The following is a 240703-nucleotide window of genomic DNA, read 5'->3' as shown; positions in this document are numbered from 1 at the left end:
ATCATCTATGGACATAGATCTTGGGACCCCAGTGATGACTCCCCTCAACCTAGCATAAGCACCAGGGACATGGCTTTTAATCTTCTTCCCATTAAGCTTTTCCATTTGAAGAATCTTCCCTTGCTGGGCCTGGCTACCACAAAATAATAGCAATCTACCACTTCCAATGAACGGGGCTAGTTTGACTTCACCAATCTCTCTCTACGGCATTGGTTAAATCGGATAGGGTGCAAATGAGGCCCTGTGGTCTCATCAAACACCATCACAACTTTCCACTCTGACACATTATTACTCTTGCTTCTGACCTTGGCCCTCTCTATGCTTTCTATACTAGACTAGACTCATTTCAGTATCATGATCTTTCTTCTTCCTATGTCTTTCCACTACAGACCATTCAGATCGTTGACCCTCATCCTCCCGCTCCATATCATCAGAGCTGTCACCCATATTGATCACATTCCAGCACATCTGCTTCTCCCAACCTTTTCTCCATTTCCTCCACTTCGTTTGCACTACTCGCCGCCATTTCCAACCATCCACCATATGTTCCCCATGCACTTTATCTCTTCATCAAACACTTTACATTCCGGTCTGCGGAGATGGAAATACCAGATGATGTTGGTGTCCAGGATGTCCGCCACTGGGACCCAAGAGCACTAAAGACCGTATCCCTCCCAGTCCACTATGTACTGGAGCCGATCCCCTCATTGTTGAGAGTCCAGGAGGGACCTAACAGCATAGGCAGGGGTCCTGGAACCACCGGCCTGAGGAGGGAAACATGAAAGGAAGGTGAGATCCGGTAGTTGGTGGGGAGTTTGAGACTGACATGGTGGGTGACGTCCTGCGCCAAGGTGGGCCACCAGTACTTTTCGGCGAGGGATTGGATGGTGCGGGTGATACCTGGGTGTCCAGCGGCGAGGGATGTGTGTGCCCAGGTTAACAGCTGATCTTTCACCCCTGTGGTAACGTAGATGCGCTCTGGAGGACAAGTGGCAGGAGCAGGTTCCCGCTCCAGAGCATGGCGGATGTTCTCATCTACGTCCCAACAACGATATGCCAGGAACGATTGATAGGCTGGTGGGAATTCACAGGGCCCTCACCCGGCGTGGAACCACGGGATACGGGAAAGCAGGTCCTCCGGCATCCTGGTCCCCAGGCGGTAATTTTCATACTTGACCATGTGAAGGTGGGATTGTGACGTTGGAGCCACATGAGGCCGAGGATTACCTTGTGTACAGGTGCGGAAACGATAAAGAAGGAAAGGCTTTCCTGGTGCATGTGTCCCACGATGAGGGTGAGTGGTGCGGTGATGTGTGTAACTGTGCTGGATCCTAATGGTTGTGTGTCCAGAGCTTGAATAGGAAAAGGAGAGGAGAGTCGGTATGAGATTAAGTTCAGGGAGGAGGCGAGGGCCCGGTCGATGAAGTTCCCAACGGCACCAGAATCCACTAGAGCTGTAGAGACAACACTTGAGGGACAACCAGCCAGTGAAATAGGTACCTTAAAGGGTTTGGCAGAAAACTATGAAAATGGGATACTCATGCCTACCCTGGGAGATGGAAGGTCATGAGGGCACACTGGACACCACTGACACTGGTGCCCCTCCTGGCCGCAATAGGGACAGAGCACCAGCTGACTCCGGCGATGCTGCTCTGCTGCAGAGAGGTGTGTGGCCCCTACCTCCATGGGTTCAGGCTCTGAAGGGAGGCGAGTGGCGAAGTGGACACCGGCACTCCCGCAGAAGGTTCTCCAACGGATGGCCATCGAGATGAGTGAGAGCGTCCAAGGAAATATTGTCATCCCGACATGCCAACTCCGTCTGGACCTCTTCGCCGCGTAGTCCACTACGGTATAGAGTGCGAAGCACCGGCTCATTCCATCTGCTGGAAGCTGCCACAGTCCGAAAGGTGAGGGTGTACTCCGGAGCGGTCTGGGCACCATGCCGGAGCTGAAAAATTCGCTCACCTCCCCCTCTGGAGGATGGTCAAAGATGCTGGCGCACAGCATGTTTTGGGGCATATTTTGCACATACACAAGGTTTATAAATGAGGGCCCAGTGGAGTAAAAAAGTCAATTATCAGCCCTTGTTCAGTCAGCGCATAAAACCACTTTGCCAGGCCAGACATCCACACACATCCTTTCATGACACATTTATGTATTATACCCTATTCTATCTCTCTCTTTCTCCCTCCTTCTCTCTCTCTCTCTCCCTCTATTCTTTAATACCTCCTCTCCAAATCACTCTTCTCTCTCTTTGCCTCTCTACCTCCTTTATCCCCTCCTTCTCTTCTCTCTCCCTCCCCCTTCTTTCACCCCCTTCTTTCTCCCTCCCCTCTCTCTCTTCTATTTTCTCTCGCTCTCCCTTCTATTATTTTCCTCAATCTCTCTCCTCTGTTTCCTTATCCCCATGTCTCTCATCTCTCTCTCCCCCTCCCTCCGTCACCCTCTCTCCCCCTCCCTCACACTCCCCCTTCTCTCCCTCTACCCTCTCCATTCTCTCTCTTCTTTACCTCCCTCTCCCTTCCTCCCATCTCTCTCTTTCTCTCTCCCTCCCCTTTCTCCCACCTCGACCTCTCTCTCTGTTGCCCATCCAATCAAGGTATCAGAGAATTAATCTAGTACTGAAAGCATAAGCTACAGCTAGCTAGCACCGCAGTGCATAAAGTGTGGTGAGTAGTTGATTCAGAGATGAAAAATATAGTCGAATGGGTTGTGAACAAATTATTTTCATACAAAATTGAGCAGCAGAGAGAGGGAGAGCTACTCACAAAACTGTCTTTCCTGTATTTTCTTTTGTCTTGCCAACTTAGTGGTGCACACATTAAATGATCTGGCATAGACGGGGGGGTCACACACTACAAGATTCTTCACTTGGTCGTGAGGATTGTTGATACCACGCTGTCTCGAGAAAACAATGTGATTAGATTGTTAACGTAGCTAGAATGAGCTGTGGCTCAAAGCAGCCTTATAAACGCTTTCAATCAGAAATTCATGCTTGCTATATAGACATGAAATATCTAGCCAACATTTTAAATTGAATAATATGCATGTGAACTTCAGACCTGTAAAAATGTCACACTTTGGCTTTGGTTAAAGGCAAGTACCAATGCATACTAGTAGTAGTCATCGCTCCTGCTCGTGTCTACAAATTCTGGGTGATGCGAAACATCATCTCACTGGCTTCTTCTCACCACTCTCAAAACTTGCACATCTCACACTACAAGAACATTGCAGATTTTGTGTCGATAAAATCAAACATGTTTGAAAATATCAGGACGTTTGGGACTGCTAAAAACGGGATCGGTAGCCCTTAGATTGCGTCTCTGACCCACTCACATTAAACGAGTGGGGGTGGTGGTCGTGCTTCCCGAGTAGGCAACAACATTGGGATTTTGTCTCTGATCTCAAAAACTTGTCAGTTGTGTTGTGACAAGGTAGGGGTGGTGTACAGGGCTCCGGGCAGCCGAGCGGAAATGGAGGAAAACTCGCCTCCCTGCGGACCTGGCATCCTTTCACTCCCTCCTCTCTACATTTTCCTCTTCTGTCTCTGCTGCTAAAGCCACTTTCTACCACTCTAAATTCCAAGCATCTGCCTCTAACCCTAGGAAGCTCTTTGCCACCTTCTCCTCCCTCCTGAATCCTCCTCCCCCTCCCCCCCCTCTGCAGACGACTTCGTCAACCATTTCGAAAAGAAGGTCGACGACATCCGATCCTCGTTTGCTAAGTCAAACGACACCGCTGGTTCTGCTCACACTGCCCTACCCTGTGCTCTGACCTCTTTCTCCCCTTTCTCCCCTCTCTCCAGATGAAATCTCGCGTCTCGTGACGGCCGGCCGCCCAACAACCTGCCCGCTTGACCCTATTCCCTCCTCTCTTCTCCAGACCATTTCCGGAGACCTTCTCCCTTACCTCACCTCGCTCATCAACTCATCCTTGACCGCTGGCTACGTCCCTTCCGTCTTCAAGAGAGCGAGAGTTGCACCCCTTCTGAAAAAACCTACACTCGATCCCTCCGATGTCAACAACTACAGACCAGTATCCCTTCTTTCTTTTCTCTCCAAAACTCTTGAACGTGCCGTCCTTGGCCAGCTCTCCTGCTATCTCTCTCAGAATGACCTTCTTGATCCAAATCAGTCAGGTTTCAAGACTAGTCATTCAACTGAGACTGCTCTTCTCTGTATCACGGAGGCGCTCCGCACTGCTAAAGCTAACTGTCTCTCCTCTGCTCTCATCCTTCTAGACCTATCGGCTGCCTTCGATACTGTGAACCATCAGATCCTCCTCTCCACCCTCTCCGAGTTGGGCATCTCCGGCGCGGCCCACGCTTGGATTGCGTCCTACCTGACAGGTCGCTCCTACCAGGTGGCGTGGCGAGAATCTGTCTCCTCACCACACGCTCTCACCACTGGTGTCCCCCAGGGCTCTGTTCTAGGCCCTCTCCTATTCTCGCTATACACCAAGTCACTTGGCTCTGTCATAACCTCACATGGTCTCTTCTATCATTGCTATGCAGACGACACACAATTAATCTTCTCCTTTCCCCCTTCTGATGACCAGGTGGCGAATCGCATCTCTGCATGTCTGGCAGACATATCAGTGTGGATGACGGATCACCACCTCAAGCTGAACCTCGGCAAGACGGAGCTGCTCTTCCTCCCGGGGAAGGACTGCCCGTTCCATGATCTCGCCATCACGGTTGACAACTCCATTGTGTCCTCCTCCCAGAGCGCTAAGAACCTTGGCGTGATCCTGGACAACACCCTGTCGTTCTCAACTAACATCAAGGCGGTGGCCCGTTCCTGTAGGTTCATGCTCTACAACATCCGCAGAGTACGACCCTGCCTCACACAGGAAGCGGCGCAGGTCCTAATCCAGGCACTTGTCATCTCCCGTCTGGATTACTGCAACTCGCTGTTGGCTGGGCTCCCTGCCTGTGCCATTAAACCCCTACAACTCATCCAGAACGCCGCAGCCCGTCTGGTGTTCAACCTTCCCAAGTTCTCTCACGTCACCCCGCTCCTCCGCTCTCTCCACTGGCTTCCAGTTGAAGCTCGCATCCGCTACAAGACCATGGTGCTTGCCTACGGAGCTGTGAGGGGAACGGCACCTCAGTACCTTCAGGCTCTGATCAGGCCCTACACCCAAACAAGGGCACTGCGTTCATCCACCTCTGGCCTGCTCGCCTCCCTACCACTGAGGAAGTACAGTTCCCGCTCAGCCCAGTCAAAACTGTTCGCTGCTCTGGCACCCCAATGGTGGAACAAACTCCCTCACGACGCCAGGACAGCGGAGTCAATCACCACCTTCCGGAGACACCTGAAACCCCACCTCTTTAAGGAATACCTAGGATAGGATAAAGCAATCCTTCTGACTCCCCCCCCCCCTTAAAAAGATTTAGATGCACTATTGTAAAGTGGCTGTTCCACTGGATGTCATAAGGTGAATGCACCAATTTGTAAGTCGCTCTGGATAAGAGCGTCTGCTAAATGACTTAAATGTAAATGTATACAGAAGATAGCCCTATTTGGTAAAAGACCAAGTCCATATTATGACAAGAACAGCTCAAATAAGCAAAGAGAAATGACAGTCCATCATTACTTTAAGACATGAAGGTCAGTCAATCTGGAGAATTTCAAGAACTTTGAAAGTTTCTTCAAGTGCAGGGTCACGCTTCTACTAAAGTTGAACCCAGAAGCAGACCAGGACAAGGAGAGTAAGACGAAGGTGAGTATTTATTTACAAGTTTGAATGTAGTGATGGAAAAATCCAAGTGACGGAGCGGGCAGCGGAGGTGAGTTGATGGGATTGAATAGGCAGATCCAATGAAGTAACTGAAGTCACCGACGACCAGGTAGGGATGAGATGAGTGTTCCGGGTGAATGACTGTAGACAGAAAAAAATGGAGGTGAGTTCAAGGCAAGCAAAACGTACAAAACAACAAAACAAACTCTATCAAACTGGAGGCTGATACACTGGCATAACATGAATAACTGTTCATGGCTAATAACATGGCTAATAACTGTTCATGGCTAACGATCCGGCAGGGAATGGATGTCAGGTCAGAGCTTATGAAGTGGAGGGGTGATGATCAGGACCAGGTGTGCAGATAGCTGATGGGATACAGGTGCAGGTACTCAGAGATACAGGGTGCGTTCCAGGACACCGGAAAAAACACTCCAGGACAGAACACAGGCAAAAACAAACTCAGGAAGCGGGATTTGTGACATGCAGTCGCAAAAACCATCAAGCGCGATGATGAAACTGGCTCTCATGAGGACTGCCACAGGAAATGAAGACCCAGAGTTACCTCTGCTGCAGAGGATAAGTTCATTAGAGTTACCAGCCTCAGAAATTGCAGCCCAAATAAATGCTTAACAGAGTTCAAGTAATAGACACATCTCAACATCAATTGTTCAGAGGAGACTGTGTGAATCAGGCCTTCATGGTTGAATTACTGCAAAGAAACCACTACTAAAGGACAACAATAAAAATAAGAGACTTGCTTGGGCCAAGAAACACGAGCAATGGACATTAGACTGGTGGAAATCTGTCCTTTGGTCTGATGAGTCCAAATTTGAGAATTTTGGTTCCAACTGCCGTATCTTTGTGAGACGCAGAGTAGGTGAACGGTTCTCTGTATGTGTGGTTCCCACTGTGAAGCATGGAGGAGGTGTGATGGTGTGGGTGTGCTTTGCAGGTGACACTGTCAGTGATTTATTTAGAATTCAAGGAACACTTAACCAGCATGGCTACCACAGCATTTTGCAGCGTTACGCCATCCTATCTGGTTTGCGCTTAGTGGGACTGTCATTTGTTTTTCAACAGGACAATGACCCAACACACCTCCAGGCTGTGTAAGGGCTATTTGACCAAGAAGGAGAGTGATGGAGTGTTGTAAATCATACAAAAAAAAACGCCCTTCCATCTAACCCTGCACACATTCAAATCCCATTACCCCATTCCACTACTTTGACCCTATCTGCTCCTGCACCATGCCAGCAGCTTGGGATGACGGGACACCAGCACTCAACACACCCTGTATCTCTTCTGAAGTCAAATTTCGTATACCCAAAAACTTCTCTGCAGCTGCCACCACAATATCAATTTTTTTGTGATTTACGTTCCATTTCTGCGGTACAGTTGATAACCATTGCTATGAACGCTAAGAAGTCAACCTTACTGAAGCATTTATCACTCGTTGGCCGATCCCTCCGTGCTGGCATGAATCTACTACTCACAGGGATCCTCTCAGGATCCCTCACCCTTGACCCATCCTCCTCTACTTTCTTCACTGCCTCAGCATACAACACCTTCTGCACTATGACTTTAACCACTTCAACCTGCCTCTCTTGCACCAGACACTTCCGATACCCAGCAACATGAGCACCCCTACAGTTGACGCACACCTTTATCCACCGAAACTACACAATCCTCTATCCCATGCCCTCCTGCACACTTCCCACATATTGGAATCTCATTCCTACAAACTGCTGCAACATTTATATCCAACAAGACTCCAGCTATAACTCCTTTGGTAGGCGCCCTGCTCCGAAGATGAATACATGCTACTTCTGAAGTGGACAATTTTGCCAGATCCAGTGCATGCTTCTTCTGTTCTTCATCAACACAATTAACCAAAACAAGGCCGCTTCTAGTCACCTTGATTGAATCCACCTTCCTCACTGCTTTCATCACAGTCCTCGATATTGCACATGGATTTCCCAAATTAATCTCCTTGTCCAAAACCGCAGTCCAATGAGAAATGCATTATTAGACAGGTCCTTGTCTTCCACTACAATTTTGCTTGTTTTGTTCCATTCTTTGATTTTACTATTTTCCATTCATTGTCACACACTTCACTTGCCGCACTTTCGGATTCAAGCACAGCCGCCATTTCCTCCGCCCACTCTGGTCTCGTCTTCTTCAAATGTATATTGGCGGATTGCAACCAACTGAAAGGTGCATACACCGCCACCTACTGTACCGGACTGTGAAGCCGGTCACAGCCTCCCTATTAATCTATTTCTCTTATCTAGCCCTGTGTTTCTGCCTACTGTTCTGGTGTGTGAATTCATTACACTTTGTGACACAAAGGGTAATGGAAAAATAATGGGGGAATAGGGAAGAAAAACCTAACACCCATTCAAACCTCACCACTATTCCACTACTTGGCCCTATCTGATCCTACACCAGGCCGGCAGCCTGAGAGGACAGGACTATATCGTTCAACACACCTTGTAAATCCTCTGCAGTAAACTCTTGTACACCCAAGTACTTCTCTGTAGCTGCCACCAAAACATTTATTTTCTGTGATTTACATTCCATTTCTGTGGTACAGTTGATAACCATGGCTTTGAACGCTATGAAGCCAACCTTTACTGAAACACATGTTATTCCTATCACTCTCTATTGGCCTCTGCCTAATCACAGGATCCCTTGCCCTGGACCCATCATCCTCTACTATTCTCTTCACTGCCTCAGCATACAACACCTTCTGTACTACTCTGATCCTGGCAATCTCAACCTGCCTTACTCTCACCGGACACTTCTGATCTTCAGCACCATGGGTATGCCTTCAGGTAACACACAGATGTTTTTCCATAGATACTACACATTCCTTTGTCTCATGCTGTCCTGCACACTTCTCACAGCTAGGAATCTCCCTTCTACACACTGCTGCAACATGACCATAAGCTTGGCAGCTGAAACACCGTAATGCATTTGGGACAAAAGCTCTCGTGGGATAACTGACACATCCTATCTTGATTTTGTCATATCAAAACAGACAGTGTCTTCTGTTTCACCACACTCTCTAACAGGTCTGTGTCGCACCAAACAGCGGGTGTCACAGACACCGGGAATCATCAATTTTAGTTGGTCCTTAACACTTATCGCCACTCCAGTTATCAGTCCTTTCAACAGCGTCCTGCTCCGTAGAGCAAAGCAAGTCACAAGTCTTGTCCCGAGGCACGTTGTGTGGAGAGCCCGCTCCATCTGGACAGAAGACACACAAAAAATCATCAGGAGTCCACTTCAAGTTACTTTCACTGATTCAACTGTCCCCAACCTTTTATCCACCCATCCTGACACCACATATGGATCAGCCAAAAGGCAAGGATCCACTCTCCAAAAATCTCATGCCTACTTGTCATCATTGGGACGAGGCCCAAACACTGCAGTCTTCACCGCACCTGCCACAGCAAGAAATTCATCCTCACTCTCATCAGGTTTCATTTTTGAGCTACCGGAGTACGTTTTGTTTTCATTTTGTACTTCACGCCAATCTTCCTCACCACACCCCTTCCATCTACACTCATCTTTCCTTCTTCCTCACTGTCCATTTCCACATCTCCACGCTCTTTCCGCTCCTTCATCCGCTGTAATAGCAATAGCACTGAAGTCCACAAGCGAAGGGAAAAGGTGAGAAAAGGAGTCACCTCGATGCGGGAAGGAATTATACAACGAGCAAAGTGATTGTATTGCGCTGTATGTGGCTGCTATGAAAGTGAACTGTGTGTGCGGGTGATCAGGGGTGTATTCATTCCACTGATTATGTTGCAAAACATTTCTTAAACTGTAGCAAACAGAATGAAATGAGGAGGGACCTACCTGAATCTGTCCAGTAAACCGTCGTTGTAGTTACAAAATTGAAAATTTTGTAACTTTTTGGACTAATGATTACACCACAGATCAGCTAGACGCAGACAAAAGTGTGCAAGGCAGTATTGTATGTGTCACTGTCTGTCACCTTGATTACTCCAATTTGTCTCTCGCCCTGTGCACCTACGTTGTGAACTTTCATTTGTAGACTAGGTTGTAGCAACCTTATGATGAGTATACGGCAAATTCGAGTATCATGTAGTAGCCTAAATCTATTGATGTTTCTTTGAGCTGGGTGGATGGAATATGAATGACAGTCAACCAATATGCTGTAATAGAATTAGGGCCATGCACATTAAAAAAATGTGTCCTCCCTAATCTTGAATGGCACCTAGGGTTGAGTCGGGATGTGGGACATGAAGCTAGGGTTAAGTTTAGGGTTGAGGTTAGAGGAAGGCTTGAGCCAGGATGTGGACATGAAGCTAGGCTTAGGGTTAGAGTCTAAATGTCTGCCTGCCTGTCTGTTTGTCTGTCAGGTTAGGGTTAGGGTTGAGCTGGGAGTGGAGTTGAAGATAGGGTTAAGGCCTCAACCATAGACATAACCATAATCCAATTAACATTGAATGAATTTGCCCCTCCCCCACTACATGGCAGAAAGGTAGGCCTTAATGTGCTTTTGAGTGACATTGGTAAAATGGTTGAGGCTAGAAACACAATTCACATATGGGATCATTCAGCAGAGGCTCCCGATGAATGCACGCCTACACCTGAAATTATCTCTTCACAGTGAAAACCTGGTCCCACAGAGAACAAGGCCTTTCTTCCATAGAAAAGCATTACCTACGAACCTTACATAACCATGACGCCCCTGTGGACTGCGATTGAGCTAGCTAACCGTCCTTGCACACAACCCACCGTGACCTTATAGGGATGCCCTGTGTTGAGGTTCACCTTCTTTTGGAAACAGGAAGTGGCTTAATTCATCCTCAACAGGGTCCTTAATTTTCTCCTTGCAGTTACACAAAAACACTGTGTTCCATCCTCTGTAATATAAAGAGGGAGTGAGTGGGAGAAAGAGAGGAAGGAGAGAGTGATTGAGAGAGGGGAATAGAGAATAGTGATAGAGAGAGTAAGAAAGAGAGAGAGGAGAGAGAAAGAGTGATGAAAGAGGGGATTAGAGAATAAAGAAAGAGAGAGGAGAGAGAAAGAGAGGGGGAGAGGGTCCACCCATTTTTTTACTTTTAAATTATTATCCATTGATACTTTAAGAATGTAACTGAGAAATGCCTCATGAGCAACAATCTTATCCAGTAGTGTAGTGCACATTTTTATTTAGGTGCAGGAACACAATTTATTTATTACTTAATTTCTCAATCAAAGTTTTGTACTGACAGTTTAGCCTAATCAATATCATTATAAAATATGCATAAAATGTATCCCCCAACCGCAATGTCTGCCTATGCCCACACATATTGTCTAAGAAATGTTTCTATTTTTTATACCCTCAAACACCAAATGAGGCATACCTAATTTCAAAATAGGCCATCGTCACTGCCAATCGTGAATGACCACAGTATGAGTCATAATACCCATAAACCTAGCGGTCAAACAGGGAAATGGTTCCAATTGTTTTTCCACCATGAATTTTTCCCATAAGGGATTTTTGAAACATTTAAAAAAGGGCTGTGTTTCGTGTAGGCTTACCCTGGCGTGACGTTTTGATAAAAGTGTAAATCTCTCTAGGCCAAGGTGACCTATATTTGCCTGCCCCAGACCATTATTCCTTCTCCACCAAACTTTACAATTGGCACTCTGCATTCGGGCAGGTAGCGTTCTCTGTGGCATCTGCCAAACACAGATTTGTCCGTCGGACTGCCAGATGGTGAAGCGTAATTCATCACTCCAGAGAACGCGTTTCCACTGCTCCAGAGTCCAATGGCGGCGAGCTTTACACACCTCTAGTCGATGCTTGGCATTGCGAATGGTGATCATAGGCTTCTGTACTCATAGGCTTGCTCAGCCATGGAAACCCATTTCATGAAGCTCCAGACGAACAGTTATTGTGCTGACGTTGGTTCCAGAGGCAGTTTGGACCTTGATAGTGAGTGTTGCAATCGAGGACAGATTTTTACATGCTACGCGTTCCCGTTCTGCGAGCTTGTGTGGCCTACCAGTCTGAGGCTGAGCCGTTGTTACTCATAGACATTTCCACTTCACAATAACAGCACTTATAGTTTCACATTTTGTTACATTAAAGATGTTCCTCATCAATCTACACACAATACCCCATAATGACAAAGCGAAAACAGGCTTTTAGACATTTTTGCAAATCTATTAAAAATAAAAAACAGAAATACCTTATTTACATCAGTATTCAGTGTTCATTGATTGGAGTCCACCTGTGGTAAATTCAATTGATTGGACATGATTTGGAAACGCACACACCTGTCTATCTAAGGTCCCACAGTTGACAGTGCATGTCAGAGCAAAAACCAAGCCATGAGGTCGAAGGAATTATCAAGAGCTCCGAAACAGAATTGTGTCGAGGCACAGATCTGGCGAAGGGTACCGAAAAATGTCTGCAGCATTGAAGGTCCCCAAGAACACAGTGGCCTCCATCATTCTTAAATGTAATATGTTTGGAGCCACCATGACTCTCACTACAGCTGGCCGCCCGGCCAAACTGAGCAATCGGAGGAGAAGGGCCTTGGTCAGGGTGGTGACCAAGAACCCGATGGTCACTCTGACAGAGTTTCTCTGTGGAGATGGGATAACCTTCCAGAAGGACAACCATCTCTGCAGTGCTCAGGACCTTGGACTTAGGCGAAGGTTCTCCTTCCAACAGGGCAACGACCCTAAGCACATTGCCAAGACAACGCAGGAGTGACTTTGGGACAAGTCTCTGAATGACCTTGAGTGGCCCAGCCAGATCCCGGACTTGAACCTGATCTTGACCTGAAAATAGCTGTTCAGCGAAGCTCCCCATCCAACCTGCCAGAGCTTTAGAGGATCTGCAGAGAAGAATGGGAGAAACTCCCCAAATACAGGTGTGCCAAGCTTGTAGCGTCATACCCAAGATGAATCGAGGCTGTAATCGCTGGCAAAGGGGCTTAAACAAAGTACTGAGTAAAGGGTCTGAATAGTTATATAAATGTGATTTCTATTTTTCTTTTTTGTTATTATTTACCAAAAAATCTAAAAACCTGTTGGGGAATTGTGTATAGATTGATGAGGGGAATAAAAAAATAAAAAAAACCTTTTAGAATAAGGCTGTAACGTAAAAAATGTGAGAAAAAAGACAAGGGGTCTGAGTACCTTCCGAATGCTCCTGTTTTCTTTGCGAATTGTGGTAATTTTCCAAGGTTCTAAATCAATAATTGTAGTAGTCCGAAAATGACAGAAGCATTACCTTGCTTGAGCATACTGTAGGTCATATACAGTTGAAGTCGGAAGTTTACATACACTTAGGTTGGAGTCATTAAAACTCGTTTTTCAACCACTCCACAAATTTCTTGTGAACAAACTATAGTTTTGGCAAGTCGGTTAGGATATCTATTTTGTGAATGACACAAGTAATTTTTCCAACAATTGTTTACAGACAGATTATTTCACTTATAATTCACAGTGCATCAGAAGTTTACATTCACTAAGTTGATTGTGCCTTTAAATAGCTTGGAAAATTCCAGAAAATTATGTAATGGCTTTAGAAGCTTCTGATAAATTATGTCAATTAGCCTGAGTAAATTGGAGGTGTACCTGTGGATGTATTTCAAGGCCTACCTTCGAACTTAGTGCCTCTTTGCCTGACATCATAGGAAAATCTAAAGAAATCAGCCAAGACCTCAGAAAAAATTGTAGACCTCCACAAGTCTGATTCGTCCTTGGGAGCAATTTCCAAACACCTGAAGGTGCCACGTTCATCTGTACAAACAATAGTACGCAAGTATAAACACCATGGGACCATGCAGCCGTCATACCACTGAGGAAGGAGACACGCTCTGTCTCCTAGAAATGAACGTACTTTGGTGCGAGAAGTGCAAATCAATCCCAGAACAACAGTAAAGGACATTGTGAAGATGCTGGAGGAAACGGGTACAAAAGTATCTATATCCACAGTAAAACGAGTCTTATATCGACAACCTGAAAGGCCGCTCAGCAAGGAAGAAGCCACTGTTTAAAAACCGCCATAAAAAAAGCCAGACAACGGTTTGCAACTGCATATGGGGACAAAGATCGTACTTTTTGGAGAAATGCCCTCTGGTCTGATGAAACAAAAATATAACTGTTTGGCCATAATGACCATCGTTATGTTTGGTGGAAAAAGGGGGTGGCTTGCAAGCCGAGGAACACCATCCCAACCGTGAAGCACGGGGGTGGCAGCATCATGTTGTGGGGGTGCTTTGCTGCAGGAGGGACTGGTGCACTTCACAAAATAGATGGCATCATGAGGAAAGAAAATGATGTGGATATATTGAAGCAACATCTGCATTAGTCAGGAAGTTAAAGCTTGGTCGCAAATGGGTCTTCCAAATGGACAATGACCCCAAGCATACTTCCAAAGTTGTGGCAAAATGGCTTAAGGACAACAAAGTCAAGGTATTGGACTGGCCATCACAAAGCCCTGACCTCAGTCCTATAGAAAATTTGTGGGGAGACCTGAAAAAGCATGTGCGAGAATGGAGGCCTACAAACCTGACTCAGTTACACCAGCTCTGTCAGGAGGAATGGGCCAGAATTCACCCAACTTATTTAGGGAAGCTTGTGGAAGGCTACCCGAAACGTTTGACCCAAGTTAAACAATTTAAAGGCAATGCTACCAAATACTAATTGAGTGTATGTACACTTCTGACCCACTGGGAATGTGATGAAAGAAATACAAGCTGAAAGAAATCATTCTCTGTACTATTATTCTGACATTTCACATTCTTAAAATAAAGTGGTGATCCTAACTGACCTAAGACAGGGAATTTCTACTAGGATTGAATGTCAGGAATTGTGAAAAACTGAGTTTAAATGTACTTGGCTAAGGTGTATGTAAACGTACGACTTCAACTGTAACTGTTTGTTACATGCAATATGCTTTGTGGATTTCACAGGACAGATGTTGATCTCCGGTTTTGTAATGAAACAAATGTGTGGTTAAATTTATTCTTTATTCTTCTTATTGTCCCGGCTTTAGGCCTATATATCACGGTGTCAAGGCGCATGAACTAACAGGATTATAGAGCAAACAATGCAATTATCACAACACAGGTTGTAATATGATTTTTTTTTTTTTCTTGGCTTGGCTTTCCCTGTGATTTTGCCCACGCCACCGTTACTGAAGACACATACATTTACTGTATGATACTTTATAGTGTTTGGATTTACGTACAGAATAATACAAAATGCTATGAGACCAGGCTGCAGCGGTTCCCCTGTTGACTGACTCCCCATAGTGTTAGACCATAGACCGTAAAAAGAAGGGTCAGACATCCAATCTAGTTTTTGTACACTCAGCATTGTTGGTAAGGTAATGAATGATGTCCCAGGTGTTGTTTCACCCGTTCGGTGGTGGCCCAACCGAACACTTTCTCGCGTCAAGGAGTTTAGCCAGAGAGAATAGCGAAAGGAGTATCTCTGGTTTAGCTCCCACAATCACTCCTATGACCCGCCCCCTTTCAAACGTTTTGATTGGCAGTTTCTATGACAACTGCAAGGTCTTTTCTGCGTCATTGGTCCATACGGGAACTTCTTCGTTTGATAGACAGTCGTCATGGTAACGTTCTTATTCAGCCTCCATTTTGTTAGCCACTTTCGTTTTTCCCCAAAAAATGTACCTTCCTCCCAGAATAGTATATGCACTGATCATAACAATTACATGTACATTGAAACTTATGCCCAGACAGAAATGGGTTATTATAATGAAAGGGGTTGGTAGATGTGCTACAACGGCGCTTACTGAGTACATTGGTTTACTGTAGTTTCTATGGTCTTCCGCCGGACCGGTACGCTGCGCAGGTTTGGAACGCGCGCCATTTTGTGACATTTACAAAAAAAGCTTTCTTCAAGAAAACAGGGTCTTCAAGTTTTTCCGTATTAAAAAAAATGCTTTGGAAGCAACGCTACTCTCGCTGAAATGGAAGTATCGACCAGCTAATGGTGTACATGCCTACATCGAAATGTTGGTTTCTCTATGGTCAGATCGAATACAGTAAGTTTCTGCTGTTGACGGTGGTGGCGAGTTGACGGAGAGGCGCTGTTGATTTGGAAACAGAATTGACATCTACTCAGAGGAGTGAGGGTTGTACGTTGGGCAATCTGGGGGGGCTCCATGGAGAAGAGACTGTATTCAATAATTCGCCGTAAGGCATTGGGGATTGTAAATGAGGATATTTTTCTGGAATAGGAAGACTGACAGGCAGCGACAAAGGTAAGTTTGTACTGTCGTTCTAACTGTAGCTAGCTATACTAGCCAGTCACAGTGCTAACGTTACCATTGTAATGGTCTAATGGGCTCACACACACAAACTAGCTAGCTAGCTAACGTTAGCTGGTAATGACCTGACCATTCAACGTTCTATAATGTTTCTTCTTTTTGGTGGGAAAAACGTGCACCCACATATTGACAATACGATGACGAGTAGTAACGCGTAACATCAGGCCTAGTTAACAATATGAATCGTTAATAACATTAAGTTTAACGGTAACTTGCTACTGTAACTGCTTAGGCCATGTTGGTGTAGTTGTTAGCTAACTTTCTCTTGCCACAGTTAACTTCACGTTAGTTAGAACCCTAGCCTTACTCCATTCCAGTAACGTTAGGTTAGCAATCTAGCTAACGTTTATTCAATGCAACTGGCTAACATGGATAGATATGAAAACTTAGTTAACTACCTACAGTAGCATCTTGCCTTTAATGTAATTCAGTGGAAGGCAGTGTTGCTTGCTAGCTGGCCCTTTGCTGTTTTAGCAAGCTAGATTAGATTAACTAGTTAGGTCATACCGTTATTTGGGTAAGTAACGTTAGTTTGCTAGTTACCTAGCTGACGTTAGCTACATAGATAGTAAAGTGTAAAAACATAGTAACGTTACTAGTAGTAGCAATGAAAACACAACGTTAGCTGGCTAACGTAGCAGGGGTAAAATACACGCCTGAAACTAGATCCCCTAAATACTGGTCTTGACAAGAAGAAAAAAAACTGTCGGGGGAGGTTCTCTTCTGTACTGTTCAACCAATCCAGTAAATGTGGAGGAGTTAGGATGGAGTGTTGCCTTCAAAACTTAAAAAAGCGGAACTCGCGTCACAGGCTCTCTTTTAATTTCCCCTGAAAACCGGAACATCCGGTTGTTGGGGACTTGGCAGAGGCTACTAGCTACCTACTGCTTCTCTACTGTTTGTTAGTGCATCATTCTAACTTGGTTAACGTTAGCTAGCTAACATTAGCAGGTCCACGTTGTGTTAATGATCTTGTAACTTTAGTAACATGATTGATAGGGTAAGCTGGCTAAAAAGAGCAACTCCACCTCAGGCAGCTGGGTTCAATAGAGGCAATACCAATCATATGTTGCCTTCCAGCTAGCAAACACCTGCTAACTTGACAAGTCATCAGTTTCCAAAGAGATGCGAGCATTGATTGATAGTCAGCTAACAGCTAGTCATAAGGATGGGGAGCTTATCCACTTCAACACATTAATTCTAGCTAACTAATGCTAATATGCTCACGGTGACCTAGTTTGTCTGGTGATGGAGTTCGCTAGCTAACATGTTGCCCCTAGTGTAATCATGGTCATGGTTCAGTTGGGCTGATCTTAGCCACTGACTTGGTTATTTACAAATTGAAATTGAATAAGGAATTTTGTAGCTGACACGAACAGTTGAATTTAAGTTCCAGATCACAGTACATGATACACTTGTTCACAAAAGTATTCACTGACTGAAGCATCAAGTTCAGTGGGGGAAACAAAACTTATTAATTTGAGAACCCACATGAGGTAGACCGCCTCTGCTGTCATGCAAGTACCCATGACTTTGTGAATGAAAATCATACACAGCAGGCACTAGTATGTTTTTGATGGGTTAAATAACTGAGTTTTTGTAGAGAGCTTGATGGCTTTTTGTTGTTGATCAATTCAGAAATGAAACAGTTTTAGGACAATGTAACTTGTTGAATAAGTTCCTCCTCTTCAAAAGTATTGGATAAGGTCCATATTTTACATTTACAGTCAACTGATCATTGTTATGTAGTAGCACCTGCTCACCAGGAGAAGTTTTCAGTTCATAGTCACTCTCTTGGTGTCTTTTAGTACATAATATATCAACCACATGGTTGAATCAGGGAGTTGCTAACTTTGGCCTACTATAACAGCTATAAGAGTCATGCACAGCAATAGCAAAGCACCTTTTCTATAGTAAAGTTTGCGAATGGTATGGATAGATCTCAAGTTGGCCTTAGTTTGAAGTCTGTCTGGTGGGTCAATCAGTGTTATCTTGTGGCGCTATAGGCTAAGCCTAATTGTATTGAAAGTAGGGATGCACCGATATTACATTTTTGGGCGATACCGATATCCAATATTTTCCTTGCCCAAAAAACGATACCGATAACCAATATTTTAGCGCCCTTTTAAGCATTCTAGTACAGTTAAATAGTTAACCAATACACACACGGACACAGCGGTCTAAGGCACTGCATCTCAGTGCAAGAGATGTCACTACAGTCCCTGGTTCGAATCCAGTCTGTATCACATCCGGCCGGGATTGGGAGTCCCATAGGGCAGCGCGAAATTGGCCCAGCGTCGTCCGGGTTTGGCTGGGTTAGGCCGTCATTGTAAATAAGAATTTGTTCTTAACTGACTTGCCTAGTTAAATAAAGGTTCCACACCACACTGACCAAAAAGTTATTTTGTTGGCATTTACGTATGTCCCCATTACCAGTAAAACATAATCACAACCTATTTATTTCACTTGCTGTGCTGTTTCGTTGTTCATTTGTTCAGTCGTTTTATTCTCAACCACGATTTCATTATACATGTCAAGCAGTGGAGTTTCAGTTCTGTCTGTCCGTGGCCTCTCTTCCTCGGTGCGCAATGTCACTGTGTCCGTTTTAATCTGTGTATGTCCAGCTGTATGTCCAGCTGTGTATGTAACATTTCACGTAAACCCTGTTTCTTCTCTACATCGAAGTAGTGGTATTGGTACCTAGCATTGAGCATGGTGGGGACACAGTAAAGAGGCTCAAAGAGAATGCCACCGAATCGCTTGTTCACATCCTTGAGTACTTTTGTAAGGTTTAACCCCACGGTCTGTGTCAGCAGTTTTGTTGAGCAGGCGTTTCAATGCCATGACAGAGAGTATCACGTCTGCTGCAGACACAGTTGATTAGCTTATTTCTCGAGTCAGTTGTTTGAATGGCGCTAGGAGTGTGTCCATGTTTCAAACATGTTCTCAAAAGCCATTGAAATGGCAGCAACAGTATGAGAACCAGCACATTCCTGAGCATGTAATACGGCTTTCATCAGTACGAAATCCTCGTCGACCCACTGTGTTGTCAGACTTCGCATGCTAATGGGGCTGACATCGCTGGTCCAAATGTCAGCAGTGACGCCCATAGCAAGTAGCTCATAGATGTACGTTTGAACAATACTGTGTAACAGGTAGGGCAAATCTGAAAAATAGTGTGTATGGCATTAATGGATTAATGGATTTTGCCTTTCAGTTGTCTCGCTGAAATTTTCTTACTCTTTGAAATGACTGCTCAACTTGAACTTGTTTAGTTGTTGCAAATGTGCGCTTAGTATTTTTCTGAGTTTGTTCTGTGTAGCTCTGTATTTTTTGTGGCGTCATTACGTAATCTACTTAAGTTATATAGGTATGCACGTCAGCTTTGACATCGGTTTTGCACATCGGCGTTAAACTAGACATCGGGCCGAAGTTGGCATTTTTAGCTAATATCGTCTGATTCTGATATGCTCACCGATATATCGTGCATCCATAATTGAAAGTGGCTTCTGCTTCAGTCATGACATGGTTGATTCCTTGGAAACAGAATTACCTCAGGGACACATTCTTTATTTAGGCTACTTATAGAAAACGTCCATGCTGAGTTTACTTTACAATAAGCATTTGTGTTCTCTATGCCTTTGACTTTAATCACAGCAGCAAACTCCTCAACAAGTGATTACACTGTCATCTGTATTTTAAGATTCCTGCCAGTAATTTCTATGACGGTTCATATTTGACTGTTTTTAGAAAATAAAAAAACTGAATGTAAAAACAGCTATTTTCAACACAAATGTATCTAATGAACATGAATATATTCAACATTAATGAGAACTGTGTGTCTATCATAATCGGTTGAGATTCATTGTCTATCTCTGTGATGGAATGTCTATATTTACAGTAGAATACGCTTTGAAAGTAGCCTTGTAGTTTTTGAACTTTTGTAGGCTTCTTGAATGGTCTTCAATGGGCAAAACGTAGCACAATGGTTGTCAGGGCAAAAACTTAAAAGGTCCAATGCAGCCGTTTTATCTCTATAAAAATCATTTCTGCATCAACAATGAAGTACCTTACAATTAAAGGGATACTTTGGGATTTTGCCAAAGCCCTTTATCTACTTCCCCAATGTCAAAGGAACTTGTGGACACCATTTTTTATGTCTCTGTGTACAGTATGAAGGAAGTTAGAGGAAGTTTAGTGAGCCAATCCTAACTAGCGTTAGGGCAATGACTGGAAGTCTGTGGGTATCTACTAGCATGCTAGACTTCTAGCCGTGCTTACCCTAGTTAGCAATTGCGCTAGTTAGCATTTTCCTTCAAACTGCACACAGGGACATAAAAAATGATATTTACGAGTTCATCTGACTCTGGGGAAGTGGATTAAGGGCTTACAGATGGGCCGCGGTAAACGGCAATTGAACAGCAAGAACATCCGCCTATCGTGTGTAGTGATCAAATGTTATTTGTCATATGCTAACAGGTGTAGCCCTTACCGTGAAATGCTTACTTACAACCCCAACTCCTTAACCAACAATGCAGTTCAATAAATAGAGTTAAGAAAACATTTACTAAATAAACTAAAGTATAAAATAAAAAGTAACACAATAAAATAATGAGGCAATATACAGGGGTAAACGGTACTGAGTCAATGTGCTGGGGTACACATTAGTTGAGATAAATGACTATGCATAGATAATAAACGGTGAGCAGCAGCAGTGTAATTTTTTTGGGGGGTCTTCCTCTGATACCGCCTAGTATATAGTTCCTGGATAGCAGGACGCTTGGCCCCAGTGATGTACTGGGGCGTACGCACTACCCTCTGTAGCGCCTTACGGTCGGATGGCGAGCAGTTGACATAGCAGGCGGTGATGCAACCGGTCAGGATGCTCTTGATGGTGTAGCTGTAGAACTTTTTGAGGATCTGGGGACCCATGCCAATTTCTTTTCAGTCTCCTGAGGAGGAAAAGACGTTGTCGTGCCCTCTTCACGGCTGTCTTGGTGTGTTTGGACCGTGATAGTTTGTTAGTGATGTGGACACCAAGGAACCTGAAGCTCTCGACCCGCTACACTACAGCCCCGTCTGAATGGGGGCGTGTTCGGCCCTCATTTTCCTGTAGTCCACGATCAGCTCCTTTGTCTTGCTCACGTTGAGGGAGAGGTTGTTGTCCTGGCATTGGACTGACAGGTCTCTGACCTCCTCTCTATAGGCTGTGTCATTGTTGTCGGTGAGCAGGCCTACCATTGTTGGGTCATCAGTAAACTTAATGATGGTGTTGGAGTCCTGCTTGGCCCCTCCGTCGTTGGTGAACAGGGAGTACAGGAGGGGACTAAGCACGCACCCCTGAGGGGCCCCCGTGTTGAGGATCAGTGTGGCAGATGTGTTGTTGCCTACCCTTACCACCGGGGGGCGGCCCGTCAGGAAGTCCAGTATCCATTTGCAGAGGGCGGTGTTTCATCCCAGGGTCCTTAGCTTAGTGATGAGCTTTGTGGGCACTATGGTGTTGAACGCTGAGCTGTAGTTAATGAACAACATTCTCACAGGTGTTCCTTTTGTCCATGTGGGAAAGGGCAGTGTGGAGTGCGATTGTGATTGCGTCATCTTTAGATCTGGTCTAGAGTTTCTGGGATGATGGTGTTGAAGTGAGCCATGACCAGCCTTTCAAAGCACTTCAGGGCTACCGACGTGAGTGCTACGTTACGGTAGTCATTTCGATAGGGTAACTTCACTTTCTTGGGCACAGGGTCCCGATCGATTGATGTCAGCTTGAATGTTGCTCTATAACAAAAAAAATATGGTTTGGATATAGAAGAGTGTGGATCATAACAATTCAACTGTTTAACCTTGTTAGCTCGCAAATAGATCAAAAATTAGCTGCCTAATCACTAGCACATGGGCTTGAGAGAATGTTGGTGAGACCTGTGTTAATTTTCTATAGCCTAATGCCTGCTACAAGAGTTAGTCATTATATGTGAATGTGCATTATGCATGGTTCTAGTTAAATTTGTAACAAAAAGGGCATTTTCATGGACAAACTTAAAAGCCAGATAAGTGATTATAAAAAAAAAAAAACAGGTTAAACTATTTTGATTAAATAATTGAATTATTAGTGGGTCTTATTTAGTGGTTGTGGAAGGCTTATTTAGCCTAGGTATAACTTCCCAAGATTATAGCTGACTCTTTGAAATGCAGTGTATTTTACCTTAAAAAATAGACGTAAAAAAAATAGACGTAAAAAAAATCGGGGTATGTGTATATATATGTATAAAATTGTCAATCGCCCATCAGTTTGAAAAAAAATAAGATATGATATTTAGGTCATTTTGCCCAGCCTTCCACAGTCTACATCAGCTGGTGCGCAGCGGCGAAGCAAACGATGAGTTCGGACAGGCAGGCTCCGCTCCAGTTCCAAACATAGGTTATACATGGAGCAAGCGACACTCTTGCTTCCCCGTAACCACCAGTCACCAGCCTACTATTTAGGTTTGCCTGGTTAAAGGGGCAGTGCAGTTAACTTGTTTTTCCATTTTTTTTATGATGTTTCCTAGGGCTGACCCCATTTTGTCGACTGATCGATTGTTTGGTTGATCGGCTGTTGGTCGAGTGATTTTATTTTTCTTTTGTCGAGCAGTAGCAAATATATATTGTTTATGCCACACGAGACACCTGTCTGATTTGCACCTGTGTCAGTGAACTAATCCATTGCGGAGGCCGCAGGGATGGCACAGTCCAAGAAGAAGAAGGGGAGTGTGGCTAAGATGCACAACGCACGTCTCTCTCCAGAATGCGCTCTCTCCCGCCAATTTGTGTGCATTCATTGTTTCATAATTTCATTGTGTGAATTGTTTGCCCTTTGATTGTTAGTGTCTATCAATTGCCTGGTACTTTTGGTCACGTAGTGTATATGTATGTGAACACCTGCTAGTCGAACATCTCATTCCAAAATCATGGGCATTAATATGGAGTTGGTGCCCCCTTTTGCTGCTAAAACAGCCTCTACTCTTCTGGGACAAGTTTCCACTAGATGTTGAACATTGCTGCGGGGACTTGCTTTCATTCAGTCACAAGAACATTAGTGAGGTTGGGCACGGATGTTTGGCGATTAGGCCTGCCTCGCAGCTGGTGTTCCAATTCATCCCAAAGGTGTTCGATGGTGTTGAGGTCAGGGCTCTGTGTATGCCAGTCATGTTCTTCCACACCGATCTCAACAAACCATTTCTGTATTGTCCTAGCTTTGTGCAGCTGCTCGGGCCTTGGAAACCCATTTAATGAAGCCCCCGACAAACAGTTATTGTGCTGACGTTGGTTCCAGAGGCAGTTTGGAACTCGGTAGTGAGTATTGCAACCAAGGACAGATTATTTTTACGTGCTTCAGCACTCGGCGGTCTCGTTCTGCTAGCTTGTGTGGCCTAGCACTTCGCGGCTGATCCGGTGTTGCTCCTAGACATGTCCACTTCACAATAACAGCACTTACAGTTGACCGGGGCAGCCCTTGCAGGGCAGATATTTGACGAACCAACTTGTTGGAAAGGTGGCATCCTATGACTGAGCTCTTCAGTATGGCAATCCTACTGCCAATGTTTGTCTATGGAGATTGCATGCCTGTGTGCTCAATTTCATACACCTGCTATATTTTGTATACCTTAGCCAAAACAGGTTTGGCTGAAGTAGCCGAATTGACTAATTTGAAGGGGTGTCCACAATTTTGTATATGTAATGTATCAAAAGTAATACATTTAATGAATTCCCATAACTTCTGGAGCCCACTGGTGCAGGAAACTCTTGAGGGCCAAGAATATTTTATGCAATGTTGCAAGTTTGCCAGCGCAAATTTAGGGCCGGACCCAGTTGATAGTTTATACAATGTTTCAAGTTCGTTGCTGACCAACCATGTGTAGCCAATGTGATTCATAGGATATTTTTATCAGGATATTTTCTACCCGAAGGCTGCAATGTTCATATTTGTTGGCTTAGTGTAGGCTATTTTTACATAGTTGGCAATGGCAATAGAAGTTTTGTATAAAAATTTGTATAATTTCCATTTAGATCGAATTTTGATTAACCACATGATAATGATTTTGAGGTACGAATACATTATTTTAATTAAACTGTTCCACAAAAATGTGCATTTGGGAACCATAACTGACACGCAGATTGGTAAACATTGTAAGATAAATTGGCATTCCACTTAAAGGTTGTAGCCCATTACCGGCAACTTTGGGAGCGTAACGGCAGAATCTGCAAAGGCCAGCAGGATGGTCGGGTTGGGTACAGGTTTTTTTATTCTGGTTATCTTGATCTATGGCTCCCCCTTCAGTCATTTTTGTTTTGTTTGATCAAACAGTGCGCTTAAAGCATCAGACAAGCTCAGTGCATTTAGTTGATTTTATTTAAACACATATGGGGTGTCTCCATATGGAAAAATACACTGAACATTTTTGTCGGAGGCAGCCCTAATATTTCCACACTGAGGTCGAAATAATAACATTGAAATTATGATACTGCCCTTTTTGTGTAAGAGCTGTTTGGAGAGAAAAAAACGTCTGGAATTTTTGCCTGTTCGGGTGGGATGTAATTCTGGCCCGCCGCATAATGTCACCCGGCGATCTGATTATAATAGACCAATTAATATTAATCCTTTATTTACATATTACTTCCTAGTTTTGATCCTGGTCATGCCTAGGGCTGTTGCGGTGACCGTATTACCACCACACCGGCGGTCACGAGTCATGAAGGCAGTCAAATTCCACATGACCGTTTAGTCACGGTAATTAGGCTTCTCCAAGCTCTGATGCTGCTGGTCATTAGTAGCCTAACAAACTTGCTAACTGCCTGGTACTCATAACTCTGTTGTCCCTCTAATCACTCTGACATCAATGCAAATGTATTCGATAATCTAATCAAACACTTTATGAGAGCCCATGAGCTCATGTTGTGCAACATTTCTATAGGCTATGCAATTGCGTGAGAAAACGGTGCGATGGCCACTAGGGTTGCAACGGGTCGGAAACTTTCCGGTAAATTTCTGACATTTTTTCTGAAATTTTTAATGGGAAGTTAAACCTGGGAATTTTAGGAATTTTGCTTAAATTCATCAAAAAAGTTAGCTTATAACAGTGAACCTTTTTTTGTGGGATACACATAAGGAAATTATAGGTTTTGTGGCATATTTTGGTTAAACTATCCCCAATTCAATGGAATTGCAACCCTCTGCATGCACAGTGCATTCTTCCAACACATGTGCGGTGCACTCTTCCATCACATGTACAACTGATTCTCAAGATCTTGCACACGAATGAGATGCTATTGAGCCCACACTACTACTCTGTCTGAGCCAAGGACTACATGCATTCTGGTAAGTTTTTATTATAATACTGGGTGGGGTGGATATATTTTATTAGACATACATAATTTTTTGTTAACTAGTAAATAGTAGCCTACAGCAAAGTGTGTTTAAATAATTTCTAACTTGTTAACAATTTTTGCTAGTTAGTTTTTGCTACCATGTGGGTTTTAGCTTGCTTGAGCCTGCTAACTGAGAAGTTAATTCACCTGTTTCCATACATTTTTCATTTTAAAACATTTATCTTACAAAGGAGTTGTTTAATCTAACTGCTTAACTATTTATTTGTACATGGAATTGTATTTGTTTGTTTTACTCATTTTTTTCTAATCTTTACAGGAAAATGCCACGGTACTATCTGATGTGTGGAGACATTTCACTGCAGCTAATCTAGACGGAAAAGCTGTGTACGTTTGCAAATACTGTGCCAAATTATATGTGAAGAATGCAACAAAGATGCAGAATCATCTGGCCAAGTGCATAAAGTTCCCTCAGCATTCACAACATGCAACCTCTGACAAAAGTTCCTCTACTTCTATTCAAGGTGAAAATTATGAATCAGACACCGAATCGATAGCAACAGCTCATGGTCCTCCTGGAATCTGATACATTTTTTTTTGACTCAATGGAGAAATATAGTCAGATGCGGATTAATGTCTCGCTCAAGCTGTGTATGCAACTGGTTCACCTCTGATGCTCACAGGACATGTCTATTGGAAGAGATTTCTGAATGTTCTTCACCCGGCATACATCCCTCCAACCACACATGCTTTATCTACTCATTTGCTGGATGCAGAGTTCAACAGAGTTCAAGTGAAGGTCAAGCAAATCATAGAGAAAGCAGACTGTATTGTAATCATCTCTGATGGGTGGTCGAATGTTTGTGGGCCAGGAATAATTAACTACATCATCTCCACCCCTCAACCAGTATTGCACAGACACAAGGGACAACAGACACACCGGTCTCTACATTGCAGATGAGCTGTAGGCAGTCATCGATGACCTTGGACCACAGAAGGTATTTGCACTGGTGACAGGTAATGCTGTGAACATGAAGGCTGCTTGGTCTAAAGTGGAGGAGTCCTACCCTCACATCACACCCATTTGCTGTGCTGCTCATGCATTGAATCTGCTCCTCAAGGACATCATGGCACTGAAAACAATGGATACACACTACAAGAGAGCCAAGGAAATGGTTAGGTATGTGAAGGGTCATCAAGTTATAGCAGCAATCTACCTCACCAAGCAAAGTGAGAAGAATAAGAGCACCACATTGAAGCTGCCCAGCAACACCTGTTGGGGTGGTGTTGTCATCATGTTTGACAGTCTCCTGGAGAGGAAGGAGTCTCTCCAAGAAATTTTCATATCACAGTCTGCTGATAATGACATCCCCATCAAGAGGATCCTCCTGGATTATGTATTTTGGGAGAGTGTGGTAAGCAGCCTGAAACTCCTGAAACCTATAGCAGTAGCCATTGCACGGATTGAGGGAGACCATGCCATCCTGTTTGATGTTCAGACTCTGCTTGCAGATGTAAGAGAAGAAATCTGTACTGCCCTGCCCACTTCACTGTTGCTCCAAGAAAAGGAAACTGCAGTTCTGAAATACATCAAAAAGCATGAAGACTTCTGCCTGAAACCCATACATGCTGCAGCATACATGTTTGACCCCAAGTATGCTGTTAAGAGCATCCTGTCTGGTGCAGAGATCAACAAGGCCTATGGTGTCATCACTACCGTGTCTCACCACCTTGGCCTGGATGAGGGCAAGGTTTTTGGCAGTCTGGCAAAGTACACTTCCAAGCAAGGGATTTGGGATGGAGATGCAATATGGCAGTCGTGCCAACATCAGCCGGCACAGAGTGCAACTGGTCCTTGTTTGCGAACACACATGCCAAAGCACGCAACAGGCTGACCATTACAAGTGTTGAAGAATTGGTGGCCATCTGGGCAAATTTGAGGCTTTTTGAGCCTGACAATTAGCCATCCTCAACAAGGTTGGAAAGTGACAGTGAAGATGAAGCCTCAGTCTGATATTCAAGAGGTGGACATTGATGAGGTCCAGGGAGAAGACATGGAAGCCTGAGAGGAAGACAACCAAAGCTTTAGTTTCTAGACTATCATTTTACAGATGTATGTTGAAAATATTTTTGGTAGATGCGATGGATCATTCAGTATTCCCTTTCTTTTGTTGTTCAGTGAAATCATCCAATGTGTCAACTCATTTAATTAAAGTTCAATTAATTACTAAATTGTTTTTTTCAATTGGGAAGATTTAATAATTTACCTTATCATAAGTAGACATAATTGCAATAGGTTTATGTTTCTCTCTCCTTATGATATGATAAATATATCCAATGCAAAAAACATTTAAATTGTATTAATATTAATTTGCATACATTTCCATTAATTCCCATGGAAATTTTCCACCTCTGAATATTCCCCAAAATGTGCAACCCCAGTGGCCACTAATTAATAAAAAGATGAGGACCCCATCAGCCTTCTATAGGCTAGGCCTACTATATTTATTTCTCAACTTTCGTAATATTTAGCACATTGCTTATAATTACAACAGGAGTATAGCCTATCTGGCTGGCGAGAACAAAACCATGGTGAAAGCATCCTCCATTTGCCATATAAGTGCATAGATAACGTGTAGTTTTCCCGCTGCCCCTGTTTCGATACAGGTGCATGATAATGGTCCATTATAAAGCCGAACAAATGTCACACATATATTATTATGTATATGTAAAGACATGATTAAATCAAGAAAAGTCTGATGGGTGACAATATTTGCCTATCACTTGTGAATTATATATTTCACTCGGGAATCATGCCCAGCATAAGAAACAATACCTTTTTTTGTGCAACTTTTTTGAATCATAGTCACACACCTCATGTACCCTAGCCCATAGTTCTATGTGTTTTAATAAGGTTTGCATCACAACTAGTGGCCAAATAACTTCTTAAAATTAAGCACATTAATCTGCTTTACAAGGGGTGTAGTGCCTATGGCATATATAAGCAGCGACTGGGTTTCAAGTTTGGGGAAGATCATTTCCACCATAAAAATCCTAATTTATAATAAAAGCATTACATGCATAATTGCTTTTGCGTTCACTTTTGATAATGGTGTTTTCCGCTAATGGACCATTGGCGCTTAGAGCCTACTACCATGTTCCCATTGCTGCGCTTATAATAATGAAATAGCCTAATAGTTTATAAACATTTTAAGATAAACGTTCTGATCTGTTGTTTCAGCTACATTGCATAAATACGTTTTTTTTGTTGCTTGTGGTTGTATTAATTTGGGTTGTATTAATTTGGGATCTATTGCATCCCACAACTGTCCCAGACTATGTTTGGAATATTAATTTATTTTACAGAATAGAATAGGTCGACTTTTGTACTATGGGGATAGTAGATTGTTTGCTGTTCGTTAGGCCTACTCATCTTGTTGGCTGACGTAAAGTAAATGTGCCCAGTTCTTCCAATATGCACCTCGGAATTGGATAAGGACGCTCGCAGTTGCGTCCCAGATGTGTCTGTCTTCATTTGTAGCATGTGAGTAAGATCCGATCGCGTGACGGAAATCCATGTGAGTGAGAGGACTTCTGATTGCGCAGCACAATCCGGGAGAAGGCAGCAATCAGGGACACAAAAAGTTTACATACACTTATGTTGGAGTCATTGAAACTCGTTTTTCAACCACTCCAGAAATTTCTTATCACAAAGCCCTGACCTCAAGCCTATAGAAAATTTGTGGGCAGAACTGAAAAGGTGTGTGCGAGCAAGGAAGCCTAAAAACCTGACTAAGTTACATCAGCTCTGTCAGGCGGAATGGGCCAAAATTCACCCAACTTATTGTGGGAGGCTTGTGGAAGGTTACCCAAAACGTTTTACCCAAGTTAAACAATTTAAATGCAATGCTACCAAATACTAATTGAGTGTATGTAATCTTCTGACCCACTGGGAATGTGATGAAAGAAATAAAAGCTGAAATAAATCATTCTCTCTACTATTATTCTGACATTTCACATCCTTTAAATAAAGTGGTGATCCTAACTGACCTAAAACAGTTTTTTTTACCAGGATTAAATGTCAGAAATTGTGAAAAACAGAGTTTAAATGTGTTTGGCTAAGGTTTATGTAAACTTCCGATTTCAGCTGTATTTCTTTAGGGTGCATTACGGCCACAAAGGGGTTGCCGCCTTGAAATTTGAGGCATGCGAAAAAACCTAAGCGGAGCTCATGCCTTTCAAGCGACTTTTTAATAATCATCATTAGAATCTCATGCAGCCTTACAATGTATTAAGAATCAAAACGTATAGCCCAATGTTTGTAGAACTAAAGTTACTTTGAAACCTGTCTGGGAACGCTCGCCAACAGCCAGTGAATTTGCAGTTCGCGAAATTCAAACAACAGAAATCTCATAATTCAAATTTCTCAGACATACACGTATTAGACACCATTTTAAAGATAAACTTCTCGTTAATCCAACCACAGTGTCCGATGTCAAAAATGCTTTTTGGCGAAAGCACAACATATCATTATGTTAGGTCAGCACCTAGTCACAGATAGCATACAGCCATTTTCCAATCAAAGAGAGGAGTCACAAAAAGCAGAAATAGAGATAAAATTAATCACTAACCTTTGATATTCTTCATCAGATGACACTCCCGGGACAACATGATACACAATACATGTATGTTTTGTTCGATCAAGTTCATAATTATATCCAAAAACCTCAGTTTACATTTGGCTTTGCCTCCAAAACATCCTGTAAATTTGCACAGAGCCACATCAATTTACAGAAATACTCATAATAAACTTTGATAAAAGATACAAGTATTATGCACAGAATTATAGATATAATTCTCCTTAATGCAACCGCTTTGTCAGATTTCAAAAAAGCTTTACGGAAAAAGCAAGCCATGCAATAATCTGAGTACGGCGCTCAGAGACCTAAACAAGCCAAACAGATACCCGCCATGTTGTGGAGTCAACAGAAGTCAGAAATAGCATTATAAATATTCACTTACCTTTGATGATCTTCATCAGAATACACTCCCGGGAATCCCAGTTCCACAATAAATGTATGTTTAGTTCGATTAAGTCCATTTATGTCCAAATACCTCCTTGTTGTTCGCGCCTTGAGTTCACAAATCCAAATTCATGACGCGCGATCACTAGGTCCAGACGAAAAGTCAAAAAGTTTCGTTACAGTCCGGAGAAACATGTCAAACGATGTATAGAATCAATCTTTAGGATGTTTTTAACATAAATCTGCAATAATGTTCCAACCGGAGAATTCCTTTGTCTTTAGAATTGCAATGGAACTCCGGTCGCTCTCACGTGTGCACGCATGATCAGCTCATGGCACTCTGGCAGACCTGTTACTCAATCAGCGCTCATTCGCACCCACTTCACAGTAGAAGCCTCAAACAAGGTTCTAAAGACTGTTGACGTCTAGTGGAAGCCTTAGGAAGTGCAATATGACCCCATAGACACTGTATATTTGATAGGCAATGAGTTGAAAAACTACGAACCTCAGATTTCCCCCTTCCTGGTTGGATTTTTCTCAGGTTTTCGCCTGCCATATGAGTTCTGTTATACTCACAGACATCATTCAAACAGTTTTAGAACCTTCAGAGTGTTTTCTATCAAATAATACTAATACTATACATATATTAGCATCTGGGCCTGAGTAGCAGGACGTTTACTCTGGGCACGCTTTTCATCTGAACGTGAAAATGCTGCACCCTAGCCCAAACAGGTTTTAATAACTCTAAATTAAGCATATAGGAGTACCTATTTCTTTATTAACCACTCAACACAGAATAACCACTCAACACAGAATAGCCGCGTGCGCACTCCCTCAAATCGTTTGCAGACAATATTTCTATTTTATTCAGCTTTGTTCAATTGTATTCTTCATACTATAAAATAATATAAAATAATGCCACGGAATTATAAGCAAATATTGTCTGCTGAATGAACTTGTGTAGCCCTCAGCCATTTGGCATAGCCACATCAGGACCTAACATAAGGACAACTCAAAAGTATTCTATTATTTTCTTCAGAGATAGACTACATTTTCTCATATCATGCTTCTTTAGACCTGTCTAAAATAATGTATTTATTGTGATTTACATGGATTTATTATATATTTTTTAAATGGCTTGTAGGCTATGTGTGGAAGCCAGGAAATGCTAAATGTGTATGTTAATTAACGGTCAATTACCGTGAGACCGACAGTTATTTGCTTGACAATCACCATCCGACAATTTCGTGACCGCCACAGCCCAAGTCCTGCCCAAAAGCAAGATAGATTGTGCAGCATGGCTGCCTTTGCACTGTATTCCAACAGAACAATAACTTTGTCTGCGAATTATTTTTAATAATCGACTGTCAGAAGTTCAGTCAACTCCTGCACAGCACACTTTGCATCGGACTACATTGCATTTCAGGCTAGGTACACATGGATTTCCTAGCAGCTCCATCAAGCATTGCATTGATCTTGAAATCTACAGCAGCAGCATCAACCATTCATGAAGTAAGTTTCTAGATATTTATTTTTCTTGCTATTCATGGGTTGCGTGCTTCGTCACTATTGTTTTGAGCGTTCTCTTGAGGACCGATACCTGATACTACTCAGTGGCATTCTCTGAGCTGCCATGTGATGATGACGATTTAGTCTAAAGAGGATTATAGTGACTTGGAAAAACAATTACATTTCTAAAGGAGGTAAATCATTAATATGAAAACCTTTTGGAGATGGAGTATAACTTTAGCTAGCTAAGATTGAGGGGCCTGGTTTTAACGTTAGCATGGATAGCTAGGTATTTTTTTTTAAACTTTTTTTTCTAGCTATGGCAATTGCCATCTCTCTAAAGTAAATTTGTCAAAATGACAAAGTTGTTTCCTACCAATTACTTTTCTACTTCAGCAATGTCATCATATATCCAGGCCACTATAGTGTCTTCTCAGATAATTTTTGCTAGATTGCTAGCTATCGAAGTCTGTGAGTGAACTACACTGCCTTCATAAAGTTTTCACACCCCTTGACTTTTCCTACATTTTTATTGTCTTACAAGGTGGGATTAAAATAGATTTAATTGTAATTTTTTCGTCAACGATCTACACAAACTACTTTAATGTCCATACATGTTGAAAAAAGTCAATACATGTTAGAAATCACCTTTGGCACCGATTACAGCTGTGAGTCTTTCTGGGTAAATCCCTAAGAACTTGGCACACCTGTATTGTACAATATTTGCACATTATTATAAAAGAAATTCTTCAAGCTTTGTCTAGTTGGTTGTTAATCATTGCGTGACAGCCATTTTCAAGTCTTGCCGTAGATTTTCAAGCAGATTTAAGTCAAAACTGTAACTATGCCAGTCAGGAACATATGGGTGGAGAAGTGCAACTCAAGCACGAAATTACTACATTTACATTCATGATTTGGAGCGAACCCTGACTGAAGCTGAGCAGAATTTCCAATAATAAGTATTTTAGATCTGCGTTTACAAAACACAGCAAGATATTTTTCTGCGTTATCTTTACTTTTCTGCGTGAAAAATGCAGAATCCTGCCTTAACGTGACCCCTGCTTGCTGTTCGGTCCTCAATCAAAGCACAGTAAATAGCTTATGCGCCCCGACTCCATGATTCCAACAGTTCACCCAAGTGTTTAGATCTAAATTGCGAATCAAATCACAATTGCAACATTTGGTTAAAAATAAGGCCTCCATTTCTTTTTTCATGCAGCCCTATGTGGAAATGATCTCAAATGCGTGCAGAAATGGTTGAAAATGCTTATTAAATATGTTTAGTTGAAGTTTAATTGAACAGTGTGAAGGGAAAGGGGGATACCTAGTCAGTTGTACACCTGAATGCATTCAACTGAAATTTGTCATCTGCATTTAAAAACAATCAGAATGGAGAAAGCCCCATTTTCAAATCACTTAGAATGTATGTGTTGGCACCCTAGGCTCACTCAATTCTCATAAAGCAAATTCAGAAACATGAAATACTGTCTCATACATTTATACTGTCAAAAATGTGAAAAGTACTGTGATTTATTTTGGCCATATCGCCCAACCTTAACTCCTTGTAAGAAAAATGTCAGCGTAGAGTCATAAACTATCATAATAAATATGCTGTATCTCTCAGCATTTTGTGACAGGGCAGGCACTTTGTTGATTCTTGATGTTCAGTTGTAGAACTTCATCTGTGTTTAGAAGTTTTCTTCCACTTTGACATTAGAGTATTTTGGGTAGATCGTTGACCAAAAAGGACAATTAAATCCATTTGAATCCTACTTTGTAACAAAACAGAATGTGGAAAGACGAGGGGTGTGAATACTTTATGGCTCTTGGTTAAAAGGCTTGAGCAATAACACATTACTTCTTACAAGTAATACATTTCTAGTTTTATAAACATCACAAAGCATGCTCATCCGTTTTTGGTGTAGTTATGGCAAACATTTTCTTCTCTCATTCACGTTGCGTTTTAAACAAAGGCATTTTATTTTCATAGTACATGTAGCCCTTCAGTCAGTCCTGACAATGGTAGCCTATGGTATTTTGTCCACTTCAAATAGCCTAGTGATAACACTGATAACACAGATCAATGCAAAACACTCACCAGAAAACGTTTTTGAAACAAAATAATTTCTATCATGGTGAATATCAGACTTCTCTTTAACTGTTGCTGACTGTTAGCCAAAAACTACTGGAGAATATCAGTCACAAAACAACCACGTCAGCTGTTGTGGTACCGGTATTTGCGTCATTCTTAGTGATCAAGAGATCCAAGAGCAATTTTTTTTATTTAGACTATCCGAATATCTGAAAACATGTCATATTATTTGAATAGTGAAATAGATTTCAAATGCCCATCTCTACTAGATATTAGGGATGTGACAAATGGACAATTTAGCTTAACATTTAAGCTTTTAAAAATCCGTTTCATACAATTCCACGTCAATTTACAATGCAGAATAATGGTCCTATAATATATGAATGACCTTTTAGGTTCGGGCAATGAAGTTATATCCACCGCGACCGTTTACAGACATAAAATGCAGCTACAGTAAAATGTTGATAGCAACAATTTACAATTTTTTTGACAATAATAATTAATACAAATTTGACGCGTCTGTACCTTTTCAGACACTAGAATTCTGCTCCGGCGTAGAATGTTCTGTATTGTTTCCCCAACAACAACAAACATTCCTGATTTGATGTGCTGCTGTTTTTTTTTAAATGGTTGGGTAGCTAAATGTTTTCTTTCCAGTAAATGTCTTGGTAAATCATGGTATTTAACCAACTTTTTTAGGAAAGGGTGGTCTGCAGGCTGGCTGCGCACAGCAGTTTGAGATTATTTGATTAACAGTTCTGGTCGCCTAGTGATGGACGTTAGTCCTGCTTCAGAAGCTGCATTCCTTTACAGACAAGTAAAATGCCCGTTCATATCTCCAGAGAAGGTTTTGTGTTGGCATTTAAAAAGCTGTAGTATAGCCTACCCTAACAGACAAACATGACGTAGCCGAGGCGCTTTCAAGGGGCCACATTCCATTATGTCTGAAAAGGGTAATCAATACAGGCTACCGCAAGGCTTTCCCAAAGATACCTCTATATCCTGGCGATACCGGCCATGAATAGTCTATGACAGTGGTCACCAACCTTCCCTGAGTCAAAATCACTTTAGCAGTCAAAAAGCAAGCTGAGATCTACCTCTCAGATTTTTTTTATATAAAAAGAAAACCAATCAAACCTGTCGCACAATTTCTGAGCGAATATTGCATTTCCAAATGGCCTCCTTTCCAGATTAGCGCTGAGAGTCCGTGGGCTGCATCAGCCAGGCGAACTTTTAGGCATGATAAAAAATAATGGTTTGGGATACAAATGTGAAAAGCATGTCATACATATCCTTCCTACCAGTCAGAATATGTGAGCGGTTGAGCAGTTGTAAATCCCACTCATCCCACATGGAGTGGTCTTTGCAGAACACTCCGTGTCTCAATGAACTTTCCCCACTCTGGCGATCACAGGAAAAAAACTGCTGCTCCGTTCATTTTTTGTTTAAAAGGATAATTTAACAAACACCCCATCTACTTTTGTTACTATATACCATTTGTTTTTTAAGTAGGCTATCCTAAGAAGCTTCAATATTTCAACCTGTTGTAGGCTATTAAACAAGGACCTACCTGATGATATGCTGCTGCTGTTTAAAAAAACAAGTAGCCTTTTCTCTTTTCTATTGATGATCAGATACTTCAGTTGTAACTAGCTCTGTTGCGCTCACGCTTTACAGCTAATAGATAACTTTAGCACTGTTACAAACTTAGACTCCTCTTTTGTTAACCTCTCTGGGGTAGGTGGGACGCAATCGTCCCACGCAATCGTCCCAATTATATAAAAATCAAACTTTCATTAACCTTTCACGAGTATCTACCCCGGATCCGGGAGCACCCCCCCCCCCCCCACACTGATTAGCATCGCTAGCATAGCGTCACAATTAAATAGTAGCATCTAAATATCATTAAATCACAAGTCCAAGACACCTAATGAAAGAGACAGATCTTGTGAATAAAGTCACCATTTCAGATTTTTAAAATGTTTTACAGGGAAGACAAAATATGTAAATCTATTAGCTAACCATGTTAGCAAAAGACACCCTTTTTCTTTGTCCACCATTTTTTCTCAACACCAGTAGCTATCACCAATTCGGCTAAACTAAGATATTGATAGCCACTAACCAAGAAAAAACCTCATCAGATGACAGTCTGATAACATGTTTATGGTATAGGATAGGTTTTGTTAGAAAAATGTGCATATTTCAGGTAGATATCATAGTTTACAATTGCACCCACCGTCACAAATGGACTAGAATAAATACATAGAGCAACGTGTTTACCTAATTACTAATCATCAAACATTTCGTAAAAATACACAGCATACACTAATCGAAAGACACAGATCCTGTGAATACAGACAATATTTCAGATTTTCTAAGTGTCTTACAGCGAAAACACAATAAATCGTTATATTAGCATACCACATGTGCAAACATTACCCCAGCATTGATTCTAGCCAAAGAGAGCGATAACGTAAACATCGCCAAAATATATTAATTTTTTCACTAACCTTCTCAGAATTCTTCAGATGACACTCCTGTAACATCATATTACAACATACATATACAGTTTGTTCAAAAATGTGCATATTTAGCCATAAAAAAACGTGGGTATACAATGAAAATAGTAGCAAAACAAGCCTGGAAATGTCGGTCGCCATCTTTGAGTGATCTAGTTTAATCAATAGCTAATCATATACTTGACTAAAAAATACAGGGTTGACAGGAATCGAAAGACAAATTAGTTCTTAATGCAATCGCTGATTTACATTTTTTAAATTATCCTTACTTTTCAATACAGGTTGCGCCAAGCGAAGCTATACAAAACAAGATGGCGGCGTAAGCTTTAACATTTTTCGACAGAAACACGATTTATCATCATAAATTGTTCTTACTGTGAGCTGTTCTTCCATCAGAATCTTGGGCAAAGAATCCTTTCTTGGGTCTAATCTTCTTTTGGTCGAAAGATGTCCACTTGTCTGTCGAAATGCCCACTAACGTACGACCGGGAGCCCGAAATGTGCCCAGCGCGTCAAAGTGCACAACAAAGCAATGCCTCAAAATCGCACTAAAAGGATATAAATTGCTATACAACGGTTCAAATTAACTACCTTATGATGCTGTTAACACCTATAACGGGTGAAAACATGACCGGAGAAATATTACTGGCTACACTAATGCTTGGAAAAAGAGCAGGGCGGTGTCCACCGCGCGTCCGGCGCAGCTGGAAAAGAGTTCCTACCTACAGGTTTTTTTCCTTTATAGTGGCTGTGATTGCGCAATCGATACCATTCAAAGCATCATCACGTAAAGGCATCCAGGGGAAGACGTAAGCAGTATCCGTAATCTCATAGCGTTCACAGTGGCCTTTAAACTGACTCCAGATCAGGGGCCAAAATGTGTGAAATCTGACTCCATGTCAGGGAAATTGCTGTAGAATGAGTTCTGTTCCACTCAGAGACAAAATTCCAACGGCTATAGAAACTAGAGAGTGTTTTCTATCCAATAATAGTAATAATATGCATATTGTACGATCAAGAATTGAGTAGGAAGCCGTTTCATCTGTAGAGACAATTATGCTAATTTGAAACAGCACCCCCTATAGTCGCAAGAAGTTAAATCACCCATGTAAGATACCAAACCAGATTTCAAAACGGCTTCTCGGCGAAAGCATAAGATGCTATTATCTGATGATAGCACAACAGTAAATAAAGAGAGTAGCATATTTCAACACGGCAGGCACGACACAAAACGCAGAAATACAAATATAATTCATGCCTTACCTTTGACGAAATTCTTTTGTTGGCACTCCAATATGTCCCATAAACATCACAAATGGTTCTTTTGTTCGATTAATTCCGTCGATATATATCCAAAATGTCAATTTATTTGGCGCGTTTCATCCAGAAAAACACAGCTTCCAACTTGCGCAACGTCACTACAAAATATATCAAAAGTTACATGTAAACTTTACCAAAACATTTCAAACTACTTTTGTAATACAACGTTAGGTATTTTTAAACGTTAATAATCGATCAATTTGAAGACGGGATGATCTGTGTTCAATACAAAAAGAAAAAAAAATGACGCAACTTTTTGGTAATGTCCCTCTCTCAAACAATTTACTTCAAGTGACCCTCATTTACGATGGCCGTACTTCTTCATTACACAAAGGACTAACCTCAACCAATTTCCAAAGACTGGTGACATCCAGTGGAAGCGGTAGGAACTGCAAACAAGTCCCTTAGAAATCTGGTGTACCAATGAAAACTCATTGAAAAGACAGTGACCCCAAAAAAATAAAATTTCTGAATGGTTTGTCCTCGGGGTTTTGCCTGCTACATAAGTTCTGTTATTCTCACAGACATGATTCAAACAGTTTTAAAAACTTCAGAGTGTTTTCTATCCAAATCTACTAATAATATGCATATCTTATATTCTGGGGATGAGTAGCAGGCAGTTTAATTTTGACATGTTATTTATCCAAAAGTGAAAATGCTGCCCCCTACCCCGAAGAAGTTAACAATAGCCTTTATATATATATATTTTTTAAGTATCCGGTGCTGCTGCATGGGCGCATTCGTTGCCTTGCTATCAATTTAACAGCCTGTGTGACCTATTTCTCTGCGCATTAGTGTTGGGGTAGGCTAAATAAATACAACAGAATAGGCTTAATTAACAGAACAGTGATGAAGGAAATGAAAAATGCTGGGCAGAGCATGACAAGAGCTAGTAACAGAGCGGTACCAGAGTGAAAGTGAAACGCTCCACACTCCAGCCAAATTACGCAAGCTCGGCTCCTCGCGCCACTACAGCTCCTCTCCGCTCCGCTCACATCCTCTGCTCTCAATAAAGTTTCCATGAGAATTGCCAGAACTAAAAATATTTTCTTCCTTGTTTGCTACATGGGGTTTGTAGGTGTTTTTGTTTGTAACAGAAGAGTTTGATTAAACTGAACCAAGGTGTACCGGGCTGTGGCAATTCATGTGACCGGGCAAGGGTGTGGCGTCCTGCTCAAATCGAACAGTAATATGCTCTACTGGGTCATCATTGTCAACAAGGCAGCAGCATGGATTGCTCAGAAACTTGACTTATTCCACCTTTTTTTTTTGTTAGTCTGAATTAAAAATAGATAAAATAAATAAAAATCTTAGCCATTTACACAAAATACCCCATATTGAAAGTGAAAACATGTTTTTAGAAATCTTTGCTAATTTATTGAAAATTAAATACAGAAATATGTCATTTACATAGGTATTCACACCCCTGAGTCAATACTTTGTAAAAGCACTCACAGCTGTTAGAGCTGTGAGTGACTTTCTGGGTAAGTCCCTAAGAGCTTTCCACACCAGGATTGTGCCACATTTGCCCATTATTATTCTCAAAATTCTTCAATCTCTGTCAAATTGGTTGTTGATCATTGCAAGACAAACATTTTCATATCTTGCCATAGATAATTAAGTCAAAACTGTAACTTGGCCACTCAGGAAAAAATCACTGTCTTGGTAAGCAACCCCAGTGTAGATTTGGCCTTGTTTTTTAGGTTATTGTCTTGCTGAAAGGGGAATTCATCTCCCAGTGTCTGTCTGTTGGAATGCAGACAACCAGGTTTTCCGCTAGGATTTGCCAGTGCTTACATCTATTTTCGAAGTAAAAGAACATTGATCCTTTTTTAACATTTAACCAGTCTTCTCCTGAGATTAAAGTCTTACTTATATATGAATTGGAACTGATGTTTTCTTCAAATGACGTGTTTTATTACCACAGAAAAAGTAAGTAAATAGCCCACATCTTGAAAAAAAAGTGTTAAGTAATATATTTGTGAATTTGCATGGTCTTATGTATTTAAAATTATTAGGTAGGGTCCTATAAAATCTGTTAGATTTTTTTTGCCAAATTCCGTTTTCTCTGTTTTTGTTTTCCATTTTCCCATTTGATGTTCTTTGTCCACAACAATAATTAAACCACAGCAGGAGACTACTTTTGAGGTCTGGGAAAAATCTGAGAAAGTTAGATTTTTGGGTGTAGTTAACCTTTAATTCAAGTGTGCACCTAGCAAGAGGCTATTGTTTTAGCTGTGTTTTTGTAGCACATGTTATGGTAGAGTTTGCAAGACAAATACCCTCTGGATTGGTGAAAATAATCATGATATCATTCTGCCAGGTAAGCATAGGCTGCTTTGTAATTAACATTTAATTGAGAAGGTTTTTGGACAACCTATCAGAAGACTGTTTTCATTAACATCATCGCGAACGGCTACACAGTGGTAGATGCGCGCTCCGCACACACACACACAGACATGGGCATTCTCGTTGCCTCTTCAGAAAGTTGAAGGAAATAAGAATCACTGATTCATTATGTTCATGTCTTATGATAAACTTTGGCAAATTAATAAATGTTCAATACATTTAGTTGATTCCCTACTAAGGTCAATACATTTTTGAATATTGTTGAATTCTGTTTTAATGCTCATGAGGATGTGGCATGTTAGCAACTCTGCTATTTCGTACCTTGGCAATTTCCATTCCATCCCTTCGTTTAAGCCACTGCAACAGTTGTTTAAAAATGTTGACTGGCAAAAGAGATGTTATAGCATGCCTGTCAACTGGCTATAGCAATAGTTTGATATATCAAGCGTGGCCAGGTTTGTGCACTTTGCTGTTTGAGGTATACCCAGAGCAATGACCGACGGATGCTATATGTGGTATGCCCATTATTACCGATAATGGAGGCGCAAATGGGGATTTTGAACATATTCCATTTCTGTTCACAAAAGATGACATGTTTGGTAGCGAGACCGAGCCCAAAACAGACGGTCAGAGTAGAAAGATAATACGATTGAGAAACAACCGGAACCAACCTCCATGCACAGCTAATGTGATATATGAAGAGGATATTGATTTTCATCAGAATATTATTTGCTGGCCAATTAGCATGATATTTTTTATCTCATGAAAAGGGCATTAGTGGTTTAAAGACCAATGCCTAGGGCCCTATACAATCTGGAATCACGGAATCCAGACATTAAAATGGAATTCAACAATATTCAAAAATGTATTGAATAGTAGGAAATCTACTAAATGTATTGAATTTATTAGAACATTTATTAATTTGCCCAAGATTACGATAAGACGTTTAGAAATGCATAAGCGATTTGTATTTTCCTACCAACTTTCTGAAGAGGCAGCGGCCCAGGAAGGCCCCTGTCTGTATGTGTGCGTTTGTCTAGTACTATGTGTAGCCGTTAGTGATGGTGTTAACCTGTTGGGGATGGGGGCGCTGTTTAGACTATTTATGCTAATGTGGCTAATTTTTTAAACGGCTTCCCACAAAATCCTTGATCGTACAATATGCATATTATTATTATTATTGGATAGAAAACAGTCTATAGTTTCTATAGGAGTTGAAATTTTGTCTCTAAGTGGAACAGAGCCCATTCTACAGCAATTTCCCTGACATGGAGTCAGATTTGAGAAACGTTGGCCACTTTTCTGAAGTCATTTAAAAGGGCTCTGTCGTTGCTATGACTATACGGACACTTCTTACGTCTTCCCCTGGATGCCTTTACGTGATGACGATTCCAACGGGCTCGATTGCTCGTTCACAGGCCCTACAAATGAAAAAAACCTTTAGCTAGCAAGTCTTTTCTTGCTGCGTAACGCGCGTGGAAGACACCGACCCTCTCCTGTTCCAAGCGTTAGTTTAGCCTGTTATATTTCTCCGGTCATCTTTTCACTCGTTATAGGAGTTACAAACATCACAAAGTAGTTAATTTAAAGCGTTTTATAGCAATTTATATCCGTTTAGTGCGATTTTGGGACATTTATTTTTGCAACGATGTGAAAAGTTGGGCACGCTTTTCAGTTCATCCCGAACGTAGTTGACATTTCCACATGGCAAGAGGACAGCTTTCCACCAAAAGACGATTTCTCCCAAGAAAGGATCCTTTGCCCAAGATACTGATGGAAGAACAGCTCAAGGTAGGACATTTTTATTATGATAAATCGTGTTTCTGTCGAAACATTTTAGTGGCTTAGGACGCCATGTTTTTTGACGTAGCTTCGCTTGGCGCAAACTGTATTGAAAAGTAAGGATAAATTAAAAAATGTAATAACGCAATTGTATTAAGAATTAAATTGTCTATCAATCCCTGTCCACCCTATATTTTTTAGTCACGTTTATGAGTATTTATGTATAAGAGTAGATCACTGTCTAAGTGGCGCAAGGACGTTTTCTTTACCAGCTTGTCTACATTTCACATTGTCTAACCATGATTTTGGTGGCTAAATATAAACATTTTCGATCAAACTGTATATGCATGTTGTAATGTGATGTTACAGGAGTGTCATCGGAAGAATTCTGAGAAGGTTAGTGAAAAAATTAATATCTTTTGGCGATGTTGACTTTTATCGCTCACTTTGGCTAGAATCAATGCTGGGCTGCTAATTGCTATGTGCTAAGCTAATATAACGATTTATTGTGTTTTCGCTGTAAGACACTTAGAAAATCTGAAATATTGTCTGTATTCACAGGATCTGTGTCTTTCGATTCGTGTATGCTGTGTATTTTTACGAAATGTTTGATGATTAGTAGTTAGGTAAACACGTTGCTCATTGTAATTATTCTAGTCCATTTGTGATGGTGGGTGCAATTGTAAACTATGCCATATACCTGAAATATGCACTTTTTTCTAACAAAACCTATCCCATACCATAAATATGTTATCAGACTGTCATCTAATGAGTTTTTTTGTTGGTTAGGGGCTATAAATATCTTAGTTTAGCCGAATTGGTGATGGCTACTGGTGTTGGTGGACAAATAAAAGATGGTGGATTATGCTAATGTGTTTTTAGGTAATAGATGTACATCTTTACATATTGTGTCTTCCCTGTAAAACATTTTAAAAATCGGAAATGTTGACTGGATTCATAAGATCTGTGTCTTTCATTAGCTGTATTGGACTTTAATGTGTGAAAGTTAAATATTTTAAAAAAATATTTTTTTTGAATTTCGCGGCACTGGTTTTTCAGTGGGGGGGGGGGGGGGGTGCCGCTAGCGCCACGCTGATCCTAGACAGGTTAATGACAACAGTCTTCTGGTAGGTGGAAAGGCGTTTCCCAAAAAACTCAAAAGTCTATGCCTACCTGGAAGAATGATATCATGATTATTTGCATCAATCCAGTGGTGATTTGTTTAGCAAACTCGGGCCCTCGAGTGGCGCAGCGGTCTAAGGCACTGCATCTCAGTGCTAGAGGCGTCACTACAGACCTTGGTTAAATTCCAAGCTGTATCACAACCGGCTGTGATTGAAAATCCCATAGGGCGGCGCACAATAGGCCCAGCGTCTTCTGGGTTAGGTTTTGGCCAGGGTAGGCAGTCATTGCAAATAAGAATTTGTTATTAAAACTTCTTAGGGATAGCCCCCTTTAAAAAAAATGTTTTGCCTAAAATGACATACACAAATCTAACTGCCTGTAGCTCAGGCCCTGAAGCAAGGATATGCATATTCTTTGTACCATTTGAAAAGGAAACACTTTGAAGTTTGTGGAAATGTGAATTGAATGTAGGAGAATATAACAGAATAGGTCTGGTAGAAGAAAATACAAAGAAAAAAAAACATATTTTATTTCTACCACCATCTTTGAAATGTAACAGAAAGGCCCCACTTCCAGCCATCACTCTGGTTGTAATTCTGATGGTGTCCTCAAGATGGCAGCAGTGTATGTGCAAAGTTTCACTTGAAGTATGAGTGAACTACATGACATTTAGTGTGATGTCACCCAGGTACATTTGGGCATATCGTGAAGGAGACATTTACATTCATATTACATTTTTCTGCAAGAATATAATCAAATCTGTCTACTGTCTAATTGATTTAGCTTTTCCAGTATCAGTAGCCATATTATAAGATCAACATTTTCAAAACAACCAGTTTTCATAACGTCATAACTCTGCATATTCTGATAATTTTTGTCCAAAAGGAAAACGCAGCAAAATTGTGCGACAGATACAGGGTTTACTTTAACCTGTTTGGGATGCAAGCCCGAAATCGGACCGAAAATGACACCCCTGCAGGGCGCGAAATTCAAAATCTATTTTTTAAAAATATTTAACTTTTACACATTAACAAGTCCAATACAGCATTTGAAAGATAAACATCTTGTCAATCCAGCCAACATGTCCGATTTTTTAAATGTTTTACAGAGAAAACACCACATATATTTATGTTAGCTCACCACCAAATACAAAAGTGGACAGGCACGTATGAATTATGATTATGAAGTATGAATTATGATTGAAGTAGCATGCACAACCAACCGAAATAAACTAAAACCAACCTAAAGAGCCCAGAAAAAACTACCTCAGATGACAGTCATATAACATGTTACACAATAAATCTATGTTTTGTTCATAAAAAGTGCATATTTTAGCTATAAATCAGTTTTACATTGATGCTACCCAAAAATGCTAATACATAGCTTGAGTCTGAATCCAGCCGGGAGTAGCCAGAGAAAATACATACACCAACGTCGGCTACTAATTACACCTCATAAAACATTTCAGAAAAACATATGGTGGATAACTAATGAAAGACAGATATCGTGTGAATAAAGCCAACATTTCCGATTTTTGAAGTGTTTTACAGCGAAAACACAATATATCGTTATATTAGCTAACAACAGAAGCTAGCATAAGGCAGCATTGATTCTAGTCAAGCGCTAGCCTAGCACAGTTAGCAGAGTTAGCATTCAACAGTTCGACATATATATGAAAAAGCATCCCAAATTGGGTCTTATCTTTCTTGATGTTCCATCAGAATGTTGTAACGGGGTCCAATGTCCAGTAGAGTCTTTAGTTGGGTTCCAGAACGAATTATTTCCCTCTTTGGTTAGCAGGCACGATAGCATTGCTGCTCTAGAAAGCGTTTCTTCAAAAAATTCTTCCGTCGTTTCACATCTAAAGTCCAGAATAAATTGCAATAATATAATTAAAGTATATTGAAAAAACATACTTTAGGATGATTTTGTGACATGTATCAAATAATATCGTAGTCAGGCATCATATTCAACGTTATCTACCTTGTTCCAGAAGCCGAGACCAAATTATCCTTCGCGCCCGGATTTTTTTTTTAACTGCGCAGGTCTCACAAGAAGGTGTGTTATTCAGTCCATGGAAGAGATATTCGACTCCTTTCAATTCTCACTTCCGCATTACAGTCTGACGAACGCCTGTGACGTGTCCCTATGGTCATAAGTCAAAGGGCCTTTTATAGAGAAGGTCTTAAAGAGACACATCGCATTTTGGAAAACTCAATTCGGCTGGGAAAATGGCTGTAAAAATATTTCTGTTCGACTTAGAGAAACAATTCAAACCTTTTTAGAAACTACAGACTGTTATCTATCCAACAGTAGTAAATATATGCATATTGGAAAATAAAAAGTTTCTTAGGAGGCCGTTTGAAAATGTGCACACATTTTCCAGTTTTTTCAATATTCAGCGTGCAGCCATAACAGGTTTTAAACCTGTTGGGGATGGGGGCGCTGTTTAGACTATTTATGCTAATGTGGCTAATTTTTTAAACGGCTTCCCACAAAATCCTTGATCGTACAATATGCATATTATTATTATTATTGGATAGAAAACAGTCTATAGTTTCTATAGGAGTTGAAATTTTGTCTCTAAGTGGAACAGAGCCCATTCTACAGCAATTTCCCTGACATGGAGTCAGATTTGAGAAATGTTGGGCACTTTTCTGAAGTCAGTTAAAAGGGCACTGTCGTTGCTATGACTATACGGACACTTCTTACGTCTTCCCCTGGATGCCTTTACGTGATGACGATTCCAACGGGCTCGATTGCTCGTTCACAGGCCCTACAAATGAAAAAAACCTTTAGCTAGCAAGTCTTTTCTTGCTGCGTAACGCGCGTGGAAGACACCCCCCAAGCGTTAGTTTAGCCTGTTATATTTCTCCGGTCATCTTTTCACTCGTTATAGGAGTTACAAACATCACAAAGTAGTTAATTTAAAGCGTTTTATAGCAATTTATATCCGTTTAGTGCGATTTTGGGACATTTATTTTTGCAACGATGTGAAAAGTTGGGCACGCTTTTCAGTTCATCCCGAACGTAGTTGACATTTCCACATGGCAAGAGGACAGCTTTCCACCAAAAGACGATTTCTCCCAAGAAAGGATCCTTTGCCCAAGATACTGATGGAAGAACAGCTCAAGGTAGGACATTTTTATTATGATAAATCGTGTTTCTGTCGAAACATTTTAGTGGCTTAGGACGCCATGTTTTTTGACGTAGCTTCGCTTGGCGCAAACTGTATTGAAAAGTAAGGATAAATTAAAAAATGTAATAACGCAATTGTATTAAGAATTAAATTGTCTATCAATCCCTGTCCACCCTATATTTTTTAGTCACGTTTATGAGTATTTATGTATAAGAGTAGATCACTGTCTAAGTGGCGCAAGGACAAATTCTGACCAGCCGAGTTACATTTCACATTGTCTAACCATGATTTTGGTGGCTAAATATAAACATTTTCGATCAAACTGTATATGCATGTTGTAATGTGATGTTACAGGAGTGTCATCGGAAGAATTCTGAGAAGGTTAGTGAAAAAATTAATATCTTTTGGCGATGTTGACTTTTATCGCTCACTTTGGCTAGAATCAATGCTGGGCTGCTAATTGCTATGTGCTAAGCTAATATAACGATTTATTGTGTTTTCGCTGTAAGACACTTAGAAAATCTGAAATATTGTCTGTATTCACAGGATCTGTGTCTTTCGATTCGTGTATGCTGTGTATTTTTACGAAATGTTTGATGATTAGTAGTTAGGTAAACACGTTGCTCATTGTAATTATTCTAGTCCATTTGTGATGGTGGGTGCAATTGTAAACTATGCCATATACCTGAAATATGCACTTTTTTCTAACAAAACCTATCCCATACCATAAATATGTTATCAGACTGTCATCTAATGAGTTTTTTTGTTGGTTAGGGGCTATAAATATCTTAGTTTAGCCGAATTGGTGATGGCTACTGGTGTTGGTGGACAAATAAAAGATGGTGGATTATGCTAATGTGTTTTTAGGTAATAGATGTACATCTTTACATATTGTGTCTTCCCTGTAAAACATTTTAAAAATCGGAAATGTTGACTGGATTCATAAGATCTGTGTCTTTCATTAGCTGTATTGGACTTTAATGTGTGAAAGTTAAATATTTTAAAAAAATATTTTTTTTGAATTTCGCGGCACTGGTTTTTCAGTGGGGGGGGGGGGGTGTGCCGCTAGCGCCACGCTGATCCTAGACAGGTTAAGGGAGACTCCTGTGAAGCCCAGCTCATTGGCTATCTAGCTAGCTTTGTTTGACCCCGATTGGTGCTTATTTTACAAAGTTGGAGTCGATCAAGTGAAGACCGCCCGCGTCATCGGTGTGTCATGAAGGCGTCACTCTCTGACTAAATTTGGTGTCCTCTAGGATATACTACACCACTAATGATATAGGGAAGTCTGGTTACGTTCTAGGATCTCTGAGGAATACATACGGACGTCATTTGACTGGTTGAAATGACGTTTAGGGTTAGATTTTCACAGATTCCTTTCTTTGCAAATTCAAAGAGTGGAAATACAAGATCGATCGTGCATGCTATATGGACCTCTTTAGGATATGAACAAGGATTTTATCTAACAAAATTACGCTTCATGTTATCTCTGGGACCCATTGGATGATAAATCAGAGCAAGATTTCAGAATGTAGGCACACATTTCACCTTCAGAGGTGAATTTATCAAACCTATCGCTGTGAGAAAAGTGTTTTTTTGTTAGGACCTCTACTCAAACAATAGCATGGCATTTTTTCACAGTAATAGCTACGTTAAATTGGACAGTGCAGTTATATTAACAAGAATTTAAGCTTTCAGCTGATATCAAACACTTATATGTAACGACATTTGTTGTTTCTCTAAAATCTGCGATCGTGACACAAGGTGTTGCATGATTTACAACTGTCCCGTTGATGGGACGCTGATCCCTAAGTTAACTGACTTGCCTCGTTAAATAAATACAATTAAAATAAAGGGTGCTACAGAAATGTTCTAACCAAGTAAGTCTTTTGCTGGTGAGCAGACTGCACACTTGACTTAAAGGGTATCTACACCCAAAAATGAACATGTATTAGCTTTTTCCCTGAACTCAAGTGGTCTACTGATGTGGTTTAAACATTATCGACTTAGAACATCCACAGTTGTTGATTTTTCTATTTTTTAAAAAAAAGTGTGATTTTTCAGAACAAAAACATGAACAACAGGAAAAAATCTGAAACCTGGAAAAACAAACAGAACTTAATTTGGGAAAAACTACTGAATTAGGCAGAACAATTATCAGGCCTATATGATCAGGACAAATGTCATGCACAAAAAGCTACTTTCCCCCCCCTCAAATGTGTGCACAAATTTGTTTACATCCCTGTTAGTTAGCGTTTATCCTTTGCTGAGATAATTATCCACCTGACAAGTGTGGCATATCAAGAAGTTTGAACAGCACGATCATTACACAGGTGCACCTTGTGCATGGGACAATACAAGGCCACTCTAAAATGTGCAATTTTGTCACACAACACAATGCGACAGATGTCAAGTTTTGAGGTATCGTACAATGCATTGCATGCTGACTGCAGCAATGTCTACCAGAGCTGTTGCCAGAGAATTTAATGTTAATTTCTCTACCATAAGCCACCTCCAACGTTGTTTCAGAGAATTTGGCAGTACGTTCAACCGGCCTCACAACCGCAGACCATGTGCAATCACACCAGCCCAGGACTTCCACATCCGGCATCTTCACCTGCAGAATCGTTTGAGACAAGCCACCCAGACAGCAGCTGAAATTTAGGAGTGTTTCTGTCTGCAATAAAGCCCCTTTTGTGGGGAAAAAATAATTCTGATTGGCTGGGCCTCGCTCCCCAGTGGTGGGGGCCTGGCTCCCAAGTGGGTGGGCTTTTATGGTTGGAAGGTGCAGCACCAGAAAATAATTAGATATAGGTAATAATCAAGGTTACGACATAGCCTAACAGGAAATAGCCTTGCAAGCACAAATACACTAAGGCTAATATAGTTAATTGTTTGTCTTTCTCCAGTGAGCTGTGGTGTGCTGCTGGACTCTCCTGCCAGGATGATATGAGAGTTACCAGGAGACAATGCATACAGGTTAGCTGCTGATCTCTCGCTTTCTCTTCCTTTCTCTCACTTTTTTTGTTAAATGTAGGGAAATACTGTCCGTGACTTATGGACATATGTTTCATGCCTTTACATCACTGGTGTGCAGTACCTTAAAAAGGTCATAGTAGCCTAATACTGATTACATGACTAGGTTTACATGCCTCAGATAAATCCTTACCTAGGCTGCATATGGGGGTGGCGGTAGCCACGGGGTTAGAGAGGCAGGCCAGTAATTAGAGGGTTGCCGGTTTGAATCCCAGGACTGACGGGAGCAATCTGGCGGGAGTGACAATCTTGTCATAGGTTTTCAAGCCAATTTAAGTCAACTGTAACTAGGCCACTCAGGAACATTCAACGTCGTCTTGGTAAGCAACTCCATCGTACAGTGCATTAGAAAGTATTCAGACCCCTTCCCCTTTTCCAAATTTTTTTACTTTACAGCCTTATTCTAAAATTGATTAAATAAATAAAAAAAATCCTCACCATATACACAATACCCTATAATGACAAAGCGAAAACAGAGTTAGTAAGTTTTTTGCAAATTTATAATAAAAAATAAAACCGAAATACTGTATTTACATAAGTATTCAGACCCTTTGCTATGAGTTGAATTTGAGCTCCGGTACGTCCTGTTTCCATTGATCATCCTTGTTTCTACAACTTGAGATGTTTCTACAACTTGATTCCACATGTGGTAAATTCAATTGATTGGACATTATTTGGAAAGGCAGACCCCTGTCTATATAAAGTTTCACAGTTGACAGTGCATGTCAGCGCAAAAAACAAGCCATGAGGTCGAAGGAATTGTCTGTAGAGCTCCGAGACAGGATTGTGTCAAGGCACAGATCTGGGGAAGTGTACCAAAAAATGTCTGGACCATTGAAAGTCCCCAAGAACACAGCGGCCTCCATTATTAAATGGAAGAAGTTTGGAAACACCAAGACCCTTCCTAGAGCTGGCCACCAGGCCAAACTGAGCAATCAGGGGAGAAGGGCCTTGGTCAAGGAGGTGACCAAGAACACAATGATCACTGACATGGCTCCAGAGTTCCTCTGGGAGAATCTTCCAGAAGGACAACCATCTCTGCAGCACTCCACCAATCAGGCCTTTATGGTAGAGTTGCCAGACGGAAGCCACTCCTCTGTAAAAGGCGCATGACAGCCCGCTTGGATTTTGCCAAAAGGCACCTAAAGGACTCTGACCATGAGAAACAAGGAAACCTGGCACCATCCCTACGGTGAAGGATGGTGGTGTCAGCATCATGCTGTGGGTTTGTTTTTCAGCGGCAGGGACTGGGAGACTAGTCAGGATCGAGGGAAAGATGAATGGAGCAAAGTACAGAGAGATCCTTGATGAAAACCTGCTCCTGACCGCTCTGGACCTCAGACTAGGGCGAATGTTTACCTTCCAACAGGACAATGACCCTAAGCACACAGCCAGGACAAAGCAGGAGTGGCTTCGGGGCAAGTCTCTGAATGTCCTTGAGTGGCCCAGCCAGATCCCTAACTTGAACCCGATCGAACATCTCTGGAGAGACCTGAAAATTGATGTGCAGCAATGCTTCTCATTCAACCTAACAACGCTTGAGCGGATCTGCAGAGAAGAATGTGAGAAACTCCCCAAATACAGGTGTTCCAAACTTGTAGCATCATACCCAAGAAGGCTCGAGGCTGTAATCGCTGCCAAAGGTGATAAAAAAAAAAGAAGAAAAGTACTGAGTAAAGGGTCTGAATTAGAGGTCGACCGGTTAATCGGAATGGCCGATTTCAAGTTTTTAATAACAATCGGTAATCTGCATTTTTGGACACCGATTATGGCCGATTACATTGCACTCCACGAGGAGACTGCGTGGCAGGCTGACTACCTTTTACGCTAGTGCAGCAAGGAGCCAAGGTAAGTTGCTAGCTAGCATTAAACTTATCGTATAAAAACCTATCAATCTTAACATAATCACTAGTTAACTATCATGGTTGATGATATTACTAGTTTATCTAGCTTGTCCTGCGTTGCATATAATCGATGCGGTACCTGTTCATTTATCATCGAATCACAGCCTACTTCGCCAAATGGGTGATGATTTAACAAGCGCATTTGCGAAAAAAGCACTGTCGTTGCACCAATGTGTACCTAACCATAAACATCAATGCCTTTCTTAAAATCAATACACATGTATATATTTTTACACCTGCATATTTAGTTAATATTGCCTGCTAAGATGAATTTCTTTAAACTAGGAAAATTGTGTCACTTCTCTTGTGTTCTGTACATAATTATGACATAACGTTGACGGTTGTGCAATGTAACAGCAATATATAGACTTAGGGATGCCACCCGTTAGATAAAATACAGAACGGTTCCGTATTTCACTGAAAGAATAAACGTTTTGTTTTTGAAATGATCGTTTCCGTATTTGACCATATTAAAATGACCTAAGGCTCGTATTTCTGTGTGTTATATTATAAATCTATGATTTGATATTTGATAGAGCAGTCTGACTGAGCGGTGGTAGGCAGCAGCAGGCTCGTAAGCATTCATTCAAACAGCACTTTCCTGCATTTGCCAGCAGCTCTTCTCTGTGCTTCAAGCATTGCGCTGTTTAGGACTTCAAGCCTATCAACTCCCGAGATTAGGCTGGCAATACTATAGTGCTTTTAAGAACATCCAATAGTCAAAGGTATATGAAATACAAATGGTATAGAGATAAATAGTCCTATAATTCCTATAATAACTACAACCTAAAACTTCTTACCTGGGAATATTGAAGACTCATGTTAAAGGAACCACCAGCTTTCATATGTTCTCATGTTCTGAGCAAGGAACTTAAACGTTAGCTTTTTTACATGGCAAATATTGCACTTTTACTTTCTTCTCCAACACTTTGTTTTTGCATTATTTAAACCAAATTGAACATGTTTCATTATTTATTTGAGACTAAATAGATTTTATTGATGTATTAACTTAAAATAAAAGTGTTCATTCAGTATTATTGTCATTATTACAAAAAAAATAATATATATATATATATATATATATATATATATATATATATATATATATATATATATATATATATATATATATATATATATATATATAAATCGTCTCATTAATCGGTATCGGCTTTTTCTGGTCCTCCAATCGGTGTCGGTGTTGAAAAATCATAATCGGTCGACCTCTAGTCTGAATACTTATGTAAATGTAATATTTCAATCTTAAAAAAAACAAAAAACATTTGCAAACATTTCTTAACCTGTTTTTACTTAGTCATTATGGGCTAGTGTGTGTAGATCGATGAGGGGGAACAAGATATTTAATTCATTTTAGAATAAGGCTGTAAATTAACAAAATGTATATTTAGCCTTGTGTTTTATGTTATTGTTCTGCTGAAAGATGAATTTGTATCCCTGTGTCTGTTGGATAGGAGACTGAACCAGATTTTTACCTGTGCTTCACTCTACTCGGTTTCTTTTTATAAAAAAAAACAAAAAAAAACTCCTTAGTCCTTGCCTATGACACGTGATGGAGCCACCACCATGCTTGAAAATATGAATTGTGGTACTCGGTGATGTTGTTAGATTTGCCTCAAACATACCGCTTTGTTTTCAGGATAATGTTAATTTACTTTAGTGCCATATTGCAAACAGGATGCATGTTTTAGAGTATTTTTATTCTGTACAGGCTTCCTCCTTTTCATGCTTTGCATTGTGGAGTAACTACAATGTTGTTGATTCATCCTCAGTTTTGTCTTATAACAGCCATTAAACTCTAACTGTTTTAAAGTCACCATTTGCCTCATATTGAAATCCCTGAGCGGTTTCCTTCCTAGGAAGGACACCTGTATCTTTGTAGTGACTGGGTGTATTGATACACAATCTAAAGTGTTATTAATAACTTCACTATGCTCAAAGGGATATTCAGTGTCTGCCTTTTTTACCCATCTACCAATACGTGCCCTACTTTGCGAGGCATTGGCTGGTTTTTGTAGTTGAATATATATTTGAAATTCACTGCTCAACCGAGGGACCTTACAAATATCTATCTTTATGTGTGGGGTACAGAGATGAGGTAGTCATTCAAAAGTCAGTCAAGTCATATAGAAACAAATGTGGCAAAGCAATTAACTTTTTGTCCTGAATACAAAGTGTTATGTTTGTGGCACATCCAATACAACACATTATTGAGTATCACTCTCCATATTTTCAAGCATAGTGGTGGCTGCATCATGTTATGGGTATGCAGAGAGGACCAATGTTCCCTCTAAGCTGCGCGCGGGTGTGCAGTAGCCCAGAGACGGGACTGCCGTGCAGAGCGCAGAAGAAATATCAGCCCACAGAGAGAAGGATTAGATTGTATGTCACTCAACTTTCTACAGTTTTCTCTGTTAGTTAACACTATCAACGTTTCCCTTTACTGTGGAAATTGTGATCGAATCAATGCAATATTAGCCACTTTCAATGCAACATACAGAAACAAAATGAACTGTGCAAGAGATTGTTGTAGGCAAAATGTATCAGAGAAAGATTCTATTGTGCATGACTCAGCCCGTACTCTACACAGACCCATGCGGTATAACCAATCAGAGCTACAGTAGGCCTATATTCTAATAGACCATTGCCATATATGGATGAACTGGACTGTTTACAGCTGTGGTTGTGAGTAGATACGCTTGTCTTGAGATCAACAGAAAGAGCTGCATGTAGCCACGTGTGCACATTTTGTTCATATCCTTTGCTAGTTAATGAGTTATTAGCCCAGTTATAGATAATTTGTAGTCAGCCATATGGGAGTGATTGCTTCCTACAAGACCACAAAACGTTTACTTTTATAGACATCTTTGAAAGCCAGTCCGGTAAAGAGTTTTTTTCCTTAAAGGGGCAATGTTGTATTTTAAGACAGGCTTGAATAGACTAAGTAGCCAATAGGCAGAGGGTAGCATAATTCGTCTGATTCGCTGTAATAATGGTATGGGAATAATAAAGCATTTATTTTGTAAAGTGGTTTCTTGCATCAAACATTTTCAGTCACCTCCTCGTCTGAAGGACTGGGCCACTCAAGGACATCCTTGTTTTTAAGGACACACCTCAGATATTGCCACTCCCACCTCACCGCAACTGAGCTGATGTTACAGGTAAATGCCAACCATGCTGCAATGGTTGGAAAATGCCAAAGCGCCAGGTATTACAATCCGAAATTGCCAACTAATGTGTTTCACAATAGCGCTGCCTTAACGCTAGCCAAAAATCGAGCCCTCAGTCTAATTGTTTTAGTTAGTTGTAGTGACATAAGGAGCTCTGCAAAGCCGTCTTGCCAGAGTAAGTGAAACATATTTGAGTAGGCTTTCTACTCCTTGACATTGATTAGCTAATGGTGTGACAGAACAGCACTGCTCATCATTATTTTGGGGGCTGCAGGTAGCCTAGAGGTTAGAGGTGGACCAGTAGTGGAAAAGTTGCTGTTTCAATCCCCGGGTAGAGATGGCACAATTATTGGATAATCGTGCAACTAAGAATTACGGACAATAATCGTGAACCCAAAAATATTTGTCATCGCTTTAATACCTTAATTTTAGGAGATGGGAGAATTCAACTTTTTATTCAAGCAGCTTACCCAATAGCAGTTCGTTTTTACATGAAGTAGGTAAAATTGGTAATCATTTTACGAGAAGAACGGCACAGTTGGGAGGAAAAGCTTAATTTCCATAAGTTCCAAGCGGTCAAACCCATTATTTTTTGCGATGTGGGTGTCACCAAAGAGGTGCTGTATTCATTCTGTATGTCGTAGCAAATTTTCAAAGATGCATTACACTTTATTTTGTTTGTAAAAATTACAATTATGACAACTGTGCAATTTGCATAACAATTAATCGTTATCCAAAATTCCAGAATCGTCCCAGCCCTGACATCAGGCCTGGTGTAAAAAGTGGGAATTGATCTGGTACTTAACCTTTCTGCGCACAGATCCCGATTACGGGATCATTTCCCTAAACAACCGCTAAATTGCAGGGCGTCAAATTCAAAAATATTACTAAAAATATTTATAATCATGCAATCACAAGTGAAATATACCAAAACACAGTGTAGCTTGTTGTTAATCCACCTATCGTGTCAGATTTCGAAAATATGCTTTACAGAGAAAGAAATCCAAGCTTTTGTGAGTGTATCAATCAATGCTAGAACAGTTAGCCTTATATTAGCTTGGTTAGCTTGGTCACGAAAGTCAGAAAAGTAATAAAATTAATCGCTTACATTTGATAATCTTCGGATGTTTGCACTCACGAGACTCCCAGTTACACAGCAAATGATATTTTTGTTCGATAAATATTACTTTTTTAACCTTTCAGGAGCCTCTACCCCGGGTCCGGGAGCACCCCAACCCCCCCCCCCCCCCCCACACTGATTAGCATCGCTAGCATAGCGTCACAATTAAATAGTAGCATCTAAATATCATTAAATCACAAGTCCAAGACACCTAATGAAGGATACAGATCCTGTGAATAAAGCCACCATTTCAGATTTTTAAAATGTTTTACAGGGAAGACACAATATGTAAATCTATTAGCTAAACACGTTAGCAAAAATCACCATTTTTCTTTGTCTACCATTTTCTCTCAACACCAGTAGCTATCACCAATTCGGCTAAACTAAGATATTGATAGCCACTAACCAAGAAAAAACCTCATCAGATGACAGTCTGATAACATATTTATGGTATAGGATAGGTTTTGTTAGAAAAATGTGCATATTTCAGGTATAAATCATAGTTTGCCATTGCAGCCAGCATCACAAATCTCACCAAAGCTCCTAGAATTACTACACAGAGCAACGTGTATTACCAATTTACTCATCATAAAACATTTCTTAAAAATACACAGCACATAGCAATGGAAAGACACAGATCTTGTGAATTCAGACAACATTTCAGATTTTCTAAGTGTTTTACGGCGAAAACACAATAAATCGTTATATTAGCATACCACATATGCAAACGTTACCAGAGCATTGATTCTAGCCAAAGAGAGCGATAACGTAATCATCGCCAAAATATGTTAATATTTTCACTAACCTTCTCAGAATTCTTCAGATGACACTCCTGTAACATCATATTACAACATACATATAGAGTTTGTTCGAAAATGTGCATATTTAGCCACCAAAATCATGGTTAGACAATGACAAAAGTAGCTCAGCTGGTCAGAAAATGTCCTGCACCATATTAGACAGTGATCTAGTCTTATACATAAATACTCATAAACTTGACTAAAAAATACAGGGTGGACAGCGATTGATAGACAATTTAATTCTTAATACAATCGCGGAATTACATTTTTTAAATTATCCTTACTTTTCAATACAGGTTGCGCCAAGTGAAGCTATAGCAAACAAGATGGCGGCATAAGCGTTTAACATTTATCGACAGAAACACGATTTATCATCATAAATTGTTCTTACTATGAGCTGTTCTCCCATCAGAATCTTGGACAATGAATCCTTTCTTGGGTCTAATCTTCTTTTGGTCAAAAGATGTCCACTTGTCCGTCGAAATGCCCACTAACGTACGACCGGGACCCCGAAACGTGCCCGGAGCTTCAAAGTCTATTACAAAGCAATGCCTCAAAATCGCACTAAACGGATATAAATTGCTATAAAACGGTTTAAATTAACTACATTATGATGTCTCTAACACCTATAACAAGTAAAAAGATGACCGACGCTATATTACTGGCTAAACCAAGGCTTGGAAAAAGGCCAGTCAGATATCCTTCTTGCGTTGAGCGCAGTGTCCAAAGGAACGCTACTTCCGGTATTTGGTGATTTATAGAGCCAATGATTGCGCAATCGACTCCATTCAAATTGTCACCACTTACTGACATCTAGAGGAAGGCGTGGGCAGTGTTTGTATCTCATAGGATTAACAGAGACTTTTAAAACTGATCTGGAACCAGAGGCCAAGATGTCTAAATCTCACACACTGGGAGGAAAAGTGCTGTAGAATGAGTTCTGTTTCACTCAGAGACATAATTCAAACGGCTATAGAAACTAGAGAGTGTTTTTTATCCAATAATAACAATTAAATGCATATTGTACGAGCAAGAATTGAGTACTAGGCAGTTTAATCTGTAGAGAAAATTATGCTAATGCGAAACAGCACCCCCTATAGTTGCAAGAAGTTAACAAAAAAACTCCATTTGGGTTGCGTGGTATGTTGAGAACTACAGCCTCGTTCCGTTCGACGAAAATTCCAAAAAGTATCCGTAATGGTCGTAGAAACATGTCAAATGTTTTTTATAATCAATCCTCAGGTTGTTTTTAACAAACATAATCGATAATATTTCAACCGGACCGTAACCTATTCAATAAGAGAGAAAAGGAAAACGGAGAGCTCCCCTCTCGTGCGCAGGAACTATTCAGAGGACACCTGGCTACTTTTGGAAAATCTCGTTAAATTTTTCAAAATAAAAGCCTGAAAATATGTCTAAAGTCTGGTCACAGCCTGAGGAAGCCATTGGAAAAGGAATCTGGTTGATACCCCTTTAAATGGAAGAAAGACTGGCCTGGAAACACAGATTAAAAAATATATATATATATCACGTCCAGGTTATATTTTCTCAGGTTTTCGTCTGCAGAATCAGTTTTGTTATACTCACAGACAATATTTTGACAGTTTTGGAAACTTTGGTGTGTTTTCTATCCTAATCTGTAAATTATATGCATATTCTACGATCTGGATCTAAGAAATAGTCTGTTTACCTTGGGAACGTTATTTTTAAAAGAAATCTGACCCCTAGCGTCAAGAAGTTAAAGGACAAAAAAAGGACTAAAGTATCTACAAAAACAGATAAAAATGTATTATCGTATTGAAGGCAGAAATGCGTAAATAATGTACAAATAAATAAATGCATACATTCGTTGATGAACAGACACCAGGTTTGACTCTTAGGCTAAGTTTGTTTGTGTAATTATGAAACTCCTCTCGCGATTGATGAATCAATTAAAACTGCTTTAGCTGTAGTTTCAATTGACCTCTGGTGGACTATAGCTCAACTCCACTTTAGTTGCCACTGAACTTCGGCCCAGTTTTGAGGGAGAAGAAGACATGGCCTCACCTTTTCCGCTTTTCAGAGTGTTTTTTGCTAGATTACACCTGCCTGTCAAGAAAAAATTGGAATGCCAGTTTACTGTAAAAGCAATCGTAAATGTGCTGCCTCAGCCCGGTTGGATTTCCCAACAGCATACTCATGCTGTCTAGTAGAATCAACCAAGCAAGCTTTAAATTGTGCATTAATGTATTTTGCAGAGATTGTATTGAAGCTGTCCAAAATGCTCCCCCAGAAATACAGTAGTGTATATTGATTCTCTATTAAAAGGAACAATAGCCTAGACTAAAAGTTAATAGGAAAGTATTTCAACTGTGTATTCACCATGACTGTCTCTTTTTATTATTACATGTTTTAATGCTGTTATTCATGTGTTGTCAGAAGGAAATACATTGTGTTCTTGGATTATAAACTTAACTCAAGATTTTGTTTTCTAAATATAATTTCAATCTGATTACTAAATTCCTAATATCAGGCAAAAAAGATTCAGAATATGTCTCTCTCTTTCCCATCACGGTTGTGGTACTCGGCTCCACTCCCTTATCTTAGGTTGGACGTTTGCTAGAGCTCTGTTCTTGGAGACACTGGCTCCAGGTTCTAAACTGCTACATTCATTTCATCCAGCAAATAATGTGTTAAGAAAAAGCTTGGAAATTTGACAGTGATTTTTCCATTTCTTGTTTATTACTTGTTTTCCTATTGGACAATAGATCGGAGCTCTGCCCTAGCAACAAAAGTAGGGTATTTGCATACTGTCTTCTGATTGGGCAAGCCGGAGAAAGCACAAGCCAATCACACAGTTTCTTCTTGGTGGTAGGCTATGCTAATTAGGTACTGTTGCTGGGGTTCAGAAGGCTGGTTACTCTCTGTGATTCTGCTGCATTGTGTTGCCTGGTGAGAGACGTTGATAAATGAGTACTTAATGATCTGCAGAATTCCCACTCACTGCAGACAGACTGAGATTTTAAAATAGAACTGAGAAGATTCGATTACAGGGCTATAGGCTTGCTTTCACTGCTGAGTTGAATCAGTCAAGTAACTGATGCAACTGGAATGTCTTTGCTAATATCTGTCTTAACTACTTATTTTTCACCTTATTCCTATTACATTTTTGATTGTCAGATACATGTGTACATGCCATATAATTATTTATTTTTTTACATGTGATCAGACATCAGATTTTACTGTGTGTGAATGCTTTCAGTAGAGATCATTTGGAAAAGTGTTCAGTCAAAGCACCAATATTTTTGGGGAGAACTTGCCGAACCTCAGAAGTCCTTAAAAGTAGTCTGTGAATTAATGACAAAATAGGCTACATCTTTTTAGCTGGCTTTGATCATATTAAAAATGTAATCTTTTGTTATACACAGTGTACAAAACATTATGAACGCCTGCTGTTTCCATGAGACTGACCAGGTGAAAGCTATGATCCCTTATTGATGTAATTTCTTAAACCCACTTTAATTAGTGTTGATGAAGGGGAGGAGACAGGTTAAAGAAGGATTTTTAAGCCTGGAGACAACTGAGACATGGATGGTGAATGGGCAAGACAAAAGATTAAAGTGCCTTTGAATGGGGTACGGTAGTAGGTGCCAGGCGCACTGGTTTGTGTCAAGAACCGCAACGCTAAGGGGTTTTTCACGCTCAACAGTTTCCCATGTGTATCAAGAATGGTCCACCACCCAAAGGACATCCAGCCAACTTGAGAACTGTGAGAAGCATTGGAGTCAACATGGGAAGCATTGGCATCAACATGGGCCACCATTCCTGTGGAACGCTTTTAACACCTTGTGTTCTTAATGTTTTGTATACTCAGTGTATATGTGTAATGTAATTCTACTCGTAACTCAAGCCTGTATTTAAAGCTATATTTCTTAGTCAACCCAGCAGTAGAGCCCCGCCACTGTCCCAGAGATCGACACAATTGTTTTAAGCATATTTGAAAGCTATAGGTGTATGCCAACAAATGCATAAACAGTAATGCAATTTTATATTTTGGGTTATCATAGGGTAAGACAGTTGTACTAAGGTTGTGGCGTGGGGGCATATGTAGTTCATTTAAATGACCATTACACAAAAGAAAGTATCCCAGATTGTGCCTTCAATGACTGCTAAATAACACTGACGGGTTTACCAAGAAAAACTTCCAAAAGGACAAATTTGAGGCAGGAAGTGGAGCCATCAACAAAAAAAGCAGAGATCGATTTATTTTAGCTCACTTCAAATCAAACGTTATTTGTCACATGCGCCGAATACAACACCTTAACGTGAAATGCTTACTTACAAGCCCTTAACCAACAATGCAGTTCAAGAAATGGAGTTAAGAAAATATTTACTAAATAAACTACTGTAAAAATAAAAATGAACACAAAATGACTTAACAATAAAGAGGCATAATAACAGGGGGTACCGGTACCGAGTCAATGTGCGGGGTTACAGGTTAGTCAAGGTAAATTGTACATGTAGGTAAGGGTGAAGTGACTATGCATAAATAATAAACAAAGAGTAGCAGCAGTGTAAATAGTCCGGGTGGCCATCTGATTAATTGTTCAGCAGTCTTATACCGCTTGCCGTGCGGTAGCAGAGAGAACAGTCTATTGCTTGGGTGACTGGAATCTTTTTTGGGCCGTTTTTTGGGGCCTTCCTCTGAAACCCCCTAGAAAATAGGTACTGGATGGAAGGAAGCTTGGCCCGGTGATGTATTGGGCCGTACGCACTACCATAGGCCACATAATATCTGCATAACTTGCCACCTTCTCATCGTAGATTTGCAGACAGCGGTTTAGTATTACAGGTGTTTAGTGCCCGTTCATGTCAATCAAAGTTAAATATTTACGGGATATTACAGTGATGGATCTACGGTTTGATAATGATTTTAACCTTATCATGAATATTTGTGCAATATGCTTTCTGAGTAATGACTACATCTCACTCAATCAAGTAGCTTTCCAACAGAATAGTGCTTGGTGTGAACATTTCTTCATATTACCCCAACCACATTGTTAACTTTTTTGTGTAAGCAAATAAAAAAATGCTAACTAGCGATAATGCTAAAAATTAGCATAGACGCTAGCTGCCCGTTTTTAGGCCACCCCTAACACAGTCATTGATTGTACTCTTCAGTTACATAATTTTTAAGGCCCCTTTACACACCAAAAAGTTAACAATATGGTTGGGGTAATATGAAGCAATGTTCACACCAAGCACTATTCTGTTCGAAAGCTACTTAGTTGCATGAGATGTGATTTGATTTTGATTTTGTAGTCATTAGTCAAAGGATATTGCCTACTTGATAAAAGCTTGACCTTTTTTACATCTGCTTTCACTTTTTGAAACGCTGCCTCGATCTTTCATTTTGAATATTTTGGCAGTTTTTTAAGTTCCTTGACTACAGCAACAGGGAAACTGAACAGTAATTGCAGCAGCAGGGATTAGAAAAATATAATCCAGAGTGATGCGTTGAAAGATGACGTTACCCAGGGATTTAAGAGGAAAGGTGATGTCCGATTGCTATTTATGACAGCAGCTCGTTGTGCTCGCTTTTTGCCTCTCTCTCTCTCTCTCTCTCTCTCTCTCTCTCTCTCTCTCTCTCTCTCTCTCTCTCTCTCTCTCTCTCTCTGCCTCTCTCTCTCTGCCTCTCTCTCTCTGCCTCTCTCTCTCTCTCTCTCTCTCTGCCTCTCTCTCTCTCTCTCTCTCTCTCTCTCTCTCTCTCTCTCTCTCTCTCTGCTTTTCTCTCTCTCGGCCTCTCTCTCTCTCGGCTACGCTGCCAGAGCAGCTTTTGGGAATGAGTTGTGTGTGTGGTGACGCAGCGGTTTCCCAGCCCTCAGTTTGATGAGGTGGTGGAGGGGAAGAGTAGGTAAAAGGCAGGCAGGTCTGAGTTCGGCTGATGCTCCCATCTTGATGCTGAGTCACTAGCCAGCAGACGACTCGGGCTGAGAGGGTCCACTCACTGAGAGCCTCCACAGCCCCCCTCCCCTCATCCCTCTTCTTTGATTTAACCAAGCATGATCAAAGGTTACCTCCTCCTCCTCTGGTAACCCTGACTAAAAAAGCTTAATGCACAAACCTTTCCACATGAGCCCTAGCTATGTTTAATTTCGCCGTGTAACTGACTGCTAATCATTCCATCATTCGACTTTTTGTTGGCAAATCTCTCCAGCTATTTGAGAGACCATCTGGAGTGTTAGTGAGAGCAACCTTGTGACAAAAGCATGGCTGTGTGGGCTGTGTCCTCTGGGTCCCTCCTGTTTGGGATGGAACCTGATCTGAGAGCGATAGAGCAAAGACTCCAGAGAGTCGCGCAGTGCTGTAGGACACATTAGACTCTGTCGTCATCATCATGTGCTGCTGCTTTTTTGTGATCTGATTTCATCCTGCATGTCACTGGCCAAGGAGCAACTCTCCGTGCAACAGGACAGAGAATGCCTCAGTTTATCTTTATAATTCAATTCGTGCCCATTTACTGTGATTTTAAGTTTGTGTGGTGTCTGGGTATGTTAGGATTTAATTTCAAAAGCTATCTTTAGAATATTTAGAATATTACCTGGAATATATAGTTTCCTTCAAAGGTCTCATATGCCATGAGTCCAGATGAGACTCAAGATGCTGTAGAAAACTAAAACTGTGCCATTATTAATTCACAGTTCAATGACATTTTAAATGCAATGGCAATGGTCAGCTAGCTATTTGGGACTTTGTACTTTTTTGCCCTGGAGCACTTTGCTTCAGAATTTCTTTAATCAGCTTTGGGGCTTTTGTAATAGTTTCCCCAATCATTTATTCACTTAATATCGGGTGAACAAGGGATGCTTTTTCCCCTTTTTTTTCTGGCCATCATGCAGGGATGTGATGAAGTATTGTGCAGGTATTACATCATCTCCTTGCCATGGTCCTTTTTGTAGTTTTTTTTCTTGTCGGTAGATTTATGGTGATGCTTGCTTTCGTGTATACATTTTGGGTCGTGTAGGATGCTGTTTTCCGAAATGGCTACAACTTTCTGAGAAATGGGAAGTCTGTTGATGGTAGCCTATGGAATAATCACTGGTAAAAGAATGATGGAAAAATACTTGCTCTAGTATACAAACACTGATTATTCCAAACACAATTACATAATTTCTTAAGTTGTATTATTTATTTAAAGGAACACCGTTGCAAGCGTTCACAATGAGATTACTGAGAATGGGGCCTTGTGAGGACCTATTGAATGTGTATCGATCAGAAGGTGTCCCTCTCTTTCAGGAGGAGAGACTTCAGCATGCAAACCTTCATCTGTCCGGCTTGCCCCCTCGTTTTCGTTCCACGCTGCTGGGCTTCAGATGGCTGCTCCCATGCCCCATTCGCACCAGCAGTACAGTGAGCGGCACCAGCAGACAACTGACCCGTCTGTGCCGGCTCTGCCCTACAGCGAGCAGGCGCAGCAGTCTATCGCCAGCCAGGTAGACACAAAACACACGGTCATTCACATGTACAATTACACGCACACTGATGCACACAATCATACTGACACACACACACACACACACACACACACACACACACACACACACACACACACACACACACACACACACACACACACACACACACACACACAAGCATGCACTCTTACTCACACACATTTACATAAATACACACACACAAACCAAAAACATCCCCTCGCACACAAAGTGGTGCTAACTCCAAGCCCTGTGGCCTGTGCCTGCCTTACACAACACCGCTTGCGGTTGGCCTTTCTGTTCCTAGGAAAGGGCACTTCTCAAAATGTATTCCAACCCTGCGTGAGGGGTTATTCTTACTGTACAGGGAACATCACGGCCTGCGTGTCCAGGACAGTGGACTAATAATAAACAGTGTGATTTTCCACTTGATTTTATTACTGGCGACAGTTACCAAAATATGCTGTGGGGGGGCTGTCAAACACGCCCATGACCTCAGTGTACAGTGGCTGCTGCCCACGTGTATGGGTCTCTGATATCAGGCCCTCATCAAAGCTCAAATGTAGGTCCACTCCACTGAGTTCCCTACGTGATAGTTTAATCCTACTGTATATTGCCCCCATGTGTGTGTCAATCCTCCCACTTCAGTATGGTGAACAAATTACATCATGAATAGCAACATTTGCCACATAAAAACAGATGCACTTGATGGTAGCTGAAGACGGGTGATCTAATGAATCGTTTTGATGAGATAGACAAGGTGAGTGTGTCTGTGTGTTTCTGAAAAGGTGATGTTCTCTGTGTTTGGTGCGTCTGTGTTTTAAGGTGACCCCTGATGTTGTCATGTTACAGAGGCGCATGCCCCAGTGCTTTCGCGACCCGTCCTCGGCTCCCCTGAGGAAGCTCTCTATTGACCTGATCAAAACCTACAAATGCATCAATGAGGTAAGTTCCACCACAATCCCTCCGCCACACACTACACCTGTACCTGGAACTCTCGTCGCTCAAGGCCGGGGGGGGACGGGCAGGGGGGGGGGGGCAGGGGCACACACACACACACACACACACACACACACACACACACACACACACACACACACACACACACACACACACACACACACACACACACACACACATACACAAAAGGTTGGATCACTACTCAGAATTGTTGTGATTTCATAACATTTTCGTGGACAACACAACTGGCAGGCCTGATGAAGGTAGAATCAGGCCTGCACTGAGCCACTTAAATATTTGAATGAAATAGTTACAAGATCCAATGCAATCTCCAACTTATACTGCACAGTGTTGGTTAGGGCCTACCTTTTTAGCAACCACCTCCAAGGCTCAGTGTGCAACCTACCTGATGGGTAATCTAGTAGGAACACTTTTTTGTCGGCAGGTATACTATGCAAAAAAGAAGCGGAGACACCAACAGGGCCAGGGTGACGACTCCAGTCACAAAAAGGAGAGGAAGGTCTTCAACGACGGCTACGATGACGACAACTACGACTACATCGTCAAGAATGGGGAGAAATGGATGGACCGCTACGAGATCGACTCCTTGATAGGCAAAGGCTCGTTTGGACAGGTGAGTCTCATGATGAAATGTATGTCAACCACCAGTGGAGCAGTTTCCATTTTGCAGAAGCTCACCTGGTATTGTTTCACCCACCACCACACCAGGTCTTTAATGGGCTAGACATGGTCATTAAGATTGACATTACATTTTATTTGTCACATGCTTCGTAAACAACCGGTGTAGACTAACAGTGAAATGCTTAATCGTATGTTTGATTTAAAAAACGATACATAAGTGTTTAACCATACCTCCACACTGTGTGAGCCTATCTGCTGAGTCAGCAGAAGTGTGTGTGTGTGTGTGTGTGTGTGTGTGTGTGTGTGTGTGTGTGTGTGTGTGTGTGTGTGTGTGTGTGTGTGTGTGTGTGTGTGTGTGTGTGTGTGTGTGTGTGTGTGTGTGTGTGTGTGAGAGACTGAAGAGGCTTTGATAAACCAGAACCCCACCCCCCTTGTTCAGTGCACGCATTTCCGCCCGCCTCATTGTGTTTACGATGATTTGTGTTTGGCTTCCCTCTCTCTCCAGGTTGTAAAAGCATATGACCGTGTTGAGCAGGAGTGGGTGGCAATTAAGATCATCAAGAACAAGAAGGCTTTTCTAAATCAAGCCCAGATTGAAGTGCGGCTCCTCGAGCTCATGAACAAACATGACACGGAGATGAAGTACTACATAGGTGAGGCCGGATTCCCCTTCTTTCTATACACCTTTCTCTCTCCCTCTTCTCTCGTTCATGCATTATTTACCTCCAGCCAAGAGATCATATTCATTAGGTGGTCAGGGCTCTAAAAAAAAAAAATCATTGCTAGCACTGATGATACCAAAGTATTCAGACCCCTTGACTTTTTCCGCATTTTGTTACGTTACAGCCTTATTCTAAAATGGATAAAAGTGTTTTCCCCCTCATCAATCTACACACAATATCAATAAAGGCAAAGCAAAAACAGGTTTTTATACATTTTTTCAAATTGATTAAAAAAAAACTGAAATATCACATTTACTTAAGTATTCAGACCCTTTACTCAGTACTTTGTTGAAACACCTTTGGCAGCGATTACAACCTCGAGTCTTCTTGGGTATGACGCTACAAGCTTGGCACACCTGTATTTGGGGAGTTTCTCACATTCTTCTCTGCAGATCCTTTCAAGCTCTGTCAGGTTGGATGGTGAGCGTTGCTGCACAGCTATTTTCAGGTCTCTCTAGAGATGTTAGATCGGGTTCAAGTCCGGGTTCTGGCTGGGACACTCAAGGACATTCAGAGACTTGTCCCAAAGCCACTCCTGCGATGTTTTTGCTGTGTGCTTAGGGTTGTTGTCCTGTTGGAAGGTGAATCGTTGCCCCAGTCTTAGGTCCTGAGCGCTCTGGAGCAGGTTTTCGTCAAGGATCTCTCTGTACTTTGCTCTATTCATCTTTCCCTCGAGCATGACTAGTCTCCCAGTCCTTGGCGCTGAAAAACATTCCGACAGCATGATGCTGCCACCACCATGCTTCACCGCAGGGATGGTGCCAGGTTTCCTCCAGACGTGACGCTTGGCATTCAGGCCAAAGAGTTTTCAATTTTGGTTTCTTCAGACCAGAGAATCTTGTTTCTCATGGTCTGTTAGTCTTTTAGGTGCCTTTTGGCAAACTCCAAGCGAGCTGCCATGTGCGTATTACGGAGGTGTGGCTTCCGTCTGGCCCCTCTACCATAAAGGCCTGATTTGGTGGAGTGCTGCAGAGATGGTTGTCCTTCTGGAATTTTTCCCCATCTCCACAGAGGAACTCTGGAGCTCTGTCAGCATGACCATCCGGTTCTTGGTCACCTCCCTGCCGAGGCCCTTCTCCCCCGATTGCTCAGTTTGGCCGGATGGCCAGCTCTAGGAAGAGTCTTGGTGGTTCCACACTTCTTCCATTTGTGAATTATAGAGTCCACTGTGTTCTTGGGGACCTTCAATGCTGCAGAAATGTTTTGGTATCCTTCCCCAGATCTGTGCCTCAACACAATCCTGTCTCGGAGCTCTGCGGACAATTCCCTAGATCTCGTGGCTTGGCTTTTGCTCTGACATGCACTGTCAACTGTGGAACCTTATATAGACAGGTGTGTACTTTTCCAAATCATGTCCAATCAATTGAATTTACCACAGGTGGACTCCAATGAAGTTGTAGAAACATCATGAAGATTATCAATTTGAAACAGGATGCACCTGAGATAAATTTTGAGTCTCATAGCCAAGGGTCTGAATAGTTAGGTAAATTAGGTATTTGTTTTTTATTTGTAATAAATTTGCAAAAATTAAACATGTTTTTGCTTTTTCATTATGGAGTTTGTGTGTAGATTGATGTGGGGAAGAAATCCTTAAATCTATTTTAGAATAAGAACAACATAACAAAACGTGGAAAAACTCGAGGGGTCTGAATAATTTACGAATGCACTGTACTTACACTTGACCTCTGTTCAACTTTGTGATGGACTATTTACCATAGAAATACCAGAAAGACCCCAAGGCATCTTGATGTCAGTGCGCCATCTACTTGATAGACACATTGCGGCATTTTTCGGGGGTGAAACCCCATTTGAAAGTGTGTTTTACTCCAGGATGAGGCATAATCTGTGTCCGGTAGGCCCATTCACATTAGCTAAGCCCATTCACATTAGCTAGTCAATGACAAGAGTATCCAATTGCCTTGTGTATGTTTAACATCACTAGTATTTCGTGCAAATCCACCACACCAACACATGCGCATTAGTATTTTTTTCTTCTCTCTTACTTTCTCTCTTTTTCTCTCCTTTCTCATATCTCCTCTCTCTCTCTCCCACTCTCCCTCCAGTTCACCTTAAGCGCCACTTCATGTTTCGGAGCCACCTGTGCTTGGTGTTTGAGATGCTCTCCTACAACCTGTACGACCTGCTGCGGAACACCAACTTCCGCGGCGTCTCGCTCAACCTCACACGCAAGTTTGCCCAGCAGATGTGCACGGCTCTATTGTTCCTGGCCACCCCCGAGCTCAGCATCATCCACTGTGACCTGAAGCCCGAGAACATCCTATTGTGTAACCCCAAGAGGAGCGCCATCAAGATCGTGGACTTTGGCAGCTCCTGTCAGCTGGGACAGAGGGTGGGTAAATGAGGATGTTGTTTTTTCTTGGTTCATGTGGTGAATTTTAGATCTGATAGGCCATAGAAAAAGTATTGGATTGAACTGTTGTGACTAGGGATGTACGATATATCTGTGAACATATCGGAATCGTCCGATATTAGCTAAAAATGCCAACATCGGGTATCGGCCCAATGTCTAGTTTCACCCTGATGTGCAAAAACGATGTCAAAGCTGACGTGCATACCTGTATAACGTAGGTACATGACGTAATGACGCCACGTAAATTTTTGCGCTACACGTGCAACACAGCATTCCTAACCTAGCCCACAATGTATGCTGTATGGATCGAGCAGTCAACAAGTCATTTGAAAGAGTAAGAACATTTCAGCGAGACAACTCAAAGGAGAAATCCATTAACGGCAAGATAATGGAGTTCATTGCCCATGACAATCAACCGTTCTCTGTCATGGGTGATGTTGGCTTTCGCCGACTGGTCGAGCACCGGTACACATGTTGCCCTACCGGAGTAGGCATACTATGAAACGCTGTTTGGGTCTTTGTGTGTGAAAAAATATACACTTGACGAGTCAAATAACACTATTTGACGAGTCAAATAAGCTTTTAATTTGACGTGTCAAATAACAGTTCTATTATAGAATGTCGTGTGTTTTGAATTTGCAGGTGCAAGCCAAGTGCCACCACTACTATCGGTAGCCCTGTCAAAGCTGTACAAAAAAGTCTGTAAACGAGCAAACACCGGCCACGAACGAGGTGTTTACAATACCGCGTTGGTAATAAAGCATTATTTGTTCGACCGCAACTTCTGGGGCTTCTGCCCAAAGCTAACGTTATAAGCAGCCAGCTACCTTCATCTGGCTAGTGAGTCTCGACCGGACCGTGTTATGTGTTGTGAAGCTAGCCACAATAAGGATTAGGCACAATAGTGGAATTTGTGGTTTGCCTTCAAAATAAAAATAACTCTTTGAAACTAATGCAGAAGTTTACAATTGGTGGAATCATGCCATATTTAGACTAGATAATGTTAAACAAGGTTGGAATGTGAAGCAATGAAATGGGGTATCAGTCTACTCTGTGACACCCACAGAACACAACTCTGAAGAGTTTACGCAAATGTTAGCAAATCTTATCGCGGGACTGTGACTGAAATCATCTCCCCAGTCAGCCTATTGTGTGTATTAACATTCATATAGCACTGTACAGCTTTACTTAAGGATTGGGGACCAATGAAATGGGGTATCAGTCTACTCAATACCCAAGATGTTTTTTCCCAACGTCCTCCTCAGAGTTATCAGACTCCAAAACATCCACTCAGTATTGTTTTTCCTCGGGAATAGTGTTTAATTCACATAGGTTGACAATAAAAGTGACTCAATTCACAGTTGTTTCAGAGTCCCGCAATAAGAGCTATGATGCTAATGTTCGCTCGGTGTCACTGAGTAGACTGATACCCCATGTCATTGATCCACAATCCATAGGTAAGGCTGTACAGTGAAATAAGTAGGCGCCCAATGCAATTCTAAAGTATAATACATCCAGTGTGATTTCAACAGATCTTTGTCAAATTAACAAATGATTGTCTTTTGTTTATTTTTTTATTTTTTATAACAACATTCCAACCTCGTTTAGCATGATCTATTCAATTATGGAATAATTATATTATTTGTATTAATTTGCATTACTGTCAATGACATACTTTTATTTTAATAAAAGGCTAACCGCAAAGTCCACTATTGTGGCTCACCACCATTAATCAAATAAGAACTGTCTTACAAATTAGGGTTATTTTAGATGATTACAGCTAGCTAACTATATAGCTAGGTAACTATAGCTTCTGAAAGAGGTTGTCGTTTTGCTATGTTTTTGGGGAAGAACATTGTTTGCATTCATGAGCTAGCTGGCTTTTTTTAATGACCAGCACTGTAGGTGCGCGAGACAACTTTACCAGCATCATAGCATACATATCGATGAATCGTTGTGACATATGAAATACGAGTGATTAGTGTAATCAACGTCTAATAACGACGTAAAAAATTAATGGACGCGTTAAATTATTATGTGATGTGCAGTCATATTCATGTCCTGATTGGTCATCAAGCTTATTTGACACGTGTGTGTGTGTAACCTTTATTTAACTAGGCAAGTCAGCTAAGAACAAATTCTTATTTACAATGACGGCCTACCCCGGCCAAACCCGGACGACGCTGGGCAAATTGTGCACCGCCTAATGGGACTGCCAATCACGGCCGGATGCGATACAGCCTGGATTCGAACCAGGGCCTGTAGTGACGTCTCTTGCACTAAGATGCAGTGCCTTAGACCGCAGCGTCCATGTGTGTGTGATAACTATTTAACTGTACTAGAATGCTTATAAGGCCGCAAAAAAAATGTATATCGGTAATCTGTTTTTTTTGGCAAGGAAAATAGCGGATATCGGTATCTGCCAAAAATGTAATATCGGTGCATCACTAGTTGTGACCCACTATGGATTCTGTATTTAATGGATTCATTTATTATTGGATAGATGGATTGGTAGAGTATGATGTGGAAAGAAAATTAACAAATGTTTTTCATTCATATTTGTGTGGAAAAGGTTGCACATTACATGGCCTACCCTACACATATGATGACATAAGTACCAAATTGTAGCTACCCGTGATCCTCTTCTAACCTTGAGGGAACAACCACTGTAGCTAACAAACTTTATTTCTGCTGAAAACCTGCCGTCTGTCTGTCTTTATAGTTGACCTCCTACAAAAGGAGAACATAAATGCAATGCCCTAACAGCCGTGACCCCTTTCTTTCCACTCAGATCTACCAGTACATCCAGAGTCGGTTCTACCGATCCCCAGAGGTGTTGCTGGGCATGCCTTACGACCTGGCCATTGACATGTGGTCCCTGGGCTGCATCCTGGTGGAGATGCACACCGGAGAGCCCCTCTTTAGTGGGGCCAACGAGGTAGGACTTATGGAATGAAATGATGCAGTCATTATTTGGGATGATATAACTCGTCAGATTATGCTGTCCTGCGACATTATTGTGCTCATGAGAGATTTTCAGTTTTTGCCTTCATGAAGATGGCAGGCATAGGCAGTGAGAACCTTATAATGACCAACAGAGGGAGCTGTGGTGCTTTTGAATTTTTTAGTAGTAGACATGACTCAACTTTTCACCTATTTGAGTTGTTTTATTTTTGATAAATGTTATGTTATTTCTACGTTTTATCAATATTTGAATATTTAAAAAAAGATCAAGGTTTTTAAACTCTGAGGAACAGGCAATTTAAAACTCAGTTACAGTGCCCGAGAGGTTAAGATGTCGTTCTCAATTATGTCTTCCTGATTTTTCAGATTGATCAAATGAACAAAATAGTGGAAGTGCTGGGCGTCCCTCCCAATTACATATTGGACCAGGCCCCCAAGGCCAGGAAGTTCTTCGAGAAAATGTCTGACAGTACGTGGGGTGCAAAGAAGACCAAAGATGGCAAAAGGGTGAGTTCAACAAATCACTCTGTCAATTATGTTGTGTTGTGATGTCATAACTCTCCTTTGCAATAGTATGCATCCTCCTAAAGTTTCTGCTCTGTGTGTGTGTGTGCGCAGTATAAGCCGCCGGGTACGCGGAAGCTGCACAGCATTCTGGGTGTGGAGGCGGGGGGTCCTGGGGGGCGGCGGGCAGGCGAGTCTGGCCACGCAGTAGCCGATTACTTGAAGTTCAAGGACCTAATCCTGCGGATGCTGGACTACGACCCCAAGAGCCGCATCCAGCCCTACTACGCTTTGCAGCACAGCTTCTTCAAGAAGACGGCAGATGAGGGGACCAATACGAGCAGCAGTGTGTCCACCAGCCCAGCACTGGAGCAGTCCCAGTCCTCGGGAACCACCTCCAGCACCTCCTCCAGCTCAGGTAGGGAGAACACTGCAGCCGCGCCGCTGCTAGGAGAAGTGGGTGTTCACTTTGAAGCTTTAGCATGATGTTAGACCCGTGTCTCTGTCCAATCCTGGGGGAACCCCAGGGTGTTCACTTTGTTTGTTCTAGCCCAGCACACTGGGAATCCCTCAGGAATGGATTTCAAACCCTGGATCAGACATGATGAAATGATAGCAATGAACTAACAGCTCAGGTACAGTAGTGCAGCGCCATCAGGCAGAATGGAACTGTCTCAAAAGTTCAACATTAAAATTGAATGTCAACATGCTTCTGTTTGTCTCTTTCCTGCAGGAGGGTCATCTGGCACAAGCACCAGTGGGCGGGCGCGCTCGGACCCCACGCATCAGCTCCGGCACAGCGGAGGTCACTTCAGCGCCTCCGTGCAGGTCATGGACTGCGAAAATCTCTGCCCACAGGCAAGTCACACAAACACACACACACTATTGCTCCTGGACAACTTAGTCTATAACCCAGGTTGACAACCTTTACATCAACTCCCATTTGAGCTAGATGAGCCCCATAGCCACAGGGGAAGTCTTGGGTTCTCTCAACATATGTGTGTTTATTCAGACAGAGTTAAATGACCTCTTATCAGTTGTTAGTTACTCAACCTGACTGTGTTGCTGTTGTGCGTTAGGCGAGGCAGCCGTTCCCTCCCCCTGTGGGCTGGGCTGGTGGCGAAGGGGTGCAGACTGTGACGGTGGAGACCCATCCCGTCCAGGAGACCACCTTCCACGTGCCTCCCCAGGCGCCCAAAGCCATCCACCCTTTGGCCCCCGGCAACATCTCCTCCACCCACCATCACCATCACCACGGACACCATCACCATGGACACCATCACCCTCATGGACAGCAGGGCCTGCCAGCACGGCCCCGGCCCCGCCTCTACCGCTCCCCCACCAACAGCGCCTCCACGGAGAACTCCATGGAGGTGGTGCACGGCCACCTGTCCATGACCTCCCTGTCTTCCTCCGCCTCCTCCTCCTCCACATCTTCCTCCTCCACCGGGGCCCAGGGCAACCAGGCCTACCAGTTGCGCCCGCTCCCCACCAACGCAGCCTTGGACTTTGGTAGGAATGGGAGCATGACCATGGGACTGGGTGCCTTCTCCAACCCCAGACAAGAGACTGGAATGGCGGGCCACCCCACCTACCCCATGGGCATGAGACAGGGCATAGACAGGGAGGAGTCGCCCATGGCGGGAGTCTGTGTACAGCAGAGTTCTGTCGCCAGTTCATGACTAAACTGAGAATGTTTTTTTTTTTTCTATTTGTATTTTTTTAGGTGGTGTTTTTTTCAACAAAAAAGTGCATAGAGATCAAAAAGCTGCTTAAAATTAGAGGGGCGATTATCACTGACCCGCTACCACAGTGCAGAGCCCACCATCTCTCCAACTACTCTTCCCCATGCCACCCTTGGGTTTCTCTATTCACTTTGGTTTTCAAATGGGATTTTTGGATCTACCATTTTCAGTGTTCACAGGGAATTACAGATTTTTACTACAAACTGTCTCGCATAGCATACTTCACAACAGTACTGAAACACCCATACATTTCACATTCACCTCTCACTTGACTGCATGGTTTGCATTATTCCTTGTTATTGTCAGCTGAGAGCTTAGAAGTATGTGGTTAGAAAATTACGTGACCCTCTTTTGCCAACGGCTATTTAGTAAAGAAATTGCTACAGTACCATAACACTTCCAGCAACTCCTATCCACACATTTGCCTTTTTTCCCCTGTCTTCGGCAAGAATTATTTTCTCTTTTGTACTTTTTGTTCTCATTTGAATTTCTCTGTTCTGTTGTGCAATTCCACCTGTGAGTTGTGAGACCTGTAGAGTTGCAGAGGAATGAAGCATTATGCAGGGAGGTTCCTTCTCGCTGGGTTTGTCCGTGTCACCCTTTCTCTGTTTGAGATGGGTGCCGATGCGAACTGTGGGCCGGCGCTCTCTAGCCGAGGTCAGCACGTGTGCAGCTGGGCAGCAGAGAGCTGGGAGGCCCCAGAGCAGTGAAGCTGGGCCCTGACCAGGTCCCTGGAACAGGACCATACTGACGAGATCTACTGAGGAGCAGCAGCCAGGGCCGGGTCCTGCTCAAAACTAAAGTACAGATGTCCGGGCAGTAGCAGTTTTTTGAGATAACCCTTTGGCCTTATGATTTTTTTGACTCTGAAATGAGGGTGGAGGAAAGAAGCTGGACATTATCGTTTAAATAAGAAACTAGCTTTCCTGTATTTTTGAAGTATGGATAAAAACAAAAAAAATCTTTACAAATTTAAAATAGGAAGAAAAGGTGTTTTTGAGAATGCTAATTTAAGAGGCCTTTAACTAAAATGTATGACTTGCGAGGCCCAGTGATTGCAGGGCCTTGCAAGTTCACAGTAGTGTTTTTGCAAGATGGATGGAATTAGCTACGACTGTGTCCCTTCCTGCTTTTTACTTGCTTTTCTTTGCTTTGTTTCTTCAGCATGTGGTTCCTCCAACAGAGCTTCTGCACAAATGTCTTCGGTTCTTGAAAATGAAAACATGCAGAATTTTATGTGACTGATTTTTTTTTGTCTCACAATTATGCTGTGAATTTTACAAAGATTTATTTTCCCTTTTGATAATTTATTGTACCAAAGCTGTTTTTTATAGCACATAGATGTCTGTAACAAATAATGTAGCAGTTCTGCACTTTGACACAAGGTGTATCAATACCTTTTTTAAATGTCAGTAAAAATGGCTGTATCTATTGCTTTAGCAAAACTGGAACTGTTGTTGAACTCAATACATTTACTGTTAGCTGTATCCTCGACAGAATTGGTTGTAAGGTTCTCAAAAAAAGACAAAAACACAAAAACAAATCTCTCATTGGTATAACTTTTTTTCCCGTTATCAATGACTTGAGGGACAATAGATGCCAACGCTGGTTGCTACTCTGCGGGTTCCGGAGTATCAGTATGGTGGCTATGAGTCGAGGCAAGTCCTTGTATTCATGAGTCGAGAGGAAAAAAATGTAAATAACAGTGCATTAATCCTTCAATTTGTGACCTGGGATTTAGAGGCTGTTTCAAACATGCCTATCTATCTGGGTAAAGCTGCCTTAAAATGACTTTTGGCAGTCTTCACGGCAGTGGCTAAAATGGTACCGCTTTTCCCCCCTCAATTTTGAAGCAACCCTATTTGACCTAGCTAGCAGAGGCACTGTACACATCCACATGTTTAGATGGTTTTGGAGATGGGGTACTGCTCTAATTAGCTCAAATTCATGTGTTTGACTGAAGCTCTCACCATGGGTGTTAAATCCAAAAGGAAACTAGTAGGGATGGATGGAGTGAGAAGTGAGCCCTGTCTGCTGGAGCGTCATACTCCAGTCTCCTCGTGTGATGCCAGAGGATACGAGAGAACTGGCCAATGTTTTGTACCAGTTGCAAATGGAAAGGGGCGGCAACAGCTAGAGGAAAGGTGTCCATGACAACACAGGCTTCAGGTGTTTACTTTTCAACCCCATTTTAATAGTTGAAATAGAATTTATGTATATATTTATATTTTTTTAATAAAGGAAGTTTAGAACTCACTACTTTTTTCCTAATGGTATTTTGAGTACATTTAAGTCAATGTGGAGACCATGCAGTGGAAGTTATTCTGTGATATTAGTCAATGGGTAACAGTGCTTCCAGGCCAAAGTAGTTGACAATGCCAGTACAAATGCAAAACTTGTAGGGTTTAAATTTAAACAGGACAATAGATATGCATACCTTAAATATTATAGACAGGGTATAGTGTGTGGGTGTATGTCTACGAACCTGAATGACAGCTGTGTTTTAATATATAACAAATACATAAGAAATGATGTACGTATTACAGGAACTAATTTAAGTTACATTAAAATTGGCATAAGCTGCAACCGTGGGTCCATTTGAAGTCAGGCTACTGATACATGTGTGTGAAAGCCATGATCGTCACCATATAACCAGTCAACAAACATCCAACGTTTACTCCCAAGTGTTCAGTATAATTTCTGCTCTGCTCCCTGTGTCATTCAAATAAAAGCTTTGTCCTACTTGCCACCCTTTATTTTCTGTCCCCCAGTCTGGTTTTGAGTGATTGACAACATAGTTTGGTTACAGGACATCTGACGTGCACTGTTAAGATTAAACGGCATGGGGAAAGTACCTGTGTCCACAGATTGTAAGATCTAGTCAATACTTGCTGTGTATATGATGTTACAAAAAGATACAAAATGGACAAGCCCTTTGTATTATATTCAAGCGGTCTTATGTATGATATAAAAAAAGTTCATTAACTTGTACTGAGTCTGTTCTTTTTGTTTCCTTTTCACTGGGTAACAGGACTAACGCCCACCCAAGCATTTTAACTAGTCTAGTTCCCATCATGACAATTTTATGCTTCAGTAATGAATGCAATATTAAAAATACCCAAATCCAAGTATGTTATGTCCAAATCTGAAAGTATCAAAAATCTATTGTGAAGCTCAACAAAGTCACTTTTAGATTATTTTGAACATGCTAAAGATGCTAGTATCAGGCCCATGACTTGCATGGGATATGTGCCACAAATGCGAAAACGTTAGCATATGGAAACTGCGCCAGGGAAACTATTAGTTGGTTACAGCGAGCAAATACGACCATCACTATCAATCATAGTTAACAAGTTTTTAATGTAATTCCGCCATTGCCACACATACCACATCAATACAGAAACTAAACCAAAGCAAGTATTGCTATCCCTTTTAACACATAATGACATTGAACGTGTGTTAACCGTGTTAACAAATTATGTGTATATAAAGCATTGGTGTTAACCCTTCATCTCACTTGGTCCTTTGATTGTTATGAAGGGATTTCCATCCTTATAAATTTAGAAAAGACACTATGGCACTGAAAAACCAAGTAAAACAGAATGTTTAGACACTAGAAAGTGGGACAAAATGACGGAACGACCCAAGCCCCTTACCTTTGCAATCATTTTAATACTTACTTGGTGTGACTTTCATGCCAGGTAACTAATGTATGATATCTGTTGAAGTTAACATTTGATACATTTTGCAGCTGCTGTTTTCTTCCTGCTTGATATACTGTAGAGCGGCATCCTCTTTTGTATGACACCTGTGAATTAATGTATTTGGTGTAATGATTAAGGTGTGGCAGACAGCAGGATTGTACTGGTGTTAGAAGTGGGATAGCGCTACTGTAAGGCCATTGGAGGTGTGCCCAGGTGTTATCGACTTGAGATAGTTACGTGTGGGAAGGAAAGGGGTAGTGTAACATCAGAAATCTCATCAACCGGTTCAGACCTTGGTGTTGGCCTAATGGTCAAGGTGTTGGACTGAGAGGGACTTGTTTGGTCGACCCCCTGAACTCTGCTCCGGACAAGATAAACCCCTTCTTAGCCCGCTTTTAGGATAACACAGTACCACTGACGTGGCCCGCTACCAAGGACTGTGGGCTTTCTTTCTCCGTGGCTGACGTAAGACGTTAACCTTTGCAAGGCTGCCGGCCCAGACGGCATCCCTAGCCGCGTCCTCAGAGCATGTGCAGACCAGCTGGCTGGACAGTTTACGGACATATTCAATCTCTCCCTATCCCAGTCCGCTGTCCCCACTTGCTTCAAGATGTCCACCATTGATCCTGTACCCAACAAAGCAAAGGTAACTGAACTAAATGACTATCGCCCCATAGCACTCACTTCTGTCATCATGAAGTGCTTTGAGAGTCTAGTAAGGATCATATCACCTCTACCTTACCTGACACCCTAGACCCTCTTCAATTTGCTTACCGCCCCAATAGATCCACAGACAATAAAATCGCCATCACACTGCACACTGCCCTATACCATCTGGATAAGAGGAATAGCTATGTAAGAATGCTGTTAATTGTCTATAGCTCAGAATTCAACATCATAGTACCCTCCAAGCTCATCATTAAGCTCGGGGCCCTGGGTCTGAACCCCGCCCTGTGCAACTGGGTCCTGGACTTCCTGACAGGCCGCCCTCAGGTGGTGAAGGTAGGAAACAACACCTCTTCGCTGATCCTCAACACAGGGGCCCCCGAGTGGCGCAGCGGTCTAAGGCACTGCATCTCAGTGTTAGATGCGTCACTACAGACCCTGGTTCAATCCCGGGCTGTATCACAACCCCAGTCCCATAGGGCGGTACACAGCATTGTCTGGGTTAGGGGAGGGTTTGGCCGGGGTAGGCCATCATTGTAAATAAGAATTTGTTCTTAACTGACTTGCCTAGTTAAATAAAGGTTAATACATACATGTGCTAGCACCCTCCTGTTCACTCATGATGGCGTGGACATGCATGCCTCCAACTCAATCATAAAGTTTGCAAACGACACAACAGTAGTACGCCCGATTACCAATAATGACGAGGTGGGGGACCTGGGAGAGTGATGCCAGGAAATTAACCTCTCACTCAATGTCAACAAAACAAAGGAGCTGATCGTTGACTTCAGGAAACAGCAGAGGGAGCACGCCTGTATCCACATCGACAGGACCGCAGTGGAGAAGGTGGAAAGCTTCAAGTTCCTCGGCATCACTGACAATCTGAAATAGTCACCCACACAGAGTGGTGAAGAAGGCGCAACAGTGCCTCATCAACGTCAGGAGGCTGAAGAAATTTGGATTGGCCACTAAGACCCTCACAAACTTTTACAGATGCCCAATTGAGAGCATCCTGTCGGGCTGTGTCACCGCCTGGTAATGGCAACTCCACTACCCGCAACCGCAGGGCTCTCCATTGGGGAGTGTGGTCTGCCCAACGCATCACTGTGGGCAAACTACCTGCCCTCCAGGACATCTACAGCACCCGATGTCACAGGAAGGCCAAAAAGATCATCAAGGACATCAACCACCCGAGCCACGGCCTGTTCACCCCGCTATCATCCAGAAGGTGAGGTCAGTACAGGTACATCAAAGCTGGGACCGAGAGACTGAAAAACAGCTTCTTTCTCAAGGCCATCGGACTGTTACATAGCCATCACTAGCCGGCTTCCACTCGGTTACGCAAGCATGCACCTTAGAGCACAGGTGTCAAACTCATTCCACGGAGGGCCGAGTGTCTGCGGGTTTTCGCTCCACCCTTGTACTTGATTGATGAATTAACATCACTAATTAGTTAGGAACTCCCCACACCTGGTTGTCTAGGGCTTTATTGAAAGGAAAGACCAAAAACCTGCAGACACAAGGCCCTCCGTGGAATGAGTTTGACACCCCTGCCTTAGAGGCTGCTGCCCTATATACATAGACTTGGAATTACTGGCCACTTTAATAATGGAACATTAGTCACTTTAATTATGTTTAAATAATGTTTACATACTGCTTTACTCATATCATATGTATATACTGTATTCTATTCAACTGTACTTTAGTGAATGCCACTCCGACATTGCTCAATTTAATATTTATATATTTCTTAATTCCATTCTTTTAGTTTTAGATTTGTGTGTACTGTTGTGAATTGTTTTAGATAATACTGCACTGTTAGATACTACTGCACTGTCAGAGCTAGGAAAACAAGCATTTCGCTACACCCGCAATAACATCTGCTAAATATGTGCATGTGATCAATAAAATTTGATTTGATTTGATTTACAGTAGCTAAACTATGTACTTTGTCACCAATTGCATAGCTTTAACTGTTACTGTCAACGTTCTCTTGTGCCTATGTATTTAAAAGTCTTCCCTCTCAACTTAATGACATTGATCACTACTACATCATGCTCCTGAAAGTATTTGCAATCGACTGTAGTATTGTAACCATTCCTTAAAGTGCAGTACATATTTAAGTCACAAGAGGGTATTCTAACACAAATGTGGAGAACATACCACCAGTAAAATAGATATGCATTTGAGGAATTATATTTCCTTGCTTGTTTTTTGTTTAATGGATATTACCTATGTTTATGTTCCTTGTGTATGTCTCATTGCTTCTCAATCCCTAACAACATCTAACCCACAGCCCCATGACAAGTATGCTGATCCATATCACTTACAGTGCTTTCGGAAAGTATTCAGATCCCTTAACTTTTCACATTTTGTTACGTTACAGCCTTATTCTGAGGCTCGAAATTGATACATTGATCATCCATGAGATGTTTCTACAACTTGTTTGGAGTCCAGCTGTGGTATATTCAATTGATTGTACATGATTTGGAAACACACACACCTGTCTATAAAAGGTCCAACAGTTGACACTGCACGTCAGAGCAAAAACCAAGCCATGAGGTCAAAGGAATTGTCCTTAGAGCTCCGAGACAGAATTGTGTCGAGGCACAGATCTGTGGAAGGGTACAAAAAATGTCCGCAGCATTGAAGGTCCCCAAGAACACAGTGGCTTCTATCATTCTTAAATGGAAGAAGTTTGGAACCACCAAGTCTGCCTAGAGCTGGCCGACCGGCCAAACTAAGCAATCGAGGGAGAAGGGCCTTGGTCAGGGAGGTGACCAACAACACGATGGTCACTCTGACATAGCTCCAGAGTTCCTCTGTGGAGATGGAGAACCTTTCAGAAGGACAACAATCTCTACAGCCGTCCACCAATCAGGCCTTTATGGTAGAGTGGCCAGACGGAAGCCACTCCTCAGTAAAAGACACATGACAGCTCACTTGGAGTTTGTCAAAAGGCACATTCTCTGGTCTGATGAAACTGATTGAACTTTTTGGCCTGAATGCTAAGCATCACGTCTGTAGGAATGCTGTTGAGATGTTTTTCAGCGGCAGGGACTGGGAGACTAGTCAGGATCAAGGGAAAGATGAACAGAGCAAAGTACAGAGAGATCCTTGATGAAAACCCGCTCCATAGAGCTATGGACCTCAGACTGGGGGCGAAGGTTGACCTTCCAATAGGACAACGACATAGAGCAGACAGCCAAGACAACGCAGGAGTGGCTTCGGGACAAGTCTCTGAATGTCCTTGTGTGGGCCAGCCAGAGCCCGGACTTGAACCCAATCGAACATCTCTGGAGAGACACCTCCAGTGCAGTGACGCTCCCCATCCAACCTGACAGAGCTTGAGAGGATCTGCAAAGAAGAATCGGAGAAACTCCTCAAATACAGGTGTGCCAAGCTTGTAGCATCATACCCAAGAAGACGCAAGGCTGCAATCGCGGCCAAAAATCGCTTCTGCTTCAACAAAGTACTGAGTAAAGGGTATGGACACTTACGTAAATGTGATATTTCAGTTTTTTATTTTTAATACATGGGGTATTGTGTGTATATTTATTTTTGTTTAAAAACAATTTAATTCATTTTAGAATACGGCTGTAACATAACAGAAAAGGTGAAGGGTCTGAATAATTTCCGAATCACTTTATCTTTACTCTTGTTTTGGGGGTAAATCAAACACATATTTATTTCAAACATACTTTATCAATTCATTAAAAAAATTGCAATGTAGTCATTTAAGTTTTTGTACAACTATTGTGCTTTCATATAAACCATGCGCATCATCCATCAATTGTCTGTGCACTATCACACTAAAAGAACAACTGCATAGGCCTGGGGTAGGGTAAAACCAAAGAAAAGACCAACATAAAAATGTCATCACAGGCCTGATGGTAACAGAAAAAATGTCAGTAAACCTTCCAAATATCGACGAAACAAAATACGGTCGACAAGGGGGGATCTTTTTATGTCGGTAAAATATATTATGTGATAAATGTTGGTGGAAATGCAAATACTGATATAATAACCATCATCTCCAAGTAAACTTAGAGTCATGTGATGACATTGTATGGTCCTCCCACTACGTCTCTGGAAAGCATTCAGTTTAGGCTACAGTTGAAATAAGTTAAAATGAACAAAAATATAAATACGAGCATCCCAAACATGCTCAATGGGTGACATGTCTAATGTGTGTATGCAGGCCATGGAAGAACTGGGACAGCTTCCAGGAATTGTGTACAGATCCTTGCGACATGGGGCCGTGCATTATCATGCTGAAACATGAGGTGATGGCGGCAGATAATTCGCACAACAATGGGCCTTAGGATCTTGTCACGGGAGCTCTGTGCATTCAATTTGCCATCGATAAAAATGCAATTGTGTTTGTTGTCCGTAGCTTATGACTGCCCATACCATAACCCCACCGCCTCCATAGAGCACTCTGTTCACAACGTTGACATCAGCAAACCGCTCACTCACGCAATGCCAACCACGTGGTCTGTAGTTGTGAGGCCGGTTGGACGTACTGACAAATTCTCTAAAACGACGTTGGTAGAGAAATTAACATAGAATATTCTGGCCACAGCTCTGGTGGACATTCCTGCAGTCAGCATGCCAATTGCACACTCCCTCAAAACTTGAGACATATGTGGTATTGTGTTGTGTGACAAAACTGCACATTTTTGAGTGGCCTTTTATTGTCCCCAGCACAAGGTGCACCTGTGTAAAGATCAAAATGCAGATTCTTCATAAGCCACACTTGTCCCGGTGGATGGATTGTCCTGGTCAAAGGAGAAATGCTCACTGACAGGGAAGTAAACAAATTTGTGCACAGAATTTGAGATAAATAAGCTTTTTGCGCATATGGAACATTTCTGGGATCTTTTATGTCATCTTATGAAACATGGTACCAACACTTTACATGTTGCGTTTATATTTTTGTTCAGTGTATGATGAACTTTAGAGGGTGGTGAAAGTGCAAAGTGATGAGCTTGATATTCATTTCCAATAAACATTGAGGGTCTTATTCTGTTGACATGATCATCGATGCTTGGCTGCCGTTTGACAAATTAACATAACCTTGCTCTTTTTGTCCATAATAATCTCATCATGTAAATTATTTGATGCACTCTAGCCAACAGCACGGTATATGCATGCTGTAGGCTAGAGCGCATGTGCCAATACCACAGTGGGCACACGTGTTATATAAAAACATTTTTGTGCGAAAACCATTAGTGGACCTTAAAATGCTTGTATCTTTATTCGGTATATGGGAATTTAATTTAAGGTATTTGTATGTGCACTACGTCATCATGCACAGCCTTTTATCTGCAACAAGTCAATTGGATGGGAAAATGCACACATTGTTTTAATGCAGATTGAAAATCTGTTGTCAGTTGGATGGAAAACCTAACTATTGAAGTCATATTGTGAGGCAACATGAATCTTTACATGGAGGTGTTGGGAAAGACTATCTGCGGAGTCCCCATCAACCGGATGTTCCACTTTTCAGGGGAAATGGAAAGAGAGCCTGTGACACGTGGAAAGAGAGCCTGTGACACAACTTCCACTTTTGTTTGTTAATTAATAAGGTGACACCAGAGAGGAAGAGGCGAAGCGAGAGGTTTCACTTCCTCCAAAATATGTGCAAAATAAACCCAATACGTTTCTATAGGATTATTTTGGACCTAAGCTTCCTGCCTTTGGGACAACCCATTGTTATGGCAGAGACATGAGCATATCCTCATTATATACAGATCTCCATTTACTGGATTTGTTGAACAGTGCAGAAGAGAAACCTCCCCCGATAGTTTTTTCTTATTCTTGACAGGACCAGTATCACAGTGTTTCTAAACCCAAAGGCTCAACATCACGAGACTCCTGGGAACAGTTTGAGAAGTCAATGAGAGAAATACAAAATTATTCTTTAAAGCTGCAATATGTAACATTTTGGGTGACTGACCAAATACACATAGTATTATATGTTATAGATCTGTCATTCTCATTGAAAGCAAGTCTAAGAAGGACAATCTGTTCTACAGTATGTGCGCTATTTCTATGCTTCTCGTTCTTAAGTTTATTTAAGTTGATTTCATTTTAGTTTTGTACACCAGCTTCAAATAGATGAAAATACAATATTTTTGGTTATGGAAAATATATTTCACAGCAAGTTAGATGGTACCATGATTCTCTACACTATACTTGCTTGTTTTGTCACATAAACTGAAATTATTAGAATTTTAGAAACCAGGTAACGGCGGAGTGATATCTGCATAGTGCATCTTTAAATATGCAACAAGTCTTTGTTTCATTCTGTTGAGCCATTATCTCCGGCCAAATGAAGTTACAACTGTAATGTTGTGTTTGCTGCAATATAATAGAATTACCGGTAGGCCTACTATAGGGCTACTCGCACTCAAACCATGGAAAGGAAAAACCAAAGAGATGCTAATCTTAATTTAATGCCGCAATATATAATAATAATAATAACCTGTTTGTATTTTCCCCATAATCAATGACTGGACTTAATGTTTATATTACCCTAATAAGGTTAAGAAACCTTTGTGAAGGTTAAGAAACCTTTGTGAAGGTTTGGTGTGGTATAGCTATTATTTGGCTTAGCTACTGCATGCCTATAAAGGCAGTTCACACCGGAGGTCCAATTGACTCCGACAGTTGAACTTCTTACTCTTTTAATCGAACAATATAATGGTTATCTTTATAAAAAATATTCAGATAAAAAATGTGCTAATTATCCTCTTTCTGTACATCTACATTTGCATAGCAGTACAGTCGTGGCCAAAAGTTTTGAGAATGACACAAATATTAATTTCCACAAAGTTTGCTGCTTCAGTGTCTTGAGATATTTTTGTCAGATGTTACTATGGAATACTGAAGTATAATTACAAGCATTTCATAAGTGTCAAAGACTTTCATTGACAATTACATGAAGTTGATGCAAAGAGTCAATATTTGCAGTGTTGACCCTTCTTTTTCAAGACCTCTGCAATCTGCCCTGGCATGCTGTCAATTAACTTCTGGGCCACACCCTGACTGCTGGCAGCCCATTCTTGCAAAATCAATGCTTGGAGTTTGTCAGAATTTGTGGGGTTTTGTTTGTCCACCCGCCTCTTGAGGATTGACCACAAGTTCTCAATGGTATTAAGGTCTGGGGAGTATACTGGCCATGGACACAAAATATAGATGTTTTGTTCCCGAGCCACTTAGTTATCACTTTTGCCTTCTGGCAAGGTGCTCCATCATGCTGGAAAAGGCATTGTTCGTCACCAAACTGTTCCTGGATGGTTGCGAGAAGTTGCTCTCGGAGAATGTGTTGGTACCATTCTTCATTCATGGCTGTGTTCTTAGGCAAAATTGTGAGTGAGCCCACTTCATGTGAGTGAGCCCAACTTTATTCCACATCAGGTAACTGATGCAAGCAGTAGAATCAGATTTTAAAAAACAGATACAAATACACCTTATGGAACAGCGAGGACTGTGAAGCAACACAAACATAGGTGCAGACAAATGCATACACACACATGATAACAAATGCACTATACACACACAAACACATGGATTTTGTGTTGGAGATATGTAGTAGTGGAGTAGGGGCCTGAGGGCACACACTCAGTGTGTTGTGAAATCTGTTATGGATGAATTGTAATGTTTTTAACATTGTATAACTGTATTAATTTTGCTGGACCCCAGGAAGATTAGCTTCTGCCTTGGCAGCAGCTAATGGGGATCCATAATAAATACAAATAGACAGGCATGTGCCTTTCCAAATGATGTCCAATCAATTGAAGTGGACTCCAATCAAGTTGTAGAAACATCTCAAGGATGATCAATGGAATGTCGGAACTATAAGCACAAGCATTTCGCTACACTCGCACTAACATCTGCTAACCATGTGTATGTGACAAATAAGATTTGATTTGAAACAGGATGCACCTCGAGTCTCATACTAAAGGGTCTGAATACTTATGTAAATAAGGTAATACAGTTTTTTATTTTTAATAAATTTGCAACAAATTCTAAAAACTTGTTTTCACTTTGTCATTATCGGGTATTGTATGTAGATTGATGAGGATGGGGGTCTAAATACTTTCCAAATGCACTGTATATTAATAGAAAAGGTGTGTACAGCAGTAGTTATATAGGATGAGCCTTGACTAGATTATAGTATATACAGCTGAAGTCGTAAGTTTACATACACCTCAGCCAAATACATTTAAACTCCGTTTGTAACAGTCCTGACCTATTTATGTTAGTTTTTATGTGTTTTTGGTCAGGGCATGTGTTTTGGGTGGGCAGTCTATGTTACCTGTTTCTATGTTGGTTTCGGTTTGCCTGGTATGGCTCTTGATTAGAGGCAGGTGGTTTGCATTTTCCTCTAATCAAGAGTCATATTTAGGTAGGGCATTATCACTGTGTGTTGGTGGGTGATTGTCTCCTGTGATGTCTTCGTTATGTTAGATGTATTCACTTTTGGAGCTGTTTGACTGTTCGTTCGTTTCGATGTCCGTTCCTGTTCGTGAGTTTACGTTTGTTCCATGTAAGTTTATGTTCAGGTTGCGTGTACGTCGTTTTGTTATTTTGTAGTTTGTTAAAGTGTTTTGTTTCGTGACCATCGTGTTAATAAATAAAGATGGCATATTTCCCTAACTCCGCATTTTGGTCCGAAGATCCTTCTCTCCTCACCTCATCCGAGGATGAGGAAAGCGACAGCTATGACAGAATCACCCACCAAAATACAGAGACCAAGCGGTATGGGAAAAATGCTCGACGGAGCAACAAGGACTTTTGGACTTGGGAGGAGATCCTGTCTGGTAGAGGACCCTGGGCGCAAACTGGAGGAAATCGCTGCTCTCGTGAGAAGAGTGAGGCAGCCACAGCCCAGGAGCGCTGGTATGAGGAGGCAGCTAGGAGACGTGGATGGAAGCCGGAGATTCAAGCTCGTAACCGGAATTATGAGGGGACACGTCTTGCACGGAAGCCCGAAAAGCCCGTGAGTAACTCCCAAAAATTTCTTGGGGGGGGGCTAAGGGGTTGTGGGCCAAGGGCAGGTAGGAGACCTGCGCCCACTTCCCAGGCTAACCGTGGAGAGCGGGAGTACGGGCAGACACCGTGTTACGCAGTAGAGCGCACGGTGTCTCCTGTACGTGTGCATAGCCCAGTGCGGGTTATTCCACCTCCCCGCACTGGTAGGGCTAGATTGGGCATTGAGCCAGGTGTCATGAGGCCGGCTCAACGCGTCTGGTCTCCAGTGCGTCTCCTCGGGCCGGCATACATGGCACCTGCCTTACGCATGGTTTCCCCGGTTCGCCTGCATAGCCCAGTGCGGGCTATTCCACCTCGCCGCACTGGCAGGGCGACCGGGAGCATTCAACCAGGTAAGGTTGGGCAGGCTCAATGCTCAAGAGAGCCAGTACACCTGCACGGTCCGGTATTTCCGGCGCCACCTCCCCGCCCCAGCCTAGTACCTACAGTGCCTATATTACGCACTAGGCTACCAGTGCATTTCCAGAGCCCTGTTCCTCCTCCACGCACTCTCCTTATAGTGCGTGTATCCAGTTCGGTGCCTCCAGTTCCGGCCCCACGCACTAAGCCACCTGTGCGTCTCCCAAGTCCTGTACACACTGTCACTTCTCCCCGTACTAGTCCTGAGGTGCGTGCCCTCAGCCAGGTGCCACCAGTGCCGGTACCACGCACCAGGTATAGAGTACGCTTTGAGAGTTCAGTGTGCCCTGTCTCTGCTCCCCGCACTAGTAGGAAGGTGCTTATCATTAGCACGGTGCCTCCAGTTCCGGCACCACGCACCAGGTCTACAGTGCGCCATATCCGGCCAGAGCCATCCGTCTCCCCAGCGCCATCTGAGCCATCCGTCTCCCCAGCGCCATCTGAGCCATCCGTCTCCCCAGCGCCATCTGAGCCATCTGTCTTCCCAGCGCCATCTGAGCCATCCGTCTTCCCAGCGCCATCTGAGCCATCCGTCTGCCAGGAGCCTGCAAAGCCGCCCGTCTGCCATGAGCCTGCAAAGCCGCCCGTCTGCCATGAGCCTACAGAGCCGTCAGCCAGACAGGAGCCGCTAGAGCCATCAGCCAGACAGGAGCCGCTAGAGCCGTCAGCCAGACAGGATCTGCCAGAGCCGCCAACCAGACAGGATCTGCCAGAGCCGCCAACCAGACAGGATCTGCCAGAGCCGCCAACCAGACAGGATCTGCCAGAGCCGCCAACCAGACAGGATCTGCCAGAGCCGCTAACCAGACAGGATCTGCCAGAGCCGTCAGTGAGCCATGAGCAGCCAGAGCCGTCAGTGAGCCATGAGCAGCCAGAGCCGTCAGTGAGCCATGAGCAGCCAGAGCCGTCAAAGAGCCATGAGCAGCCAGAGCCGTCAGTGAGCCATGAGCAGCCAGAGCCGTCAGAGAGCCATGAGCAGCCAGAGCCGTCAGAGCGCCATGAGCGTCGTGAGCCGTCAGCCTGCCATGAGCGTCGAGAGCCGTCAGCCTGCCATGAGTGTCGAGAGCCGTCAGCCTGCCATGAGCGTCGAGAGCCGTCAGCCTGCCATGAGCGTCGAGAGCCGTCAGCCTGCCATGAGCGTCGAGAGCCGTCAGCCTGCCATGAGCGTCGAGAGCCGTCAGCCTGCCATGAGCGTAGAGAGCCGTCAGTCTGCCATGAGCGTCGAGAGCCGTCAGCCAGCATGGACCTGCCAGAGCCGTCCAAACAGGACCTGCCAGAGTCCTTCAGCCGGGATCTGCCCCTTGTCCCGGTGTTGCCCCTTGTCCCGGTGCTGCCCCTTGTCCCGGTGCTGCCCCTTGTCCCGGTGCTGCCCCTTGTCCCGGTGCTGCCCCTTGTCCCGGTGCTGCCCCTTGTCCCGGTGCTGCCCCTTGTCCCGGTGCTGCCCCTTGTCCCGGTGCTGCCCCTTGTCCCGGTGCTGCCCCTTGTCCCGGTGCTGCCCCTTGTCCCGGTGCTGCCCCTTGTCCCGGTGCTGCCCCTTGTCCCGGTGCTGCCCCTTGTCCCGGTGCTGCCCCTTGTCCCGGTGCTGCCCCTTGTCCCGGTGCTGCCCCTTGTCCCGGTGCTGCCCCTTATTCCAGTGATGGTCCTTATCCTGGTGCTGCCCCTTGTTTTTGTGCTGCCCCTTGTCCCGGTGCTACCCCTTGTCCCGGTGCTGCCCCTTGTTCCGGTGCTAGCTGATTATTTAGGGGAAGGTAATGTTTGGGTGGTCAGTGGTAGGGGTAGACAGAAGAGGGGAGTGACTATGGTGGTATGGGGACAGCGTCCGGAACCGGAACCACCACCGTGGTCAACTGCCCACCCGGACCCTCCCCTGGACTTTGTGCTGGTGCGCCCGGCGTTCGCACCTTGGGGGGGGGGTACTGTAACAGTCCTGACCTATTTATGTTAGTTTTTATGTGTTTTTGGTCAGGGCATGTGTTTTGGGTGGGCAGTCTATGTTACCTGTTTCTATGTTGGTTTCGGTTTGCCTGGTATGGCTCTTGATTAGAGGCAGGTGGTTTGCATTTTCCTCTAATCAAGAGTCATATTTAGGTAGGGCATTATCACTGTGTGTTGGTGGGTGATTGTCTCCTGTGATGTCTTCGTTATGTTAGATGTATTCACTTTTGGAGCTGTTTGACTGTTCGTTCGTTTCGATGTCCGTTCCTGTTCGTGAGTTTACGTTTGTTCCATGTAAGTTTATGTTCAGGTTGCGTGTACGTCGTTTTGTTATTTTGTAGTTTGTTAAAGTGTTTTGTTTCGTGACCATCGTGTTAATAAATAAAGATGGCATATTTCCCTAACTCCGCATTTTGGTCCGAAGATCCTTCTCTCCTCACCTCATCCGAGGATGAGGAAAGCGACAGCTATGACACCGTTTTTCACAATTCCTGACATTTAATTTGAGTAAAAATTCCCTGTCTTAGGTCAGTTAGGATCACCACTTTATTTCAAGAATGTGAAATGTCAGAATAATAGTAGAGAGAATGATTTATTTCAGCTTTTATTTCTTTCATCACATTCCCAGTGGGTCAGAAGTGTACATACACTCCATTAGTATTTGGAAGCGTTGCCTTTACATTGTTTAACTTGGGTCAAACATTTCGGGTAGCCTTCCACACACTTCCCACAATAAGTTGGGTGAATTTTATCCCATTCCTCCTGACATAGCTGGTGTAACTGAGTCAGGTTTGTAGGCCTACATGCTCGCACACACTTTTTCAGTTCTCCCCACAAAATGTATATAGGATTGAGGTCAGGGCTTTGTGTTGGCGACTCAAATACCTTGACTTTGTTGTCCTTAAGCCATTTTGCCACAACTTTGGAAGTATGTTTGGGGTCATTGTCCATTTGGAAGACCCATTTGCGACCAAGCTTTTACTTCCTGACTGATGTCTTGAGATGTTGCTTTAATATATATACATAATTGTCCTCCCTCATGATGCTATCTATTTTGTGAAGTCCCTCCTGCAGCAAAGCACTCCCACAACATGATGCTGCCACCCCCGTGCTTCACGGTTGGGATGGTGTTCTTTGGCTTGCAAGCCTCCCCCTTTTCCTCCAAACATAACGATGGTCATTATGGCCATTATGGCCATTTTTTGTTTCATCAGACCAGAGGACATTTCTCCAAAAAGTACAATCTTTGTCCCCATGTGCATTTGCAAACCGTAGTCTGGCAGTTTTGGAGCAGCGGCTTCTTCCTTGCTGAGCGGCCTTTCAGGTTATGTCGATATAGGACTTGATTTACTGTGGATAGAGATACCTTTGTACCTGTTTCCTCCAGAATCTTCACAAGGTCTTTTGCTGTTGTTCTGGGATTGATTTGCACTTTTCGCACCAAAGTTCGTTCATCTAGAGGAGACAGAACACGTCTCCTTCCTAAGCGGTATGACGGCTGCATGGTCCCATGGTGTTTATACTTGCGTACTATTATTTGTACAGATGAACGTGGTACCTTCAGGCATTTGGAAATTGCTCCCAAGGATGAACCAGACTTGTGGTCTACAATTTATTTTCTGAGTTATTGGCTGATTTCTTTAGATTTTACCATTTACTCAAGCAAAGAGGCACTGAGTTTGAAGATAGGCCTTGAAATATATCCTCAGGTATACCTCCAATTGACTCAAATTATGTAAATTTGCCTATCAGAACCTTCTAAAGCCATGACATCGTTTTCTGGATTTTCCGAGCTGTTTAAAGGCACAGTCAACTTAGTGTATGTAAACTTCTGACCCACTGGAATTGTGATACAGTGAATTATAAGTTAAATAATCTGTCTGTAAACAATTGTTGGAATAATTACTTGTGTCGTGCACAAAGTAGATGTCCTAACCAACTTGCAAAAACTACAGTTTGTTAACAAGAAATTTGTGGAGTGGTTGAAAAACGAGTTTTAATGACTCCAACCTAAGTGTATGTAAACTTCTGACTTCAACTGTACATATGATGTGGGTAAAACGGTATTTAAATATTATTAAAGTGACCAGTTTTCAATGACTATGTACATAGGGCATCAGTCTCTAAGGTGCAGGGTTGAGTTCCAGGTGATAGCTGGCTAGGAACAGTGACTAAAGTTCAGGGCAGGATACTGGGTGGAGGCCGGCCAGTGGTGACTATTTAAAACTTCTTAGGGATAGGGGGCGACATTTTCACTTTTGGATGAATTGGTGCCCAAATTAAACGTCCTCGTACTCTGTCCTAGATCATATGATATGCATATTATTATTACTATTGGATAGAAAACACTCTGAAGTTTCTGAAACTGTTTGAATTATATCTGTGAGTAAAACAGAACTCATATGGCAGGCAAACTTCCAAACAGGAAGGGAAAATTCTGAAATGGGTCGCTGTGAAAGGCATCGCCTATTCAATTCTCCTATATTTATGGATCTGTATGCACTTCATACGCCTTCCACTAGATGTCAACAGGCAGTAGAATGTGGAATGAAGCGTATAGCTTGATGTGGGACCGAATGAGAGCCAATGGAGTGACTGGTCAGGCATATTGCCAGTTCTTGGCCACGCACACTACGCATGGGATGTCCTTGTCTGCAATGCGTTAGATAGACATGAAGAAATGCTCCGTCTGGGACGTTATTGGATATATATGAGAAAAACTTTCTGAAGATTGATTCTCAATTGAGTTTGACCAGTTTATTCGATTTGTAATATAACTTTTTTAAGTTTTCATTAATTAGCGTAAAGTTCGATGGACACTGAACTACACATGCTAGCCAAAGTTGCTAATTCGACAGAAGTAATGGACATTATAAAACAACATTAAAAACGATTTATTGTGGAACTAGGATTCCTGGCACTGCATTCTGATGAAAGATCATCAAAGGTAAGGGAATATTTATGATGTAATTTCGTATTTCTGTTGACTCCAAAATGGCGGAGAATGGCTGAGCACTGTCTCAGATTATTGCATGCTGTGCTTTTTACTAAAGTTATTTTTTTTAAATCTAACACAGCGGTTGCATTAAGAACCAGTGTATCTTTAATTATATGTTAAACATGTATCTTTCATCAAAGTTTATGATGAGTATTTCTGTATTTCACATGGCTATCTGTAATTACTTTCGATACTTTGGAGCCATTTCTGAACATGGTGCCAATGTAAAACCACGATTTGTGGCTATAAATATGCACATTTTCGAACAAAACATAAATGTATTGTATAACATGATGTCATATGACTGTCATCTGATGAAGTTGTTCAAAGGTTAGTGATTAATTTTATCTCTATTTGTGGGTTTTGTGAAAGCTATCTTTTCTGTGAAAAAATGGCGGTGTGTTTTTGGATATTGTGGTGAGCTTTTTGCTGTAAAACATTTTAAAAATCGGACATGTTGGCTGGATTCACAAGATGTTTATCTTTCATTTGCTGTATTGGACTTGTGATTTCATGAAATTATATTATATTATATCCTTGTGGCGCTAGGCCAGGCTATGCTAGTCAGCGTTTCTGATGACAATGATCCCGGATCCGGGATGGGTAGTCCAGAAAGGTTATTAAAAAGGATTGCACCCTTTTTTTAAATTTTCGCCTAAAATGACATACCCAAATCTAACTGCCTGTAGCTCAAGCCCTGAAGCAAGGATATGCATTTTCTTGGTTCCATTTCTTCCTAGGTACCTGCCTTTCCAGGGAGTTTTTCCTAGCCACCTTCTACGTCTGCATTGCTTGCTGTTTGGGGTTTTAGGCTGGGTTTCTGTATAGCACTTTGTGACATCGGCTGATGTAAAAAATACTTTATAAATAAATTTGTTTGATTGGTAGAGAGACATTCAATATGTCCGTAAACACTCCAGCCAGCCTGTTTGCACATGCTCTGAGGACGCGGCTAGGGATGCTGTCTGAGTCAGAAGCCTTTGCGAGGGTTAACACGCTTAAATGTCTTATTCACTTTGGCCACAGAGACGATAGCTTACAGTCCTCGCGCCGGCGGCACTGTGTTTTCCTCAAAGTGGGTGATGAAAGTATTTAGCTTGTCCAGGAGCAAGGCGTCGGTGTCTGCAATGTGGCTGGTTTCCCCTTTATAATCCGTGATTGTCTGGAGTCCCTACCACATACCTCTCGTGTCTAAGCCGTTGAATTGCTACTCCACTGTGTCTCAGTACTGACATTTTGCCTGTTTGATTGCCTTACGGAGGGCATAGCTGTACTGTTTGTACTCATCCATGTTCCCAGTCACCTTGTTGTGGTAATGTGGTGGTTTGCACTTTCTTTTTTCCCGAAAATGCTGCCATCTATCCACGTTTTTTTTATATCCTTGTAGCTGTCCCGGAAGGGGTAGCAGCTATGGTCAAGAATTCTTGATGAGCGAGTATTGCAGGCGATGTGTTGATAAAGCTTTGGTAGTCCCCAGCTACAATAAATGCATCCTCAGGATATGCGGTTTCCATTTTGCACATAGTCCAGTGTAAGTTGCGGTGTCGGCTTAAGAGGGAATATACACACAACCGCAGAGAATTCTCTCAGGTGGTAATGAGGTTGGCATTTGATAGTGAGGTATTCCAGATTGGGAGAACAAAAGGACTTGAGTTCCCATAAATAATGGGTTGGTGTACTGTGCATTGGGCAACCCTCAGGGTTTGAGTATGACACCCCAACCCAAAACATTGGGTCCTCCCAAACTCTAGCTCTACCACCATTTCTTGGTCCTGTACCACATGGTTTCATAAAGTGCCCTTTAGATCAAAAATGATTGTCCATTTCAATCAATTATTGACCACAGAGTGTGAATATATTTCTCAATTTCATTAAATCAACACAAAAGGTAAAATACGATTTGTATCAATAAAAGAGAGTGAGATAAGTATTAGTTAAAGTATTGTCGAAGATGATTTATGAACCAGTATTTTGGAATTCAGTGTAATGTTGAAAATACAACCTAATACAATTAATAATTACAAATGAATAAAAACAGTAAAATAAAGGAGTCGATATAATAAACATGTCTGTTTCGTTCAATCTTTGTTCAGCGATTGGACACAAGTCAGATTAAACAATGATGCCTGCATGTTTATAACGCTTTACATTAAGCTGTTAACCATTAACCACATAGCTGAAATATCTACCCTTTTGATAACATCTGATTAATTACCAATAACTTCACAGTTACTGCACCTGTAACAAATATGGATCACAAATAAAAACATTTAATTAGCTATAGACTAACTGCGTTGTATACGGGTAACTTAAGTGTTACCCAAATGTTTTTCATTGACACATAAAAGCCAAAGTTATACAGGTGTGCTATCAGTGACATGCAGAGCTAGAACGTTCTGCAGCAACAAAATTACACACTGTAGATGTCTGAGCCCTGTATATGGCTCTTCAGCACAAGCAATAGAACCATTTTGTAAAGTGATAACATTGTAAGGTTATATTACACAGTTTTATTTCAAATCAAACATTTTGCCAGAAACACAAAGAAATTGCTTTTAGAAACTTAGTTCTGCAGCAGAAATAAAGAGGTCTAAATATGTGAAAAGAAGAAAATGAATACCCTCGGGCTGCACTTAGTTCAATTTAGGTGCTAGAGTAGGCCTTGATGCTCTTCCCCAAGCTCCCCTCACATGGCTTCTTTCGTAGTACCAGTGTGCTTTCATCCGCTATGGGCCGGACAGTACAGTGGGGTTCACTTCAGAGACACATTGAAAGATGGAAGCCTGTCCTTCATATTAGAAAAGTGAGCATGTTTCTCACCGGTTCCAATCCAAGTGCCAATGCCGTTTAGCAAACTCCAGGCAGTGCTATAGTCAGATGACATGAAAATAGAGCTCCTTGGCCATGCACACCAGCGGTGGATTTGGCATCGAAAAACGGAAGCATATGGAGAAAAGTACTTCATACCTGCAGTGGTGCATCTTATGGGGCTATTTTGCTTCCACTGGTCCTGTGGCCCTTGTTAAGGTTAACGGCATCATGAACTTTACCAAGTACCAGGACATTTTAGCCTAAAACCTGGTTACCTCTGCCAGGACCTGTGGTTTGAATTGAAGATGCCAGTCCATAGGAGCAGATGAAGGATATCAAGGATCTGGTAAGATTCTTTAAGGAAGAATGGTCTAAGATCCCTCCCATCATGTTCTCCAATCTCATAAAACATTTTAGAAAAAGGCTCAGTGTCGTGCCAATTTTTACTCCTTTCTTTTTTATATTTTTTGTATTACTTCTAAATAAAATCTTTCTATGAGCAATTGTATTAGTATAAAATAAACGTTCTGCTGCTTGGATAACTGCTTGGATAATAAACGTTCTGCTGTAGGAGAATTATAGAGAGAATTTATGTTGGCAGTTAAAGGGAACTAACAACAAAGGTTAGGACATTTACGTTAAAGGTTAGGAGAACTAAAACAACAAAGGTTAGGTAACTTTACGTAGCAGTTCAGGTGAATTGGCATAAGTTTAGAATAATGGTTAGGAGATGTTTTAGCTAAAATGCTACAGTTGTCCCAGACGCAACCTGAACACGCAACCTGTGGATTGCTAGAAGGTTGCGGATTATACCTACCCATCCTTCCCGACCAACCTCCCTTCTTTCGTTGCTGTCTAAAGTAACTAGTCCATTAGGCCAGGCTGAATATTCTATAGGGCTTTCATCCAGAATTGTTAATAAGAGTTATATTGTCATGCCTATTACAATCGCCATTATTCTCCTATGTACACAATATAGAATAAATTAACTACAGTGAGTTTTTGTACATGCTTATATATTTCTTAAAACTCTAATGTAAGGAAAGCTTTGTACATAAGGCATAGAATATGTACAGACCTGGTCTAAATTAATCAGTATCAAACATCTTCTTGTCAAATATTCACACTTTGGCAACATAACAGATAGTATATAACAGATAGTATATACAAAAAAATACAAATACAAATATCCTAGAATATATATGTATAGGTTTTAATCTTTGAATAAAAAAGAAGAAATAATATTAATTGATATCTTCAAGAAAAAAACTATGTTATCAAAACATGCAATTACAGAGCTTTTCAGTCCAGCCATTGGCATGTACCATCTATCTTTGGGGGGCAAATGACCTGTTTAGGGCCAAAGCTGTCCTTGTTGCAGGGTTCCTAAGCAGATCGTCCTTGAACTCAGGTTCCCCATTTTTCTGCCTTGGCCCTGACCTTTGACCTGGGACCAGGTCACCTGGTCAGACAGCCATGAGGAGCAGAGACACCACAGTAAGCCCCACACAGCCCCTCTGGCCTAAGTTTTCTCTCTCCCCTCTACACTTTGGACTCGCTCTCTATATTAGCAATGTCACCGTTCCTCTCTGTCTGCTCCTCTAGCCCCTCTTCCTGGGTTACCAGGGTAGTATGCTTCTTCTCGCGGCCCTCGGGCTCCAGCACCCCCTGCTGGCTGAGCTTGCTGGCCACGGACCAGGTGAAGGGCAGGCGGATGCGGCAATTAATCTCAGCCAGCTCTCTGGCGCTGCAGCTGGGGGTGTTGGTCTCGTGGATGTCGTGAAAGCTGTTGTAGTCCACCTCGTAAAAGCCATCCTCCAGGGTGAGCACCGGCATGAAACGGTAGCCCCACTTTATCTCGCTGGTCACATACGAACTCCTGGCCTGGCAAGTCATCCCTGTGGGGACAGAGAGCAGACGGAACTTAGCCTCCTCTAGAGTTGACAAAAAAACACTGTCTAGTTGTGGATATGACTCATTCAATGTCAGAGTCATTACAACATAATGACACAGGTCTACCAGCACTTTATGAGCAATAATGTTATATCATGTTATCATGTCATTGTTAGGTGTTAGCATCGGCGATCTCTGGCTAGGGCCGTATGTGTTGGGAGTGAGTAAGTTACTTAATGTCAATACAGTTAGACACTATAGCTGTGGAAAACTGAGCACTCATTACTATATACACCCCTATCCAGTCCACCCAACACTCAGGAAGGGTTGGTGTATTGAACATACTGTACAGAGACTATTAATAACTCTTAATTATGAACATAGCCACTAACCATTTTACCTTTCATGCAGCAGTACACTGTAATTGTACCTCAAGCACTTTGCCCAGATTTTATTGTCACATTAGAATGAATGGTGCTGCTAGGCTCTGTGTGTAGGGTAAGTGAAGCCGCACTCTAATATATTTCTCAAGGAAAACAGCTTTCTCACTACTTAATAATTTGTTGGGTCAAATATAATGACATGCTAATAATTACTCTAGAAAGTGTCTGAATTCCTTGCCTCATTTCAACAGAAAGCTACATTCTTAGAGAACAGAATTAGAGAAATTTCAAGTTGGATGTTACAAATATTTTTTCACGTGTTTTAGAAGGAGAACTGTTTTAGAAGGGGAACTTCTAAAACATTAGATGAAAGACTTTAAACAGTAATTCTTACACAAGAAGAAGAGCCTATAATCATTAACCTCTTTTTGCCTACAGCTGTGAGCTAAGTTTTTTTTCTGATCCGTCAGATTTCATAAGACATCCTAACAAGAAACCGTTAAACTAACACTAAATGACAAGCAATGTCCCTTTGACACGTGCAATGCTGCAGGGCATCAAAATGGCACAATTATTGAGATTGAAAAATATTTATAAAGTGGACGGAGGTCAACAAGGCAATGAACATGCGATTAAAAAATAATTGGTGTTTTGGAGCAAATCCATCAACAGGATATTGAGTAAAGCGAACAAACTGTATAAAGGACTATATCAAGAGTGGGTGTGTGTCTGTATCATGGTAGGGGAGGAAGGACTGGTACATCTCGTACTGCAGTTTCATTTGGCTGATGATGCTGAAAATGTGCAGCTCCAATGAGCAGCTGGTGCGCTGCAGAAACGATATGATGTACCTTCAGGGTTCTAGCAGCATGGATGCTGAAGAAAATCTGCTGCTATGAGGACTAACACATAGGTTTCTAAAACTACAACCCAGCCACAAAAAGTATGAATTTACAGAAAATGTAAAAGAAGTGATATAATTATCCTGCTTGGAAAGAAACCATTACAAAATGTTGTTTTCTTTCATGTCATACCCTAAAATCCAGTCCTCACAGTACAACACACGCATTTCATGGGCTAAAACACATCAATAATGTTTTAATTGAAGACATCCAAGGGCTGGAATTGGAAATACATACAGTTGAAGTCGGAAGTTTACATACACTTAGGTTGGAGTCATTAGAACTAGTTTTTCAACCACTCCACAAATTTCTTGTTAACAAACTATAGTTTTGGCAAGTCGGTTAGGACATCTACTTTGTGCATGACACAATACATTTTTCCAACAATTGTTTACAGACAGATTATTTCACTTATAACTCACTGTATCACAATTCCAGTGGGTCAGAAGTTTACATACACTAAGTTGACTGTGCCTTTAAACAACTTGGATAATTCCAGAAAATGATGTCATGGCTGTAGAAGCTTCCGATAGGCTAATTGACGTTGATCGTTTGAGTCAATTGGAGGTGTTCCTGTGGATGTATTTCAAGGCCTACCTTCAAGCTCAGTGCCTCTTTTCTTGACATCATGGGAAAATCTAAAGAAAGCAGCCAAGACCTCAGAAAAAAAAATGTAGACCTCCCCAAGTTTGGTTCATCCTTGGGATTTCCAAATGCCTGAAGGTACCACGTTCATCTGTACAAACAACAGTACCAAGCATAAACACCATGGGTGTTACGACATCCGCCGAACTCCGTCCCTCTCTTTGTTCGGGCGGTGTTCGGCGGTCGACGTCACCGGGCTTCTAGCCATCACTGATCCATTTTTCATTTTCCATTGGTTTTGTCTTGTCTTCCTTCAGACCTGGTTCCAATCCCATCAATTACATGTTGTGTATTTAACCCTCTTTTTCCCCTCATGTCCTTGTCGGACATTGTTTTGATTGTATGTGATGTGCTAGTTAGTGTTGGTGTGCGACGGGTTTTGTACCCACTTTGTTATTTTGTACATTTTGGTTGTTTTGGAGTTTTGCCAGCATTTATTAAACATCTCCGTTTATACCAAGTTCGTTCTCCTGTGCCTGACTTCCCTGCCACCAACACGCACCCCTTACAATGGGACCACACAGCCATCCTACCGCTCAGGAAGGAGACGTGTTCTGTCTCCAGAGATGAACGAACTTTGGTGCGAAAAGTTCAAATCAACCTTGTGAAGATGCTGGAGGAAACGGGTACAAAATTATCTATATCCACAGTAAAACGCGTCATATATCAACATAACCTGAAAGGCCGCTCGCCAAGGAAGAAGCCACTGCTCCAAAACCACCATAAAAAAGCCAGACTATGGTTTGCAACTGCACATGGGGACAAAGATTGTACTTTTTGGAGAAATGTCCTCTGCTCTGAATCAAAAATATAACTGTTTGGTCATAATGACCATCGTTATGTTTGGAGGAAAAAGGGGGATGCTTGCAAGCAGAAGAACACCATCCCAACCATGAAGCACGGGGGTGGCTGCATCATGTTGTGGGGGTGCTTTTCTGCAGGAGGGACTGGTGCACTTCACAAAAAAGATGGCATCATGAGGGAGGACAATTATGTTGATATATTGAAGAAACATCTCACGACATCAGTCAAGAAGTTAAAGCTTGGTTGCAAATGGGTCTTCCAAATGGACAATGACCCCAAACATACTTCCAAAGTTGGGGCAAAATGGCTTAAGGACAACAAATTGAAGGTATTGGAGTGGCCATCACAAAGCCCTGACCCTAGTCCTATAGATCATTTGTGGGCAGAACTGAAAAAGAGTGTGCAAGCAAGGAGACCTACAAACCTGACTCAGTTACACCAGCTCTGTCAGGAGGAATGGGCCAAAATTCACCCAACTTATTGTGTGAAGCTTGTGGAAGGCTACCTGAAACATTTGACCCAGGTTAAACAATTTAAAGGCAATGCTTCCAAATACTAATTGAGTGTATGTAAACTTCTGACCCACTGGGAATGTGATGAAAGAAATAAAAGCTGAAATAAATCATTCTCTACTATTATTCTGACATTTCACATTCTTAAAATAAAGTGGTGATCCTGACTGACCTAAGACAGGGAATTTTTACTATTAAATGTCAAGAATTGTGAAAAACAGAGTTTAAATGTATTTGGCTGAGGTGTATGTAAACTTACGACTTCAGCTGTATTGTCACGTTCCTGACCTTATTTCCTTTGTTTAGTCTTTATTTAGTTGGTCAGGATGTGAGCTGGGTGGGTATTATCTATGTTGTCTGTTTCTATGTGAGGTTTCTTGTTTGGCCTGATATGGTTCTCAATCAGAGGCAGGTGTTAGTCATTGTCTCTGATTGGGAACCATATTTAGGTAGCCTGTTTTTTGTTGGGTTTGGTGGGTGATTGTTCCTGTTCGTGTGTTCATCTGTTCTGTGTTCCCTAGTTCAGGACTGTAGCGTCTTCGGTTCTTTCTTTCAGTTTGTTGTTTTTGTTCGTCGTTTAAATATCCTATATCCTAATATCCATATGTATGTAAACTTCTGACTTCAACTGTATAAACTGGTTGGGAATGCCCAAATGGAGGACAGCAATATGTTTTCTATTCAGACCCAGCAATTACTCAGCTTCAGAAAGACCCCTCCTGATCGTGAAACTGTACCAATCACTGTGTTTTTAGTTCAGGCAGGGGAGTGGGCTACAGAGGATGTGAAGCCTTGAGATGGGAGCCTAAAACTGAGACATTAAAAGAGGGCTCACAGTGCAGGCCATAAGTACCAGTGCAGGCCATTGGTTTTCGTCCAGGCATAATGGGACCCATGTCGTCCAAAATGTTGACTCAAGTTCGCCAAAAAGCACCTGGATGATCATCAAGACTCTTGGAAAAATTTTCTATGGACAGAATATTCAAAAGTATAACTCATCGCATAAACAACTAGTTGGCCTGCTTCCGTATGGAAAGTGTTATTCCCAGAAACACGATGTACTGTGTGTGTGTGGGGGGGGAGACAAACCTGGAACATGAATGTCTGGCGGACACATAACCACACAGTTTGCTCATCCTGCTGTGGATATATGTGTTTGTGTTGCGTACTGTACACTAACAGCCCTCATATGACGGAACAGGTCAGCCGTGAAAATGGCCACAAGCTGTTCCGGATTCGCATCATGCCTTCCACAACCTTGCGATCCCTCCCCTTTCACCCAGAACATTCTCGTTTACGTTACTGCTGCTTCGGCCTATACAGGCCCTTGGGCTGAATGACAGGGCACCGCTCTGACTGTCCGTCTACAATTACTTCAGCCGAGCATGCTATACAGGCCACTGCCACAATAACACACAGTGCATGGTACACTAGAACAATTATTAAACTTTGAGTCTGGCCTCACAAAGTTCACATCTCACCTCTTTTTCCAAAGTATAGTACCTTTTAAATTATGGGGGGAGGGAGTGAAATGATGGTTTCAAATGTCACCTGTGGTACCACCTGTCCATGTTGGTAAATCTGGTCTTGTGTGTAGTCTACACAATATCAACTACTCACCTTCAACTTTCCCAAAACAATGACTTCCCTTGAATCTCCCATTTCTCTCAAACATTTTAGAAAAAGCTGTTGTGTAGCAACTCACTGCCTTCCTGAAGACATAAATTACGTATACGAAACGCTCCAGTCTGGTTTTAGACTCTGTCATAGTACTGAGACTACACTTGTGAATGTGGTGAATAACCTTATAATGGTGTCAGACCAAGGCTGTGTATCTGTCCTCGTGCTCCTAGACCTTAGTGCCGCTTTTGACACCATCGATCACCACATTCTTTTGGAGAGATTGGAAACCCTAATTGGCCTACACGGACAAGTTCTTGCCTGGTTTAGATCTTATCTTTCGGAAAGATATCAGTTTGTCTCTGTGGATGGTTTGTCCTCAAGGGTCCGTTTTAGGACCGCTATTGTTTTCACTATATATTTTACCTCTTGGTGATGTCATTAGGGAACTCAATGTCAACTTTCACTGCTATGCAGACGATACACAGCTGTACATTTTGGTTAAACATGGTAAAGCCCCAAAATTCGCTACCCTGGGAGCTTGTGTTTCAGACATAAGGAAGTGGATGGGGCATTTAAAAAAAAACTTTTAACCTGAGACAAAACAGAGATGCTAGTTCTAGGTTTCGAGAAACAAAGCGATCTGCTGTTTGATCTGACAATTCATCTTGATGGTTGTAATGTCTTCTTGAATAAAATTGTGAAGGACCTTTACGTTCCTCTGGACCCTGACCTCTCTTCTGACGAACATATCAAAAATATTTCAAGGGCAGCTTTTTTTCGTAACTGTCACACTGATCTGTTTCACCTGTCTTTGTGATTGTCTCCACCCCCTCCAGGTGTCTCCCATCTTCCCCATTATTCCCAGTGTATTTATACCTGTGTTCTCTGTCTGTTGCCAGTTCGTTTTGTTTTTCTTCAAACCCACCAGCGTATTCTCCTGTTTTCTCTAGTTCCTGCTATCTAGGTTTTGACCATTTTGCCTGCCCTGACCATGAGCCTGCCTGCCGTTCTGTACATTTCGGACTCTGCTCTGGATTACTGACCTCTGCCTGTCTCCCCTGTTTTTGTAATAAACTTTTGTTACTTCGAAACTGTCTGCTTCTGGGTCTTCTCCTGAGCCTTGACAGTAATATTGCAAAAATCATAACATTTTGTCCAAAAATGATGCAGAAAAGCTAATACTTCTAGATTAGACTACTGCAGTACTCTACACTCTGGCTACCCGGATAAAGCACTAAATAAACTTCAGTTAGTGCTAAGTACGGCTGCTAGAATCTTGACTAGAACCCCAAAATGTTATCATATTACTCCAGTGCTAGCCTCTACACTGGCTTCATGTTAAGGCTAGGGCTGATTTCAAGGTTTTACTGCTAACCGACAAAGCATTACATGGACTTGCTCCTACCTATCTCTATAATTTTGTCCTGCCTTACACACCTACACGTACCCTACGTTCACAAGATGTAAGCCTCCTTATTGTCCCTAGAATTCCTAAGCAAACAGCTGGAGGCAGAGTTTTCTCCTCTGGAGCTACATTTTTATGAAATGGTCTGCCTAATCATGTGAGAAACGCAGACTCGGTCTCAACTGAAGACTAATTTCTTCAGTAGATCCTATGATTGAGTACAATCTGGCCCAGGGGTGCGAAGGTGAATGGCAAGGCACTGGAGTGATGAACTGCCCTTGCTGTCTCTGCCTGGCCGGCTCCCCTCTCTCCACTGGGATTTTCTGCCTATGATCCTATTACGGGGGTTGAGTCACTGGCTTACAAATCAAATCAAACTAGTACAAGTTCTCTTCCATGCCGTCTCTAGGAGGGATGCGTCACATCGTGCCAGTCTTTTTTTCGCTATACTCAACTTGAGTGGGTTGAGTCACAGACATAACCTTCTTGTCCGATGTTGTGTCCCTCTCGCGCTCGTGCGGTGGAGGAGATCTTTGTGGGCTATAGTCAGCCTTGTCTCAGGGTAGTAAGTTGGTGGTCTGTTGATATCCCTCTAGTGTTGTCCGGGGGTATTGTCTGACAGTGCCACAGTGTCCCGACCCCCCCCCCCCCCCCGCCCCTGTCTCAGCCTATAGAATTTATGCTGCAATTGTCTATGTGCCAATTGTCTATGTGCTCAGTCTGTCCTATCTGGTAAAATTCCCCTGTCTTATCTGGTGTCCTGTGTGAACTTAAGTGTATTCTCTCTCTCTGTCTCTCTCTCTCTCTCTCTGTCTCTGTCTCTCTCTCTGTCTGTGTGTGTCTCTGTCTCTCTCTCTCTCTCTCTCTTTGTCTCTCTCTGTGTGTGTGTGTGCCTGATCCTAAGGACCATGCGTCAGGACTACCTGGCCTGATGACTCCTGGATGTCCCTGTTCCCAGTCCACCGGTTCGTGCTGCTGATCCAGTTTTCCTGTGGCTATGAAATCCAGACCTGTTCACCAGACGTGCTACCTTGTCGTGCTGCTGCTCCAGTTTCAACTGTTCTGCCTGCGGCTATGGAACTCTGGCCTGTTCACAGGATATGCTACATTGTCCCGGACCTGCTGTTTTCGACTCTCTCTATCTCTCTCTCTCTCTCTCTCTTTCTCTACCGCAACTGCTGTCTCGACCTCTGAATGCTCAGCTGAATGCTCAGCTAAAACCTAACTGACATTTACTCCTGAGGTGCTGACCTGTTGCACCCTCTACAACCACAGTGATTATTATTTTACCCTGCTGGTCATCTATGAACGTTTGAACATCTTGAAGAATGATCTGGTTTTAATGGCCATTTACTCTTATAATCTTTACCCGGCACAGTCAAAATAGGAATGTCCACCCCTCAGAGCCTGGATCCTCTCTAAGTTTCTTCTTAGCTTCCTGCTTTCCAGGGATTTTCTCCTAGCCATCGTGCTTCTACAGTACATCTGCATTTGTGCTGTTTGGGGTTTTAAGCTGGGTTTCTGTATGAGCACTTTGTGACATCTGCTGATGTAAAAAGAGCTTTAAATAAATGTGATTAATTGATTGCCTGACCCCTGTAGTTACCTCAACATGTAGAGCTTAGAAAAACTGATGCCCTGTGCGCTCATGTCTGGTGCGTGTCCCCATCTGTCGGGGCATTGGGGGACACATAGTAAATTGGTTGCACAAATATGGGGAGCACACTATTGAAAGTCAAGAATTACCAGGAGCAGAACAGAGCGAGGAAGATTAAGACGTTTGAGCAGCACTCCAATGACTATGAACAAAATGAGGTGTATCTGTGGAGAGGGAATCCACATCGGTCCCGTGTGGCTCAGTTGGTAGAGCATGGCGCTTGCAACGCCAGGGTTGTGGGTTCAATTCCCACGGGGGGACCAGGGTTCAATTCCCACGGGGGGACCAGGATGAATATGTATGAACTTTCCAATTTGTAAGTCGCTCTGGATAAGAGTGTCTGCTAAATGACTTAAAATGTAAATGTAATCGAGGACATGCAGTGATGTCAGAGACTACCCAAAACAGGTTACCCTACCTCCACACTTAAGTGCATCTTCTCTTCTCTTGATGCAGATTCGGATTACAGCTATGATTCCCATGGGAGTGGATCTTTTTTAGGACACAAGCGAGGGGGAAGAGAATACCCTCAATGGCCCGACAGGGGTCAGTAGCACCTCGGACATGGAAGAAGTGTCAGAGGAGCAAGGCTGCTATTGGACACGCAGTCAGAATGCCTGAGTGTGATTAACCTTTCTTCACGTCCCATCATCACTTCATGTGAGTTGGCCTTGAGTAAGGGTTTATCTTTCATCCCCACTGAATCATGACTTTGACACCACAATAAAGTTTCAGAAATGATTTCCAAATGTGGATGTGTCAAGTACGCGTGAGACGAGTGTGCAGACTATGGGTGACACAATAGAGAATGATATTTCCCCCAGAACGAATACCCCCTTTTGAGCCAAATCCGCCTTTTTTTCCATCCAGATACAGAAATCCCTCCCTAGAAACATGCAGATTGGTGGAAAAAGATGTCTCAGATTTTGAATATTAAAATGAGAATACAGAGTCTGCAATAATCTCCCTAAACAGAGACAAGCTTTGGATGTTTAAAAAATGATTCCACTATGATGGTACGTAATTGCTGACAAGGGCGAAGCGGTGGTGTTGTTAAACCGTGATGACTATGTGAATGAGATCCGGGGACATTTGAACAACACCACTTTCTATCAGAAATTGTCACGTGACCCCACACCACTGTTCAAAAATGAGATTCACTGCAAGCTGAAGTCTCTTGTGGAAAGTGGAGACATTATGCAAAAAGAATATGAGTTCATGAAAGTAGACTATCCAATCAGGAGCTTTATTCATGCCTTACCAAAATCCACAACCTACTGGATAAGCCACCAGGGAGACCTATTGTGACCTCCATTGGCTCATTGACTGAAAATATTTCTGCTTTTGTAGATTTCTTTCTAAAACATAGTGTGGTGTGACTCTCACCCTATTACGGGCAAGGCCATTAAGATTAAGGGCATAATGTTCCACAAAAAATGTGATGTACCTGATCAGGTGTATTTGTGATCTATGCTATGTAGGAAAAACAAAGCGAGCTCTGAAAACAAGGATAGCAGAACACAGGAGTAATATCAGGACTCTTGACCAGAGAAACCCTGTGGCTGCGCATTTCATGGAGGATCGTCACAACACTATCTCTTTGAGATACATTGGCATTGAACATGTTAAGACTCCTAGGAGGGGTAGAGATACTGTTAATTTATTATTGAGAAGAGAATTGTATTGGATTCACCATTTGTGTACCATGTCTCCTAGTGGTCTGAACCAAGAGTTTGATATCAGACCATTTCTTACATGAATATGTCACTTTGATTTGTCTTGCCTTCCAGGTAACCCACTTGATAATTTTGTAAATATATATTATTTTCTGGAACTACAACATGTACTATCTCATTGTTATTAAATTATTAGAGGTACACAAATTGTTTTTGCACCTACCATGCGTCATGTCCGCAATGGTGAGGTGAAATGTGTATACGTATTTTGGGATGTGAGCACTCAATTTGTTTGACCTGATGAAGATCCGTTTCGGCTCAGCATTGTCAATAAATCAGTGAATTGGGAGCTTAAACAGTGTGCGGGCCTTCTTGTTCTTTAATAGTATTCTTTATTAACCCAGCACCTATGTTTTTAAGGATGTGCGTATGACCACAAACTTTTCTATGCATGTTGAGTCTGCCAGAAAGTAGGTACGGCAGTCAGTCAACCCGCAAAAACCCTTCCGTCCCCCTCCATTTACAAATGCAGCCTGCCCCTTCGCAAACAGTCATTATCGAATTAGACAAAATGGCAGAATACTGTGTGCCCCCTTCTGCCCAAAGCCCTTCACACCTGAGGGTTTGGGTCAGGGTGAAAAGTGCATCACCTTTTTCTAAATGTTGAGCTAATTACAAGGGTCAGACAAAAGGCAGTAATTGCTTTGGGAAAGTAGTATTGGAGGGGAGTAGCTGTAGTTATTGTTTAGACTACATGCAAGATTAGTTTACCAACATGTACAGGTGGTACCACAGATGACCTTTTAAGCCATCAAACCACAGAATGCCAAGATGAGGACAAAGGGGCCAGCCCCCTACCCCAATTCAAATACATTATTTTACCTTTTGTTATTCTTTGACACCAATCATGACAACATTTCAAGAGAGAGATGACAACCAATATTCTCTACCTTAAGACACAGCCCGGAAAGCAGTACAGGCACTCACAAGGCACACACAGCCTGTATCTCCACCTGTATTGTCATTAGAGGGTTTATATATTCAGTGACAGATTTTGAGACAACCATGTACCACATAGCAACACCATATCAAAGTATTGGCCATATCAAAAACAATTAAAGTAGAACTTGTGCAGTACAATAAATCTTTGTCTGTAAGAACAAAGTCCTTGCCTAAAATAAAGCAACCACCCATGTGCTGAGTTGGTGGAACATAAAAATTTAAAAATGTAATAAAATGTATGCACTCTACTGCAAGTCGTTCTGGATAAGAGAGTCTGCTAAATGACTAAAATGTAAAATGTAAAATGTATATAATATCTAATAGCTATTGGCTGGTGTGGCCTGCTGTTTAGATAATACTGCTTAAAGGGAAACCCCACTCAAAAGCTGTCACGCCCTGATCTGTTTCACCTGCTCCTGTGATTTTTTTTCCTCTTCGTGTATTTACATTTTGACAGGGACAGCGCACAATAATCAATGTTTCAGTAAAAGTGCTGGTTTTAGCCAGCCGGCTAATTTTCAACCGCAGTCCCTGGGCAAGTTATTAACCTGTTGAGGCTGGAGGCGCTGTTGTCACAATTTATGCTAATCGTGTAATTTTTGAAACGGCTTCCCACAAAATTCTTGATCGTACAATATGCATATTATTATTATTATTGGATAGAAAACAGTCTATAGTTTCTATAGGAGTTGAAATTTTGTCTCTAAGTGGAACAGAACCCATTCTACAGCAATTTCCCTGACATGGAGTCAGATTTCAGAAATGTTGGCCCCTGATCTGGAGTCAGTTAAAAGGCCACTGTTATTGCTATGAGTATACGGACACTGCTTACGTCTTCCCCTGGATGCCTTTACGTGATGACGATTTGAATGGGGTCGATTGCGCGTTCACAGGCACTATAAATTAAAAAACCCTGTAGCTAGCAACTCTTTTCTTGGTGCGTCATGCGCGTGGAGGACACCGACCCGCACCTGTTCCAAGCATTAGTGTTGGGAGTAATCTTTCTCCGGTCATGTTAAGACTCGTTATAGGAGTTAAAAACATCATAAGGTAGTTAATTTAAAGCGTTTTATAGCAATTTATATCCGTTTAGTGCGATTTTGGGACATTTATTTCTGAAACGCTGTGAATCGCTGGGCACGCTTCCAGTTCATCCCGAACGCAGTTGGCATTTCCACATGGCAAGAGGACAGCTTTCCACCAAAAGACGATTAGACCCAAGAAAGGATCCTTTGCCCAAGATACTGATGGAAGAACAGCTCAAAGTAGGAAATTTTTATTATGATAAATCGTGTTTCTGTCGAAAAATGTTAGTGGCTTAGGACGCCATGTTTTTTGACGTAGCTTCGCTTGGCGCAAACTGTATTGAAAAGTAAGGATAATTTAAAAAATGTAAATCCGCGATTGTATTAAGAATTAAATTGTCTATCAATCGCTGTCCACCCTATATTTTTTAGTCACGTTTATGAGTATTTATGTATAAGAGTAGATCACTGTCTAATATGGCGCACCAACATTTTCTCACCAGCTGGGCTACTTTTGTCATTGTGTAACCATGATTTTGGTGGCTAAATATGCACATTTTCGAACAAACTGTATATGCATGTTGTAATGTGATGTTACAGGGGTGTCATCTGAAGAATTCTGAGAAGGTTAGTGAAAAAATCATATATTTTGGCGATGTTTACGTTATCGCTCACTTTGGCTAGAATTAATGCTGGGGTAATGTTTGCACATGTGCTATGCTAATATAACGATTTATTGTGTTTTCGCTGTAAGACACTTAGAAAATCTGAAATATCGTCTGTATTCACAGGATCTGTGTCTTTCGATTAGTGTATGCTGTGTATTTTTACGAAATGTTTGATGATTAGTAAGTAGGTAAACACGTTGCTCTATGTAGTTATTCTAGTCCATTTGTGACGCTGGGTGCAATTGTAACCTATGCCATCTACCTGAAATATGCACATTTTTCTAACAAAACCTATCCCATACCATAAATATGTTATCAGACTGTCATCTGATGAGTTTTTTTCTTGGTTAGGGGCTATAAATATCTTAGTTTAGCCGAATTAGTGATAGCTACTGTTGTTGGTGGACAAATAAAAGATGGTGGATTATGCTAATGTGTTTTTAGCTAATAGATTTACATCTTTACATATTGTGTCTTCCCTGTAAAACATTTTAAAAATCGGACATGTTGGCTGGATTCACAAGATCTGTGTCTTTCATTAGCTGTATTGGACTTTAATGTGTGAAAGTTAAATATTTAAAAAAAAAAATTTTTTTGAATTTCGCGGCTCTGCCTTTTCAGTGGGGGTGGGGGGGAGTGCCGCTAGCGGCACCCTCATCCTAGACAGGTTAAAAACATTGTTGATTGTCTCCACCCCCTCCAGGTGTCGCTTATTTTCCCCAGTGTATTTATCCCTGTGTTTCCTGTCTCTCTGTGCCAGTTTGTCTTGTATGTTAGTCAAGTCAACCAGTGCGTTTTTCCTGTTTCGCCTTTTGCTTTTCTCTTTTTGATACTCTTCCCGGTTTTGACCCCTGCCCGACTCTGGACTATTTTCCCGCCTGCCTGATCATCCTGCCTGCCCTGACCTTGATTCTGCCTGCCCTTCGGTACCTTTTGGACTCCGAACTGGTTTTGACCGTTTTACCTGTCCACGACCATTCTCTTGCTTTACCCTATTGGATTAATAAATATTGTAAGACTCCAACCATCTACCTCCTGTGTCTGCATCTGGGTCTCGCCTTGTATCATTAGTATTTTTTATTAGTACCGGCAGTCAAGTTTTTAAAATATTGTCAAGTATGCCTGCAGTCAAGATTTTAAGATATTGGACTCAAAAAGCTAAGTGTCTCCGGCCACGTCATCATGATTATGCAAAATGCAGAGAGATCATTCAAGTTTCATCCTCTCTCTCTCTCTGTCCGTCTTACGTGGGCACACTTCAGTTGCCATGGCAACCTCACAAACCACTGAAAATGATTGTATGGTTGCTTAGAGAGAGCAATAGAAGCAGGAGGAGCGAGGACTGACTTCTCCTTATGTTCCAACAACAAGATGGGGAATGAGCCATGTCTGCAGCTCTGTGTTCATGTCTAACTGGAATATTCACTGTACTGTAGACACATATACTGTAGAATAGGATAAAGAGAGCACTGCTCTAAAGTATTACCTGTATAATCATTTGGTGTGTGCTTATATTTGTCCTATTTCAAACAAGTGTGTATTATACACATTTCAGAATTGGAAATGTTATTTTTGCATATTCAAACTCTCCCTGGGCCACCCTCAGCAATTAGTGTTAAGTGCTTTGCTGAAAGGCACATGAACAGATTTTTAACTCGGGGATTCAAACTAGCAACCTTTCAGTTACTAGCCCAATGCTCTAACCGCTAGGCTACATGCTGCCAGTAATGTGCAGTCAAGGTATGCAGGGTAAGTGAAAATAAATGAAAAAGGAACTGTAATGAAAAAAATATATACACTTTATCAACAATTTTGCCTTGTTTTTTCTGCATGATAAAATTGATTTCGGAACTAGTACAAATTAGCGGTGATCTGGTACAAAATGCACATGGAGGCCAGGGGAAAGGCAGCCTCGCCATGTGCCTTTCTTCCGCCCTTCAAACTCCAAACTTGCGCATGCATGTTTCTACCTTATACTGCCTGCTAGTGGACACATAAAAAAGTAGCCTGAGAGCTTCACTGCCTTTCATGTGAACATTTAGCAACCCATTTAGAGACTGGGTTGGTCTATGATGGAATTTTCAATGAATCTGACGCGCTCTTCCGTGTTCTGCAGAACTAAGTGATGGATATGGGTTTCTGCCTTACCCATATCAGCGACACAATGAAATCACTAGAATGGCAGCGGCAAGATTTTGAGAGTTTCTATGAGCGATTTGAGCAGAAATGCAATGAACTGGGCCTGGCAGAAAGCAAAACTCGTAGTAAGCAGCCGATCAGAGTAAATAGAGGGCGACTCTACTTCAACATACTGGACAATATCAATGTTCAGCTGAGAACCAGGTTTGAGGACTTTGGTGAACTTAATTTCCTTGGCTTAGTGGACTGAATTTTTTAAAAACAATGTCACAAAAGTTTGCCACAGCAAACGAGAGCCTGTAAAAATATGCCAAGTACTTAGATTTCGTTTGAGTTAAGGCTGATCTTGTCAGATTGTACAGTCATTTTTTTTGGACAAATTGCACAGCTCCTCAGCTTTTTGTTCCAGTATGACCTGACACAGACTGTCTCCAAGGCAACAAAGTTACTGCAGCTGGTCCTCACTATACCAGCCACAACAGCATCCGTTGAGAGGTCATTTTCTGAGACACTTTTAAAACTGAGGGCCAACAGGGAGCATTTTTACAGTTCCGCCACTGATGTCTTTACCCAGAAAGATAGCCGGTTGGACTTCGTTTACAAGTAAGTGCAAGTGTATATTTACAGTAGCGCTGTCTACTATTATTACATGTCTAATGCATAAGTGTATTGTACACTCACTGGCCAGTTTATTAGGTATAACACCCATTCGAGAAAATTGATCACTCTTACAGAAAGTGACTCAAGTGGCGGTGGCTTGCTATATAAAGCAGGCAGACAGGCATCGAGGCATTCAGTTACTGTTCAAATGAATGTTAGAATGGTAAAACGAGTAACATAAGCGACTTTGAGCGTGGTATGATCGTCGGTGGCAGGCCTGCCAGTATCTCAGAAAAGGCCGCCCTCCTGGGCTTTTTACACTTGACAGTGTCTAGGGTTTACCGAGAATGGAGCAAGAAACAAACAAGATCCGGTCAGTGGCAGTCCTGTACTCCTATCAACTAAAAACAAGAAGAAGCGGCTCCAGTGGGCATGCGATAACCAACACTGGACAATTGAGGAGTGAAAAAACATCACCTGGAACATGACAGCGAGTTTAGTTTGTTTGAGTTGCCCGCACAGCCCCAAGACCTCAACCCAAAAGAGCATATTTGGAATGAGATGGAACGGGCTGTTTGCAACATGAATGTACCACCATCCAATCTTCAGCAACTGCGTGATGCCATCACGTCAGCATGAACCCACAGCCCTGTAGAACATCTTAGACAACTTGTAGAATGCCCTGAGGAATTCAGGCTGTTCTGGAAGCAAAGGGGGGTCAGACTTGGTACTAAATGGGTGTACCATTTAAACTGGCCGGTGAGTGTATATCTCAATCAATAGAAAGTGCCTACCGGTCTGTTGTGTTGGTACCTGAGGTATAGTAAACCTGAGATATTAACCACTGGTATTGATTTGAGTGTTGAGAAAAGGGCATAATGCAGCAAACCAGAAGCCTGCTTCTATATTGTATCTCTACACTCTTTATTTCCACATCATCAGTCCATCCACTTACCGAAGAATAATGTGAATGTTTGACTGAAACAGTTGACTGTTTGACCGAATGACCGCTGAGACATTGAAGCCACACAATCCCATTCTAACTTTCTGTAACGTATTTACTATGGGTACAACAAAATCTAACCAGAAACATCAACCAACCTATCAGAATAACCAGTCTGCTATTCCCATAACTCAGTGCTTGTGGCCATACATGTGCTTCCCATGTTTTCTGAGAAGGAGAGTAATGACAGAATAATGTTCACGGCTACATCAACATGACGTAAAAGCTATCAGGCCTCCGCTCTTCTGAGGAGCAATAGCCAATTGATTTTGTAGCTTCCATTGTATTGTTCACTGCTATAATCCATCATTATGTTATGAATGAACATATATTATGCAGCCAATGTTGCTTGCTGTGGTAATCTCTCAGAGAAACATAGACTGTAACAGATGTATGTTCATTGAACTGACTCGAAAATAGTTTAACCACCACTTCATCATGTATACAGCGTGACCACTGGCTTCTGTCAGATTAAGCACTTGATGTCTGCCAGGCGTACCATCTGACTACACTGGCTGTGCTGCAGCTACAAATCTTGTCACTGAAAACCACAAACCTTAAAATATTTATATCTGACTGGTTTATTCTGATACCAAATCTGACTTCATTTGAACTATACATCTTTCTCTTTACTTTATTGGTATGCTAGATATACGGTATGCTAGGTACAGTATCAAAAATAAGAGTGAAAAATCAGCTGGGATGTCTTATGGCCTGCCGACTGCCACTCCAAAGTCAGCCAGCCAGTATAGCCATCCTCTCTTAGACATTTTAAACAGTTCAGAAACAATGAACTGCAGTATATTGGGAGCTAGATGATACACCAGACCCAATCGGTCAACTCCTTAACACCGTGGGTCCTCAAATAAGAGGGTAAACTTATTTATTAACAGCTGATAAAGACCATTGGAAGATTAGAATGTTCAAGCAATTCCTGCTGCTTCCATTTCTAAATGATCCCTCTCATCATTTTCTGCGAAACCTTTTGTTGTAAACGCCAGCAGACTTGAAAGAAGGAAAAGGTTTATTGTGAAAAGGTTTTATTTTTTAAGAAAGAAGATAATGCACATTTTACAACCCTCATAATTACATTGGTATTTTATTGCCGTTTTATCATCAAAGTGCTAATTTGATTTAAACCAACCGTGGCTATATCATATTAAAAATTACAATTGTAAAAGAACAAAGCAAAAGGCACAGAGGTTTCCCCTTTCAAAATGCAGGTTGACATTTATTGGCATTCTTATACAAGAGGTAAAAGCTGAGCGATTTCCTCTAGACACTAGATGGGACAGCTGCAAAGTCAACATTGGCTATATAGTATACAGTGCCCTGCAAAAGTATTCATCCCCCTTGGCGTTTATCCTATTTTGTTGCATTACAACCTGTAATTTAATTGTATTTTTACTTGGATTTCATGTAATGGACATACACAAAATAGCCAAAATTGGTTAAGTGAAATAAAAAAAATAAAAAAAATTCTACAAAATTAAAAAATGAAAAGTGGTGTATTCACCACTTTTTTTTATTCATGTATTCACCGGCTTTGCTCTAAAGTCCCTAAATAAGATCTAGTTCAACAAATTACAGAAGTCACATAATTAGTTAAATAAAGTCCACCTGTGCGCAATCTAAGTGTCACATGATCTGTCACATGATCTCAGTATATATACACCTATTCTGAAAGGCCCCAGAGTCTGCAACACCACTAAGCAAGGGGCACCACCAAGCAAGCGGCACCATGAAGACCAAGGAGCTCTCCAAACAGGTCAGGGACAAAGTTGTGGAGAAGTACAGATCAGGATTGGTTTATAAAAAAAATATCCAAAACTTTGAACATCCCACGGAGCGCCATAAAATCCATTATACATTCTTTTTAAGAATATGGCAACACAACAAACCTGCCAAGAGAGGGCCACCCACCAAAACTCAAGGACAAGGAAAGGAGGGCATTACTCAGAGAGTCAACGAAGAGACCAAAGATAACCTTGAAGGAGCTGCAAAGCTCCACAGCGGAGATTGGAGTATCTGTCCATAGGACCACTTTAAGCCATACACTCCACAGAGCTGGGCTTTACGGAAGAGTGGCCAGAGAAAAGCCATTGCTTAAAGAAAAACATAAGCAAACACGTTTGGTGTTCGCCAAAAGACATGTGGGAGACACCCCAAACATATGGAAGAAGGTCATCTGGTCAGATGAGACTAAAATGTTGCTTTTTGGCCATCAAGGAAAACGCTATGCCAGGTGCAAACACAACACCTCTCATCACACCGAGAACACATTGGCAGGGACTGGGAAACTGGTCAGAATTGAAGGAATGATGGTGCTAAATACAGGGAAATTCTTGAGGGAAACCTGTTTCAGTCTTCCAGAGATTTGAGACTGGAATGGAGGTTCACCTTCCAGCAGGACAATGACCCTAAGCATACTGCTAAAGCAACACTCGAGTGGTTTAACGGGAAACATTTAAATGTCTTGGAATGGCCTAGTCAAAGCCCAGACCTCAATCCAATTGAGAATCTGTGGTATGACTTAAAGATTGCTGTACACCAGCAGAACCCATCCAACTTCAACTTGAAGGAGCTGGAGCAGTTTTGCCTTGAATAATGGTCTAAATGTGCCAAGCTTATAGAGACATACCCCAAGAGACTTGCAGCCGTAATTGCTGCAAGAGGTGGCTATACAAAGTATTGACTTTGGGGGGAGGGGTTGAATAGTTATGCACGTTCAAGTTCTGTTTTTTGTCTTATTTCTTGTTTGTTTCACAATAAATACTATTTTGCATCTTCAAAGTGGTAGGCATGTTGTATAAATCAAATGATACAATCTGCTCATATCGGCCACAAAGACAAGAAAGGAGGAAATTGGAAGACGGAGGTAAGGAATTGATTTGTTTGGCCTGCGCTCCAGAAACAAGCCAGAGAGCTACAGGATGAGTCAAGAAACTGGGGACAGATAACGCTCAGAGCAGTTTCATAGCAGGATCATTTCTAGTTGACTCTTTGACCCAACCTTTAAATGGGTCTGTTTTGAGTGGATGCATTCAAGCTCCCATTATCAAATGCCCTTTTTCTTAGGATTTTCCTTCTGTTCTACAATAAAACAACAGTATCAGCCCAGAAACTGCAGTGCAATGATTTCCCGCATTACAGCAAGCCCAGACAAACTCTCACTGCACCCTGTGCAATTTAAAATAGAAAGTTGCAGTCAGACCTTCCCTGGAACACAATGCAAAAATCGAATGTGATTTACAGACAAACAAGCACACTTCCTGCTTTGCATAATAATGTGCAACAAACAGACCTTACTCTTAGCTCAATTGTCTTACTCTTCAGCTCAAATTACACAAGCGCAGTCACACGCCATACAATACGACACCCTACACCCTGCAATGCTTAGGTACCTTTAGAACTGCTTTTCAGGGATGCCATCTACAGAAATATTGTTGCAGAAAAAATCTTGAATGCAAATGTCCTTAGTGTGTTAGCATTTTGTTGGCAAAAATGTTAAACAAGGCCCTGTGTTTTGAATTTGTGTGCACAGCCTCTGACAAGCTGCCAAATTAAATCGTGTCTATCCCTCTTCAGGGCTTCCCTGTTACAGTAGCAGTGGAAGGCCCTCTGTGCCTGATAGAGAGTGACTCACTCACATTAATGTTACCTCACTAACTCAACATGAGAATTCACAGGCCGAAGCACACGTGGAGACCTGCTTCTCACCCCATCAAGTTACTTAGCTGCTTTTCTGTTGCCTCTGAAAAGATAAAGTCACTCAGCCTTAGCAAATCCCCGCTGCAGCTCCTTTGAAACAGTGTTTAAATTTAAGCGTGTTTGTGTTTACTCTGTTTATTCTGACAACCATGTCTTGCTTCCAAGGTTTTGTTTTGTGAGAGTCAAGGAGACTCAAGGTAAACATTACCTTCAAAGAAAATAATTAGAATTTCCACCAACAACAGGATAAAATTGTCTTCTAGCAAGATGCACAATACATCTGGTATCTGGACTGGAAATAATTAGCCTGGAATTCTGGAAAGGCATTGTACTTTATTTCAGTAACACACGGACATGCACTGAGATCAAGCCAAATCAAATGCTGCAAAGCTAGACCAACCAACAAATAGCAATTTGAGGCAAGAAAAACATATTCACCTCACAATGGATACAAGTCTTGTGTGTATGTTTGTGTTAAATAGTTTGTGTGTGTAATAAGTGTATGTTTTTTCATATAAATGCCAAAGGAAAGACATCTGTGCTATCTGTAACCTGTAACACCTGGCTGGCTGCACTGTGCCTCTTAGTTTTATTCCACACTGAACACTCTTTACTGCTTGTGGAATCAGGCAAAAGTGTCTGCAGACAGTGCTTACAATGGTCCATGTGGTTACACAACCAGGGATGCACCAGCCTTTTCCTATTGGTAATAACGTCTGATCTTTTTTGCATCTCCCGCACAATAAGCTTATTGTGCAGTTGATAACCTAACAAAAGGCTGTGGGGCAACCCCATGGTGCACATACAGGGCCGGATTAATGCAGGGCTTTACTGGGGCTGAAGACCCTGGGGTCAGGCCCGTGGGGGGCCCAAGAGGCAGCAAAAAAATTAAGAAATAAAACATATAGACAGTATATATTATACAGTATATACAGTATATTTTGGATATGTAGTATATATATATATATATATATATATATTATTTTTTTATGCAACCACAAACCACAGGAGGATTCAGGAGCCCACTCTCAATGAGTATATACAGCTTGCTGCTGCCTGCTGCCGTTCTGGTAGATGGGTGGAGAGGAGGTAGGGGGCCCACGTGGGTAACCGGGGGGCACTGCCTTGATTGTGTAACTGATTAATAAATATGAAATAAATAAACTGCATAATAAATGTGACTGGTCAATTGTGTGAGCCAGGGGCTGGGCCCAGGGGGCCCCTAAAAAAAGTATATATTTTTAATCATTTTTTATCCAACTATAGGAGCTCGCTCTCAATGTTCAAAATACACCAGATAGCATAATTTAGCCACAGAGGATCAATAGTTTCTCAAAAATAACTGTGGATAAAACTTTATCACAAGCGGCGCATACCTGCCAGAATAAAGGAAACACCAACATAAAGTGTCTTAAAAGGGTGTTGTGCCACAATGAGCTGCCAGAACAGCAAGTGTACCTAAACCATGCCAGGAAAATGCACCTCACACACCATAACATAAACTTTGTAGCCCTCATTTACTCAAGTGTTTCCTTTATTTTGCCTACAGTCGGGAAGGCGTGCAATTTGGGCAGCATTCGTGACAAATATACAGCTTGTTGCATTGTGGGCATAGACATAGAAGGGTTTTGGGGCCACCTACCCTGGTGTTAAAGTCATGGGTACACTAGCAATGGCTGCCAGTCCTGACATGAATGGGAACTGCCATCTATGGATTATATTTCTATGGTTGGTTGCAACTGTCTGTTTATCCTTTTCAAATTTCAAAATACCATCGCTGGAAAAACATAGTTTGGAAAGCAAAGGCCTACCGTTGAAAAGAGAAGAGTAATCTGTCTGTAGAACTAATATAATTTATTTTTCTCAACAACTCCCAATTTTTTGCAAACAGCAGCACTGTTTTTCAAAGTAGCTCATCTTGAGATAGGCTATTGCCAAGAGGAGCGCATCGGCCATTACCATGAGCAGTAGCCTATGGTTTCTGCTGTGTGTTGCTTCAATGGCCTGGGCTATTGTTTGTTAGAACTCAAGACCAGATTGATCTCAGTTTGTCAGAGTAGTCACTAATTTTGGTCATTTGTGTGGTATTAAAAAAGATTCAGCTAATGTCTTCTGTCATATAAATGACATGGAATTGCATGAAATGCGTTTTTTAAAAGGCACATTTTTGGGGGGGAGACCCTGCTAACAAATGTTCCACATGTGTAGAAATCCTAAAAATGCTTCTGCTCAACTGTAGCCTATGCCACATCACAAATGTTATTATGGCTTTATTATAAAAGTTGTTCTTCTTCAACAGTGAATTTACTATATAAAAAAGGCCCCAGGCCTATGATTTCATAATCTGGCCCTATGCACATGGAAAGAATCTAGACTTGTTTGTCTGTTTTCCCTCATGCCTTTCAATGACTCCCTCTCAAACCTCAGTGGAAAACAAGGTAAGAAGAAAAGGAGAGGAGACAAGCACACATGAATTCATTATTATGATAAGAGATGAAACATCCTTGTTCACTTCTGCATAATCCATTAACTACTAATGCAAATCAGTGGTAACATATGACTGGACGATGTGCATGGTCTTTGCTACTGTATAAAATTACTATAATTATTGTCATAGCTAATACAACACCCACACACATAAATTAAATATGTATTATCAAACTGCAGAAAAGTTTCAGTTTAACTAGGTGAAATCTGCTCATAAGGAAACAAAGTGAAGGAAAAATTGATTAATTAAACCTGTAATTTATATGTTTGACGCTGCTTACCTGTAGCCTCCACCATGCCCTCCAGAATGACCACGATCTCCAGGTCCTCTCTGTCAAGGTGGGCTTGGGAGATCTCCCAGAAGGGGCTGTTCTGATTGATCTCATGACAGATGATGAGTGGGGACACCAGGAAGAGCCTGTCGTCCCCTGTGTCATAACCCACATTCATGTCTGTCTGGTTGAGGGGTATGAACTCCCCTTCCTTGGTCTGCTTGGACTTGATCAGCTTGGCCCTGATGGAGGCCTCCACGATGTGTGAGTTCCGAAGGTCCCCCACCCTGAACATCAGGCACAGCCGGCCATCCCTCACGGAGATGACAGCGTTGGTAGAGAACACCAACGTCTCTGCCCGCTTCTTGGGCTGCGAGATCTTAACAAACATGCAGCCCACCATGAAGGCATTAACTATGGACCCCAGCACCGACTGAATCAACAGCAGAAGGATCCCCTCTGGGCATTGGTCTGTTATAACCCTATAGCCATACCCTATGGTGGTCTCCGTCTCTATGGAGAAGAGAAAGGCTGAGACAAACCCATTGAGGTTATTGACACAGGGAGTCCACTGGTTGTCCCCTATGTGTTCCAGGTCGCCACGAACATAGGCGATGAGCCACCACGCGAAGCCGAATAAGAGCCACGTCACTGTGTACACCAAGACGAAGATGAAGAGGTTGAACCTCCACTTGAGGTCCACCAGTGTGGTGAAGATATCCGTTAGGTACCGATAGGTCTCTTGGACGTTGCCATGGTGGACATTACACTTGCCGTCCTTACGGACGTACCGCTGAATCTTCCTCTTTGTCCGCACCTGGTCCACCAGCTGCTTGGGAAGGTCCTCACAGGCTTGCTTGGGGAGCTTGGGCTTTCGGATGGTGATTGGCGGACTCTCCACATCCTGCTCCATTGGGGCTTTAGAAGGAGGTAAGCCTACAGGGAGAGAGAGAAGACAACAAAACAAAAAGGGCAGGTAAGATTGCTGTTCAACTAATGAACTGCACAACCCCACTGGGCACAAACTGGTTGAATCAATGTTGTTTCAATGTATTTTGTCAACCTATTGTGACATGGAATCTATGTGAAAAAGAATCCTGTGGTTGAAATTTTAACCACAGGATATATATTTTTAATTTTTTTATTTCACCTTTATTTAACCAGGTAGGCTAGTTGAGAACAAGTTCTCATTTGCAACTGCGACCTGGCCAAGATAAAACAAAGCAATTCGACACATACAACAACACAGAGTTACACATGGAATAAACAAAACATACAGTTAATAAGTCTATATACAGCATGTGCTAATGAGGTAAAATAAGGGAGTTAAGGCAATAAATAGGCCATGGTGACAAAGTAATTACAATATAGCAATTAAACACTGGAATGGTAGGATGTACAGAAGATGAATGTGCAAGTAGAGATACTGGGGAGCAAAGGAGCAAGATAAATAAATACAGTATGGGGATGAGGTAGATAGATGGGCTGTTTACAGATGGGCTATGTACATGTGCAGTGATCTGTGAGCTGCTCTGACAGCTGGTGCTTAAAGCTAGTGAGGGAGATATGAGTCTCCAGCTTCAGTAATTTTTGCAGTTCGTTCCAGTCATTGGCAGCAGAGAACTGGAAGGAAACGTGACCAAAGGAGGAATTGGCTTTGGGGGTGACCAGTGAGATATATCTGCTGGAGCGCGTGCTACGAGTGGGTGCTGCTATGGTGACCAGTGAGCTGAGATAAGGCGGGGCTTTACCTAGTAGAGACTTGTAGATGACCTGGAGCCAGTGGGTTTGGCGACGAGGGCCAACCAACTAGAGCGTACAGGTCGCAGTGGTGGGTAGTGTATGGGGCTTTGGTGACAAAACAGATGGCACTGTGATAGACTGCATCCAATTTGTTGAGTAGAGTGTTGGAGGCCATTTAATAGATGACATCGCCGAAGTCGAGGATCGGTAGGATGGTCAGTTTTACAAGGGTATGTTTGGCAGCATGAGTGAAGAATGCTTGGTTGCGATATAGGAAGCCGATTTTGATTTAATTTTGTATTGGAGATGCTTAATGTGAGTCTGGAAGGAGAGTTTACAGTCTAACCAGACACCTAGGTATTTGTAGTTGTCCACGTATTCTAAGGCAGAGCTGTCCAGAGTAGTGATGCTGGACGGGCGGGCAGGTGCGGGCAGTGATCGATTGAAAAGCATGCATTTAGTATTACTTGCATTTAAGAGCAGTTGGAGGCCACGGAAGGAGAGTTGTATGGCATTGAAGCTCGTCTGGAGGTTAGTTAACACAGTGTCCAAAGAGGGGCCAGAAGTATACAGAATGGTGTTGTCTGCGTAGAGGTGGATCAGAGAATCACCAGCAGCAAGAGCGACATCAGTGATTTATACAGAGACGAGAGTCAGCCAGAGAATTGAACCCTGTGGCACCCCCATAGAGACTGCCAGAGGTCTGGACAACAGGCCCTCCGATTTGACCCACTGAACTCTATCAGAGAAGTAGTTGGTAAACCAGGCGAGGCAATCATTTGTGAAACAAAGGCTGTCGAGTCTGCCAATAAGAATGTGGTGATTGACAGAGTCGAAAGCCTTGGCTAAGTCGATGAATACGGCTGCACAGTAATGTCTCTTATCGATGGGGGTTATGATATCGTTTAGAGCGTGGCTGAGGTGCACCCATGACCAGCTCTGAAACCAGATTGCATAGTGGAGAAGGTACGGTGGGATTCGAAATGGTCGGTAATCTGTTTGTTAACTTGGCTTTCGAAGACCTTAGAGAGACAGGGTAGGATAGATATAGGTCTGTAGCAGTTTGGGTCTAGAGTGTCACCCCCTTTGAAGAGGGGGATGACCACGGCAGCTTTCCAATCTTTGGGAATCCCAGACGATACGAAAGAGAGGTTGAACAGGCTAGTAATAGGGGTTGCAACAATTTCGGCAGATAATTTTAGAAAGAGAGGGTCCAGATTGTCTAGCCCGGCTAATTTGTAGGGGTCCAGATTTTGCAGCTCTTTCAGAACCACAGCTATCTGGATTTGGGTGAAGGAGAAATGGTGGGGGCTTGGGCGGGTTGCTGTGGAGGGTGCCGGGCAGTTGACTGGGGTAGGGGTAGCCAGGTGGAAAGCATGGCCAGCCGTAGAGAAATTCTCAATTATTGTGGATTTATCAGTGGTAACAGTGTTTCCTAGCCTCAGAGCAGTGGGCAGCTGGGAGGAGGTGCTCTTATTCTCCATGTACTTTACAGTGTCCCAGAACTTTTTTGAGTTTGTACTACAGGATGAAAATTTCTGTTTGAAAAAGCTAGCCTTAGCTTTCCTAACTGCCTGTGAATATTTGTTCCTAACTTCCCTGAAAAGTTGCATATCACGGGGGCTATTCGATGCTAATGCAGAACGCCACAAGATGTTTTTGTGCTGGTCAAGGGCAGACATGTCTGGAGTGAACCAAGGACTATATCTATTCCTGGTTCTAAATTCTTTGAATGGAGCATGCTTGTTTAAGATGGTGAGGAAGGCACTTTCAAAAAATAACCAGGCATCCTCTACTGACGGGATGAGGTCAACGTCATTCCAGGATACCCCGGCCAGGTCGATTAGAAAGGCCTGCTCGCAGAAGTGTTTTAGGGAGCGTTTGACAGTGATGAGGGGTGGTCGTTTGACCGCAGATCCATTACGGATGCAGGCAATGAGGCAGTGATCGCTGAGATCTTGATTGAAAACAGCAGAGGTGTATTTGGAGGGCAAGTTAGTTAGGATGATATCTATGAGGGTGCCCGTGTTTATGGATTTGGGGTTGTACCTGGTAGGTTCATTGATAATTTGTGTGAGATTGAGGGCATCAAGCTTAGATTGTAGGATGGCCGGGGTGTTAAGCATGTCCCAGTTTAGGTCACCTAGTAGCACGAGCTCAGAAGATAGGTGGGGGGCAATCAAATCACATATAGTGTCGAGGGCACAGCTGGGGGCAGAGGGTGGTCTTTATCAAGCGGCAACGGTGAGAGACTTGTTTCTGGAAAGATGAATTTTTAGAAGTAGAAGCTCGAATTGTTTGGGTACAGACCTGGATAGTAAGACAGAACTCTGCAGGCTATCTTTGCAGTAGATTGCAACACAGCCCCCTTTGGCAGTTCTTCTTGGCGGAAAATGTTATAGTTAGTGATGGAGATATCAGGGTTTTTGGTGGTTTTCCTAAGCCAGGATTCAGACACGGCTAAGACATCCGGGTTGGCAGTGTGTGCTAAAGCAGTGAGTAAAACAAACTTAGGGATTAGGCTTCTAATGTTAACATGCATGAAACCAAGCCTTTTACGGTTACAGAAGTCAACAAATGAGAGCACCTGGGGAGTGGGAGTGGAGCTCGGCACTGCAGGACCTGGATTAACCTCTACATCACCAGAGGAACAGAGGAGAAGTATGATAAGGGAGTGGCTAAAGGCTATACGAACTGGCCGTCTAGCACGTTCGGAACAGAGAGTAAAAGGAGCAGGTTTTCTGGGCACAATAGTATAGATTCAAGGCATAGTGTACAGACAAAGGTAAGGTAGGATGTGAGTACATTGGAGGTAAACCTAGTCATTGAGTCATGATGAGAGAGATATAGTCTCTAGAGACGTTTAAACCATGTGATGTCATCGCATATGTAGGAGGTGGAACAACATGGTTGGTTAAGGCATATTGAGCAGGGCTAGAGGCTCTACAGTGAAATAAGACAGTAATCACTAACCAGGACAGTAATGGACAAGGCATATTGATATTAGAGAGAAGCATGCGTGGCCAAGTGATCATATGGGTCCAGTGAGTGGTTGGGCTGGCTGGGGATACGGCGATTCAGACAGTTAGCAGGCCGGGGCTAACAAGCTAGCAGTTAGTGGGCCGGGGCTAACAAGCTAGCAGTTAGCAGACTATATTATGTCATCATGGTAAACAAATTTCAACATAGATAACCCTTAAAATATGACAAAGTATAAAATACGTTGAAATTGTACCTTTAAAACAACATCAGATGTTATAACCACTGTAAGAAAAAAAAGAATAGGCTAGGCAGCACCTCCTACTGGAGAATTGATCTGTCTACCTAAACTCCCATCTAGGGAGTATAGTCCATCCCTGTTTAACTATGATATTTGTCACCGACTATTACCAATGTGCTATCGGGACAATGGTGGTGAGAGAACTCCACTTAAAAAACTAAATAGATTCACTGTTGCTATCAAAATCATACCAAAGGGTATGTTTAATAGAGCAAATGAAATGTGACCATACTTTATCACTCATTGTAACATCTGCGTCCCACTCACACTCCGAAACACTTAGATCCCCGGAACGCAGCCCACTTTCCAGCTCACTCTCCAGATCCCAATCACCGGAATTCTAACCACCTGATCACACACCTGCATGTCATCATCCAACACTGTTTAGTTCCGTTCCTTTCACCACATCCCTGTGAGGTATTGTTTGTTTTGAGACACACTTTTTCTGAGCTCTTTTTCCCCCCCATCCTTCTCTCCTCCTGTGTCTGACAGTTTTTTCCTGCCTCACTCACGACACCTTTTGCCTATTCCCTGCCTGTACTGTTGCCATTTTTGGACCTACCGTGTATGACCTTCTGCCTGCCCCTGGACCCAGCTACCTGCCACCTCCTATGGTCCCTTTCATTAAACACCTGCTGCGCTCTGCTCTTGAAACCAGCTCGCTGTCTCCCTCGTGTTCATTACACTCATACAGTTGAAGTCAGAGGTTTACAGACACTGAGGTTGGAGTCATTAAAACCATTTTATAAACCACTACACAAATTTCTTGTTAACAAACTATATTTTTGGCAAGTCGGTTAGGACATCTACTTTGTGCATGACACAAGTCATTTTTCCAACAATTGTTTACAGACAGATTATTTCACTTATAATTCACTGTATCACAATTCCAGTGGGTCAGAAGTTTACATACACTAAGTTGACTGTGTCTTTAAACTGCTCGGAAAAATCCCGAAAATTATGTCATGGCTTTAGAAGCTTCTGATAGGCTAATTGACATAATTTGAGTCAATTGGAGGTGTACCTGTGGATGTATTTCAAGGCCTACCTTCAAACTCAGTGCCTCTTTGCTTGACATCATGGGAAAATCAAAAGAAATCAGCCAATACCTCAGAAAATAAATTTCCAAACGCCTGAAGGTACCACGTTCATCTGTACAAACAATAGTACGCAAGTATAAACACCATGGGACCACGCAGGTGTCATACCGCTCAGGAAGGAGACGCGTTCTGTCTCCTAGAGATGAACGTACTTTGGTGCAAAAAGTGCAAATCAATCCCAGAACAACAGCAAATGACTTTGTGAAGATGCTGGAGGATACAAGTACAGAAGTATCTATATCCACAGTAAAACGAGTCCTATATCAATATAACCTGAAAGGCCGCTCAGCAAGGAAGAAGCCACTGCTCCAAAACCGCCATGAAAAAGCCAAATGCACATGGGGACAAAGATCGTACTATTTGGAGAAATGTCCTCTGGTCTGATGAAACAAAAATAAAACTGTTTGGCCATAATGACCATCGTTATGTTTGGAGGAAAAAGGGGGAGGCTTGCAAGCTGAAGAACACCATCCCAACCATGAAGCACAGGGGTGGCAGCATCATGTTGTGTGGGTGCTTTGCTGCAGGAGGGACTGGTGCACTTCACAAAATAGATGGCATCATGAGGGAGGAAAATTATGTGGATATATTGAAGCAACTATTCAAGACATCAGTCAGGAAGTTAAAGCTTGGTCGCAAATGGGTCTTTCAAATGGACAATGACCACAAGCATACTTCCAAAGTTGTGGCAAAATGACTTAAGGACAACAGAGTCAAAGTATTAGAGTGGCCATCACAAAGCCCTGACCTCAATCCTATAAAAATGTTGTGGGCAGAACTGAAAAAGGGTGTGTGAGCCTGACTCAGTTACACCAGCTCTGTCAGGAGGAATGGGACAAAATTCACCCAACTTATTGTGGGAAGCTTGTGGAAGGCTACCCAAAACGTTTGACCCAAGTTAATAAAGGCAACGCTACCAAATACTAATTGAGTAAATGTAAACTTCTGACCCACTGGGAATGTGATGAAAGAAATAAAAGCTGAAATAAATTATTCTCTCTACGATTATTCTGACATTTCACATTCTTAAAATAAGCGGTGATCCTAACTGACCTAAGACAGGGAATTTGCACTAGGATTAAATGTCAGGAATTGTGAAAAACTGAGTTTAAATGTATTTGGCTAAGGTGTATGTAAACCTCTGCCTTCAACTATATTTGATCAATAATGATATTTAGGGCTATATAGCATTCAGAGATATAAAAAAAAAATTATACTCGGAATTCAACAAAAAATAAACAATATAACAGGGTTTCAAGCTCTGGTGTATTTCCAATGTAATAATATTGAGTGATACTGAATTGTGTTTGATTCCAACGCAACCAAATATCTACATATACAAGGCGATGTATCTTCTGCTTCGATAGTTCCATCTGTGCCACTGACTTAGTCTGGCTTTAATTTCAGTGTGTCAATAAATTAATTGATACGTTGGATTAACATCTCAATCTCAAACAAAAATCGAATGTAAAGAATAGGACCAAATCTAATAAACCTTTATTTAAAGTGCATTTTTTCTATGCTTGTTTATTTTTTATTGTGTCTGTGCTTTTGCTTGCTTATATATTTTGTAGTTAAACTTTTACTGCAGTGGTCTAAATCAGGGTCACTGTAACGAGTGCGCTGGGAGTCGGGAAGCAAGTTTAGGGAGTGAATCATTTAATAAATAAATGAAACATAATACAAAACAAGAAACACGAACAACGTACAGACAGAAAACTGACACAGAAACAATAACGCCTGGGGAAGGAACCAAAGAGAGTGAGATATATAGGGAAGGTAATCAGGGAGGTGATGGAGTCCATGTGAGTCTGATGACGTGCTGGTGCACGTAACGATGGTGACAGGTGTGCGCCATAATAAGCAGCCTGGTTACCTAGAGGCCAGAGAGGGAGTATACGTGACAGTCACAAAAAGTGTTTATTGGTAGTCTTAAACAAATCGACTTTGAAACGAAAGTATACACCTCACACACATGGCTATGGGCTTACAAAAATAATACACCTATACCATGGCATATATAGCGTGAAAATGTATTACATTTTGAGTTTGCATCCCAATATTACACTTTATATATATCACTGAAATATAACAAAACCGTTTGACATAGAAACACTGGAATTTTGGCGGGTTATGAAATTAAGAAAAATATTAATAACATTTCACCCATGAGGCCACTACAGGGCGATTTGGTCATTTCACTGCCGGAAACGTCTACCTACAGTGCCTTCAGAAAGTATTCATACCCCTTGACTTATTCCACATTTTGTTGTGTTACAGCCTGAGTTCAAAATGTATTCAATATATTTTTTCCCACCGATATACACACAATACCCTATAACGACAAAGGAAAAACATGTTTTTAGAAGTTCAACAGGACAATGACCCAACACACCTCCAGGCTGTGTAAGGGCTATTTGACCAAGAAGAAGAGTGATGGAGTGCTGCATCAGATGACCTGGCCTCCACAATCACCCAACCTTAACTCAATTGAGATTGTTTGGGATGAGTTGGACCGCAGATTGAAGGAAAAGCATATGTGGGAACTCCTTCAAGACTGTTGGAAAAGCATTCTAGGTGAAGCTGGTTGAGATAATTCCAAGTGTGCAAAGCTGTCATCAAGTCAAAGGGTGGATACTTTGAAGAATCTCAAATATAAAATATATTTTGATTTGTTTAACCCTTTTTTGGATATTACATGATTCCACATGTGTTAATTCATAGTTTTGATGTCTTCAGTATTATTCTACAATGTAGAAAATAGTAAAAATAAAGAAAAACCCTTGAATGAGTAGGTGTGTCCAAACGTTTGACTGGTACTGTAAGTTTTCACACCCCTTTGACACTCCAAATTGAGCTCAGGTGCATCCAATTTCCTTTGATCATCCTTGAGATGTCACTACAACTGTGGAAAATGTAATTATCTTGGGAAGGGTATAACACAATTACTAGAGTGTTGAAAGTTTCCAAGAGCACATTGGTCTCCATCATTGGGAAATTACAAAAATATGGAACTACCCAGACACTGACTAGAGCTGGCTGTCCGACCAAACTGAGCAACAGGGCAAGAAGGACCTTGGTCAGGGAGGCCATGGGAGAATCTGCCAGAAGCTCTATACAGCACTTCACCAATCTGGGCTTCATGTGAGAGTGGCCAGATGGAAGCCACTCCTGAGAAAAAGTCACATGACAGCACACCTGGAGTTTGCAAAAGGGTATGTGAATGACTCTGAGAGCATAAGGCAAAAGAGTCTATGGTCTGATGAGACAAAAATGTATCTATTTGGTCTGAATGCAAAGCGCTATGTCTGGAGAAAACCAGGTACAGCTCATCCATCATCCGTCTAAAACATGGTGACGGCAGCATCATGCTATGGGGATGCTTATCAGCGGCAGGGACTGGGAGACTGGTAAAGAATAGAGGGACGAATGAATGAAGCCAAATACAGAAAATCCTTAATGAGAACCTGCTTCAGAGTGCAAACGACCTTAGATAGGGGCGAGGATTTACGTTCCAACAGGACAATGACCCCCTAGCATACAGCCAAAGCAATGCTGGAATGTGAGAGTCTGAGTGGACCAGCCAAAGCCCAGAATTGAATCCCATTGAAAATCTGTGGAAAGACTTTCACTGTTCACGGCCTCTCCCCATCTACACTGAACAAAAATCTAAATGCAACATGTAAAGTGTTGGTCCCATATTTCTTGAGCTGAAGTAAAAGATCTCAGAAATGTTCCATATGCACAAAAAGTTTATTTCTCTAAAAAAATACAAATTTCTCTTTGTATCACGCCCTGATCTGTTTCATCTGTCCTTGTGCTTGTCTCCACCCCCCTCCAGGTGTCGCCCATCTTCCCCATTATCCCCTGGGTACTTAAACCTGTGTTCTCTGTCTGTTGCCAGTTCGTCTTGTTTGTCAAGTCAACCAGTGTTTTGTCTCAGCTCCTGCTTTTCTCTCTTTTTCTTGCCATGCTGGTTTTGACCCTTGCCCGTTCTAACTCTGAGCTCGCCTGCCTGACCTCTCTGCCTGCCACTGACCCTGTGCCTGCCTGCCGTCCTGTACCGTTTCCCACTACTCTGGATTCTCGACCCCTGCCTGCCTTGACCTGTCATTTGCCTGCCCCTGTTGCTGTAAAAAACATTGTTACTTCAACACAGTCTGTATTTGGGTCTTACCTGAAACATGATAATTTGTTTACATCCTTGTTTGTGAGCATTTCTCAATTGTCAAGATAATCCATCCACCTGACAGGTATGGCATATCGAGAAGCTCATTAAACGGCATGATCATTACACAGGTGCACCTTGTGCTGGGGACAATAAAATACCACTCTAAAATATGTTGTCGCCTCCCGGGTGGCGCAGTGGTCTAAGGCACTGGATCGCAGTGCTAGCTGTGTCACTAGAGATTCTGGGTTCGAGCCCAGGCTCTGTCGCAGCCGGCCGCAACCGGGAGGCCCATGGGCGACACACAATTGGCCCAGCATTGTCTGGGTTTGGCCGACAGGGATATCCTTGTCTCATTGCGCACTAGCGACTCCTGTGGCGGGCCTGGTGCAGTGCACGCTGACCAGGTGTACGGTGTTTCCTCCGACACATTGGTGCGGCTGGCTGCTGGGTTGGATGTGCATTGTGTCAAGAAGCAGTGCGGCTATGTTGGGTTGTGTTTCGGAGGACGCATTGTTCTCAACCTGCACCTCTCCCGAGTCTGTACGGGAGTTGCAGCGATGAGACAAGACTGTAACCACTACCAATTGGATACCATGAAATTGGAGAGATTTTTTAAAATAATAATAAAATAAAAAATAAAATGTTTTGTCACAACACAATGCAACAGATATCTCAAGTTTTAAGGGAGCTTGCAATTGGTTGGCTGACTGCAAGAATGTCCACCAGAGCTGTTGCCAGAGAATTGAATGTTAATTTCTCTACCATAAGCTGCCTCCGACGTAGTTTTAGAGTATTTGGCAGTATGTCCAACCGGCCTCACAACCACAGACCACGTGTAAACACGCCAGCCCAGGACCTCCACCTCCGGCCTCTTCACCTGCGGGATCGTCTGAGACCAGCCACCCGAACAGCTGATGAAACTGTGGGTTTGCACAACAGAATTTCTGCACAAACTGTCAGAAACCATCTCAGGGAAGCTCATCTGCATGTTCGTTCATCTGCATGCTCACTGTCCTCACCAGGGTCTTGACCTGACTGCAGTTCGACATTGTAACCAACTTCAGTGGGCAAATGCTCACCTTCGATGGCCACTGGCATGCTGTAGAAGTGTGCTCCTCACAGATGAATCCCAGTTTCAACTGCACCAGGCAGATTACGTTTATGTCGTTGTGTGGGCTAGCAGTTTTCTGATGTCAACATTGTGAACAGTGCCCCATGGTGGCGGTGGGGTTATAGTATGGGCAGGCATAAGCTACAGATAACGAACAAAATTGCATTTTATCGATGGCAATTTGAATGCACAGACATATCGTGATGAGATCATGAGGCCCATTGTCGTGCCAGTTGTATTTTGTATTTATTATGGATTCACAACACACTGTGTGCCCTCAGGCCCCTACTCCACCACATATCTACAGTACTAAATCCATGTGTATGTATTGTGTGTGTGTGTGTGTGTGTGTGTGTGTGTGTGTGTGTGTGTGTGTGTGTGTGTGTGTGTGTGTGTGTGCGTATGTCTGTGCCAATGTTTGTGTTGCTTCACAGTCCCTGCTGTTCCATAAAGTGTTTTTTAATCTGATTTTTAAATCAAATTTTACTTCTTGTGTCAGTTACTTGATGTGGAATAAAGTTCCATGTAGCCTTGTTGAAAGTGTTGTTAAGAAAGCAGAGCATCGCTTTATTAAAGACAGACTTCTCCCCATCTTAGCTACAACTGCATCAATATGTTTTGACCATGACAGTTTACAATCTAGTGTTACTCCAACAGTTTAGTCATCTCAACTTGAGTGTTTTGTTCCAGATACAATGCTTTAGGTTTCAGAAATATCTAGGGCTAACTTATTCCTTGCCACCCACTCTGAAACTAACTGCAGCTCTTTGTTGAGTTTTGCAGTCATTTCAGTCACTGTAGTAGCTGAGGTGTATAGTGTTGAGTCATCCACATACATAGAAACTGGCTTTACTCAAAGTCAATTGCATGTCGTTAGAAAAAATGGAAAAAAGCAAGGGGCCTAAACAGCTACCTTGGGGAATTCCTGATTCTAACTGGGTTATATTTGATAGGCTTCCATTAAAGAACACCCTCTGTGTTCTGTTAGACAAGTAACTCTTTATCCACATTATAGCAGGGGGTGTAAAGCCATAACACATACGCTTTCCAGCAGCAAACTATGATCAATAATGTCAAAAGCTGCACTGGAGTCAAACAAGACAGCCCCCACAATCATTTTTATTATCAATTTCAATGCAATTATCAGTCATTTGTGTAAGTGCTGTGCTTGTTGAGTGTCCTTCCCTATAAGCATGCTGAAATTCTGTTGTCAATTTGTTTACTGTAAAATAGCATTGTATCTGGTCGAACACATTTTTTCCCAGAAGTTTACTGAGGGTTGGTAACAGGCTGATTGGTCAGCTATTTGAGCCAGTAAAGGGGGCTTTACTATTCTTGGGTAGCGGAATGACTTTAGCTTCCCTCCAGGCCTGAGGGCACACGCTCTCTAGTAGGCTTAAATTGAAGATGTGGCAAATAGGAGTGGTAATATCGTCTGCTATTATCCTCAGTAATTTTTCATCTAGATTGTCAGACCGTAGTGGCTTGTCATTGTTGATAGACAACAGTAATTTTTTTCACCTCTTCCACACTGACTACAGAATTCAAAAGTACAATTCTTGTCTTTCATAATTTGGTCCGATATACTTGGATGTGTAGTGTCAACGTTTGTTGCTGGCATGTCATCCCTAAGTTTGCTTATTTTGCCAATGAAAAAGTCATTAAAGAAGTTTGCAATATCAGTGGGCTTTGTGATGAATGAGCTATCTGATTCAATAAATGAAAGAGCCGAGTTGGCTTTTTTCCCCAAAATTTCATGCAAGGTGCCCCCAAGCTTTTTACTATCATTCTTTATATAACTTATCTTTGTTTCATAGTGTAGTTTATTAATTTTTTTATTTAGTTTAGTCTCATGATTTATTAATTTGCACTATGTTTGCCAATCGGTTTGGCTGCCAGACCTAATTGCTATACCTTTTGCCTCATCGCTCTCAACCATACAATTTTTCAATTCCTCATCAATCCAAGTGGATTTAACAGTTTTACAGTCATTTTCTTAATGGGTGCGTGCTTATTACTAACTGGAATAAGACGTTTCATAAATGCGTCAAGTACAGCGTCTGGTTGCTCCTCATTACACACCACAGACCAGCAAATATTCTTTACGTTATGAACATATGAATCACTACAAAACTTGTGTAGTGTATAAACTCTGATACACTATATTAGGCCCAGCCTTTGGAACTTTGGTTTTCCTAGATATGGCTATTATATTGTGATCACTACATCCTATGGATTTGGATACTGCTTTAAAGCAAATATCTGCAGTGTTAGTAAAGATGTGATCAATACATTTTAATTCCTGTGCTGTTTGTAACTACCCTGGTAGGTTGACTGACAACCTGATACAGGTTGTAGGCACTGGTTACAGTTTGACGTTTTTTCCTGAGTGGGCAGCTTGATGATAGCCAGTCAATATTTAAATCACCCAGAAAATATACTTCTCTGTTGACATCCTATACATTATCAAGCATTTCACACATATTATCCAGATACTGACTGTTAGCACTTGGTGGTCTATAGCAGCTTCCCACAAGAATGGGCTTTAGGTGAGACAGATGAACCTGTAGCCATATTACTTCAACAGTATTTAACAGCTTTACAGGAATGTGGTTCTGAATATAGACCGCAACACCGCCTCCGTTGGCATTTCTGACTTTTCGGTAGATGTTATAACCATGAATTGCTACCACTGTATCATCATAGGTATTATCTAAGTGAGTTTCAGAGATAGTCAGAATATGAATGTCTGTCACGACTTCCGCCGTAGTCGGTCCCTCTCCTTGTTCGGTCGGGGTTCGGCGGTCGACATCACCGATCTTCTAGCCATCACTGATCCATTTTTCATTTTCCATTGGTTTTGTCTTGTCTTCCTTCACACCTGGTTCCAATCCCATCAATTACATGCTGTGTATTTAACCCTCTGTTTCCCATCATGTCCTTGTCGGAGATTGTTTGTTTGTATGTTCGTGTATTATGTATTGGTGCGCGACGGGTTCTTGTACCCACTTTTATTTCATGTTGTATTTTTGATTTTGGAGTTTTGTTAAGTTTATTAAACGACTCCATTTATACCAAGTTCGATTCTCCTGCGCCTGACTTCCCTGCCACCTACACACACGTTGTTACAGAATCTCCGACCACCTATGGAGTCAGCGGGAGAAGGTACCCGGCCATGGAGGTGGAGGAGCGCGTTCAGGATCATGCGGTAAAGCTTTACCATCTGACCATCGCCATGGATCGCGTTATCCAGACTATGGACCGCTGGGAGAGACAGGGAGTTCTTCCAGCGCCTCTACCAGCACAACTGGGGTCTCTTTTGAGCGCCCCTTTCCCGCCTGAACTCAGTGGGATCCGTCTCTCCATGCCACAAGAGTACGACGGGAGTGCTGCCTACTGCCAGGGTTTCCTCCTCCAACTAAACCTCTATCTGGCCACGGTTCAACCAGCTCCATCGGACCGTGAGAAGGTGTCGCCCTCGCCGCGTGTACTCACCGGGAAAGCCCTGGAGTGGGCCAACGCCGTGTGGAGAGAGGGAGATGCGGCGTTGGACCATTTTGAGGAGTTTACCCGCCGTTTCCGGGCAGTCTTCGACCACCCACCCGAGGGCAGAGCGGCGGGTGAGCGCCTCTACCATCAGAAACAGGAGACGAGGAGCGCACAGGAGTTTGCCCTGGAGTTTAGGACCCTGGCTGCCGGCGCGGGATGGAACAACATGGCCCTGATCGACCACTACCGCTGCAGTCTGCGCGAGGACGTCCGTCGGGAGCTGGCCTGCAGAAACATCACCCTCACTTTCGACCAGCTGGTGGACCTGTCCATCTGGCTGGACAACCTGCTGGCTACTCGCCGACGTCCAGATCGGGGTCTGGTGGTTCCATCCTCCTGCACCTCCTCTCCGATACCTATGGAGCTGGGAGGGGCGGTGCGCAGGGAGACCGGAGGGGGTACCCACTCGTGCACCATCTGTGGCCGCAGAGGTCACACTGCTGGTTGGTGCCGGGTTGGTTCCTCTGGGAATCGAGGCAGCAGGCAGGGCGCTCTGGCGTCACCCCAGGTGAGCTGGCACCATTCTCACCCAGAGTCCTCTGTTGCACATATGTTTGTGTCTGTCACTTTTCCTGAGTTTTCCCCACATTCCCAGCATAAGGCGCTCGTAGATGCAGGTGCGGCTGGGAATTTCATTGATAGAGCCTTTAGCTCATAGTTTAGGTACCCCCATTGTTCCCGTGGATGTGCCCATCCCCGTTAACGCCTTAGATAGTCGACCATTAGGGTCAGGGTTAATTAGGGAGGTCACTGCTCCTTTGGGTATGGTGACGCAGGGGGGTCACACGGAGAAAATTTGTATTTTCCTTATGGACTCTCCTGCGTTTCCCGTGGTGCTGGGCCTACCCTGGTTAGATTGTCATAACCCCACTGTTTCTTGGCCACAGAGGACTCCCACGGGGTGGTCGTGAGAGTGCTCAGGTTGGTGTTTAGGGGTTTCCGTTGGTGCTACTACGGTGGAGAGTCCAGACCAGGTCTCCACCGTGCGCATTCCCCCTGAATATGCCGATTTGGCTCTCGCCTTCTCTAAAAAGAAGGTGACTCAATTACCACCTCATCAACGGGGCGACTGTGCGATAGATCTCCTGGTAGACGCCACACTTCCCAGGAGTCACGTGTATCCCCTCTCACAGGCGGAGACGGAGGCTATGGAAACATATGTCTCCAAATCCCTGCGTCAGGGGTACATTCGGTCCTCCACTTCACCCGTCTCCGCAAGTTTATTTTTTTGTGAAGAAGGAGGGAGGTCTGCGTCCGTGTATTGACTACCTGGGTCTAAATCAGATCACGGTGAGGTATAGTTACCCGCTACCGCTCATAGCTACAGCAATAGAGTCAATGCACGGGGCGAGCTTCTTCACCAAACTAGATCTCAGGAGCGCTTACAATCTGGTGCGTATCTGAGAGGGAGACAAGTGGAAGACGGCTTTCAGTACCACCTCTGGGCACTATGAGTACCTCATCATGCCGTACGGGTTGATGAATGCACCATCCGTCTTCCAAGCTTTTGTAGACGAGATTTTCAGGGACCTGCATGGGCAGGGTGTAGTGGTGTATATTGATGACATTTTGATATACTCCGCTACACGCGGCGAGCATGTGTGCCTGGTGCGCAAAGTGCTTGGTCGCCTGTTGGAGCATGACCTGTACGTCAAGGCTGAGAAATGCCTGTTTTTCCAACAGTCCGTCTCCTTCCTGGGTATCGCATTTCCACGTCAGGGGTGGAGATGGAGAGTGACCGCATTGCAGCCTTGTGTAATTGGCCAACTCCCACCACGGTAAAGGAGGTGCAGCGATTCTTAGGGTTTGCCAACTACTACTGGAGGTTTATTCTGGGTTTTGGTCGGGTAGCGGCTCCCATTACTTCACTGCTGAAGGGGGGCCTGGTGCGCTTGCAGTGGACATCTGTGGCGGACAGGGCTTTCAGTCACCTGAGGGCTTTGTTTACCTCGGCTCCCGTGCTGGCCCATCCGGTTCCCTCTTTGGCGTTCATAGTGGAGGTGGACGCGTCCGAGGCTGGGATAGGAGCTGTGCTCTCTCAGCGCTCGGGTACGCCACCGAAACTCCGCCTTGTGCTTTCTTCTCGAAGAAGCTCAGCCCGGCGGAGTGAAAATATGACGTGGGGGACCGGGAGTTGTTGGCTGTTGTCAAGGCCCTAAAGACGTGGAGACATTGGCTTGAGGGGGCTAGACACCCTTTTCTCATCTGGACTGACCACCGCAATCTGGAGTACATCCGGGCGACGAGGAGACTGAACCCTCGCCAGGCAAGGTGGGCCATGTTTTGTGTTTACCCTTTCTTACAGACCAGGCTCCTAGAACGCATTGTCCCCCATTGTGGTTTGATTTATTTTATACAATTCTGACTTTTTATTTCTCTTTGAAAATCTGTGCACTAAATTCCTAGTTTTCATACAGTGCAGGACACGATACAGTAAATGTAATGTTTATTTGACAAATGTTTTATTGCTTAATGTGCTGACAATCTCAGACAGATTTTGATCACAAGTTTAAAAAAAATGCAATCTGTCAAGGTAAAAAGGTTAGTATGCTGGCTCTCCAATGCTACTCTCGAAATTCCATGATATTTACCAAAACAATTTCCCATGCTTTGAACAAGGTCGTAATGTGGGGATACTGACGATGTACTTTTGAAGATCCTCTTCAATTTACAACATTTTCTGTCATGCTTCAACTTTGAAGAGGCTGGCGGAGAGTGTTATAGGGATTTTTTCACCAGCTAAAAATAGAACCATGGAACTGGTAGTGGTTAGGTCATCATGGGCTGAGAGGAGTGATGAGTAAGGTTATAGTGAGGCTTCTGCTCAATCCCCCACCATCCCTCTAACTCTCTCCACATGGGGTCCTTTGAGGTCTTGGGCAGATAGACGGTCGTTCAGTTAAACCATGACCACATCTCCCTCAGTGTGCTTCTGCATACCACCAGATTAGAGACCTGTCACAGTCCATTCTGTCTCAGAGAACTGCCAAGAAGAAAATAAATGCTCACTATGTTGAAATTAAGTCGGATGGGTCAAGAATTCAACGGGGGTCTCGGCCCTTTGTTGCTTTTCCACAATACTTTTGAAGAGATATCTATTAAATTCCACCAACTTTAAGCTGTCATCGCAGGATTATTTTCTCTCAAGTTTTTATTAAAGTTCTTTAAGCAAGTGTTTTGTTGAAAATATAGACATACACTGAGTGTACAAAACATTAAGGACACCTGCTCTTTCCATGACATAGACTGACCAGGTGAATCCAGGTGAAAGCTATGATCCCTTATTGATGTCACTTGTTAAATCCACTTCAATCAGTGTAGATGAAGGGGAGGAGAGGTTAAAGAAGGATTTTTAAACCTTGAGACAGTTGAGACATGGATTGTGTATGTGTGCCATTCCGAGGGTGAATGGGCAAGACAAAAGTTTGAAGTTTCTTTGAATGGGGTATGGCAGTAGGTGCCAGGCACACTGGTTTGTGTAAAGAACTGCAACATTGCTGGGTTTTTCATGCCCAACAGTTTCCCCTGTGTATCAAGAATGGTCCACCACCCAAAGGACATCCAGCCAACTTGACACAACTGTGGGAAGCATTGGTGTCAACATGGGCCAGCATCCCTGTGGAATGCCTTTGACATCTTGTAGAGTCCATGTCCCAACGAATTGAGTCTGTTCAGAGGGCAATTCACCTTTACTGCCCCTGGGTCTCCATGAGTGTCAAACTGCTCAGGTTAGCAAAGGCTTGGCATGCGTCATGGATCTGATGAAAGACTAGAAAGCATAATGCAGATATGCCTTGGCAAACAAAGCTGTGGCCCTGGCTCATAGAGAGTGAGGGGCAGGGAGGCTTCTGTGCCCATGAATAATCCCTATGTCACTGGCTGCCGGCAGCCATAAAGACTAGAGGCAGGTAATTCAATTACTCCAGCTTCAGTAGGCCCTCCTCACATTGCCCAGATTTGTCATCTGCATCAGAGCTCCAGCTAGGGCAAAATGGAGATGGATGTTGAGCAACAGTTCTTTGTGGAGATGAGTACAATACACAACATGGAGTGTGTCCTTACATTTTTGTCTTCAAAAGACACAAATAAACACATTCAACGTAATGGTATTGTCTTGATGGACTGATTTACTTTTGTTGCTGTAACTTCGTTCTTATTTTTGTCCTAGAAATGTATGCTATATTTAGCTTTAATTGGTTGGACCCAATTTAATTACAACCTCCTAACAGTGCTTCTTCTCCCCTCCATTTTTTTCAGCATTGTCAGTAAGCTGCATAGAGAGAATGTATGTTTGCTCTTTCCTGCCCTTATCTTGATTGACCAGCGTCTGTTGCCGCTCGTAGCCATGTCTTCTATTTCAAACGACCGTCTCTGGGTCGCCATCACTCTAAATCCATAGAACTGAGTAATCTCCTTTTCACAGCGACAGTTGAAATGATTCAAACTACCAAAGATAAGGGGATCCAGTGGATGTGGCCTTGTGGAACAACACTCATCATGTTTTGGGACCGAGTATCGTTTATGATGGTCTTTTTCAGCCGTCCACCGAAAGAGTATATGGGTCAATGAAATGACCTACACTGACTGTTATTTAATGTGACACACATTTCTTTTACACCCAGCAATGCACTGACTGACCCACCTTAACATGATTACAATTGTGTTTTATTTTATTGTAGCATCTACATTCATATATATGTAGTCAATAGAGAACACCAGACGACAATGTTGAACACACCGAATCTAGGCTATTTTATCACACAAATGGGCTTGAATACAGTGATAACATCATTCATAAAGCCTTGATCTTCATTATTCCCCACGCATATGTACCCCACAAGGTTCCATGGTTCCTTGAGATGTGTATAGACTGTGGGCTTAGCCTCAGTCACTCCCTAGCCACACCCATAGTCACTTCCTGGTTTGAATGAATTAGAAAGTGGGTGCATAATCTGTGTGTTGACAAATCCAGGTTCTTGGCCTTCATTGCGATGGTCGTGAATTGTGCATATTATTAAAATTGCCATTATTATAGGATCTACAGAAGATGTTGGAAGAAGAAGTGCTACCCTCCCCGGCCCATGGGCAGAGGAGGGATTCATTTACCTGATCTCTGTACTATGACTAATGGGCTAGGAGTGGGTAGTGTAGTGTATGTAGTTTGGGGTGGGTTGTATGGGTTTGGATGATTTCTAGCTAACAGAAGAGTAGAAGAAGTGGAGGTACTGTTGGTTCCGGTAATGCAACATTAATATTAGATGCCAACTGCAGTTAAACCCCAATGAAGGAGAAGAAAAAGGAAGTGGGTGTGTCAGTTAGGGAAGAAGCCATGTTGTGGTCAGTAATGTTTGGTTTGATAGTTTATAAGACTAGTTTTCTCACTCCATACAAGTGAGAACTTTCTCAAAGACTTTTAAGCCTCAGACGTAGGAATTTATGACTTTCCTACGCACACCTCGGTATTTAATATTCAGACTCACCTTATTCAGTCGCGTAAAGCACTCTGCAGGTGTGGCTACCTTGCACACTCTGAATAAATGTAAGTAAACCACTGAAAATCCTACCACTTGCTGGTCAACAGATATTCTCGTGGAGTTTTTATTCAGTAGGGTTTTCAGTACATTTGTCTTAAGCCATTCGTGGTGCAAGTTTGACATTTGTTGACAGAATCACGAGAATATATTGAGAGAACGGGTTCAGAATATTAGGGATCAATGAAAAAGCCATCTAAATATATACATATTCGTCTCAGTTTCAGCACCAATACTCTGTTCTTGTAAATGATTTAGGTTTATGGAAGTATTTACTCTATGAATCTCAAAAAACAGGTTTAGAGAGCTTTTACCCACAAATGAAAGAAAACGGTGGTTTGATTCATTCTGCAAATTGCCACATTCAGTTCTTTAAACCATGGTAGTATTGGAAGATTAGTGTACATATAATTATAACAGAGAGAATAGTGTAGAGTCGTCTGTTGCTTGCACTAACCATGGAACTGTGTGATGACACGGCCAAGTATTACACCATGCGTAGCTTTCAAAATGTTACGTTTTGGTCTGTACTCTGCTCCATAATGATTTAATTAACCTACATGTCTTTTTAAAAATATTGTCAACTGTTACTTATGGTCCTCATCAACAACCACACGCCCGGGACGGCATTTAGAGGAAGCAAATTAAGTTAAACCAAACAACGTAAATGGAATGATAATGTAGGCTATACCAACGGAATGGAACTATCAGTAAATTGGCAGTTGAATACAGTGCCTTCGGGCCTCCCGGGTGGCGCAGTGGTCTAGGGCACTGCATCGCAGTGCTAACTGCGCCACCAGAGTCTCTGGGTTCGCCCCCAGGCTCTGTCGCAGCCGGCCGCGACCGGGAGGTCCGTGGGGCGACGCACAATTGGGCTAGCGTTGTCCGGGATAGGGAGGGTTTGGCCGGTAGGAACTCATCGCGCTCCAGCGACTCCTGTGGCGGGCTGGGCGCAGTGCGCGCTAACCAAGGGGGCCAGGTGCACGGTGTTTCCTCCGACACATTGGTGTGGCTGGCTTCCTGGTTGGAGGCGCGCTGTGTTAAAGAAGCAGTGCGGCTTGGTTGGGTTGTGCCTCGGAGGACGCATGGCTTTCGACCTTCGTCTCTCCCGAGCCCGTACGGGAGTTGTAGCGATGAGACAAGATAGTAATTACTAGCGATTGGATACCACGAAAATTATGGAGAAAAGGGGATAAAATTTAAAAATATATATAAAAAAAAAGAATACAGTGCCTTCAGAAAGTATTCAAACTCCTTGACTTGATCAAATTTTGTTGCGTTAAATAAAGAAAAAATCTCACCCATCTACACACAATACCCAATAATGACAAAGTGAAAACATGTTTTTAGATATTTTTGGTAATTTATTGAAAATGAAATACAGAAATAAGGAATTTACATAAGTATTCACACCCCTGAGTCAGTACTTTGTAAAAGCACCTTTGGCAGCGAATACAGTTGTGAGTTTTTCTGGGTAAATCTCTAAGAGCTTTCTACATCTGGATTGTGCAACATTTGCCCATTATTCTTTTCAAAAGTATTAGTTGTTGATCATTGCTCGACAACCATTTTCAGGTCTTGCATTGATTTAAATAGATTTAAGTATAAACTGTAAATTGGCCACTCAAGAACATTCACTGTCTTCTTGGTAGGCAACTTCAGTGTAGATTTGGCCTTGTGTATTAGGTTATTATCCTACTGAAAGGTGAATTCATCTCCCAGTGTCTGTTGGAAAGCAGACTGAACCAGGTTTTCCTCTCGGAATTTGCCAGGTGCTTAGCTCCATTTTGTTTATTTTTTATCCTGAAAAACTCTCCAGTTCTTAACGATTACAAGCATACCCATAACATGATGCAGCCACCAGTATGCTTGAAAATATGGAGAGTGGTACTCAGTAATGTGTTGTATTGGATTTACCCCAAACATAACACTTTGTATTCAGGACAAAAACTCAATTTCTTTGCAACATTTCTTTGCAGTGTTACTTTAGTGCCTTTTTGCAAACATGATGCCTGTTTTGGAATATTTTTTATTCTCTACAGGCTTCCTTCTTTTCACTCTATCAATTAGGTTAGTATTGTGTAGTAACTACAATGTTGTTGATCCATCTTCAGTTTTCTCCTATCACAGCCAATAAACTCTATAACTGTTTTAAAGTCACCATTGGCCTCATGGTTAAATCCCTGAGCGGTTTCCTTCCTTTCCGGCAACTGAGTTAGGAAGGACTGTATCTTTGTAGTGACTGGGTGTATTGATACCATCCAAAGTATAATTAATAACTTCACCATGCTAAAAAAGGGACATGCAATGACTGCTTTTTACATTTTTCCCCATCTACCAATAGGGGCCCTTACTTACAAGGCATTGGAAAACCTCCCTGGTCTTTGTGGTTGAATCTGTGTTTGAAATTCACTGCTTGACTGAGGGACATTACAGATAATTGTATGTGTTGGGACAGAAATGAGGTAGTCATTCAAAAATCATGTTAAACACTATTATTGCACACAGAGTGATTCCATGCAACTTATGTGACTTGTTAAGCAAAGTTTTACTCCTGAACGTATTTTTACTTGCCATAACAAAGGGGTTGAATACTTATTGACTCAAGACATTTCAGCTTTTCATTTTTAATTAATTTGTAAAAAAAGAAAAAAGAAAAAAAAAGAAAGTAATTCCACTTTGACATTATGGGGTATTGTGTGTAGGCCAGTGACCCAAAAAATGTATATTTTATAAATTTTAATTTCAGGCTAACATTTTTTTGGGGAAAAAGTAGTTGTGTGGATAGCTTAAGGCACTGTATGTATGCTCATTACCGATGGTCGACACTGATTGTAGCTAATATTTAACATGATAGAAATAGAAAACAGAGAAAGTCAGGGTAGCCTATAATTAAGACCTTCAAGAGTGCCCATCCCTGCAAGTTAAAATGATGTACAATTTCAACTCTGCATAATGGCATGAACTTTAATGTGGGAAAGTTGATATGGGTTATGGATCCCCCGGTACTGCTGCTCATTCTGTTCCAAACGCAGAATGGTTGCCAGCACGCTGTCCATGGCACTGCCGAGTCTGGAGAAACAGTCCAGCGTCACGAGGACTGTCTCTACAATGGTCGACAGCTCGGTCTTTCCCGCCATCTCCATTTGCACTGGGTCAATTATTCTGTCACGCTGTATAATGATAGGAGACAGCCGCAGGAATACATAATAGGGTGTTTTATTTCTCCACACAAAATAAAGTACGTCATGAAAACGACGGGGATGAAGCCCAAAAACATACACACACACATATATATATAAAAAACACAGGGATGTAACCCAAACAAAAGAGCGAGGTGTAAACCACTAAATAATACACGGGAGGAGACCCGTAATAACAAGTGCACAATAACACATAGCACGAAAGCCGCTACAACAGAGCACAGGTACTCACAAGACCAACGGACATGGGACAATAACCGACAAGGAGAATGGGGAACAGAGAGCACATATATACACATACTAATCAGGGGGAATGGGAACCAGGTGTGCGTAATGAGACAAGACAATCCGGGGTTGTTGGTAATGAATCCAGTTCAGTGACACCTAGAAGGCCGGTGATGTAGACATCCGGAGCTGGTGAACGGAATGAGCAACAGTACCGGGGGATCCGTGACAATATGCTTCAGTTTGCTGCCAACTGACTGATTTCACATTTGTCTCCAGCGACTATAAGGTAAAATAGATCTAAAACAAGTGTCATTTATATTTACAAGTCCCATGACCAAACGAATTACTCATTTATATAGCTGTTATCAATAGTTCTTATCAAGTTGTAAATTACAGTGCATGGAGAATGGAGTTATTTCTTTCTGGATTTTTGTTGATGTTGATGCTTGCTTTTTCTACTTGGAACCGGCAGGTTTGTTAGACCTTATTAAATGGTTGTCTCGTGTGTATAGGTGGTGGAATTATTAGGGAATTAGGTCAAAGTCAGCATACGGTGTATCTGTAGGCACACCTCCGCCACACCTTAATTTAAGATACGGATGTTTTAAGACACGGATGTTTCATGGTAGAATGGGGTGTGCAAAATGGGTCAATTTTGCACACCCCACTCTACGCGGACGGTGTAGTAGCCCCTGATCGGCTACTACACCGTCAGCGGCACCCCAGCCACCAGCTCATAGCGTTGCTGCAGATCCCGCCCCCACCCCATTCCCGCTTCTCCCGAAGTTCACTCCCACTATCCTTGGTAGCTATGGTGATGTGTGTGTTTTATATGGGATTATCCAATTGTGAAACATTGATAAAAATGAATCTGCCAATTTAATGAGTGTATTTTTGTTCATGCTTGTGTGTGACGAAGACGATTGGTGATTAAGGCAGTAACCTAGCCTGTTAAGGTTAGCTAACTACTACTAGTGGATATAATTTCAGCTAAAAGTAATCTAGAGATTTGAAACAATTTGCTTCCATCTCTAAGAGACAAAAACTATCAGGAAGTGAATATATTTTTAAAAAACAATGATAAAAGAAGCACAATCTCTAATCCAAAGAAATTTGCTGGTGAAATGTGTCAGCGTGCAGCAATGTCCATCAGCCGGTGTGGTGAATGACAAGCCTACGAGGACAGGCCATTCATTCGTCTAGAACTCGCTGATTCTAGCAGCGAAGACGGCAAACCGGAGGAGTCCGAGCCATGCGCTTCCACCGATGATGACAGCTCTCTGGCTGGACAAGAACAGGTGGTTGCACCACGCCTCACCTCCAAACAATGCCGGCGAAGACCCTACTATCTTGGACCCAGACTCAGATTCGTCGCTCCCCGTCCCCAATGACAGTGGTGGTGGTGCTGCTAAATCCAACTCCCAGACAAAAAACATAAAAGATCCCGGTGAGTGGCCAAAATATATGTATGGATCTTTACGGGATATGTTAGTGCAGGCTGGGCCACATCATGATAAGGAGGGGAATTTCCGAAGAAACGAGGAGCAAGGGAAGTTTTCGGTGGCCCACTACAATAGGAGGATGGCGAACGGGGAGAGAGTGGCGAGACCAAGGCTGGTCTATTCCAAGCAAAACAATGCAGCCTTCTGTTTTCACACGAGTGCAAATCTGCGATGGTCAGGGATGGAACCAGGGACTGGAAGAATCCGTGCCACCTCCTCAGCTGGCATGAGAAGTCGCATGACCACCTAAATAGTTTCCAGAGGTGGAAGGAGCTGGAGATCAGGCTGGAGTCCAAGCAAACTGAGATTTTATTTGATTTCAGGACCATGGACATCTACCGACAGAAAACAGCGCTGACTGCAATGCAGCACCACAGGAAAGGAAAGAGGCCACTAGGTGGAGACAAAATAAATCAATGCTGAAACTGATGTTGGACAATCACATTCGATATGTAAATAAACGAACCTCGTTAAGGCTGGGTCATTGACATAAAGCTTATTTGACACTGCTCCAGCGAAACGAGGCACGCCATGGATTTTATGAAAGCACTTGTTTCCAAAGCTCAAATGATCTTACTCTATTTTTCAGTTCTACAGGAATATTAAAATATATGTTAAATATGTTATATAAAAGTGTTATTTTTATTGTAATTGTAACAATGATGGGGTCAAGCATGTGTGATATTAATAAGAAACTCGTTTTCCTACTATAGGTAGTAGGATGCATAGTGATAGCAACATTGTAACTCTCTGATGCAGTACAATCCCTTCTGCCTGGTAAGGGACCTCCTATATGTGCACGCGTGCACAAAACATTTTTATGGGCATAAACATAGAGTTACATATATACTTGGAGCTTATTTCTTCATCTTCCAAAAAATAAGTGGTCAAGCCTACCTGTTTGACAGACACAATTATCCTATCCATAGATATCGGTACAGTATAGCCAAATATTCCAATACTGTCGCATGCACTGATTAAATACCTCGGTGTCTGGGAAGGGCTTGGTGTGTTTGATTAAAGCCAGGGCTCGAATTAAGTGAGGGTATCACATACCCTTTGTTAAAGAAAAGGGAAAAAATGATGTCTATTGTTTGCTTTATATTTTGAAATAAATACATAAAACATATCCAGATTATATCAAGCGTTCTACAACAATGCTTAACTCGGTGCCTTTATGGTAGAAACAAACTCTTACATGCCCGCGAAAGACGTGACTCCGATGCATATGGGGATATATTGATTCCTCTTTATGACAATCTGAAGCTAAACTGCAGCCTATAATATTTGAGGAGATAAAAACATTGAGTTTGCAATTCTGTCCCTATTACTTGAGCTTTTCTCTTTCTGAAAAGATAATATGTTTGTTTAAACCCAGGCAGCTTTTAGGGAATGTAAGCGGTAACCAGTGGCAGGGAAGTCAGACGCAGGAGAGCAGAACTAGGTAATAGCCGGAGCAGTTTAAAAGCAAAACCAACGGCATAAAGAATAACAAGACATGGGTACAAACCCGTCGCGCACCAGTCAACATGTGCACAAGCACTTACAATAAACAATTCCACACAAAGACATGGGGGGAACAGAGGGTTAAATACACAACACTTAATGAGGGAAAAGAGAACCAGGTGTGTAGGAAAACAAGGCAAAACAAATGGAAAATGAAAAGTGGATCGATGATGGCTAGAAGACTGGTGACGCCGACCGCCAAACGCCGCCCGAACAAGGAGAGGAACTGACTTCGGTGGAAGTTGTGACAGGGAAGCATTTCTGTAGCCAGCAATTGAAGCTTACAGTTTTCTACGTCAGTAGAGTATGTCTGGGTGAAAAGGGAATTTTGAAAGTGCCATGCTTAGATTCATAAGGATGTCTAACTTTTGTCTTGCCTATGGCAGCAGCAGTCCAGGGCATTGGTGATTTTATCAATGTAATCAGATTGAAAATATTAGGCTAAGTTATTGACATTGAACTGTTTATATAGCCTACTAACCAGATGTGTTAAAAATTGTGTTTAATTTGTAGCATAGGCCTATTAATTGGGATGCTATTATGTTCTGTTCCTCTGACTTTTAGCTGAGAATATATTTTTGTCTCACCTAGGTTGGCAGAACGTCCAGGACCGGCCCTGGGCAAACATTTATGGAAGGTTTTGTTCAAATCAAAACGGGTGCAGCAAGTGATTGAAATCATATGGAACAACCCTACAGGCAGAGCATGTAGGAGAGTTAATGGCCCATAAATCCTGTGTCCATAGGAGAAGACATCATGTTCTCTGCATTCTAAATCAAGAGGGTCCCTGTGTCTAGGCCACATTTATGTTTCCCAATCAACATGAATAAGAAATCCACAACAAGTATGGCCATAAAGAGGCCATTGTTCATATTTAGTTGGTGATGAAGAACAGCAGAATCACACACATAACGGGCCACCATCAGAGAGCCAGAGAGCCACAGCATGATGTCTCATTTACACTGGAGAGGAGAGAGATTCTTTAGAATGAATGGTTGAACTGTAGCTAAGGCTAATGCTTGCGTGGGCACCTCATGGCCAAAATCTCATTTAAAAAGAGCAATTAAATCTCAATGAGATCCATAGTAGAATAAACAATGGACAGATGAAGATGAATGATGCTGAATGATACAATAGCACTAGATGCATGTTCTATCCATCGATCCTATAGGGTTTGTCGTTGATTATTCAGCTGAAGAAGAGACCACCAGTATCAATCAATGTCATCCAATAACCCACCACTGACCTTCTACCTCTTGTGTGCTGCTCCATTTCTACAGAAACCCACAATACAGGATTTTGGGATGAGAGGTACTTGAGACCATGCAGTTGACAACTCTGAAATGGGATATACCCTCCCGGGTGGCGCAGTGGTCTAGGGCACTGCATTGCAGTGCTAGCTGCGCCACCAGAGTCTCTGGGTTCGCACCCAGGCTCTGTCGCAGCCGGCTGCAACCGGGAGGTCCGTGGGGCGACGCACAATTGGCATAGCGTCGTCCGGGTTAGGGAGGGTTTGGCCGGTAGGGATATCCTTGTCTCAGTATGTAAAATGTAATAAAATGTATGCACTCTACTGTAAGTCGCTCTGGATAAGAGCGTCTGCTAAATGACTAAAATGTAATGTAAATGTAATATAGATGACAGTGGAAAAAGGTAGTAGGATGACACAGAAACCTGAAATGGTCCAATTGGGTACTTATATTCATTGCTATTGGATGCCGTTCTTATATTTCTGGTTTATTAATATTTCAGGGATATTCTCTCCAACCCTGGGTCCCTAGATGCATGGCCACGGGCTAGGTTGAAATCTAATAAAAATAGGCAGGACCATGATCAGAAATTAAAAACTAAAACATTAATCAGCCTATTTTCTGTCACTGTAATCCCAGCAAATACCTTTGCGTCAGTGTTGTTCTAACCATTCATGCATTATTCAATGAAGTTACTAATACAGCTATGTACGTATAACTCTGCTATGTAACTAATCCTCGCAGCAACATACTCAAGGCTTCCTTCATATATGTAACAGAATGAAGTGACAATCAGAATGTGTGTGTGTATATGTGTGTGTGTGTATGTGTGTTTGTCTGTCTGTGTGTGTGTGCTGCAGTGAAGGTGTGAGAGGCGAAGCCTGCAGTATATCTGAGATGCCGACTGTATGTAAGGCAGCTTGAGTATAATAAGACAGGACATAGTGTGTCAACTCACAGCAAAGCCTAACCACTGATGGCCTACACATTCCGTGAACTATCGTCTCCCTCACTTTTATACTTCACTCCCAAACTGCTTCTCAACTCTAGACACACCACCCTCACCCTCCCTTAACGCCCTCCCGCTGGCCCTGCCCCCGAGCGAGACCCCGCTGTCTTCGATAAATATCAAATACCCTCTCCACAGCACAAACACAACAGGAAAATCCATACAGCGCTGCTTAGACTACATCACATCTACAAGAACACACACACTGGAAGTGCCAACTGCAACACAGCCAAATGCAGCCTTTTTCAGGTGTGGTGCAAATAGTTTCACCCAGAGGTAGCTTAAAGATAGAAATATATAGAGAGATATAGATACACTGAGTGTACAACATTAACATTAAGGACATCTGCTCTTTACATGACAGACTGACCTGGGGAATACAGGTGAAAGCTATAATCCCTTATTGATGTCACTTGTTAAATCCATTTCAATCAGTGTAGATGAAGGGGAAGAGACAGGTTAAAGTGGATTTTTGAGCCTTGAGATAATTAAGACATGGATTGTGTATATGTGTCATTCAGAGGGTGAATGGGCAAGACAAAAGATTGAAGTGCCTTTAAACAGGGTATGGTAGTAGGTGCCGTGTGCATTGGTTTGTGTCAGGAACTGCAACACTGCTGGGTTTTTTACGCTCAACAGTTTTCCGTGTGTATCAAGAATGGTCCACCACCCAAACGACATCCAGCCAACTTGACACAACTGTGGGAAGCATTGGAGTCAACATGGACTAGCATCCATGTGGAATGCTTTCAACACCTTGTAGAGCCCATGCCCTGATGAATTGAGGATGTTCTGAGGGCAAAAGGGGGGTGCAACTCAATATTAGGAAGGTGTCCTTAATGCTTTGTACACTCAGTGTATACATCTCCTTCTCTGTGGCTGACACGAGTAAGACTTTTAAAAGGGTTAATACTAGCAAGGCCGCGGGACCAGAAGGAATGCCCGGGCGCGTGTCCTCAGAGCATGCTCAGACCAGCTGGCAAGCGTCTTCACTGACATTTTTTAACTCCCAGTCTGTAATCACAACATGTTTCAAGCTGACCACCACTGTTCCTGTTCCCAAAAACTCTAAGGTAACCTGCCTCAATGACTAACACCCCGTAGCACTCACATCTGAAATCAAAAAGTGATTTGAAAGGCTGGTAATGGCACACATAAACTCCCTAATCCCAGATACCCTGGACCCACTCCAATTTACATACCGCCTCAATAGATCCACAGATGACGCAATCAACATTGCACTTCACACTGCAGTCTCCCACCTGGACAAGAGGAATACCTATGAGAGAATGCTGTTCATCGAGTACAGGTCAGTGTTCAACACCATAGTCCCCTCCAAGCTCGGAACCCCGGGACTGAACACCTCCCTCTGCAACTGGATCTTGGATTTCGTGATGGGTCGACTCTAGGTGGTGAGGGTAGGAAACAACACCTCCGCCACGCTAGCCCTCAACTGGGGCCCCCCCCAGGGGTGTGTGCTTAACCTCTCTAGGCTAGGGGGCGGTATTTTCACGTCCGGATGAAAAGTGTGCCCAAAGTAAACTGCCTGCTACTCAGGCCCAGAAGCTAGGATATGCATACTATTAGTAGATCTGGATAGAAAACACTCTGAAGTTTCTAAAACTGTTTGAATGATGTCTGTGAGTATAACAGAACTTATTTGGCAGGTAAAACCCCGAGGACAAACCATCCAGGATTCTTTCTTTCTTTTGGAGGTCACTCGCTTTTCAATGAGTTTTCTATGTGGATCTAGATTTCTAAGGCACTTGCTTGCAGTTCCTATCGCTTCCACTGGATGTCAAGTCTTTAGAAATTGGTTGATGTTTTTCCTTTGTGTAATGAAGAAGTAGGGCTGTTCAGAACGAGGGTCGAGTCTAGTGTACTGTTGTGGTTGGGGCGCACGACCTGAAAGCTCGTTCCACTTTGTTTTTATCCGCTATTGAACTTAGTTTATCCCGTCTTAAATGTTATCGATTATTTACGTTAAAAATACCTAAAGTTGTATTAGGAAAGTTGTTTGAAATGTTTGGACAAAGATTACAGGTAACTTATTTGATATTTTGTAGTCATGTTGCGCGAGTTGGAACCAGTGTTTTCTGGATCATACGCGCCAAATAAATTGACATTTTGGACATGGAATTAGTCAAACAAAAGTACCATTTGTGATGTTTATGGTACATATTGGAGTGCCAACAGAAGAAGCTCTTCAAAGGTAAGGCATTAATTATATCGTTATTTCTTAATTTTGTGTCATGCCTGGCAGGATGAATTATGATTGTCTGTGTTTGTTTGATGGGGTGCTGTCCTCAGATAATTGCATGGTTTGCTTTCGCCGCAAAGCCTTTTTGAAATCTGACACCGTGGCTGGATTAACAAGAAGTTAAGCTTTATTTTTGACATATTGCATGTGTATTTTCAAGAATGTTAAATATTTACAATTCTGTAGTTTGAATTTGGCGCCCTGCACTTTCACTGGATGTTGGTCAGGTTTTTAATATAAAATGACTCATGTAAAAGTAAAAGTCACCCAGTAAAATACTAATTGAGTAAAGTATCTGGTTTTAAATGCAGTTAAGTACAGTTGTGGAAAAAGCAAACATTTGTGCAAAATCAACAATTCTTGCATATTATGCGAGGGCTTGCAAAATTGACAAATCACTGCACTATTTCTGCATAAAACAGTCAAATTATTGTATAAAATTGACCCATCACTGCAGTACATAAAGAGGGCTCACAATTTTCTGCACATAATATGGTTCAATCAAGCCACACATCAACAACTTTTCCCTCGTCAGCGCATTTTCGCGACATACTGGACAAAATCATAATTTCTTACCTTTGATACTGAACACTGCATTGTTGAGAAAGAAAGCATTTACTTTCTTTCGCTGTACTTTACACCTGTTGTATCCTGTGCACACAACAAATACACTTTGATATATACTATACTGTATATGTAGTTACAAATTAAATAGTAAAATGAAGTATTTCTAAACTCATACACTACATGGTATGTGGACACCTGTTCGTCGATCATCTCATTCCAAAATCATGGGCATTAATATGGAGTTGGTCCCACCGTTGCTGCTATAATAGCTTCAACTCTTCTGGGAAGGCTTTCCACTAGATGATGGAACATTGCTGCGGGGACTTTCTTCCATTCAGCCACAAGAGCATTAGTGAGGTCGGGTATTGATGTTGGGCGATTAGGCCTGGCTCACAGTCGGGGTTCCAATTCATCCCAAAGGTGTTCGATGGGGTTGAGGTCAGGGCTCTGTGCAGGCCAGTCAAGTTCTTCCACACCGATCTTGACAAACCATTTCTGTATGGACCTCGCTTTGTGCACGGGGGAATTGTCATTCTGAAACAGAAAAGGGCCTTCCTCAAACTGTTGCCATAAAGTTGGAAGCACAGAATCGTCTAGTATGTCATTGTATGCTGTAGCATTAAGATTTCCCTTCACTGGAACTAAGGTGCCTAGCCTGAACCATGAACAACAGCCCCAGACCATTATTCCTCTTCCACTAAACTTTACAGTTGGCTCTATGCATTGGGACAGGTAGCATTCTTCTGGCAGCCGCCAAACCCAGATTCGTCCGTCGGACTGCCAGATGGTGAAGCGTGATTCATCCCTCCAGAGAACGTGTTTCCACTGCTCCAGAGTCAAATGGTGGTGAGCTTTATACCACTCCAGCCTACACTTGGCATTGCGCATGGTCATCATAGGCTTGTGTGCGGCTGCTCTGCCATGGAAACCCATTTCATGAAGCTCCCGACAAACATTTCTTGTGCTGACATTGCTTCCAGAGGCAGTTTGGAACCCTGTAGTGAGTGTTGCAACCCGAGGACAGACGATTTTTACATGCTACGCGCTTCAGAACTTGGTGGTCCCGTTCTGTGAACTTGTGTGGCATACCACTTCTCGGCTGAGCCATTATTGCTCCAAGACTGCTCCAAGACAATACCAGCACTTACAGTTGACCGGGGAAATTTGATGAACTGACTTGTTGGAAAGGTGTTATCCTATGATAGTGCCACGTTGAAAGTCACTGAGTTCTTCAGTACGGGTCATTCTACTGCCAATGTTTGTCTATGGAGATTGCTTGGCTGTGTGCTCGATTTTATATACCTGTCAGCAACGGGTGTGGCTGAAATAGCCGAATCTACTAATTTGAAGGGATGTCCACATACTTTTAACTGGCTAGCACATCATTCTTTGTGACATTGTTAGCTAGCTAATCCCAGTTAGATAATGTGTTTTCACTTATTGCATCTGCTTGCTTGTTGCGTTCTCCCTGGTGCGCTCGTTCATGAGCTGACTGCTCATTCTAAATAGTATGATCTAATCTGTTCAACACAGTGGCAGCATGTGCAGCAGTGGTCATTGGGATTCTGACATGCAAAAGAGCAATAGGTGCATTTATGCTGTTGAAATGCAGAGGTTGCTTTATATATCTTCTCAAAGAAACTATTGGTCGTTTGAAAACTTGGCATCATATTTCTGTCATGCTGCTTTGTTGACAACTCCAATCATCTTGCACCCAGTTGATTTAGTCAATCAGCCACCGCCGCTGCTCATACTCACATCCCTCACCCACCCCATAGAGAGTATCTCTCTCTCTGTAATCAAATCAAAATATATTATATTTGTCATGTGCACCGAATACAACTGGTGTAGACTTGACTGTGAAATGTTTGCTCACGAGCCCTTCCCAACAAAACAGAGTTAAAAAATTAAATAGTAACACGAGGAATAAAACTGCAGAGGTCCGAGGTATTTGAGGTAGATATACACATGAAAGCAGGGTAAAGTGACCAGGCATCAGGATAGATAATGGTAAAATAAAGAATAGAGCAGCAGCAGCATATTATGAGTGTAAATGTGTGTGTGTGTTATGTGTAGTTTTTTTTGTTGAGTTTTGTAATAATAAACTCTAGAAAAATGTCAAGGTTATTTCCCTTTTCTTTTTTTTTTAAAGAACAAGTGTGGAGGCTGGCTGTGTTCAAGCTCGGCTTCAGAGGGAGAAACGCTCTGAAAACAATCACTTTTCTTAAAGGTCATGCCATTTCACGTGGCAATCAAATAATATTAGTGGTGCAGGGTTTCCTGTTGAGGGACATTATGATGTCTCCTTTGTGCTACATCTGTAAAGCTGCCGGGCCAAAGGTTTATGTCACAACACACGCCATGTTTGTTAACTCCCGCCGAGCTGTCAAAGAGGCCCGACCTCGGGGCAGCCCACCTGCCTGCGGATCTGCTTGCACTTCACTCACCCACCTAATCATCTTCCTTGCATTTTCTTTGCCAATGCAGTCACGAGTTAGGAGATATGACCACTCTATTGCCCAGGTCCCAGAGTGTCTACCTTCACAGTAACGGCACACTGACTGAGACAGATGGATTACCATGACTCCATTGTGGAAGAACTCATCCAGATCTCTGCCATACCAAATCTCTTCTTTCGTTCGCTCTCGTTCTTCATCTGTCAGCCAATCTCCTAAAATGGACCTGCCCATCACGACACTATAAGCATTTACATTTCTTATATTGCTTGCATCTCAAGAGGTTTGAATGCTAGGATAAATGAATATATATGCATCGACAGATATCCAAGGAGCAGGATAACTGAACCAACTCAGGGTACCTCTGGCCCAGAAGAGTGTGATGGAGGCCCTGTCTTGGGAGCCAATAAGTGGTGCTGATTACTGTTAGAATCTTACTTTAACTGGATAATTTTATCTGGCAAATCAACCCAAGGCAATCTGATCCAAGCTTTTCCAAATGACCCCCTCTTTCATCCCCGGGCAGATTAGATTTGAGATGTGATTGGTGATATAGTTTTAAGTTTTAATATTATGTGCACAAGTACAGTGCAAGCTCCAAACCCAACAATGCAATAATCAATATCAATGTAGCACTAAAAAATAACATAAGGTAGAACAAAAACACACAAGAAAAGAAGAACAGGGTCAGTTTCAATACCATATTTACATTGTACAGGGATACTGGAGTGATAGAGGTATATACAGTGCCTTCGGAAAGTCCCCCCATTTCAAGGTGTCATAAGTATTTGGACAAATTCACTTATGTGTATTAAAGTAGTCTAAAGTTTAGCATTCGGCCTCATATTCCTAGCATGCAATGACTACATCAAGCCTGTGACTCTAAATGACCGTTTTTGCTTTGTCATTATGGGGTATTGTGTGTAGATTGCTGAGGAAAACAAACAATGTACTTTTTTTTGAATAAGGCTGTAACGTAACAAAACGGGGAAAAATTCAAAGGGTCTAAATACTTTCTGAAGGCACTGTATGTATAGGGGTGAGGTGACTAGGCATCATGATATCAAATCAAATTGTAGTCACATGCGCCGAATACAACAGGTGTAGACCTTACAGTGAAATGCTTACTTACAAGACCTAACCAACAATGCAGTTAAAAAAAATACAGATAAGAATAAGAAATTAAAGAAACAAGTAATTAAAGAGCAGCAATAAAATAATAATAGCGAGACTATATACAGGCGGGTACCGGTACAGAGTCAATGTGCAGGGGCACTGGTTAGTTGAGGTAATATGTACATGAAGGTAGAGTTATTAAAGGGATTTTGCATAGACGATAACAACAGAGAGTAGCAGCGGTGTAAAAGGGGGGATATGAGGGGGGGCAATGCAAATAGTCTGAGTAGCCATTTCATTAGGTGTTCAGGAGTCTTATGGCTTGGGGGTAGAAGCTGTTTAATAGCCCCTTGGACCTAAACTTGGCGCTCCGGTACCGCTTGCTGTGTGGTAACAAAGAGAACAGTCTATGACTAGGGTGGGGCCTTCTATGACTAGGGCCTTCCTCTGACACCTCCTGGTATAGAGGTCCTGGATGGCAGGAAGCTTGGCCCCACGGATGTACTGGGCTGTTCGCACTACCCTCTGTAGTGCCTTGCGGTCGGAGGCCGAGCAGTTGCCATACCAGGCGGTGATGCAACCAGTCAGGATGCTCTTGATAGTGCAGCTGTAGAACCTTTTGAGGATCTGAGGACCCATGCCAAATCTTTTCAGTCTACTGAGGGAGAATAGGTTTTGTCGTGCCCTCTTCACGACTGTCGTGGTGTACTTGGACCATGTTAGTTTGTTGGTGATGTGGACACCAAGGAACTTGAAGCTCGCAACCTGCCCCACTGCAGCCCCGTCGATGAGAATGGGGGTATGCTCAGTCCTCTTTTTCCTGTAGTCCACAATCATCTCCTTTGTTTTGATCACGTTGAGGGAGAGGTTGTTGTCCTGGCACCACACGGCGAGGTCTCTGACTTCCTCCCTATAGGCTGTCTTGTTGTGGTTGGTGATCGGGTCTACCACTGTTGTGTCATCGGCAAACTTAATGATGGTGTTTGAGTCATGCCTGGCCGTGCAGTCATGAGTGAACAGGGAGTACAGGAGGGGATTGAGCACGCACCCCTGAGGGGCCCCTGTGTTGAGGATCAGCGTGACGGATGTGTTGTTACCTACCCTTGCCACCTGGGGGAGGCCCATCAGGAAGTCCAGGATCCAGTTGCAGAGGGAGGTGTTTAGTCCCAGTGTCCTTAGCTTATTGATTAGCTTTGAGGGCACTATGGTGTTGAACGCTGAGCTGTAGTCAATGAATAGCATTCTCACATAGGTGTTAATTTTGTCCAGGTGGGAAAGGGCAGTGTGGAGTGCAATAGAGATTGCATCATCTGTGGATCTGTTGGGGCGGTATGCAAATTGGATTGGGTATAGGGTTTCTGGGATAATGGTGTTGATGTGAGCCATGACCAGCCTTTCAAAGCACTTCATGGCTACAGGCGTGAGTGCTATGGTCGGTAGTCATTTAGGCAGGTTACCTTAGTGTTCTTGGGCACAGGCACTATGGTAGTCTGCTTAAAACATGTTGGTATTACAGACTCGGACAGGGAGACGTTGAAAATGTCAGTGAAGACACTTGCCAGTTGGTCAGCGCATGCTCGCAGTACACGTCCTGGTAATCTGTCTGGCTCTGCGGCCTTATGAATGTTGACCTGTTTAAAGATCTTACTCACATCGGCTGCGGAGAGAGCGTGATCACACAGTCTTCCGGAACAGCTGGTGCTCTCATGCATGTTTCAGTGTTATTTGCTTCGAAGCGAGCATAGAAGTAGTTTAGCTGGTCTGGTAGGTTTGTGTCACTAGGCAGGTCTCGGCTGTGCTTCCCTTTGTAGTCTGTAATGGTTTGCAAGCCCTGCCACATCCGGCGAGCGTCAGAGCCGGTGTAGTATGATTCGATCTTTACCTGTGTGATGGTTTGTCGGAGAGCATAGCGGGATTTCTTATAAGCTTCCGGGTTAGAGTCCCGCTCCTTGAAAGCGGCAGCTCTAGCCTTTAGCTCAGTGCGGATGTTGCCTGTAATCCATGGCTTCTGGTTGGGGTATGTACGTACGGTCACTGTGGGGATGACGTCATCGATGCACTTATTGATGAAGCCAATGACTTATGTGGTGTACTCCTCAATGCCATCGGAGGAATCCCGGGAACATATTCCAGTCTGTTGTGAATGTTGACCTACAGTGGCTTCAGAAAGAATTCACACCCCTTGACTTTTTCCACATTTTGTTGTGTTACAGACAGAATTTTTATTTTTTGTCACAGGCCTACACACAATACCCCATGTTCAAAATGTTTACAAATGAATAAAAAAGGAAAAGTTAAAATGGCTTGGTTCAGTAAGTATTCAACCTCTTTGTTATGGCAAGCCTAAATAAGTTCAGGAGTAAAAATGTGCTTAACAAGTCGCATAATAAATTGCATGGACTCACTCTGTGTGCAATAATAGTGTTTAACGTGATTTTTGAATGACTATCTCATCTCTGTACCCCACACATACAATTATCTGTAAGCTCCCTCAGTCAAAAACAGTGAATTTCAAACACAGATTCAACCACAAAGACCAGGGAGGTTTTCCAATGCCTTGCAAAGAAGGCCACCTATTGGTAGATGGGTATAAATTAAAAAGCAGACATTGAATATCCCTTTGAGTATGTTGAAGTTATTAATTATACTTTGGATGGTGTATCAATACACCCAGTCACTACAAAGATACAGTCCTTCCTAACTTAGTTGCCAGAGAGGAAGGAAATCACTCAGGGATTTGATCATGAGGCCAATGGTGACTTTAAAACAGTTATAGAGTTTATTGGCTGTGATAGGAGAAAACCAAAGATGGATCAACAACATTGTAATTACTCCACAATACAAACCTAGTTGACAGAGTGAAAAGAAGGAAGCCTGTACAGAATAAAAATATTTCAAAACATGCATCCTGTTTGCAATACGGCACTAAATTAAAACTGCAAAAAATGTGGCAATGAAATTAACTTTATGTCCAGAATAAAACCCAACAAAACACATCACTGAGTACCACTCACACATATTTTCAATCAGTCCCTGGATGGGAGACCAGATGCTGCTGGAAGTGGTGTTGGAGGGCCAGTAGGAGGCACTCTTTCCTCTGGTCTAAAAAATATCCCAATGCCCCAGGGCAGTGATTGGGGACACTGTCCTGTATAGGGTGCCGTCTTTCGGATGGGACGTTAAACGGGTGTCCTGACTCTCTGAGGTCATTAAAGATCCCATGGCACTTATCGTAAGAGTAGGGGTGTTAACCCCGGTGTCCTGGCTAAATTCCCAATCTGGCCCTCAAACCATCATGGTCACCTAATAATCCCCAGTTTACAATTGGCTCATTCATCCCCCTCCTCTCCCCTGTAACTATTCCCCAGGTCGTTGCTGCAAATGAGAACGTGTTCTCAGTCAACTTACCTGGTAAAATAACGGTTAAAAAAAAAAAAAAAAAAAAAAAAAAAAAAATAGTGGTGGCTGCATCATGTTATGGGTATGCTTTTCATCGGCAAGGACTAAGGATTTTTTTTGATAAAAAGAAACGGAATAGAGCTAAGCACAGGCAACATCCTAGTGGAAAACCTGGTTCAGTAAGCTTTCCGACCAGAAAATACAATCACGTCCCGTGCCCCACAGCCGGGGGAAGACCACTGCAACACTTTGAGGTACTGATGAGGCTATTGACCTTGGTCATCATAGCTGGACCAATCCATGTCTACAGTGCTCCAGCTCAGGCACAGCTTGTGACATGTATAATACAATTTGGCCATGGAAGATCTAAATGACACTGAGGCAACTGGACAAATATAGTATTGTATAGGCAGAGTGGCCGAGGACAAAGCTGCATGCATTGAGTCACTGACACCAGACCATGTTAGAGTCAAAGTAAATACACAATCACACAATCTGCTTGGAAAATCTCAGACAACTTTGAATATACAGTATAATATGAGAAGTTAAAATATGTCTGTGCCATGTTTTAATAGATTCCCCTCATGCTTGTTTATACCATTGCCATATACCAAAGAACTTCTAGCTTGGGTCAAAACGATGCAAACCTACGCAACAGCTCAGGCAGCAGCAACATCAATGCCAACAAATGACCACTATACCATCCATTGCACATACGAAACTGCCTTTGCAATATGTTGATGATTCGTTTCGGTGGCTTGCCGCACCGCTGCAGTCTAGTTTTGACAAATGGTGGCCAAATGTGTTCTGTTTCTGCCCAAGGGAACAGCCAACATTCCGACACCCACACATCCTGTCAACTGATGTTAGCCCCCAGGTACCGTCCAGAGACGAGGGACAAAATATTATGAAGCACAGCCCTCAACACTTCAAAATGCAGACATCCCCAATTTGTTGAGTATTTATCCCAGGCTTTGATGTGTTTTCTATATACAGTTAAAGTTGAAAGTTTACATACACTTAGGTTCGAGTCATTAAAACTCATTTTTCAAACACTCCACAAATTTCTTGTTAAAGAACTATAGTTTTGGCAAGTCGGTTAGGACATCTACTTTGTGCATGACACAAAGTAATTTTTCCAACAATTGTTTACAGACAGATTATTTCACTGTGTGGGTCAGAAGTTTACTGTGTGGGTCAGTGGGTCAGAAGTTTACATACATTAGGTTGACTGTGCCTTTAAACAGCTTGGAAAATTCCAGAATAATTTTGTCATGGCTTTAGAAGCTTCTGATAAGCTAATTGACATCATTTGAGTCAATTGGAGGTGCACCTGTGGATGTATTTCAAGGCCTACCTTCAAACTCAGTGCCTCTTGCTTGACATCATGTGAAAATCAAAAGAAATCAGCCAAGACCTAGGAAACCTCCACGACTGTAGACCTCCACGAGTCTGGTTCATCCTTGGGAGCAATTGTACAAACAATAGTATGCAAGTATAAGCACCATGGGACCACGCAGGTGTCATACCGCTCAGGAAGGAGACGCGTTCTGGCTCCTAGAGATGAACGTACTTTGGTGCGAAAAGTGCAAATCAATCTCAGAACAACAGCAAATGACCTTGTGAAGATGCTGGAGGAAACAGGTACAGAAGTATCTATATCCACAGTGAAACCAGTCCTATATCGACCTAAGCTGAAAGGCCGCTCAGCAAGGAAGAAGCCACTGCTCCAAAACCGCCATGAAAAAGGCAGACTACGGTTTGCAACTGCACATGGGGACAAAGATCGTACTTTCTGGAGAAATGTCCTCTGGTCTGATGAAACAAAAATAGAACTGTTTGGCCATAATGACCATCGTTATGTTTGGAGGAAAAAGGGGGATGCTTGCAAGCCGAAGAACACTATCCCAACCGAGAAGCACAGGGGAGGCAGCATCATTTTGTGGGGGTGCTTTGCTGCAGGAGTGTCACGCCCTGGCCTTAGTATTATTTGTTTTCTTTATTATTTTAGTTAGGTCAGGGTGTGACATGGGGTATGTGTGTGTTTGGGGTATTATATGGTTGGTTGTAGTGTATGGTTTTGTGTTGAGTGTATGTATCTAGCTGTGTTTATGGGTGTGTAGTTTTCTAGGAAAGTCTATGGTGGCCTGAATGGGTTCTCTATTAGAGACAGCTGGTTTCTGTTGTCTCTAATTGGGAGCCATATTTAAGGCTGCCATAGGCTTTAGCTGTTTGTGGGTCATTGTATATGTATATGTCGACGTAAGTAGTTTGTGTGTGCACTTGCGTTTTAAGTTTCACGTTTGTTGTTTTTGATTAGTGTTGTTTAAGTGTTTCGTGATCATCTTCGTCGTTATAAATAAAGAAGATGTATTCATATCATGTTGCGCCTTGGTCCTCTCATTCACGTCAAGACGATTGTGACAAGGAGGGACTGTTGCACTTCACAAAATAGATGGCATCATGAGGGAGGACAATTATGTGGATATATTGAAGCAACATCTCAAGACATCAGTCAGGAAGTTAAAACTTGGTCGCAAATTGGTCTTCCAAATGGACAATGACCCCAAGCATACTTCCAAAGTTGTGGCAAAATGGCTTAAGAACAAAAAAGTCAAGGTATTGGAGTGGCCATCACAAAGCCCTGACCTCAATCCCATAGAGAATTTGTAGGCAGAACTGAAAAAGTGTGTGCGAGCAAGAGGGCCTACAAACCTGACCCGGTTACACCAGCTCTGTCAGGAGGAATGGGACAGAATTCACCCAACTTATTGTGGGAAGCTTGTGGAAGGCTGCCCGAAACATTTGACCCAAGTTAAACAAGTCAATGCTACCAAATACTAATTGAGTGTATGTAAACTTCTGACCCACTGGGAATGTGATGAAAGAAATAAAAGCTGAAATAAATCATTCTCTCTACTATTATTCTGACATTTCACATTCTTAAAATAAAGTGGTGATCCTAACTGACCTAAGACAGATCATTTTTACTACGATTAAACGTCAGGAATTGTGAAAAACTGAGTTTAAATGTATTTGGCTAAGGTGTATGTAAACTTCCGACTTCAACTGTATGTCTGTCACAGCGCGCAACGTATGTGACTCGGAAGCCATTTTCTTGCCCATTACTTCAACATATACCAGTTAACGAGTTTCTCCACAGAAACTCCATCCACAGCTAACGGGATAATTATTTTTCTTTCTGGGAAACAAATACATATGTCAATATGTCTTTGTTGTAAATGTTCTGGGGCCAAAGTTGCAGAGTTAATTGAAAATAATGTCATTGTTGATTATATGCTTTTTCATTAGGCTATTTTCTATTGAACCATATGGTCTTTCCACAAGAATCTCATGGAAACATATATATTTTTTTTTAAAGTTATTAATTTATAAAGTACCAAAATTACCATAGATTGCCATAGATTACTTGTTAATTACCAAAATTACAGAAGGTAAATTACCTGTAGCTTTGCAGCCCTAGATTTTCGGTAAACTGTCTGTCAATACGGACGTCACGTCATATCATGTCACATCGCCCATTTTGCCAGGGAAAGAGCTTACTGGTCTGGCTGCCATTTTCAAACCCAGCTTGTCAACTCTTCTTCCCTTTCTATCTCTGTGAAAATGTGAAAGAGCCCTCAACTCAAATCTGACCTGAATAATTTGATCTCGGCTTCTCCTTCACTTCCGTAAAATAAATAATGGAGCCGGTTCCTTTTCTCTTATTACATTTTTCTTATAAAGCCATGGTGAAGCTGTTTTGAACGGACTTCAATAACACGAGGGGTTATATTTTTGGTTTTATGTCTGTCTGGAAGCGGACATGGATAAGAAAGACAGCTCAAAAAACAGAAAGTACAAAAACTACAGACATTTCACTCTGGGCTACTCAGTGTAATGCCAGCCATGTCTTCTCCACCTCTCCCAGAGTAAAGGCTTCCTGCAGTCTGTGTACAAAGGGGACTGTAACAATGTGTCAGCCATGGTGACATGTAACAAGCCTTTAATTCTCCTTACATGACTCCGTTGCAGCCAGAGTGTGAACGAATGATTAATGCGAGAACAGTTAGGTGACACTAGCAATGTTTTACATCCAACGTCCAACGTCCAAGTACACAATACTATTTAGAAAGTTCACTTTAATCATGGATTGAGGATTAATTACTGTAACCTCTAGATATATGCTATTTTTCCACACAAAAGTCACTGAAAATAGGTCATATAAAAGCACTGCTGGGGTTTTGAATCAGTGGTGGTAACAAGAGTAAAGACAGCTACCTAATGGATAAAAAAAACTCCATATACAGTATCAGTAAAAAGTTTGTACACACCTACTCATTGCAGGGTTTCTCTTTATTTTTGCTATTTTCTACATTGTCGAATAACAAAGAAGACAAACACTATGAAATAACACATATGGAATCATGTAGTAACTAAAAAATCAAAATATATTTTATATTTGAGATTCTTCAAAGTAGCCACCATTGATGACAGCTTTGCACACTCTTGGCATTCTCTCAACCAGCTTCATGAGGTAGTCACCTGGAATGCATTTCAATTAACAGGTGTGCCTTGTTAAAAGTTCATTTGTGGAATTTCTTTCCTTCTTAATGCGTTTGAGCCAATGAGTTGTGCTGTGACAAGGTAGGGATGGAATACAGAAGATGGTCTTTTACCAAATAAGGCTAAGTCTATATTATGGCAAGAACAGCTCAAATAAGCAAAGAGAAACGACAGTCCATCTTTACTTTAAGACATGAAGGTCAGTTAATATGGAAAATGTCAAGAACTTTTAAAGTTTCTTCAAGTGCAGTCGCAAAAACCATTAAGCAATATGATGAAACTGGCTCTCATGAGGACCGCCACAGAAAAGGAAGACGCTGAGTTACTTCTGCTGCAGAGGATAAGTTCATTAGATTTAACTGCACCTCAGATTGCAGCCCAAATAAATGCTTCACAGAGTTCAACATCAACTGTTCAGAGACTGTGTTATTCAGGCCTTCATGGTCGATTTGCTGCAAAGAAACCACTACTAAAGGACACCAATAAGAAGAAGAGACTTCCTTGGGCCAAGAAACACGGGCAATGACATTAGACCAGTGGAAAATCTGTCCTATGGTCTGAAGAGTTCACACTTGAGATTTTTGGCTCCTCATCAATCTACACACAATACCCCATTAATCTACACAGAATTCCTCATAATGACAAAGCAAAAACTATTTGTTTTGAAATGTAGGCTAATTTATAAAAACATAAAAATTTTAAAATCACATTTACATAAGTATTCAGACCCTTTACGCAGTACTTTGTTGAGGCAGCCTTGGTAGTGATTACAGCATCGAGTCTTCTTGAGTATGACGCTACAAGCTTAGCACACCTGTATTTGGGGAGTTCCTCCCATTCTTCTCTGCAGATCCTCTCAAGCTCTGTCAGGTTGGATGGGGAGCGTTACAGCACAGCTATTTTCAGAGATGCACAACTCTCCAGAGATGTTTGATCGAGTTCAAGTCTGGGCTCTGGCTGGGCCACTCAAGGACATTCAGAGACTTGTCCCGAAGCTACTCCTGTGTTGTCTTGGCTGTGTGCTTAGGGTCGTTGTTCTGTTGGAAGGTGATCCTTCGCCCCAGTCTGAGGCCCTGAGCGCTCTAGGAAGAATCTTGGTGGTTCCAAACTTATTCCATTTAAGAATGATGGAGGCCGCTGTGTTCTTGGGGACCTTCAATGCTGCATAATTTTTTTTAGTACCCTTCCCCAGATCTGTGCCTCAACATAAACCTGTCTTGGAGCTCTACGGACAATTCCTTCGACCTCATGGCTTGGTTTTTGCTCTGACATGCACTGTCAACCCGTAGGACCTTATATAGACAGGTGTGTGCCTTTCCATATCATGTCCAATCAATTTAATTTACCACAGGTAGACTCCAATCAAGTTGTAGAAATATCTCCAGGATGATCAATGGAAACAGGATGCACCTGAGCTCAATTTTGAGTCTCATAAGAAAGGGTCTGTAAATAAGGTATTTCTGTTTTGTTTTTTTTAATACATTTGCTAAAACTGTTTCCGCTTAGTCATCATGTGGTATTGTGTGTAGATTGATGAGGAAATGGTTTTATTTAATCCGTTTTAGAATAAGGCTGTAACATAACAAAATGTGGAACAAGTCAAAGGGTTTGAATACTTTCCGAAGGCACTGTATGGTTGTGTGTGTGAGAAATAAAGAGATAGAGAGAACAAAATGAATGGTGAGTGCATGATACATGGAAAGGGGAGAGAGAGAAAGAGAGAGAGAATCTGAGAGAAGGCATGAGGACGGTTTAATGGTGGAATTGTTGAGTGACAGACAAGGTGATGATGGGGACTGACACAGAATGCCTGGCTTATCATGTCTGACACAGAGAAGACACATCCCACATTGATGGCGAGTGATATAATAATGATGATGATGATGATATTATGGATATCAAGTAAATTAACGCCTCGTCAAATGCTACATTGGCTGCCACAATGCAGTTGCTAGCCACAGTCTCATTTCTGAAGAAAATGACCATATCACACAACTGTTGGTAAAGCATGAAAGAATGGAATGTGGAATGGAATGCACTAAAATGCATAGGTTTTTCTTTAAAGGAGCAATATGTAGTTTAAACAATAATTGAGTAAATAGCTGAAGGATGGGCCTGGAGAAATGTAACCCCATGTTTGAGGCAATACAGTGTTTGTTTACATGGTTATGTTGTTTACAAACAAAGGAGTAAAACAAGCTTATATTTTGGGTTCTGATGGGCTAACACAATTGAACTAAGCTCATTCGGCATGTATAAGTTAAATTATTCAAGAATCAATAGGTATATATCATGAATTTAAAAGTAAAACAAATGATGTAGCAATCACAGATTGACTCTTTAAGTAAAGAAGGATATATACTGAACAAAAATATAAACGCAACATATAAAGTTTTGGTCCCATGTTTCATGAGATGAAAAAGTAGAATTTCTGGGGTCTTTTAAGTTCTACTAAGCTATATGGAATTGTTTTAAGAAGGTCATACCAAAGATAATTTTGCTATTTTAATTAGAATGTTAAGACCCCTTGAAGTATCAAAAAAATAAATAATAATAATAATCACTACACGGAACAACAGAGAGTCACAAAAAAAAAGACATCTAAAGAAAGTTTGTTCTGAAGTGTTTGTGCAATATCTGAGAAATAGGAAACATTAGTAATTTTTTGGACATCAATTTAACCCCTTATTTTTTTTACTTTTTTATAATGATTATTTTTTATCCTAAATTTTGTGGTATCCAATTGGTAGTAGTTACAGTCTTGTATCATCGCTGCAACCCCCGTATGGACTCGGGGGAGGCGAAGGTCGAGAGCCATGCATCCTCCGAAACACAACCCAACCAAGCCGCACTGCTTCTTGACACAATGCCCATCCAACCCGGAAGCCAGCGGCACCAATGTGTCGGACGAAACACTGTACACCTGGCGACTGTGTCAGCATGCACTGCGCCCGGCACGCCACAGGAGTCGCTAGTACGCGATGAGACAAGGATATCCCTGCCGGCCAAACCCTCCCCTAATCCGGACGACGCTGGGCCATTTGTGCGCCGCCCCATGTGCCTCCCGGTCGCGGCCGGCTGCGACAGAGCCTGGACTCGAACCCAGAATCTCTAGTGGCACAGCTAGCACAGACCACTACGCCACAACCCCTTATTTTTGGCACTAAACAGTCTCCATGCATTTTTTCAACTGGCACCAGGCGACCTTCAGACAAGTCTTGTGAGGCCGTGTGGGCAAAACAATCTACATGTACGTGTTCATGAGAGTCTCACCTTTCCACAAAGTGGTCATATTAGTGTGTAGCACAAACTGTTTGGACGCTACAGACAGAAGTTGGGAGATCAGCTGTACCAAATTCAGATTAGTTCCAAGACACTAGTAGAGCAAAACGGAGAACAACACGTTCATGGCAGTAAGCCAAACCGTTCAGACACTACAGACGATTTGATGAGAAAACCGATTTTCGAGATGTTTCATGGTCTGACAAACATCGCTCTAGCTCTGTCACCTTTCACCGCAGATGCGGATGTGTGACATAGGCGAATGCAGTGGATTGAGATGCATCCAATGCAAAAACCGATATCTCTAGCTTAAACTGACACATTTATATTTATTATGCTAATTAGATTTCCACAGGGGCACAGACATTGAACTTAGGGGGTTAAACAGCATGATCATTACAAAGGTGCACCTTGTGCTGGAGACAATAAATGGGCACTCTAAAATGTGCAGATTTGTCACACAACACAATGTCACATACAGTATGTCTCAAGTTTTTAGGGAGCGAGCAATTGGCATGCTGAATGCAGGAATGTCCACCAGAGCTGTTGCCAGATAACTGAATGTTTATTTCTCTAGCATAAGCTGCCTCCAACGTCATTTCAGAGAATTTGTCAGTACTTCCAACCGGCCTCACAACCGCAGACTACATGTAACCACGTCAGCCCAGGGCCTCCACATCTGGCATGTTCACCTCCGGGATCGTCTGAGGCCAGCCACCCGAACAGCTGATGAAACTGTGGGTTTGCACAACAGAAGAATTTCTGCATCAAATGTCAGAAAACATCTCGGGATGCTGATCTGTGTGCTCGTCTTCCTCACCAGGGTCTTGACCTGACTGCAGTTCGGTGTCTGAACCAACTTCAGTGGGCAAATTCTCACCTTCGATGGCCACTGGCACGCTGGAGAAGTGTGCTCTCAAGTATCAATTCTGGTTTCAACGGTACTGCGCAAATGGCAGACTGAGTGTATGGCGTCGTGTGGGCAAGTGGTTTGGTGATGTCAACGTTGTGAACAGAGCGCCCCATGTTGGCGGTGGGGTTATGGGAAGGCATAAGCTACGGTCAACGAACACAATTGCATTTTATCAATGGCCATTTGAATGCACAGAGATACCGTGACGAGATCCCGAGGCCCATTGTCGTGCCATTCATCCGCCGCCATCACCTCATGGTCACACCAGATACTGACTGGTTTTCTGATCCACGCCCCTACATATTTTTGAAGGTATCTATGACCAACAGATGCGTATCTGTATTCCCAGTCTTGTGAAATCCATAGATTAGGACCTAATGAATTTATTTCAATTGACTGATTTCCTTAAATGAACTGTAATTCAGTAAAATCGCTGGAATTGTTGCATGTTGTGTTTATATTTGTGTTAAGTGTAGTTATGTTATAAAGCTTAAAGGTCAAGTTAAAAAAACTTTAAAAAAAAACAAATCTCTATTTTTATCACTGGTGGGGTAAGTTTCTCAAAACTAAGGGAAATTGCAATTTATATTAAAAAAAGACATTTGGTTAAAAAAAGTGAACTTTTCCTTTAACAATATTACCAGTTAGCACATTGTGCTTATACAGTATACCTTCTCTTCACTCATTTACATGCTTTGATTTTCAAATAGTGTTAATAACATGCATTTACACAAGTGTCAATTAATTTCTGTGCATTAACAAAGTGGAGGGGAAAATGACAAACCATTACTGTTTGTACAATCTTAGAAAAGAAGGTGCTATCTCGAACATAAAAGGGTTATTTGGCTGTCCTCATAGCAGAACCCTTTGAAGAACCCTTTTTGGTTCCAGGTAGAACCTTTTTGGGTTCCATCTAGAGCCCTTTCCACAGGGTGCATTGTTTCTTAAAAATTTGACCTCTCTCAACCTCCCTATAGCCCTTGTGAGAGTGAGGCCAAGAGGGAATCCTGTTTGAAGGGTGCGGGCAATGGTGTATTAAATTAATTGTGATTAGTGGGGAAAGCTTGGTGGGATATCCAAAGAAAGAGATGTCCTTATCGGTGTCACGCCATTCATGCTAAGCAGCACACAGGCAAATGAGGTGATAGATCTAATCGTGTGAACCTGCAAGAATCAGGTCAGGTTTCCCTTTGCAGTGCTCACTCTGACTCAAAGTAAACTGTATGGAATATATAAACATAGAATTAACTGGAAATCGAAATTGAAGTAACCTTTAAAGCCCCCATGCAGTCTTTTAAATGTTTGAATCATCACTGTATGTCTAATCAATCTATGTGTGTGTTTATTTCATGAAAATAACTCTAAATATATTTTTATAATTTATTTCCCAGAGCCAGGTATTGCCATTGAAATGCTCAATCTGATCGTGTGGCGTGTTGATACAAATTGAAATATATTCAAATACACAGCCCAGATTGGCAGATAGGATCATCTAGACTCTTAATTAAGCCTATCCTGCATGCCCCTTCAAAACAGGAGGATGCATATGCAAATAAAACATGACTGGTCATTGGTCAGAATATTCAGATCAGATTGTGATGTCATGCTGTGGGCCAAAAACTCTATCCCACCTGAACAGGATGTAATTCCAGGCGTGTTTTCTCTCCAAAACCTCTTACACTAAAAGAACATTTTGTATAATTTTCACAATTTCAGAGTGTTATTTCAACCTCATAGTGTGAAAATATCATTTAAAAAAACTGGTAATCACGCTTTGACTGGACTGCCCCTTTAAGATTTCAAGTAATGAGTCTTAGAATTTCCCTAAATCTTCTGCAGCAGTGGAGGCTCCTCAGAGGACAAATGGGAGGACCATCCAACTCAGTGAATTTCATAAAAATAAAACAAATTAAACTGGATAAAACTATACTAAACATATTCACGTTACCAAATAACTGATTAAAACACACTGTTATGCAATGGTCTACAGTAGTTTTAACAGCACCCTCTAGGGTAGCACCATGATGTAGCTGGAGGAGAGCTATTTTCCATCCTCCTCTGGGTACATTGACTTCAATTCAAAACCTAGGATGCTCATGGTTCTCAACCCTTTCATAGACTTACACAGCAATTATGACAACTTCTGGAGGATGTCCTCCAACCTATCAGAGCTCTTGCAATATGAACTGACATGTTGTCCATCCAATCAAATGATCAGAGAATGAATCTAATACTGAAAGCATAAGCTAGCTAGCACTGTAGCATAAAGTGAGGTGAGTAATTGACACAAATAGAGAGAAAGACAATAGTTGAACAGTTTTGAACAAATGTATTTCTTCAAAAATTAAGGTGAAGTAGCAGAATGAGAGAGAGAAAGAGAGAGAGAGCTAGCTAGCTATATTTTGTTGTATTTGTTTCTTCTTAGTTTACCTTTCACTTTAGTAGCTAATGCAGCAAATTTAGCCCACTCAACAAACAGAAAGGAATGTTATTTATGATAGCTAGCTGGCTAAGGCTATCCAACACAGCAACTCTTCCAAGTCAAGGTAAGCTTTTGGTTTTATTAATGTATTGCCACCGGGGCCCGCCAGTGTAACTGATGAACTGCTTGCTGTACACTGTACTGTGTAATTTTACACATGGATTGGATTGTGGGTTTACGACGTAGGCTGTGTAGCGGTTAGAGGTTATGGTATGAAGGTTTGGCTTCAGAGGTTTTTCCGCCTGGTCACAGACAGCTGTTGTGTTGTGCACTGAAGTCCACATGCGGAGGGAAAAGGTGAGAGGAAGAGAGCACGTAGATGTGAGAAGGAATTATACAACAAACAAAGTGATGATGCAGTATGTGGTTACTATGAAAGTGAACTGTGTGTGCGGGTGATCAGGGGTGTATTCCATCTGCCGAGTTTAAAACATTTCTTAAATGGAAGCAAACGGAATGAAAAGGGGAGGGACCTACCCAAATTTGTCCAATAGAAGCTATTATTTTAGTTGCAGAACAGAACGTTTTGCAACTGTTTGGACTAATGATTACATCCCAGATCAGCTAGATGCAGGCAAGTATGGTTGCACAATTCTGGGAACTTTCAATAAATTCACTGGCTTTCCCAAAATCCTTAATGTGTCACCTTGATTACTTCAATTTGTCTCTTAAACTGTGCACTTTCGTTATAAACTTTGCTATGTAGGCTAGGTTGTAGCAACCTCATGGTGGGTATAGGGCAAATTTGAGTATCATGTAGTAGCCTAAGCCTATCGATGTTACATTGAGCTGGGTGGATGGAATATGAATGACAGTCAACCAAAATGTTGTAATAGAAATAAGGCCATGCTCATAAAAAAACCTGGCCTCCCTAATTTTAAACGGCACCGACTTGGCTAAATCCAATAAAGCAAAGACTTCAGATATGAAGAATTCAGAAACCCAATATAGCCTGTATCGGGTGTATACTTTTTCAATCGTCACTCCAAGGATTATGAGCAACAATCCACCACATTGAGACTGCGTTTTCGGCTGCTTTTCTGCACTGCAAGAGACGGAGATGAAGCTGAAGAAACATTCTCTTATCTTTGGTCCTCATGTGTTGGGGCTGTTTTGTGGTAGATCGTGTGAGGTCAACCAGTCAAATCAAACGTTGAGATTTTCAATAAATCCTATGGGGGTTTCTTTTGTAGATTGTTTCCCTAGTCTCCCACAATGGATGACATCGTGATGTTCCAATGAGCCAAAAGAGTAGATGATTTAAAACAGTAATCAAATCTATGCTAAAAACACTAAAGCTAGCATCAGAGACAGACCCAAAAATAGCAACTCCGTCAAAGGTTAACGCATGCTAGAGTCAGCATTGTGGGCACGAGTGGCAAGGAAAAAAATGTATTCTGTAGATAGTGCTGGAAAATGTAGCCTTACATAACATCATATCTATCTAACAGCTATGTCAGTTGTGGTAAGCTCTCACCTTAAGTACCTACATTGTCATATTGATTTTGTATCCGCATTGACTACTATTAGTTTCATTATGAACCAGCAAAGTAGGCCTATATTCTCTGTAGTGGAGCCATGAAGTAAGTCTCATTCTCCTAATTGAATAGAGGGCATATGGTCACAGCACAGCAGCAGATGTGTAAACATTTGTTGATGTGATTAATTGGCTCTCTCTCTCCCCCTACTCGATCGCTGTTTAGCAGGCCATCACCTGAGTCCAACACATTCATGTCATCACTCTCTCACTCCCTCCTTCCATCTCTCCCTGTATCTCACCCTCTTTCTCTGTGAAGATTGAAATTAATGCTGAGACACAACCCTCTACTCAATAGGAGGCAATTGAAGTTTGGACACACTGACTTGATTGGTTTCCGTTGAAGAAGAGCTGAAGAGGGATGATGTCATCAGTCCATGCATAAAGGAGTTATTTAATGTGTGTGTATAATGTTTGCTGCTTAACACTCGTTCTGTAGCTGCATTTCCTCTTTTCCTCTTCTTACACACAAACACTGACCTTTTAAGGTTTGTTATGAGCATTTCACATCCCGCAAATTTTTATCCAAATGCTCAAATGATTAACCTCTTTTATGCTATGTGGTTGGGTGTCAATGTCCTGTCACAGACAGAAATTGAAAAATACAGCACAAAAATAACTAATATTCATAAATCCTTTCAAAAAAAGAAACACACTTATTAAAAAGGGTTCTTCGGCTGTCCACATAGGAGAACCCTTTTTGGTTCAAGGCAGAACCTGTTTTTGTTCCGGGTAGAACCCTTTTGGGTTTCGTGTAAAACCCTCTGTAGAAAAGGTTCTACATGGAACCCAAAAGGGTTGTACCTGGAACAAAAAAGGGTTCTTCAAAGAGTTCTCCTATGGGAACAGCCGAAGAACCATTTAAGGTTCTAGATAGCACCTTTTTTTCCCCGAATAGTGTAAAAGCCAGAGCTTGACATTCAGGTAAATTTGCCAGTGGCACACCGGGCCAGTGCCAATTGAAAGCTACTGGCCCGAATGAAAGTGTTTGACATCAACAAACTCACATCTCCTGAAATAAATAAAAGCTTTAACCATCGAGTGAAGAAATCGCTTCAGTCCATCAACCAATGCAGAGGAAGAAGAGTTGAAGCACAGTTGAAACCACGTGGAGTAACATCAAGAATGAGTACACAGAAACCGCAAAGAAAGTTATTGATTTTAGAAAAAAAGGGCAAGAAGTAGTTAACACAAGATACATGGAAGAAACTAGATGAGAGAAAGCTGGCCAAAGATAAACTGCTGAGCGCAAAATGATTGAGTGAGCACAGCAAGAATATAAGACCAAGGACAAAAAGGTAAAAAAGAGTGCTCTAAGGCAGTGGATCCAAAATGTTTATAGTCCCCTACCCCTTCAAACATTCAACCATCAGCTGCGTACCCCCTCTACTAGCATCAGGGTCAGCGCACTCTCAAATGTTGTTTTTGCCATTATTGTAAGCCTGCCACACACACACACACACACTATACCATACATTTATTAAACATGAGAACGAGTGTGAGTTTTTGTCACAACCCGGCTCGTGGGAAGAGCTCTAAGAAGAGCTCTTATAGGACCAGGGCACAAATAATAATATAATAATAATCAATAATTGTGAATAACTCACCACAGGTTAATGAGAAGGGTGTGCTTGAAAGGATGCACATAACTCTGCAATGTTGGGTTGTATTGGAGAGTCTCAGTCTTAAATCATTTCCCACACACAGTCTGTGCCTGTATTTAGTTTGCATGCTAGTGAGGGCTGAGAATCCACTCTCACATAGGTACGTGGTTGCAAAGGGCATCAGTGTCTTAACAGCGCGATTTGCCAAGGCAGGATACTCTGAGCGCAGCCCAATGCAGAAATCTGGCAGTGGCTTCTGATTAAATAAAACTTTCACAGAACTGCTTGTTGCAATTTCGATGAGGCTCTCTTGTTCAGATATCGGTAAGTGGACTGGAGGCAGGGCATGAAAGGGATAACGAATCCAGTTGTTTGTGTCAGCCATTTTGGGAAAGTACCTGCATAAATCCGCACCCAACTCACTCTGGTGCTTCGCTATATCACATTTGACATTGTCCATAATCTTCAGTTAATTTGCACACAAAAAATCAAACAATGATGGAAAGACCTGTGTGTTGTCCTTGTTAATAACGAGAGAGAAGAGCTCCAACTTCTTAATCATAGCCTCAGTTTTGTCCCGCACATTGAATACAGTTGCGGAGAGTCCCTGTAATCCTAGATTCAGATCATTCAGGCGATACAAAACATCACCCACATTGGCCAGTCGTGTGAGAAACTCGTCATCATGCAAGTGGTCAGACTAGTGAAAATTATGGTCATTAAAGAAAACTTGAAGCTCGTCTCTCAATTAAAAAAACGTGTCAATACTTTGCCACTTGATTACCAACGCACTTCTGTTGTGGTGGAAAAAGTACCTAATTGTCATAATTGAGTAAAAGTAAAAAATACCGCCATCCCTTTGGCAAATCAGATCACAACTCCATCCTACTCCTTTCCTATAGACAGAAACTCAAACAGGAAGTACCTGTGCTAAGGTCTATTCAATGCTGGTCTGACCAATCGGAATCCATGCTTCAAGATTGCGCGGAATGGGATCACACAGACTGGTATATGTTCCGGGTAGCATTCGAGAATAACATTGACGTATACACGGACACGGTGACTGACTTTGTCAGGAAGTGTATAGGCGATGTTGTTTCCACTGTGACTATTAAAAACTACCCAGTACATAGGGCCAGCCGAATGAAATTTGAGATATTGGCTGACCAAGCGATAATCATCTCTGTCCCTCGCGTTTTCAGTAGTGTGAGTAGACCACAGTATATTTCTTTGTTTACCGCGAGTTCCAGGAATACAAAGCAAAAAATAATGCTGAAAAGGTTTGATTGTATGACGGTTACTAGTAAAACCGTTCCCTTGTTTAAGGGGATCCTATGTTATGCTTAAAAGTGTACAAAGTAGGATTAGCTTACACGAGATGCTAGAGCTAACAAAGGGAGAGCAGCCATTTAGTTTTTCCTATGTCATGTTGAAATTCCTCCATCTTGGGCGACTGAAGTCCCGCCCTTTGTACTTCCGTTCAGCTTTCTGTTATCAGTGACCCCTGGGGGTGAAGAATCAGCAGTAATTAAAAAATATAAATTATTTATGTGACACCCAACGTGTATCACGTTTAACTAGTGGTTACTTATGATATCCAGCCAATCTCAACTGACTGGATATCGTTGCCTCATTAAATTTAATTAAGAGGTAAAATTGCAAGAATTACCTTTTTCAAATAGACATTTTAAATAATATCCAAATTGATTGGTTGATGAGACAATTGAAACTTTTCCACATTAACCTTGATACAGCTACGCTTTCAGGTTAATTAAAGTTTAATTCCCAAATAGCCTATACAGGTTTGATTTATCATTAACATTGATTAATCAGTCAAATTTGCTTTTGCAAAGCTCATTGAGTACAAACCCCCAGTACTGACGGAAGCCCCGCCTTCGCAGGAATCCCATGTGGCTTCAGCCTTAGGGATATGTGAACCTGGTGATGAATGTACCCTAACATTTAAAATAGTGTTTACACTTATGATAATCCAGCCAATCGCAATTGATTGGATGTCATCGTCTCATTAAATTTAATAAGTTAAATTGTCGAACATACCTTTTCAGGTTCTTCCAATTAAATGAGACATTTTAAACTTTCCCATATTAACCTAGATGTACCAACTTCTCAGGTTAATTAAAGTTGAATTCCCAGATAGCCTAACCAGGTATGATTAATCATTATCATTGATTAATCAATTCAATTTGCTTTTGCAAATTCATTCACGTTCAACTCCAACATTCCGGATACAGTAGTGATGGTTCATTAACATCTAGAAATTGATTAAAATATTTTTTGCAGCTTCCAACAAATTCCCAACCCAAACCTTGAAAAAAACAGGAACACTTTTCCTCTCAATATTTCAAATAATGTGCAAGCTTTCAGAGGGGGTGGTCCCCACTCCCCCACTAATTTGTGAACTCTCGCCAATTAAAGGATTGATCTCTGACCTCAGCAGCGATACCAACCCTAACCATGCCATTAGCGGAACAACTGTAGAAATCGCAACAAACACTTTCCAAAACCAACCTTGGGGCGCAGGCCTTGTAAAGGTTCTCTCCAGTTTAGCCCTGATGTCTTGCCATCCAAGATTGGCATCGGGCCAATACCGCAGTGCACAGCTGAAGCACGAGCAGGAAATGGTAGACAAAAAGGGACAAGTGTAGAGAACAGGCAAAATAATGACAAAAGCGGAAAAGGTAAAAATTCTGCTAGCTATGGAACTGCGTTTAAAAACTGAACAATTTAATGTAATTGCAAAAACTTATGACGATGAACGTTTCAACAAAATTCTATTCTTCAGGAACAAAATCGTATTCTACAGGATCAACTCGATTTAGCCAAAACTAAATACGACGATGTCCACGCAAAACTAGATAAATCTGACGAGTTACCTACAAACAGGAGCGCAAAACGTGATAACATGCATGCAGTTTTGTTGAACGTTACTCAAAGTAACTATGTTCTACTCCAAATGCTGCAGACCAAAGACGATCCGTTAATGAACACAATGACTAAGTTGGATGACAAATCAGTAGAACTCATTGAAGTCGCTGACCAAATTAATGATGAGAGAACTCAGGTGATGAATATGGAACTATTGATTTCTAAGCAGGCGGAGGAAATCTCATCAATGAATCTCTCACTCCATACTCAAGACCTCTGTCTGCAAACCATGACAGATAAGTATGAGACCGAAAGGAGCAAGTGCAACACTCACATGTCCAAAATCAGTACTCTTAGCGCTCAAGTGGACTCTGCAATGCAGCAGAATACCACCCTTAGGTACAATCTGGTGGAATTTCAGAATGGTAACGTGCTACAGCGTGACTACGCAACCGGAGCCCGGTACTCAAAGGAGTGAAGACGATTTTCAGGTTTCAGGTTTCAGACTTTGTGTCCCTCAGTCTTCTACTCTTGGCCATTCGGCACTGAGTAATATAGCACCTCTTTGCCAACAAAGCCAAAGCTTAGCTTCTCCTCTTGGTCTTTCGTCCCCAATTTCCCCACAGGATGAAGCCAACCCTCTCTGCCCGCTTGGCGCGGAACTCCTTGACAAACTTGTCTAACATTTCCCCACCTTTGACCCCGTTCCAGGTAAGCCAAACAATACTGAGGCGTTCCTAGCTGAAATAGAGGACGCATTGGATGGCTACCCAAACACTACGGGCTCTGACAGGGTTTACCTGCTGAAGCGAACGTCGAATAGACACGTGACGAGATTCATTCATCTATAACAGCAACACGTGCTAAACGACTACACTAAACTTGCCACAGCTTTGAAATTATTATTCAGTTGTTCTGCGACTAGCAAACATGATAGCTCACTGGCTAACACTGTCAAACAAGCTCGGAATGAACACCCACAAGCTTACTATCATAGGCTTCGTTCAGCTTACTTTGGCCTACTCACTGAAACAGGAATGGAAGAGGTGTTACCATTCAAACAAATGTTTCTGTCGAACATGAATCCCACCTTCATTACCTACTTGGGCCCTACAGCCCATGTTGGCATGTCTATCTTACAACTCAGAGAGCTTGCAAGCACAGCTTTTGAGTCATCAAAAGCTCGCAACGCTACAAGCGAAGACAACTCGGTTTTGAAGTTTGACCAGGGGCACTCACTCCAGTTAGAGGGTACATTATCAGGTATTGGAGGGTTGAAAGATGACGCACAACAACGGTTTCTACCACGAAACCACGACTCCAATAAAGTACATCGCCATCAAAACGACTACTGCTACAATCGACCTGTTTCGCTACGTTCCTGCACCCAACCCACACAAAGTGTCAGAGCACAACGGTAATAAAGGGTTATAGGACGATTAAACCGTAAACCAATGGAGACAAAGACATTCTTCTTGTCAAAACTCCAAATCCCCAAAATTGGAGAATTAAACAATATTTCTATTTTTGAGACTGTTGGAAAAGCATTCCAGGTGAAGCTGGTTGAGAGAATGCCAAGAGTGTGCAAAGCTGTCATCAAGGCAAAGGGTGGCTACTTTGAAGAATCTCAAATATATAATATATTTGGATTTGTTTAACACTCTTTTGGTTACTACATGATTCCATATGTGTTATTTCATAGTTTTGATGTCTTCACTATTATTTTACAATGTAAAAAATAGTAAAAATAAAGAAAAACCCTGCAATGAGTAGGTGTGTCCAAACTTTCGACTGGTACTGTATCTGACCAAGTTATGAAAGACAGGTATTGTAATTTTGAATTCTGTAAAGTAAGTGTGGAAGAGGTAAAAAAAATATTGTCTATCAACAACATTGTCTATCAACAATGACAAGCCACCGGGGTCTGAGAACTTGGATGGAAAATTACTGAGGATAATCCTATTTGCCATATCTTCAATTTAAGCCTACTAGAAAGTATGTGCCCTCACACCTGGAGGGAAGCAAAAGTTATTCCCCTACCTAAGAAGAGTAAAGCCCCCTTTACTTGCTCAAATAGCCGACCAATCAGCCTGTTATCAACCCTTAGTAAACATTTGAAAAAATTTGTGTTTGACTAGATGTTTTTAAATTGAACCTTTATTTAACTATGCAAGTCAGTTAAGAACAAATTCTTAATTACAATGCCGGCCTACTGGGGAACAGTGGGTTAATTGCCTTGTTCAGGGGCAGAATGAAAGATTTTGACCTTGTCAGCTCGAGGGTTCGATCCAGCAACATTTTAGTTTCCGGCCCAATACACTAACTACTAGGCTACCTGCCGCCCCAGATATCAATTTGTTTACTGTAAAACTGCATTATAACAGACTTTCAGCATGCATATAGGGAGGGACATTCAGCAAGCACAGCACTTGCACAAATGACTGATGATTGGCTGAGAGAAATTGATGAAAAAAAGATTGTGGGGGCTGTTTTGTTGGACTTCAGTGCGGTTTTGGACATTATCGATCATAGTCTGTTGTTGGAAAAACTTGTGTTATGGCTTTACACCCCCTGCTATATTGTGGATAAAGAGTTACCTGTCTAACAGAACACAGAGGTTGTTTTTGAATGGAAGCCTCCAACAAAATCCAAGTAGAATTTCCCAGGGTAGCTGTCTTGGCCCTTTACTTTTTTCAATCTTTACTAACAACATTACATTTAAATTTTAGCATACATTCTTATCTAGATCGACGGTACATATATCTCCATACTTTTCCTCCCCGTACCGGTCCATCATGGGAATTGAATTGACAACGCTGGATTGCAAGCACCATGCTCTACCAACTGAGCCACACGGGACTACAGTGATCACCATGAGAGCTAATGCAGGATCCTTGGAGCCTACTGAATACCATTCAAGATTGTCAACCTCATTGGGAAGTTCTATGAATACTTTGAATGTAGCATCATTCTTGATAGTTATCTTACAAAGTACTTTCAAGTTAAGCCTGGTGTCAGACAAGGCTGCATCCTCACTCCAGTCCTTTTTCTTGTTACCATCGACTGAGTAATGCGTCAAACAACATCTGACCATGCCAGAGGAATCCAGTGGACCCTATTCTCCCATCTAGAGGACCTCGACTTTGCTGATGATCTGACCTCTATGTCAACCAAACACATCCACCTCCAGGAGAAGTTAAACAGACTGGTCTTCATATCAACATACAAAAGACCCTAGCCATGTGCATTCATACACCACCAAAACCTCCAATTACCATCAATGGAGAGGTGCTTGAGTATGTTGGCAACTTCACCTACCTTGGAAGCCTAATCAGCAGCAACAACTGGGCCAAAAAAGACATCAAGGCCCGGCTAAAAAAAGCCAGTGGTGCTTTCAGTCGACTCTGTCCCATATGGAGCTCAAAAGTATACAGACTTAAAACTAACATCAGGCTCATTAAGAGCAATTTGATCTTGTTGCTTTTATATGGTTCAGAGTGCTGGAGGGTAGTCAAGTGTGAGATGAGCAAAGTTGATGCCTTCCACAATGGTTGCCTCAGCAAGATCTCCAACATCTTTTGGTCAAACAAGATCTCCAACGAGAACCTGTATAGGAGGACGGGCTGTAAGAACATTGCCCTGGAAATACAATATGCAGGTTCCGTTTGCTTGTCATGTGCTGAGGATGCCACCAGACAAGATCCCCAAAGTTGCTCTTAGACGGACACCAACTGGAAAGCGTAAGTGAGGCAGGCAAAAAACAAAATGGCGACGGACAGTGGTGGCTGAGCTGGAAGAGATGGGTCTCTTATGGGACAGTGTGCAAACTGTGGTCAAAAACAGACTACAGTGGCAGAAGATTGTTGCAGCCTTATGTCCCTCCCTGGATGAAGAGGACTAAGAGAAGAGAGTAGAAATTCTAAATTGGCTACCATAATTTCAAGGACCTTTCCAGGACCAAATAGCCTACAGGAAAAGTCAGATTTTCAAGGTAGGCTGTTCCATGGCATGATGGCTGAATTGCGCATCGCAAATATTCAACCAAGACTTTGAACTTTTGAAATAAATCAAATCAATTTTATTTATATAGCCCTTCGTACATCAGCTGATATATCAAAGTGCTGTACAGAAACCCAGCCTAAAACCCCAAACAGCAAGCAATGCAGGTGTAGAAGCACGGTGGCTAGGAAAAACTCCCTAGAAAGGCCTAAACCTAGGAAGAAACCTAGAGAGGAACCAGGCTATGAGGGGTGGCCAGTCCTCTTCTGGCTGTGCCAGGTGGAGATTTGCATACCCATTCTGTCCTTGGCATTTACTGGTAGATATCATAACTTGGAACATCTTTCCTACCACTTTCCTACCCCTACCGCTGTCGCTCTTCCACAACCAGCGGTTTGAGAGCTGCGCGCTCTCTCTGCTCGAGAGATTATCTCAAACTAGGCTATATGTGTGTGGCTTGCCTGTGATAAATAAGCGACATAACAAACTAACAGCTTCCAGAACTCATCTGTTTAAAAAAAATCAATTATATAGCTAGATTAACAATAGTATTATTAAAATAATTTTTTCACTGACCCAAGCGGGCTCGGAGTGTTTCCAAAACCTCCCCTGGCCAGCGGGAAGCCCTGAATGTCGAGCCCTGCAAGCAGATGCCGTGGCCCATGGAAATTGCCACATTTCCATCGCTGTTGTTGTGTGCAGCCGGAGCAAAATTATTGTTTGGGGTTTCAAGCAGCCCATATGGCCACTATACTATATGGTGATGTGATGGGGAGTTGATGCTCCCACACTGCACACAGCAGGTAAGGATATGGATTTCAGGCAGCACACACATATATGGAAAAAACAGACATGATCGGGCATTTCTTTCACTTATAGCCTAAAAAGAGAGAACAAAGAGAAGCCACTCCATCCTGCCAGCCAGAGAAACAGCCCTCATAATTCAGTGGAGGCTCCTCAGAGGAGGAAGGGGAAGACCCTCCTCTTCAGTGAATTTCATAAAATGTTTAATTGTAAAACATCAAAAAAGTTATCCTTTTTAGATAAACTATACTAAATATAATCACGTCACCAAATAACTTATTAAAATACACTATTTTGCAAATAAGGCCTACAGTAGCCTCAACAGCACTCTGTAGGGAAGCATCATCAGCCGGAGGACAGCTAGCATCTGTCCTCCTCTGGGTACATTGACTTCAATACCAAACCGAGGCTCATAGTTCTCACCCCCTTCCATAGACTTAAACAGTAATTATGACAACTTCCATAGGACGTCCTCCAACCTATCAAAGTTCTTGCAGCATGAACTGACATGTTGTCCACCCTAATCAAAGGATCAGAGAATTCATCTAGCACTGAAAGCATAAGCATAAGCTAACTAGCACTGCAGTGTATAAAATGTGGTGAGTAGTTGACTCAAAGAGAGAGAAAGACAATAGTTAAACAGTTTTGAACAAATTCATTTCTTCCAAAATTAAGGAGAAGCAAGAGAGAAAGGGAGAATTTCATTTTTTTCTCACTTACTTAGCTAGAAAATGCAGCTAGCTAGTTTAGCCTACTGAAACACCCTGCTCAAACAGAGGGATGTTATGTTAGCTAGTTGGCTATGACTTTTCAACAACACTGGAAATCTTCCAAGTCAAGGTAAGCTTTGTAGCAACCTCATGATGGGTATAGGGAAAATTAAAGTATCATGTAGTAGCCTAAACAGGTTGTAGCAACCTCATGATGGGTATAGGGAAAATTAGAGTATCATCTAGTAGCCTAAACATATCCCGGTTACATTGAACTGGGTGAATGGTATATGAATGAGAGTCATACAATAGAAATAAGGCAACAGAAATAAGGCAATGCTCATTAAAAGAAAATCGTCCTGCCTCATCTTAAACAGCACTGACTGCCACTGATGGAAGATAATGTTTAATGTTCATGTTCCAAAGAACCCTGTGGCTGCGACTACAATCAGACACACAAAGAGAGACCCACAGACAGAGGTAGGTAGGTTTGCGACTGACACTGTTGGGAGTGAATCATCCTCTTCCAACAGACAGCTGTATTAAGACCACTGTCCTGAAGAAAAAAAAGCCCAGAGCCAAAGCGAGAAGCAGGGGCAGAGAGAACAGAAAAACACAATGTTTGTGGTGCTGTGACACCGAGGCAGAAGACGTACAGAACCGAGGGAGATAGGAAATTAGATTAGCGATTCACCCCCTTTGATTAATTAATGATTCAGCCATTCATTTAAGCTTAGTACTCTGACTATATCATATTAGCAGGGTGATATAATATTGTGGCGACATATTGTGGAGTATAGGGAAGTTTCCCTGAAATCAGTGCCACTCAGAGCACAGGGACACACTGTGCTGCATCTCAGCTTGATGACAGTTCCTAGATTTAGCATACTTTGGCAGGGAACATGCGCTGGATATGATTTGGCCATCTAGAGGCTGGAATTCTAGGCTTACTCAACAGGTTGCTCTTACTAGGCTAGCCCCTGTGACAATACAGTATATACTGTATATAGGAAAGACATGGCAGGAGCAAGCGTTGAGTGGTCTCAACATAAATTAATTAACACCCATTCAGAACAGAGGCTTCGATCCAACAGAATAAATCCAGTAATAGAGTTGGAAGGATCATCTGACTGAACAATGTGCACAATGATTTCTTGCAAACTTTTCTGAGGGAGAGGCACAAAGCTAAAGCGCAGCATGTTGCACATTTAAAGTATTTTTGAAACAGACTTTTTATCAAACCATAGACTGTGGACTATTCAGTGGAGTATTCGAGACGAATCAACACAGAGTTAGCAAAACAGTGTACATAGACTTCCCCTAAACCTGGTGCCAAAAGAAGGCTCACATGCGATGATTCAATATTCTTCCTTCGGTGGCTCAGTCAACAAAACCAGAGCTGCATTTTCACCAAATGAAACCGTAGCACAATAGCAAGTAAAGGCAGATCTGTGAAATTACAACAAGGGAACATAATCCCGCAGCCTTTTCACATAGAAATACACAAAATAGATTGTAATTTTAGCTCGCTGTGTTCACACTGTTAGAACTAGCGCTAAATCATATTTGTTGCATGTGTGACGGATGTTACTGTGCTTGCGTAACAGTATATCATCCTCGCTCATAAGGAAATGAGCCTGCCAGTAATAATGTGTCAGGGACAGCCAGAGAGATGCCATACTGAGGCTGCGGTCTAATATAAGGGGCCATCTGGTAGACAGTGCATGTACTTCTCACTTCCTCCCAGACGAGACACAATGTCTATTTACCTGAAACACCTAGTCCCAACCCCCCTTTCCTTCGCAAACACTTCTTAAACTGTGGGTTTTCGTTTCCTTGTTTCCTGGGGTTGACACCCTGTGAGAAGTCAGCTGATGGTGTGCATATCTTTTTTGATAACCTGCTGGCTCTGGTGCCATAGGCGGCATGATTCACGCCCAAGGGAGCAAAACAAATTACTCAAAAAATTATGGCCTTAAATCATGACAGCAGTTATAACTGTCCATTTAAGGGCCTCCCGAGTGGAGCAGTGGTCTAAGTCACTGTATTGCAGATAGCTGTGTCGTTAGAGATCCTGGTTCGAGTCTGGGTTAGGGGAAGGTTTGGCTAGCAGGGATGTCCTTGTCCGATCATGCTTTAGCTACTCCTGTGCTGTGCTGGGCTGGGCACATGCACCCTGACACTGTCGCCAGGTATACAGTGTTTTCCTCCAACACATTGGTGTGGTTGGCTTTCGGGTTAAACGGCCATTGTGTCAAGAAGTGTGTTTTGGAGAATGCATAGCTCTCGACCTCCGCCTCTCCCGAGTCCGTACGGGAGTTGCAGCGATGCGATAAGACTGTAACTACCAATTGTGGAGAAAAAGGGTAAAAAAACAAACAATAATACTGTCCAGCAAAGAGTCTCTGACACAAGCCCTTCCTTTCCACTCGCTCACTTTTTACATTAAATTCATTTCCAAGGTCCCTCACTAAATCTATAGTGTGCCACAAAGCCATTAATCAGCTGTAGCCACCAGGCAAGGAGCCCCAGAACCAATCATGCTGTGGTGAGGCAGCCTCTTCCTCTAGCCTGGTAAATCCTAATGGATTTCCTCACAGCCCAGACTGAGATACATTATTATGTACGTACTGCACAGTAGGCCTATACCATTACATGCACAGGTGCACACACACGTGCTCTCACAAATGTAGGACTCGCACATACAAGCACAAACTCATGCACTTGCGTGAACACACACGCATGCATTCGCAGATGCACACATAAAGACACATGCACATCAGTGATGCACGGGTCAGCTGTTTGTTCAACGCACCCGCCCACAATTGCTAATAATCCATCCGCAGCCGCCAGATTATATGTGATAAAGTGGAAATCTGAGGCCCACAATTAGGCAGATTAAAACATGCACTGTACAGCCAGAGACGGCAGAATTATTTTTTGACGGGGGGTGGGGATATCTTTTTTAAGCTTAATTTAGATACGTTTCTGCTTAAAACTTCTGACACTTTGGTTAGTCAAGTTGTCTATAATTAAATACATGTAGCTTTTCTTCTGCCCTACAAAACTAAATAAACCCTTACTCACCAGAAAAATGTCACAAATCCATGAATGCTTCAATCTAATTGACATCAGTTGATATTGAGTTGCTTTCCAAAGAGATATCCGGGATTGTAACATACTCTGTTTCATGGAGACATTGCTAGCTGGGGACATGCTGTCGGAGTCCATACAGCCAATGGGATTTTCAGTGCATTGCGCCGACAGGAACAACATCTCTCTAGTAAGAAGGGCGAGGGTGTACGTTTAATGAGTAACGACTCATGGTGTAATTGTAACAACATACAAGAACTCAAGTCCTTTTGTTCACCTGACCTAGAATTCTTCACAATCAAATGCCGACCGTATTATCTCCCAAGAGATCTCTCCTCAGTTATCGTCACAGCCGTGTATAACCCCCCGCAAGCGGATACCAACATGGCAATCAAGGAACTTCACTGGACTTTATGCAAACTGGAAACCATATATCCTGAGGCTGCATTTATTGTAGCTGGGGATTTTAACAAAGCTAATCTCAGAATAAGGCTACCTTAATTCTATCAGCATATCAATTGCAGTACACGAGTGAGTAACACACTCGACCACTGCTACTCTAACTTCCACAATGCATACAAGGTCCTCCCCCACCCTCCTTTTGGCAAATCTGACTATGACTCCATCTTGTTGCTCCCCTCCTATCATCAGAAACTAAAACAGGAAGTGCCCGTGCTTAGGTCTATCCAACTCTGGTCTGACCAATCAGATTCCACGCTTCAAGATTGCTTCGATCACGTGGACTGGGATATGTTCCTGGTAGCCTCAGACAATAACATTGACGTACAGTATACGCTGACTCAGTGAGGGATTTTATAAGGAAGTGTATCGGAGATATTGTACCCACTGTGACTATTAAAACCTTCCCTAACCAGAAACCGTGGATTGATGGCAGCATTCGGGCAAAACTGAAAGCACGTACCACCGCATTTAATCATGGCAAGGCGACTGGAAACGTGACCGAATACAAACAGTGTAGTTATTCCCTCCATAAGGCAATCAAACAAGCAAAGCATCAGTATAGAGACAAAGTGGAGTTGCAATTCAACGGCTTAAACACGAGACGTACACTACCGGTCAAAAGTTTGGGGTCACTTAGAAATGTCCTTGTTTTTGAAAGAAAAGCTACATTTTTTACCATAAAAATAACAGAAAATTGATCAGAAATACAGTGTAGACATTGTTAATGTTGTAAATGACTATTGTAGCTGGAAATTAATTTTAATGTAATATCTACATAGGCGTACAGAGGCCCATTATCAGCAACCATCACTCCTGTGTTGCCATGGCAAGTTGTGTTAGCTAATCCAAGTTTATCGTTTTAAAAGGCTAATTGATCATTAGAAAACCCTTTTGCAATGATGTTAGCACAGCTGAAAACTGTTGTTCTGATTAAAGAAGCAACAAAAATGGCCTTCTTTAGACTAGTTGAGTATCTGGAGCATCAGCATTTGTGGGTTTGATTACAGGCTCAAAATGGCCAGAAACAAAGAACTTTCTTCTGAAACTCATCAGTCTATTCTTGTTCTGAGAAATGAAGGCTGTTCCATGCGAGAAATTTCCAAGAAACTGAAGATCTCGTACAACGCTGTATACTACTCCCTTCACAAAACAGTGCAAACTGACTCTAACCAGAATAGAAAGAGGAGTGGGAGGCCCCGGTGCACAACTGAGCAAGAGGACAAGTATATTAGAGTGTCTAGTTTGAGAAACAGACACCTCACAAGTCCTTAACTGGCAGCTTCATTAAATAGTACCTGCAAAACACCAGTCTCAACATCAACAGTGAAGAGGTGACTCCGGGATGCTGGCCTTCTAGGCAGAGTTCCTCTGTCCAGTGTCTGTGTTCTTTTGCCAATCTTAATCTTTTATTTTTATTGGCCAGTCTGAGATATTGCTTTTTCTTTGCAACTCTGACTAGAAGGCCAGCATGCCGGAGTCGCCTCTTCACTTTCCGAATGCACTGTATATGGCTGGAGACCTTAGCAGAATCTTTTTTAATACGTCAAATTACAGGGTAGCCTACTCTGTTGACACTGACAAACAGATCAATAAAAACGACATTGTCCATATAATAGGCTTACGAGAAAGGGAGACAAAAAATAGCCAGGAATAGGCTAATTAGGGTATATCATTTATAATTATAATATATAATTCAACAGACACCTCCCTTGGTGAGTCATGTAGTTTCTCCTATTTCTCTCTTGCTCGTTCTCCCTGTCACTCAATCAAACTCACATGTACAGTTGAAGTTGGAAGTTTACATACACTTAGGTTGGAGTCATTAAAACTCGTTTTTCAACCACTCCACAAATTTCTTGTTAACAGACTATAGTTTTGGTAAGTCGGTTAGGAGATCTACTTTGTGCAGGACACAAGTCATTTTTCCAACAATTGTTTACAAACAGATTATTTCACTTATAATTCACTGTATCACAATTCCAGTGAGTCAGAAGTTTACATACACTAAGTTGACTGTGCCTTTAAACAGCTTGGAAAATTCCAGAAAATTATGTCATGGCTTTAGAAGCTTCTGATTGGCTAATTGACATCATTTGAGTCAATTGGAGGTGTACCTGTGGATGTATTTCAAGGCCTACCTTCAAACTCAGTGCCTCTTTGACGCTTGACGTCATGGGAAAATCAAAAAAGTCTGGTTCATCCTTGGGAGCAATTTCCAAATGCCTGAAGGTACCACATTCATCTGTACAAACAATAGTATGCAAGTATAAACACCATGGGACCACGCAGTCGTCATACTGCTCAGGAAGGAGACCCATTCTGTCTCCTAGAGATGAACGTACTTTGGTTCGAAAAGTGCAAATCAATCCCAGAACAACAGCAAAGGACTTTGTGAAAATGCTGGAGGAAACAGGTACAAAAGTATCTATATCCACAGTAAAACGAGTCCTATATCGACATAACCTGAAAGGCCGCTCAGCAAGGAAGAAGACACTGCTCCAAAACCGTCATAAAAACCCAGACTAAGGTTCGCAACTGCACATGGGGACAAAGATCGTACTTTTTGGAGAAATGTCCTCTGGTCTAATGAAACAAAAATATAACTTTTTGGCCATAATGACCATTGTTATGTTTGGATGAAAAAGGGGGATGCTTGCAAGTCGAAGAACATCATCCCAACCGTGAAGCACGGGGGTGGCAGCATCATGTTGTGGGGGTGCTTTGCTGCAGGAGGGACTGGTGCACTTCACAAAATAGATGGCATCATGAGGGAGGAAATTTATGTGGATGTATTGAAGAAACATCTGAAGACATCAGTCAGGAAGTTAAAGCTTGGTCACAAATGGGTCTTCCAAATGGTAATGACCCCAAGCATACTTGGGGCGGCAGGGTAGCCTAGTGGTTAGAGCGTTGGACTAGTAACCGAAAGGTTGCAAGTTCAAATCCCCGAGCTGACAAGGTACAAATCTGTCGTTCTGCCCCTGAACAGGCAGTTAACCCACTGTTCCTAGGCCGTCATTGAAAATAAGAATTTGTTCTTAACTGACTTGCCTAGTTAAATAAAGGTAAAATAAATAAATAAAATAAATAAAACTTCCAAAGTTGTGGCAAAATGGCTTAAGGACAACGAAGTCAAGGTATTGGAGTGGCCATCACAAAGCCCTGACCTCATACCTATAGAACATTTGTGGGCAGAACTGAAAAAGCGTGTGTGAGCAAGGAGGCCTACAAACCTGACTCAGTTACACCAGCTCTGTCAGGAGGAATGGGTCAAAATTCACCCAACTTATTATGGGAAGCTTGTGGAAGGCTACCCAAAACGTTTGACCCAAGTTAAACAATTTAAAGGCAATGCTACCAAATACTAATTGAGTGTATGTAAACTTCTGACCCACTGGGAATGTGATGAAAGAAATAAAAGCTGAAATAAAATATTCTCTCAACTATTATTCTGAGACTTCACATTCTTAAAATAAAGTGGTGATCCTTACTGACCTAAGACAGGGCATTTTTACTTGGATTAAATGTCAGGAATTTTGAAAAACTGAGTTTAAATGTATTTGGCTAAGGTGTATGTCAACTTCCGACTTCAACTGTAGTTGCATAGAAGAGGAAGAGATATGCCAATTGGACCCATTTCTAACAATGTTTGTTGCAGGAAGGATATGACAGACACTTACCTTTGCAACGAGAATATGTTATTGTCTCTTTACACAAACTTACATTTTTGCATTTACCTTTCTTTTTTAGGCCTGCCAAGCTGTCCTCAATTGGGGGAACCTTTGTCCGGTACTATGTCCTGAGGATTATGGAGCGGTGAGTTTTTATAAAATTTTGTCTGAATATTACAACTTGTATTAGGATTAAGCAAAACTTTACCATTTAGAGAGGGGTATGTGTCAAAATATGTCATTATCCAACTACCGTCTACTTTTGATATACAGTGCCCTCCACTAATATTGGCACCCTTGGTAAATATGTTGTTGTTATATGTTGTTGAGCGGCACAAATCAGGAAATGGCTATAAGAAAATAGCTCAATGGTTGAAAATGCCCATTTCCACTATCAGGGCAATAATTAGGAGTTTAAAGCAACTGGAAATGTTAACAATCGGCCTGGAAGAGGACGTGTGTCTATATTGACCCCACACACAGTGAGGATGGTTAGAGTGGCCAAAAAATCTCCAAGGATCACAGCTGGAGAATTGCAGACGTTAGTTGGGTCTTGGGATCAGAAAGTCTCCAAAAATAAGATCAAACGCCACCTACATAACCACAAGTTGTTTGGGAGGGTTGCCATAAAAAATACTTTGCTGTCATCCAACAACAAACTCAAGCGCCTACAGTTTGCCAAACTTTACTGGAACTTTCAATGGGACCAGATTCTATGGTCAGATGACACCAAAATATAACTTTTTGCAAACAAACACCAGAGGTGGGTTTGGCGTAGACAGAAAGATAGCCATGCAGAAAAGCACCTCATTCCCACTGTGAAGTTTGGTGGTGGATCTTTGATGTTGTGGGGCTGTTTATCTTCCAAAGGCCCTGGACAACTTGTTAGGATACATGGTGTCATGGACTCCATCAAGTACGAGCAGATATTAAATCAAAACCTGACTCCCTCTGCTAGAAAGCTTAAACTGGGCCGTGGTTGGATCTTCCAGCAGGACAATGATCCAAAGCTCACCTCAAAATCAACACAAAAATGATTCACTGAGCACAGAATCAAGGTTTTACCATGGCCATCCCAGTCCACTGACCTAACCCCCATAGAAAACCTGTGTGATGAGGTGAAGAGGAAGAGTCCACAAGCGTGGACCTCGCAATCTGAAGGATTGGGAGAGATTCTGTACGGAGGAATGGTCTCAGATCCCTTGCCATGTGTTCTCCAACCTCATTACGCATTATAGGAGAAGACTCAGAGCTGTTATCTTGGCAAAGGGAGGTTGCACAAAGCATTGAATGAAGGGGTGCAAATAATTGTGGCACACATATATATGTTTTATGATAATAATTAATTTTTTCTTTCAATTATTTTACTTTAATTACGGGTTAGATTTAAAAAATATATTTTGAATGAAAGACCGAGGATAAAGAATAAAGAAGAAATGTTCACAGCTGTTTTGCTCATATTTACCAAGAGTGCCAATATTAATGGAGGGCACTATACTCTTTCTTAAAATGTTCTAGATTGATGATCAAAGAATTAATGTCACATTTCAATATGAATGGACAGAGGAGCAAATATGCCTTTCAAGGCTCGACATTAACGCTTGTCCTCTTGTCCGGGACAAGTAACAAAATCACAATATCAAGCAATTACTCCGATCAGAATTGGATCAGAGGCCAACAGTGGAATAATATTCAAATCTATTTTTCTTGTAGGCTACATAAATAAAAACAGACATGCCAAAGTGTAGGTGATATGCATATTGGCCACAGCTTCATGTTCAAACCGATGCTGACAGGAGGGAGGCGCCAGAAAATGTAGCCAAACTTTAATGAGACTTCTAATTACATAAATATAGGCTAAATGCCAGTCATGTTTGACAGATATAATGAAGGATAATTAACATTCATGTCTAAAGGCTTGATTCTGTCGACGTACATACTTGAGGCACGGTTCATTCAGATCAAATGGTTACAAGATCGGAGAGTGAAGGACAGTGCCTGTTGCGCAATGCACATCACTCACCTGTGATAAAGGAGAATGGCGCTGGAATGTATAGCGGCCGTTGTACAGGCTCCTTATCAATTCTGTATTTTGTGTTTTTTAGGCGCTAATCTTAACTTTTTTTGTACATAATGTTTCTGTCATCGTTTCCTTTGACCGAAAAGAGCTTCTGAACATCAGAAGAGCGATCACTAACCTCAATTTGCATGAAGATTTCTACTTCAATGAGCCGGAGGCACAGGATATACTGCTCACCCCGGACCAGGCCCTAATTCCTGACACTCGGAAGAGAAAGAGAGCGATATAAGAGGACATCGTGGGCCTTCTACCCTCTGTTCTATTGGCGGATGTACATTCACTGGAGAACAAACTGGAAGAGCTCCATTTGAGACTATCCTATCAACGGGACCTGAAGAACTGTAATATCTTATGTTTCTTGGAAACTTGGCTGAACAAGGACATGGATAATATTCTAGCTGTTTTTTCTATGAATCGGCAGGACAGAACGACAGCTTCGGGTAAGTTCAAGGGGGTGTGGTGTCAAGGAAGTCTCAAGATTCTGCTCGCCTGAGTTAGATTACCTCATGATAAGCTGTAGACCATACTATTTACCAAGAGAGTTTTCATCTAAATTTTTCATAGCTACCTATTTACCACCACAAGCCGATGCTGGCCCTAAGCCTGCTCTCAACGTATAGGGCCATAAACAAACAAGAAAATGCCTATCCAGAGGCAGCTTTCCTAGTGGCCGGTGATTTTAATCTTTTCACGTATGAGTTCCAAATATCTCTAACGGTCCCCCCAGCGTGAGTTTTCTTATGCCATGATGTCAGAATTCACTCACTGTTCCAAAATGTGACTGTTACGCAACAGGACAGTTAACATATGCTGCCCTCAAGGCACGGCTTGCTAATTATCTATAGGCTATGTTTAAACTTTTACATTTTACATGATTTTCTAACAACAGTTTGAAATTAGGTATGTCCTGCCTCCTTATTAATTCACACAGAAGTAGCAATTTCAACTAACGTTTGAGGCATGCTATGCTAATGTAAGGTGAGGATTAGCTAGATGAAACTTCTCTCTTTGATGATAGCTCAAGCACTTCAACAGTGTCTCCTCAGGTCAAGTATGCAGCCATTTGCACATCTCCAGTCAGAGCAGAACCTGCCCGAACTTTTTCCCCCTGGTGCATTTTCTGGCTGGCACCCGCATTGCCTTCATTGTTGTTTTCCTTACTAATAATTACTATGCGTCCCTGTCAAAGTAAGTGCCGTATTACCTTATCATAACACAGTTTCTGTGTAACATGTTATGTCATTTCTACTGTAGCCCACCATATTTATATATGGAGCATAATCTATTATGTGTGTATTCATTTATAACTGCAGACAAGTGACGTATTGATTTCATAAAATGTATGGTGTTATACTCAATTGTGCTTATATAGTTATATTTTTATATTAGTTCTGTAAAACAATGCTAATTGCTTCAAATAAGTATTAGCTTGTGTTGTATCCTTGGAAGCTGCCTTTGCCTTATTATGACTTCCATAGACTTACACAGTAGATTGACTAATGATTACACCCTAGATCAGGACACTAACCCGGACGCTTATAAGAAATCCTGCTACGCCCTCCGGCGAACCACCAAACAGCCAAAGCATCAATACAGGGCTAAGATTGAATCCTACTACACCGGCCCTGACGCTCCTCGGATGTGGCAGGACTTGCAAACTATCATGGATTACAACGGGAAACCCAGCTGTGAGCTGCCCAATGACACAAGCCTTCCAGACAAGCTAAATGCCTTCTATGCTCGCTTCGAGAAAAGCAACATCGACGGGGCTGTAGTTGAGTGGGTCGAGAGCTTCACATTCATCAGTGTCCACATCACTAAGGATCTACAGTATAATATTCCAAACACAGCAGCACAGGCGTGAAGAGGGCACGACAACGCCTCTTCTCCCTCAAGAGGCTGAAAAGATTTGGAATGGGCCTCAGATCCTCAAAAAGTTATACAGCTGCACCATTGAGCGCATCTTGACTGCATCACCGCTTGGTATGGCAACTGCTTGTCATCCAACCGAAAGACGCTACAGAGGGTAGTACGGACGGCCCGACACATCACTTGGACCGAGCTCCCTTCCATCCAGGACCTCTATAGCAGGCGGTGTCAAAAATGTTCAAAGGATCCAGCCACCCAAGTCATAGACTGTTCTCTTTGCTACCGCATGGCAAGCAGTACAGAAGTCTGGAACCAACAGGACCCTGAACAGCTTCTACCCCAAAGACATAAGACTGCTAAATAGTTAGTTAAATAGTTAACCAAATAGATATCCGGACTATCTGCATTGACCCTTTTTGCATACTTTTTTTGACTCATCACATACGGTGCTGCTGCTGTTTACTATCTGTGACTTTATTCCTAGTTATATGTACATATCTACAGTACCTCGTACCCTTGCACATCGACACGGTACTGGTACCCATTGTCTATAGCCAAGTTATCTATATTCATAGTGTATCTATTATTACTTTTATTATTATTAGGTGTTTAACTTTTCTATAATTTATCTATTTTCTTTCTCTCTGCATTGTTGGGAAGGGTCCGTAAGTAAGCATTTCACTGTTAGTCCACACCTGTTGTTTATGAAGCATGTGACAAATAACATTTCAATCAATCAAGTTTATTTTATATAGCCCTTCGTACATCAGCTAATATCTCGAAGTGCTGTACAGAGACCCAGCCTAAAACCCCAAACAGCTAGAATGCAGGTGTAGAAGCACAGTGGCTAGGAAAAACTCCCTAGAAAGGCCAAAACCTAGGAAGAAACCTAGAGAGGAACCAGGCTATGAGGGGTGGCCAGTCCTCTTCTGGCTGTGCCGGGTGGAGATTATAACAGAACTATGCCAAGATGTTAAAAAAATTTCATAAGTGACAAGCATGGTCAAATAATAATCATGAATAATATTCAGTTCGCTTTTCATAGCCGATCATTAAGAGTTGAAAAACAACATTTCAATTTACCTTGAATCTGAGCAGAGGCGGTTAGCATTTTGAAACTATTTAACCATAATCTTAATTGTTTAAAACCTGGATGTTTCATGTCATTTTATGAAGCATATCATACCTTGTTTTAAAGTAGCCTAGCCTAGCCAAAATACGATCATAGAAATGTTGAGGGAATTATTATTTTATAAACACTTTATATGCCAATGAAACCAGCATTATCTATTGGTTTTCAAATCAATGTTATTTTATTGTCCAGCAGCCAAAGGCATAATCCTAGTCAAATCAGTAACCCAGTTGATGCATCTTTAGATCTCCCCATTCTCTTCATATTTTCATATCTTTCACATGAAACCGCTCGCATATGTGGTGCGCTTTTGAGAATGGTGTTTTGTCGCTAATTACATTTCCCGCCTTCTAGATGGTAGTGGGGTAAACAGGCCGTGGCTCGGGTAGCTGAGGTCCTTGATAATCTTCTTGGCCATTCTGTGACACCGGATGCTGTAGATGTCCTGGAGGGCAGGCATGCATTGGGCTGACCACACCATTGTCTGGAGAGCCCTGTGGTTGCGGACGGTGGAACTGATGAGGATCTACCCCATCACACCACTCTTATTAACCATTAATAAAAAATAATACACTGGGCCATTATATCCTCAATTTCCCAGTCTTTCTATGCATGTAATGTCTGTGGGTGAGTTATGATTTGTTTTTGCCATTGCTTGATCTATTTTAAATGTAAGAATATGTTGCAGATTTAAACTTTAATTGGTGCCTATGTAAACAAATATAATTATAATGAAATGTTTTCAATATTCAACTTGTTCCTCTACAATACTTTTTACAGTAGGTAATAAGCTGTAGTCAGGTGGTCATTACCAGGTTACGATGAGGTCTTAACTATGACCAGTACATAATATAGCACACAATATATTGGTCAAAACTATGACCAGCTGGTCAGATAGAGGTCACAATTATGACCAACTGGTTGTATCATGGCCAGAAAAATACTTAATATTCTGGTCAGTAAAAATATGTAAAAACCTCCATCCTTTTCTTCATGGTGACAGCTGAGAACCCTTTTAGGTTCTAGGTGGCACTTTTTTTGATTAACCCTTTTAGGTTCTAGATGGCATCTTTTTTTCTCTTGGGGAATCCAGTTTCTCTCCTGATGCAGAGAAAAAACTGTAATGATCATTAGCATAGCTAGTACAAACCTAGCTCTTACAAAGCTGGCTAGTAGGAATCAATACACATTGAAGATCAGAGTATCAAACAGAAGAAAAAAACACAAAACTTGACTATTGATTTAAAGAGTGGTGGTGCTGCTCTCTCCTTTCCACTGAGTGGGTGGCCAAGCACTGCTGTAGAGGACATGCATCAGGTCATTGAATTTTTTCAGGAACTGTAAAGACAGAGACAAATCATGATTAACCATTACCAAAGGTCTTCACTAAGTTAGACTTAGCATAGAAAGTACATTGACTACGTTGCCCCTCAGCAATCTGTCCGTCAGGCAGACATATGGAGAGAGATAGAGAGAGATAGACAGCAAAACCTAGGTTATTTACGTACATTTCTTAGTTAGGATAACTTCTGTACTCCTTCCTTTTGTTCCCTCCTCTATCCTGCCACCCAAGCTAGAAGATTCCTGCAAAAAAGAAAACCAAGAATTGAAAAAGGCAGTTGAGAGTTGTAACGTTAGAATGAGTGTTGATGGGGAACCGGGATAGGCAAAATGTATTGTATTGTCAAATACAAGTATCCCTAATGAACCAAGAAAAACTTCACATCCATATGGGGGTTACACGTTTCAAGAATTAGGCTATCTTAAAATGTCTCTCTCTCTCTCTCTCTCACACACACACACACAATCTCTGTTGTTCTCTCTCAGACACTCTCACACATAGCTGGCATGACACAATGTTGACATGATGAAAATCTTTTCAATATGTTTTTGTGATCATCATCATCTCTCTCCCCCTCTCTCAATCAAACAGAACCAGGGTTTCCCATACGAAAATGTGGCTCCGGACATTTGACCGGCAGCATTTTAACTTTTGAGAAATTTACCGGATCTATATGCATTGGGTGCGTAACCTGATTAGGGCATCCACCCAAGGTGCTCAGAATGACAGAAATCACATTTAGATTATGGTAATTCATTTTAACAGAACCTGCAAGTTGAGGATGCAATGATGTGCGGTCCTTCTTACCGAATTCTGATGCAAGACAAGTAACGAACAGCAAAATCCCTAGCCTATGTCAATCTACTGTCACTCCAAAACTATTTGTATTTCTATTTATCCCAGGTAGGTGGCTGCTGTGTCCTTTGGTTCTATCACAGGAATCAAACAGTGACGCGTGTGTGCTCTCATCCATAGTAGAAAAGTTGACCTATTCTATTGGGCAACTTGTCGAGAAAGAAATAGCCTATTCTAAACAGACTCTGGGACAGTTGTGGGAAGATAGGTCCAAAATGCATACAACCAGTGGGCCTAGGCTACATTAAAACATTAAAAAGTAATGAGTCTGATGCAACAAATCAAAACGTTTAGCTTAAAATGTTGATAATCTATTATTTCTTCACATTATAAGAGCAAAACTGCGCACAAGGCAGTAGGCTACGCGGGAATGTTAGCGGGAAAACACAGTTGTCAAAAGCCAGTGGTTTCATGTGACAGAGATTAAAATATAATTTCTAAATTTAGAAAGAGGGGAGATCTGATATACAACAACTAACATGGGGTGCTAGGATTGTGCATTTGGCTACTGGACAATGAAAGAAAGTTGATATAAAATAATTGCCTCCACAGATATTGTCTGATTTTGGCTGGGTTACTTTGAAGCAAGGTAAGACATGCCTCATAATATGTAATAAAACGTCCAGGTTTCCAACCATTAAGTATATGTTTTCAAAATGCATACTGCCTCCAGCTCATTACAAAGTGGTTTGAGATACTGACAGATTTTCCGCTCTAAGGCTCTGTATGCTATTAACCTATAGACCGATAAGCATGACTGGTCAAATGTATTTACATCGACTGGTATTTACATCAATGAATAGGCTAAAAATAATTATTTCACAATGGGATTTTTCTTTTCCCAGACAATTGGTCAGTACCAATTTTGTTTATCTGCTTTTCTATTTTTTTTATCTGCCAAAAGCCGGCTAATGGAAACTATGCACAGCACACACACAGCTAGCATGACAACATTGACATGACAATGTTTTCTATATACACACACACACACACACACACACACACACACACACACACACACACACACACACACACACACACACACACACACACACACACACAGAGAGAGAGAATACACACAGACACAAAAATATACTGTCATTAAAGTGGAACTGACAGCATTTTAGCAACATAAAATCTTAAAATCTGTTCATATACACCCCGAGGAAGAATATGACACTTAAACAAATTTATTCTGACAAGCAAGCACTTAGATATTGTCATTTTCATACATTCTTAGAATGTTTGTAAATTACGTATATACTAAGGCTTTTGTGAAAATTATATAGCAATATAGAGTGGGAAAGCAATTGGACAATTAACTGCAGTAAATAAAACCTAATAAAAACATCTGTCTCATCCAGGACCAGAGTCTACGCAGACCGGTGCGCCATAGCCAATCAGAGCTACAGTAGACCTGTATTTTCCACACAGGCCTGCCATCATTCACTTTGAATTGGACTGTTTGTTTACAGGCAGTTACAACAGCAAGACTTAAGATCATTCAAACGCATTCGCGTCTCAAAAAGTTACAAAATAAATGTCTGCAAATATGTCAATACCACTTGGGAGTCCTCTTACATTTGGTAACTTAACAGTTCTATTGATCAAACAACCATGAAAAGTTAGGCTTTCTCTCCCTCAGTTATGCACATCAACAAAAAGATAAACAACTAATGCTAGCCAGAGAAAGATGAGCTAAAATGTAACGAAGGAACATTAGATAAACCCTCTCAAACTTTTTCATTTAATTGACAGTCAAAATTGCACTGATAAACAGTGGGGAATTGTAGCCTACTCTTCCTTCTTCAGCTTGCCTGCTAACAATACATGCTTGTCCCAACCAAGTGCCCAAAGCTAACTGGCTAAAGTTGGCTAGCTTGCTAGCTAGCTACTTCCAGACATAAATGAGAGAACCCATTACTGACCATTTTACTCGCCCTAGCAGAGCTGGTCAGGCTGTGTTCGTGACTATTACTTTCTGTTCCTATGTTTACCGACACTGGTCGGTCATATTCAGTGGGTGTTGTGCTTCGTAAATTCATCAGTTATTCTGCGCTCTGCCACACTCAGCGAGAGTGCTCTGAAATCGGAGTAGATAGCCAGAGTAAATTTGCGAACGCAAGCGATGTGCTAACCGGATAACAGTCAAGTTATTGCTAGCTAACCAAATGACACCTGCATCTCTAGCTGTGGAAAGTATAGCCACCGAAAAAATTATATGAGGGGTAAAAGTCACTCACTCCTCCAATGACATGACATCCTCCTAGCAGCTAGCAAGCTAGCTATCTAGCTAACGTTTATCTTGCTACATAAATAGATATGCTAGCCTATTAGCCACATTATGACTGACTTGTGACCATTGCCCTTGCTAGTTTGATAGCAATATTTTTTGGAGTACCAAGAAATGCATTGGTGAATTATATTAATCATACATTGAACTGCATCCATCTATTCTGCCAACAATGCCTTAGTGTACATCATGAAATGTTAAGGCAAATATAACCTATTTTTAAAACCTTTTATAATGTTGGTTTTGTAGCATAAACTGGAATTTTTCAATTTTGGGATGATATTATGATTGTCTGTTTGTTTCATATCTGCAAAGTAGTTAAAAAGCTGACAATTCCACTTTAACTAAACAGATATCAAAATGTTAGCTAGCTAGCTACAACAGGTAACAATTTAAACTTACCATGTCCATGGAGGATTAGCCAGAGAGCTAACATTAGCTAGCTAAAACTAGCCAGCTAGCTAGCAACACTTTTCTTGATGTTCTTCTCCCCAACAAACCGCCGCTTTAAAATAAAACAAGAATGCAGGAGAACAGGGACTACCACTTAGCAGTCTAATCTTTAAAAAATGTTTGTGTACATTTCGAGAAACTGATGTTGTTTCCCAGTGATGTTGTTGTGTAGCCTACCGGGCACTTTGTCCCAACATGCTGTATGGAATGTTGAGCTCGAGCAAGCAGGCTGCCTGCGCTCACAGATCTATTGCTGCGCGAGGCACAAATTCCAATCAAAGTTTTTGCTGGAACTGATATGCCTAAGTCCTTAGTTACTGAAATTAAAATAAAATTACTGCACGCATTATGGTAATTGCTTAAAAGCTTTATGGGAAAATACAATTGTCATATTCTCAGGGTCAAATTCAGGTGCAATAATGCTTTTGTAATTATTGATGGAAATAAATGGAATAACAATAGGGTTTTGTAAATCCTGGTGGATTGTAGTAGGTAGGATATTGCAATAAAAGACATAGGCCAATGTGTTATTTGTTAAATTCTGAAAGCAAATGTAGTTAGTCATACTAGAATAGCAAATTGCACTCAGTGGAACAGAAGAAAATGTGCACTACAATAAACATTGCAATTAACATCAACAAAAGATTATCATTAGAAGCCAACACACACAGCAAGCTACCAGATATCATTCATAAAACAACCATAATTTCAATGTACTGCAGTTTCACCGCATTTTAACTGCAGTGCATTTTTGTGTTCTTGTGCATATTTATCTTCCATGCTGGTAGCCAAGAACAAATGTTATGGAAGTGAATGTGCACTTTCAATTGGGTGGCCCGCAACTATGAAAAACACTGCCATAGCCTGTAGTAAAAGGAAAAGCATTTACAGCATCGGAGATTCTATAATTTAGGGATAATTTCTGATAGCTATAAAACCGCAGAGACTGTCACTAATGTTAGCTTCGAACCTATCAAATTCGATGACCTGGAGGTGAAATATCACAATTATTTGTTATTTTTTTTCATTGGTATTTCATCACCTGCTGAATAAAAACTTCAAATGACCCTACTCCTGAAAAAGTGAATTGGGCCGGATAAGCTGAAGTGGACTCGGCCAGAGTACCATTAACCGGAGCCCAGAGTAATATCATTCTGCCAGACTCTGGAAAAGCTTGGCCTGCATGAAGCCCACCGAGTCCGAGTCCATGCAGAGTCTCAAAACGGAATAGGGCCACGACGTATGCCACGAGACCCTAACCTGCTTTGGTGCCCTCTGCCAGCTGTTGTTTACCAAGTGTGCTAAGCTGAATCATGCAACCACTTCTGAAAAAGAACATTACTCCAACTGTAATAATTGTAATGGTTCTAATGTCTTATTTGCATTGGGTGCATGGCTTACAAACACTATGCACATGTTTATATAGATTGGTGTCTTTTAATTGAGTAGCATTTAGATAACTGGTCAGTAGTTCAATCAGATTTCAACCAAAAAACAGATATCACCCAAAATAATATGTCTTTTTCATGACGTCAAAAAAACGTTTGGTTGTGATCTGGTTATAAGACCTCCCCGACCATATTTTAACAAGTAACATACGTCTTTATCACATCGTATGCCCACTGGGCTGCGCTGCTGCATAAAGGCAACAGTCTGGAGGCTAGACCTATAGCCTAAAAAACTGACATTTCTCAGGATAGGGTAGCCTATAGCAAGCAACAGGCATTGTTCTTAAACAACCTTACTCAGTTCACTCACCCGGTTTCTTGCCTATGAAGATGACTTGTGTCTCAGAATTGTTCCCCTTTTCGTCCCCAAAACAGATCATATCGGGTATTTTTCTTCCGCAAGGTAGAGGGCTCTACCTTTCGCTTTGTCCTGCCATCGAACCGATCCCCCTTCAAGCGAGAAAGCTGTGCGCACACTCCATGGTTTTGAATGTAAGATCTCCACGTCGCCATGGAGATGGAGGGAGTTCTTATCCAGAAAATAATAGGTATCGCTTCATTAGCAACAACGCTTCACCAAGCCGGCCCCTTCAGCATTTGCTTTGACGACAAAAATGCTTAATTGTCGTGATCACTAATTTAATGACAAATTATTCTCTAGACAGAAGGTGATTCTAGAATAAGATTATATTCTAGAACATTAAAAAAATGTCAGGCCTGTGTTTGAAAGAACAAGACGCAATTTAATGGAAAATGCAATAACTGACAGTTAAATGTTTTTGTTTTATGGTATACTAACATTATTAGAAAGGTTGAAAACACAATTAACCCACAGACCTCAAGGAAAATAAAGTGCTTCATGAATATTCTGTGGAACATAGGCCTATAGGCTAAGTAGCCAACACAGATCTATGGAAATACTCTTTTGACTGATTTTTCTGATAAAGCACACACGTTATTCAATTACTGTTAATAATGTCTGACAAATGAGAATGCAAGGATAGATAAGAGAGCATGTGGAAACCCTCTGTATAAGGTTCCACTGTTCCTTATTCACATGCGGCAAGTGCATGTTATAAACGAGACTTCACACTCAAAGCTTGTTGCTTTTTCATTGCAAGGATAACTGGATACTCTTGTTCACTTGTACAATTTACGAAAGATAAAAAGGGAAAACGGTGCAATGTGTTATGTAACATCACCCACTCCCCCACTTATATTATCCGTAATTTCTCAGTCACCACAAAACCAGTCTAACGTCCGGGGGAAAAAGAAGCCAGTTTACATAACCTACCTTGTTGATAGACTCCGCTCTTATTCATTCATTCTGTTGAACAATTAAGGTTGTCGTTTCACATAGGGGCAACGTAGGCTAAGAGTTGCTAATTTCACCTTTCCCCTCACATCTCGTTGAAAAATCCATCTCCTTTCATTCTGTTATGTCCCCTTCTTTTGAGCTCGGCCAAGTATGAAGAGAGAGAGAGAATGGGCGAGAGAAAGTCTGCGTGAGGGAGAGAGTAGGCTATTTGTGTGTAAAGAGGGACGGGGGTTGAGAGAGAAAGAATGAGCGGGAGAGAGGGGGAGGAAGACTTCAAATAGCGAGATCCAGGTTGTTGTGTATGGCCAGAGCTGTCATTAGGAAGTGTATGACTATTGAGGAAATCACAGAGGGTCTGTGGAAGCAACCCAACCAGGCAACCTGGTCTCAGAGCATTTAGTATTATTCTGTACGTAAATCCGAGACACTCCATTTAGTATATGTTATGAATAACAATTCGTATTATGTGTTCTGAATTTGCAAAAAGGTACAATATGTTACGAATTTGCAAAACATATGATATGTTACAAATTCTAGCTAGATGGCTAATGTTAGCTATCTAGCTAACATTAGCTAAGCTAAGGTTTGGAGTTGGGGTTAAAGTTAAAGTTAGGGTTAAGTTTAGGAATTAGGTTAAAAGGTTAAGGTTAAGGTTAGGGGAAGGGTTAGCTAAAAGGGTTAAGGTTAGAGTTAGGGGAAGAGTTAGCTTAAAGGGTTCAAGTCAGGGTTAGGGGAAGGTTTAGATAACAAGCTAAGTAGTTGCAAAGTAACTAAAAAGTAGTAAGTAGTTGAAAAGTTGATAATTAGCTAAAGTTGTCCGTGATGAGATTCAAACTCGCAACCTTTGGGTTGCTAGATGTTTGTGTTGTACCAGCAAGGTCTCGTAGACTAGATGTAACATAGTAAATGTAAATCCGGAACACTAAAATTTGTATGAAATATTATGTTTGGTATGGTATGGTTATATATGACAGATGATAACTTAAGGTAAAAACTCAACTAGGGTGGCTACTTGGGGTGGATGAGTGGGTGTATAATGCAAACAAGATGGCGGTCAGTGCAGATAATTTGTTTTGGTAGCTGAAGGAATTATTGGATTTCCTTACCCAATTATGACCATTGGATCATTTCTAAAACCCTGTATGAATATGGTTTAGTTTATTTACCAAAGTAATTGATTACTTTCTGCAAGTTATTCACCTCTAAAACTAAGTTTGTGACAACACTAGATAGCCAGATAAGCTAGCTAGCTCAAAACCTAGTTTGTCGAACGTACATGGAAACTTCCACGACCAGAACCAAAAGGAAAGAAATGGAGAGATCGTCAGATGGACAATTAACCACAAAAGATGGTATGATTTTGGGTACTCCTCTTCAGAATGTAACTGTGGGGGGAAATACTGCAATGGGTGATGAAAATGTGGTGAGCACAGACAACAATGCTCACAACTTGCGCCCCTCCAGTCCCCAGCTCAGGCCTTTACCGTATGACCCCGGCACTCCAGTCAAGCCCCAGGGGGAAAAGATGAAAGGCCAAGAGGGTATGTCACTTATTGAGATGCAAAACAATATTGTAATGCTTTTTACAGCAAAGATAGATGAAAGGGCAAATGGCATGGTTAGGGAGAATACGATCAAAATTGGGGCCATTAAAAAATCTGTTGACTTTATCTTTGGAGAAGTGAAAACCCTCAAAAGTGACATGAAGAAAGTTATCTGCCAGGAAAATGAAAAGAAGGTGGCTGAACTCGAGCAAAAGGTGAATGAGGCGGAGAGATACCAGCGCAGGTGGAACCTGAGGCTCCATGGAATTCCAGAGCAGGCGGGTGAGGACATCAAATGCAGAGTTGTTGACATTTGTGGAGCTATCATTCCTGATTCAAAAGCTGAACTTCTGGAAAATGTAGACATCGTCTATCGTTTGGGAGACTCAAGTATCAAGACAAGAAACCGAGGACAACCATCATCCGGTTCACCAACAGATCTACACGGGATCTTCTCTGGAGGCGAGCGAAGAATTGTGAATTCCTCATCAAGCTAAAATTTAGTTCACGGAGGATCTGACCTCAGTAGACAAAGTGACAAGAGAGAAACTGTGGCCGATGGTGGCTGCAGCTCGAAAGGCAGGGAAAACTTTATTTTTTATCTGTGCAAGAGTGATCATCGATGGGAAAGAAATGCGGCCAAATCATAACATTGTCAGGCCAAAAAACTGATTGCCAGGTGAAAAGCAGCCTTTTATTATAAAAAATGTACACAAACACTTGAATGAGAAAAGGCTGACCTGAGAACTGGTAAATTAAACACTAACTAAAGGTGAATAACTGTTTATTGTAAAGTCTACACAATGTCGCCCCCTTGTGGGAGTAAGAATACTTTGGTAACTTTATGACCAATATTTGTTTGTTTTTTGTTGGAGAGGTTAATAATGGGATGGAAATCCTTTTGAGTTACATATCCTTAGGAAAAGCTTATATTAGCATAACAAGGTTGTTGGGTGAAGTTGATGTCTTTATCTCTTTGTTCAATCAATGTCAGGGGTATTTGTAATTTACTCAAGCGTAAGGCTATTGTCCTGTATTGCAAACGGTTTAATGCAGACTTTTACTTTTTACAAGAGACTCATGCTTGTTCTTCCGATCTATCTTTTTGGAAAAATCAATGGGGTAACGATATCTGGTCATCATATGGCAACAATCACTCTGCAGGTGTAGCAGTTTTAAGAGGTGCTTTTAAAGGGAAGGTCATCAGTAGTAAGACTCACCACTCTGGACGTTGGTTAATTTTAACAGTAAATTTCAACAGTGATTTTTTTTATTAGGGAATATTTATGCATCCAAAAACAAACAAAACCACAGGATATTATTTCAAGAATTTGAAGACGATATTAATAGAGTTATAGGTGTATTTCAGGATATCAAAATTATCTTAGGTGGAGATTTTAATTCTATATCTAATGTGATGATTGACAGATATCCCCCTCCTAACAGATCCAGCATAGTTAATCCTGAGTTTAATAACCTATGTCTTGGGCTTTGATTAGTCGATATTTGGAGATCTAAATATCCTGATAAAAAGGAATTCACTCGGAATAACAAGGACATGTCCAGAAAGTCAAGAATTTACTTCTGGTTGATTTCTAATTCATTAGATAATTCTGTAGTCAAGGTATCTGTCACGCCCTGACCTTAGAGATACTTTTTATGTCTCTATTTTGGTTGGTCAGGGCGTGAGTTAGGGTGGGCATTCTATGTTGTTGTCTAGTTCTATGTGTTTGGCCGGGTGTGGTTCTCAATCAGAGGCAGCTGTCTATCGTTGTCTCTGAGAACCATACTTAGGTAGCCTTTTCCCACCTGTGTTTGTGGGTAGCTGTTTTCTGTTTTGTGTGTATTTACCTGACAGAACTGTTTTGTTTTCGTTCTTCCTCGTTGTTATTTTGTTTAGTGTTCAGTTTTGATTAAATGTATAACATGAACACTTTCCACGCTGCGTTTTGGTCACATTCTTCCCAGGACGATCGTTACAGTATCAATTGAACCATCAATTAATACTGATCATAAAGTTATATTCTTATCTTTAAATATGAATGGATCTGAAGTTAAACCGAATCGGAGTTGTTGGAAACTCAAGATGATAATTTCAAGATGGATGCCAAAGATATTATACAAGACAATTGGATGAAAGCCCAACTATTTAAGTCTTATGGGAAATATTAGGAATGAATGAAGTATGAAATAAGACAAACAGCCATGAAGAGAGGGAAAGAAATTGCTGAACTTAAAAGATTGAGGGAAGATAAACTTTTTAAGGAAATACTTTCTCTAATCTCTATGGATGACCTTGATGAAGAAGGAACGTGTCAGTAATAATAGTAACAGTTCTGTTAAATTATCCCATGGAAATTCACAAAGATTTGACATTAAACGTGGAATTAAAAAAAGATGCCTGATTTCTCCTTTCTTATTTTTATTGGTCACACATATAAATGGCACTTCATATAAATAAAGATAGTTTTAGGGGTATTCAGATACAAGACAAAGAGATAAAATGTTCACAATTGGCTGACGACGCCACCATTTTTTTTGAGTGAGTTAGAAGATTATAAGACGACTATTAATGTTAATTTGAAAGACTCTGATATTATGTTTTATTTTGATCCAAATGATATGGACCCTGATTTAACTTTCATTGTTAATTTGTTAATCTTTCATGGAAGATTCTTTGTCCATAAATTGAAGTGGGCAGAGAACAAACCCCTCTTCACATTATTTAAGATAGAATTTAAATATTATTTTTGAAATGATCAGTAAATGTAAAAACAAAAAAGCAATACGCACCGTAAAAGTATTTAACAAATTAAAAATGAATCTTGATATGTAATACCCCTGTCTGTTAGATTTATGTACTCTTGTTTGTGTATTTCTTTTTTTGTATTTGTTGTGCTCATAAATGTAAAAAAAATTGCAAACGTCTAGCAACCCAAAGTCTGCGAGTTCAAATCTTATCACAGACAACTTTAGCATTTTAGCAAATTATAAACTTTTCAACTACTCTTTAGCTACTTTGCAACTACTAAGCATGTTAGCTAACTCTTCCCCCAACCATAACCCTAACAGTAACCATTTTAGCTAACCCTTACCCTAACCCTAACCTTAACCCTTTAACCTAACTCCTAACTCCTAAACTTAACCCTAACCCCTAGCCTAGCCAATGTTAGCAAGCTAGCTAATATTATCCACCTAGCTAGAATTCGTAACAAATCATATGTTTAGAAAATTCATAACATTGTCAGTTTTGCAAATTGGTAACATATTGTTCGCTTTGTAAAATACCAATTGTAAAAAAAGACATGAAATACAAATTGTAATTCGTAATATATCATGCAAAATTGGTGATGGACATCCACAAATGAATACATACCATACAAGTGTCTTGTATTTGCGTACAGAATAATACGAGACCATGGCTGAGCTCTTTAATCACCACTTCATTAAGTCAGGATTCGTATTTGACTCAGACATGCCTCCTTGCCCGTCCAACATTTCCTCATCTCCCATCCCTTCTAATGCCACTAGCCAGAATGCTCCTCCCTCTTTTTCCACTGCCCCGTTACAAAGTTTCTCCCTGCAGACGGTCACTGAGTCCGAGGTGCTAAAGGAGCTCCTTAAACTTGACCCTCAAAAAACATCTGGGTCAGATGGTTTAGACCCTTTCTTATTTAAGTGTGCTGCCCCTATCATCACCAAGCCTATCTCTGACCTTTTTAACCTGTCTCTCCTCTCTGAGGAGGTACCCATTGCTTGAAAGGCAGCCACGGTTCGTCCTTTATTTAAAGGGGGAGATGAAGCTGACCCTAACTATTTTGCTCTGTTTATCAAAAGTGTTGGATAAACTTGTCAATAATCAGCTGACTGGCTTTCTTGATGTCTATAGTATTCTCTCTGGTATGCAATCTGGTTTCCGCTCAGGTTATGGATGTGTCACTGCAACCTTAAAGGTCCTCAATGATGTCACCATTGCCCTTGATTCTAAGCAATGTTGTGCTGCTATTTTTATTGACTTGGCCCAAGCTTTTGATACGGTAGACCAACAAACACTCAAACTGGACAGTTTTATCTCAATTTCTTCATTCAAAATACTCAATCATGGACACTTACTGACAGTTGTGGCTGCTTTGCGTGATGTATCGTTGTCTCTACCTACTTGCCCTTTGTGCTGTTGTCTGTGCCCAATAATTTTGTACCCTGTTTTGTGCGTCTACCATGTTGTGCTGCTGCCATGTTGTGTTGCTACCATGATGTGTTGCTACCATGCTGTGTTGTCATGTGTTGCTGCCATGCTATGTTCTTGTCTTAGGTCTCTCTTTATGTGGTGTTGTGTTGTCTCTCTTGTCGTGATGTGTGTTTTGTCCTATATTTTTATTTAATATATATATATTTGAGCCCCCGCAGGAGGCCTTTTGCCTTTTGGTAGGCCGTCATTGTAAATAAGAATTTGTTCTTAACTGACTTGCCTAGTTAAGTAAAGGTTAAATAAAAATAAACAATTATAATAAAATACCAACCACCCTACTTTAGTTTTTGCCTTAAGTAACCATCTTTCTTATGTAACCATACCAAATGTAACATATCATACTAATTTAAGTTTCCCGGATTTACTTTTACTATGTTACATCTAGTCTATGAGACTAGGCTGAACCAGAAGGTAAAAAAACAAATCGAAGTCCAGACAAGGGGACCTCATCAATAAGTAATTCAACTGCAGAAGACAGAGATCATTTGATTTGATGTATTGCTGTCACGACTTCCACCGAAGGTGGTTCCTCTCCCTGTTCGGGTGGTGCTCGGCGGTCGGCATCGCCGGCCTACTAGCCATCACCGATCCATTTTTCCTTTTCCGTTTGTTTTGTCTTTGGTTCTTTCACACCTGGTTTCATTTGCTTTAATTTCTGTGTGTATAATTACCCCTGTTGCCTGCTTAGGTTTGTGCGGGATTATTCGTGTCATGTTGCTCGTTGGGGTTGTGCCTCAGTTATTTTCACGTATATACCGATTGTGTATAAGTTTAAGCAGCGTTGTTTTTCCTCCTTCCGTGAGCAACTGTGTTCTCTTTTGTCGTGGGCGTTTATTTGGTATTGTACCTGACCCTATTGTTGTGGATTTGCCTATTAAAAGACGCTACTTGGACATCTCTGCTCTCCTGTGCTTGACTTCTTCACCTACCTCTAAATACAATATCGCAACAATTGCCTTCATGCTTGCAGTCGATAAGACTGAATTATGCAGAATGCACATTTAGAAAATACGCAAAAAAACCGCAAGATATTACAGTAAATAAAAAATATGCTATTTTACAAGAAATTACAGTTTAAAAAGTCACATTTGGTTATTAAAAAGTCTGATGGAAGTGGTTATGGTGGAATTGTTAAGCTTATTTGTCCTTGTGTTGATGCTGGACAGTTGGTTCTTGTTTCGGGGGACTATGCAAGTACTGTCTCCCCTTCTCTGTGGTAGGAGATCATAGAGGGTGGTCAGGTTGGTGCATCCCAGTTACCAATCTTACTGCTGCTTGCTCTCTCCGCGACTCTAGTGGCGGAAGGGTCAGTGGGGTGTCTCTGGTTTTTGTTGCTATCTTGCTTGCCCTTTTCTGTACCCTATCCAAAGTGTGTGCCCAGTGTGTCATTTTGCTACCCAAGAATAGCAAAGCACCTTTTACTGATTGAAACAGCTGAGCAAACAGCCTGCTTTTTGACCAGATACAATGCTATTTAAAGCTATTGCTATACAATGCTATTCAATGCTATTTAAACTGCTTGGTGTAACTCTAGATTGTAACATATTGATGCAAGAGTAGCTAAAATGGGGAGAGGTCTGCCACAAAGAAAGGACATAGGCAAATTAAATTTGGCACAGAAAAGAGCAGCACAGCTGGCCCTTAAATGTACACAGAGGGCTAATATCAATAACATGTACAGTGCCTTTGAAAAGTATTCAGACCCCTTGACTTTGTCCACATTTTTATTACATTACATTCTAAAATGGATTAAATGAATAAAAATCCTCAGCAATCTACACACAATACCCCATAATGACAAAGCAAAAAAATATTTGTAGGAATTTTTGCAAATGTATTAAAACACAAAACCAGAAATGCCTTATTTACATAGGTATTCAGAGTCGAAGTTTTCAGTTATGAGACTCGAAATTGAGCTCAGGGGCATCCTGTTTCCATTGGCAATCCTTGAGATGTTTCTACAACTTGATTGGAGTCCACCTGTGGTAAATTCAATTAATCGGACATTAATTGGAAAGGCACACACCTGTCTATATAAGGACCCACACTTGACAGTGCATGTCAGAGCAAAAACCAAGCAAAGAGGTCGAAGGAATTGTCCGTAAAGCTCCGAGACAGGATTGTGTCGAGGCACAGATCTGGGGAAAGGTACCAACACATTTCTACAGCATTGAAGGTCCCCAAGAACACAGTGGCATTCATCATTCTTAAAAAGGAAGAAGTTTGGAACTACTAAGACGCTTCCTAGAAATGGCCGCCCGGCCAAACTGAGCAATCTGGGGAGAAGGACCTTGGTCAGGGAGATGACCGAGAACCCGATGGTCACTCTGACAGAGCTAGAGTTTCTCTGTGGAGATGGGCGAAACTTCCAGAAGGACAACCATCTCCGCAGCACTCCACCAATCAGGCCTTTATGGTAGAGTGGCCAGACGGAAGCCACTCCTAAGTAAAAGGCACATGACAGCCCGCTTGGAGTTTGACAAAAGGCATCTAAAGACTCTCGGACCATGAGAAACAGGATTCTCTGGTCTGATGAAAACAAGATTGAACTCTTTGTCCTGAATTCCAGGCGTCACATCTGGAGGAAACCTGGCACCATCTCTACGGTGAAGCATAGTGGTGGCAGCATCTTGCTATGGGGATCTTTTTTAGCGGCAGGGACTGGGAGACTAGTCAGGATTGAGGGAAAGATGAACGGAACAAAGTACAGAAAGGTCCATGTTGAAAACCTGCTCTAGAGTGCGCAGAACATCAGACTTGGGAGAAGGTTCACCTTCCAACAGGACAACGTTACTTGTTGTATCTTCTGTATTTAACCCAACCCCTCTGAGTCAGAGAGGTGCGGTGGGCTGCCTTAATTGTCATCCACGTCTTTGGTGCCCGGGGAACAGTGGGTTAACTGCCTTGCTCAAGGGCAAAATAACAGCTTTTTACCTTGTCAGCTCAGGGATTCAATCCAGCAACCTTTTGGTTACTGGCCCAATGCGCTAACCACTAGGCTACCAACAGTAGGGAGTGGATGGCTGTCACTTTAACTAGAGCACACAATTCATCCACTATGATCCCCCCCATCTGACAGGAGGGGTATGTACATCCAAGAGGCCCACCTCAGGGAGCCAAAGGCTGGAAAAGATAAACATCTGTCACTCAGCAGCAACAGGGCTAAAGCCTAATCATCCTGACGGTGTCCTGCAAGAAGCGTTTTAACACGGCCATCTGCACTGTGGCCCCTGTCTTACCTTTAAGTGTCTCCCTCTCACTGAGGGCAGCTGATCTAGCACACTCCAAGGTTGTAGAGGTTTCCAGAAGAGGTGTGTTGTGAATGGTGGGTTTGGGGATGTGAAGGAGGGGGGACGGGAACACTGCTGGGCTAATTCACACCTTCTGGAGCTCAACATTTGTTTATGAGTCCTGTTGGAGTGTTTGCTCCCATTGGACAAAAGCTGAATGGTGGCCAAAAAGATTTAAACGGAAGGCTTCTCATTCCTTTCTTGGGAGCTCTCCAAGGTACCAACTACTGTGTTCACTTAGATCTGTTTTGTGAAAGAGTACATTGAGAAAAGACAGACACATACTATATTCCACTTAATCCCTACTCCCACCTGCCTTTTCTCTAATAATTGTGTCTCTTGAATTCTTATTGGATTTTTAAATTAGAATGTGGTTTTGATGGCCTTTAAGGGCCATTATGGAAATTGATTACAGCACAGGCAGATCATTGATTCAACACTCTGTGCTCACTAGGAACGAGTCCTACTTCCCAAGTGATTTGCAACCATAATGGCCTCTTATGCACATTATACATAAACAACCCCTGTAATTTACAGAACTGAAAAACATTGCCCCTGAAATTAACCCTTCATCTCAATCAGAGAGTTAGTGTAGTATCTGTTTCAGTTTTTCTATTTGTGGTTCTTGGAGAGAGAAATGAGAGAGCTGGTTCAAGCACAGTGGCTCATTGGGATCAAGCTGGTGGTTTGGCATTTCCTGCAGTGCTGGGGCCGAGAAAATATTCCTAGATGGGAAGATGGGAATATACAAGAGGAGGTTTGTGGTTACGGAGCTTGATGTCTTTGCCTTGGACAACTTTTCTGGGAGCCAAGACCTGTTCACATTTGATTTGTATGTTAATGTATCCTCCCTAGCACTTTTCATTGGATTTGCAGGTTTGCTCTTTGCTAATCTCGTACAAGCCAGTAATTCGAGTTTTCAGACAGATTAACATCTAATTATAAGTAAAGGAGCGATAGCTTGTTTCTTGTTAATCTTTCCTATCTTTTCTGATGTCGAATTGCTGATTACAGGCACTTCTCTGTTTGAGGAAAGTGGTTACAGGTTCCTTCAAGGATTAGGGTTAAAGGTATATAGGTTGTGGTATATGTAATTCTGTATTTTTATGTATTATTCAGGTTGTACTAACTAGTCAGAGAGCTCAATGATGCTTTGCATTGTGAGTCAACTTGGTGGTACCCCTCTATGAGATGCATTTTGTAGGATGTGTGAGTCAAATACGGAGGTTATAAAAATTGTAAAAATCCTTGTTGTTTTCTGCTTCCATTTCACTTGCTGTGCTGTAGTAAGCATTTATCTTTGCTCCAGTATTTAGTTGATGTCTGTGTTTCGTTGTTCACACGAGGATCGCCCTCTCATCACTCTCTCACTCCAGCTGTGTAGGGGTCTTCCAGTGATGAGAAAAATCCTATATGCAAAGTAGCTCAAATCCAGCACAAATCTCTTTCTCTCTCCTCCTCCTGCACTCTCCCTCTTTCTCTCTCTTTCATTTTCCTGCACTCTCTTTCACCCGATCTCTATCTCATCTCATCTCCTGCATCTCCCTCTCTCTCTCCTCTTGTAATCATCATTTGGTATGGGGTATGGTGACCATTGACTCTATTCACCCCAAGGCAAACTTTTTGACTATATTAGCCAACACAGTTATAAGGAAGCACACTTTCATGCTAGGTCTAGGACCTCATAATGTAGCTGATCGAGACCCCAACTGAAGTATAAAACATTCTTAAAACAATCTACTTTGATTTAGATACAAGCATCATTAAACCTATAACACAATTCAGTCATTTGATTTGAAAATCTGTTTCTTGGACCTATCTTGCTAAGTACCTTTTCCACTTTTTCTTCCTTCACAGACTCCATGAAAAGATGACCTCTTCCTAAATATTTGGTCACCTGACTAATTCAGTGTATGGTTTCCTAGAAACAAGTGGTGGCTTAACTAAACTTACACCACTCTCCCCTATTCAAGGAGAAAATGTAAAATCAGCATCTTTGCGGTCAATAATAAATAATGTACCTGAATTGGGTTAATGTATAATTGAAAACTCATTTACTTTGTATGCATATTGAAAGAGACAAGAAAGTGGCAACGATTACTAAACTTTATTATTCTTATCTAAGCATATCCATTCTGTGACATAATTTTTTAATTTACATGAGAAGCGTACTGTAACTATTGATACAATAACTACATAATGGATATTTCCCAGTGGTGTAAAGTAACTAAGTAAAAATACTTTGAAGTACTACTTAAGTCGTTTTTTTGGTATCTGTACTTTACTGTTTATATTTTTGACAACTTTTACTTTTACTCCAATACCTTCCAAAATATAATATGTACTATTTACTCCCATACATTTTTCCTTGACACCAAAAAGTACTTGTTACATATTGAATGCTCAGGCAGGACAGCAATATGGTCCAATTCATGCAGCTATTAATATAATGCGTTGTTATCCCTACTGCCTCTGATGTGGCGGTCTTACTAAACACAAAAACTGCATTTGTAAATTATGTTGGAGTGTTGGAGTGTGCTCCTGGCTGTCCTCCCCAAAAAAGGAATTGTGCCATCTGGTTTGCTTAATATAAGGAATTTGATGAATAGCATTTACTTGTACTTTTTACTTTTACTCAAGTATGACAATTGAGTACTTTTTCACCACTGTACTTCAGCACATTTAAATCCAATTACTCAAGCAGTAATTTTACTGGCACACATGCTCTCTAATGGGACTGCGGTCCTCATCATTGATAGGTGAATAATTATATGAAAGCACTGAATGAAAGTCAATCAGTATTTTAAATGGCTTAAATACTGTCAAACAAAAATTGCTCTGACATATTGATATTCGTAACAGATATGTCAATGTGCATCCTTCCCTGGAAAAATCCACCTGGCAAAAAGGGCCTTGACTCAACACTGCTCAACAAAGCCAGGCATCATCTGCCAAGCTGGCACTTAATCAGAAGTATTAACCTGAGACATTATTTCTGTCCCCTACACATGATTAACACCCATCTGTGCCGGTAAACACACACACATGCTAGTGCACGTACATGCATCCATGTTGGCAAACACATAAACACACCAGGCAGTGTTGGCCTGTACACATTTAACATTATACACTCATACACCCACACTACAGATGTAGGATCTTAATTTGAGTCAGTTTTCTACAGCAGGAAAATAATCCTATAGCAACAGTAAATGTTAATTATTTTGTGTATTTTAATTACTGGACATTTTTGTAGCGGTTGTCACATTTTTCGTTAAGGCATATCAAGTCTGAAATTCAATGTGGAAATTACAAACCTTAGAAGCCTTTTTAAAACTCAAAGTGTGAGTGATCAAATTAAGATCCTACATCTGTATGTTAGCACGCACATACCACAGGAGGTTGGTGGCATCTTAATTGGGGAGGACGGGCTCGTGGTAATGGCTGAAGCGGAATGAGTGGAATGGTATCAAATACATCAAACACATGGTTTCCATGTTTTCATACCATTCAATTCACTCCATTCCAGCTATATTATGAGCTGTCCTCCCCTCAGCAGTTTCCTGTTGCATGCATCCACATCTATGCTACAAAGTACCACTCCCTTTCCTTCAATCTCTGCATATGGGTCTAACTGAGAAGCACCGAACCTCTCTGCTGAAATATATCCCCTAACCAGACACTTTGAGTGGAGGAAATGACTGGTTCCGTCGCCAAAGGCCAGCCGGCTGTTCTTCCTGAGCAGAGCAGAGCAGAGCGACAGCTTGGGCCAGGATATGAATCTAACGCTGACATTTACTGATCTAATGATTGTCACTGGCAGGAGAAGCCCGGGTGAGTGGAAATTAAATAATGGGAGGAGGAGAACTGGACAGGTGTTACTGCTAAGAAACTGCACACTAAGACAGAACGGATAGGAGCACTGTACTGTACTGTAAAATATGTCTAGAGCAATGTGCTCATTTATAGCAGTGCTGTAGCAGTTATCATACCATTTGGAAATGGGTGAAACGTTTATTTGAGAACGAGACCACTCAATTAAACATACTGTAAAGCAAATCTTATGGGAATGGAGTTGTACTATTATTATACAAACATTCTCTCTCCCAAGAATGCATTGTCATCCTAGCTGCAGTTGAGTAGCTCCGTGTTTTGTTTTCAGAAGACTAAGCATTGAAATTGAGCCACACAGAACTGAGCCCAGCTGGTAGAACACAGAGACCATATGGTGCCAGTCAGCCAACGTCGCTGCTGTGTTCCTTTCTATTGGGGAGCGGAACTTCAGACAGGATATCAAACTGTGGTCCCTCCTCATGCTGCTACAGTCTCAGGATGGCCGCTCCTTATGCAGAATTTGTTTTAGCTATTTGGGTCTATTTCTCAAATTAAAAAAATAATAATCACTAATAATCACTAATAATCACTGATAATAATCACTTCCCACACATACAGTTGAAGTCGGAAGTTTACATACACCTTAGCCAAATACATTTAAACTCAGTTTAGGATCACCGCTTTATTTTAAGAATGTGAAATGTCAGAATAATAGTAAAGATAATTATTTATTTCAGCTTTTCTTTCTTTCATCACATTCCCAGGGGGTCAGAAGTTTACATACACTCAATTAGTATTTGGTAGCATTGCCTTTAAATTGTTTAACTTGGGTCAAACGTTTCGGGTAGCCTTCCACAAGCTTCCCACAATAAGTTGGGTGAATTTTGGCCCATTCCTCCTGACAGAGCTGGTGTAACTGAGTCAGGTTTGTAGGCCTCCTTGCTCGCACACATTTTTTCAGTTCTGCAAACAAAATTTCTATAGGATTGAGGTCAGGGCTTTGTGATGGCCACTCCAATACCTGGACTTTGTTGTCCTTAACCCATTTTGCCACAACTTTGGAGGTATGCTTGGGGTCATTGTCCATTTGGAAGACCCATTTGCGACCAAGCTTTAACTTCCTGACTTATGTCTTGAGATGTTGCTTCAATATATTCACATAATTGTCCTCCCTCATGATGCCATCTATTTTGTGAAGTGCACCAGTCCCTCCTGCTGCAAAGCACGTCAAAACATGATGCTGCCACTCCCATGCTTCACGGTTGGGATGGTGTTCTTCGGCTTGCAAGCATCCCCCTTTTACCTCCAAACATAACGATGGTCATTATGGCCAAACAGTTCTATTTTTGTTTCATCAGACCAGAGGACATTTCTCCAAAAAGTATAATCTTTGTCCCCATGTGCAGTTGCGAACCGTAGTCTGCCTTTTTTATGGCGGTTTTGGAGCAGTGGCTTCTTCCTTGCTGAGTGGCTGAGTGGAATCTAAAACAAAAATCCAGAAAATCACATTGTATGATTGTTAAGTAATTCATTTGCATTTTATTGCATGACACAAGTATTTGATACATCAGAAAAGCAGAACTTAAAATTTGGTACAGAAACCTTTGTTTGCAATTACAGAGATCATACGTTTACTGTAGTTCTTGACCAGGTTTGCACACACTGCAGCAGGGATTTTGGCCCACTCCTCCATACAGACCTTCTCCAGATCCTTCAGGTTTCGGGGCTGTCGCTGGGCAATACGGATTTTCAGCTCCCTCCAAAGATTTTCTATTGGGTTCAGGTCTGGAGACTGGCTAGGCCACTCCAGCACCTTGAGATGCTTCTTACGGATCCAGTCCTTAGTTGCCCTGGCTGTGTGTTTCGGGTCGTTGTCATGCTGGAAGACCCAGCCACGACCCATCTTCAATGCTCTTACTGAGGGAAGGAGGTTGTTGGCCAAGATCTCGCGATACATGGCCCCATCCATCCTCCCCTCAATACGGTGCAGTCGTCCTGTCCCCTTTGCAGAAAGCATCCCCAAAGAATGATGTTTCCACCTCCATGCTTCATGGTTGGGATGGTGTTCTTGGGGTTGTACTCATCCTTCTTCTTCCTCCAAACACGGCGAGTGGAGTTTAGACCAAAAAGCTAAATTTTTGTCTCATCAGACCACATGACCTTCTCCCATTCCTCCTCTGGATCATCCAGATGGTCATTGGCAAACTTCAGACGGGCCTGGACATGCGCTGGCTTGAGCAGGGGGACCTTGCATGCGCTGCAGGATTTTAATCCATGACGGCGTAGTGTGTTACTTATGGCTTTCTTTGAGACTGTGGTCCCAGCTCTCTTCAGGTCATTGACCAGGTCCTGCCGTGTAGTTCTGGGCTGATCCCTCACCTTCCTCATGATCATTGATGCCCCACGAGGTGAGATCTTGCATGGAGCCCCAGACCGAGGGTGATCGACCATCATCTTGAACTTCTTCCCTTTTCTAATAATTGCGCCAACAGTTGTTGCCTTCTCACTAAGCTGCTTGCCTATTGTCCTGTAGCCCATCCCAGCCTTGTGCAGGTCTACAATTTTATCCCTGATGTCCTTACACAGCTCTCTGGTCTTGGCCATTGTGGAGCGGTTGGAGTCTGTTTGATTGAGTGTGTGGACAGGTGTCTTTTATACAGGTAACGAGTTCAAATAGGTGCAGTTAATACAGGTGTAACGGCTGTCCTCCTCTTCTTCATCCGAAGAGGAGCAGGGATTGAACCAAGGCGCAGTGGAGTTTGAATACATAATGAATTTAATGACAAGACGAAAAAACACGAACTTGATTATACACTAACAAAACAAATAAACGGTGTAGAACAGATCTGAACGACGGACTCACATAACACACGAGAACGCACGAACAGGGAAAAAGCCTACACATAAATGAAACTTAACAAACAAACCGAAACCAGTCCCGTGTGGCGCAACGACATACACAAACACAGGAGACAATCACCCACAACGAACACTGTGACAACGCCTACCTAAATATGACTCTTAATTAGAGGAACGCCAAACACCTGCCTCTAATTAAGAGCCATACCAGGCAACCCAAAACCAACACAGAAACAGAAAACATAGAATGCCCACCCAACCTCACGTCCTGACCAACTAACACACATAACAACTAACATAAATAGGTCAGGAACGTGACATTACCCCCCCACAAGGTGCGAACTCCGGACGCACCAGCACAAAGTCTAGGGGAGGGTCTGGGTGGGCATCTAACCACGGTGGTGGCTCAGGCTCCGGGCGAGGTCCCCACCCCACCATAATCCATCCTAGCTTCCTACCTCTAAGAATGTCCACCCTCCTTTTACCCCCACAAAATCCTCTTAATAACATCACTAATAAGGACAGCACCGGGACAGAGAGATAAATCAAGACAGAGGGATAGATAAGAATATAGAGGTAGATCAAGATAGAGAGGGAGATCAGGATAGAGGGGCAACTCCGGACTGAAAGGCAGCTCCGGACAGAGAGACAGCTCTGGACTGATGGGCAGTTCTGGGTATCTAGCCGTTTCAGGCTGAAGGGCAGCTCATGGCTGACTGACGAATCTCGACGCTCATGGCTGGCTGACGGCTCTCGACGCTCATGGCTGGCTGACGGCTCTCGACGCTCATGGCTGGCTGACGGCTCTCAACGCTCATGGCAGGCTGACGGCTCTCGACGCTCATGGCAGGCTGACGGCTCTCGACGCTCATGGCAGGCTGACGGCTCTCGACGCTCATGGCAGGCTGACGGCTCTCGACGCTCATGGCAGGCTGACGGCTCTCGACGCTCATGGCAGGCTGACGGCTCTCGACGCTCATGGCAGGCTGACGGCTCTCGACGCTCATGGCGCTCTGACGGCTCTGGCTGCTCATGGCGCTCTGACGGCTCTGGCTGCTCATGGCTCTCTGACGGCTCTGGCTGCTCATGGCTCTCTGACGGCTCTGGCTGCTCATGGCTCTCTGACGGCTCTGGCTGCTCATGGCTCTCTGACGGCTCTGGCTGCTCATGGCTCGCTGGCGGCTCTGGCAGATCCTGTCTGGTTGGCGGCTCTGGCAGATCCTGTCTGGTTGGCGGCTCTGGCAGATCCTGTCTGGTTGGCGGCTCTGGCAGATCCTGTCTGGTTGGCGGCTCTGGCAGATCCTGTCTGGTTGGCGGCTCTGGCAGATCCTGTCTGGCTGACGGCTCTAGCGGCTCCTGTCTGGCTGACGGCTCTAGCGGCTCCTGTCTGGCTGATGGCTCTGTAGGCTCATGGCAGACGGGCGGCTTTGCAGGCTCATGGCAGACGGGCGGCTTTGCATGCTCCTGGCAGACGGATGGCTCAGACGGCGCTGGGGAGACGGATGGCTCAGATGGCGCTGGGGAGACGGATGGCTCAGATGGCGCTGGGGAGACGGATGGCTCAGATGGCGCTGGGGAGACGGATGGCTCAGATGGCGCTGGGGAGACGGATGGCTCAGATGGCGCTGGGGAGACGGATGGCTCTGGCCGGATACGGTGCACTGTAGACCTGGTGCGTGGTGCCGGAACTGGAGGCACCGGGCTAAGGATAAGCACCTTCCTACTAGTGCGGGGAGCAGGGACAGGGCACACTGTATTCTCAAAGCCCACTCTATAACTGATGCGTGGTACCGGCACTGGTGACGCCGGGCTGAGGACAAGCACATCAGGATTAGTAGGGGGAGAAGATACAGTTTGTACAGGGCTCTGGAGACGCACTGGTAGCTTAGTGCGTGGGGCCGGAACTGGAGGCACCGGGCTAGATACACGCACTACAGGGAGAGTGCGTGGAGGAGGAACAGGGCTCAGGATACGCACTGGTAGCCTAGTGCGTAGTGTAGACACTGTAGGTACTAGGCTGGGGCGGGGAGGTGGTGCCGGAAATACCGGACCGTGGAGGCGTACTGGCACTCTTGAGCATTGAACCCGCCCAACCTTACCTGGTTGAATGCTCCCGGTCGCCCGACCAGTGCGGGGAGGTGGAATAACCTATGAAGGCGAACCGGGGAAACCATGCGTAAGGCCGGTGCCATGTATGCCGGCCCGAGGAGACGCACTGGAGACCAGACGCGTTGAGCCGGCCTCATGACACCTGGCTCAATACTCAATCTAGCCCTACCAGTGCGGGGAGGTGGAATAACCCGCACTGGGCTATGCACTCGTACAGGAGACACCGTGCGCTCTACTGCGTAACACGGCGCCTGCCCGTACTCCCGCTCTCCACGGTAAGCCTGGGAAGTGGGCGCAGGTCTCCTACCTGCCCTTGGCCCACTACCTCTTAGCCCCCCCCCAAGAAATTTTTGGGAATTACTTACGGGCTTTTTTGGCTTCCGTGCCAGACGCGTTCCCTCATAGCTCCGGTTCCTCTCTCCGGTAGCCTCTGCTCTCCTCCGTGCCTCCAGCTCAGCTTTGGGACGGCGATATTCTCCCTGCTGTGCCCATGGACCTCTCCCGTCCAATATTTCCTCCCAAGTCCAGAAATCCTTGTTGCCCTGTCGAGCTTTCCCTTGCCTCCGCTGCTTGGCTCTGGAGTGGTGGGTGATTCTGTAACGGCTGTCCTCCTCTTCTTCATCCGAAGAGGAGCAGGGATTGAACCAAGGCGCAGTGGAGTTTGAATACATAATGAATTTAATGACAAGACGAAAAAACACGAACTTGATTATACACTAACAAAACAAATAAACGGTGTAGAACAGATCTGAACGACGGACTCACATAACACACGAGAACGCACGAACAGGGAAAAAGCCTACACATAAATGAAACTTAACAAACAAACCGAAACCAGTCCCGTGTGGCGCAACGACATACACAAACACAGGAGACAATCACCCACAACGAACACTGTGACAACGCCTACCTAAATATGACTCTTAATTAGAGGAACGCCAAACACCTGCCTCTAATTAAGAGCCATACCAGGCAACCCAAAACCAACACAGAAACAGAAAACATAGAATGCCCACCCAACCTCACGTCCTGACCAACTAACACACATAACAACTAACATAAATAGGTCAGGAACGTGACAACAGGTAATGAGTGGAGAACAGGAGGGCTTCTTAAAGAAAAACAGGTATGTGAGAGCCGGAATTCTAACTGGTTGGTAGGTGATCAAATACTTATGTCATGCAATAAAACGCTAATTAATTACTTAAAAATCATACAATGTGATTTTCTGGATTTTTGTCCTGGATTTTAGACCTCTACATGCTTTGTAAGTAGGAAAACCTGCAAAATCAGCAATGTATCAAATACTTGTTCTCCCCACTGTATGTGAGTGCTACGGGGCGATAATCATTTAGACAGGTTACCTTGGCGTTCTTGTGCACAGGGAATATGGTGGTCTGCTTTAAACATGAAGGTATTACTGACTGGGTCATAGAAAGGTTAAAGAGCATGATCACACAGTTGTCCGGAACACGCATAGAAGGAATTTAGCTTATCTAGTAGGCTCACGTCACTGGGCAGCTCGCGGCTGGGATTCTTTTTGTAATCCGGGATAGTTTACAAGCCCTGCCATATCCAACAAGCATCAGAGCGGATTCGATCATTGTCCTGTATTGACGTGTTGACTGTTTGATGGCTCATCTGAGGTCGTTTCTTATAAGTATCCAGATTAGTGTCCCGCTCCTTGAAAGCGGCAGCTGTAGCCTTTAGCTCAGTGCGGATGTTGCCTGTAATGCATGGCTTCTGGATGGGATATGTACGTATGGTCACTGTGGGGATGACATTGTTGATGTACTTAGTAATGAAGCCGGTGACTGATGTGGTCGGATGAATCCCGGATCATATTCCAGTCTGTGCTAACAAAACCTGTAGTTTAGCATTGCTTTTTTGGACGACTTCCGCGTTGAGTTCTTCACTGGTACTTCCTGAGTTTTTGCTTGTAAGCAGGAATGAGGAGGATAGTTATGGTCAGATTTGCCAAATGGAGGGCGAGGGAGAGATTTGAATGCATTTCTGTGTGTCGAGCAGTGGAGGCTCCTCAGAGGAGGACCATCCTACTCAGTGAATTTCAGGAAGAAAAACACTTTTTTACTCCTCACAGTGCTTGAGGTGTCACTACAGACACATTGGTGCTTCTGGCGGCTTGACATGGTCGTGTTTCGAAGGACGCATGGCTCTCGACCTTTGCCTCTCCCGAGTCTGTAGGGCAGTTGCAGCGATGGGACAAGACTGTAACTACCAATTGGATATCATGAAATTGGGGAGAAAAAAAGGGGTAAAAGTAAAAAAAAAAAAAAAAAAGATTAGAATAATTATTCTTTTGAATAAAACTATACTAAATATATTCACGTGAACAAATAACTGATTAAAATACACTGTTTGACAATGAAGGTCTACAGTAGCCTCAACAGCACTATCTGGGGTAGCACCATAGTGTAGCCGGAGGACAGCTATTTTCTGTCGTCCTCTGGGAACATTGACTTCAATACAAAACCTAGGAGGCTCATGGTTCTCATTCCCTTCCATAGACTTACACAGTTAACATGACGACTTCTGGAGGACATCCTCCAACCTATCAGAGCTCTTGCAGCATGAACTGACGTGTTGTCCACTCAATGAAAGGATAAGAGAATGAATCTAGTACTGAAAGCATCAGCTACAGCAAGCTAGCACTGCAGTGCATACAATGTGGTGGGTAGTTGACTCAAAGAGATAGAAAGACAATAGTTGAACTGTTTTGAACAAATTAATTTCTTAAAAATGTAAGGAGTGGCGAGAGAAAGAGAGAGCTAGCTATATTTCATTTCTTTTTAAATCACTTTCACTTACTTAGCTATCTAATCCAGCTTGGTAATTTAGCCTACTCAAACAACTGGCTCGAAACAGATAGGGATACTATGTTAGCTAGCTGGCTATGGCTATCTAACACTGAAACTCTTCCAAGTCAAGGTAAGCTTTTGGTTTTGTTAATTTATTGCCAAAGGGGTCAGCCGGTGTAACTGCTAAACTGCTTGCTGACTGTACACTGTACTTCATGATTAGCTAGTAGCTATGTTGACTAGCTTTGACGTTAGCTAATGTGGTGACATTAACAATGTAGGCTGTGTATAGTGATTAACAGTGATGATGTGAAGGTTTGGCTTGGAAAGGTTTTTTCGCCTGGTCACAGACAGCTGATGTGTTGTGCACTGAAGTCCACAAGCGAAGCGAAAAGGTAAGAGGAGGAGAATGCGTAGATGCGAGAAGGAATCCTACAACGAGCAAAATGATCATGCTGTTTTTTTATGGCTGCTATGAAAGTGAACTGTGGTTGAATGTGATCAGGGGTGTATTCATTCAGGCTGATTCTGTTGAAAAATGTTTCTTAAACGAAGAAAACGGAATGAAACAGAGATAAGCATACCTGAATTTGTTCAACAGAAACTCTTCTTTGCAACTGTTGGACTAATGATTACACCCTAGATCAGCTAGATGCAGGCAAGAGTGTTCAAGGCGGTATTGAATGTGTCACTGTCTGTCACCTTGATTACTCTTAATTTTTCTCTTGACCTGTGCATCTACGTTGTAAACTATAATTCAAAGGCTAGGTTGTAGCAATCTCATGATTGGTCTAGGGAACATTTTAGTATCATGTAGTAACATAAACCTATCGATGTTACATTGAGCTGATTGAATGGAATATGAATGACAGCCATCCAATAGACTGTAATAGAAATAAGGCCACGCTCATAACAAAAAATCGTCCTCCCTCATCTTAAATGCCACCGACTGCAACTGCTGCACATGTTGCTGAACAATTCAACAATTAGTGTCATTGATATATATGGAATACAAGTTTTTACAAGTTAATGTTTACGTTCAAATGCCGCTCCTGTGAAGTAGTGATGTGCGACATACACCTAGTTTCCTGAAATGAGTCACATATGGAAATTCACATACAATATTTAGTTCATAAGCATTGACTGTAATACCTCCAGGGTCCTGTTGTGAAACGACTGCTGTGCAAGCTATTGGGCAACAGCTTTCTTCCGGGGCCCGTATTAACAAATTGTCTTCAGAGTAGGAAGTTTCTAGAAAACTAGATTCATTCCACTTAAACAGCTAGCTAGCGAAGGTGAACTCAGAGACTGATGGTGTAAGTTTGGTAACGTTAGAAAGCTTTCCCCAAACAGTTTCTAGCTAGCTAGCTAGCTATTGGCATTTGTTATCAACTTTATCAATCAGATGGATAGCTAGCAAATATATTTGTTTTCCCCTCGCATCTAAAGCTGCCTGATACAGCTTGCCAGTTGCTAGTGAAGTAGGATGAGTAAATCAGAAGCCAGCTAGCAATGCCATGTTCATGCATTTACCCCCCCCCTAAAATTATGTAAACATAAAAGGAGACAATTACTTTCAAGCAGATCATTTAGGTTTTATTCTAGTACTTCAGGCCGAGAAGTAATATCTACTTGTTTGTAGAAATGGGTTCTTCTCCAGATGTTGTCCCCAGTCAGCTCCAGAGTCTTCAACTGAACAATCGTCACATGCAAAATCATAGGCTGCGTAACGCACTTGAGGGGGCGTTGCTTACTGGGGGGGGGGGGGTCGAAGAAGTGGTGTATATTATATTTGTATTGGCAAATTTTACTTGCAACATGGCCTTTAAAATCAACGGCCACTAGGAGCATTGGATGAGCATGTTCTTGCTTGCTTATGGCTCTATACAGCTCTTTGACTGTGGTCTTAGTGCCAGCATCGGTTTGTGGTGGTAAATAGTATGGTTTACAGCTTATTATGAGGTATTCTAACTCGGTGAGCAGAACCTCGAGACGTCCTTAATATACAGATTCCGCAACAGCTGTTGTTAACAAAGAGACACACACCTCCCCCTTGAGCTTACCCGAAGCTGCTGTTTGGTCCTGCCAATGCAAAGAAAAAACAGCTAGATGTATATTGGACCCTATGATCACCTGGCTACATAGTTGATGCCTGCTGGACTGTTCATTAATCACGGTACTCCATTTTGTTTATTTTTTGTTTATCTGTCGGCCCCAGCCTCGAACTCAGGCCCTGTGTGTAGTTAACTGACCCTCTCTGCCCATTCATTGCCATTTTACCTGTTGTTGTTGTCTTAGCTGATTAGTTGTTGTTGTCTTACCAGTTATCTTAGCTAGCTCTCCCAATCAACATCTGTGATTGCTTTATGCCTCGCTTTATGTCTCTCAAATGTCAATATGCCTTGTATATTGTTGTTTAGGATAGTTATCATTGTTTTAGTTTACTCCTAGCTCCTAATCCCACTCAACATGCCTCAGCCACCTCCTTTGTCCCACCTCCCATACATGCGGTGACCTCACCCAGCATAACTAGCACGTCCAGAGATGCAACCTCTCTTATCGTCACACAATGCCTGGGTTTTTCTCCACTGTACCCGCACCCCACCATACCACTGTCTGTACATTATGCTCTGAATCTATTCTACCACGCCCAGAAATATGTTCCTTTTATTTTCTGTCCCAAATGCACCAGACGACCAGTTTTGATAGCCTTTAGCCGTACCCTCATCCTACTCCTCCTCTTTTCCTCGGGTGATGTGGAGGTTAAGCCAGGCCCTGTGTGTCCCTAGGCACTCTCATTTGTTGACTTCTGTAACCGAAAAAGCCTTGGTTTCATGCATGTTAACATCAGTAGCCTCCGCCCTAAGTGTCAATTTCGTTATAAGGATCGTACCAAGGCGTAGCGTGGTATGCGTACATTCTTCTTTATTCCAAGAATGAACACTGAACAAACGAACAAAATAACAAAACGAAACGTGAAGCTATACGAACGAGTGCTGACAGGCAACTACACATAGACAAGATCCCACAACAGAAAGTGGGAAACAGGGCTACCCCTCATCCCTGTCAAACGCTCCCTAAAACACTTCTGTGAGCAGGCCTTTCTAATCGACCTGGCCCGGCCAGGTATCCTGGAAGGATATTGACCTTATCCCGTCAGTCGAGGATGCCTGGTCGTTCTTTAAAAATAATTTCCTCACCATCTTAACCTCTTTGGGCTCAAGGGGCAGTATTGAGTAGCCAGATAAAAGGTGCCCATTTCAAAAAGGCCTCGTACTCAATTCTTGCTCGTACAATATGCATATTATTATTACTATTGGATAGAAAACACTCTCTAGTTTCTAAAACCGTTTGAATTATATCTGTGGGTGAAACAGAACTGGACTTAGAGCAATTTTCCTATGTGTATGTCAGAATGCAGAATTTTGCTGGCTGTTCTGAGACCTGTGTATTAATTTGCCTGTCCTCTATTGGTTGAGATGCACTGCATATGCCTTCCACTGGGTGTCAGCGAATAGGGAGAGTTGAAATGGAGTTTCTACGTAGGTCCCAAAGGTTATAAATTGCTTGGAACCGAAGTGTCCCATCTTTCCACTCTTCGCTCTGACGCAGGAAGTGTCTTGGCATGTCATTTTAGAAGATATATTAGATATATCCGGCTCTGTTTTTATTCGATATAGGTGTTGAAGACATCGTAATGTTGTTATTTTAAACCAAATTATATCAGTTTATGTTAGTATATTGCGATTTTCGGGTATTTATTTTCGTGACGTTTTAGGAGGTTGGGTATCTCTGGCCCACATGGCTATTGTTTATTGCTAATTGCAACGTTGAAGACGACGTTCTCCAACCTAGCAACAATTCTTTTGGACAAAGGACACATTTCCCAAGATTCTGATCGGAGTTCATCTAAAAGTAAGAACTATTTATGCTGATAATTCATTGTTCTGTTGAAAAATGTCAAATGCATAAGATGCCATTTCCTGCAGTGTAGCCTTGCGTTATCGCAGCCTGTATTGCGCAGTAAGGTTAATTTAAAAAATGTAATTCAGCGATTGCATTAAGAACTAATTTGTCTTTCAATTGCTGTCCAACCTGTATTTTTTTTGACAAGTTTATGAATAGTATTCGATAAGAAAAGGTGCCTTTACAAGATGGCGCCGGACAGATTGCTTGACGTTATGGACACTATTCTCACTGTCTAAGCACAATTTGTGCCGCTAAATATGCACATTTTCGAACAAACTCTATATGCATTGTGTAATATGATGTTACAGGACTGTCATCTGAAGAATTCTGAGAAGCTTAGTGAAACAATTAATATATTTTGGTGGTTTATACGTTATAGCTATTTTTGCCTTGAATCAATGCTGTTGTTATGTTTGCTATTGTGCTAAGCTAATATAACGCTATATTGTGTTTTCGCTGTAAAACACTTGATAAATCGGAAATATTGTCTGGAATCACAAGATGCCTGTCTTTCAATTGCTGTACACTATGTATTTTTCAGAAATGTTTTATGATGAGTATTTAGTTATTTGGCGTTGGTGTCTGTAATTTTTCTGTCTGCTTTCGGTGCAATTTCTCACTGTAGCTGCAATGTAAACTATGATTTATACCTGAAATATGCACATTTTTCCAACAAAACATATGCTATACAATAAATATGCGATCAGACTGTCATCTGATGAAGTTGTTTCTTGGTTAATGGCTATTTATATCTTTATTTGGTCGAATTTGTGATAGCTACTGATGTAGTAAAAAACTGATGGAGTAAAAATAGTGGTGTCTTTTGCTAACGTGGTTAGCTAATAGATTTACATATTGTGTCTTCCCTGTAAAACATTTAAAAAATCGGACATGTTGGCTTGATTCACAAGATGTGTACCTTTCATCTGGTGTCTTGGACTTGTTAATGTGTGAATTTCGCGCCCTGCATTTGAAGTGGCTGTTGTCATAAGTGTACCGACGTCGGGCTTGCACGCCAAACAGGTTAGATAAGCATGCCCCTTTCAAAAAATGTAAATCTAAGAACAGGGTGGGCGTCTGTCCGCGGTGGCGGCTCTGGCGCGGGACGTGGACCCCACCTCAAAAATGTTTTTGTCCGCCTCCTTAATCGCTCCCGTGGCCTTTTATGAGCGGGTCCCGAATGCACGGGGAATTCCGGCAGCGCCGGACAGGCGGGAGACTCCGGCAGCGCTGGAGTGAAGGCCGATTTTGGCATCGCCTGGCTGATTGCAGGCTCTGGCGGATCCTGGCTGGCTGGCTCTGGCGGATCCTGGCTGGCTGGCTCTGGCGGCTCCTGGCTGGCTCTGGCAGCTCCTGGCTGGCTCTGGCAGCTCCAGGCTGGCTGGCGGCTCTGGCAGCTCCTGGCTGGCTGGCGGCTCTGGCAGCTCCTGGCTGGCTGGCGGCTCTGGCAGCTCCTGGCTGGCTGGCGGCTCTGGCAGCTTCTGGCTGGCTCGCGGCTCTGGCAGCTCCTGGCTGGCTGGCGGCTCTGGCAGCTCCTGGCTGGCTGGCGGTTCTGGCAGAACCTGGCTGACTGGCGGCTCTGGCACATCCTGGCTGGCAGGCAGTTCAGACAGCGCTGGGCAGGCAGGCAGTTCAGACAGCGCTGGGCAGGCAGGCAGTTCAGACAGCGCTGGGCAGGCAGGCAGCTCAGACAGCGCTGGGCAGGCAGGTACACCTGTAGGGAGGAGACGGAGAGACAGCCTGGTGCGGGGGGCTGCCACCGGAGGACTGGTACGTGGAGGTGGCACCGGATATACCGGACCGTGAAGTAGTACACGCGCTCTTGAGCACCGAGCCTGCCCAACCTTACCAGGTTGAATGGTCCCCGTAGCCTTGCCAGTGCGGCGAGGTGGAATAGCCCACACTGGGCTATGCTGGCGAACCGGGGACACCATTTGTAAGGCTGGTGCCATGTACGCCGGCCCGAGGAGACGCACTGGAGACCAGATGCGTTGGACCGGCTTCATGACACCCGGCTCGATGCCCAACCTAGCCCTACCAGTGCGGTGAGGTGGAATAGCCCGCACTGGGTTAAGCACGCATACTGGGGACACCGTGCGCTCCACCGCATAACACGGCGTCTGACTAGTATGACGCCCTCTCACTCCACGGTAAGCACGGGGAGTTGGCTCAGGTCTCCTACCCGGCTTTGCCACACTCCCCGTGTGCCTCCCCCCCCCCCAAGAAATGTTGGGGTCTGACTCTCAGGCTCCCAACCGCGTCGCCGCCCTGCCTCCTCATACCAGCGCCTCTCTGCCTTCGCTGCCTCCAACTCTGCCTTGGGACGGCGATATTCCCCTGGCTGAGCCCAGGGTCCTTTGCCGTCCAGGATCTCTTCCCAAGTCCAGGAGTCCTGGGTTTTGGCCGCTGCTGCTGCTGCTGTTGCTGCCCTTTTCCACTCTGCTTGGTCCTTTGGTGGTGGGTGTTTCTGTTACGGCAGATTTCCTCCTCTTCGTCAGAAGAGAAAATAAGGTCAGGAACGTGACAATTCCATGTGTAACTCTGTGTTGTTGTATCTTGGCCAGGTCGCAGTTGTAAATGAGAACTTGTTCTCAACTAGCCTACCTGCTTAAATAAAGGTGAAATAAAAAATAAAAAATAGAAATCCATGTCCTTGTTCAGCCACAATTCTGATAAACATAGGATATTACATTTCTTCCTTTCCTGTTGATAGGATAGTCTCGAACGGAGCTCATCCAGTTTGTTTTATAGTGATTGTATGTTCGCCAGTGGAATGGAGGGTAGAGGCTGTTTATTTACTCGCCGACGTAGTTTCGTCAGGGTGCTTGCACGTCGACCTGTCTTACGCCATCTCTTCCTTTTCCGAGTGTCAGGATTAGGGCCTGGTTTGGGGTGAGCAGTATGTCTTGCGCCACCGACTAATTGAAGTAGAAATATTAATCCAAATCGAGTTTAGCGATCACTGTTCTGATGTTCTGAAGCTCTTTTTGGTCATATAAATGATGGCGGAACATAATGTACAAAAAAAGTGGTCAGTAGCCCGTAAAACGGCAGCTATCCATTGTAGTGCCATTCGCAACTAGCACCTTTTTTTCAACCAGTGTTTTATAGCATTCTGTTTACAACTTCAGCTCAGTTAAAGTTTATGACAAAGCTCCAACTCTCCATTCCCACTGTATATCAGTAGGAATCTCTGGGATTCACCCTAGCATTCACCCTTATACACCCTAGCATTTCCAGGCTCTAGGGTGTATAAGATCCAGAAAAAGTACATATCCTCTAATGATATTCCTTCCCATATGGTTACAAGTGACCAAAGACTACGTCTTGTGGAAGAAAAGGCAGCATTCTGGTTTCCCTGTCAGGATTCACTCTAACCAAGGCAGTGATTTTAACATAACTGTTTAACTTTTCAGAGGTCACTACTGGACGATCTTTGTGTAACTTTTGTCTTTGTTTTCTTATGATAACTATTTCCACGGTCAGCCATTGGGCATGAGGGGAGATCATGCAGCATTGTGTCATGGCTGTGACACGGCTGTCCTTCGGGGTTAGATATGATCCCTTTATCAGTTCAATCCCTGTGACTGAGTGAGAGTGGAGCTGTCAGCCACAGTGGCTTTTCTCCGCTACAGCCTGGGCCGAAGCTGCCTGGAGATGGGAGGATGTGGATGTCACAGTACAGGCAGTGGCACATTTATGGCATGGTGGGATAGATTTTCTGTGTCAGTGCTAAATGGAAATCTCTTTAGAGTGCCATGCTCCTGAATCAAATCAGTGGGGGAAAAAGTATCAAATTGTCAAACTTGACTAAAAGTAAAGATACCTTGCTAGAAAATGACTCAAGTAAAAGTGAGTCACCCAGTAAAATACTACTTGAATAAAAGTCTAAAAGTATTTGGTTTTAAATATACTTAAGTATCAAAAGTAAATGTAATTGCTAAAATATGGTATAAATAATTTCAAATTCCTTATATTTAGCAAACCAGACAGCACAATTGTATTTGCTATTTTTATTTACGGATACCCAGGGGCACACTCCAACACTCAGAAATAATCTACAAATGAAGCATTTGTCTTTAGTGAGTACGCCAGATCAGAGGCCGTATGGATGATGAGGGATGTTCTCTTGATAAGTGCATGAATTGGACCATGTTCCTGTCCTGCTAAGCATTCAAAATGTAACAAGTAGTTTTGGGTGTCAAGGAAAATGTATGTAGTAAAAAGGACATCCTTTTCATTAGGAATGTAGTGAAGTAAAAGTAAAAGTAATCAAAAATATAAATAGTAATTACATATTCTCCAAAAAACTACTTCAGTAGTACTTTAAAGTAGTTTTACTTAAGTACTTTACACCAGGCCCTGAGATACTATAGACTGACAGCATCAGCTGTCAGAGCAGCTTACCGATCACTGCACCTGTACACAGCCCATCTGTAAATAGCCCACCCAACTACAACTATCACCATATTGTTATTTTTTTTGTTGCTTTTTTGCACCCCAGCATCTCTACTTGCACATCATCATCTGCACATCTATCACTCCAGTGTTAATGCTAAATTGTAATTATTTTGCCACACTGGCCTATTTATTGCCTTACCTCCCGTATCTTACTTAATATGCTCACACTGTGTATAGATTTTTCTATTGTGTTATTGACTGTACGTTTGTTTATCCCATGTGTAACTCTGTGTTGTTGTTTTTTGTCGCACTACTTTGCTTTATCTTGGCCAGGCCGCAGTTGTAAATGAGAACTTGTTCTCAACTGGCCTACCTGGTTAAATAAAGGTGAAATAAAAATAATAAAAAAATGTGCTTGTATACCGAAATGACTCATGCTACAGAAACAGGAGATAGGCTCCTGCTCCTATGAGACATTCCGGCTCACACACGCCAAGGCTCGTGCAACATATAAAGTGTTGGTCCCATGTTTCATGAGCTGAAATAAAAGATCCCAGAAATGGTCCATGTGCAAAAAAGCTTATTTATCTCAAATGTTGTACACAAATTTGTTTAGATCCCTGTTAGTGAGCATTTCTACTTTGCCAAAATAATCCATCCACCTGAGAAGTGTGGCAAATCAAGAAGCTGATCAAACAACATAATCATTACACAGGTGCACCTTGTGCTGGGGGCAATAAAGGTCACACTAAAATGTGCAGTTTTGTCATGTGCACCAGAGCTGTTGCCAGAGAATTGAATGTTAATTTCTCTACCATAAGCCACCTCCAATGTCATTTTAGAGAATTTGGCAATACGTACAACCGGCCTCACAACCACAGACAACGTATATGGCATCGTGTGGGCGGTTTGCTGATGTCAACATTGTGAACAGAGTGCCCAAATTGTGGCGGTGGGGTAATGGAATGGGCAGGTATAAGCTACGGACAACAAACATAATTGCATTTTATCAATGTCAATTTGAAAGCACAGAGATACCGTGACAAGATCCTGAGGCCCATTGTCGTGCCATTCATCTGCCGCCATCACCTCATGTTTAAGCATGATAATGCACGATGTCGCAAGGATTGTAGATAATTCCTGGAAGCTGAAAATGTCCCAGTTCTTCCATGGCCTGCATACTTACCAGATGTCACCCATTAAGTATGTTTGGGATGCTCTAGATAGATGTGTACGACTACGTGTTCCACTTTCCACCAATATCCAGCAACTTTGCGTAGCCATTGAAGAGGAGTGGGACAACATTCCACAGGCCACAATCAACAGCCTGATGAACTCTATGTAAAGATGATCCAAAGAATTGGATCAAAACAGGCCATTGCCCATAGTGTGGTTGTTAGAACTCAATATAAAAAGGTAAAATATCATGTATTGTGCCTCTAACACTATGTTTGAAAGAAAATTATAAATCAGATAGGAATGGTACAAACTGGGTGAGATAGAGAGAGAGACGGAGAGAGAAGTTGTTTGGAGCTGGAGCAGGAACGTGGAGAGAAAGTCCTTGAAAGCTGCAGCTTGTTGTGGGAACCCATTTCCATATCCTTCCCATGGGATGGTAGAATTTAGCAGCAGAATTTAGCAGCAGCTTGATTGAGGCTATGGAGTCAGAGATAGGCCTGGCCAGTGAGTATGCATGGCTTAATCTGCAATGAGTTTGGGGATTGAGATATTTTCCATAATAGAGGAGAGATCAACAATTTGTTTGATGATGCTTGGTATGCTTTTCATGTTTTGTGAAAACATTCTATTAGTTTGTGTATCAATACACATTTTGTGGGTAAGGTTAGGGAATTAGCTCTGTGGTATGTTGCACAATCTTTTAGCAAAGGTAATTTTTTGACTTTGCAAAAGCTAGTTATGTTATTTTGGGCATTTTACAGATATTATGGCCTCCTCTTTGACCCCCCACTGTTCAAAGAACTCATGAAAATACAGATGTAGGATCTTAATTTGATCACCCTGTTGCAGGAGAACTTTCCTGCAATACAGGAAATGTAATACTTGTTGTGTATTTGAGGTTTAAAAAAGCTTCTGAAGTTTGTAATTTCCACTTTGAGATTTTCTCTTACAAAGAATGTATCTTTTCTTTACTGACTTTATAGTCCCCATGGGGAAATGTTGTTGCAGTGTCATGTACACGTTTAAAGTGGCGTTTAAATACAAAACTAATTGACAATACAACTTTCATAACAGTTACATACCAATAAATGAGACTAGCCTGCTGGCCTTACTGGGTCGATAGGAAGGCCAGCAGTATCAACCCGAACCCCTACAAAAATGCCCATTAATAATAATGAACATAATAATTCACATTACCTGTTGCTGCAGGGGTATTTTCCTGCTGTAGCAAACTGGCTCAAATGAAAATCCTACATCTGTATAATGCAATTCTAAACGCAGACACACATGCACATAACACTTCCAGAGCAATCTTTTAAAGTCTGAAAACATATTATTTAATTATACCTGTTCTGAGTTAACAAAGCAAGAATAGTCACAGACACATCTTCCACATAAGCATTAGGAGAACAGACTAGGTTTTCTCTTTGCGGAAATAAATAACATTTAGACCTCCTCAAACTCCTTAGTCATGCAGGCCTGCCTTTCCAACGATGGTGGGGCTGCCAGTTCCCATCTCCTACTTCAGCCACGGGAGAAGCTAATCATTCCAATCTTATTGGGCCCAGAGAGAGTTTATTTGTCAAGGAGAGGGACTGTCAATCAGATACTATTCATGCAGAAGGATTGGGAGGATTATTACTGTGGAGTTAGTTAGAGCAGAACAATTCACTGTTGTCTGCAGAACCACAGCCAGCCTAGGTTGCCTTCTTCACGGCTTGTCTGGAGCTCGGAGGCTTGGCTGGAGTCCAAGCGTGGTGTTCAGATGAATCAGTGTTACAAGAGTTTGCATCACACCTACTTCTTGCTAAGGCCAGGTTACTTAATCACCCTGCCCAAGAACACCAACATAATACAGTACACTCTATATCCTGTCTCAAAAGAGAGTGATGTTCTTGACAGGAAGGTAAGATAAATCAGAAATATTTGAAAAAAAGTCCAGAGAATATTCTTGCAAGAATTACAAGACTTGTGGTTGAGCGTAAGTAAATGTAATAACTTAGGGTCTTTGGGATTTCTGCTACCTTCAAAGGGGATTTCAGCAAATGCAAACTTTTTAGAAGAAATGCCGATACGAGGAGTTGCAGGAGTAAAAACAACTGTCTGTTTTCCCTGCTTTGTGTGCCTGACAGCACATCTCAGTATTCACCAAGGACCTGCTCTTTCGCACTCACCTCATCTTATCTGCCAAAGGCAAACAAGTCTGAATGTTCACAAATCTTAACGTACTGCAGTATTGACCTGGGAGGGCGAGAGAGGGTTCTGACTCAGAGGCTTTAGCTCAGATGTTCTCGAACCACATAGTGCTTAAATCTCTTGACAATCTGACCTATGTTACCTTCGCCTTGCATTGTCAGCCTCAGCCTTGTGTGGAGGGTTTTCCCCCTAGACAGGTAGACAGTACACTATTTACCATCGGGAGGTAGACAGTGTTTACCATATGTATTATTATCCACAGGGACAACAGGATGGTCGATAGGGCTGCAGCCAACGCTGTACTCTACAATACTGTGGCTTTATTCACGTGTGCATTATTCAAAACAACTCGATAAGCCGCCATTGTGTGTGTAAGTCAGACTGCATGAATAAGAAATGACATAAATGACAAATTCATGTTCTAGTTACAGAGTTATTTTCAGATGGGGAATAAAATGAGGACAGCTACTGTATCTGTCTCCCCCAGTCACATACTCCCAGAAATACTATACCCTCCTCCACACACGCACTGTCAGTCAGTCAGATACAGTGCCTTCAGAAAGCATTCACACCCTTTTACTTTTAACACATTTTGTTGTGTTACAAAGTGGGATTAAAATTGATTTAATTGTCATTTTTTGTCAATGATCTACGCAAAAGTGTCTGTAATGTCCAAGTGGAATACAAATTCTAACATTTGAAAAAAAGTATAAAAAATTAAACACTAATATATCTTGAATAGATAAGTATTCAACCCCGAGTCAATACATGTTAGAATCCCCTTTGGCAGCAATTACAGCTTTGAGTTTTTCCAGGTAAGTCTCTAACAGCTTTGCACACCTGGATTGTACAATATTTGCAAATTATTCTTTTTAAATTCTTCAAGCTCTGTCAAGTTGGTTGTTGATCATTGCTAGACAGCCATTTTCAAGTCTTGCCATAGATTTTCCAGCCAATTTAAGTCAAAGCTGTAACTTGGCCACTTAGAAACATTCAATGTCATCTTGGTAAGCAACTGCAGTGTATATTTGGCCTTGTGTTTAAGGTTATTGTCCTGCTGAAAGGTGAATTCATCTCTCAGTGTCTGTTGGAAACTAGACTGATGCAGGTTTTCCTTTATTCTGTTTCTTTTCATGCTAAAAAAACTCCCTAGTCCTTGCTGATGACAAGCATACCCATAAACATGATGCAGCCACCACTATACTTGAAAATATGAAGAGAGGTACTCAGTGATGTGTTGGATTTTCCACAAATGTGATGCTTTGTATTCAGGACATGAAGTTAATTTCTTTGCCACATTTATTGCAGTTTTACTTTAGTGCCTTATTGCACACATAACGCCTGTTTTGGAATATTTGTATTCTGTATAGGCGTCCTTCTTTTCACTCTGTCAATTAGGTTAGTATTGTGGAGTAACTACAATTGTATTTATTTTTATTTCACCTTTATTTAACCAGGTAAACTAGTTGAGAACACGTTCTCATTTGCAACTGCGACCTGGCCAAGATAAAGCAAAGCAGTTTGACACATACAACAACACAGAATTACACATGGAATTTACAAACATACAATCAATAATACAGTAGGAAAATCTATATACAGCATGTGCAAATGAGGTAGGATAAGAGAGGTAAGGCAATAAATAGGCCATGGTGGCAAAGTAATTACAATATAGCAATTAAACACTGGAATGGTAGGATGTGCAGACGATGAATGTGCAAGTTGAGATACTAGGGTGCAAAGTAGCAAGATAAATAAATAAATACCTTATGGGGATGAGGTAGATTGGATGGCCTATTTACAGATGAGCTATGTACAGGTGCAGTGATCTTTGAGCTGCTCTGACAGCTGGTGCTTAAGCTAGTGAGGGAGGTAAGAGTCTCCAGCTTCAGAGATTTTTGCAGTTCGTTCCAGTCATTGGCAGCAGAGAACTGGAAGGAGAGGCGGCCAAAGGAAGAATTGGCTTTTGAGGTGACCAGTGAGATATACCTGCTGGAGCGCGTTCTACGGGTGGGTGCTGCTACGGTGACCAGTGAGCTGAGATAAGGCGGGGCTTTACCTACCAGAGACTTGTAGATGACCTGGAGCCAGTGGGTTTGGCGACGAGTATGAAGTGAGGGCCAGCCTACGAGAGCATACAGGCCGCAGTGGTGGGTAGTATATGGGGCTTTGGTGACAAAACGGAAGGCACTGTGATAGACTGCATCCAATTTGCTGAGTAGAGTGTTGGAGGCTACTTTGTAAATGACCCCGAAGTCGAGGATCAGTAGGATGGTCAGTTTTATGAGAGTATGTTTGGCAGCATGAGTGAAGGATGCTTTGTTGCAAAATAGGATTCTAGATTTAATTTTGGATTGGAGATGTTTGATGTGAGTCTTGAAGGAAAGTTTACAGTCTAACCAGACACCTAGGTATTTGTAGTTGTCCACATATTCTAAGTCAGAACCGTCCAGAGTAGTGATGCTGGACGGGCGGGCAGGTGCGGGCAGTGATCGGTTGAAGAGCATGCATTTAGTTTTACTTGCATTTAAGAGCAGTTGGAGGCCACGGAAGGAGAGTTGTATGGCATTGAAGCTCATCTGGGGGTTAGTTAACACAGTATCCAACGAAGGGCCAGAGGTATACAGAATGGTGTCGTCTGGGTAGAGGTGGATCAAAGAATCACCAGCAGCGAGAGCGACATCATTGATGTATACAGAGAAGAGAGTCGGCCCGAGAATTGAACCCTGTGGCACCCCCATATAGACTGCCAGAGGTCCGGACAACAGACCCTCTGATTTGACATACTGAACTCTATCGGAGAAGTAGTTGGTGAACCAAGCGAGGCAGTCTTTTGAGAAACCAAGGCTGTTGAGTCTGCCAATAAGAATGTTGTGATTGACAGAGTCGAAAGCCTTAGCCAGGTCCATGAAGACGGCTGCACAGTAATATCTCTTATTGATGGCGGTTAGGATTTAGTTTAGGACCTTGAGTGTGGCTGAGATGCACCCACAACCAGCTCTGAAACCAGATTGCATAGCGTAGAAGGTACGGTGAGATTTGAAATGGTCGGTATTTTGTTTGTTAACTTGGCTTTCAAAGACCTTAGAAAGGCAGGGTAGGATAGATATAGGTCTGTAGCAGTTTGGGTCTAGAGTGACTCCCCCTTTGAAGAGCGTTCCAATCTATGGGACTCTCAGACGATACTAAAGAAAGGTTGAACAGGCTAGTAATAGGGGTTGCAACAATTTCGGCAGATAATTTTAGAAAGAGAGGGGCCAGATTGTCTAGCCCGGCTGATTTGTATGGGTCCAGATTTTCCAGCTCTTTCAGAACATCAGCTATCTGGATTTGGGTGAAGGAGAAGTGGGGGAGGTTTGGGCGAGTTGTTGTGGGGAGCACAGGGCTGTTGACCGGGGTAGGCGTAGCCAGGTGGAAAGCATGGCCAGACGTAGAAAAATGCTTATTGAAATTCTCAGTTATTGTGGATTTATCGGTAGTGACTGTGTTTCCTAGCCTCAGTGCAGTGGGCAGCTGGGAAGAGGTGCTCTTATTCTCCATGGACTTTACAGTGTCCCAGAACTTTTTTGAGTTTGTACTACAGGATGCAAATTTCAGTTTGAAAAAGCTAGCCTTAACTGCCTGTGTATATTCCTAACTTCCTTGAAAAGTTGCATATCACGGGGGCTATTCAATGTTAATGCTGAACACCACAGGATGTTTTTGTGCTGGTCAAGGGCGGACAGATCTGGAGTGAACCAAGGGCTATATCTATTGCTGGTTTTACATTTTTTGAATGGAGCATGCTTATTTAAGATGGTGAGGAAGGCACTTTTAAAGAATAACCAGGCATCCTCTACTGACGGGATGAGGTCAATGTCATTCCAGGATACCCCGGCCAGGTCGATTAGAAAGGCCTGTTCGCTGAAGTGTTTTAGGGAACGTTTGACAGTGATGAGGGGTGGTTGTTTGACCGCAGACCCATTACGGATGCAGGCAATGAGGCAGTGATCGCTGAGATCTTGGTTGAAAACAGCAGAGGTGTATTTGGAGGGCGAGTTAGTTAGGATGATTGGATGATATGTTAGTTAGGTACCCGTGTTTATGGATTTGGGGTTGTACCTGGTAGGTTCATAGATAATTTGTGTGAGATTGAGGGCATCAAGCTTAGATTGTAGGATGGCCGGGGTGTTAAGCATGTCCCAGTTTAGGTCACCTAGCAGCACGAGCTCAGAAGATAGATGATGGGCAATCAATTCACATATGGTGTCGAGGGCACAGCTGGGGCAGAGGGTGGTCTATAGCAAGCGGCAACGGTGAGAGACTTGTTTCTGGAAAGGTGAATTTTTAGAAGCTCGAGTTGTTTTGGTACAGACCTGGACAGTAAGACAGAACTCTGCAGGCTATCTCTGCAGTAGATTGCAACACCGCCCCCTTTGGCAGTTCTATCTTGGCGGAAAATGTTGTAGTTAGGGATGGAAATTTCAGGGTTTTTGGTGGTTTTCCTGAGCCAGGATTCAGACACGGCTAAGACATCTGGGTTGGCAGAATGTGCTAAAGCAGAGAATAAAGCAAACTTAGGGAGAAGGCTTCTAATGTTAACATGCATGAAACCAAGGCTTTTACAGTTACAGAAGTCAACAAATGAGAGCACCTGGGGAGTAAGAGTGGAGCTAGGCACTGCAGGTCCTGGATTTACCTCAACATCACCAGAGGAACATAGGAGAAGTAGGAGAAGGGTACGACTAAAGGCTATAAGAACTGGCCGTCTAGCACGTTCGGAACAGAGAATAAAGGGAGCAGGTTTCTGGGCACGATAGCATAGATTCAAGGCATAATGTACAGACAAAGGTATGGTAGGAAGAGAGTACATTGGAGGTAAACCTAGGCATTGAGTAATGATTAAGGAATATTGAGCAGAGCTAGAAGCTCTATAGTGAAATAAGACAGTAATCACTAACAAGGACAGTAATGGACAAGGCATATTGATATTAGGGAGAGGCATGCGTAGCCAAGTGATCGTATTGGTCCAGTGAGTGGGTTGGCGCTCCCCCTTGGGTTGTGCCGTGGCGGAAATCTTTGTATACTCTGCCTTATCTCAGGATGGTAAGTTGGTGGTTGAAGATATCCCTCTGGTGGTGTGGGGGCTGTGCTTTGGCAAAGTGGGTGGGGTTATATCCTTCCTGTTTGGCCCTGTCCGGGGGTATTATCGGATGGGGCCACAGTTTCTCCTGACCCCTCCTGTCTCAGCCTCCAGTATTTATGCTACAGTAGTTTATGTGTCGGGGGGCTAGGGTCAGTTTTTTATATCTGGAGTACTTCTCCTGTCTTATCCGGTGTCCTGTGTGAATTTAAGTATGCTCTCTCTAATTCTCTCTTTCTCTCTTTCTTTCTCTCTCTCGGAGGACCTGAGCCCTAGGACCATGCCTCAAGACGACCTGGCATGATGACTCGTTGCTGTCCCCAGTCCACCTGGCCGTGTTGCTGCTCCAGTTTCAACTGTTCTGCCTGCGGCTATGGAACCCTGACCTGTTCACCGGACGTGCTACCTGTCCCAGACCTGCTGTTTTCAACTCTCTAGAGACCGCAGGAACGGTAGAGATACTCTTAATGATCGGCTATGAAAAGCCAACTGACATTTACTCCTGAGGTGCTGGCTTGCTGCACCCTCGACAACTACTGTGATCGTTATTATTTGACCAAGCTGGTCATTTATGAACATTTGAACATCTTGGCCATGTTCTGTTATAATCTCCACCCGGCACAGCCAGAAGAGGACTTGCCACCCCTCATAGCCTGGTTCCTCTCTAGGTTTATTCCTAGGTTTTGGCCTTTCTAGGGAGTTTTTCCTCAGGGGACGTCGCGCCTGAGGGGCCTGTTGGGATCCTCGGGCAGATTATGTCGGTATTCCAGTCGTGAAGGATCGGCGGGTTTCCGTGCAACGTACCGGCAGTAGAAGGGGTCTGGATATTGTAGCCGAGGAGTGGGCTTCAGGAGAAGCCCAGGAGCCCTAGCTGGGAGATGGGTCCAGCATGGGCTAGCTCCGGGCTAGTTGGTGCTAGCTCCGGGATGGAAACGTTAGCCAGGAGTAGTCAACCCGGGTTGTGGTTAGCTAGCTGCGATGATCCAGATGAAAAGGTTCAGATTTTGTGGTAGGAATCCGGGGATATGGAGAGAAAAATAAATCCGGTATACTCTGGTTTGAAACGGGTTGTACGAACTGGCGAGAGCTTTCCGAGCTAAAGGTTAGCTGATGACCGCTAGCAGTGGTTAGCTGACTGATAGCTGATAGCTGGTAGCTTGAGGTATTCCAGGTCGGAGGTAAATAGAAATACTTTAGAAAAAAACAGATCCACACCACATTGGGTGAGGCGGGTTGCATGAGAGTATTTTGAAGTTGAGGTTTAGGAAAAATATTAATAAGAATGCGAAGGAAAATATATAAAAAGAGATATACATGGGACGAGACAAGACAAACACAAAGATGTCTGACTGCTACGCCATCTTGGACAAGTTGTTGATCCATCCTCAGTTTTTTCTTATCAAAGCCATTCAACTTTGTAACTGTTTTAAAGTCACCATTGGCCTCATGGTCAAATCCCTGAGCGGTTTCCTTCCTCTCCGGCAACTGGGTGTATTGATTTACCATTCAAAGTGTAATAACTTCACCATGCTCAAAGGGATAATCAATGTCTGCTTTTTAAAATCTTTCACCAATCTACCAATAGCTGCCCTTCTTTGCGAGGCATTGGAAAACCTCCCCAGTTTTTGTTGTTGAATCTCTGTT

The 240703-nt window shown here is 42.3% G+C and overlaps 2 protein-coding genes across 10 annotated transcripts; one reads left to right on the top strand and one right to left on the bottom strand.

Annotated features, from left to right (window-relative positions):
* The first annotated feature begins 15375 nt into the window (after positions 1-15375).
* Positions 15376-76716, top strand: LOC129818736 (dual specificity tyrosine-phosphorylation-regulated kinase 1A-like). 4 transcript variants are annotated; one of them, XM_055874927.1, is made up of 12 exons: positions 15376-15793; positions 49207-49276; positions 63621-63817; positions 64643-64762; positions 65223-65411; positions 65925-66072; positions 68205-68491; positions 71304-71450; positions 71843-71983; positions 72095-72398; positions 72714-72838; positions 73060-76716. In XM_055874927.1, exons 2-12 carry the CDS (start codon positions 49267-49269, stop codon positions 73660-73662), a joined length of 2271 nt encoding a protein of 756 aa, XP_055730902.1. In that variant the 5' UTR covers positions 15376-15793; positions 49207-49266; the 3' UTR covers positions 73663-76716. The 4 variants fall into 4 exon arrangements, with proteins under 4 accessions (XP_055730902.1, XP_055730911.1, XP_055730893.1 ...); XM_055874936.1 differs by having other exon boundaries at positions 15376-16012; positions 64670-64762; XM_055874918.1 differs by having other exon boundaries at positions 15376-16012.
* A 17704-nt stretch (positions 76717-94420) lies between these two features.
* LOC129818692 (G protein-activated inward rectifier potassium channel 2-like) lies at positions 94421-201848 on the bottom strand. Of its 6 annotated transcripts, XM_055874842.1 has the most exons (6): positions 201465-201848; positions 200481-200699; positions 198672-198774; positions 195288-195363; positions 119718-120644; positions 94421-97199 (listed from the first exon to the last, which is right to left on the bottom strand). In XM_055874842.1, exons 3-6 carry the CDS (start codon positions 198678-198680, stop codon positions 96844-96846), a joined length of 1368 nt encoding a protein of 455 aa, XP_055730817.1. In that variant the 5' UTR covers positions 198681-198774; positions 200481-200699; positions 201465-201848; the 3' UTR covers positions 94421-96843. The 6 variants fall into 6 exon arrangements, with proteins under 6 accessions (XP_055730817.1, XP_055730825.1, XP_055730860.1 ...); XM_055874850.1 differs by lacking the exon at positions 200481-200699; XM_055874885.1 differs by lacking the exon at positions 198672-198774 and having other exon boundaries at positions 201465-201847.
* Positions 201849-240703: the final 38855 nt, after the last annotated feature.

Source organism: Salvelinus fontinalis, chromosome 2 (assembly GCF_029448725.1).
Source record: "Salvelinus fontinalis isolate EN_2023a chromosome 2, ASM2944872v1, whole genome shotgun sequence".
Lineage (NCBI taxonomy): Eukaryota > Metazoa > Chordata > Actinopteri > Salmoniformes > Salmonidae > Salvelinus > Salvelinus fontinalis.
The sequence above is the reverse complement of the archived record's forward strand: the minus strand, read 5'-3'. Positions and strand labels throughout refer to the sequence as shown.

Excerpts from the sequence above, each read along its gene's own strand:
- LOC129818736 (XM_055874927.1), top strand. Across the intron at positions 64,763-65,222 it reads CCTACAAATGCATCAATGAG|GTATACTATGCAAAAAAGAA; the intron begins GTAAGTTCCACC and ends TTTTGTCGGCAG. Across the intron at positions 71,451-71,842 it reads TCTTTAGTGGGGCCAACGAG|ATTGATCAAATGAACAAAAT; the intron begins GTAGGACTTATG and ends CTGATTTTTCAG.
- LOC129818692 (XM_055874842.1), bottom strand. Across the intron at positions 120,645-195,287 it reads AGTTATCCTAACTAAGAAAT|GCTTACCTCCTTCTAAAGCC; the intron begins GTACGTAAATAA and ends CTCTCCCTGTAG. Across the intron at positions 97,200-119,717 it reads GGGCATGGTGGAGGCTACAG|GGATGACTTGCCAGGCCAGG; the intron begins GTAAGCAGCGTC and ends CTGTCCCCACAG.